Source organism: Myotis yumanensis, unplaced genomic scaffold (assembly GCF_028538775.1).
Source record: "Myotis yumanensis isolate MYYU_CA2020_CCGP unplaced genomic scaffold, mMyoYum1.0.hap1 SCAF_17, whole genome shotgun sequence".
In the NCBI taxonomy this organism is placed as follows: Eukaryota; Metazoa; Chordata; class Mammalia; order Chiroptera; family Vespertilionidae; genus Myotis; species Myotis yumanensis.
The window spans coordinates 26029373-26305896 of NW_027223768.1; the positions used below are offsets into that span (position 1 = coordinate 26029373).

Below are 276524 nucleotides of genomic sequence, written 5' to 3' on the forward strand. Positions count from 1 at the left end.
TTAAAAGAGCTGGAGTGGCTATTTATTTCTGATATAATGTCTGTATTATATCAGACAAAGTATATTTTATGTATTTATTTTTAAAAATATTTTTTATTGATTTCAGAAAAGAGAAACATCAATGATGATAGAGAATCATTGATCGGCTGCCTCCTGCATGCCCCACAGTGGGGATCGAGACCAAAACCTTGGGCAATGTGCCCTGACCAGGAATCAAACCTGTGATCTCCTGGTTCATAGGTCGACCCTCAACCATTGAACCACGCTGGCCAGGTGACAAAGTATATTTTAGAGCAAATAATATTACCAGCAATAAGGATAGCAACTTCATAATTTTAAAGGTGTCAATTAATCAAGAGGACATGATAATCCTAAATGTTATGCATCTAAATTCAGGGCTTCAAAATGCCTGAAGCAAACACAGAACTGCAAGAAGAAATAGACAAATCCACAATTATAGTCAGAGATTTCAATACCATTCTCAATTTACGTATAGAACAAGTACTCAGAAACCAGTAAAGATGCAGAAGATTTGAGTTATCACTGTCAAACAATTTGACCTAATTGACATTTACACAACATTCTACTCCAGTGATGGCGAACTTTTTGAGCTTGGCGTGTCAGCATTTCGAAAAACCCTAACTTAACTCTGATGCCGTGTCACATATAGAAATTTTCTGATATTTGCAACCATAGTAAAACAAAGATTTATATTTTTGATATTTATTTTGTATATTTAAATGCCATTTCACAAAGAAAAATCAACCAAAAAAATGAGTTCACATGTCATCTCTGACACGCGTGTCATAGGTTCGCCATCACTGTAATCTACTCGATAACAAACATTCTTTTTAATGCATATGAAACATTTTCTAAGATGGATCATTTAATCCTTCTTAAGGATTAAAGGTACAATCATTATTCCCATTTACATCTGAGTAAATGAAGGCATGAAGCCAGGTAACCTGCCGAAGATACAGTTGTTAAGTGTTACATCTGGGCTTTGAACCCAGGCTAGCTGACCCAGAACTCTTAATCACCAGGCTCTGCCACCTCCCGTGAGCACCTGGAATAGCTCAGGTCCCAGTGAAAACTCTAGGATTTAGAATGCAACCCCTTTAGAATAAACAAAGGAATAGGCTACTCAAATAGCATTCTCTAAATACTACTTGGAAAGGAAGTCCATTCCCCCCTCTCCTCTCATATTCCCACTCAGCCCAAATGGCCAGGCTGCTTCCTTCAAGTGACATGACTTATAGGTATCATAAACCCAGACCCCAGAGCCACTGGGTCTGAGAGAGAAGACAGTTGCTGATTGTAAAAGGCTCCTGGGAGTTGGCTCTGCCTCGGGCTGCCTCGGTGTTGGATGGGTGGTCTAACACACACTGGAACATGACCAAGATGCCCCTTGGCCCCTCTTTACGTGTCAGGATCCAGACAACAACTCCTTTCCCAGGAAGGAAATACGTTTTTATGAAAATGAAGCAAAGAATCCTCAGCTGATGGTTGACTTTCTTTGTCCACCTTCTTACCTCTGTTATTAGTATTATAACGTATATAATAAGTACAAAACGGAAAAACTTAGTAGTATTTTCCAGGGCGAGGTTTCCTTACTTATCAGCAAGAAAATGGCACGGAGGGGAACACCTTTTAAATGGATTTTTGGCTGAGACTTGGCACATGGCAGTTCTATGGGAGGAAATGTGAAGTGGGGATATTATTCTGCCTCACCATGCGAAAGGAGGATTAAAGGTGCTCAGCAAACATGGATCTTGACAGTGAAATTAAAAAAAAAAATCAGTTTCCTACCTGGCTTCCATCCTGTATCCAGTCCAGCTCCCTTCCCTTCTCCCAAGTTTCCCAACTACCATCAGTGACACCCCAGTTCCTGCTGTCTCTCTCACTTCCTTCAACAGCTCCTTTCGCATTCCCCTCGCTTTTTGCCCATCCAGCTCCCTCCTTCCCTCTTCTCCACACCCCCAAAGTCCCGAGGACATCAAAGAGTGACAGAGGCTGCAGCCCTGGTGGAAAAGTTTCCAGCTCCCCCTTCTGTCTGGGCCCAGGGGCCGAAAGCTGGGCTGGGGCGTCCTGGCTTCTGGGGGGAAACCGTGGAAGAGGTGTCTGAAGCAGCGCCGTACAAAAAAGAAAAAGACCCCCCCACCCCCTTTGTGCTCGTTAGCGCGGTGACTTTCAGTTTGGGTCCTTGCCCCCCATTCTGACAGCCAATGCTTCCCCTGGTGTTTGTAGGTTAGCAACAGCGCGGGTGGGAGCGGAGCGCACCCGGGGAGCGCTTCCCTGGAACCGGAGCGACCCCCGAATCCGTGCGGAGAGCAGTCGCCCGCGCGCGCGGAGGGGGGCGGGGCTTCAGAGCAAGGCGGGGGGCCTGGGGGGCGGCACGGGCCAATCAGGAGGCGAGGCCGAGCCAGGCTCTCCTCCCGGCTCCCGGGCGAGCGGCGGCCAGTGGAAAGTTGGGAGGCTCGGCGGCCGGCCCTGCGAGAGCGGCGGCGGCGAGGGCAGCGGGACTCCGGCGCGGCGCCGTCGGGCTCAGTGCGCCCCCGGGTCCGGCCGGGCGCGCCACCCGCACTCCGCCACCCGCCACCCGGGCCGCGGGCAGAGACGGCCCACGGAAGAAGTTGCGTCCAGACAAAAGCGCTGCATCTCTGCCGCTCAGCCCCTGCAGGGAGCCGCGTTCGGTGCCTGTCCCCGTCCGAGTCTCAGCTCCAAACTGTTGGCCAGTGCACAGAGGTTTCCAGAGTCTCATGAGCTGCTCCCGGGAGAGGAGACCCCCGTCTGTGGCTGAGGAGGTTAGCTAAGCACCGCGCTCTGGAAACGGGGGAGAAAAGGCAGAAAAGAAAATGATTTCCCGGGACGCGGTCCGCGCAGGATTCCTGTTTGCTCTGCTCTATTCCTCCCTCGCTCAAGACGCGAGCCCCCCGTCGGAGGCCAGCGCAGAGGACATTCCCGAGGGGGCCTCCACCTTGGCTTTTGTGTTCGATGTGACCGGCTCCATGTATGATGATTTAGTTCAGGTTATCGAAGGGGCTTCCAAAATTTTGGAGACGTCTTTGAAAAGACCTAAAAGACCTCTTTACAACTTTGCTTTGGTGCCTTTCCATGATCCAGGTAAGGGGAATGTTCATTCTTTGTTATTTTTTTAAAATCTTTTTATTGATTCCAGAGAGGAAGGGAGAGGGAGAGAGAGAGAGAAACATCAATGATCAGAGAGAAGCACTGATCGGCTGCTTCCTCCACGCCCCACGCTGGGGATGGAGCCCGCAACCCTGCACGTGCCCACATCACCCGGAATCAAGCGGGGACCTCCTGGTTCATAGGTCGAGGCTCAGCCACTGAGCCACAGGGCTGGGTGTATGTCTTTGTTATTTCTTATGATCGCATCGTGCTTTATGCTATGAAATGGTCTCAGTGTTGGGAAGTTTGGAATCTTTTTGATAGATGTGTAGCCCGCAGATAGTTGTCACAAAGAATTGCTGCTTGGTTTCTGGGGTGGCTCTGCTACTGCTCACGTCTCAGCCATGGGGTAGACAGATGGCTTGTTTAGGGAGCTGGTCCGGTGGTCCCCAAACCTCGTTATGTGGAGTTAGGAAACCCACAGTCCGGTCTTGAGCAACAGCGTCTACTGGCTTTTTAATTTTAGAGCTAAAGGATGTTTAATGATAAAGGCAGATTTGAACAGGGGTGTTCAGCCGCGATCCCTCCAAAGCTAACAACATCCAGGTGGAGAGCACGCGCAGGATAACGCTCCGCTAAGATGGGAAAAACCTGTGTGAGTCAAGGAAGCTTGGCGTAGTTACTACTAGTGGAACGGAAGAGATGAGAATGAGAGAAACCATTCATTGCTTTACTGAATCTATTCATCTTTGCATCATTAGCTAGGTTCACAGATGGGTATAAACGTTATGGCTGTGGCTCATGCAGTAGAAATGCACGTGATTTGGTAGGTCAGTGCTCTGTAAAGGTAGCTGAAGCCATAGGACTTTACTTATTTTTTATTTTTTTTTTGCCCTAAAGCTGTGGGTTTCAGCGGCTCCACTGTAACAGGACCCGATTTACTTTTTTTTCCAGTTTCCCTTTAAAGTGGCACCTTTCTGTGAGGCGCATAGGAGCCCTCATTGTCATTGTGGAGGGCAGCATCGCCAGGGGAGTCCTGAGGCTTGCTGTGTAGGGTCCACCTGAGTTTCATTAACACAAGTTGCTGCCCAGTTGAAGAAATAAAGCAGTGGCTTCTTAACAGTCCTCCCCCACTGTTCTCCCATACGTTTCCTGCTTTGAAATTCTCTTTTCCGTAGAAGACCTTGACACAACTTCTTTACAATGAGAGCTTGACATTGAGAATTTCAGGTTTGTTCCTTGTGCATTTGACAGACATAAGTTCAAATTATTGCTAGGTATCAAATGTGTCAGTTGTCAACTATTTAAAAAAAGTTGGCTGTGGGGAAATTTGGAGGGGAAATAGAATTTTCTGGGTTTCCCCCTCCCCCCTTTCAGATGATGAAAACAATAACCTATCCTACTCTTCTGGGGTGAGATATATAAAATCAGTGGTTCTCAACCTGTGGGTCGCGACCCCTTTGGGGGTCGAATGACCCTTTCACAGGGGTCGCCTAAGACCATCGGAAAACACATATATAATTACATACTGTTTTTGTGATTAATCACTATGCTTTAATTATATTCAGTTTGTAACAATGAAAATATATCCTGCATATCAGATATTTACATTACAATTCATAACAGTAGCAAAATTACAGTTATGAAGTAGCAACGAAAATAATTTTATGGTTGGGGGTCACCACAACATGAGGAACTATATTAAAGGGTTGCGGCATTAGGAAGGTTGAGAACCACTGATATATGTGAATCACACATATATGTATATACATGTATATATATAACATTTCTACATTGATGAAATATTCTTTATATTTGAGTGAAGAATTGAATGGTTATTTACTGTGTTTTCTCTCTTAGTAAGACACCTCCTGTCTTACAATGTTTCAGTTTATTAAATGTCAAGATGTCAATGTTGATGCAGTTCAAAACTTGTTATTTCGGAATAGCCTAAATACGTTTCTTCTGTAGGGGTAAATCTGAAGTTGGCCAAAAAACAAAGTAAAAATTGTTTTCTCTAATTAACACCACAATTTGCTCTTCTCCAAAAGACTCTTATGAAATGATGTTGCTGCAGACAGAACACAGAAATTGCCTCAAGTCATAAATGGAAACTGGATCATCATGATATTTCAATGTGATATGAAAATTATTGGAATAAATTGCATTGTGGTATGCTGCATTCCAATTGTTACCAAATGGGAAAGTTTGCTGTAGTTGACTTTCCTATAGTTTAGCAATCATGTTTCAAAGTGGGGGAAACTTGGCATGCTAATAAGAGATGACTAATAAATTAGATCTTTCTAGAATTAATACACGAAAATGATTAAATTGGTTCCATAAAATTAATTGTAAGTATAATTCAGCAAAACTATTCTGTTTCCGTTGTGATTAGAGAGAAGTGGCCAAGTGTTTCTGTTATCTAAGAGTATTTAAAGTGTTTTTGAAGATAAAGAAGGAAATAGAAGTTAAAACATATTAATAACTTAGTTTATTAATTCATTTTAATGGATTGTAATAATATCTTGGTGTGACATTTTCTCTCTCACACTGTGTGTGTGTGTGCGTGTGTGTGTGTGTGTGTGTGTGTAAAATCATTAAGCATTTTTTATTTCCTTTTACTTGTGATTAGTGATCAGCTTAGAATGACAAAAAGGGCCTTGAATGGGGATTGGCTGTTTTACAGAGTGACATTGGAAAAGTCAGGTTATCTTTCTGAACTGTAAAATGAGGGACTTGGATTTGAACATCTCTAAGGTCACTTCTAACTGCGACATTTTATGACTCATTGTCTTATATGTGGTTGCTTTTCATAGTTTCTAACACAAATTCCTGCGGTTGGGTGATACAACTGACATGAAAAGAAATAATGTGTGTTATGGGATATAATAATTGCATTAATTATAATCATAATTACTAATTATATTAATGACCTTGACTACAACTTTTCAAAGCCCTTTGATATCTGCTACTGCATTTAGCTAGATGAAATAATGGAGGAGTCCTGGGATATAGTCCCCGGCATTTGACAGAGACCTGTCGGCCTTTCAGGTGACGCTTTGGGCCCCTGCATTACAGGTTGGGGCACGGTGTGTGCTTGCAGGTGGGGGCAAAAATTAAAATACAGGGAAAACATAACCATAGAGGACAAAGTCTAACAACTTGACAAGGAAGTGATAAAAATCACTCAGAAAATGTGCACCTCAGAAGCCAGCCTTGGAGGACCAACAACACACCCACGGAAGGGGAAGCATCAGAGAGGACCAGGGACATGGACTATCAGGCCAGCTTTTTGATGCTAACTATCTTAAAATGTTCTTTTTAAACTTCTCTAATCACTTATAATGCATTAATTTTTAGCAGCTTTATTTAGATATAATTCCCATATCATGCAAACATTCATATTCACAGATGCATACAACCATCACCACAATTGTGGAACACTTTTATTACCTCAAAGAGAAACCTCATGCCTTTTATTTATCTATCAGTTCTCTATCCCCTTATCATCCTTCTCCCAGCCCCAAGCAACCACTAATTTACTTTCTGTCTCTCGAGGTTTTCCCGTTCTGGACTTTCATATGACTGGAATCGTATAATAGGTGTTATTTTATGATTGGTTTCTTTCACTTTAGCATAATGTTTTCAAGGTTCCTTCATGTTGTTGCATGAGGATGTTGCATGAGACCCAACTTTGAGATGAGAGGGTTGAAATTTTCTCTCCCACTCCTGCCCTCTGGGGAAGGGAGAAGGGCTGGAGGATGAAAGCAAACTGGGGAAATCTCTGGGATTGGATAAAAAGTAAAATAGAAACACATATTTCTTTCACATTGGTGGGTGCAGGGTAGTCAGTAGTTGACATTTACAGCATGAAATGGTTTGCAGGGAATAAGATAACAAGGAGGGGTTCTGCTGTAGGTTGTGCCCTGAGGGGTCTGGAAAAAGACCATTACTCTGACTTTCAAAGGAGTATTACCTCAGATACAAAAAGATAGTAGACAGGCTCACTGAAGTTAAAGATTGACCTTTGTCAAGGAAACCACACGCCTAGGACAGGACTACCCACCATGACCCATTTCTAGTTAGGAATTTTTAAGTCTAGATCAGTGGTCGGCAAACTGCGGCTCTCGAGCCACATGTGGCTCTTTGGCCCCTTGAGTGTAGCTCTTCCACAAAATACCGACTTCTGAGCATGGGCCACAAAGTTTCAGTCGTACTGTACATGCGCGCCCGCACGTGGCATTTGGTCTAGACCAGCCGTGGGCAAACTACGGACTGCAGGCCGGATCCGTTTGAAATGAATAAAACTAAAAAAAAAAAGACCATACCCTTTTATGTAATGATGTTTACTTTGAATTTATATTAGTTCACACAAACACTCCATCCATGCTTTTGTTCCGGCCCTCTGGTCCAGTTTAAGAACCCATTGTGGCCCTCGAGTCAAAAAGTTTGCCCACCCCTGGTCTAGATTCTAGAGACCATCCTAATGTGGTTACTTTTGGCCTCTGTTTGTAAGGCCCACCATGCAGGCCTTCCCTGAGCTTGTCAAGTTTAGTGTGTGGCCCCTTTTTTCATTCGCACTGAGTTATATTCTTTTATAATAAAACAGGTAATCTAATGAGTAAGTGTGTTTTTCTGAGGTTTTTGAGCTGCTCTAGCAAATTAGTTGAACCCAAGGGAGGGGGTTGTTGGCACCGTTGATGTATAGCTGGTGGTCAGGAGCACACGAAACAACTGGGGCTTGTGATTGAAGTCTCAAGTTGGGGGGCGGGTGCAGTCTTGTAGAATTAAACCCTTTAACTGGTAATCTGATGCTATCTCCAGGTAAACAGGTATCAGAGTTGAGTTGAATTCTCAGACCTTGAAAATCTATCGACGTTTTATATGAGCTAAACTTCAAATTGAAATGTCAGTTTCAATATGTGTAGGAAAAAGATCCAAGAAGATATTAGTCTCCCTTTGCCTGTAGCTCCTCCTGTGTGAAGAAGGGTTTTTATGAGGAAAAGGGTTGTTGGTCTTTTAAATCCAAGAGAAACCAAACTTAAAGTAGAATTTAAGAGTAAGAGATTTTGGTTGCAATGATTACTTCGTTTCTAGCATGATAGAATATTTAATTTTATTTTTTTTTAAAAAGTAAAGTGGGATTTATTGAAGATGCACTCCAAGCAAGGAGTGAGCCAGTTGAGAAACAATGGCCCTAAACTCCTGACTTACACGGTTTAAATGAGGGATTTTCTAGGTGGAGACCTTAATTTGCATTCAGGGATGATTAGTAGAATAGGGTTATATAATTATATTTCTTCTCTGCATGCCTTTACCCATAATGCATACAGAAAAATCCAAGGGGGGTGGTTCTAAACCGCAATGCAAATTTTATTATAATTAGTCTAGGACCCTAGTAAGGTCACACTGAGGTCATGTTGTTCTCCTCTGAGCTTCTGCCAAAATCCAGCTGATTCTGAACCTGCCCTCTGACAGTCTGCTGGCTGCTGGGTGGCATACAGAGAGGTGGTCTGAAGGCAATGTTGGTCCAACCCCTGTTCAAGACCCCAGGGCAGACCCCACTCCAGCCCCTCATGTCTAACTTCCTACCTAATACCTGGACGAGTTGCCGCTGCCCATTGCTGCCCTGGTTGCAAGCCCGTGTGGTCCCTTTAGAGTCTAGGAGTTGCTTGCCTGTTGGGGAAGAAGAGGGGGAAGGGAAAGGTATGGGCATGCTCCTGGGAGGGAGTATTTTAACCTGATAGAGTATTTTAACCTGAGAGTAGATCCCAGGTCTCTGGGTGTTTTCTGAGGACATGGAGAAGCATTTTGCGACCCACAATGAAAACTTTCTCCCAAAGTGTAAGGACCACGTTTTGCTAAATCAAATAGGTTACATGTGTTAGGAATGTTACTAGTCAACAGAATCCTCTCTGACTCCCACTTTTGGTTTGTTGTTTGTTAAGTTGAGGAACAGCTTTCAGTTGATCCTTGGTAAGTCAGAATTTGGTTTTGCTTATGATGTGTCTCTGGTCAAACGTACAATAACCATTCTCAATGGTCTTCATAACTCTGTGTCCCTACCTTTCTCTCTGATGAGACATTAAGCAATCTGGACAGGACTCATTTATAGTATCTCACAGGCCTTCCACACAGTACACACTCAGGAAAAGTTTCATCACTGAATTCTGAAAACAAGAACTGAGGATTTCTCTGGGTATTTTAATCTTGCCTCGCATGCCTATGATTTTACTTTTAAAATCATAACAATCAGAAGAATAAAACTAAACAACATAATAATTTGCAAGTTGACTTTTTAGATTCTTTAAAAATACTAAAGAATCAGTGGTGTTGCTCTTATTTGGGTGATATATATCTTCCAGAAAAGCTTGAAATGAAATGAAAGTATCATTGTGACCCAGATAATGGCGGAGTCTTGGGTAGTTACTGAATGTTTGTATGGCAGGTAAGTTTTGGAGGTGATTTCTATGCAGTTGGGAGTATCTCTGCTGCATGCCGTAAGATAGTCTGCCCGCTTTCCAGTTTTAATTGGACTGGTGGAAGGAGTGTCACTACAAATACATTTAATTTCTAAAGAGCATTGTGCACACGAAAGATCCACATCATAGGTGGTTCTCACAAGTCTACAGTATTCTCAACCTTGGTTTTGTTTATCTCTGATAAATCCTGTGAGGATCCCCATCTCTGCAGGGAATAGGAAAAATTTAAAAATGGACTTATGTCGAATGTACGGTGTAATGAGATAAACTTTTCCTACTTTAGTAACATCATGGTTAAATAATATATATCAAGGTCCTTTAAAAGTACTAAAGAATCAATGGTGTTGCTTTTATTGAATGACTCCTATTTGTCTATAAAGATTCAGTAGGCACTGGAGAGAAGAAAAATAGTAGAACCTTTATATAATAAGACTAAAAAATTCTAGAGTGAAAATATCTACCTGATGCCTTGGTTATTAATCAACCTATAGGCAAAGGATAGTTTGAACCAGTTCAAATGTACCATTCTAATACACTCAGTATTTGAGAGGCATGTGTTCATTGCTGCACTGTCCCCTTGGGCCCTTAGACCACTGCTTCATAATTGGGAAACCAACAAGAGAATTTAAAAATCCAAAGATAAGCCCTTATATTCAGTGATTCATTCATTCACTCATTCATCGGTCAATAATAGACTTCCTACTATTTGTCAAGGACTACGCTAGGTGCTTTTGATTCAAAGATAATGAGGCCTAGCTTACAAGAAGTTAACAATATATGTGGTAACGTACCAGAGAAATGATGCTATTATATAACCTGCTACGGCTTAGAGTGGAAAGAAACAGGGCTGTGTGAGAGCAGAGCAGTGCCCCTGAGTCTGAATTCAGGAGGGTGATGGTCACCAAAGGTTTTCTGGAAGATGTGTGGCCTGGCTGAAACCTAAAGAAAGTGCATAAGCAAAAGACGTTTAAGGAACATGTTAAGGCATTTGGATTTCATCCTGAAAGCTCTCAGGAGCCTGAAAGGGTTACAAGTGAGGAATGACATGGTTGGGTTTTCATTTTAGAGTTTTGTCTTGCAGATGGATTGGGGCAAGGCCGTTCTGAGAGCTGAGCTATGAAATCTGAGGCCATCACAGCAATTCGGGGGGAAACAGTGAGGAGACTTGGGCATAAGAAGAAGGGGTTAGACTTCCGAGCTATTAAGAAAGTCCAGTGAACTGGACTTGGTCCTTAGGATATGGAAAAAAGGGAAATATGATTGCCTTCTATAGGTTAAGATATGAAATGGTCACATACTAGAAGAGAAAAAATATGTAAAGATTTCTATAAGAGATACCATTACTCTCTGGCCAGTAGTCTTGACAGTAAGTAAGAAAACTGCTTATAAATTAACTTGTCCAAACAAAATATCAATGAAAAAATACAGGGGTGAAAAAGAGTCACAGAAACAGACTTAGGCATTATACAACCAAATTTTTTTTTAATTGACATATAATTGGCATATAATATATTCGTTTCAGATGTATAATTTGTATATTTTGTGAAATAATCACCACAATGAATCTAGTTAATTATATTAGAAAGTTTTTTTTTTCTTGTGATGAGGACTTTGAAGGTCTACTCTCTTAGCAACTTTCAAATAAGCAATCCAGTACTGACTATAATCCTTATGCTGTACTTTATATCCCCATGACTTACTTATTTTATAACTGGAAGTTTGTACCTTTTGACCTCCTTTATCTGTTTCACCCACCGCCTATTCCCTACCTCTGTCAACCACCAGTTATATATTCTTTGTATGTATGAGCTCATTTTTTTCCTTAGATTCCACATTTAAGTGGGATCATACATACAGTTATATGTATGTCTCTGTCTGACTTATTTCACTTAGCATAATGCCCCAAGGTCACAGATGAAAAGATTCCCAACTCTTATGGCTGAATAATATTCCACAGTGTGTATTTGTGTGTGTGTGTGTGTGTGTGTATACATGTGTGTGTGTGTATTTATATTCATCCATCAATGGACACTTAGGTTGTTTCCGCATCTTGGCTATTGTAAATAATGCTGCAATGAACATGGGGTGCTAGTGTTTTTGGTTTTTTGCAGTTAAATACCCAGAAGTGGAATTGCTGGATCATCCAGTACTTCTATTTTTAACTTTTTGAGGAACCTCCACACTGTTTTCCATAGTGGCTACACCAATTTACATCCCCATTAATAGTACACAAGGATTCCCTTTCTTCCACTTTCTCTCCAATACTTGTTACCTCTTGTCTTTTTGATAATAGCCATTCTAATAGGTATGAGGTGTCTGCCTGATAATTAGTGATATTGAGCACATTTTCATGTACCTGTTGGCCAACTGTATTCTTCTTTGGAAAGATGTTTATTCAGATCCTCTGGCCATTTTAAAAATTATTTGGGTGCTTTTTTTTGTGTGCCAAGTTTGATCTAGGGTTCAGAGTATTAGTTCATTCTGCACTTAAATAACCAGTCCACCCATAAGCAACACTCCAACTGTAGCCATAGACTGTTTATCTTTATAAATATGTAATGATGTCATTACATATTTGGATCAAACTGTTAACTCTCCTAGTTTTGGTTGCATGCTCACCAAAGAGCCTTCTGATAATTTAACCTCATACACTTTCCTTATAGGGAGAGAGAGCTCTTGTCAGACTGGCACATACATCAGACTTACCAGACAGTTATATTCCTGATTGGTAACTCATATTTTGGCACACCAGTCTTATACGTCAGTCTCTATTGTTTAAAATACTCTGACAGTGTCAAGTTAAAGTTTCTGAGTTTGGAAGTCTGAGAGCCAGACCTTAGTTGATGGTTAATATATCAAAGTAAATGTCTCTGTTTGGGTGGCCTGTCTGTCTCCAGGTATCATCCCCTCAGCATTTCCAACTGTCAGTGTTAGCATGAATCATGCCAAGTAGCTGTTCTGTCCACTTGAAACTTATATAGATGATAGCTAAAGCCATCAGAACAAATGAGATCATCCAAGGAGAGTATGTAGACTGAGAGAAGAAGAAAGACAAGATGGAACTATAGAGAACGCAAGTGTTTAAGAGGCAGCGAGAAGGGAAATTCATAAAGGATTCCGGAAAGGAAAGTCCAGGTCAGTAGGAAGAGAAACAGCAATGAGCAGTGTGTGGAAATCTAAAAAGTTGCTAGATTTAAGCAGGTGAAATTATCAACTCCATCCATGTGTAAGATGACTGGAAATAAAAGCTAAACTAAACAGGGTAAAATGCAGTTTCATTGGGGTTGGGAGGCCAGGATGCTGAAATGATGAGTAAGAAAATTGTGGTTAAAAGCAAAGTTTCTGGAGTCTGATGCCTGGGTTGGAAGCCTGGCTCCACCAATTACTTGTCCCATGATCTTAATTTCTTCAGTTTCAGTAACTGGGGGTAATATCTCCTCAATAAAATTGATGTGAGGATTGAAATAATAAATGCCCCAAATTTAGCACAATCCCCTGCACACAGTAAATTCTCAATAACTATAAGTTATTGGGACTTAGAGTTGAGAAAGAACATGTTAAGATGGAAGAGAGGAGAGAATATGTAATTCTGCTGGAAAGGAGTCAGTGGAGTAGAAGAGATAGAAGATGCCAAAGAGAGAAGAGATAATTCATGAAACCAGGGCTTTGAGGAAGCAAGAGGAGATGGGATGCAAAGTAGAAGGACTGGCCATTGGCAGGAGAAGACCTTTGATTGATTGTGATGGGAGAGAAGCAGACCATAGACAGCGTGCATGGTCATGGACAAGCAGTAGGTTGGTGAGGAAGACAGTGAGTCATTTTTATTTCATAAGAATTGTTGAGAGGTCTCCAGCTGGCAGTTAACTATGCCGAGGAGGGGTTATTGGGTCATTGGGTGTCATAGGTGTCAAGCACCTCAGAACGGCAGGTGTTTTGTCTGAAGGTGAAGAAATAATTGGGGGTGGGGTAGGGTAAAATGCTGATCCACGTCTTGACCCTGGTGTATCTGGGGTGTGGGGGAATGGGCAGGCCTCACTAGGGAGCGCTGTAGGATGAGAGGTGGTGTCACCAGCGGAGAACCCTGTTTCAGCTACAGGGGGAGGTAGATAGAGAGTTCCTGTGGGAAGATGGTTTGGCAGATCACGGCATTTGTGAGGGCATTGGATGGAGAAAGGAATGGGTCAGGAGAGAGGAAACGTGTGAGAGCCAGAGAAAGAGGAGTGGTTTGCATTTGGGACAGTGACCACAGATGGTGGTGATAGAAGGCAGGGTGGGATATGCTGGTGCAAGGTCTAGCTGAGGCTTGGGTAGGAATGTAAGACACCAATGCAGGCCCTGGGAGAGTTGGGGCCCGATGATGTCAGCTGTTGGCAACTGGGTCTGGGGGCAGGGACTCCTGAGGAAACCTCATCTCACGTGTCTTCTTGACATAGGCTCAGGGGTATCATTTTTTATTTCTAGTAATAACAGCTACCATTTCATTTTTTGAGTCACTACTCTGAACCAGACACTAAACTTGATTCATATTGTGTTTTACGTCATTAGACTCACAAATCGCTAAGTGGTGGATGTTGTCTTTATTTTACATATGAAGCAACTGAAGCTTCTATGCACTCTCACAAAATTTCCTGAAAAAAAGTATAGCTTCCTGCACATTATTTTTTGCTCCTTCCTGTGTTTTGAGACACGTGTGAGCTGGAGGAGCTGAGCCTAAGAAGGCATGGCAGAGGGACCTCTGTGTTAGTTGCTAGGGCTGCCATAACCAAGTACCCCAAACGGGGTGGCTAACACAACAGAAATTTATTGTCTCAGTTCTGGGAGCTAGAATCTGAAATCAAGATGTTGGCAGTTTCCTTCTCCAGGCTGTGAGGGAGAGCCTGTTCCCCGCTCTCCCCCAGCTTCTGGTGGTTTGCTGGCAGTCTTTGGTGTCCCTTGGCTTGGAGACGCACCATTCGCTGCCTTCATGTTCACAGGGGGTCTCTCTGTATAATGGGTCAAATTTCCCATTTTTATAAGGACACCAGTCATATTGGATTATTGGCTTGGCCCACGCTACTCCAGTATGACCTCATATTAACTAACTACATCTGCGACAATCTTATTTCCAAATAAGGCCACATTCTGAGGTGCTGGGGGGTAGGACTTCAACATATGAATTTTGGGTAGACACATTTCAACCTATGTTGAGACCACACATTTAATTAGCATTTAAAAAACAAGACTCCAGCTCTAGCCAGTTTGCCTCAGGGGATAGAGCGTTGGCCTGGGGACTGAAGGGTCCCAGGTTCGATTCTGGTTCTGGGGCACATGCCTGGGTTGCTGGCTTGATCCTCAATGAGGGATATGCAGGAGGTAGCCAATCAGTGATTCTCTCTCATCATTGACGTTTCTATCTCTCTCTCCCTCTCCCTTCCTCTCTGAAATAAAAAAACAAACAACAAAAAAATCTCACAAGATTCCATTATTCTTCTACTAGAGAGACTCGGTCTTTTCTATAAATTTCTGATAAAAATGTTTATATTAGGGAGATTATGAACTCTAAGCTCTCATCTTTTTTTGGATGGGAACGAGTTCCTTGGTGGTAATTATGGAGAGAAGCATTAATATGTTTGGGATGCTATTTCAGTCCTGGAAATAATTTGAACTTAAAAATATAATCTGTGAATTTTACTTTTAAAGCATTTAATACTTTGAGTATTTACTCTTAAAACATTTAATAAAGCTTTATTTGATTTTTTTTGAGATGTTGAGATATTTAATTTTTAAATGGGAAAAATCCCCATTTGGAATTCCTGGAATTAGGTGTGGGTTCCTAAATATTTTGAGTTTGTATACCTCTAGTTTTTGATTCTTTTTTTTCTTGGAAACTTCAAACACACTAATTGGAGCAATTTTCCCCATGAGCACCCAATCTCTGAAAGCTAACCTTTAAGCACTGTTTTATAGCAAGTCGGAGGAATTCCTTGAAGTTCCCAGGCTAGAAGTCACTTGTTGCTACTGAAAATGCTTCAGGGTGACTCTGAGCTGTTCTTGTCAAGATCTGGGAGGCTGGTAAATGGGACTGACAGGTGATGGGGAAGAGAGAATACATGGGCTGGATATTTTCACCAGGTAGAAAGGAGAAAAAAATACGTTATTTCATTAAGCAGTAGAGAACAAAACTGTAAAATGATATTGTACTATCTGGAACGTCAAGTTTTGAGATTCAAAGTGAAATCTGTTTTGCTTTTTGGTTAGTTCATTATTTGCACTTCAAAGCCCGTTCCCAGAGCACACAAAGAACCTCATTTCTATTGTTTCATGCTCCCCAGAGGGTCTTCCCTGCTCTTCTTAGATGGACTTGTTCACCACCCCCTGGATCAGATGGTCACACTTCTGCCTTGAAGTTTTTTCTCTGGAGCCACACCCCGTGTTGGAATGTGTCCCCAGACATTTTCTCTTCTATAATTAAAAAGATTTGTCAGAATTCCACCTCTTCCAAGGAATTTTCCTGGAGTATTGGAAAAGTGCCATTCAAAATTGAGATCCCCTTTTATAGTTACCATAACCTTTTGGACTTTGATAATAACTTCACTCCTCTTTTTTTCCTTCTATATTGTAACAGAAAACAGTTTGATTTATCTTGACAAAGTAGAACTTAGTAGAGTTAGGATGACAGAAGTTTTGAGTGAATTGACTCTAATAACAACTGGGACCAACGTTTGGTTATTAATCAGCTACTAATTCTCAGAGCTTTAGTTTCCTTGACATTAAGGTGAAAAGAACAGTCATATTTCCTTTGTAGAGTTGTGAGCATTAGAAAATACACATATAACCTTTGTTACAAAGCCTGACACAAAGGAAGGACCCATGAGGATTCTATGAGGGAAATAACACGACATAGAGTAGATTAGACAGAGCCGCAGACACTGGCATGAAAGACTTGAGGAAATCACCTAAAATGCAGCAAAGAGAGAGAAAAAATGGAAAATAGGAGAGTAAGCTAAAGAGCCTTGGAGAATGGAAAGTGGAGATTCAAAATACACTCAATAGGATTTTTTGAAGGGGACATTACAGAATGGAGAAAGGAAATATTTGAAAGACACGACTTATCCAGAATTGAATACAAACTTAGGTCCTCGGGCTAGGGAGGCAAGCAAGGAAAAACATATTCAAATCCATGCTTAGACACTAAATAAGAAACTGCAGAAACAGAAAAGCAAAAGAGATTATTAAAATACCCAGGAAGAAAAGACAGCTTACCTAAAATAGAATAACAGAAGACTTCTCACCAACAACAAAAGAAGTCAGAAAACAATAAAATAAGATCTTCAATGGGCTAAGTAAGTTAGGTACATAATTCTAAACCTAACTAAACTACTAATAAAGGTGCTCTACATAGATTTTTAAAAAGACTAAAAAGATTTCCTAGTGTTTGAGACCACTAAAATAAAAGATAAAGATAAAATGGACAATTCCCTATGAACATAAAATAATCCTGAGCTAGTATGTACCCAGCATGTCCTCAAAGCAAAAACTGACTGGAGTTATAAGAATAAATTAACAAAAGCACAAACATTGTGGAAATTTTTAATAAAAATCCTATTGAGTGTATTTTGAATCTCCACTTTCCATTCTCCAAGGCTCTTTAGCTTACTTTCCTATTTTCCATTTTTTTCTCTCTCTTTGCTGCATTTTAGGTGATTTCCTCAAGTCTTTCATGCCAGTGTCTGCAGCTCTGTCTAATCTCCTCTGACATCATCCATTTAGTTTTCAAGTTCAATAGTCATAGTTTTGTATTTTTTTTAAAGCTTCATTTGGTTCTTTTTCAGGTCTGCCCATTTTATTTTCTGTCATACGCTCTTAAATATTATAGTCTCTTTAATATTGTTGTATTGTTTCTACCTCTTAGGGTGGTGCAAATTCTCCCAACTGTTTGGTCTGCCGAATCTCTCATTGTACTTGGTGTTCTTGTGCGGCTGCTAAATGTTCACTGTTTTTGCATCCTCTGCCGGGAGTCTAGGGCACCCACACTGTGTACTACTGCTATCTCTATGGATGGGTGTTGCATTTGCTTTTGTTGGGGCCCTGAAATTAGCTTATGGGCTAATTTTTTGTCTTTAAATTTCTGCACCATGCAGTTAGTACAACTCCTACTAACCCTTAGATGTTTCTGGCTTAGTGTTTCAATTTCTCTTAGGAGATTTATTTCCCACATTAGAGACCTGGGCAGATAGCAAGTTTCTTGCCAATTTTCTGGCTTTGTGTGAGGAATTTTTCCTGATCCCCATTTCACTGATTGGACTTAGCTTTAAACAGGGCACTCTATTGTACTTCTCTGATCCAGAAAGGCTGATACCAAGAAAACTACTCACATGGACATCAAACTCTTAGCAGCCGGACCCTGTATCAGGATCTGACGCCCTCTTCTGTTGCCATGGTGACAACTGGTTTCAGTTCTCTTTTTATTTTAGGTAGTTGGGAGATTTCCATATATATATGGAAAAAGGAAATTTAATTTTTTATCCAGCATTTCTGTTTTGTAGGGGGAGTGTCTTCCATATCAACGTAGCCTGCCATGGTACTGAAAGGCCACTTCTCATATCTTCACACTTTTCCTTGCCTCAATATTCTTTTCCCACGTCTTCATTTCTCCCATTTTAAGAGAAGGTTTTCTTCATATTAATATATCTGCCTTTAAAGAAAACTCTAAACCCAGATGACTTCTCAGGAGAGCTTTACCAAGTATTCAAGAAAAAATAGAACAGTAACTTCTTTAATCTACAAACAACAACAGCTTCTTCAAAAACTCTATCATCAACTTTGGTGATTTCCACTGGAGGGTGCTGCTGAGCCTCAGGGTACAGTGGCAGGGGAAGGCTGCAGAACTCATCCTTAGCCACTGAGATCATGTGCTGCGTGGACATGCCTGTCTGAGGCTGGGAAAACCTAGAACAGAAAGCCTCAACATTGCCTCATCAGCTGGCTGTGGGGATCACAGCTGCTCTCAAAACCACACCTGGGACTCAACAATGGGCAGAGGGCTGTAGCAGGCCAGGGTAGCCATGCCTGAGGAAAATCAGAGGAGATCGGAACCCTGTTGTTGGGCTGACAGGGTTTCAGAGAGAGAGGAATGGGAGTGAAGGGGCTACCCATGAGTGGAGCAAAGGAGAACCAAAGTTCTTACCTCCTGAGTAGCAACCTCAGAAAGCATGGGCTCTTCTAGAATATCAAATCCATAGGCTGGACAAAAAACACAAATGAAGGTTTGACTGTGGGCGTCAATAGGACAGTGGGTTTGGGTCGGGGAGCCTGGAGAGACACATTAAGCCAAGATTTTTACAGGGCATCCATGGTAAAAATCTTGGCTTCCTGGTGGAATTCTGGGTGAAGAGACAGTTGTTAAAGGCTGTAGCTAAGTCAGCTTCTGCATAGTCAAACTGTGAGCCTTCAGGATTCCCGAGCAGAACTTTTCTGCTCTGTCTTTACTCTTACCTTTAGCTCCAAAGATATATTTGGTCAAAAAAGGATGCAGGTTCTGAGTCAGATGGGCCTGGATATGAAACTCTTCTCTCCTAGTAACGGGATCTTGGGCAACTTACTTAACACGTTTCCTCCTTAACTTAGCGGGGGGAAGGGGTGGTGGTGATGATAATATCTATGTGTGCAATTACTGTGAGGATTAAATGAAATAATCTATATAAAGTAGCTAGACATGGCAAGTGACCAATAAATATGAATTCTTTTTCTCTTTCCTCACTTTCAGTTGCCCCTGTTTTCTACCAGTATTCTAAATGGTGAAGTCAGACAATTCTACACACACACACACACATCTGGATCTTTCAGTTGCCAGTACTATCAACCACTTACCATCATCTCTCTCTCTTAACTTCTGCAATAACTTTCCACCTGGTTGTCATGCTTCAGAATACAGTAGCCATGGGAGTCTTTTCAAAATGGATATAAGTCACATTAGAAACCTTTCAGCAGCTTCCCTTAGATTCTGAATTAAACGGTAAGTTCCTTCAACTCATCTGTGAGTTCCGGACCCTGAGCACCTCTCTGCTTCTTCTACCCTTCCCTTTTCCAATTTATTCCAGCTTTCTTAGGAATGCTCTATTATGCTCAGCTCTTTCTCATTTCAAGGCCTTTATACTTCTCTCTGCCAAGAATGTTTTCAGTTATCAGCTCAAATGTAAAACTTCAGAGAGATTGTTCCTTTCTTGGCCTCTTTATCTGAAGTTACCTCCTCCTGCCCCAAATTGTTCTCTATCAGATTACCCTGCAATTTCAGTGTATTCAAAAACAATTGTCATTATCTACAGTGATTGTTCCTGACTTCTTAAATAGTATCTGGCATATGGGAAAATGCCAAAAGATATTTGCTTCATGCATGAATGAATGCATATTATTTTCTTCATAAAGCCATTCCCAGTGATGGTAATTTTTTCCTCCTTTGAGTCCCTATTATGTATTTTTTTGCATTTTTTGTTATATTTCACACATTGTTCCTTGCATTTTAGTTATGATTATTATCATGTATACTCTACTAGACTATAGAGTGGTGAGGGCAGAATTGGAGGGCAAGCATTCAATAAAATTATCCTTATTGAACATACTGATACAGCCCTAACCGGTTTGGCTCAGTGGATAGAGCGTCTGCCTGCGGACTCCAGGGTCCCAGGTTCGATTCTGGTCAAGGGCATGTACCTTGGTTGTGGGCAACATCCCCAGTGGGGGGTGTGCAGGAGGCAGCTGATCGATGTTGCTCTCTCATCGATGTTTCTAACTATACCTCTCCCTTCCTCTCTGTAAAAAATCAATAAAATATATAAAAAAAGAATAAAAAAAAAGAAAATACTGATACAAGTGGCAGTGCTGAAAATGGCCTTCGCCTGGCTCACGGCCACTTCTCAGTGCTCCTTGACAGCTGTGGCCTTTGGATGGCAACTAGGCTCCTAGGAAGACACATCTTCTCCAGGACTGCTCTGCACGTGCCCAGGCCCCCGTCTCAGCCCTGGTAGGTTTGCAAAATCAATTCATTCTTTATTCATTCATACACGGTCTCCACCAGTTTATGGCTCTATTTCTTTTTATCTTTTAATCTTATAGCTATTACAATTCCCATGTTTTATGACATTGGTGTTTAACAAACCTTTCCATTGTCCTTCTCCTCCTCCTCCTTTTTCTTTTTCTCCCTTTCGTTTTTCTCCTTTTCCTTTCCTCTTCCTCCTTCTCCTTTTTAAAAAAAATGAATTCTGACTCAGTAGTTAGCCAAATAGACATCTCATGCATTTTTTAAAATCCCTATTATAAATACGTGAAGTAACTGTTATTTTACTGCCATTTTGTAGATGAACATTAGAGAGATTAAATACCTGTCTAAGACCTCTACAGGTGAGATTCAGACCCATGAATTTTTGCTTCCAAATTCCAGGCTAACACAGCAGCCTTACCAGTTGTAGGCGACCAGAAGAATTTCTATGTAGAACAATCTGTGTTATTTGTCCTCTAGGGAAAAAAAAAAGAGGGAAGAGTATTTTAGAACTGATTTCATCTGTTTTTAAGGGAAGACTTAAACTCTCTTCTGCATTTTTATTCTGTCTGGAAAGAAATAACTGACATTATTTTTCAAAGGGGGTTTCCTGGTAAGTTTTAGATGTCTCTGCACTTTTTAAAAAAACTGCAACAATGCATCTTAATGAAGTTCTAGTTCCCCAGGAAAAGATGTGCAGATGTGAGGTAGGACTTACATTTGCAAGTGCCCGAGTGTACGTGGCGTTTTTGAGTGCACATCTTCTGTGTACTTGAACTTGCGTTCATTTGCTCATATTTGGCTTCAATACTGACGTAATGAAAGTGAATGAAATTTGTGCTTGTGTCTTTTTTGGTTAATCCCTAAACTTTAGTTCTCATAGTCATGGCTCCTAATAAATAAGAGAAGGGGGAAAACTAGAAGTTGCCATTGTTATCAATCTATCAATAACGAATCAGAGGAGAAGGACATTTCACCCCCGCCCTACTGGATGAAGTCAGGCGGAGAGGCTAAGGAGGCAGGAGGGAGGATGCCAGCAGTATTGGCCACCAGCATAACATATGTAATTAAATGAATCCATTTTAACAATGGCCAGGATTATAAAAGTGTCAACATATCCTAAAGGAAAATCGCCCCAGGAGCCCGAATTGAAAGCTGTTAATGGAGAAGAGATTTAGAGGTTGGCTACGTCCCCAAGATCCAAGATGTTTTTACTACTGAGGCTCTTTGTGCAAAACTTTTTGGACTTTTAAATCAATTTCTTTTCTTCCCTCTCCTGTTATTGTCCACCTCCTTCTTGTCTTCCTCAAATGACAGAAGTGTCTTCCTTGGTTCGCGTATTTATCACTTAGATTTACACTCACAGCTATCATAGGCCAAAGGTTAAGGAACAGGGCAAAGGGCATGAGAACAGGGATCTGTCCTCTGGGAGAGGCTGTTTGGAAAAGGGCAGCATTGAGTCTGGGAGTCCCTGGGCCCCCAAACCCAGGGACACTGGTAAATTGACCATGCCTGGAGAGGTTCCATTTTCTACAGCAAAATGTGAAGGAGAGCCGATAACAGATAGGTTATCAGACACCCGAGAACTAGCACTGTGGTGGCCAGAGACAGGCTGACAACCACAGAGATGCATTTAGGCCTGAGAGAAAATTCCAAGGGGGAAGTGTGGGGTCAAGAGCTGGCCAGAATTACAGAGACACAAAGGCAGATTCCAAAACTGGGGATTCAGTTGCTGAAAGGATCTGCTTGAAGGAGGATCAGAATAATTAAGCTAAAGGTAGAGACATAAGAAAGATTTTGTCTACAATGATATCCTTTATGGGCGCTCCCTCCACCCTTTGCTGAAATCGGGCCCTTTTTATTAATTAACTTTTGGAGTAAGCTAATGGTATCTGTTCCAGGATTTTCACAGTATCTCTTCCTAAATGCCTAGTGAAATAAAGAGTTACATCACATTTTAATGAAGGCTCTGTTATCTATTTTATATTTTAGAAGAAAAGGAAAGAAACTTACATTTCTTAAAAATAGATGCTCTTTTGAATGCTCACATGGATTATCTCATTTAGCTTTCACAATTTTGGCTTGAGGCAGGCTCTTTATATCCCTATTTTACAGATGAGAAAGGTGGGGCTCCAAGAGAGATTTTGTAATTTACCTTCAGTCACTCACTCCTTGTTCTCTGTGTTGGCCAATTACTCATGTTCTAAGTTTTATGAACTATAATATTTGTAACATTTTTAATTTCATAATTTAAAGTTCAAGTAATATGACAGTGCCCCATAATTGAGGAATACCTTTATAAAAATGATTGTGCATGTTGTTTATTCAGGTCAGGAAGAGAAAATAAATTCTAGGACCTGGAAATGGATGTTAACCCTGTGATGGGGTCCATGAGGATAACAGTCTAGCTAGCTTCCTGGATGGGGAACAAATGTATGTAATTAAGAATAGTTCACAACTCTCTTACCTCTTGAATCAGCTGATGGAATCCCACAAAGTGAAATCAGGAAAGAGAAAAAAGTTTATCCAACATACTATGTTAATGGACAGTTTGAGAAGAGAAACCAACATTATATTAGACTTCCTTGCATGGTGAAGTAGGGGGTTGGTTAGGGAGAAAAAAAAGATGTACATGTAATGTTTCAACATTACAAATAGGTTCAGTAACGATTTTGGTAAACTTCTACATGATGGAGCCATAACCAGTATTTCTGTAAGAGGTTAGGGCTGTAGTGGTTGGTATTTCAAGATGGTACCACTTTGAATATAGAATTATTATCTGGTGTATTTTTAGAAAGAGCTGGGTTGTTGTTCTTTTCTTTTTTAAAGAGGACAAAACAATTTTTAAAGTGAAAGCATTAAAGGTATATTTATAATATCAAATGTCTATTATATGTTTGAAAAGATTTCCAGAAGGACAGAAGAGAAGAAATGGGGAAGAAATATATTGGAGAGAAACTGAGTGACAGGTTTCCAAAATTGTTGACATAAGCCCACAGTTCAAATAGCTCAGTGAATTGAAAACTGTGTAAATACAAAGGAAACCAAACATAGATCATCATAGTTGTAATGCTGAAAAGGAAAGATAAAGACGAAAATCGCGTGGTAAGTAGAATGCTAAGATGGTCATCCAGCATTCTCAGTCATTGGTGGACAAATTACCTTATCCTTGTTATTTAGTCCAGCACTAATCTAAGTACTGCTGTCAAGGAATGGGTTGTTTTCATCCATATTGATATTTATTGTGCTCCGTGTTATTATGGATTTTCTTTTGAATGTTACTCAGGAAGTTTCTATAAATTATCCCTAACTGATGGGTCTAATACTGATGTCAAAGCAGATAATGTCATTATACAATTAATAGAACTTCACCCCTGAGATGGGATCCGTTTCTTCCCCCATCTGTTACCACTCACTTGTGGAGGTTCTACTATACTTACTGATGTCAACCTCCAGTGATCTTAACATATGTGAAGCATGTGACATGGGAGCTCAGATATATTTGAATAAGATCTGTATAAAAGGAATATGTCATTTGCTATCGGGAATTTAATCACAGTATTTAATTTCAATGATAACAGATTGAGCAACATTTACTATCTTTTAATCCCATCAGTCATGGTGTCTGCCACATGACCAGGCCTTTGTAGGTGAATCTTCGCTCTATGCAGCCTCATTTTATTTTGCTTATGCTCTCTTATCCTGCTGATCCACTGTGGATGGATCAGTGATAGTGACCTGGTCCAATGGCAGTGAACTTGTGGATTTCTTAGTGATGTGGCATGGCAGCAAATGATAATCTAGACTAGACAGATTCTCTCTTGGGAATTTAAACTGGGAAAGAGGGACACAATTAAGTGTGTACTTAAGAATCTACACTAATAAAAGAGAAACATGGTAATTAGCGTACAACCGCTACCCTTTTCATTGGCTAATCAGTGAGTATATGCAAATTAACTGTCAACCAAGATGGCGGCCGGCAGCCAGGCAGCTGGAAGCAAACATGAGGCTTGCTTGCTGCAGTGAAGGAGGACTCCAACGTTCCCCGCCTCACTTGCCGGCCTCTGAGCTACAACTCTAAGCAACTATGTACTATGTTGCAAATAAGAAGATAAACAAAACCCCAGAAACCGGCTTTCATTCAGCCGGGCTTTAGCAACATTGTATCGTTGTTTTCAGCGGCGAGGCCTCAGAGCTAAAGCTGGCCCAGAATAAGAAAAAAAAAGAAAACAAGGAGCGGTTGGAAGCTTCAGTCACTCGCTTCTGGAAAACAGCCCTCAGCCCCTCACCCAGACTGGCCAGGCACCCCAGTGGGGACCCCCACCCTGATCCAGGACACCCTTCAGGGCAAACCAGCCGGCTCCCACCCGTGCACCAGGCCTCTATCCTATATAGTAAAAGGGTAATATGCCTTCCAGCACCGGGATCAGCGGAGCAGCGAGGCTCCCGGCACCAGGATCAGCGTGACAGGGGGCAGCGCCCAAACCCCCTGATCGTCCTGCGGCTCTGTGTGTTACAGGGGGTGGGGCCACAACCTCCCTATCTGCCCTGCTCTGTGCCTGATAGGGGGGAGCTCCCCAATCCCCTGATTGCCCTGCGGCTCTGTGTGTGACAGGTTGCGGCGCCCCAACACCCCCCACCCACGGGCCCTGCTCTGTGTGTGACAGGGTAGAGCCATAACCTCTCCATCAGCCCTGCCCCGAGTGTGACAGTGGCGGCGCCCCAACCCCCTGATCGGCCCTGCTCTGTGGGTGATAGAGGGTGGTGCCCCAACCCCCCTCCACGGGCCTTGCTCTGTGTGTGACAGGGTAGAGCCATAACCTCTCCATTGGCCCTGCCCTGAGTGTGACAGGGTGCAGCGCCCCAACCCCCTTATCCGCCCTGCTCTGTTTGTGACAGGGGGCGGTGCCCCAAGTCCCCTATCGGCCCTACTCTGTGAGTGACAGTGGGGAGCTCCTCAACCCCCTGATGGGCCCTGCTCTGTGCGTGACAGCGGGGAGCTCCTCAACTCCCTGATGGGCCCTGCTCTGTGCCTGACAGGGGGGAGCTCCTCAACCCCCTGATCGGCCCTGCTCTGTGCGTGACAGGGGGTGGCGCCTCAACCTCCCCATCGACCCTGCCTTGAGTGTGACAGGGGGCGGTGCCCCAACCCCCCAATCGGCCCTACCCTGAGCGTGACTGAGGGTGGCATCGCAACCTCCTGATCCGCCCTGCTTTGTGCATGACGGGGCGGCGCCCCAACTCCCCAATCGGCCCTGCTCTGAGCCTGAACAGCGGCTGCGCCTAGGGATTGGGCCTGCCCTCTGCCACCCGGAAGCAGGCCTAAGCCAGCAGGTCGTTATCTCCCGAGGGGTCCCAGACTGCGATAGGGCACAGGCCGGGCTGGGGAACACCCCCCCTCCTGAGTGCACAAATTTTTGTGCACTGGGCCTCTAGTTTAAGTATAATTAAGAATTAATTAAATATATGATAGTCATTAATAAACTCAAAAGATTGCAAATAGAGAAGCCATAATTTAGACAGTCATGAAGTGAGGTAGCAAGTCTAAGCTGTAAGTGTCATGGTAAACTAAAGTTAAGGAAGCTATGCTGGAATACTTGAAGAGCATCAGAGAGAGTGAGGAAGGAGAGGGAGAGAGATAGAAGATAAAGCAAGTTAGTGATAGGAAGCAAAATTGGACCTGCACAAAAAAGAGAATAAATACTGAAATATGATTTATTTAAAGTAGATAGTAACAATAATGTTAATAGCTGATATTATCAAGTGCTTGCTAAATATTGGCACTATTCTGAGCACTTTACATCTTTTGCTTCTATTAATCTTCTCAACAACCCCTTGAGGTAGGTACTACCAGTATCCCTATTTTACAGATACGGAATCTGAGTCACCGGGACAGGAAACCGAGGCATGGAGAGGTGGAATAAGGAGTCTAGGTTCACACATCTGGTAGATGGCGAACTAGGTTGGGGATCTCAACATTGTAGCCCCAGAGCCTTCCTTCTTCAACAGCGATACAGTTCCCAAAGGGTGGTCCCTGGGACGGCAGCGGCAGTGTCACTTGGGAATTTAGTAGAAATGCAAACTCTCAGGCTCTACTTCTGAAACTCTGTAGGTGGAACCCAGCAAGCTGTGATTTAACAGCCTCCAGGTCATTCTGAGTCTTCCTACAGTTTGAGACCCTCTGAGGTGTAGAGGGTGTTCTACTGCTTCCAGTTCTCCCTGTCTCCAACGGCCCCTCTCCTTCTTCCTGTGTTTTGGGTTGTTCAGTTACTCCTGGGGTCCTGTGCACCCGTATCCTTATAGCTACTCTTGCTTATTTGCAGTATCTTGAGCTACATTTGTTGCTTGTAATTAGAAAATATAATTAAAAGACACACTTGAAACACTGGGATATGTTTGCTTTAATGAGGCTTGTTTAACTCAGAGAAGATTCTATTTCTGGAAGTATAAGGGGGTAGGATACTCAGACGAATCCTGCCACTAAAAACAGTGGATAAAGCTGAGATGAAGATATGTCATCTTAAAAGCACCAGAAAGCCAACAAATAGTAAGGAACCACTGGGCCAAAACCTCAGAAGAAAATGAGAACCCAGAAAGGTCAGTGGAGCACGGAGGCCACTTCTGCTTGAGGTCACTGGCCAGGTGTTATTCTAGGTTGCAGAATCTGGTCACCGAGCCCAGGTTCGCCCATGGTAGGGAGTCTAAGAGGAGACATTCTCCCTGCATTCAGCTGATTTCCCAAGGGCTATGCTCTCAGGAGAAGGGTGACCCAGAAGTCAACACTCCCTGTCCACCCACCTCAGGGGCTGTAAGAGGAGGCACATTAGTGCTGAGTGGAAGAAGAGACAAAACCCAAACTAAAATGAAACAAATCGTTGAGAAGGTATAGCCAAACACTGATGTTCTCAAGGATGTGCAGCTTAAATACACCTCACCTAGGCTGTTCAAAGAATGGTTGGTGTATTAATAAAATTGACAGACTCCTGGCTAGACTCACTAAAGAAAAAAGAGAAATGACCTATATCCACAAAATCAGAAATGAAAGAGGAAAAGGTACCACAGACATCACAGATATAAAAGATCATACTAGAATACTATGAAAAACTATCTGCCACCAAATCCAATAACCTGGAAGAAATAGATTAAGTTTCTAGAAGAAAAGCTATGTGCCACCAAATGTAGTATCCTAGCAGAAATGGGTTAACCTTCCTAGACTAAATCACAGGGAACTGGGAAACCTAAATAGGCCTATCAGCAGTGGGGAAATTGAAATAACCATCAAACCCCCCCCCCCCCCCAAAATAAATGTCCACAACCAGATGGCTTCACCAGTTAATTCTACTAGACATTCAAAGAAGATTTAAAGCCTATCCTTCTCAAACTCTTCCACAAAATTGAAGAACAAGCAATACTTTCTAACATTTTATGAAGCCAGGATAACCCTGATACCAAACCTGGCAAAGATAACACAGAAGAAAACTACAAACCAATATCTCTGATGAATACAGATGCAAAACTCCTAAGCAAAATACGAGCAAAGTGAATACAACAAAAAATAATACATCACGATCAAGTGGGGTTCATTCTGTGGGCACAAGGATGGTTCAATATCACACAAATCAATCAATGTAATCTACCACATTAACAAAAAAAAGGGATAAAAATCATATGATCTTATTAGATGCAGAAAAAGCATTTGATAATATACATCCACTTATGATTAAGACACTCAATAAAATAGGAATGGAAGGAAAGTACTTTAACGTAATAAAGGCCATATATGATAAATCCTCAGCTAATATCATACTCAGTGGTGAAAAAATGGAAAGCTTTTCCTCTAAGATCAGGAATAAGACAAGGATGCCCACTCTCACTACTCTTATTCAACATTGTGCTGGAAGTCCTAGCCAGAGCAATAAGGCAAGATAAAGAATTTAAAAGGCATCCAAATCTGGAAGGAAGTAAACGTGTCACTTTTTGCAGACGACATGATTCTGTACATAGAAAACCCTAAAGACTCCATCAGAAAACTATTAGAAACAGTAAACAAATACAGTAAAGTTTCAAGGTACAAAATCAATGTAGAAAAGTCCACTGCTTTCCTGTATACTAACAATGAAACTTCAGAAAAAAACAATTCCTTTTGCAATTGCAGCCAAAAAGAATAAAGTACCTAGGAATAAACTTAAAGATGTGAAAGACCTATATACAAAAAATTACAAAGCATTATTAAAATAGATTGAAAAAGACACAACAAAATGGAAAAATATCCCATGTTCATGGATTGGAATAATCAACAAGTTAAAATGGCCATATTACCCAAAGCAATATACAGATTTAATGCAATCCCCATCAAAACCCCAATATCATTTTTTTAAAGAAATACAACAAGAGATCATCAGATTTTTATGGAACCACAAAAGGCCCCGAATAACCAAAACAATCTTGAGAAAAAAGAATGAAGCCACACTCTAGCCAGTGTGGTTCAGTTGGTAGGAGTGTCGTCCAATGCCCTGAAAGGTGGTGGGTTTGATTCCTGGTCAAGGTACATACCTAGATTGCAGGTTCAATCCCAGCCTGGTAGAGGCGCATGCGAGAGGCAACTGATTGATGTTTCTCTCTCACATCAATGTTTCTATTCCTCCCTCCCTCCCTCCCTTGCTCTTTTCCCCTCTCTCTAAAAATCAATTAAAATGTCCTCAGGGGAGGATTAAAAAAAAGAGAGAGAGAGAACGAAGCTGGAGGTATCACACTACTGGACTTCAAATTATACTATAGAGCTATGATAATCAAAACATCATGGTGTTAGCAGAAAAACAGACACACAGATTAATGGAACAGAATTGAGAGACCAGATATAAAACCACATGTATATGGGCGGATAATTTTTGACAAAGTCAGAAACACACAATGGAGAAAAGAAAGCCTCTTCAATAAATGGTCCTGGGAAAAATTGGAAAGCCACATGCAAAAGAACAAAACTAGGTTACAGTTTGCCCCCATGCACAAAAATTAATTACAAACGATCAAAGACCTAAGTCTAAGATCTGAAACAATAAATTACATAAGAAGAAAACATAGGTATTAAGCTTATGGATCTTGGTTGTAGAGAACATTTTATGAGCTTTACCCCAAAGGCAAGGGAAGTAAAGGCAAAAATAAATGAATGGGGCTATGTAAAACTAAAAAGCTTCTGCATAGCAAAAGAAACTGACAATAAAACAAAGAGGCGGCCGACTGAATGGGAGATGATATTTGCAAACAATAGCTCTGACAAAGGTTTAATATCCAAAATATGTAAAGACCTCATAAAACTCAGCACCAAACAAACAAACAACCCAATTAAAAAATGGGCAAAGGACTTAGACACCTCTCCCAAGAAGATAAACAAACAGCCAACAGATATATGAAAAGATGTTCAACCACACTGGCAATTAGGAAAATGAAAATCAAAACTACAATGAGCTGGTTTGGCTCAGTGGATAGAGCTTCAGCCCATAGAATGAAGGGTCCAGGTTTTGATTCCAGTCAAGGGCATGTACCTCAGTTGCAGGCTCAATCCTGAGGCCTGGTCAGGGCGTGTGCAGGAGGCAAGCAATAGCTGTGTCTCTCTCACATTGATGTTTCTCTCTGTATGTCTCTCCCACTCTCTCTAAAAATCAATGGAAAAAATATCCTCAGGTGAGGATTAACAAAAAACCACCAAAACTATAATGAGTTACCACCTCACACCTGTTAGAATGGCTATTATCAACAAGACAAGTGATGATGAATGTTGGAGAGGTGGTGGAGAAAAGGGAACCCTAGTTCACTGACGGTAGAAGTGTAGACTGGTTCAGCCACTATGGAAAACATTCTGGCAGTTCCTAAAAAACTCAAGAATAGAGCTACCATATGACCCAGCAATTCCTCTCCTGGAGTATATACCTAGAAAACTTGAAAATATGTATTTGCAAAGATACATGCACTCCTATGTTCACTGCAACATTATTCACAGTGGCCAAGACATGGAGACAACCAAAGTGTCCTGAAATAGAGCATAGAATAAAGAAGATGTGGTGCATACACACAATGGAATAATATCCAGCCATGAGAAAAGACGAAATACTGCCATTTGTGACAACATGAATGGACCTTGAGCATATTATGCTAAGAGAAATAAGTCAGTCAGAAAAAGCTAAGAATCAGATGATTTCACTCATATTTGGGATATAATACTGAAACTCCTGGACACAAAGAGCTGTGTGGTGGTTGCCAGAGGGAAAGGGGTGGGTGGTGGTGAAAGGGGCCTAATATATGGTGATGGAAAATGTTTAACTTTGGGTGGTGGGCATACAGAGCAATGTATAGATGCATATTAGAAATGTACACTTGAAACCTATATGATCCTATTAGCCAATGTCACCCCAATACATTTTTTTAATAAAAAGAATGGTTGGTGTGGATTTGGTTTCAGGGGGTCCTGAACTGATAGTGCCTATTAGAAGCAAATGAAAACCCGCGGCCTCCAGGAATTCCCTCAGATAGTTCCATGAGTAAAATGGGAAAACTCACTGAAAAAATGAAACCAGGAGCACAAGGGAGCCAGGCACCAAGGACAAGCACCAGCAGAAACAGCCAACTGCCAACACAGACCCCCCAAAATGTAAGACTTTAGAACCGTTAGATTATAAAACACAGTTTTTTTCTTAAAAGAAGTCAGATGAGTTTGAAAATACTTTAAGGGAATAGGAAACAAAAATCCTAGCGGATTTGTGAAAAACAGAACTTAGAGAAATAAAAAAATAGTAAAATAAATGAAGGGATTGATAACAAAAGATTACTATACACTATTTTCTACTCTAAATAGCTTTCTGTGTTATTTTATAAGAGTAGATTTTGTAAGATATATTTTATGCAGTTAACTTTTGATTTAAATTTATTTGAAATGAATGAATAAATGACATGCTTAGATTAATATTTAAATTGTGAGTTATCACTATATACATTCAACTTACATTAAATCTGTATTTCAGTTTCCACATCCAACTGAAATACAGATGTAGATAGTGATAGGCTGTAACAGGGAGCTCTCCAATAAATTAAGCAGTGACCTCATTCTGGTCTCGATGACCTGACTGTATCCTGAACACATGTGGACTTTAAGAATAAATATTTCAATTCAGTGGCATCAGTTCTCCATTTTATTTATCAGCTTTAATTAAAGTGTAAAAAAGTGTAAAATTGTTTACATAACATTGGAAGAAATGCAAAAGTATGGCAGTAAGGTCAATATTCTAAGCGTGCAAAGTGGAAAGTTTCTAGGCTCCACTAGCCTGCAACTGATTCATCAGTAACACAATCCGTGTTCTCCAGAGAATAATGTCAGTTTTCAGGACTGGTAAAACTAATAACTGAGACTTAGTGTGTGGAAAGGATAGAACCACTGTTTTCTAACTGTGACTAAATGTAGCTGCAAATGTTGGATATGTAATATCCAATTCATCCCTTGAGATGCTAATTATTCTTTAAGAATGTAGTAATGAGGCAAAACGTACTGTGTGCCAGCAGGCATAATAGATCATATTTCATATCATTCATTTAAATCAGGGCATTAATTTTCATTACAAGATAGAGTCAGTGATAGAAACGGAGGCAAACTCTGGGGAAAGTAACATTTAGCAAGTACAGACAATGAGCCACATAACAGTTGGCTCTTGAAATGCTGATCTCATTTACTTGCAGCCAGACTTGTTGAAAGATGGCTATCAGAAGAAAAACAAAAATCCCCTCGGTGGTGCAATATTTATGTTAATAGCCCTTAGCAAGGAAAAAAACATCAAGTTCAAGTTAAATGCCATAAGAGATCATTCTTTTGAATGCACATGAAGCCAGTGGGGAGGGGGACATGGTTTCTACTTTGTATTATTATTCCTCAGCATTCATTCACTGAACATCCATCATGTCGAAATGTAAAGGAAGAAATAGAACTTGTCTAGAGACAATACGTGTAAACCAAGAGCCAGGGATGAGTCTCATAGGTGAGAGTAAGTTGGCATCTTACGTTTATTGAATATTTTCACGTTTTGTTTTGCATTCCTTCTCTCTCCTCCTCTGTCTGCTTCAGTTGTAGATTAGAAGACAGGCTGGCAAAACTTTTAGAGGCAAGGGCTGATTTGTTCAACAGAAAAGCACATGTGCAAACGAGTAGGTGAAAGTGGCTTAGTCCATTGTCAGGACCTCTGAGGCAAGAAAAATCAGGCAAGTAGGTAGGTCATCCCTGGGATTCAGTGCTCAAGGGAAGGGAATCAAAAGAGTTTACATTCTTATGCTGCATCTGCCACTTGAATGTCAAATGAGTAAACAAACCAACTTAAGGATTTTGGTCTTAGTTCTACAAGTTAATGCAAAATTTAGTATAGGTAAGTCTTGAAGAAATTAGGGCGTTAATCACATGCTCTCAGAGTGAGAATAGCCAGAATGCTCAGCGGAAAAAGCATAGGCTCTGGAATCAGGAAGACATGAAGACCCGAATTAACCTATTTTCTCAAAGAAAACATGAAAGGAGATATGATTTGCTAATATCTGGCTTTAGCAGGTTGAAACTCTAAAAGGAATAGAAAAAGATTTGTTTCTATATTCTATGACAACCACATGAATTAGTATAATCTTAAAATTTGATTGTTGAGGGAAAGTCTACATACTTCCTTTGTTATTATGTGGTTAAGGACATCCTGTCCAAATACTTTGGGAATGAGGAGATTATTTTCGTTGCATTATAAGAATTTTATGTGCTTAGATGAAAATATAGCCTAATTTATGAGAAATATTTAGCCTATCATGTAAGAGGAAAAGTAGCAAGGTAGAGAAGAAATGTTAAGGAATGTATATGGTCAGCTATATTAGTTAGCTTTTGCTGTGTAACAAATTATCACAAAGCTTAGTGGTTTAAAACAACACACATTTAATAAAGTTCACAATTCTGTGGGCCAAAGATTTTGGCTGAGCTCAGGGTAGTTCTTCTGGTCTTGGCTGACCTCATTGATGCTTCTGTGATAAGCTGCTTAGTCAGTTTTTCAAACTGCTACAGCAAGGAAAGAAATTGATTTGTGATGAGAAAAAAAGAACTTGAGAAGGAACTACAAGAGACTTATTCCACCAAACCCAACAATTTTCTCAACAGAAGTGGTTAGAAAGACCTAGAAGGGCGATGTTGAACTTGATGGGAGTTCTGTTTGGGAAGAATACTGAAAAGTAAATGGGATTTAAATTTTTCAGAGAGCATATATACTGTATAGTTAAGTTATTCTACAGGAGGAAAAAAGAAATTAGCATTAGAGAAAAAATAAATTATTTTGCAGAAACTTTAAATTAGATAAACCATTGAGGACAACAATTGGGTAATTGCAATATAGAGAAATCAAGTGGATTGATTTAAAAAAGAAGAGGAAGAGAACACATAAAGAAAAAGAAATTCAGATTCTATCCAAAAAATATACATATGACGCATAGCTATCTATGATATTTTTACTATAGAAATGCACTATTTTTGTTTTATAAGGCAGTAAGCTCCATTTTAGACTACCTCAATGCAAACAGGAATTTCTGGGAGATCTGATCTTTTTGCAGTTGTAAACAGGATGGGGTGGGGGAGAACTCATGTCTCATCAGCCCTATAAACTACTTCTAGTTCTGCAGTGTGGGCATGTGCTTTGCCCTTTTCATAATATACACTCTTTATGCGCCCATCACTAATATTCAGTTGCTACCACTACAGAGCAATCACTTCCTTAGCAGCAGTTCTCACTCTATTCCAACTGATTAACCAGGAAATGAAAATAAAAGTGACATTTAAGTGCAGGAACTTATTAAACAATACTGTTAGTTAAAGGGTGTAGGATCATGTCACAGCTGGCTGAGCTTAGGCCTTACTAATCTTGTCTCTTTTTTGGTGCCTGTAACAGTTTCATATTATTACAAAATGGAATTGGACATCAAAATCTAAAGGACAGAGAGGACAGGGCCATGTTATAACATTATTGTGCAAATCTCACGTTGGATAGAAGACTTAACAACGTGTTATTGGGGCACTAATGCTATCCTTTGAAATGGATTTAAGAGATTGGTTTTATGTTTGCACAAAAACGAGGAAGCCCTTGGGACTGCATGTTCCAGAATTCCGACTCCCTTGTGCCATGGCCACCAGGCTCGCACAGTTACAGTCCTCTACAGAGAATGGTTTGGCAGACAATCTCAGGTGCTTCTTCATCCTGACCAGACAATGAAGTGTCCCCATGGGACTTCCATGAGGATGCCGGAAGCAGCTAATTTTAGATGATTTTCATTGAAAACTCATAAGTGACTGTCCGCTAACCTGTCCTCTGGTACAATACTGATGAAGCTGATGACTGCAGTTCTGAGTTGAATTCTGAGTTCCTGGGACTTTCCAAGACATGGGGTGAAACTGGACCTGTTCCTCCATCAGGCTAAGCGACCTTCCTCAGTGGCAGTCCACCCAAACACTGGCCTTTTCTGACGACGGTGCTTTGTGCTGCCTGAGCTCAAAGGAACGCGTAAATGGGTGATGTTTAATGCTGACTCAGCCTCTGGGGTTCTCTTGACAACTTGAAATGAAACTTCTGGAAAGTAATATGGCCACGGCATAGAAAGTTCGGGAGATAATGAAAATATAAAGCTTAGAAATTGCTAACACTTTGGCATAACAATTCTCTTTTTTTGGGGGGGGGGGTTATATTTAGGGAGAGTCTTTCTACATATGATTTTTAAAACTAATGTAATACCCAGGTGTCATAAGCATTTCTGCATGTTTTCACATAGATGACATGTAGTCTTCAGAGCTGATTGCATTGAGTGAATGAAAAAGATGTAATTGGTCGTACACTTTGTTTATATTGTTTATAAAGAAGGCTATAGAAACATCTTTGTGCTTACGCATTCCTTCTTCTGGGTTTTTGATTCTTTGCCTGGCAAAGATTCCCAAAGTAGGATCTCTGTGACAAAGAGAACACACTGTTTGTTTGTTTGTTTTTTTGAGAACACACGTTTTTAAGACGCCACACATATTGCCGCATTGCTTTCCCAATGTATAGGCCTTTGTAAATTCTGTTCTTAACATTTACCCTCTCCTCAGGCATCTTGTGTACTAGGGAATATAACAACAGACTCAAAGCAGTTAGGCCTCTGCTAGTGTCTCTTCCAGAATGACTCCATTTAGTACTCTGATCCTTTGTTTTGTTCAGTTTCCTCTTTGGTTTGGCTTAAAAAAACTGCCAAAACAACAACAAAACTTCCTTCTTGTGTTCTAGAAATTTCTCAGACCTGGTTGCTTCACTAGTTTGCTTTTTTTTTGGGGTGGGGGTGGGGGTGGTAAAAAGACACTCCTACTTTAGTCCCTATTCTCAGAGACCCACCCATTCGCTGTTCATCATTGGAGTGAAGAATAAGGAGGGATTTGGATAATCTCCAGGAATACACATGTGTAGCAGCTCTCTGGATCACTCAGAGAATTGGAAATTATCGTCCCTCTTAACATTTTAATGATTTCATAGATGATATTACTGTATTTTTATTTGTCATACCAATTTTCACTTGTTATTTGACTATTAAACAAGTATTTATTAACATTTTATTATGGTATATAAGTTTTTCAGAACATTTGGCTCATTATTATTAGAGGTAAATACGTTTAGCTACCTGATTAGACTTAATCCCTGAGACTTTTTATAATTTTGGGCAAATACATTGAAATCAATTTAATTCCTTCATTTAATTAGCCATTCATTTAGAGCTATCTTGTTATGCTCTAAGCACTGTGCTTGAAACTGTTGATATAGATAGAAAAACTATCTCACTTTCAGTGGCCCATGATCTAGCCGGGCAGACTAAATAAAGCTATAAGATGATGTATTAAGTGCTTCAATCAGAACTGTATTTCTTTATAAGTACTATGGGGATACAGATGCTAGAGTAGTTAATTTTCTCATGGGGAAAATAGAAATCACCAAAAAAGAAATAATGCATGAGAAGGGTCAAGGACTTGAAGAAGGATTAGGAATTCAGTGGAGAGGTCATCCCAGGCAGCAGGACTAACACCAACAAGTGACTTATGTATCACATGGCAGGTCTGGTTTTAGGAACAATACGTAATCTGAAGTGGTAAAGAATAAGATCCGCAGAGTGGCTGGAGTTGAGGCTGTAGCAGTGGGCAAAGGATACATCATTAAGGATCCTCTATGATGGGGTGAAGATTTCAATTCACTTTTGTGGGTAATGATAAGTCATCAAATTGTTTTAGTTGGGGGTGTTTTGACTTGATTTACCCTTTAAAAGACAACTCTCAAAACGTTAGGAAAGCCTCGGAGGCAGGAAACATAGTAAGGAGGCAACCACTGAGATACTCAGGTGAGAATGGAAATGGAGAGAAGAGAACACATCCACGATACACTGTATCATCACTATTGATAGGAACTGTTGACAATTGGACATGGGCAATAAGGGAGGTATCAAGATGACTCCAGGGTTCTTAGTTTGGGCCATTGAGTACCTAGACAGTGACATGTTAATTAATATTGGGATTTCAGGAGGAGAAATAGATTTTGGACGAGGGAGTAAAAAACAAGTTTATTTTTGGACATTGTAGTGGTCACTAGTGGTTGCCTGGTCAACATTCATTTTCTGTCTTCTTTCTAAAGAGAAGATGACCCTTATTTTTGTTCTAAGGATATTTTACAGTTTAGTCTAAGCCAGCAGTTCTCAATCAGGGGTGATTTTGCCTCCCATGGAACATTTGCCAATGTTTGGAGACATTTTTATTTGTCACAGTGGGGAATGCTACTGGCATGTAGTGGGTAGAGGCCAAGGATGCTGCTCAACATTCTACAGTGCCTAGCACAGCCCCCTACAATACAGAATTATCCCGTCCTGTCAATAGTTCCAAGGTTGAGAAACCCTGGTCTAAGCTAAGTAGGATAATCTCATTCCGATAGCCAGCGATTGGTATAAGAATAAGTGCAGACCTCATTCATTGGGACTTCTATAACGTTTTTCTCTTGAGGAAGTGAAACAGAGATGATGTTACGTTTGAAAATGACGCCTAGAATGGTTACATCCATCTTGCCATCAGCATGAGAATAAAGCCAACATGCTGAGGAGGTTAGAGCCAGGGAAAGTGCAAAGGAAAGGATCCAGAGCCTTAGATACATTTCAACAGTGCCTATAGCCTGTTCTACCTTTTGCTACATTGGGCTGTACATTTATGTATGGTCTAAGATAGATAAGGAGAAATTTCCTATTACTTATAACCCAAAGCATCCTGATTCTGCCACGTTGAATTGCTTGGGGAATGATTCAAAATAGTAGTGTTAAGTAAAGTGTTGAAAGTGCGATATTGGACTTCAGCAAAAAAGGTTAAGACTGGAGTTACAGCTGTGAAAGATTTTCTGCAGAGGTGATAGGTGCCGTCATGGAACTGATAATCTAAACCAAGCAGGGCTCGGAGAGAAAGAAGAAAGGGCAATGAAAGTAACATCTTTGAATACAGCTCTTAAATTGTAAAAGACTTGCTGAAAGGAGATAGAACAGCTAAGCGATGAGCCTGATGAGAAAGGTGTTGGGGTAGAGACAACTTACTGAAAAGTTGGGCTTTTTGTTCCATACTCAGGCACAATCACTGGGATGCAGATGCTCAACCAGAGCTCCATTTCCCAGGCCCCTCTAGCCTCAAGAAAGTCTAATGGAAGAGAACTTGTTTGTTATTCAAGTTTGGGAGAGTCGTGAGCGTATATTCCAACCAGAAAGGAAAAGAAGCTTGGAGTGGTAGAGAAAAATTGTTGAAAGAAGGGGAAAATGTGATTGTTAGCTTTGGAAGAGCTGCATTTGAATTCACTGAAGGAGGTATAGCTTTGGAAAAGAAGCCACACTGATAGTAGGTCTACTGCGGGAGGGAGAGTGGGAAGAATGGGTACAATCTACATGAAGAGGGCAGATGAGGGAGGTCTTGGCTTAAGTTTTCTATTTTTTTCTGATAGTTGTCTGCTGAGAATGGTGGCAAACGCAGGGAGTCTAGTACTTGAAGTGAGCGATAAAGGTTTGGAATAATGACTTGTAGGCAATAGAAAAGGTAGCAGAGGAGTAATATATTAATGGATTGTTGAGCAGCTGGAATGTGATTTCATAAATTTGTGATGGACCCTGGCAATGCTCTGTGACCCTTGGAAGGAGATAGACAGTTGTGTTAACCCGAGTTTGGTGGTTGGCAGGAAGTGTGGAGTAGAAGATAAACTGGCAAAGTAACCATTGAAAATGCTGGCAGAAATGTTGCTGAAATTATTGAGCATCACATTGCCCATAGAAACATGTTTATATAAATTCTGAAACTGAAAGTGTATTGAAGAATGCATGAGGAATTATGAATGGTTAAAATGGATCATTAGCCATCAGTTAATATTTCAGGGATGAAGCTTGTGGGGTAGGGGTGGGGCTTGAATATTATTTAAAATGAGAATGGGATAAAGTGTAATTGAAGGCATCAGATCACTCCTTGGATGTCCTCTATTTCATAACGAGTAACATTCTGAAATATAAATGGAATTACCAAATATCACCCACTTTGTAGGTAAAGAATCTGACCTTCGAGAGGCCAAGGGTAGATACCCATTCAGTGACAGAACTAAGATTATCACTTGGATTTTTTTGTTCTCAGCTGAATGTGCGCTTTTCAGAGAAGTTCTGTAGTAGATGAAAGAAAGATACTTAAGAAAGACTTCATGAAAAGTACAAGAAAGGGAACAAGTGAGCTTTTAAATTAAAAAAATAAAATAAAATAAATCCCTCAGTTGCCCTGGGGAATTACTCGAAAAACAGTTTTCTATCTACCATTTTATAGAAGTTCCAGAAAGCTCATCACATCTACGGAGGCTGGCTCTCCGGGCCTGGGAGGGGCCTGCTTTGCAGGAAATCTGGATAAAAGCCAGGTGAGGCATTTGTTTAGGAGTCAAGTAACAGGGTGGCAAAAAGTCACTGGAGGGAAACAAAAGGGGATTTGATGTAACTAATTGATTGTGGATGTAGCCCGAAGCATGCGATCGGGGGAGACCTCCACAGTCCACTGGCTAAGTATGTGCTTTCTAATCAAGAGGTTAGTGTTCATGTGAGTCCTGTTTCTCCTTTGAAAGGGGCTTATTCATTGGGGGAGTTATTGGGAACATGTGTTTATTAGGCTGGGATGCTGAAAGCTTTAACATTGTTGAAAGAGGTCAGCCATGTTCGTCAGCCTCTGCTGTACACTAGGGTAATTGACAATGCGGCTAATAGGAGGGCCGCGTATAGACAAAGCTGTGTTCCCCCCTCAGGTTTTATTGACTGTTCTCTATGTTGAAATGTAATGCTGCGAGGTCTGGGTTTGTTTTTTAAGTGACCCAGTTTATGGCTCTGCGCACATGGTTTACTAGGTGATAAGTCATTGGTATTTTCTACTAATATTTATGACTAGGCCTAGCTTATTGTTTTCATATTTAAATTCTTTGTAAACTCAAGTTTTCTTCTTAGAGACTTGTTTACGAACCGATAAATTGTCTCTCTTGCAGTATTTAATAATTGGAGAGCAGAGCTGTCTTTTTGCATTTTAATTAGATAGTTTGTCTCCAGGGCCATGGGCGTTCTGCCCTCTGGGTAGAATGTCAGTTGTCATTGCATTTTCCCACAAGTGAGCAACTGAGCAACTTGCCCTGCAGGGTTGATTACCTTTCAGTATCAGCAATAATTGTATAGGTTTGTTTGTCTTTCTCCCTCTCTTCTTTTCTTCCCTTGTTATTTGCTCTCTTGCTTTCTTCTTCACTCAAGGAAGATAGCCATAACTATAATGTGGAATATATTAACACAAGTGAACAGAAATCTCTTTTTTTTGAGCAGTTACATTCCCATGACTTACTTCTTCTGTAATTACAAAAATCTCCCCAAGGATGAAGCTCACTTCATTAGGGTAATTTGTTTTCAAAGCTTGGTAAAATGAATAGGATTATTATGAGAGTGGGGAAAATAAAAGGTTTTAGCACACACAGATGCCTCGCTTATTCTGGGATAATAGGAAGCAAGATTACATAAAAATTCATAACACAAATGGCACATATTCTGGTTGCCTCTTTAGGATGCCTGCTTTCCTTTGATCTCACTGTTTGTAAGACTCTACCGATTTTATTTCAATAGTTGTTGCTTTCATTTGGTGAACTCCACTTTGTTGTATTATTGTTCATTGTTAAAATAAGGGTCTGCGTTGCCTTTGAAAGTATGGTTTGCTCATAGCCAATTAAAAATAAGCATGGGAGAGGCCAGTCATGCTGCATGTCTTACTCTCCCACTTAACTCTTCAAGTGTAAAAGTGAAGTCAGTAGATTAATACAGGAAAATACTTATTGTTACAGTCGCACAATTTTCAATACTCTAGAGCTGTTATAAGTTCCAGTGCCCTTTCTGATCCTTTATTTCTGCTCTTTTTTGGTTAGTTGTCTGTTAGATAAGGACATAAAGAGGTGGGAAGGAAGAGAACAGATGTAGGTCTCTGGCTGTTTCTTCTCCTTCTAGCGCTGATCAAAGGCACCATCAGCACAGAGCTGTCATCCACTGAAATCTCTATTAGGTGTTCACTGGTAGCTCACTCTCCATGATCTTACACTTGTGTTACAAAACATTTTGCAATTTCAGATGTCTGATACATGTTAAAGTAGGATGAGTAGAATCTAAACGATTCTGGTGCACCATGCTATTTCTTTACATTTTATGCATCTTAGATGCAGGCAGCTCCGTCACCCTCTAACTGTGAGGTGGTCTTGATGAATTCTCCTTGCCTTTACCCTATTTGAGATCTACTTGTCATGTCCCTGACTGCTCTTCCAGCACCAGGTAGATTGGGACTTCAGTCGGCCTTTCTTGGGTCTGACAGCATGGGATGGGGAAGAGTAAAACTTGAAAGGGACTGTGGCTGCCCAGGTGATTGTGGCCCAATTTCTGTGTTTGCCAAAAGACCACTGAAAACACATGAGCTAGGGCTTCCTACTTGGGGGGTGAGAGGGAGGCTTTCTTCTTCCCATGGGTTTCAGGACTTTTCCCAGATTTAAGGTGAACCCCCAGGAAGTTCAACGCTTTCAAAAATAATTAGCTGTTAGGTATTCTCTTGCCCTGATACCTCCCAGCAGTCCTTACTCCTTTCTTTCCTGAGGAGCCACTCTAGGTTTTGGCCACAGCCTAATGGGCCACAGAGTTGTGGAGGCTTCCATAGGGACCCTCTGTGGTTTTCTCTCTCAAGCGTATCCCACTTCCTCAGAAAATCGTCTTACTTTCCCTTTTGTTGTTCCTTCTGCCAATCCTTCTTTATGGCTGGAGATTTACTGGAGTTCTGTTTTCTCATCCCAGATTTCTTTCTAGGTGGGAAAAAAATGGGTTGGACACTCAGTGGCCATGTGTGTTTGTGTGTGTGTATGTATGTATGTATGTATGTGTGTGTTTGGGGGGCATGCCCAAGTCCAGATCCTTTTACTGGGCTATCCACTTATCCTATCCCTCCAGTCACATCTTTTGTTCATTTATTTTGTATCTTAAAAAATTAATCATAGTATAATTTATACACAGTAAAATGTGCAGACCTGAAGTGTGTGGTGTGATGAGTTCGACCATGTAAACCACAGAGCAATCAAGACAGAGAACAGTTCCTTGTTCTTAGAATGCTTCCTTAGCCGCTCCTCTGCCAGTGCTCCCACCATGTAGACAACCGTTTTTCTAATTACTGTCATCATGGGGTAGTTTTGCATGTAAATAGAATCACTGAGTATGTACTCATTTGTGTTTGACTTCCTTTACCAATTCAATATTTTGCATATGTAATTCCTTTTTCATTATTTTTTAAAATATATTTTTATTGATTTTTTACAGAGAGGAAGGGAGAGGGATAGAGAGTTAGAAACATCGATGAGAGCGAGACATCAATCAGCTGCCTCCTGCACATGCCCCACTGGGGATGTGCCTGCAACCAAGGTACATGCCCTTGACTGGAATCAAACCTGGGACCCTTCAGTCCGCAGGCCAATGCTCTATCCACTGAGCCAAACCAGTTAGGGCCTTTTTCATTATTAAATAAGTATTTAGTTATATGAATGTACCACAATTTGTTTATCCATTCCTCTGTTGATGGACTTTTTGGGGTGCTTCTATTCTTTGGCTACTATATTATTCTTGTACATGCCCTTTTGTGGGCATATATTTTCATGTCTCTTGAATAAATACCTGAAATACAATTGCTGGGTGATAGGACTAATATAAGTTGCTCATACTGCTTCTTTAAAAAACTAATTGGGGACATTAATGGGAAACATGGGAAAATGGTCCATTTGCCTCTCTTCTTTACTACTGTGATTTATGTAACATGTGGTTTGGGATGACTGAGCCACTTTCTAGAATCTTCACTTTCTCTCTCCTTTGGCCACATTTCTGAGAAACAAAGTGGCATTAAGATTGTGCCTCCTGACCTGGCTGGTTTGGCTCAGTGGATAGAGCGTTGGCTGCGAACTGAAGGGTCCTGGTTCGAACGAGCCTAGGTTGCGGGCTCGTTCCCCAATAGGGGGCGTGCAGGAGGCAGCCGATCAATGATTCTCTCTCATCACTGATTTGATTCCGGATTTGATTCTGGTTGGGGGCACATACCTCAGTTGCAGGCTGGATCCCCAGCCCTGGTTGGGGCATATGCGGGAGGCGGCCAATTGGTGTGTCTCTCTCACATTGATCTTTCTCTCTCTTTCTCTCCCTCTCCCTTTCACTCTCTCTGGAAATCAATAGAAAAATATCCTCGGGTGAGGATTAACAAACTAACACAATATTGTGCCTCCTACTTCATCTCATTGCTATGCTATATTTCCTGCTCAGTTTTAACCCCCCCCCCCCCCCCCCCCCCCGCCATTTGTTAGGTTTATGGGAAGGACAATTCTGTATCTGGCTTCAAACTGCTAATCTTCTTTATGTAGTAGTTTTTTCTGCTATAAGTTTTCAATTTATAGCAGAGAAAACTTGAAAATTATTCAGCTACTTTGGAGTTCCTTCACCTTAGCCATGTTTTGAATATACACTTCAAAGTAGATATATATTTTAAAACCAAATCTGGCTTTATTCTTCCATCTTGCCTCAGAAGTCCAATAATTCTGTTTTGAAGGCCAAATAGGGACATTTTTTCTGCAGCATGACAAACGCAATACCATCATGTTGTGGCTGATAGGAGATTCCCTGCCCGTCAAAATCAAACACTCCACTGACATAAACAATCCTAGGGAAACTCTGAGAAAGATCCATCTTCTTTAGTGGTTTTGGGATTTTAAGTGGTTATATGGTGAATGTACTTGACTTCAAAACAGCACCGCCTACTGGATAGAGGTCTGCTATATAAACTGGGTGACTTGGTGCCTAATCTTATCTTCACTTATCAGCTATTGTTGGCAAGTCACTATTTTTTTTTTTTTTTCTGTGAAAGAAACACCCAATCAGTAAAACGCTGCATGCGTATCTCAGAGAATTCCATGCGGATTAACACGAAGATATTTGTAAGACATTTTGAGATCTTTCAGAAAAGAATACATTGTGATTTTACAGCGTCGCGGAGAAGCTGTTATTTATCTGGCTCCTAGGAGGCCTCTTTTAGTTTCCAAATTGAAGGCCCAGAAATCATTTTCCCCTAACGTGAGGTTTTCCACGGAGATGCAGAAAACAGTGTTTGGAGCTTGCACTTAGGCAGTACATCTTCCTGTTCTCTCTGCATGCCCATGACTTTGCATTTAGCCTAATTTTTCCCTATTAACACTGATGACACTTTTCTCCTGTCATTTATTTCTTTGGAGGATGCTCACTATTTGGCCACTAGGAAATGATCCTCATTTTGTGTTAGGGTGAAAATGGGCACAGGCGAAGGGAGGCTGGGCTTTGTGTTAAACATGGCGTCTTGGCTCTCTGCCCCATGTGGGGTTCTCTTGCTCCTTGGCTTTCGTTGGCGTCCTTGCCAATCTGTTCTATGGCGCAGTCTGGTTCCAGCAGTCACAGTGGATCACTGTGCAAACCTCTACTAGCTGCAAATACCCTCTTAAAAATGTACTTAACTGCGGATTTCTAGCTGCACATTATTAATGTGAAAACTATTTGAAGAAGGACACATTTCCAGATACCAAGCCCATATGAAGCTTTTACATAAATCAAATATGGCAGAACCAAATTAAGATGATTGCCTTTTCCCAGTCTCTAGGTTTGGGCCATAGGGATGCCCTAATTTGCCGTCGTGGTTAGCATCATCATATCCCAAACTATGTGTCACGCCTACTGCATTTGCCAACATTGTGTAGGGGGCCCTTACCCCTCCAGGCTTCTTAAAAGTTCAGTGCGGGATGAAGGGGCGTGCTTTATTGACTTGCCTCTGGAAGCATGAGCTGGCTGCTTTTCAAATATCTTCTCTTTCTCTTTCTCTATTTTAATGTAATGTTACAGTTAAAACATGTTCATTTAAATTTGAACCTAAGAGGTGAATGTGTGCATGTGTGTGCGGTAGAGTGGGAGAGAGAGAAGGGCCTGGAGCATTATGTTACATGTAAGTTTTCTTGCTGAAAAATTAGCCTGAAGGGCAGATAGAAAAGATCTACCTTCAGGGGTCCCCCTCGATCAGAGATGAGAGGAATTGGGTTAAGAGTGGGCCTGCAGATGGTAGAGTACGCCCTCTTCAGAAGCTGCTTTCAGCTCCAGCCTGGCTTGGTCTCCCGCCGTGGGCTGGGAGAGTGGGGATCAGCAGGCCTGGGTCACATGGAATTAGAGTCCAGAGAGACTGGCAGGAGCACACCCAGTGGCCGGGGATGCCACTGGACCAAAGTGTGTGATATGCTAACGTCGCAGAATCAATTGTCATGTCTCAGAGCTCCCAGGAGAGTGTGTAGGGAAGGGCATCGCCAGCGTGGGAACACGGACGACAGAAAGGCATAACAATCCTGGACACTTGCATTGGCATTTTGCAGCTCTCCAGGGCAAGTCCTTATTCTCTCTGTGACTGAAACCCTCAATCATCAAAACGCTGGCATATAGTGTACTAGTATTTGTGTATCTCAGGGTAGAAGGAAAAATGCTGGAGAAGAGAAGGAAACTAACATCCATTGGACTTACATGCATTTTCTCTCTTAATGCTACAAGCTGTTGTTTATTTGTTAGTTTATTAATACCATATTACAGCCTTCGCTGGTGTTGCTCAGTGGTTGAGCATCAACCCATGAACCAGGAGGTCATGGTTTAATTCCTGGTCAGGGCACATGGCCGGGTTTCGGGCTTGATCCCCAGTAGGGAGCATGCAGGGGGCAGCCTATTGGTGTTTCTCTCTTATTGATGTTTCTGTCTCTCTCTACCTTTCCCTTCCTTTCTCTGAAATCAATAAAAACATATTTAAAAAAATACTATTTTACAGATATAAGGTAAAGCTCTAAGAGGTTAGGGAACTTACCAGTGGCCAAGCAGCAGGTAGGTGGTACCTAGAATTCAGTTTCAAGTGTTTGGATTCAGAGTGTATGTTCGGATTGACTTATACTAAACCTTTCACTTCCACTCACTCACCCCCAAATACTACTGATAACCAAAGTAGCAGGTCTGTCTATGTTAAAGATGGTCTGAGCTTATTCTCTCTTACAGGCCATGACCCAGTGAATTGAATTAATTTAATTCCAGGCTAGTGAGTTTGGTGAGTTTGGAATGTGTGATAGGGCTTTCTATTTTGATTTTTGTTTTTGAAAGACTTTAAGGATTATTGCGGTTCTGCCATGTCTCTAATGCCAGCTCAAACAGACAGAAAGAGAACATAGCTTCATCTATGCATTTATTAAAGTGCCGTTATAAATCTTTAATTCAACACATCTGTACATACATGTGTAAGGCATTGTGCTCAGCCTTCCCCTCCCCTCACTCTTTCTCAAAAAAAAAAAAAAAAAAAAAGAAAGAAAAGGAAAAAAAAGCCACTAAAAATGAGAGACAGTGAACATTAATCAGAAAACATGATCGTTTCTTTTTATTTTTGTGGAACATGTAAAACACGTGGAACCTGAAATAGAAAAGATTCACTGTCGGCAGAAAAAGGCCCAGATCAGTTTTAAAATAATAGGCGTTCTAACCCACGCCGGGGGTTTGGTTGGAGTTTTGCCATATTGTTTCAATTAGCCCCGTAGCCTAGAGGGGGCTTTTGCAGGAAACCATTGTAATTTTCATCCCTTACACTCTGGTATTTTCATGAGCTGAAGTTAAGCGTCTCAGGGGATCATGGAGTATCACTGAAACATTTCCTGAGCTTTCTTGAGCTGTGCATCGGTATGCCCAAGTCTCCTCTCTGAAGAACAGAGCCTTTGTTTCATTTTGTGAGCAAATGGTGTTGCCCCAAATGCAGTGTTTTTAATGGAGGTTTCAAAACGTTATATTCAGAAAAGTATAGTTCTAAGTCATTTGTTCAGTAAAAACGCTCCAGACTTCGTCGGAAGAAATCATAGGGGTTTTACTATTTTCATTTGCCTTTTCATACCTATGTCATAAAGCAACACATTCAGAAATCTTTGGTCAACCCAGGGTTTTCTGTTAACTGATGAAATAAAGCTTCATTGCCATTTTTGAGATAGAGGAGTAAGGGCACTTTAATTACACTTGTTTTTTTTATTAGACATTCCCAATCTAAGTTATTTTTTGATGGAATTAAAATTCACATGTGATATTTGTCACGACCTTTTCACCACTGATACCTACAAAGCCATAAAAAGCAGTCGTAAACGGTGGTACCTTATTGGATATTCATGGGACTTGGCAGACATTGATTTTACATCCCAGCGTTGGCAGCTGGGTGAATGGGTTTTCTGCTGGTCAGGAGAAGAAACAAGGGTGCATGAGAAAATCGCCAACTGAATCTTGTTAAAACTGGCTCGTGGGCCACTCACTAGTCATCACAGAGACACTGGCAAATGACTCCAGGGAGGTTTAGCAGGACCTGGCCTGCAGACCTCAGTATAGCTCAGGTAGCATGTTGAAATCACCATATTCTCACTATGCTCATTACATCGTATGTTCATTACAAAGCATGGCTTGACGTTGGTTACTTTGTGATTTTGCGCAGCGGAAATATCATTGTAAATTTTACCTAGATGATACCACAGATGATGGTAATGATCCGAAGACTGACATACCACATGGCTGTTTTCTCTGCCATGCTTCCGAGTGGAGACCACTTCTGTGATTGTGGCCCTGTCATTACACTGGATGTACCTTCCGATGGTCTTTAATTTCAGTGACTCTGCCCTGACTATTGTGAGAGGCAACTTTACTTGCTAATCGCTCGTCTCCTGTGGGCTCAGGCCAGGAGCCTCTGTCCCAGGGTTGGACTGATCTCTGAGTTAACTGCTCGCTGGTGCAGTCACGAACACTGTGCTTCTCCCTCCACCCCATCTCTATGGAATCTACCTGGATTTTTCTGTTGCAAAGACTTTCTGTACTCGAGTGTTTGTTAGGTCCTTTCTTCCTAGAAAAGTAACTGTGGTGGTTCCATTCCTCCAAGGCAGTCTTCTGTAGTCAGTTTCTCTTATCATTTGTGAACACACACACACACACACACACACACACACACACACACACACTCCGCATACCCCTAATAGTCTCCTAATCAAAATGAAAACAATAATGATGAATCTTGCTGCTACAACCTAACAACTCCTTCAGACTGCTGCTTTGCAATCATGCTGCTTTAATATTCATTGCCCACTTTATTGAAAGCACATTTTAAAACTGCTTGGGATTTCCACTTCCCAATCACCCCTTCCTGTATTCCTTGTAATGGAGCTACCACTGTTCTCCAATGGTTGCCAACACGTGCTGGTCACCAGAGCCAACAGTGTTTGGTGAGTGTCATTCTCCTTCCCCTTTCTCTAGACCAGGGGTTCTCAACCTGTGGATCGCGACCCCTTCACAGAAAACACATATATAATTACATGGCAGAACCCCATCGGAAAACACATATATAATTACATTTTGTTTTTGTGATTAATCACTATGCTTTAATTATGTTCAATGTGTAACAATGAAAATACATCCTGCATAGCAGATATTTACATTACTATTCATAACAGTCGCAACATTACAGTTATGAAGTAGCAACGAAAATAAATTTATGGTTGGGGGTCACCACAACATGAGGAACTGTGTTAAAGGGTCGCGGCGTTAGGAAGGTTGAGAACCACTGCCCTAGACTCTGATGCTACTCAGGGCTCGGTTCTTACTAAAGCCCCGTCCTTCTGCGGGGTTTCCACACCGAGGCTTTCTCCTGACTCGTGGAAGGAGCGGGGCTTTGCAGTCGGAGTCACTTGGTGAGAACCTCAGGCGTGGCGTGGTTCTTGCTGTCTGCGCATCGGCACTTTATCTAACCACTGGGCATCGGATCAGGAAGCACAGGAGGAGGAGGGAGAGGAGCCTTTGATGTCATGCAGCCGAGAGCAGGGCTCTTTAACTTGCCATTTGGGGTGGGACAATTCTTCCTTGTGCGGAACGCACCCACGCATCGGCATTCCTGACCTCCAGGCACTAATTGCTGGTTGCAATCCCTCTTCCCATTGTGCCAACCAAAAAATGCCCCCCACACTCTCCGATGTCCTCTACGGAGGTGGCAGTGCCCTGGGTTGAGGGGAAATGGGAGATTGTGGTTAACATTTCCTCTGAGAGTGCTTAGCATATCGTTCTAGCCCTTCCTCATTTTTCTCTCTTTTACAAGACTCATGTGGTATGAGTGCCAGCCTCATTTATTTATTTATATTATTTTGTTGCACAATGTGTACTTCCCATATTATCCTTCTTATATGTTTCCAAACTTATTTTACTTTTTCGGTTACAAGCCTCTTTCTTTTCTTTTTTTAACCCCTAGAGTGCCGGGAGTGCTATCAAAGCTTCGAAATGGCGTCCAGTTCTAAGTCTGCCTTTATTAGTGATGATGATATTGCTAAATATGTCAATGTAGTAAAGGTTTCCTTAAGTTTTTGAATACGTAACTACATTTACTTGCGATTCATAATTTTTTCCCTAAACTGCTGTAAAGTCAGCAAAAATGCCTTGGCGATTTTAGCATCGTTCCTAGGATATTGGTTGGCACTCAAAGGGTTAAAAAATATATGTTATTGATTTCAGAGAGAGGATGGGAGAGGGAGAGAGAGAGAAGCATTGATCCACTGTCTCCTGCAAGCCTCCTACTGGGGATAGAGCCTGCAACCCAGGCATATGCCCTGACTGGGAATCGAACCGTGAGCTCGTGGTTCATAGGCTGATGCTCAACCACTGAGTCACACTAGCCAGGCTCCAAGCTTCTTTCTTTATGGATGTGGAGCTGTCATGTTTGAGAAGCTCCTACTCATGGTGGATTCCACCAAGACCTAAACTCCTTGACCCCTCGGTAGGAGCTGCTTCCCGGGAGCTTCCTTACCACGTGCAGAGCGTTTATTATATTGAAATCAGTCTGTTTTCAATCCTTGAGTATTTGTCAGATTCTTCTGATACACTTTTAAAACTACTGGGGATTTCCACTTCCCAATCACCTCTGACCTTTCTTAGTAGCTCAAGGACAGAGACTCTGTCTTATTCAGCCTGTTATAGTGTCTGGCACATAGTAGGCCTTCAATAAATATTTGCTCTTATGCAAACTGATGGTTGCCAGAGGGGAGAGTGGGTCAAACGGGTGAAGGGGAATAAGAGGCAGAGAAAATATACTTGCTGTTACGAAAATAAATCCCAAAAGAAGGCAAGTTTGGTAAGATTCGGAAAAATTTTAGGTAGGAAGGAAATAGCAAGAGCTTATGTGAACTGTGAAGTGAGGTGGGTTATGTGGAGTGTGGAGGGAAATTTCACTGCTCTTTTCCTGACAGTGAGTGAGTCCACAAAGATTCAATGGACTAGGTATGAGCTTAGAAAAATGTCTTTGTTGTAAGCATGCTTTTTTTTATTCAAGTCACTTTCTAAAATTCAGAGCAAAAAAATTGAAAAAATGTCAAGTCGAAATCAGAAACATGAGGAATTGGGATTATTCAGAAAGATTTCTAAATATAATGATGAGCAAGAAGGAAGAGTTGGGATCCCTAAAAAAAAAAAAAAAAAAAAAAAAAAGTAAATTAGAAAAGTGTTGTGCCTCAAATGCAGAGCTTTAAATGGATTTTGACAATTCCATTTTTTCATCGTCTCTGAACCTCTTTTCTGGATCATTGAGGATATTTTAAAAATGAACCTTTATTTTGAAATGTAGCTCTTTCTAGTTGCCAGATTATATTCTCAAGATTCTGTTCCATTTGCTCTCATAAGCATGTCTTCAGTTCTTCATACACTGACTTTTTTCAAGCTAATAAAAGTGGCACCGCCGGTTTGTCTAGAAGCCTTCTTTTCCTTCGCCTATAGAAAACTATTTGGTGCTATTCATTGGGCATAAGCCCATCTGCTGGTATTTTTCTGGCCTTAAATCTTCTCTTTATTGGTGCTTTTAACGCTTTTATGTGGCTCAAGAGACAGGGTACTGATTTGGTTTCCCAGTAGTGTTCTAATTTTGTTCATGAAAACTGTTCTGTAGCTAATAAACCAAATCATTGGCCAAGGGTCTTTGTAGTTTTCTTTTTCTCTAGTGAAGAAGCTGGAAAAGAAATTTTTGCCTTAGGGTATTTCATTTAACTGTTAATCTCTTGTTTGGAGATAAAAACTTAATGCTTAAAACCAGATGAATCCTTTTTTTTTTCTTAATGCATTTTTTTAGACTGATTTTATTCAGTAATTTTTGAACTGTTAACTGCCTGCGTGTATGTTTATGTCTTCGTAGAAGAAAAAAACTGGAGTACTAAGGACTAAATTATTCATCATTGATTTATATATTCAAATTGATGTAATTTTAACACATCATGAATGAGCAGGATAGTCCTAAACAGCTTAAGCAGACCCATGTATACCCGGAGCTTGCAACAGGAAAATTTGCTGTCTTTTGCCTTGGGATCTGTTTCAGCTACGTATAGGCCAAGGTGAGAGTGAAGGATACTGATGAGTAGATGGATTGCTTAATTGAATAAACATTTATAAAATGCTTGCTATGTTCCAGGCAATGAGGGTTTAGAGATGAAGAAATAGACATGAAAAAAATAGCTATGATTTAAAACTCAAAAGTCGTGAAATAGAAGCATCAAAGTCATTTTAATTCATTTCATTTCATTTTAAATGTGAGAGTTTATTCTCTTTGTTAATCCTCACTGGAGGATTTTTTCCATTCATTTTTAGAGAGAGTGGAAGGGAGGAGGAGCGACACAGAGAGAGAAACATTGATGTGAGAGAGAAACATTAACTGGTTGCCTCCTGCACACACCCCACCAGGGCGAGGGATCAAGCCTGCAATTGAGATGCATGGGCTTGACCGGAATCAAACACAGGACCCTTTAGTCCGAGGGCTCACACACTATCCACTGAGCCAAATGGGCTAGGGCTTGAAGTCATTTTAGAAGGGCAACTCTGAAGGTTGTATGGTAATAAGATTAGTTGGCTGTGTTAGTAAGGGGCCATCACTATGCTAAGAAGAACAATTATTTGTACTTGCATGGATCACATAGTATTCATTCATTTTATAGCCATAAACTATATTTCCAGTCTTGTGGTGAGATTCAGAAGGAGAATTTTAGTGGATTGACATACATTATTCACAACTATAAGGAAAACCATTCAAAGTATCCTACTAGATTTTGTTGGTGGCTAAGTACTAGCATCTTTTTTTGAAATATTTATTGTTGAAAGTATTACAGATGTCTCCCTTTCCCCCTCCATTAACTCCCTCCACCCCCCTCCTACCCTTCTCCAGGCCTGCACTGCATTGTCTGTCTATGGGTTATGCATATATGCACATAAGTTCTTTGGTTAATCTCTTCCTACCCACCCTTCCTTCTGAGATTCCTGTCTGTTACATGCTTCCTTCTCTCTGGATCTATTTTGTTCATCAGTTTATTTTGTTCATTAGATTCTACATGTAGTGAGATCGTGTGATTCTTGTCTTTCTCTGCCGGGTTTATTTCACTTAGCACAATACTCTCCAGGTAGCATCTATTTTAGTAGGAAATAATTTCCCCAGCATGTCCATGTTTAAGACAGGAGCTATGTTTCATGATATATTTGGTATTTAAATGTCTTTGGTTCTAAAAGGGCACAATGTCAAAATTTAAACTTGACCCATCTAGTCCCAGCATCTTCCCTGTGTTTTTCATTTCCATTATTATGGTTTAAGTAATGGTATTTATGATATATAATTTTTTAATGATTACATCTCTAAGGCATAGATATGACTAAGAATGGTTTCCACAGGGAATTTTCTGGTTAACTCAGTCACCTCATAATCCTCCCTGTGACTGCACCTCCTATTTACATCTCATGGTTGGGGAGGCAGTGTTATCACCTACCAGTCACTGGTGGGTCCATGGTCATCCATCACACTACTGAAATTATTAAATGAAGAGATTTAAGCCCTGGCTGGTGTGACTCAGTTGGTTGGGCATTGTCCCATGTGCCAAAAGGTTGCCGGTTCAATTCCTGGTCAGGGCACATGCCCAGGTGGCAAACTTGATCCCTGGTGGGGGGGCGTGTGGGAGGCAGTCAGTTGATCTCTCGCTCTCACATTGATGTTTCTCTCTCTCTCCCTTCCTCTCTCTAAAAATCAATAAAAAATGAAAGGATTTAAGAAATGGATGATCATTAATATATATGTTTTTATAATAACTTTATGATTGTTATTAATTTTTAATACATTTTATGACAATATTTTAAGTGTCTAGACTCAAGAATAATGTACTATTGTATAAGATGAGTAAACATTTTATTAGAAAAATAACCCACTGATGACACAATTTCAACACCCTTTCTCATGGTTTTATCTAGACATGTTAAGGTTAACACAATTTTATGTCAGTCTAGCATGGTTCTGATTTTATAGATTTTATAGTTACTGACATAGCAGTACTGTATTAATTTTCTGTTGTTGATGTAGCAAATTAATACAAACTTAGTGGTTTAAAGCAACACTTAACGATCTTACAGTTCTGGAGGTTGGAAGTCCAAATATCTAGGTGTCAGCAGGGCTGTGTTCCTTCTGGAGGCGTTAGGGGAGAATCCAATCCCTGGCCCTTACCAGATTTTAGTTGCAGCTTGCATTCCTTGGCTCTTGGCCCCTGGCATCACTCTGACTTCTTCCACCATCATATATCCTTCTTGGACTCTGACCCTCCTTCCTCCCTCTTGTAAGAGCTCCTATGATTACCTTGGGCCTACCTGACTAATTCAGGACTATCTCTCCATGTCTAGGTCCTTAATCACACCTGCAAAGTCCCTGTGGCCATGTAACATTTTCAGGTTCTGGGGATTAGGATGTGGACATGTTTGGAGTGGCATTTTTTTTTTTTTTTTTTTTTTTTTTTTTGTCTATCACAGGTATCAAATAGAAAAGTGTCTAAAACATTAAGGATTATTTTAACTTTCATTTTAAATGCTGATTAATGTAAAAAATGATTGGCATCAAATATTGAAATTCTTTAAACAGGGGATGGGGAAGTATTTTAAGAATCACCAGGTTTTAGAGGGGTATTTTTCAAGTAATATGGGCCTCCAAGAAGATGCTTATATAATCCACCTGGGGGGTTAAAGGTTGCATTCCCCTTCCCTCCCCTTGGTTGAGAATCACTGCCAGAATGAGAGATTCTACTAATTGGAGTGTCTTGTGCAGATGAACCACGTGCAGACCTAAAAGGTGGTTCAGAATCAGTGAGTTCAGTTTTTGTCATTAACTGACAAAGGTTGAGCCATTAACTGCATTTACATAAGTAATACCCAATGCAGTCCAAATGCTAATAATTTCTGACTTTAATGGCATTAACTTACCATCACCAATGCTGTTATTTTATTTCTGTAAAACTTCTTGACAAGTAAACAGTTCTGGGAAATGTTATGATTCGCCTCAATTATCCAGGGTTTTGTTGTTATTTGATAGGTTCTCTTGCCATTTCTGGTTTCTCCCTCTAAAAGGAGCAAGCTTTTTTAAAACCTTGTTGAAAATAGAAGGGACATTCTAACAACCTTGTAATGTGGCCACATTCTCAGGCCCAAATTATGTATTTAGCTCTGTCTTATGGAATATATGCAGAACATTAATTTTTTTAAAAAAAGTGTCATAATAACATTGCCCCAGCATGACTTTTATAAGGAAAATGAAAGCAATGCCACTATATTTTGAGTAGGAATTCTTAGATTAGAATCTTAACTTTTAGCATACGAATGTCAGTTTTGAAATTGTTTCCATTCCCCATTAAGATCCACTATCTATTTCTGGAAACGTCTAGAAGTCTTGGCTTTCTATTGAAGGTAGTCTTGGCTTTCTATTGAAGGTAGTCTTGGCTTTCTATTGAAGGATCAATGTGTATGTATATCGTATCAGGAAGAGGAAAGTCTACCTTAATGCGTGTACTCCATTAGACTTGACAAAAAAAGGTCCCACAAGTGAGTGTTGAAGAGTAATAGGGTTTTAAAGGTAGGAGTGGTCATAGTTGAGCTCGTGAAATATCTTTCCCATAGTAATTGGCCACTAGCTGACAGAAGCTATAGTGCCTTTGACTTACTTATAACTTTCCATTGCCAATGCAAATATTTCAGTTTCCTTGCTGTCCAAGAAATGCACATTTTTATCTTATTACTTCATATAGTCACTGAATCCTAAAAAAATAAAGAGTCATTTTAACATCTTTTCCCAACAGAAACCTTTTTCCCACCAAGGATCTGCATGTTGAGTTGGTTGTATTACAAATCATCAACTTCTGATTGTTGAAATGACCTTGTGGTAACATATTAAATGTGGTGCCCTCATGCCAAAGATGCAACTCAAGAAATCATATGGAGTGTTTGGATGCCAGATTCTGCTTCGTAGTTTCTCAGAGGACTGTCTTAAATGTGACATGGCTTAAAGTTCTCAGAAAATGATGTGATTTCTGTTTACCTTGGTAGGTCATGAAGAGGAGCATGTCCAGCATATGAAAAATAAGAATGTTCCCACCCCTTTAATTCTAGAAAACAGTTACTTAAAGAACCAAGGTCTTGAGGTTTCCATTTTAAATGGCAACACTGACTTATTCCTCTTACGGGTTTTAAAAGATACACTATGTAGCTTCAGTGAAGATCAAGGACTGTGTCTGTGTTGTTTTCTGTTGTACCCTGAGTCTAGCACATAGTAGGGATTCCCTAAGTATCTGTCGATTGATAAAATGAATAATGTTAGTGGTACCTGCTATAGTTATATCGCCTTATTTTTAACTATATGTTGGAGAAGTCATCTAGTTATATGTTTAGTCTTTAACATTTACAAGCTTCAATTTCCTCCTCTGCAAGTATGATTAATTATATGTTATTATGGTATATTATTAAATAGTAGGAAATGTTATTATAAATGGAATAATTACAACTTTAATTATTTCATGCTTCTATTGTTTTGCAAATGAGTTAGACCTTTCAATAAAACTTTCCATGCATCAGTGTATTTGAATTAACCACATCCAATTTATGAATTGTTTTACTATTTATGAATTCTTTAGGTTAAAGAGAAAATAAGTGCCTGCTATTGAAAATGTTAGGCCATGTGTGAGACATGGATATCTGATAACATCTCCTCCTTTATTTTTGCGGAAAATAAAGCTTTTAAAAAATATAGATTTATATGGCAGCTGAGAAAAACTACATGGCACAAAGCAAAAGATGGGCCGCCTTGGGCACATTTAAAAATGAAACAAAACAACTACATCAAAACAAATAAGCACATTAGCGTAGCACATGGTGTGATACCAGTACACAGGAGACGCTTTGTGTTTTCAGTTGAACTGAGTAGAAAAACAACCCTCCTGAGTGAAAATCATATACTGATAGCCAGTCTTGCCTGGTTAGGGTTTGGCGAATGCAGTCATCCCCCCTTATCAATGGGAGGGAGATATGTTCCAAGACCCCCAGTGGATGCCTGAGACCACCTATGTACTGAATCCAGTATATACTGTTTTTTTTTCTGTATATACACACCTATGACAAAGTTTAATTTATAAATCAGCCAATTTCACAGACAGAAGATTTGTTCTTATCATAGATCTTAGCAACCTCAGCATGCAACTTTTTCTTATGAATTGGAGAACTTCCACCTTTTCGCTTAAAGGAGCCGCTTTAGGGCTCCTCTTTGGCATATCTGACTTGCCAGCATCACTACTCTTATGCTTTGGGTCCATTGTTAATAAAATAAGGGTGACTTGAGCACAGGCACTGCGATACTGAGACAGTCGATCTGATAACCGAGACGCTACCTGATGACTGACAGGCAGGTAGGTAGTGTATACAGCGTGGATATGCTGGGTGATTCATGTCCCCAGGAGGGACAGAGTGGGATGGCGTGAGATTTCATTACCCTCCTCAGAAGGGCATGCAATTGAAAACTTATGAATTGTTTATTTCTGGAATTTTCCATTTAATATTTTCGGACAATGGTTGACCATGGGTAACTGAAACCATGGAAAGCAAAACCGCGGATAAGTGGGGGCGGGGGTTACTGTAATTCAGAATGATTCATGATAGTGATGAGTGCTGAAACAGAAAATAGTCATAAGATATTATCTTTTGCATGCTAAGAAAAATAAGTGTTCTGGAAAAACAACAACCCAAATGACTAGATACATTTTTCTTCCATTCTTGCTCGAGATCTCTAACAACTGCAGGTTATCCTGATGGCTCTGAAGTCCTGGTTTGGTCATTTACTCTTTTTCTCAACAAATATCACTTCCACTGTGTGTGAGGCACTCATTTGGCGCTGGGATGGTTGAAAACCAATAACAGATGCAGTCCCTTCCCTCTCTGGCTAACAGTCCTGTGGAATGACAGAAATTGATTAAATAGATTAAACAGTTGAAAATGTAAAATGCAAGTTAGAGAGTATGACATAGCTGGGGTAGTCAGGCAAGGCAAAAATAAATGCCAGGGAGGAATAGGAGTTACCCAGGGAGAAGGGTGGAGGGAAGGACACAAAGGAAAGGTCCTATGGGATAAGAGTGGGCAAGGTGAGTAAGAGAAACTAAAAGGCAGGGACACAAGTGGGACTTGCTGGAGGAAAAGGTAGAAGCCAGACCATGCAGGTCGGTGGATCATCGTTCTTGTTTAGGAGTTTCTACTTCATCCTAAGAGCAATAGGAAGCCCATGGGAAAGGTTTAATCATAGATGATATAATCAGATTTATGTCTCAGAAAAACCACTTTGACTCCCTGTGGGGAATGGGTTAGAAAGGAGTTCACAGCACATGATGGAAAAACTTTTAGGGAGCTCTATCCATACATGTCTAAGTCCTCGAAGAGATAGAAATGGTAGAACTTAGGACTGAGGCTGTGGTTGAGGAGATAGGGACAAGTGGCAAGATTCAAGAGCCATTTAGTGGGTTAAAATGGTTAGGGTTTGGTGATGGCTTAGGTAATGGAGGAGTGAAGCTGGGGCGACTGAGTCATGGTAACTCCTAAGTTTTTGTATTGTGCAAAGAGATGGGGGACAGTGGAAGAGAACCCAATGGGCGGGGAGAGATAAAATCATACGTTTTTCTTTTATATATTGAACTATACGTAACTTAGAGACATTTTAATAAAAAATGTAGACTGGAGATGTACATTGGTGAGTTACCATTGCGTAGGTTTTAACTGGAGTTGTTGGCATGGATGAAGTCAGCTAGGGAAAGTGTAGACAAGATGGCCTAAGGAATGAGCCTTCAGGAGCTGCAAAATCTTTACTGGGCAAAAAAGGAGGAATGAATGAATATGCAACGGAGAGACCTAGAATCAGTGATAAAAGAGGAGGCAGAAAATCAGGATGTCACCAAGGAAAGAAAATGTTTCAGGAAAGAAGGAAAAGCACCAAATGCTGCTGAGAGATCTTCCAAGACATGAGGGGGTGCGGGGGAAGGGCTCGATTGAGTGTGAAGCAGGTCACTGTGACTTCACCCAGAGTTGCTTTCTTAGTGACGTGCTGGGGGACAGAGCCCCACTTGACTAACTAACGTTGATGAGGAGATGGTGAGCACAAGCAAACATTTTAACTAGTTTGTCTACAGAGAGAGAGAAAGAAAGATGCGACAGCAGCGGGGGAGAAGAAAGAACAGGGAGGTGTGGTTCCTTTGTTTTTGTTTCAATTGGAGAAATTTGAAAGGTTTAAAAGCTATTGGGAAAGGAAGGGCTTAGGTATATACAGTAGAGAAATCGAATAATCTAGCTAATGTTTGGAATGAGTTTTTTACCCCTTTTGGTTCCACAGTCTGATTGCTTATTTGCACCAGCCTATAAGAAAAGGAATGTCTGGGTCCTCTGTGGACTTCTCAGCCCCCCTCAAAGTTACCTTTATTCAGGGAACTTTATTAAATGCCTCCAGGAAACTTAGCAGGACCAAAGAAACAAAAAGGAAATGACCTCGGGGAGTAAAAATAGTGAGATAAGAAAGAAAGGGAAAGATAAATTCCTCTAAACTTATTTGAACCTTCATAAGCACCTTCAAGTACATATATTTTTTGACATTTTTATAACCATACAAAAGACTCCTTACAAACACTCACCATGGTAACTTAAGTCTATAGAAGCAAAGATGAACCTGTGGAATTCAGGCAACATCTGGTCGTTTCAGCGGAAAGATCCATTACTTTTTTCAATAGCCATTTCCCCCCCAGTTCGCTTTATCTCCTAAAAGGATTTGTCGTAGGGGGTGGAAGTGGCGGGGGGGGGGGGGGGGGGGGGGGAGGGGGGAGAGTTGAAAAGCAAAATTCTAACATCACATGTTCTCCCAACATTTAAGAATGAAAAGGAAAAGGATGAGGTAGAAAGGGACTTTAGAATAGTTGGTATCTTCTTAGAAAAAGAGGGAACTAGAAGAGTTAAGTAGAATTCTAGTTTTAGTTTTCTTATATTCCAAACACTGTTTTTTAACGGCAATTTTTTTTCATTTATGTTAAAACCTTCTTGTCCTCTCCTATAATACCTACTAACCAGTTGTGTAAACTTAGGTGAGTCCACACTACTGCTTGTCATCTATATAACAGAGGGGTTGGAATGACATCCACGTTTCCTTCCCGATTCATGATTCTAGGACTCAGCAAACTAGTCTGCCCCTTGGCCATCATTTAATTGTCCTCACATTGAGTCTTCTTGGACCCTTCAGTTATCTGTTAACAAATATAAGTTCTTTGTTTTCATTTCTGAAATATCCCTCTTAGAGCCCCAGACGTGTGAATTTGTACTGAAAAGAGAGATCGTTTTTATCCATTTCTCCCCATACCTCCTAAATCAGCTGGGTTATAAAGAGTTTGCAAATCATTATGTTTTTGATATTTATTTGATAATTTAGAGAAATGGCCAAAGAGTGCACACCATATACTCTATGCTTTCAAAGTAAATTTTTAGTCATCCAAGTATGATTGTGTTAATTCCAAAAGTAACACTAATGACCACACATGCAGTATCACAAAAATAGCGCCCACAAAACCGTACTTGGTGCATGTTCTGCTTACTGAAATATTGGCTGCTTTGGAAATTATAACCACAGTCATCATGATTTGGCATTTATTGAGTTGTTGTCTGCTTGACGGTCTTATGCAATACTGATCACCTAAGTGCAAATATCTGGATCTTCTAAATATCTCGAGTGCTTCCCTATCTAATTAAGGGAAAAGAAAGCCTGATTTCCCTCCAACTTACAGTACCACTTCCTCCTGCAAGATCTCAGGAATGACCATGGTCCCCACCACCCATGACATTTTGTTGTACTGGTGGGTGTTTAAAAACACTTTTATGACTTTCAACTCTGAGCTTTCCTGTGCTTGAAGATGGGCTCTCTTAGCACCAAATGGAGCTCCTGCCCCCACTTCAGCTCATTATTACATCATTATTCATCCGTTATTCTCACCCTTAGGACATTCCTTAAATGTGTTCTTAGCTTGACCCGATTCTGCGGAAATTCTTATTTATGTCTTAATTGTTTCCTGCCCTGACTGCAGCAGTTCCTCTTTTATAGTCTTCCTATGTCCTTGCTCTTTAAACTTCAGAGGGGTCTCAGAATGTTATGGTGAGACTACAGGTGCCTGCTTTTGGAAAGGACATGCATTGTGTTGAAGTAATGTCTATTGACCTGGTGTTTTGTTTTTTAACTATACTGTTTCCCTATTGACTTGTTATGGTTGTTTGGTTAGAAAATGGATGAAGCTAGCATTTGGAAGGAGTAGTACAGCTGACGGATTCTATTGGAAACTGTATTTTGAACCATTTCAATTAGGTTTTCAGTGGGGGGAAATTATCATGATGGTAGAGTTCCCTTAAAGTTATGGTAGACTTTTATTTAAGTTTCACTTCTTACCTAGCCTTAGACTGGGAGGATGAGAAAAGGTTGTGAAATAGAATCATGTTTCTCTTATTCTAAAGACATTAAAATGCTCTTCACAGTTATAATTATAGTAGGACTTGGTAGTATTTTGTATTATATTTCCAAAGTATTTTTTAAATGAATAATCCAACCTCCCAAATCTGCTTATGAAGTGGACAGTGGACAGTTTTGCCCTACCCCTTCCACAGCTATCAAGGGGAGGGCCTGCAGTCCTAATATCTTACCTCTGGAAATGGGAAGCATTGCATTGTTACCTAATGATACATAGGGAGCGATGACATCGTTTTGTGTGTGTGTGAAATGAAAGTAATTGACTATCAAAATTTGACACTTACTAACTTTAATAAGAATTATGGTTGGCTTTTTGTCACAACTCACTATTAATAAAGAACAAAAAGGAGCATGTATATTTTATTTCCCTCAAAAACATCTTTAGGGAACTTTCGTATTTTTGTGGAAAAAAAAAGTTTCAATCATCTGATCTTTTTGTGAATTTATTCTGGGGAAAAAGGGATTTTGCTGTAGCAGATGTAGTGTTCTCTCTCTTCTCTCCTGCTCCCCTGTCTCAATTTCTCTCTGTCTTTCCTCCATCTCTCTCTGTCTCTCTCCCTCCTCCTCCTCCTCCTCCTCCTCCTCCTCCTCCTCCTCCTCCTTCTCCTCCTTCTCCATCTTTTTAGCACATACTGGTATGTCTAGCAATCCTGCATGGGGTACAAAGGAGCTTCTGAAGATTGTGTGGGCAGCACAGCACGTCGGCTCTACATTCTTCCTGAAATACTCCAGTGTCTGTAGAGCCAATGCTTGAGTTGATCCTGGTTCAGGCAAAACATGTGCTCTAATCATTACCATTTGGTGCCACATTCATGATCGTGGCATTGCTCCTGGAAAAGGAGAATTTTAACAATTAAAAAAAAAGTGAGGCTAACAAAAGAGAACCCAGTTGTTTTTATTCCTGGGGAAAACATTCTCCATTGCAGATTCCTTCTAGCTGGAGAAATGGACAGTTGACAAGGGTGAATCTAAGCATTATTATTATCATCATTATCACTGTCACCGTTCTAAGTGCTTTTCGTTTATTAACTCATCTAAATGTACAGTAATGCTACAAAGTAATTCTGTTATTTGGTAAGTGAGAAAACTGGCACTAAGAGAACAGCTTAAAAGAGACAGAAATGGGACTTGAACATGGCCTGATTCAAGAGCTCACATTCTTAAACCAGTTGTTTTTACTGCCTCTGACATCTTGGGGTGCTTTGCTCAGAATTACATTGTGCATGTTTTTGAGGTCTAACAGAATTTTCATTCAGCAATATTTACGAAGAATCTCTCATGTATGTTAGCATTGCTTCTAGCTTCATTTACCTTTAATAAATGGTCTTGCTTCTTAGAGTCTTTTTATTTTTCATTTATATGTAACCCTCTATAAAGATTTGTATTGATGTAATGTTACGAATACATATGTACAATGCCCACTGTGTCTTGGGTATGTTTAACTTTATTTGATGTGGCTTAATGTAGGCAATATATTGAGAGGGTTGAATTAGTCTTGTGATGGGAGGCCTCTCATTCTCATTTCCTGTCTTGTAAATTTTTTTTAACATTTCTTCAGAGAAACAGTTGGAGTTTTTCCCCACTGGTTGAAAATATGCATTTGACTTTGAAATAATGTGAACTCCACTAGAATTTATGATTATAGTAGTAATTAGTAAAAGGATGGATGTTTAAAGTTTGAGCTACTTGTATGTTGAAGATTGTAAAATAAGTGGAAAACAGATTTTCTGTCAAAATTAAGTCCTTATCCCAACTAAGAATATTCACAAACCTGAATGTGATCAATTTTAGCACTTCAGTGTGATTGTTTGCTGAGAGGGTTGCATAGTCCTTGCAAAATAAAGTTATGTTTTTGTAGTAACAAGTCAATATTCAGACTTTCAGACTTTTAAAAAAATCCTACCACCCCTCTACCCAAGCTTTGCATGTAATATTTTGGCTCTATTTAGCTGTTATACTTTTTACATGGTTCACAGACAAGAAAAAACATTGCTTCCCAGAAGATGAAGAATAAATATGATTACGGAAAGCAAACTAGCACATTAACATGTGCACTCACATGCAAACTCACACTAACACTTCTATACATATGTACACATGCTCATGTACTTTCACATACATATGGACACTCACACAAACTTACACACACGCTTATGCACACTCATGTACATACACATACTCACCTGCAAATAAAAACATACATGTGCATACACTCATACATACACACCCAACAAATATACATATATGCACATAGATACTTACATATGCACACATGCTCCTACACACATGTATTTGAAAATAAGCCTGTTTTTAGATAACTTTTTTTGTTGTTTCTTTTTGGTGTTGTGATTCAAGAACTCCTTTAATATAAGTTTTCCAACATTATTTATAATTTCTGAGACCCGGCCTTGCATTCCTATCTTTAGTATCACTTCCTTCATGTTTATTAATTTTATATCTTTATGTTGGATTTTTTCTGCAAAAATTCTTTTATGACAGGAAGACTTCTTTTTTCCCCTTGAAGTTTGAAAGACTACATTAAGTGGTATAACTTTTACTAGTTTTCTAAACAGTAAATATCTTGGAAACAACACTATTATGTTTAGCAAAACAAGTGACAGAAATCTCCTCCTTTGGAAACATGGAAGGCATGGAACTTTCTGATCTAATACTTGGATGTAGATAGACAATTCTGGTTTGTATTGAAATCTCCAAATAATTATAAAAATCATTCATTGAAAAATCCCTTAAAGCCCAGCAAATTATCTCCGGTTTGTCTTTGTTATTGCTTATGTAAGAACTACTTATTAAATTTTTGAATAGGCTGTGATGCTTCCCACAAGATATTCTTTGAGGGAATAAACCGACAGCCGCATTTCATATTATATTTCAATCTTTGCAACTTGATAATTGTGCAAAACAAGGGAACCCTTCAGAGTGTATCCACTTTCTCTACTCCTCAGGCATCTGAATGATGCAAGAGGTTTGCTGATGCATTGTCTGGGAAGATCAATATTTCTTCCTTTGGATGTTAATGATGTGATGGCATCCAACATGGATCCTCAGGCAACTCTTACAAGAGTCAGAAGTATTCAGAAGGGAAATAGCACTAGGCAGTACGTCATGGATTTGCTCTTTGGAATGGATAGCTATTAATGTATACCAGATCACTTCTTCAAGGTTACTCTACCCACCCTCTTCTGTGATCCTGAGCCAAAGGATTCAAGTGGGTAATTACCTTTTGTCAAATTAGATTTTAGCCTACCTTAGGGTAGCTTTTGGTATAGGACTTTTCTCCCAAAGGACATATAAGCACTTTATTAACATCTCTTTCATTCCTAACATATGTCTAAGATTAAAGTAGAGGCCAAGTCTTTTCGTTCACCACAGTAAAAACCCCATTTTACAGACAAGGCTGGAGACGAAGGCCATTTTCTGGAAAGAGACTTTGGCTGTCTTCCCCAAGAATTTTAATTTTGAAATACTCTCTTTTAACGATCTCAAAGATTATTAGTAAGAATCTTTGAGATACTCGTGATTAACAAAATATGTCCTCTTCTAGATTCTGTTAGGAATTATAGATAATTATATAAACATATATACATACACAGGCATGTGATTGTGTATAAATGCAGGGTGTCCTCAAAAAACGTGTATACACTTTTAACAGCTGATAGCTCAATTTTGAAAATGAAATGTATTTTCATAAACACTGCCTTTGTAATTATTCAGTATATATACATTTTTTGGGGGGGGACACCTTATATGTATAAGGCATTCCTAGGCACCGTATATAAGATGGTTTCAAGCATCCCTGAAATGCCAGCTATGCATCTTGTGTTCAGTGTGGTGATGAAGATAGGAAGATAATGTTGATATAAAGGTGATCCTTGCCCTTACACAGTTAAGCAGGATCTTAACATACTTTCTGATACATGAATGTTGGATCAGCCAGGTAGGAAGTGTTCCAAAAGTATTTAGATCTCATCTATACTTACCAGATTTAGTAAATTACATGTAGTCATTAATCGCCACTTTAAAAGGCTTAAGATAGGTTCTGAAGTGAGTCAAGCTCCTACCACTTCCCACTAGAGACTTCAAAATGTTTGTTGCAGAATTTAGGCAATCCTTATGGTATTACTTTTTTTCTTTGGTATCAATTTTTATTTTGTATTCTGGAATTCCTTTGGGTGAACTTATTGTAAGTCTTATCTACTGAGGAGATTAAAGGTGAGGAAATAAATTCTTCAAGAGGCAAGCTCATACCTGAAGCTCTTTTAAGGACAATGGTAATTGCAAAGTAATCTTTTGACACTTTGGTTCTATCACTATAAAGCACATGAGATCAGACTCATTTGAGCCTCCATCACACTATTAAATGGAATGAGGGGGGAAACGTATTCTGCAGTTAAATTATTCAACCTGGTACTCTTTCATTTATTAATTTTTTTTTTAATGATCAATGAGCTTATAGCATTTCAATAGGGTAGCTGCATTAAAATTGAATTTAGAAAGTTTTCCTTAATGGTTGGGAGAATCCTGCATTTGCATAGAAAGTTAGGGAAGAGGTGGAAGTGAAACTTTTCAAATATATTCAGTGAACATTTCAGTCTAAAAGGAAAATAGATTATTTGGCCTAATCAAAAGATTCAGAAGCATCACAGTAATGATAGTGTTTTCTTGTTTTAATTTTTTTTCAATTGCAGTTTACATTCAATAGTTTGTATTAGTTTCAGGTGTATAGCATAGTGGTTGGACAATCATATTATTGTTAATTTTTCTTTTTTTGATTTGACACTGAGTACTTAAATAATGGTAGTTTTGCGCGTTATATAAAAATGGATCAAATGCTGTATGTAGTAAAATGAAATATTTCAAACCATTATCTGTTTATGGACAACTCTAATATGTTCCTAAAGAGTGACAGTTGAATAAATACCAACTCTGTGTGTGTGTGCGCGCGTGCGCGCACATCACGTGGGAAGACCATTAATTCTTCCCACAATTATTAAAATTCATAAAGTACATGGAAAAATAAAAGTTGTACAAAGAAATATTGATCAGAAAACACTGAATATATAAGCTCATTCACACTAAATTGACAAGGTCCATTATTCAAAGTTCAGTTGGGTGGTGGTTTAAGAAAAAATCATTGAGACATTTCAACATTGTTTGCTTATGGAAAACATTTGTAATTCTGTTAGCAAAGAACAGTGTCAAAAATCTAAACGTTTTTCCCTGAACATCTGCGTTTGCTTATTAAAAAACACCCCACACCCCCATCTCTCAAACAAGTTAAGTTTGTCACGAAATGTTTTTCAAATGTCATGAAGTACAATCTCAAATATTTCGTGAATCTCTGAGTTTTAGTCTTATTTGTTTATTTCATTTCCACATGGCCTTACATTTAATACTTAGGTAGGCATGGTCTGATAGGATTTTGAAAAAAAAATGTTTGAAGAGAAAAAGTCATCTTGGGGTCTGAATTTGAGGGACGCAGTGGATTAGATTTTCCTATGGAGGCTTCACAAAGAAGGGGTACCCCCCCTCCACAGGTGCTGCATCAACCGGATGTCACATATTTTGGGGAGCATGATGACAGCTCTCATTCTCCACCTTTAGGCTCCTTGAAACAGAGAAATAGGATTTTGATAGAAGTAAGTAAGGGTCTGTTGGTATAACCGTTTTTCTCATAAATCTGATTTTTAAGCTAGAAGACTAAAAAAAAAGAAAAGGCAACATGATCTCTTTCTTTGCTCTGAAAAAATAAATGTACAAATCAATGCACAGGCCTTCACTGGAGTATTTTAACGAAAACATTGAAAGAACATGCCAAACATACTGAACTATGAGATCTTCCTTCTTGACATTATTTTTGCATATTTTCCCTTTTCATACTTGTTAGATTGCCTCAGCTAAGGAGATGAACTAGTTTCTAGGGCATTTCCTTAAGAATTTCGATGTCAGAAAAAAACTTGAGACAGATTTGGTAATGTTTTCAAAGGTCATTTATTTTCAATTTAAGGCAGATCCTGTGAATCAGAGCTTTTAGGAACCCATCAGCTAATCTCTGGGTAGTATGCAGTTGTTTCAGATTGTCAGCTTTAAAAATTTACATCTGCTTAACAGTGGGCTGTTATTTTTAGTGCAAGAGATAAGCAGTGATAACCAGGAAAGAAAGGGCATGACTGATTGGAAGGTGGGGTGATGGCTGCTGTGCCCTCTCTCCCTTATTTGGCTGATTTCCTCTCAATCAGTATTTTTCTACAGAAATACTAATTTTAGTATTATATTTGAAATGTCTGACTGTAAAACATAATACATGCACATACATGCTCAAATCAGTGGGAAACACATACAGAAGAGACCGGGTTGTATTAAGGGCTAGTTGACACGGGGAAAATGAATATAATTCTGGCTTCCTGGAAGGAACTATTTCTTTCTTTTCTTTTAAGGTGTGTTGCCATCTGCAGCTCCAAGAAAAATGAAGGTGATTTCTTACCTGAAATGCCTTTTAGTCTTTTACATTCTCTGATTATGTATTGGTTATACAATATATAATATTTGAGATGTAAGGAGTGAAGATTATATGTGTGATTTGCTTCCCATTACAAAACCATTTCACGAATATGTAAAGATAAATATTTAATGCAGATGTTAGGCTTTAGAAACAGTTTATATATTTGTACCTAACGTAAGAATAATTTAATAATTGAGAGAAAGTGTTCAATAACCACCCTCCCACATACATATATTTCTTCATTGATATGCATCATACTCACTGAGATGGAAATGAATCCTAACTCCTTTTTAATGTAAGAGAGAAAATATATAGCATAAAATTTTCAGTACTGTACTTTTTGCTATTATGAGTTTTCTGTACACAGTGTACATTGGATATACTTTTCACATGCTTTTCTCATGAAAGCATTTCCCCGATTCCCTCACTGGATCCAATTGATGTGATAGTGACAACCTGAATTAAGGACTTGTGTACTTTTGTCCCTCAATACATGGTAAAGCCCTTATGTACCTGCCTCAATCCTTTTTTTAAAGTATATTTTTATTGATTTCAGAGAGGAAGGGAGAGGGAGAGAGAGAGCTAGAAACAACAGTGATGAGAGAGAATCATTGATCGGCTGCCTCTTGCACGCCCCCTACTGGGGATTGAGCCCACTACCCGGGGATATGCCCTTGACCAGAATTGAACCCGGGACCTTTCAGTCTGTAGGCTGATGCTCTATCCACTGAGCCAAACTGGCTAGGGCCGTGCCTGCCTCAATTCTATTTCCCAGAGCCTAACAGGGGACGTGGCTTATAATATGTAGGTGCTCAATTAATGTTTGTGAATCAACAGATCTATACTTAATTGTATAAGTTTGGTTCATTTATCAAAATTGAAACATGGGTTTATGGGAACAGGATACATTACATTTAATTACTGAGATTTTATTTGACTGCCTAGTTAAATGTGAAAATATAAGCCAGAATAGAAACTTAGTGTAATATCAGAGTAATTTATATTTAATTTTATTTTTGGATAAATTTTTAGCAAAATCATATCCTAATTACTCTGGAAGATATATTGCTGTAGGAGGCTTTAGGTCAGTTTATTTTTAATTTTAATTTTTATTTTGAGGTGAGTTTCGAATAAACTAATTGAGCAAAACTGGCCCACAAAAGGTTTTTAACGTGGACCTAGATACCAGTAGGTGGCGCTGTATTCCAGTCTGAATAACAAATGGACTCTTCCAGAGGGTTGACTCCTGTGGTAGAACCCAAATTCAGGCCAATCATCTTATAATGAATTTTACACGTCACGGTATGAATTACACACCTTAAATTCTGTATGCACATAACTATAATTTAGAGTTTAATAGGAATTTTTTTTACTCTTCTACATTATTTTTGGATTTGAACTATGAGTTTGCTGTCATGTAAATAGTTATAAATTTGCTATGTTACATTTAATTTATCGTGAATGTTTGCTAACAAAATACACACATCAGGAACTGAAACAGAAGTAATTGCAAAATCAAGTTTAGACTCACCATGAAGAAAGACAAAGAAATGATGAGTGGATGAATAAGATATTGAGTTTACTCAAAAGTGACAGAGAAACTAGAGTCGAGTTTTGTATATTGTTAGTTCACGTAAGCTGTTTGGCTGTGTATCACTTCCCCATATATGGCATTTTGCTATTCACTGCTGAAGATGCTACATAGTTTGTTCTGAGTGATAAACTGGAATTCCAAAAGTGAAACAGCAGTTTAAGATGTGAACAGTCAAGTTTAATCTCTAATCTGAAGAGAAATAGCTATAGGACCTGACAACTTGAAAATGGAAAAGAGAGACCTTCATATTCAAGTCCTGCTTTCTTCCCTGAACCAGTAATTGTGTAAGCTACTCTTTTCTATTGTCGATAAGTTTCTGAGTTAAATGTTTTATTCTCTTGCCTTTTTATTTCCATCCTCATCAGAGGATATTTTTTCCATTGATTTTTTTTTAAGAGAGAGTGGAGTGGAGGGGAGAGGGGAAAGAGAGGGAGAGAGAAACATCGATGTGAGAGAGACACATCAACTGTACACTTCCCACATGCACCCTGACAGGGGCAGGAGATCAAGCCTGCAACCCAGGCACATGCTCCTGACCAGGGATCAAACCTGAGACCCTTCAGTCCTTAGGCCAACACTTAGCCACTCAGCAAAAACAGCCAGGGCTCTCTTGCCTTTTAAATAGATGATGTTATTTCTGAAACATCTGTGTACTATAAAATTGAAAATTAGTGCTAGAAACAGGGATGGGGAAATACTTCCCAGTATATACTGGCTTTCATAATACAGTAAATTTTACTAGACAAACAGTTGAAGTTGAGTTCTGACAAATTCCCGGCCAGGACATATGCCCGGGTTGCGGGCCCAATCCCCAATCCTGCCACAGGCAGCTGATCAATGATTCTCTCTCATCATTGATGCTTCTATCTCTCTCCCTCTCCCTTCCTGTCTGAAATCAATAGAAATATATTTTTAAAAATAAAAAATATGTTCATTTTTTTTTTTTTTTGCTGTTGGGAAAGAATCGGAGAAAGAATCAATCTTAGCAGAAATCCCCCCAGATATTTAAAAAATAAGAGAAATACAAAACAAATCAAGGAATTACATTGAAGCACTGACACAATCACAAAGGACTAGTCAACAAAACACTATTATAAACCTCAACCAAGATTCTGAAATGTTGTTTTATTTCCCTTTTACTAGCAATGCATCGTGCCGTGTAACCTATTTATCATGACCTCTCAAGAGCTGAGCAAGGCACAGGAGAAGAGATAGACACCCAGAGAAGGAGCAGGAAGTAGGTAAAGGAAGTAGCAGAAAGGAATAAGAGCACAATGAAGCATGATAGCGGGGCCAGAGGGGAACAGGAATTACTGCCAGGAGGCTTGCAACTATGTGTACGCTATTTGCCTTTGATTGGAAACTGTCAGCAGGGGAAGGTGTTGATATAATTGCTGAGGTTACTTAGTTCTTATTCTCCAAGACACAGAGTTGGTTTGGGGCAGGGATCCCAAATGAGATTAGCTAACACCACCTCACCGGTAGCATTGTTTTTGTTACACAAGGGTGATTCAGCTTATCGGACTGTGCTAGTTGGGATTGAATTTTGCTCTATTCACTTTACAACCCAAGGCATTCTTCAGTCCGTTCCTTTAAACTGGGACTTAAAATGATGAAGCTGAGACAGCCCCAAATAATGGATATACTTAGTTTGTAGAACAGATCATCAATAGGTCTAGATCGAACTAGTTAGAAGAGAACGATTTACTGTCCGAGAATCACTGTCTCGGAAATTAAAGTTGTTTTCTTTGATTTAAAGAAGGCTACAAATAGTAAGTTCTGCAATATAATCTGAAAAATATATGTAAGCGTATACATATTGTTCTTTGCAGTTTTAGGATTTAGGGGATTACTATGATTAAAATCAATCTAGCTGCAGGTCATTAGCCACATGCCTTTGACTCATCAAAGAATCCTGTGTGGGGAACAGTATGGCTAGAATATATACTATTTGAATGCTGTGCAGCACTGTTTTCTGGTTGCGAAGTACTTGCATTTATTGTAAGTGGAATTGACCGTCTGCTGCCTTGATCTGTATAAAGATACTGCTCAGGCAGATACTAGCACACTGATTTTTATGTATAGACTTTTTTATATATAGACATTTTCTTTGCCAGTTCTGGTTATCAAATTTCCAACCTTTAAAATAAAACACCCTTATTGATAAAAGTGTAGAGTATATAACTGTGATGGTATGTATATTAGCTCATAAATTACATGCATGCACTGTTATTCTCACAAATTATGTTAACTTAAAGCCAAAAAAATTATAAGGGACCGAGATAAATAATTATGAGCATATATTTCTTGCATACAAATATTTTGGGATGTGTGTGCCTTACAGTAGAGACCACCAATATGAGGATTTGCAGAATTTAACTAAAAGTATATACAGTGTGGGGAATTCTGAAGTTAGCTCCAAGCTTTATTTTCTCTCTTTTTAAATTTATAGTAGCTGCATGTCATTGGGTTTTGACATATGTTTGATCTAAGGGAAATGAATTTTCTTATGGGTAGAAGGGTTCAGGAGACTCACGCAGTCGCGTATTCATAAAAACTAATGGATAACCAAGTTTAAGGGTAGTTTACTGTAACCCCTACTGAGTTTCAGACAACACTGGGCAATTTGTTTCCTCAGAATTGATACATATAACTCTTGAAATCCAACGAACTCTCTAGAATGTAATTCACTTACCAGATGTATAAGAGTCTGATGACATTTATACTTTGTGTGTGGGGGGTGTGTGTGTGTGTGTGTGTGTGTGTGTGTGTGTGTGACAACTCCATTTCCGCCCTGACTGGCTCAGCTTTATTGGCTTTGCTGAGAGCGAAGGGACCAGTCTTACCATACCTTAACCTTTTGAGCCAAGGAATAGTCTTAGCAGCAGGACCTGCACAGGGTCTCCTTGTGCTTGGCCAACTCGGGGGGCTCAGGAAAGCCAAGGAGAAGGCTGGGCTTTGGGGAAGTCGCTGGGCAGGCAGAGTTGATTGTGGAAGGATGAGAGATAGTGGGTCCTGCTCTGGAATGTGACACTATTACCTGTTGATTTCCTGTAATCAACCAGGAGCCCCTACCATGACAAAGCTGGGTGTTCTAGCTCTGGTCTGCCTGGTCAGCATTCTCTTATGAACCTGAAGGACCGACAGGGTTCCAAGCCCTTCCTCACACAATCTCATCAATGTAGTTCACTGAGTCCATTAGAATAGCAGGAGTGCTTTCTTGCAGCCCATAAGTGTTTTGAACTAACAGATCAGGTTTTTAAAAATAGATATCTCTTTGGCTAGCGCCAGAAATTAGTCTGTTGTTGAATCAGTTTCAGTGAGATTCAGTGGCATGTTGGGTGCCCAACAGGAGTCAATACCTCCAAAATAAATAAAATTTTAGCTAACGATGTGGACTTCCTCATTTAGGTTTTCATAATTTTAAAAATGGGTAATGTTTTCCTTGACAGAAAACACCCGTGTAGTGGACAGGAAATACCCTGTTTGACAGAGAGTACTTCAGATTCAGGATTTTTTGGTTTGTTTGCTTACGAAAGCAGCTGATGTTCCTCGTTGAAAACTTGGAAACCCTATACAAGTATAAAGAAAAACAAAATCAGCAAAATTCTAGCAATCTCACTGTTAAAAGTTAATGTGTTTCTTTTGACTCCTTTCTTCCCTCCTTTTACCGGTCTTTCTTTTCTTTTTGTTGCGAATGGAGGCTGTGTTCTATGGGATATTTTGTTTTATATTTCATGTCCCCACCCCCCCCCCCCCCACACACACATACACACAAACATCATGAGTATTTCCACAAGCAATTAACCTACTCCAAAACAGTATTTAAAATATTACAAATGGATCTTGGTGTATTTCATTATCTTCTTTTGGAAATTAAAGGAATTTTCCCCTTGAAAGAGAATATTTGATTAGATATTGTAAGTTCCTGGGAACAATGTATTCTTGTCATGAGACATAATCATTTTATGGAAAGAGGCAGTTCACTCTTCCCCTCGATCCACAGCATCTCTAAGGCAAACATGGGAAACAGGTGTGCGAGGAGGCACCGTCTTAAAAGATGCCCTTAGAAATCTAAGGAAAAATGCAAATGGTGTTTAATGCTAATTTCATAGCTCTGCACATTCATGGGTATTTTATTGTTGTTGTTCTTTTGCCTTAATTGACCACAAGTTTGATGTTGCCTCAATTTACTACAGATTTCTGGCCAACGAGCTTATTTTTTATTGAAGTTAGTCATGAGCTTCCCAGGCGCCATCTCCTGGTTTTGTGGGTTTCAGCGGAATCCGAGTCAGGCCCATTGAGTAGTTCCTGTGACCGAAAGCCAGAAGATAGAACTGAAGGAAAATATCCTGTTCTGGAAAAATAAGCCCCCCGCCGCCCCCCCGAAGGACCTGCGTGTCTTTCCTGATTTCTTTTTCTTCCTAAATGAAGAACTAAAACTGAAACAAGAAACAGCATTTTCAATTTAATTAAAACAATCCAGACTTCTAGAAAGAAGTAATTAAATTACCAAGGTTCGTAGTGCAGCCAAGTGTCTTATTATGTTCTTATTACTTTACTACTAGGCTACTATTTTTATTTTTTTCCCTTTCAAACGTATCTGAACACGTTGGAACTAACGGCAAGTAGGTTTTTGTTTGTTTGTTTGGATCACCATCAGCAACATTTTATGGGGGAAATGACAGCAGATCTTTGGTAGAAATGTAAAATGTTCTGTCCTCACCCTGAGACGGTGATGATGAGAATATCATCATTAATTCATGTGTCCTGCATGCTGGGCTTTATGCTTCAGCTGGCTTACTCTCTCAGCAACTCTGGGGGAGGTTTTTTAAATAACTTGTTATAGCTAGTAAGCAGCAAAGGCACACCTGGCATTCATGTTTGTTTTATTCCGCAGCCTATATTTCTCAAACTTTTTTTATTTTATATTTTTATTGATTTCAGAGAGGAAGGGGAAGGGAGAGATAGAAACATCAATGATGAGAGAAAAATCATTGATCGCTGCCTCCTGCACACCCCACACTGGGGATCAAGCCCGCAACCCGGGCATGTGCCCTGACCCAGAATCAAACTACTGCCTGGAATCAAACTACTGAGCAACACTGGCCAGGCTTTAAACTTTTTATTCCATCAGAGCAATTGACCTATTTTCTTAAAACAAACAAACAAACAAAAACCTAACACCTAAAGTGGTACAGGAAACTTTGAGTCCATTCTAAAGGTAACTCTTACTTCTATATATGGCCAAAGATGGAAAAATAAATAAATGGAGTATTAATATACCTAAAGACTAATGTATCCTTGAGAAAAAGTGTGAATAGGCTTTTATTACCGTTTTATTATATCTTAATGCAACAGAAAAGAGAAACAGGAAATTGTTCCTAATGTTACTCAGATTCAGTAGATACTTACTGAGCATCTACTATGTCTTAGAAGCCAGCTGTTCACACAAGTATTAACCACACAGAACCACTTAGGAGAGATATTTCCAAGTCTCTACACAAAGGCACTGAAGCTTAGAGAGTTGAGTAACCTTTCACTAATAATATAGAACCAGTATAAAAACATAGGTCTTGCCTTGAAAAGCCGTATTCTTCTATTGTGTCTTTCTTCAGTGCCATTGTTAGAGGATATCCATGAAAATTTGTACATAAAACTTTATTTTAAAATAGGCAAGATTTGTGCAGTGCTTACTTTGTTTTGAATGGCAAGAAAAGTGTGGGAGCAATTGCCGATTTCTATCTGTAACTGTGTTTGAGACATTGGGTGTCTGGAGTTTTGATACAAATAGCCAGTTTAAAATAATCATGAAATTATTATATCGATTCTGCCCAAAATGAACCATTTCTCATCTTACTCTTCAATGGTTGGTCACTTGAATTTTTGCCTGTTTGTTATTTATGCTATATTTACTCGGCATTTATATTTTAGGTAGGGGGTGTGTCAACATTCTTAATCTTTGTCAAATCCATTGGCAGGCACATTTATCCTAGTGTTTGGTCAGTTGCTTAGGGGACAAAACCAAACAGCATATTGGTTGTGTTATGTTGGGCTTTGTGGTTTTACAGCGTAGGAAGTCCAGTCCTTGTTCAATATCATGCAACCATTTCTGTTCTAAAATGTTTTCTACTATATGTAACCAGTGGTTTAAAAAAGTATTTGGAGGAGACTGAAGAAATTTAGATTCCAAAACAAAGCAACGGTGCCAGAATCTAATCAATCAGGAATTCCTTTGTTTCTGCAACAATTAAACATTGGAAAATGACTTTTGGTGAATGGGAACTGATTTGAGTGTGGTTTGGAGTAAAGAATGTGGGCTGTCGAGTCAGATAGCTCCAGGTTGAATATCTGGGCTCTGCTCTTCATTTGTCAAATGAGATAAGAGTCCCTCACTCGCGGGGCTGTTTTGAGGCGCGCACAATAAAATCGATGCGCAGTGCCAGACGAAAAGCAGATGGCTATTATTACTTCCTAGTACTTCCAGCTCGATTCCTAAACATATAAAACATGTGGATTTTGAGAATGTTCAAATGTTAAGACACAAAATTAAAGAATTTAAGATACGACCTTGATTCGAACGTGGTCGTTGCAAGTCACATGATCCCATTCTCTCCCTAGAAATGATCCAAAACGAGGTCATGAGAAACAAAAATGTAAACAACCATTTTTGGTGAGAGTGAGAGACGGCTAAAACCCCAGGTTACCCCCCAGAAGGAATTTCCGCCCACAGCTGTGGAGCGTGTACGGCAGGATGCGGACATGGTCAGGAGTGGGGACAGGAAGCAGCCTCTGCACTAAGAGGACTAGTTTGGAAGACGGAGAGGTACACTGAGGTGCGGCGCCTGGACTCCATTTTTATAACGGAACAGATCGGTTGCACCAGTAGAGGGCAGACGTTCGCAGACCCAGTGCGGTTCTTAGTGAGAAAAATGGGCTCACCACACCAAACACAGCCCTGGTGTACAGCATAGTGGTTACCAGCTGTGGGCAAACTACGGCTCGGGATCCGGCCCGTTTGAAATGAATAAAACTAAAAAAAAAAAAAAAAAAAAAAAAGACCGTACCCTTTTATGTAATGATGTTTACTTTGAATTTATATTAGTTCACACAAACACTCCATCCATGCTTTTGTTCCGGCCCTCCGGTCCAGTTTAAGAACCCATTGTGGCCCTCGAGTCAAAAAGTTTGCCCACCCCTGGGTTAGACAGTCATACGCTTTACCAAGTGGCTCTCCTGATACTTCCAGTGCCCACCTGGCACTGTACATAGTTATGACAGTATTATTGACTGTATTCCCCATGCTGTACTTTACAGTTCTTAATCCCTTCCCAACCTCCCTCCCTTCTGGTAACCGGCAGTCTGTTGTCTGTGTCTGTGAGTCTGTTTCTGTTTTGTTTGTTCATTTATTTTGCTCTTTAGATTCCAAATATAAGTGAAACCATATGGTATGTGTCTCTGTCTGACTTATTTCACTTTACATAATACTCTGTAGGTCCATCCGTGCTGTTACAAATGGTAAGATTTCATTATTTTTTATGGCTGAGTAATATTCCATTGTATATAGGTACCCTAACTTTTTTATCCAGTCATCTGTTGATGGGCACTGAGGTTGCTTCCCTATCTTGGCTGTTGTAAATAATGCTGCAGTCATATTGAATGTAAACTGTAATTTTAGAAAGAGATTTAGCTCTGGCCAGTGTGCCTCAGTTGGTTGGACATTGTCCCCTGCACTAAAAGGTAGCTGATTCCATTCTCTGGTCAGGGCACATGCCAGGGTTGTGGGTGTGCAGGGGGCAGCCAATCGAGGTTCTGCTCTCATATCGATGTTTCTCTATCTCCCTCTCCCTTACTCTCTCTCTAAAAAAAAATCAAATTAAAAATCTTTAAAAAAAGATTTAAACTATAAAAAAGCCAAATTTCTTCTTTATAAGTATAAATCAAAAATATAGGCTTTAATTTTTATAATTGATAAGAAAATCTTGGCTTCAACATAATGCATTAATAAATAATCTCATCAAACTATTTTATATGATTATATTATGTTAAGCTTGGGGCTATCTTTGCTGAACCTGTGGTCTTCATTCTTTCCCAAACATTAAAGGAACAAAATAGAAACAAACACACAAAAGAACACAAACCATACATTTAGCAAATGGCCAGTCTCTGTTGCAGTGGAGGAGAAAAAAGTGAGTTAAGAAAACTGTGTCCATTGGCTAAAGAAATAAACATACAAACAAAGTCATTTATCATGTGAAAAAGTGCTGTTATCCTGCGACGTGTCCCTGGGTGCTTCCCCACATGAACCGCCAACAAGCAGCTGCTGGTAAAGAAAAAAAAAAAAGTACCAGTTTCAAAACTGTGATAGAAAAAAGAAACAACCCAAGATCTTTAAAAAAAGAATCACAAGGAAAAAATGAGTAAATGAAAGGGAAAACCAAAAGCTAGGCAAAGAGAGTTTATGAGAAAGAAGAAAACCATGTGATTACAAAAGAGATAAAAATGGTGGTTGAACAGAGTGTGTCATTGATTTAAAAATAAAGCAACACCAAACATTAAAGAAATAAATGTCTCTATGAAGGACAGGAATTCAGAAAAGATTTGGTAGGTAAACAGCAGAGAGGCTCCAGAAAGAAATAGAAGAGAAAAATAAAATAAAATTGATAGGAAATAAAAGTAAAATTGACAGGAAAATACACAAGATTAAACACTGCTGAAAATATAGCAAAGATCTCAAGGGATGGCTGTGAGGAAAGAGCAAAATGAAACAAATTTTAAGAGTTCAAAAGGATTAGAACAAGCATGTCAAACTCAAAGGCTAACATGGGCCAAATAAACAAGGTTTAAGTTTATGTGGGCCTCAAAAAAAAAAAAGCTTCAATTTTCATAGAAACATAGGTTTATTTGGATAGAGACATGCTCAATACAAAGGGCTAAAATAAATGAGTAATCACAGAATAACTGCACAAATTAATAAAGCGTAACACAAATAAACCTATTTTTCTTGTTCTCCGAAAGCGAAATATTTCCTGTTGCACACACCAAACAAGTCAGTACAAGACTAAGGACATGACAATCAGCTGCTAAAATATTCGCTGCTAGTATTAGTGGAGAGAAATGGTGCGCCTACGCAAAAGATGTGTAAGGGAAATGAATGCAACACGATTATAGCAATCAGTCATTAGCGAACATGGTAGTTCGTTATTAATAATTATGTATAGCAGGATATTGAAAAAATTAAGTTATGAAATTTTTATTAAAATGTTTCTTACCTACCATTAGATTAGCTGGGATGCAAAAATATTCGTTGTGGGCCACATGCGGCCCGTAGGCTGCGAGTTTGACATGCTTGATTAGAGAGAGAATAGTAGCTATAGAAGACAAAGGAAATCAAGCATGCACATTACTGGAGTCAATAATAAGAGGAAATGGAAATCATGTGACAAAACAAATATTTAAAGGTAGAAATTAAGTGAAGTCCCATAAATTAACAAAACAAAAAAAATAGGAGCAATTTAGAGTGACAGACTTTAATTTTCTTCCATAATTCCTGACAAATCAAGTGGACAAAAATATGTAAATCTATAAGATGTCATCAACATAATTAGTAAGATGGATCTAATTTATATGTAACACTATGTTTCCTGAAAACAGAGGATACATTTTCTCAATTGATCCAAGTGATCATGGATTATTAGCAGAAACCAAACATTTACAATATCACAAGGAAAAGTGCACTAATCTGAACACAATAAAACTAAAAATTAGTTATAAGAAAAGAAAATTTAAAATAATTCACCAAAATTAAAATTTTTTTCCTCAAAATCATGTCAAAGAGGAAATCAAAACTAAAATTGTTAAAGTCTAGAAAATAAATGTAATAAAAACACAGCATATCAGAATCTACGGTATATGCATAAAACAACTCCCAGAAGAAAAAATATAAATTTACTATTTTGAGTAGTAAATTAGGAAGTTAGAAGAAAACAATAAAACCAATCTATCCAAAGCAAAATGAGATGATTAAGAATCATAAAAGCAGAAATGAATTAATTATGTAAAAGATAAATAAAAGTACTTCTTTGGAAAAAGTAAAATATTAGCTAATGAAATTTTTTAAAAAGGTAGCACAATAATAGGAAAAATATCTGGAAATTTAAGTTATAAGAAATTTTGTTTTCTAAACCCTAGGTGAGTACTTTGAAAAACTGGTTAAATTTATAGAGAGGGATAATTTATGAAAAGACTTCAAAATATATAGAACATACAAACAGACAAATTAACAGGGTGACTGAGTTTTGCAGAAAAATCTAGGCCCTGATGATATCATAAGGGAATTCTACCAAAACTTTAAAAACCTGATAACGTCAATGGTATTTAAACTGTTCCAGAGAACAGGAAATGGAAATTTAATAATTTTTAAAATTATGTGAGCATGATATTGACATCAAAATTTAATAAAGATTGAACTTAAAAGAAAACATTAGATTATTCATGTCCATGCAAATAAGTATGCAAAAATCCTAAATAAAATGTTGACAGACAGAATCTAATACACATTAAAAGAATAAAACATCCTGATTAAGGGGATTTATTTTGGGAACATAATGGTTCAATGAAAAGAAATCTATTAACATTACATTTAAAGAGGAAAGCACATGATTTAGTTCATACATGTGAAAGGGCAACACAATGAAATGTTCACACTTTACTTAACAAAAAGAACAACCTCTAATACTATTGGGAATCCTATATAATAAAGAGCTAATATGCTAACGATCATCACGCCACCACGCTGTAATGACCAGTCAGCAGGAGGCTGCGTGCGCAGCGAGGTGTGTAAGGGTGGCTGTGCAAGGAGGCGGGGCTCCTGCGCGAATTGTGCGCTGGGCCTCTAGTAGATAGATATTGTTTTAACCTGATAAAATATATCTATTTCAATCCCAAGTCCAGTGTCATATTCAGTGGGGAAACACTAGAATATTCTTGCTATTTTCAGGAACAGAAAATAAAGTTCATTATCACCTTTATTACTTAACATTTTTCTGGAGTACTAAACCAATTCAATTGGACCAGAAAAAAATTAGAGATATAAAAATAGAAAAACATTTACAGTTGATCTGATTGTATAATTAAGAAACCAAAAGAATCAGCTGAAACGTCTTACAGAGTAAAAATATTCCAAAGAGCTATGAAAGAAAAAATTAATATAAAAAATCAATAGCTCTTCTATATATAGAGTTACAGTGATTTGTAAGACATAGTGAAAGAAAGACCCCAATTTAAAAGGCTTCTAATGTTCCCAAATAATACTTCAATAATTGCAATAATACACCATGGAAAACCTCAGTATCTTGTTAACTTCTCCTAACTCATTCTGTCAATTTATGTGACATTTACAAAAATACCTACAGGATATTTTTGGACCTACGTAGGCTAATCTGAAGTTGATATGGGAAAATATATCCGCGCAAAAGCCAGGAAAATTTCTCTAGGAGGGACTAATAATGTGGAATTAGCCCCACCAGAGATTAAATAAAGCATATTATGCCTCAGATATTAAGATAATTTACTTGTAGGGCATGAAGGGAAAGATTAATTGAAAAGACTACAGAATATATACATGAACTCCAGTGGCAAGTAATATCAAGGAAAAAATGGATTTTTCAATAAATAATGATGAGCTGACAGGGTAGCCATTTGGAAAAAAATAAAAAGGATACATACCTCATAGTTTACACCAGCAGAAACTTCAAATGGATCGTAGATGTAAATGTAAAACATAAACTACAAAACTATGAGGAGACATCATGGGGCAATTCTATATAACTTCTGCATGAAGAAAGCTCTTCCAACTACCATAAATAAAACAGGAACCATAAGAAAAAAGTAAGTTTTACTATTTCTGCATGGCCAAAATAGCTATAAGGAACACCAAACCAGAGAAAATTTTTTTCAAGTCATATCACAGACAAAACTTAATTACCAGACATATAAAGAACTTCTATACATTGACAGAAAAATCCAGTAGCCCAATATAAAAATGGACAAAGATTGTGGACATTCATTTGACACAAAGGAAAGGATGAGAGGTCTTCCCTTGATACTATAATATTTAGCAGCCCCTTCCCCAGTATCTGTCTCAATAGCCTGCTTATTTCCATCATAGCACCCATTCTAACCTGTTATGTGTTTTTTCTCTCTCTTTGCTTGATTACTTATTTTATTCTCCATTTTCTCTTCAAGGCTGTGAATTCCATGAGGAAAGGGATCATGTCTGTCTCCTTCACAGGTTCCCTGTGCCAAACATCATGCTGTCAGACCTAAGGAAGGCACTTAGGAATCTATTCTATTCTAGTCTGTTCGATCCCTTCTTCAGATAAATGCCTTCTAAACATTCTTCCTTATGACCTGTGCCAAACATCTCCAGCTTTCTTATAGTAGACTTACAGAATTAAAAAGAAGTCATGTAAGTTCACATAGTAAGTAAGCTACAATGTGAACTATCTCATTAGGTTTTCAATGGCCAACTTCAGGCATGGCGCATGATTACCTAATAAGGATGTAATAATTATCCATTGAATTAAAAAGTGTTAGAAGAGTGTTTGCCAAAAGAGATCTTAAATTTTTGTCAGTCTGTTCTTTGGCAGAGTGTATGCGTCATTAATAACTGTACAAGAGTCTTAAATTCAATTTAATTGGCTTTGAATTTTCTTCAGTTAAGTCATCTGTCTCTTTGACTTTATTGATTTAATTATCATAATGAAATTAATAGGCAAAATTAGAGATAATGTGTGAATGACTTCAGAAGTTCTCTAATTTTTTAGGACTAGATGCCATAATTGTTTTTAAGAAATTTACATTACTTTCTTTATATTATTTTATATATTATTTATATTATTCTTTTCTTAACTATTTTTTAGACAGCCATACTAATGTTTTCCGACTTCTCCAGACACCACACTTTTAATTTCTTATTAAATGTTAATTAGCAATCCTAAATCAGATAACTACTTCCTCTTTTTGGTAAATGCTCTTTTTATCTCAGTCTTGTTTGGGTATTAATATTTTTAAGTATCAAAAAAGTAGGAATTAAAGATTAAGCATATTTATGAAATGTATTATGTAACTTTGAATTCTGAGATCTAATTTAATGACAAGTATGGGAAATTAGGTTCTACTAGAGGCCTGGTGCATGATTTTGTGCATGGGTGGGGTCTGGCTGGCCTGCCCCGATTGGGGCTGACTGGGCAGGGCCGTCTGGGGGGCAAGGGGTCTCGGGTGGTTGGCCAGCTGGCCCCACCCCCTGGTCAAACTCCCTGTTAAGGGGACAATTTGCATATTGGCCTTTTATTATATAGGATTCTTTCCAACAGCAAATAAGTAGAGTTGTGGTTATCTAAAATTAAAAATTCGCCCTAACCGGTTTGGCTCAGTGGATAGAGCGTCGATCTGCGGACTGAAGGGTCCCAGGTTCGATTCCGGTCAAGGGCATGTACCTTGGTTGCGGGCACATCCCCAGTAGGGGGTGTGCAAGAGGCAGCTGATTGACGTTTCTCTCTCATCAATGTTTCTAACTCTCTATCCCTCTCCCTTCCTCTCTGTAAATGATCAATAAAATATATTTTAAAAAAATAAAATTAAAAATTCACATAAACACAAACTGACTTTTCCATCTTATACAAGGTAAAAATATAAATATTTTTTTTTTTAGCTGGCATGGCTTAATAAGAATGTACCTTATTTTCTAGTGCCTTTTAGGGATGGGAATTCAATTTCATTAAATTATCTTAAGTGGTAATTTAAGAAAAGCATTATCTTTTTTTCTAAGCTCTCAGAGGCAAGTTACTCCTTGTATCATAATTGATACATATTTTCCCTTGACATTGCCCTTGTTTAATGCCCTTGACATTGCCATGAAAGTTGCTGGCAGTAGCAGCATGCTGTCCTCGTTAAACTTTCAGGGCAACTCTGTGGTGTAGGTATGATTATTATCCCCATGTTGTAGATGAGGAAACTGAATCATTGAGGTTAAGGAGCTGGACAAAAATGAAAAGCAAAACACCAATACGTGGCCACACCTTGATTCTAATCCAAGTCGTTTTGATTACCATGCCCGAACTCTTAACCAAAGCAGTAGACTTGCCTCTTAGGTCTAGCATTTAGTCAGTGTGGGCTATGTGAGTGAACACCGCCACCGCAAATGCCACTTGCTCTCTGCTCTGCATCTTTGCTGGTGGGGTCTGGAGCCTCGCTAACCCCAGAACCATTAGTCAGTTTGGTCGGGAACTGCACTTGGAAATATTGCCCTTTCGGTGTCTCTGCTAATTGTTATTCAGGGATGCCTGTACAACACATGTTAATTATGGCATTTTGGTTTGAGTACAGATTGTTCAACAGAGAAACAACCGCTGCCTTTGGGAGTTCAGGTTTTCGGGGAAGGCTTGATATAATCAGGGAACTGGAATGTTCTTCAGAGTGAAGCGGAGAAGCCTGGGAACTGGGGGCCGGGGTGCTGAAACCCGGTGGAGATGAAAGGACCAACGGCTGTGATACCTGAGAAGTGCAGAATGCCTCTCGCTGCTTGTCTCTAGTTTGGGGAAAGTGTTGGATGTGCGCCACAGCCTCTTGGTATCTGTGGGGATACACAGGCCTTCCCTTGCAAGTGCAGCTGTGCTTTGGTGACTTGGGGGGAGAGGGAGTGGGACTGCTGCCACGTGGATGCTTTCCATCACCAGGTCCGGGCCTGAGGTGTCGGGTTAAAAATGCCCTGGAGAAGGTTGACACTGGAACAAAGTAATTAACTTCGTTGGCCTTGAGGAGACTTTGGTAACTTCCAAATCTGGGACACTTTCAGTCACCAACGAGGTGATTCCTCTGAACATCTTCATTTTAGGAGATGTGTTTACATTCAAAATGAATGTTCATTTAAATGATGATTCCAGTCTGTGTTCAATACTTACAGTCATACTGGGTATTTCATGCTTCCAGTATTTCTTCTCTGAAGGGAAAAAAGCAAGGCAGATACACGTGTGTGTGTGTGAACAGACACACATCGTTGCACGAGTATGTAGAGAAAATAAACATCCATAACAAGCAGAAGGGAACCCACATGTTTGACTGTGGTTGACCTTCAGTGTTACGAGTCTGAAGAGTGTTTTCTTTCATTCAGTCAAAAGGAATTCTTTGTGTGTTCAATAAAGACTAACTGTAGGAAGATGACATTGCCAGGGCTGTGCACTTAAAAGAAAGATGAAAGCTTGAAGTGAGAGGATTGCAAATGAATACCATATCCAGATAATGACTGTTTTGATTACCTCCTAAATACCTAAAATATTTCACCTCACAGCATTAACAGATGATGTCTCAAATCAATGATTCCCTGGTTATCTTGCCTATGCTCAGAAATAACGTACTTTTGTGCCTTTTCCTAATGGCCATTGAAAACCAATTAAGAACCGCACGCAGCCAAAATTCATGAGCAAACCTCAAGCTTGTATGTGACTAAGTGAAATTCCTCTCTTCTTAAAGTATAAGTACAATAATTTAAAAAATTTGAAGAAAAAAGTACTCTGCCTACTCTACCTATTCTAAATATTAATTTTTAACCTGGTGTGACCTTTTAGAATTTGTTCTTATGCATTATCTGTCTTTGTAGATAGTTACAACACAGTGTATATACAATTCTGTCTTGCCTTTTCATAGGATAAACTTTTGCTTGTGTTTATACATGGGACAGTAGTTTAATTGTTGTCTAATATTATTTAGAGAGTCATATGCTTTTAATCATATCTCTGTTTTAACATTATTTATTGGTATACTAGGAATAGCAATGTCTTTATTTTTAGTGAATTATAACAAAGAAGGAAATGACTTTATCACAATACAATTTTAGGACTCACACCTGTAATACACGTAACTATGGTAAGTTCACAAAAGTGGCAACCACTTCTCACCTTACCAACAGTATAAATATTCCAGGTTTATTATAATTCCGGTTTGAGTGATAATCTTTAAGAAATTGTGTTCTGTCTTGTCAGGTTCTTCAAATTTGCTGCAGTCTGCATCTCTTTCCTTCTAACTAGAGATGAACATTCGCTCCTGGTCTCTTTTCTTTGTCATCCTTACTTCAATGAATTTTCCTTTCATCTAGTGATTGGTAATTTATTTTTTAAAAAAATAAATGGAATGATCTCTTTGGATAGTAAAGATTTTAATCTGTTTTAATTGATGACAAACATTGCCAAATCTGGCTTTATTTTCATTTGATTTTTATATTTTCATTTGATTGTATATGTTTATACCTGTCAGTATTTTCCCTTTTGCTTTTTCTATTACATTAAAAAGGAGGGTGTTATTCTTCTATAAATGTGTCCTATATCCTAATTTAGATGCAGTTAAAGAATTGTAATGATTATATCGAACCATTTAATCCTTTTGGAGCTTCTTTGATTCAATACTGTAAAATATGAAGTTAAATATTTTAAATTAAATAATCCTGTTTTATATTCCTTGTCTTCAGATACAGTGTGTCTATAGATTGTTCATTCTTTTCTATTTATTACATATTTATTTGTATACCACAGATTCTATCCTCTTAGTTATTGGTGTTTGTAATGTCCTTTTCTGTCTTGTCAGTTTTCGTTGATATAAATTGCCTGTGTCCTGTTAAAAATAAATTTAAGTATATTGTTGCTAAGTATTTTAAAACATACACAAGCAAGAAATAATTCTTTTTGAGGTTTGTAATATATTATATCCATAAATTAACTTGCCAGAATACATCTATTTTAATATTTAGCATTCTTTATATAACCATGTTGTTGTTGTTTTCATTAAAAAAAATCTCTTATGCTTTTCAATAAACAGTGCTACGTAACCCAATGTCATGTTAAACCTGGTGCATTTACTTTGTTGCTGGGGTTGTAAGTGAGTGGTTCCTTTTTTTAGCCTTCGTAACCCTGGCTTGTGGGTCTCTTCTGGACAGCTGGAGCACCGTCTGGCATCACACGTGAAGTATGAATTGTGTAAATCGGGTGAATCTCTTTGAGTTAAATGCTCTGATATTTGCATTTAGAACTGGCTTTGCACAAAATAAAGATGGGCGGCAAAATCCAGGCTGATGGTTTTAAGCCACAGTGTTGAAAGGACAAGATCCCCTGAGCATAGCGTGGTGCCTGCGAGGGAGCACCCGTGGGCACCCGGATGCCTGTGGACCAAGTGCGGGCCCACGGGGGCCCACGGTGGCCTCTGAGGTCTTTGCTCTGGGATGCAGCTGAGCTCGGCCTCTGGCCAGGTGGGCTGCAGGGCTCCCGCCAGGCACGGGACCAAAGCACTGTGCTCTACCTGGAGGGGAAGCTGTGAAGCTGAGCCAGACATTTCCTCTTCCCATGGCCCTGCTGCCTTAACCCTTGGCAGATAGGCGACCCCCCTGGGGATCTTTAAACCTCAGTGCCGGGCGTGCATGGTATCTGGATTAGGAGTTGCGGAAAGACTTGGCCTGGCTGAGGGCTGAGACTTGGCCTCTGGCCTTGGTCGGTGCTCTGGCTTCCTCATCTCCGCAGCTCCACCCTCACATCCAGGTCTCTGCCAGGGCGGGTGGTGGATGGTGACAGCCGGCAGAAGCAGACATGGGGCTGCTGGGTAGGACCGGGGTTATCTGGGGTAGGAGAACAGGTGGCTGAGAACCTGTCCCCAGACGCTGGTGAGAGGCAGGACCACACAGGAGCCAAATCTCCAAGCTCAGAGTGCACGTTCCACCGTTCCATGGGCCTTCACTTATAAAACACAGATACAAAGATAAAATTATTTCAAGACAGCGACTGCAAAGCATTAAACCCCAGGGCAAGGGCCCTTAGAGAGCAGGGCCTTGTGCTACTGCAGTGGTCAGAAGTCTGTGCAGCCAGCCCTTTAATTGGTAAGACACACCTAGATATGTCTGACTCGGTTCAATGCATTTGCTTGCTTGAGCTTCTCCTGCCAACTTGAACTAACCTTAACAATATATTGCCTGTTCGTTGAATGAATGAATGCAAGTATTTAGGGCAAACCATCCATATATTATCACATATATACAGACACATAATAGCATCTATTATATTTTTCACAGTGTCTCTGATTCCCATATTTTTTAAAGTATTTACTTCATAAATAGGGTTTTGAACCACTGACTTGTATTTTCCCTGTAAGCATGATCAGAGGACTGCATACATTTGTTTAGTTGTGGAAACAATCAGGGCTGAAGTTAAGTCTATTCTCCTAACATGCGGAAACGTCCACAGTATTAATGATACTTTTCTAAGCATTTGCAAACATAATTTTTCTTCTTCAACAACATTTTAACTCTCCTTTCATAATTCTTCTTTTCTTCATCCCTCACTGGTGTCTGGATTCATTTGGAAGACTGTTAAAGACTTGCCTAAGAGAACAGTGACAACTTTGCCATGAATTCTAATGTTTTCTTAAAATTTAAAACATATGTTTATATAAGACTATCATTATTTAAATTTTAAAATGTGCTTGTACATAGCATCAGTTTTCTTCTTGTTTGCTCTCAGGGTACCTTGAACACATTGGAAAGACTGTTCATTCAATGTTATTAAATAGCATGACTTAAAATATTATGTTTTCTTATCTCTCTGAGGATACCTCATCAGTGCATAGAGATATGTTGATGTTAAAATACTATTTTGTATATAAAAGTACAGGCAAAACCGAGAGTCTGAGCTTCGTTGGCCATTAACAATCCCACGGCTGTTTTTTAAGAGTGCTGGCTGCAGCCCTGGCCAAAGGCCAGTCTAAGCAATAACATCCTACTCCATGTACCTCAAAGTCCTGTGTCAGTTACGAAGGCATTCTCCTTTGCTTCCTGCTCTAAACAACTGTGTAACGTTGCTGAATTTGTGTTCATGCTTTTTCTATATCCTGTGCAGCAGTCCAAGCGGAATGACTTGCACTCATTGTACATCTATCATCTGCAGTCTTGTTAAATTGCATCTGTTTCAGGTTATCACACAACTCATTGTTAAATGAATAATCTCTTTGGATGGCGGAGCAGAATGCTATTTAATCACTATTAGCCAACAGGCTATGCATGAATTCATCATTGACCTGGATTTTATAAAACACACCAAATTCATCACTTCATGTCAAAACAATCATTAAGGGCCTGTAAGTGGTCTTGAAAATTACCTGTTTAATGTGAGTAGGAATGCACTCAATTAAATGAGTCCTGAAATATATTTGGCGTCAGCCCAGCTCGAAGTCAGGAAACAGTTCTGTTTTTGTGGATTAGATGCAGATCGCTTAAAAATGGTGCTGGACAGCAACATTATAATTGAATGGAGATAGAGAAATCTGGAAGTGTATGCTGTAGATTAAATTGAAAACAGTGAAAGTAAAGATAGTTATTTATCTGATTTTCTGTAGCCTCCCCCCCCCCCACCAAGCAGGAAATAGGATTTTTCAATTTTCATTTAGATAACGTTAATGCTTTGAATATGTGTGTTTATACTAGCAACTTCGCACATAGAAAACATCGTAATTGATTTGTGTTAAATTAATCGACCGGGAGTAGGAGTTTTAGGAAGTGGAACTTGTTGAGATTTAGCTCATGGAAGGGACTTCTGAGTGGGCCATGCCTCAATGTCTGGAATTGTTGTGCTGTAATGTCACCCTCTGTGAACCAGCAAGTTCCAGTCATACCTCATCTCCTCCTTGATGCCTCTACAGCAGCGGTTCTCAACCTGTGGGTCGCGACCCCTTTGGCGGTCAAACGACCCTTTCACAGGGGTCGCCTAAGACCATCCTGCATATCAGATATTTACGTGACGATTCAGAACAGTAGCAACATTACAGTTATGAAGTAGCAACGAAAATAATTTTATGGTTGGGTCACAACATGAGGAACTGTATTTAAAGGGCCAGAAGGTTGAGAACCACTGCTCTACAGTGTGCTTCCCAAGAGCTCAGGGTCTCTCTGTCCTCTCTGGACACTGAGAAAACTTGCTGCCCCTCTACCCCTGTGTCACCTGGCTATGCTCAGAGGCTAGATTAGATTCTTAAACTTTTCATAGCTTGATATTTTGTAAGATTTCAACTGTATTTAAATTTCCATCATGGTAGGCCCTGTGATTTATATATTTCTTTGCTTCTTCTATGTTTTACAATATAAATGGTTAGTTTATAATGCAGCTTAGGTGGGTCTTGTTTTCACGTCTCATGTATATATGTGTAACTGTAAATATAACACCAAAAATATATACTTTAAAACACAACAACAAAGGACATTTGAACACTGTTATAAAAGCATTCACACACAGTGCTTAGACCCCCACACATAGCAATAAATCTTCCTCATATTATCAAGAAACCACTTTGAGTGAAGAAAAACCATAAGGAGCAGAAGTCTGTTCATGGAAAGGAAAAAGGAAATGAGCAAGTGGATATCGATCTTGCCAAGTGAAGCAGCGAAAGAAAATACTGTATGACCTTGTGAATTTCTTTCCATTATTTTCTCAAATACAATCCAGCAGCTCAGATTAAGAGAACAATGGCTGAGATGCTGGAAAAAAATTCAAGCATCTGATAAATTGCTAGGAAATGGGCAATAACAAAATTAATGTAAAAAGGAAAGGCTTCCTTAGTTTCATTAATAACAAATTAATGAAAAGAGGAAAGACTTCCTTAGAGTTTCAGTTATTGTTTTTAATCGAAAGTGGTTTTCTGGCCCGGCTAGTGTGGCTCAGTGGTTGAGCATTGACCTATGAACCAGGAGGTCACGGTTCCATTCCTGGTCAGGGTACATGCCCAGGTTGTGGGCTCGATCCCCAGTGGGAGTCTGCAGAAGGCAGCCAGTTGATGATTCTCTCTCATCATTGGTGTTTCCACCTCTCTCTCTCTCTCTGAAATCAATAAAAATATATTTTTTTAAAAAAAGTGGTCTTCTGAAGAGCAAGGCATTTCTCATATTTGTAATAATACATGTTACCTTAATGTTTCCTTTGGTTTTAAAAATTTGCTATATGTAGAAAATTGTCTGTTGATTACCTACATCAATAACCTGATTAAAGTAAAGAACAAAACACTTTGGTTAACAGAGAAAATGGAAAAGTGTTGGTTGGCTACTCGGTGATCATGTAACATGGTCTTTAGTAGTAGCATGGAGGCTCCATGGTGTAATGAAAAAAAGGATCTGGTTTAACCTTCATTGTTTTTTTTTTCCTTGTCTCCCTGCTTTCCATCTTTATACACTTATTGATAAGGAATCTACTATAGGTACATTGAGACCATTCATCTTCTGGTGACAGTTAAGTGAGGGAGACACAAAAGCATCGGCAGTTGCAGTATCACCTAGTCTCATGTGGTAGATGCCCCCACGCCACAGACACAGGGTACTTACTGTGCTAGCCCTTAAAGGGACTGGGTGGCTTTAGTTTATCACCTAACCTTCAATTGTTTATGAATTTTATCTGTCCTGCCCTTTTCATGAGGTTGTTGTGAGGCTTAAGGGAGTCCCTCTGTGTTACCAAGTATTGTGAACTGTAAAAAATACTTGCAAATATAGTTTTAGGTAATAACAATAATTTGATAGGATATAGGATTGCCTTGTAACCTTGGTATATAGAATTTAAAAAGAAATTAGCAGCCGAAACCGGTTTGGCTCAGTGGATAGAGCGTCGGCCTGCGGACTGAAAGGTCCCAGGTTCGAATCCGGTCAAGGGCATGTACCTGGGTTGCGGGCACATCCCCAGTGGGAGATGTGCAGGAGGCAGCTGATAGATGTTTCTCTCTCATCGATGTTTCTAACTATCTATCTCTCTCCCTTCCTCTCTGTAAAAAATCAATAAAATATATTTTAAAAAAATAAAAAATAAAAAGAAATTAGCATTATGAAGAACTTAGTTGTTTTCTTTCATTTGAAATCCTGAATTTTCATCTTCTCTTTGAGCTCTCCCTTGTTTCTTTCTAAAACAAAACAGCTAAAAAAAAACAAAAAAAAACACCCAAAAACATTCTTTATAGGAATTAGTGCTCCCATACTACCTTATCCGTACTTATGTTTCTGCACTTGCTGCATTGTACTGTGATTACATGTTTACAGTTTTATCTTCTGCACCAGACTATCAGGACTTGAGGGCAGGGTTCATGTTTGTTCATCCTTGTTACCAGTGGCAACCACATATACTAGATGCTCAATATATGTTTGCTAAATAGATTGTAGAAGGAATTTTCCAGTGAGGTTTGTTTGTGTGTCTAATTATAGTATCTACTAGGCAAGAGGGATATTTTTTGTCTCTTAAAGATAATGTCCAGACATGTGACAATAAAGAATTCTGGATGTTGTGTGCATCATATTAGGCATCTGGACCATAGCCTGTCCTGCCCGTGGTCCAGAGGAAAGGAGGAGAAAGTTAGTGATGATATGGTCATTGACAGAATGGATATCTTGGGAAACAGGAAATGTTAGTCAGTTGTGCAGGTTACTCAGTGTAGAAATGTGTTCAGATATCTTAACCTCTTTCTTCACCGCCATCAATTTTCAATTTCCTCTTCTCTGGACCTCATGTTTTCTTGTCTGTAGAAAAGAGAATTGAACCAGATGATCTTTAATGCCTCTTCTATTTCGATGATTCTATTTGGAGATGGATAGGTGTTTTATTATTTTTTGGTGTGTTTTCTTTATAAACAACGAGGTAAAATTAATTGAATGAAGAGCAAATGATCTCTACATTCTGCTAAGTGTTACACACCTTCATTCTTCCCTTATATATATTATGCAAATATTATCAAAGCAACGCAGTCAAGGGATAGGACTTAAATCAGGCTTTATAGAATGAGAGGTGTTTGGGCAGATGAAAGACAGTGGGGATGGTCACGGGGGTGGTGAGGAAGCACAGTAGCTTCATGCTAAGTCAAGGGTGTTGACGAATTTGGAAGATTGGATTAGTAGAAGAGAGGGCCTGGAATGCGTTGGAGAGTTCTCCTTTAATTCTGTAAGCAACGGAGGACCATGTTCAGGCAGGAAGGGAGGACAAAGTTGTACCTGCTGAATGTCATCAAAGGCTTGGCAGGGGATGAAACCAACATGAGCAAAAAGGAAGAGAAGGGGAAGTTGCTCATGACAGGACTGGCACAGGGCTCTACTAAGAGAAGACAAAGACTGGGATGGAAGCAAGTCCTGAAGGGAGGAGGGCCGATTCTGCCAAGTAGTCATATCATTCAATTCAGAAGAGTTGGAAAGGACACTTACAGCTGGAAGGATATGGCAGCTCCACAAGTCTTTACCTCTCCTGAGTATTTCTCATAACTGATAAAAGATTTATCTCAGCTGTCCATGTGGTTTGCAAAAAAATGTTTATTAATGAGCTGCAGGAGAGAGTCCCTATCTTTGTTGAACACAGGTGGATATTGGAGTCTCTGGAAAACTAAATGAAGGCTAATCGGTCCTCTTATTTTGATAGCATTTCTTGGTTTCCATTCTTGAAGAACCAGGCATACATCCAGGGCTATTTTTAAAAATTGTTATTAAAGGGAATGTTCTTGCATGTATGCACTTTTCATTGTTCTGTAATTGTTTTTTTTTTTCTAGCATATTTTGTATTCCTTTCTACTGCTTGAGTTTTGAACTACAGAATTATTTCAGTATTATGCCATGTAGGAATATGGAAGCTTGGCTTAACACTACTGCTGACAATTTACATGTCAGTGTAACTGCCTGGCATGTTCTCCACTGTTTGGCATTCCTTTGCAAAGTATGCCTTTGTTTAGTCTTGAGGGAGTAGGCTTTGCCGATTTTCCATATACTCAGGACATGACTTTTGCACAGCTAGCGACTGCTCTGCCTGCATGGAATGTAGATGTTTGCATTTTCACCGTTCCTCCAATCTCCTCTCCATTCCTTTTGCATACTGCAAGGTGTCTCATGTGTGGTGAAGGATGGAGCCATATTTTTGTGTGTAATTTCTAAAAAAAAATTACATAGGTTATGGTGGACATATTGTGCTTCTTTTCCAATCCACTTCTTTTGTTTCTACAATCCTACAGCCTGTTTTTGTATCACATTGAGCTCATTATAGAAAGCCTGGCTAATTAGTTGCTATCCTTTGAAGTCACAAAATCCTTTTCTAACAGTGTCCCTTGGAAGCTAGAAAATGTCCTGTGAAAACTAAATGTTAAGTGTTTTTATAATTTTGTACTGTAGTTACATATTACAGTTTTGTAATAGATGTAATAGAATTTTTTTTAATCTACCTTGGGAATTTAAGCTGGTATGTCTCCGCATATGATACTCAGATGAATTATTTAAATATATGGGTATTTCCTGGGGGAAATCTTTAATACCTGTAAGGGCCACTTTCGACTTGCCTATTTTAAACATTGATTTTTATCTTAAAAAGAGATTAAAATGTTAGTATAGACATGGTATATCCTAAAATAGTATTGCTAACTCAAGCCACACTGGTACCTGGGCTCCTTCTCTTCATCGAACTTTGGTCCTGGTTTTCCAGCAAATGCCGTGGCCGCCACCTGTTCCTATTGGAAGCAGTGATGTTTGCAATACATTGGGGCAGTTAGGAGAGTGGCAGCAACCCCAGGGGAAGTCATGGTGGTCACAGCCAGCTCAGGAGAATGGTGGAAATGACGGACATGAACCCCAGCCATGAGGAAGACAGTGATAGGGACAATTTCCTGAACTTTTAATGTCCTCATATCTTTGCTTCTGCAAGTTCTTAAAAACCCTGTGGAATAGATATTAAAGGTTATTTGTTCTTATTTTGTTGTTGTTGTTTAGTGTTTCACTTTTTATTTGAAATGAGTTTGGACTTCCAGAAAAGCTGCAGACACATTTACAATATATAGTTAAGGAAACAGAATCATAGGATAAATAGTGATTCACTTAAAATCCAACAACAAACATAGGTGTTCAGTAAATATTTACTGACCTGTGAGAGCAAAAAGGGACTGGAACTGAGGTCTCCTGACTCTTTGTCTTGAGACGTTTTTTTTTTTTGTTTTTTTTTTTAAAATATATTTTATTGATTTTTTACAGAGAGGAAGGGAGAGAGATAGAGAGTTAGAAACATCGATGAGAGAGAAACATCGACCAGCTGCCTCCTGCACATCTCCCACTGGGGATGTGCCCGCAACCCAGGTACATGCCCTTGACCGGAATCGAACCTGGGACCTCTCAGTCCGCAGGCCGACGCTCTATCCACTGAGCCAAACCGGTTTCGGCTTGAGACGTTTTTAACTGCTCATTTGCCTTTTGCAAGGCTAAAAACCCCCTCTTTTAGGTATGCATAATTTAATGCAAACTATAAGCTATTCATTGGTAGCTATAAATTAAGAAGTAGGTGTAATTTTGCACATTATTTTGTAGTAATAAATAATGTACTGCACAGTGAAAAGACATTTGCAAACACAATGCATTAAAGTCTTTTATGCTGTTAATTGCGATTTATTTACCTATGTAATTTTTATCTTCGCAGAAATTGGCCCAGTGACAGTTACCACAGATCCCAAGAAATTTCAGTATGAACTGAGGGAACTATATGTTCAGGTGAGTGCTTGCTTTCAACTTTATGGCATTTTTTAGGGAAAGGAAAAATCATATACTTTTAGCTGATTTTCCGTATCTTTATACCCGAAAGAAGTTATTATGGATGTTTCTATTCCAGTACGACCTCTTTTTCTCACTTGAGTCCTGAATGAATTGAACAGTGGGCCGGGGAGTGGGACAGATTGGGTTCAAAGTATCACCGTTCATTCATGCATTGCCAGTGGCTGCTTTCATGCAGCAGCGGCTGAATTGAGTAGTTGTGACAGGATGTGTGGCCCACGCAGCCTAAGATATGTATCATGTGACCCTGTGCAGAAGTTTACTGACCCCTGCCCTTGCTGAGTCCCTTCTCTGAGAATCATTAGGAATCACCTTTTTCTTATGTTATGGATTTGAGAGAGAAAGAGACAAAGAAACATCAATTTGTTGTTCCACTTATTTATGTGTTCATTGGTTGCTTCTTGTTAACAGAGTCCAAATTAGACTTTGAAGTTTCATGATTTAGTCTCACTGTTGGGTGAATGACTTAAGAACTGTATATGGTATGAGCATAATTGGGGCATATATTGAAAAACCCAAAGTTTTGTACTCCAGATAAGGTTCAGTCATCATTCTTATATTGTGCATATCCCTAGTTTAAAATTATTACTAAATTGAATTATATTTAATAAGTATCTAAATAGATTTTATATAGTCATTCCTTGACTATTTTTCTCTTTTACTAAATTTATTCTGATAATTATCTTCACTACTATACTTCATTTTCCCCCCTCTTATACCATGGCATTCTTTTCCAGTCATTATCTTGATATTTAATTACAATTTACTTTTATGTCCCTCAACATAACACGTTCTCTGCCACTTTGGATGTCCAGATTCTCTGAAAAAAAAAATCTTTACATAAAAATTTCAATTGTGGGAACAAGAAATTGTATTGTGCCCTAGCCTGTGTGGTTTAGTTGATTGAGTGTTGTCAGTGCACCAAAAGGTTGCCAGTTCAAATCCTGGTCAGGACACATGCCCAGGTTTTGGGTTCAGTCCCCAGTTGGGTGTGTGCCAGAGGTAACCAGTCGATGTTCCTCTCTCACATCAATATTTCTTTCTCCCTCCCTCTTTCTCTTCCTCCCTCCCTCCTCCCCCTCCCTCCTTCATTCCCTCCCTCCTTTTCTCTCTTTCTAAAAAAACATCAATAAAAACATATTTTAAAGAAAGAAATTATATTGCTCTTGTGCACTTTTAAAAAAAATATATTTTATTGATTTTTTACAGAGAGGAAGGGGGAGGGATAGAGAGTTAGAAACATCGATGGGAGAGAAACATTGATCAGCTGCCTCCTGCACACCTCCCACTGGGGATGTGCCCGCAACCAAGGTACATGCCCTTGACTGGAATCGAACCTGGGACCTTTCAGTCCGCAGGCCGACGCTCTCTCCACTGAGCCAAACGGGTTAGGGACTCTTGTGCACTTTTTATGGTCTGCTTTTCTTCCATGATCTCTTGAAGCACTAACCATGTAGCTCTTATTGAGCATCTGATCCACCCATGGGATGAATTAGTGTCTGCAGCAGAGTGGATTTAAATGGCTGTTGAATAAATGAATGCCATATGAAGGTGGCATTACTTGATAGTATAAAAGACACCCTTTAAAAACCTAATCATTACTTTTTATTTTATTTATTTATTTAAATCCTCACCCGCCACCACAGCTGCAAGTGGTGCTCCCGCTGTGGGAGTGCACTGACCACCAGGGGGCAGCTCCTGTGTTGAGGGCCTGCCCCCCGGTGGTCAGTGCATGTCATAGCGACTGGTTGATCGGTCGTTGGATTGTAACAGTGGCTTAGGCTTTTATATATATAGATTTCTACTATTACCTCTAGTACTCCAGAGTCCCTTTAAGGGAAATAATCACCAGATAATTATACCATAAATGAGCACCAGTTATGGAACATGTGCTTGTGAAAGATTTTGCAAGTATAAGTTGTTCTCTTAATTTGAACCCACACATAGTAAAATTGGTTATTACAACTGTGGATTCTCAAGCTAACTCAGGTCACCGAAATGGCAAGTAGCAAGGCTGGTTTCAAAACTAAAGTTTGGCTCAGTGGATAGAGCATTGACCCTTGCACCGAAGGGTCCGGGTTCAATTCTGGTCAAGGGTTGCAGGCTTGATCCCACATCCTCAGGTGAGGATTGACAAAGACACACACACACAAATAAACTGAAGGTACTTAATGCCACTGTCCCTTAATCACGGTGCTACTTTTCCTCTAAATATTGATTTAAATAGCTTTATTAATCTTCTCCAATTAAAATTGATTTAGATAATCTCTCTTTGTATTTTGCTTTAAAGTATGAAAGTAGAGAACTAAAGACAGATGTAGGTCAATGGCTGGTCTCCACCTCAATGAGATAAAGTTGTTCCTTAAAGATTTTGACTTGCACTTTTACCTCCATCACTTTGAGTAATGGCTCACCTAAAATTAATGAGCAGCAAAGGACAAAGTTAATTTTAAACAAAAAATTGCTCCCTTTGCTCAAGCACATGTTCTTGCTACTTAGCTAAGAGGAGGACAAAGTGTGACCTCACACTTTGAGTGTGACTTTACAACTCCTTGGAGAGATAAGAACAAGGTACATTTTATGAGACTGAAAGGTAGTGTTTATACTACAGTTGTATATATGGGTGGTGTTTTGGTGATTTTTATTGTCAGAATTAAAACTTTAGTTTGCCGCTGGAGTTTTCTTCAGAGTGATGAATTATCTGGGGGGCCAAAGAATCCTATATCTTCAGGGAGTGAAGGATGGGGACTGAGATAAGGGAATGGAGGGCTCAGAGAGGGAATTCTTGGCTCTTTTCTGGCCATCCATCCTGGTGTCCTGTCCAGAAGCAAATACCTAGTTGATTTCTTAATGATCTTTTGTGTGTACTTCAAAGGACAAAGTATAGAAGGGTATTACGGCTGCAGGATTGCTTTTCAAAGCAGAATATACAGACGGAATGGGGTGGGTGTGGATTCTGATGGGAAGTTACTTGATTTTCTTTTCAAAGTGTGCATGTGTGGGAGTGTTCTTAAGGGTAAATCCGTGAGTCATTGCAGAGTAAATATTGCAGTTATATGTGACAAAATAACATTGAAGAAGAGGAATCCACTGACCTGTGATGCTGCATGTACTCCATACTTACTACTTAACCAACTGAGGGATTGCTTTGGTCCCAGCAATAAGTACTGCATCTAATTTTGTCAGTTTTTAGATGATGGGAAGGATGTTGATAGAAATATTTTCCTTGGGAGAGTGTTTCTAAACCTAAAGCCAGGACCCCGTAGAGAAAATTATAAAGCTCATTTCAACCAAGTGGATGTAGAGGAAAAAAAAGTTTCTTCTCAGTCCAAATTGCTCAGAAGTGGTTCTCAAGAAGCCATTTCTTAGGCTTTGAAAAGCTCTCAAAGAAGAATTGTGGAGACTTGGTATTGGTGTTAACTTTGAGTATTATTTGTCCAGTTACCCATTCAGATGTACAAATTCCTTCCAGAAACCTATTGATACCCCAGGCATTGACACCAGTTAGAGATTGCATAGCACTGGCCTTCGTCAGATGATACCTGGAGGCCTCCTGGAGTAATATTTGCATGTTCAGAGCTGAGGTGGACTTTCTTTGGAGGCAGGTGGCATTGTTGAATACTGGTGCAGTAACCAGCTAACTCCCTCGGGTTTCCTCAGGTAAACTTTAAACCAGGTCTCCATCCTTCTATATTCATGTTGACTTTTTATTTTTTTTAAATATATTTTTATTGATTTTTTATAGAGAGGAAGGGAGAGGGATAGAGAGTTAGAAACATCGATGAGAGAGAAACATCGATCAGCTGCCTCCTGCACACCCCCTACTGGGGATGTGCCCTCAACCAAGGTACATGCCCTTGACTGGAATTGAACCTGGGACCCTTCAGTCCGCAGGCTGATGTTTTATCCACTGAGCCAAACCAGTTAGGGCTCATGTTGACTTTTAAAAGTCGTCATTTATCTTCTCTCTCATGTATAGTATAGTATTGTATAGTATAGTATAGTATAGTGTAGTGTAGTATAGTATAGTATAGTATAGTAAGTATAGTCTCCCTTTTGAGATGATCTAGATCAGGGGTGGGCAAACTTTTTGACTCGAGGGCCACAATGGGTTCTTAAACTGGACCGGAGGGCTGGAACAAAAGCATGGATGGAGTGTTTGTGTGAACTCATATAAATTCAAAGTAAACATCATTACATAAAAGGGTACGGTCTTTTTTTTTTTAGTTTTATTCATTTCAAACGGGCTAGATCCGGCCCACGGGCCATAGTTTGCCCACGGCTGATCTAGATCTTAGTTCAACTTTGTTTTGTGATTACTAAAAGTTAAAGAAACCCAATAAAATTGGTCAATCTGAAACTTCCTTATAACAACATTCATAAATTATAATGATTTTATTGGTAAAAATGCATTTTATTGATAATTTTTTTTTGTCAAGACCTAAAATAAAATAAGCAGTATAAATATATTTTATTGAATAAAAAGAATCACAACACTACAATCTCCTTCAACTACCCAATAACAAATATGCCTCAAAGCCTGTAAAATCCCTGTGTGAGTGTTGGAGCGGAAAGGAGGAGAGAGATTTTAGTGGCAGGGTAAGTAGCACGGAGTAAACACAAAGGTCATAGAAGCGGGAAGATGAGGAGAAAGGAAACGGGTCCAGAGACAGAACAAGCAGGAAGAACGCCTAGTTCTTGAGTAGGCAAATGGTGAGTGGCTACAAGGGCCTCCTTAGACCCTGCCCCTCTCCTCTCCTGGCTCATTCTCCCTGAATAAACACGGGAGCCATCTTTTTTAAAAATTAAATTTAATCCTCACCCAAGGAGTGAAGATATTTTTTCCATTGATCTTTGTTTAGAGAGAATGGAAGGGAAGGAGGGGGGGGGGCGGAGAGGAGAGCAAGAGAAACAGGAATGTGAGAGAGACACATCCATTGGTGGCCTCCTGCACACGCCCTGAAGGAGGGATGGTGCTGGTGGGGAACCTTATATGCCATTGATCGGGAATGGACCCCGAGCCCCTCTGGTGCGCAGGCCGATGCTCTAACACCACTGAGCCGCTGCCAGCCAGGGCATGGGAGCCGTCTTTAGGGGAGACCAGGAATCCGTCCCAACTAGGGACCAGGGCCATGTCTTCATTTGATGGGCAAAAAGAAAGTCATGGTATAAAGGTACAGAATCCTTGAAGGAGAAAGGACAAAATTCTCTAAGAAATAGAGAAGGGGAGAATTACTGAAAGGGGAGGCTGAGAACACCAAGATGTCATTTTTGCCTCCAGTTAACCCCGTACTTACACCTGTCTTCTAGACACTGGATGCGTGTTTCTGTTATACTTGGCTGCCTCCATGCCATTTGCCTCTTCAAAGGACCATGGCCCATTGTAATTCATGTGAATCAGGAAGCTTTTGAAATGTTTTTATATTATGCAAGGACATCACTTGCTGATTTATTTATCAAGAAACTGAGGGCCAAGAACATAATATCTTGGTGATTATTTGAATTGAAGTGAGCTGAATTTCTTCTTAAGACCACACATGAAAAAAAATGTTCCAACAGATGGAAAGATCAATTGTTGAAGAGCCCGACCCTGACCACGGACAGGCGGTAACCTGAGAGCCTGGCTGTGTTGTGATGGTTGACCTTTGATATGTCGGAATCGAGCTCAGCAGCTCTTTGACTGGGACTCCACCTCCTTCAGATGAGTGAAGGCCAGCATGGTGGACGGCCTGGGATGCAAGGTCTTCTTCCCCTTTGATTACGGAGATTCGAAGTTCAGGCTCTGATCGGCTCTCACTGCATCCCTGCCATATTTTCTGCAAGTGATGAAGCCCAGCGCATGTCACTGACTGTAGAATTCTGCAGTTGTTCTGATTTATTATATACTTGCTTGGACCCAACTTTAAATTAGATTCGATGTGATTTAATGGTTTCCACATGTATTCTTGGTCATAGACTCGCACAGCTGTGTTTCAAGAACAAGGACTGAGGGTTGTAAACTTTTGTTGCTTGCCACTGCGTGTCATTCCTAAATTTTATAGGTGAAGGGCAAGCGGTGCAAATAAGACAGCGCAAGCAATGGGTGTTCCATGTGAAAGGAATACCGTCTGACTTTGAAACGAGGCTGAAATCAGTGGGTTGTACTCGTGTTAGAATAAGGGTAAGTGTTGTAATGGCAATAAGAATCCCTTTGGACTGAGGCATGAGCCTACCAAAAGAGGTTCAGTTTTTTATTGATTAGAGATAGGCCCACCTGGAAAACAACTGGTATACACACTAGTTCAGTGAAAATGGATGATGAGGACAGAAGAATTGAAATGGGTTAACAAGGAGAGAAATACTAAGGCATAAGGCAAGAGCCTGCTCACAGAGTAGCCTTCCTGGTCCTCTGATACTTAGTTTGATGAGCATTTTCCCATTAGGTTGGACAGGGACCTCATTTTTCTCCAACCCCTCTCCTGGTTTAAAGGTTCTGTTTATTCCTTTGCTGCTTCTACACTGTTTTGTATTTAGAAAAGACAGCATACTAATCTGTGTTTTATTACTACCTAGATTGATAGGATTTCTTTTCATTCTTATTTAATCTTGCTTTCCAGGATTTTTTTTTTTAAAGATAATTATTACTGTGACTCTGAGGTTACAGCATTTTTTTCCCTTTCTCTTTAATTCCAGGCACAACATTCACTGTGAAAGGTCACGTGCTTCTGTTTTTTCTATCTAAAGTGTCTTTGGCAACTTAGTAAATTATAGCCATCAGTAGAATTGTAAAGGTAAAATGAATATCAAAACACTGAGCAAGAATGTGCCTACTGATACAAATTAGTTTTATTTCAGAGTTCAAATAAAAACACAAAGTTAACTAAGTCAGGCCCTTATATTCATTTAGGAAATTATGCATTTCAGTGCATTATAAACTTCATCTGCCTCATCTTCCTTCTTCATGTAGGTGTGCAGGCTTATGGGCCTTTGAGGGAATACATTTACATAAAGGAGAGAGAGAGAGAGAGAGAGAGAGAGAGAGAGAGAGAGAGAGAGAGAGAAAGAGAAAGAGAAAGAGAGAGAGAGAGAGAGAGAGAGAGAGAGAGAGGAAGGGAAGGGAAGGGAAAGAGGGGGAAGGACGGAGGGAAGGAGGGAGGGAGGAAGGGAGGAAGGGGGGAGAGGCTACGGGAGGGAAAAGAGAGAAGGGGAATAAATTAAAGATAAATGGGAGATGTGGCAGTACTATGCACCTTTGGGACTTGTACTTATACCTGGAATTATATAACTTGAAAGGAGATGGGCTAAGATTGAGTTACACTCAGCCTGAATACAGCAGATGAGCCTAGTTTGTTTTGTACGATCCCATTCACTCATTTACTCACTGTTCATTCATTTGTCCGTTCATTCATCAAACAGCTAATGGAACACTTACTGGATTTCCTTGGGGAACCCAAGATCTGGGGGGAGGAAACAGATAAATTATAATACAACTCGGCAAGTGCTACAGTGGAAGAACGACCGATATTCTGTGGGCATCCAGAGGAAGGAGCGTTGTTCTCCCTCTGCTTTTGCAGCCTCTGACAAGCTACATTTATAATTTATAAACGAGTCCGAACTTTTGGATACACTCTGTGTATATATATTTAAACAAAAGTGAATAATTTATAGATTTTTGGAGTTGTTTGCAGCTTGATTCCTGACCTTAGTAAATGGAAGCAACATGAACTTGGTTTCTAATAACTTTTGCCAGGAAACAAAGTTCATGGAAGACTTTCAGATCAAAGCAACAACTTGACAAATAACAGTCTAGAAGGGAGTCGACTTCACTAAACCAAATGGATCATCCGAAAGCAGTGCTGGCCAACAAAAAAGACAATGTGAGCCGCATATGCAATTTAAAAAAGCAGTTGAAATTAACTTTAATGCTCCATTGAACCCATTATATCTAAAACATAATTTCAACATCATTAATATAAAAAATCAGTACTTTTTATGTTTTTAAATTTTCATTAATTAAAAAAAAATATTTAGTTCCTCAGTTTCAATGCTCAGTAGCCACATGAGGCTAGATCAGCCGTGGGCAAACTACGGCCCGCGGGATCCGGCCCATTTGAAATGAATAAAACTAAAAAAAAAAAAGACCGTACCCTTTTATGTAATGATGTTTACTTTGAATTTATATTATTTCACACAAACACTCCATCCATGCTTTTGTTCCGGCCCTCCGGTCCAGTTTAAGAACCCATTGTGGCCCTCGAGTCAAAAAGTTTGCCCACCCCTGGGCTAGATAGTGGCTACTGTGTTAGACAGCACAGGTTCTTTATGATTTTAAATGATTACAAAATTAAACTCAAGTATCACATAGGGAGCTTTTATAAGAATGTAATGTTATATGTTAACTTCTTTTGAAAAAAAACACCCACTCTTTTTTGCCCCCCAGAAATCCATATCAACAGTGAGTTAGACAATAGTCTCACTAAGATATCAATTACTAGTTATCATTTAGTTTTAATTCTTAGATAACAACTAACTACTATAAGCAGAAAGGTAATTATTTAAAGATACTTTGGGAAGAGAAGAGTTTTAGTTCCGAGAATAATTTATAATCCACAAGATTATAATATAATCTGTGACTGCAAATGTGAAATTCAGGGCAGAATACTCATTTTTATTGTAAAGAGTATACTCATTTCCACAGCTGGGAAAAATGAATAAGCGACACAAACCACTCCTAAGGGAGGTGTAAGCACAGCCAGGGTGGGTTTCTGACATGTGTGGGTCAAAATGTTTCCTTGTGAGTTGACATTCCCCCATATTCTGGCTGCTTTGAGGCTTTATGGTAGTTCTTCCATAAAAGTCAAAGAGTTATTTTTTTAGAATAAGATATAAAAAAGTTCCAGGAATATAAGGAATGCCTTTCGTTTGTAATTATATTTGTGAAATTCTCCGTGGAGTTACAGCTGTGTCTGCTCACCACACTCTTTCCTTCGGGTGGTAACCAATATTAAATAATCATGTTTATGAGGTTCAGGGTTTCAAAGAGGTGCTTTCTGTTCAGGAGAATAAGGTTGGTTTCAATACTTAAAGCAGCCCGGCTGGTGTGGCTCAGTGGTTGAGCACCGACCCATGAACTAGGAGGTCGCAGTTCGATTCCCTGTCAGGGCACATCCCCGGGTTTCGGGCTCCATCTCCAGTGGGGTGTGCAGGAGGTAGCTGATCAATGATTCTTTCTTATCATTGATGTTTCTATCTCTTTCTCCCTCTCCCTTCCTCTCTGAAACCAATAAAAATATTTTAAAAAAAAGGAAAAGTAAATAAAACTCAGAGATCATGTGTTAGTAGGAAAAATGAAGCAGAGTGAAAACAGTGACACAGAGGATGTATTTTAGATAAGGTGGTCATGGGAGGCTTCTGTGATAGGTAACATTTGAGCAAAAACTTGGGGGATGGGAGATATGCCAGTATGTTTGTTTGCTGGTAGGAAGGATGCAGTAAAGATGAATGGTTTGGTGCTGGAGTAAAGAGAGCAGACAGCCACAGGGGCCATGTCCTTGATTAGACACAGGTGAGTAGTCAGCCTTACCTGGGAGCACGTATGATTCCTTCAGGTGAAGGCAGGGCATGCGGCTGCTATGCAAGTAGGTTCATAGGAATCGCAGCAGGAGTTTATGGAAGTTCTCTTCTGATTGCTTCCATTTCCTCAGGAAAATAGAAGCAAGGTCATGAAATAAGAGTGAGGAGATATAAGAAAAGAGGTGATATGTTAAATAGTCATGAAAGAGAATGGGAGAGTGCATCACATTTAGCTAAAAATATGTAACAGAAGAGATCAGGTGTGTTTAGGGTGGTATGGCTGTAGGCGTGCTCAGCAAAATAAGTCGGACCGAAAAAGTAATGAACCATATGATTTTACTAATATGTGGGATATAAAGCTGAAAGCAACAAAGGAACAAACAAGACCAAGGAAAACTCATAGACACAGACAAAAGGAAGGGGGCTGCGAAGTAAAAGGAGTCAAATACACATATGTGACGGAAGAAGATTTGACTTCGGGTGGTAAACAATGCAATGTATAGATGACATATTACAGAATTATACACTTAAACATATAATTTTATTAACCAATGTCACCTCAATAAATTCAATAAAAATATATAATAGTTCCATTATTTTGTGTATTTCGGGTGAGTTTAGAATTTATTTATAAGTGCAGTTTCAGTTTTTTTTCATGTTCACATCACTTTATATCTTTTCTATTTTCTCATATACAAAGTGGTTAATCCCATAGCAAACTGACAGAAAATCAAAGTTCTAGAGCTCCTAATGCCACCTGTCATAACTGAAACACCCCTTTCTTTTCTGCTTCTGAAATAATTGCATTTTTTTTTCCCTCTCTGCTTCTCAACAGGGGGGTGGTGATTGTCCGGAAATGAGTATTGGAGCTATAAAAATTGCCTTGGAAATTTCTCTTCCTGGTTCTTTCATCTATGTTTTCACTGATGCACGGTCCAAGGATTATCGGCTCACTCATGAGGTTCTGCAGCTTATCCAACAGAAACAGTCACAGGTGAGTGGGAAGCAACCCCTGGATGTTCCATCTGAATACAGCTGTAAGGAATACAGCATGTGAGAGCGCGTCTCTCTTCTTTGACCATACTGTGTGTGCCAGTGTCAATAATTACAACTGTTAATCCATGTTTGTGTACTCCAATATGTATGTATCATTTAATTTATGTGTATAAGTGGATATGTGACATTTGTACAAAGTATATGAATGTCTTGTTTTTATACAGAGAAGAGATGATTTGGGGATTAATTAAGGTACTTGTTACCATTGTGTCCTTATAACTGAGAAAAACATAGACCAGCACAAAAGGCCTTTATTTCAATTGTCATCTCCTATGTGGAATCCTGTCAGAGTTAGAGTTACTAATTGTATCAGTTAGCTACTGCTGTGTAACAAGCATTTCTCACTAGCAGTAGCTTAAAACAACAAGCATTTATTTCTCACATGTTATCAGAGCTCAGGTGAGCTTGGCTAGACTTGCCCACTTGTATGTCTGGGGATAGTTTGAGTTTGGCTTATATAGGCTTATATCTGGGGTAACTTAACTCTGCCTCACCAACTTCTCATTCTCTTATCTAAGACCAGTAAGCAAGCTGATATAGGTATGCTCTTCCCATGGACAAGACAGAAACACTAGAAATCAAGTAGAAATATCTACGGCTTCTTGAGTGTATGCTCAAAACTGATAGAATGTCCCTTTTGCCTGATGGTACTGGCCAAAGCAAGTCACATGCCTGTTTTGATACAAGGATGACAAAATAAGCTTCATCTGTTTAGTAAGAAGAACTTTGCCAAGTGCATGGATATAGGGAGGAATATATAAATATATGTGTTATATATTCCACTTGTTTAGTAGTATGTTAACGTATAAGAGGTGCTCAATAAATGTATATTGATTTCTGAAAACCCTTTAAATTGTCTTCTTTTTAAAAAAAATCAAAGGTGGTATTTGTGCTCACTGGAGATTGCGATGATCGAAGCCATATTGGATATAAAGTCTATGAAGAAATTGCCTCGACAAGTTCTGGTCAAGTGTTCCACCTGGACAAAAAGCAGGTTAATGAGGTGAGTGTCATAAAGTGGGTCTACTTAATTGCAAGGTACTTTACCAACATCAGCTAGGCCAACCTGATTGTGACAAATTTGATTCCAAAAACAATTTGAACAAAAAGGTTTTATTTTCCTAGGCCACAGGTCAATAAAGGCATTAAACCAATGCGGAGATTTATCTAGTATTAATTTCTAGGTTGTATTATACTATACTGTCAACTTATTTAGATTTAAGCATAAATGTATTTAAAATGTACTTAGTGGGATTTGAACATTTTTGTAGTTCTTTTTGATTCCAAAGGTCAATTCATATTTCTGATGCACGGTTTTTGGATAACTGGTAAAATGAGGCTTTCCTGTTTACTGAAAAGAGTTGGTTATTGAGCAAAATTCTAAAGAAGTTTGATCTCTAAGATTAAAAGTAAAAACTGTAACTACTATTTAATCTTCTAAAAACATTTTTGGTAATAAAATCTGTATCTTACATATGATGAAAATCTTGGTATTTTCTTAAAGTGTTAGAGATATGTCTAATTGTCCTAATTTTTTCCCTTTTTGTCACTTTTCCTTTGCTTCTCTGTGATAAAAAAAAGTATGTATTTGGCTCCCCCTTAAGTTTCTAGGAACATGGCACTGTAAAGATAAGGTTTTATGTAGGCATAACTCACAATGGATTGATATGGTCACTGTATCTACATTCATTCTATTAACTTCATGGCAGACTCCTTTGTGCTCTAATGAAATGGTTCAGTAGTTCACTTATAGCTAAAGACTTCTTATCACATCATGATAAGACATTGCAAATTTCTAGAATAAAAAATCTAGCAAAAAAAATATTTTTTAATCAACAGATAATATACAAACCTCAAAGATTACGTTAGTCTAATTTTTTTTTTCTTGAAAGAAACAGCCTCAGAGAGGGTTATGGCTTGAGTCCCTACTGTGTCCACTGTAGGGATCAGAAATGCCTGGGCAGGGTCTGACAACTCCTGTGGGAAGGCCTTGGCAGTGATTTGTATAAACATTTGCATGAGAATTTGGGAGCCTGGGAAGAAAAGAGTTGGGGAAGAGCACAGGACTCTCTCAGGAACTGAGTTTCCTGTCCTATCCCACAGAGTGTGACCGACCCTAATGAGGGAAAGGACACTGGTTACAGTTGTTTTTCATCTCAGCTTTTGCAAGCCCCTGTGGTACAGGCAATATTGTGAGCCCAAAGTAGGGTGTCAGTGAGGAAGAGTGCCATTCTGTCTCCCATCATGGCGGACCACACCCACTTAGGGTGTTGTGAGGCTCTTAGTTGCAGGTGGCAGTGGTGTTCAGCACAGACACATGGGAGTTGGTGCCAGCAGAGGATGCCACGCCCAGTGGACCTGGTGGTTCCCAGCAGAGATACTAGGGAAGAGAAGTGGTGGAAAGAGACATGGCCAGCGCCAGGGAGTTTGGAAGAATAGTTATTGGAATCTGTGAGCAGTCAAGCACAGTTGGGAGATTCCCAGTATAAATAGGGTGTAACTTTAAGGGAGAACCATAGACTTTATTAGGGTCCCGTAGCTGGAAAATACCATGGTATATTCTGTGAATATAACTACACTTATACCCATGTACCTAGGGAGATTGACTTGCACAAAATTGAAAATATTATTGTTGCCTTAAACAGAGGACATACCTTATTTATTAAATAAGTGGCCCAGTGCACAATTTTTATAGACCTAATAATTTTTAACCATTTCCAAGAATAACAGTTTATAAAAACGTGGTATATATTGCAAAAAAAAAAAAAAAAACTATATAGATGTATTAGAGAAATTTAACCCACTAGTTTGTTAATAGTTTCTCTCCCGCTTCCATAACTGGCATTCTGATCTTTAAACTTAGCTTAGGCAGAGTAGGACTAGAGAGAAGCATTGCTAAAATTGCCCATTTTTATAAAGTGGAGCTTGATGCCAGTGGGGATGGGCTGTTAATTTATCTACCAATCATAGCCATTCCAACCCCCTTGCCAATTGGTTCAGGAGAGATGATCTCATCTACTTTAGCCCACTGGGACTCAAGGGGAATTTAGCTAAGCGTGTCTTGCACAAGTTCTCGTCTTCCAGATATTGTCCGACATGGATATGAATCCCAGATCTGATGCAGGCGTCTCCATCCAAGTCAGGCATGAGACAAATACAAGGGGGAATAGAGAGCGAAGAACATCCAAAACCTTTGGATTAAGTCAGCATTTGAACCCGTCCTACTGCTATCTCCAAAATTAAGGAAATGGTCTTTGTGCTTAAGCCAGTTAGAGTTGAGCATTCAGTAACCCAAAGATAAATGCATCCTAACTGCTAACGTTCTATATTTCTTTGTGATATGGTCTCTCTAAGCCCCAGTTTCCTTGTTTGTAAAATGGGAATAACAGAACTATCCATTTTAGAAAGTTCTGAGATGAAATAAGATAATGCATGTGAAATGTTCCACACGGGGACTGGTGCGGGGTGAGTGGCTAATAAATGTTAACTAGTATTATTACAATCGTTTTAATGTTATTTTGCTTTCAAATGGGGGAAAATGGGCCCCTGTGTTCGTTAGAAACCAGATGGCTGGCTGGTGCTGGGAAATAAATTTGAGTGGGAGTGTCTGGGAAGATGCTGGAGAGATGGTTTCTTTTTTCTTGTGAGTGAGGAAAAGGTATTACAGAGGGGTTACTGGAACTGTATAAACCAGTATGTTCCTACAGAAAGCCACCATGGTGAAAGATTTTGCTAAGGAAAAGCAGAGTGACAGTGCTAAAAGTGGATTTTCAAAGCTTGTAGTGTATAATTTAGCCATTTTTCTTCTCTCATTGTTCCAAATATTCCTATTATATAAACGTTATAAACTCTAGGGAAACTAGATGCTATTGAGATATCTGCATATTTAATAGACACTGAACTTAAGGGAAGCCACACACATACTGAGTCCTTTCATTTTACTCAAGAGCAATTTTTCATAATACTGGAGAGAATTGTGTTTTTCCCTCTTAACCTAGTTCATCAATTTCCCAACCTCTAGTGAGGTATATTTTTTTTATCGACTCTCTTGAGCTAACTTAAAGTTTTTCCCGTCTGTTTTTTTTCTCTTTTAAATAATGATTAAGTAAGTAGAAGATCTACGTATCTTTCATCTCTATTTAACATAAAAGGGAAACCAAAGTAAAGAAATTAGTTGGCCAAGCGTGAGTAGTCTATAAATCATTGTACAGTATTACATTTTAGAAACACAAGTTAAGACTCATCTCAAGGTTGTACTTAAACAGTTCACCTTTGAAGATGAAAACGGAACTAAACAATCATACTCCTCCATTTCTTTGTAAATTGGGTGATTGTCAGTGGATCTAATTAATGCTTCCTTTGGACATTAAAAGTCCAAGTTTGGAATCTCAGAGTTACTCACAGATGTTATATTCTTGGGGAAAGAAAGTAACACAAAGCTCCATTATTGACTAAGTCTTCATCGCTTCTCATTTCCTGGTAACTTCCATTCCCCCAATCCAACTGGAAGGTGAAAGACCAAGGAGCCCTGTTGAGGGATTCCATAAAGGTCCGCTTCCCAGAGAGCCTGATGGAGAAGGGTAGCAAACAAATCTGGAGAAACAACATGGAAATATCCAACCCAAGCAGCATGTATAGAAGTGAAGACCCCAGACTCTGGGGCCATGGCTCACATTCCAGCCATATGACCTTAGTCATGGTTACTTGTTTTTCTGTCCCAGTTTCCTCATCTGTAAAATGGGGAGGATGATAGTAACTACTTCATATGGTTGTTGTGTTTAGAACATATCAGTGAATATGAACTGCCATCACTTTTATTTAGTGATACATGCTAGTCAAAAGATTCCAGCCATGTTTTTAGAATTTCCCCTAAAACAAAGAAATATGTATTTAGTGTCCCTTTCTGATGAGATGGCCAAAGACTGCATGCTGTAATAGGAGACGCTGGGGCTTTAGCATCAGGGAGACCTGGGTTTGAATGACCTCTTTGTCATTAGCTAGTTGAATAACTTTACTCGACGTTATTTAACTTCTCTGCAACTGTTTCTTTATGTGAAAAAAAGTGTATTAGTTGACTCATAGGACTGTTGTGAAGATTAAATAAAGAATACTAGTAGGTGTAGTAAACTCTTACAGTCCGAGGAGTATGGAAATCACCCAGCCTGGAGTCTCTTAGAACAGGAATGGTTCATCTCCCAAGGAGGACACAGATAGTTCTGCATGGAGTGCAGGCCCCGTGAAAGGCTCAGAAGGAGAGGAGTATTTTGTGAGCCCCCCTCCCCTTTAGAAAGAAATGCTTAAGGGAGAATGGACTCAGAACTAATACTTTGTAAGATTCTCAAATTTTTATAATTTCCCATTTTCACATCACAGCAAAACCACTAAAAAGGGAAAAAGTTTTAACTGCTTATTCTGAGATGATCATAATGATCCCGGTCATATGTAGGTAACCCGTACAGAATGCTTATTATGTTTCAGACACTAGGCTGAGTACATTCCTTGAATTCTTATAGGCCTATAAATAAGGTGTTTTTTTTTTGTTTTTTGTGTGTTGTTTTTTTTTTTGCAGAGCAAACTGTTTCTTTATTTAAAAAGATATCATATTTCTTTAGAACATTTAATAAACTTAAAATTAACTCATAAAAATTTGCTGTTCTTTTTTTAAAATTTTATTTTATTGTTTAAAGTATTACAGATTGTAGTACATATGTGGCGCCCCCCCCCCCCCCCCATTGCCCTTCCCCCGGCCTCCCCTACCCCCTGGCACATGCCCCCACCCCATCCCCCCAGTGTCTTGTGTCCATTGGTTGTGCTTATATGCAGGCATACAAGTCCTTTGGTTGATCTCTTACCCCACCATCCCAACACTCCCCAGCCTTCCCACTGTAATTTGACAGTCTGTTCAATGCTTTTCTGCCTCTGTATCTATCTTCTTGTTCATCAGTTATAATGTTCTTTATTATCCATAAATGAGTGAGATCATGTGGTGTTTTTCTTTTACTTCATGGCTTATTTCACTTAGCATAATGCTCTCCAGTTCCATCCATGCTGCTGCAGATGGTAAGAATTCCTTCTTTTTTACAGCAGTGTAGTATTCCATTGTGTAGATGTACCATAGTTTTTTAAACCACTCATCTGTTGATGGGCATTTAGGCTGTTTCCAAATCTTGGCTATTGAACATAGGGGTGCATATATCCTTTCTGATTGGTATTTCTGTTTTCTTGGGATATATTCCTAGAAGTGGTATTACTGGGTCAAATGGCAGTTCCATTTTTAAATTTTTGAGGAAATGCCATACTGTTTTCCACAATGACTGCACCAGTTGCATTCCCACCAGCAGTGAAGGAGGGTTCCTTTTTCTCCGCATCTTCTCCAGCACTTGTCGTTTGTTGATTTGTTGATGGTAGCCAGTCTGACAGGTGTGAGGTGGTACCTCATTGTCGTTTTGATTTGCATCTCTTGGATGATTAGTGACTTTGAGCATGTTTTCATGTGTCTCTTGGCTTCCTGAGTGTACTCTTTTGAAAAGATTCTATTTAGGTCCTTTGCCCATTTTTTGATTGGATTGTTTATTTTCCTTTTGTTGAGTTGTATGAGTTCCCTGCAAATGTTGGAGATTAAACCCTTATCGGAGATAACATTGGCAAATATGTTCTCCCATGCAGTGGGCTTTCTTGTTTTGTTGATGGTTTCTTTTGCTGTGCAGAAGCTTTTTATTTTGATGTAATCCCATTTGTTCATTTTCTCCTTAGTCTCTCTTGCCCTAGGGTCTCTGTCTGTAAAGATATTGCTACGACATATGTCTGCAATTTTGCTGCTATGGAGTCTTGTAGGATTTTTATGGTTTCCCGTCTTACATTCAAGTCCTTTAGCCATTTTGAGTTTGTTTTTGTGTATGGTGTAAGTTGGTGATCTAGTTTCATTTTTGCATGTATCTGACCAAATTTCCCAGCACCATTTATTAAAGAGGCTGTTTTGTGTGTTTTTTTTTTAAGTTTTTAAATAATAAACTAAGTATGTACTTTTTTCTAATTGGAAGCATAATGTACACACAGCTTCTTTTAACCATATTACTGACCTATAAAGCACTAATAGTAATAATAACAAAAAGATAACATGCACTCTATGGGCAGCAAATCCCACACCCCTGTGAGTCCTCCTGGGTGCGCATGTGTCGGTGCAGCTAAAGAGAGAGGAAAGGAGACAGCCCCCTCCCCCCCGCCCCCCTCCGCCGGGTGCCCTGCCGGGAAGAGGAGGGGGAGGTGATTGCACCTGAGACGCATCCTGGAGCCGAGCAAGGGACAGGTCCATGGAGTTCTTCTGGAGGAAGACAGCCGAGGAACCTTCTGTCTGAACAGAGCTGGATACTGTAAGATAAAGAAAACATCTTTTTCTTCCACTAAAGGATTGAATGCCAATGGGAAAGGGAGAGTCGAATTCAGTAGATATTTCAGAGGAAGTAGCTAAAACCCAGGAAAAGGAAGTGACCTGGCCAACCATCTTGTAGCCAATCCGTGGAAAATACTAACAACCTAGCAACTGAAAGCTGCATACATTAGATTACTGGATATATTGCTCTTGCTAGTTTTAGACTCATTTTCGTTGGAGTCAGTACTGATATTAAAAAGTCTATAAACTTTGCTGGAGTATGAATTTGACACGGTCCCTTCCTGCTATTCTGGCCAGCAGCCACTCGGGACTGGAATTTGAACCCAGAGCTTTCTGCATATGGGCTTAATGAATCTCTGAGACCCAGGGTTTTGAACACGGAGTGCTCTGAAATGAGGTATCTGCTGTTTTGTTTTCCCTTGTTCTGAGTTTCACTCCAGACATTATTTCAAAAACGTCACCTTACCCCTGACCTTGAAAATGAGGAGAGACCGGTGTTTCCTCTGAAATTTGAAAGTGGATCAGAGATATTTATGACATCGTGGAGCGCTACAGGAAATGCGTAAGGACAATGTGTAAATGTTTCCACTTAGTCCTTCTTCCGATTCACCGGATGAAATGTTGAAAGTGAGGCAGAGAGCACCGAGCTCAGACTTGAAAATATTAGGGATGTCTCTGTACCCACAAACACACCTATAAAGGACCACTTATCTTCGTTCCAGTGGAATGCTTTCTTTCGTATTATTATGCTAAGAAGGACATGCTATCCTCATGCGTGTGTGATGGGAACTCTGTTGTTCCTGTCACAGTTTCCTTATCATCCCAAGGCACCTGGGAGTGATTTATAGGTCACTGATGTGGTTAAACAAAGCCATGTGTACGGCATGTTTCCATTTGTCTAGAAAAAAACAACAGAATTTATTGTTTAAAAAATTATTTGTTGCTCATAGGTCTATGAGACTGTGAACGCTTTTTCGAAATGACATTTATAGTGTGCAAAGTACATAATATTCCTGGCAAGTGAAGACAAAGAAGGATGATTCTTCTCAATCGTGCCCCATTTAGGCAAAGAATACGGAGTCCAGCAGAGCCCTCTGCAGTATGAAACGGTCGTGAGTGGGGAATGCATTGTTTAAAAAGAGAAACTTTCTAAAAATGAGAATGGCCATCTTCCATTTCCTCGTTTCATGCATTAGCTCTAGGGACTATTTGAAGCAGTAGTTACAAACTATGGCAGTACATTCTGCGAGGGCAGTAGGGGTTAGATCTACAAAACAAAACTCACTGTCTTCGTCATTATTTTTATTTTTTAAATTGTTTTATTGCTTAAAGTATTACAAAGAGTATTATACATGTCTCCTTTTTTTTTTCTCCCCTTGACCTTCCCCTAGCCTCCCATACCCCCCAGTGTCTTGTGTCCATTGGTTATGCTTATATGCATGCATACAAGTCCTTCGGTTGATCTCTTACCCACCCCCCCCCAACCCTCCCCGGCCTTCCTGCTGTAGTTTGACAGTCTTTGAAATGTAAGTTTCAATATGAAAGTGTTGTCCCACAATCCATCATAAGACAATCATATTATGTGACCCCTATATTACTTGTCTATGAATTTCAGAAAAATGCAGAGGGAAAGGAGAAAGAAGCTTATCCAAATGACTAGAAGAATGCTTCTTAAAAGAAAAGCAAAAAGGAAAGAAAGAGATGTTATTGAAGAGCAGATGTTAGCCAATAGGTTACATGCATTCAACAGGACAAAAACAAATAGTAAAAGCAATAAACCTGTTTACTTAGCTGACTTTATTTTGATTAGAAACTGAAATAAAATACTGATTTTGAGTATGAGATGTCAGCTGTAATGTCAATCTCAAAGTCTTTACAAAAAATTCAGTCAAACTGGCACTGGCTTGAAAGAGATGATCTTTTCCCCCCGTTTAGAGAGCTGGTCTTTATTTTTACTGGAGTGTGATGGAAACTAAAGATTTGTATTGAAAGAAAAATGTCCTAATGCTTAATCATTAAAACTGAAACAACTAGTTTACCACTGAAGTCCCTGACCATGATTTCTTAGAGTTAACCCACTGAGAACCACAAAGGAGCGCAAGAAAGTCCTCAGTGTTGAAGCAAATAAAATTCTACTGAGCCATTTTCACAGGGCATCAACTATTTGGATATTTCCTTTCACATTTTATCTATTTAAGTTTTAAAGATTCCTTTTAAAGTTTTGTTGTTGTTGTTTAGAGAAAGAATACATCCAGGGTCAATTAATAAGCATCTCTCTCTACTAATCTTTCCTCTCTCCTTAACTCCCCTTCCATATTCTCTCTCTCTCTCTCTCTCTCTCTCTCTCTCTCTCTCTCTCCAAACTCCTCTCCCACGCACACACGCCAGAGTATATCTGATCTTACAAGAATTCAGAGAGAACAAGAGAACTAACACATTTAAAAGGTTCTATACCAGTTATTTCAAAAGATATTGTATTGGTATTTTGCAAAGATTTAAAATCATTGAAAAGAAAGCAATTACATTTCAATAATCGAATCTAGGAATTATTAGGAACACATACAGTAAGATATTTTGTGTGTGAGATCATGTGTTCAAAGTTTTGAATAGGATCTAATTTTGGATCTTGGGAAGAAGAATTTTACAATCTTAGTTTCTTCTTTCCGCAAACCTTCTTGAATATTTAGGCTAGTTGGTCAATCGGTCTAAGACAGTGGTTCTCAACCTTCCTAATGCCACAACCCTTTAATACAGTTCCTCATGTTGTGGTGACCCCCAATTTCATTGTTACAAGTTGAACATAATTAAAGCATAGTGATTAATCACAAAAACAATATGTAATTTTATATATATATATTTTATTGATTTTTTTTTTTTACAGAGAGGAAGGGAGAGGGATAGACAGAAACATCGATGAGAGAGAAACATCAATCAGCTGACTCTTGCACACTCCCTACGGGGGATGTGACCTCAACCAAGGTACATGCCCTTAACCGGAATCGAACCTGAGACCCTTAAGTCCACAGACTGACGCTCAATCCACTGAGCCAAACCGGTTAGGGCACCATATGTAATTATATATGTGTTTTCCGATGGTCTTAAGCGACCCCTGTGAAAGGGTCGTTCCACCCCCAAAGGGGTCGCGACCCACAGGTTGAGAACCGCTGGTCTAAGAGATTGTGTGCCCAAGATATCAAAGGTTAGTCTTTTATCTACCACAAAAGGGGGAAAAAGAAAGAGGTCTGGTTACTACATCTTTTTTTCTAGATAAAGAGGTGCCTACTGTTAGTATTTTCTTTTAATAATGATAATTTGATAATTTAGCCCAAGGAAATTGGCTGCTGTTAATCCCTAGACATAGAAGAGTTTATATAATTTTCTAATTTTCTTCTCTTAATTACTTATGCAGGAGTTCTATTATGTAATTACTATTCATATGAAAGAAAAAGTCATAACTTTTGTACTACACACAGTAGATAAGTATTATTTTGAAGTTGCAAGAAAAGATTTGGCTTGTACCTTTGCCAGAAATAATTGTCAAATAAAGACATTCTTTGGAGAATACATGAATTTTTTTAAAGAAGTTTAAAGGATTTCATACATAAAGAGTGAAGAAAACTCAAGACCTTATTTTCAGTGTTTCTACATGATAGGAACCAATAGTCAACTTTGAAAACATTAGGCTTATCTATTGAAGTATAAGGAGTTTCGTGAAGAGATTAGTTGCATATCCTGTGCAAAAGCCAAATAATATCATGATTTATCCTTATTTATACTTGGTTCAAAATAAGTAAAAACATTAATCAAAGACAGTGTAATTTTTGCTTCTTATTCTGCAATAGCAAAAAGGAGATGAAAGAGTTAAGAGTCAAATAAGGGAAGTTTTACTTACGAAACTTCCTTATGACCACCGGTAAATAAATAGAAACAGAATGCATGCTTCATATATTTTCCAGGTTTCCTTAAACATTCCTAGAATGAACCAATTGCATTATGGTTATAAAAGCAAAACCTTTTGAGAGATGGTCTGAGCTACGTTCGAGAGCTCCCTTGTAAGTAACATTTTGGTTATGATTTGGCTTAGTGACAAACATAACAAATGACTTTTTTCTTTCTTGCTACAGACCCCTTAAGAAAAAATGTACTATATGGTCATTTACTACATAACTTAAACAGTTTTGGTATGAGTGAATGGATAAAGAGAAAATAAAAAGAAACCTTTCAAAATTCTTGATTATAATTTTAAATAGGCACAAATACTTTATTTATTTTAAGAATATCATTGTTGGATTATTTTATCATCTTTTTCAAATTATAAACTTAGAAAAAAGGTATGGTATGGTTAAACCATTTAAAATTTGAATATTAAAATCTTCTGTAACTAGGAAGAAAGTTTTCAGGAATTAATGAACTCATTTATGAAAATTTGGCCACTGTTTATTCAAATACTATTTATTAAATTAACAAGTTAACTCATTAGTAGTGAATAAAATAAATATAAACAATAAATTAATAAAACAAGTAACATTATTACTTCAAGTAGTATTTATAAAATTATATATCTGGTAAGGTTGAAGTTTTAAAAATACATTAATTTACTTACATATATATTTGTAGTTCTAGAAAAAGAATGGAAAAATCATACCCAAATATGTTGATGGTAATCACTAAATAATACAACTATAGGTCATTTTAACATTTTTTTCTTTTATGTGTTTTCTTGATTTATAAAATGAGTATGTAATATTTTTAAGAGAAATAAAAACAATGAATGCATTTTCCAAAAAAAAAAAAAATTTAAACACATTTCACACAGAATGAGTTTATAAAAAGGTTCTATGCTGTGAGTGCTAGGGATGCAAGGTTGAATTAGTCACTTGATCTCTCAGAATGGAATCTAGATAGAGAAAGATCAAGTCTCCCCTATCCAAAATCAAAATAAAAAACCAAACTCTACCTTCTAAATTTTACTTCATCCTCAAGTATAGGGCTTCTAAGTTCTTAGCTTGGAACTCTGTAACAAAAGATAGATTAACAAGAGAAAAACAAACAAAAGTTTATTAACATGTATGCCTCATGTATACATGGGAGATACTCCCAGGGAAAAAATTAGTAACTTTCAGAGATGGCTTAGAACTCAGGCTTAAATAATGCCATTTTCAGCTAAGGACAAAAGAAAGAAAGGTTTGGGGAAGGCTGGTTTTGGGGAGATGACTAGGAAGAGGGTAAGACTTGTTATGCAGATTTAAGTCAGAGCCTAATCCTGTGTCTGCTGTTTCTTAAAACAATCAATTCAAATGAACCCTTATGCCAAAAAGGCCTATTTTGAGGTGGAATATTCTGTTATCCTTCAGAAGCTCTTTCAGATCTTTTCTTAATTTATTTGAATTGGCCTATCCATTAGTTGACATTGTCTTCTTTGTACATACCAGTACACACATTCAGTTTCCAGATTGTTCTTGCAACTAAATACACTTTCTCTTCTGCTTTGGGATTTGTGTTTTCCTAATAGGATAACCAATACTAAAGGTGGTAGTTTTAGAAAAATAAGTATCTGGAGATATCAGAGAGCTATTAGGAATTTGTCACACAGATTTACTTGTTTATTTTTATTTTTTTCTTTATTGATTAAGGTATTATATATGTGTCTTTATCCCCCATCCCCCCCCCCCCCCCCCCACTCATGCCCTCACCCCCCTGGTGTCTGTGTCTATTGGTTAGGCTTATATGCATGTATAAAAGTCCTTTCGTTGATTTTTCCCCCTTACTCCCACCCTCCCCTACCTTCCCTCTGAGGTTTGACGGTCTGATCAATGCTTCTCTGTTTCTGGATCTGTTTTTGTTCATCAGATTTACTTTTAAGAGACAATTGATACATGACAGCAGGACTTTTTGTAGTGATATCTAAATTGGTATAATCTGTGGGAGTGGAGAAAGTTAGTGGATCAGCTAGGAATGTATAACACTTTACTCTTTTTTAATGAAATAATACTGTGTTATGTAATGTACTTAAGGAATAACATCAATAGGGAAAGATCAGATGAAAGGACCAATTTGATAAGCTAATAAATTTAATTTTCTTCTCTTTTGTAAGAAATAAATAATTTGTCTTGAATTTCAGTTATTTTCTAGTAACAGAAATGTCACAAGAGTAGGTAACCCCATCCTGGATTCCTGGGTTTTGTTTTTGCTTTTTATCAATAATGTCTTCTATTTTTATTAGAAATGAAGAGTAAGACATAGTGTTGAATACATAATTTTATAGAATGTCATTTATTAATTCAGCCTGCAGTATCAAATAGAATAAAGTTTATTTTCAGATGAGCAAGCGCCATAAGAATAGCCAATTTAAAAAAAATAAAAACCAACTTTCCTAAAACTTACCCTGAGTATTTTTGCAGCTTCAAAAATATTTGGATAAGTCTTTTAGTATTTTTTCATTTCACTCACTCCTTATACTTTCTCTTTTAGATGGAGTCTGGAGGTTGAAGTTCAGACTTCCACAAGAGAACTGTTCTTTCAGAAATTTCTAGCTGAAACAGATGTAGAAAAGACTAGGACCCTAATGGAAAACCATTCATTAAATATATGAAGGCTTGTCAGACCCAATAATTTCTTTTTTTCAAGAAGTTTAAACTTATTTTTGTTTTAGATTAGTACTTTAAATGTTATTTTAAAGGGCACATAAACTTACTTGGCTAGCTGTGTTAACCATGAAGACTTTCCAAATAGGCATTGATTTATGCAACTGTGGAATGAAGCAAAGCTTACTCCCACCTGGAGAGACCCTAGGAGTCCAGCTTCACTGAATAAGCTCTAATGGAGCACTCACAGCTTGTTATTCCCTACCTGAGAGGATAGAAAACAAATTAATGTATTTGCCCTTTTGCTGGTATCAAAGAAATGAATCAGTTTTTTAATTAACTATTGCATTTTTATTTCATAATAAATATAGAAAATCAATCCGTAAATACGAAATAATTTCATTACATTTTGTGCTATTTTAATTAATCCGAATCAGTTGTTTTTTAGTTATAATGTTATTCTTTGGTTATGCAGCTAAAGGGTTTTAAATTGTGCTTCAGGAAACAACCTAAGTGCCCATCAATGGGTGAATGGATAAAGAAAGTATATCATTCATTCATACAACCATACATATGTACGTACATACGTACAATGGAATATTATTCAGCCATAAATGAATGAAATCTTGCCGTTTGCAACAACATGGATGGCCCATGAGGACGTTATGCTAAGTGATATAAGGCAGACAGAGAAAGACAAATACCATATAAGCCGATCACAAAAACCAAGCTCATAGATACAGAAAACAGATTGGTGGTTGCCAGAGATGGGGGGTGAGAAGTGGGCAAAATAGGTGAAGGAGGTTAAAAGCTACAAATTTCCAGTGATGAAATAAATAAGTAAGTCATGGAGATGTGATGTACAGCATGGTGACTATAGTTAATACTATGTTGCATATTTGAAAGTTGCTGAGAGTAGATCTGAAAATTTCTCATGTCAAGAGGAAAGAGATTTGGAACTGTATGGCAATGGGAGTTAACTGGATTTATTATGGTGATCATTTCACAATGCCTCTATAATAATAAAAGCGTAATATGCTAATTAGAGTGGACAGCTGAATGACCTTCCGGATGTCATTCTGGACATCCTTTCAGACGAAGTCGCTGCGGGGGGTGAGACAGAGGTGGTTAAGGGCAATCAGGCAGGCAGGTGAGTGGTTAGGGACATCAGGCAGGCAGGCGAGTGGTTAGGGGCGATCAGGCAGGCAGGCAGGTGAATTGTTAGGAGCCAGCAGTTCTAAATTGTGAGAGGGATGTCTGACTGCCAGTTTAGGCCCGAACCAGCAGTCGAACATCCCCTGAGGGGTTCCAGATTGCAAGAGGGTGCAGGCTGGGCTTAGGGACATCCACCCTCTCCCCCCATGCACTAATTTCATGCACTGGGCCTCTAGTACAATTATAAAATCATTATGTTGTATATCTGAAACTAATATAATGTTAAATGTTGATTCTGGGACCTCTGAAGATTGGTTCAGCTCCAACTTCTGCTGGAACAGTTCTGCTTTTACCTGTGTTTATTTCTGTGTAAGATTTGACTTTACAAAAGTGTCCTGTTGAAAAAAACATACAAAACTTTAGACCATTGATATGGGTTATTAATAGCCACTGAAAAATAAGATTGTGTTTCATTTATGTAACACCGCTATTCTGGAAGTCACCACTTTCCCACTTCATGCCCTTGACCTGAGAAGGCTGACACTCCAACCACTGAGCCAACCTGCCAGGGCTGGTTGTCATCTCTTTATGATCACAACACTTTGCTATTGTTGGATTATGTTTAAAAAACAGATGATTTTTCTATTGCCTAGAGCAGGGTTTGGCAAACATTTTGACTCGATAGCCACAATGGGTTCTTAAACTGGACCGGAGGGCCAGAACAAAAGCATGGATGGAGTGTTTGTGTGAACTAATATAAATTCAAAGTAAACATCATTACATAAAAGGGTACGGTCTTTTTTTTTTTTTTTTTTTTTTTTTTTTTAGTTTTATTCATTTCAACGGCTGGCCTAGAGGCATTAGTTGTTTTTAGGTGAGCAAGCCCTAACCTGGTACTCCCTTATGAAACAAAATTGATTTGAAATAATCTGAAACTGGCTACTAAGCCAATTTATCAATCAGCTGATTGATTAGTCAATCAAATAGTGGTCTGTTTTGGAAAGCAGATAGTACTGCAGACAATGTTTTATAGAGAGCCCGTGGGGATCAAATGGAGGAAACTGACAAGAGCATGACACCTCAGCATCAGTTAGAGCTGTTTTACTTTATCATGTCATATAATGGTCATTCTGCCAAAAATGGCTTAAAGAATGGCATTTGTTGTTTTAAAGAGCCAACAATTCTGATTTTGCAGAGAAAAAAAATGCAAATTATTAGGTATAAAATAATAAAATAGTCTAGGTATATATAACAGAAAACCTAAAATCTTAAATGTTACAAAGTTGAAAATTAATGATTAGGGAGTTTTATTTTATTGATTCATTATTAAATGGCTTCATGTGAAGATACTATACAAACAAAAAATACAGGATAGAACAAGAGTAACTATAGTTTGCTTACATAAAGATATACATACACACATCATGATTATATAGCTTTTGAAAATCATTAAACAGCATTTACCACCATTTCTCTTGAGAGTTATAGACATAATTAAAGCAGGATGGATAATCCATCCTTTTCTGAAATTATTATTAGGTAAGTAGAAATCTTTTACTGTTAGCTCTGTTAAAAATCACCTTTTTTATTTTTAAGTTGTGACCAGTTTCCCCAAATATTTCTTTTTTCTAAATCACCAGCATGATTCTACTACCTGTCACTGTCATAAAGGGCTATGTTCTACTATTCAGTCCTCTAAATTAGGTCTCTTGTGGTATGAGCTTAGCTCTTATTCCTTTATAACTGAGATTTATAGACAGAAGCATATGTCTATAACTAGATCGATCAGGAGATTTTTGAATGACTAATTTTATTTCCCAGTGCCAGACACATTATCCCCTTTAATTATATCTACTCGAGTAAAGGAGGAGCAATAGCCAGTCTTCTATCCTGCAATCCATAAAACTTCCAGGAAAAATTGATTCCAGTTTTCTCTTTGGCTATGCAGGTAACACTGTGTTTTCATAGCACTATGGTTTAAGGGAATGATTCCATATCATGCACGTCATGCCGAATTTAATTTAAAAGTAGTCTCCTTATAGCTTTGTAGTCATCCCATAAGGATGTAATAATTGGAAAGCTACCTTTTGAAGTTGAGAAAGTGTCCAAATGCTCATTGTGCACCTGAGATTCTGTCTAAACACAGATGATCATCATTTGCATAACTTACTGATGAAGACCACACAGACTTTGTCCCATTTCATTATGCAAAGCACTTAACTAAACATTCTGTAAGCCTTAATCTTGGTGTAAAGATGATAATCCCTCGAGGCTCTGTGTTCTGGCTGTTCTGTTGGGAAATAAAAACTAGCTAGAGGATAAAAAAGAATGGAGATAAAGATAGAGGTGAAAGGTACCCAAGTACTTACATGCTCGATGGCTTACAGTCATTCGTGATCTAAATGAATTAATCGTCCAACATACATAGGTTAGTAGATAAATACACAAGAGATTCTTTAGTTGGGTGTTTAGAAACTTGAAGATAAAGCCTGAATGATTCTGTTTTGAAAAGAAGATTTATATTTTCATAACTTTTTAATTCATCTCTTTTATTTCTCATTGTAACTCTGTTTTATTCATTATAACTGTTTTATTCATCTCTTTTACTTGTACCAGCTATATTTATAGATTATAACTCTTTTTATTCATGTCTCTTACTTGCACAAAATGTATTATATTTATATATCAAGCACATGTTCAAATTTCCAATCTTAAGTCAAATGTTTCATAAAAAAGGAAAGCAAGTACATCGTTTCTTTTTAGGAAGTTGTACTTACTATAACATCAAGTGTAGTTTTACATATGGAATGCATCACGAAGATAAATTGTGGAAATTTTTATTTAATGCACTTTCAAATGTCAACGCTCCAGCCCAGGCCTTCATCACCTCACACCTGTGTTACTGCAATCATTTCTTCTTTCTCTGCATCTAATTTTTCCAGTCCAGTCCAGTAAGATAAATTTCCTCAACCATCATTTCAATCATGTCTGGTCCCTGTTCTAAAACCGACCCTAACTGCCAATTGAACGGTATCCAAATTGTTTTTGTTGGAATTCCAGCCCCTCTGTAATCTGGCCTCACCTTGCCATCCAAATATCTCCAGTTATTTCCCAATACTCCATTCCCCACTCTAATTAGGCTGCCTCCTCCCTGCCTCCACACAGTGCTGAGTACTTTGCTGCCTCTGCACTTCTGCTTCTAAAGCTGCCTTAACCTGGAATAACCTCACCTCCCAGCTTTTAACTTCTTTACTTTCCACCTTTCAAGGGCCATCTTTTGTCTTTGAACCCTTCCTGGGGTACACCTGCCATGTGGACCCTTTCCTAGTCTGACCATCCACCCCCCAGTACTTACTTTCTATTATATACATTGGTTACCCATTATAAGAGGCATTTAGAAAAAAAAAATAATATATTTTAAATGAAATTTATTTTACAACCAGTGGCATGTCGTAGATGGATTAGAAGGGTTTTTCCTTTCTAATTGGCACATAAAATAATAGTGCATCTTAGAGTGTGTGGTATCTTAAAAGTTGGATAATCAGTGTATATATTATTATTGTTTTCCAATGGTTTCCTGTGTGTCTGGCGTGTTGCCCAGCATTATTGAAAATTTTACTATCATGGACATCTTTTCTTTATTTTTTTCTGTTTTCTTTTAAATACCCTATCATTCTAGGTATATAGTTGGGTTTCTTGAATTTAATTTGTGAAATTTTATTTTAATGAAATTAAACTTAATGTCATGAATGTGCTTGGTTAGGAAAGTGCTTTTATTAACTATTAATTTTTTTCTTTTCTCTTAAACTTTTCATTGAAGTATTATATGTGTACAGAAAGTGCACACATAAAAATGCAGCTTAATACATTTTTCACAAACTCAATACACCCTGGGTAACCAACGCCAAGGTCAAGAAATGATATACTATCAGGACCCCAGAAACCCGTCTTCAGGCCATGTTCCAGTCACCATGGGAACCATTATACTGGCTTTGAAAAGTGTATATCAGTTTGGCAAGTTTGCTTTATTCTAGGACATGTCATTTGTTGTACGTATGTATTAATTTCTCCCGGTTAAGTATCTAGGGGCAAGAATGCTGGGTCACAGAGTATGATAAACTCACCGTTAGTAGATGCCAGCTAACTATCTTCCAAATTCAACTCGATTTACACTTTCAGCAGCAGCATGTAGGACTCCTGCTGTTCCACATCGTCACCAACACTGGTGTTCTCTGTCCTTTTCATTTTAGCCCTTGTGGTGGGTGTGTATGGTATTATTATTTTTTTGGTACAGATAAAAAATGTTTTCAGCATTTTGGGGGGGATTTTCCTTGAGAAAGGCGACAGTTACTGAGTATAAGCACTATAGGTTGAGCTATAGGGATTCTCATAAAAATAATTACTGAAGCTGGAACCAGTGCTCATTCTGGATATCTGCCTGACTAGAGCCCAATGCCTGAATGACTAATGAACACAGTGTCTGGTGCTGTTTCTGGTGATATCTTTCTAGTGACATTTAGTTGTAATCATGTTTGTCCTTGTGGAAATGTATTGACCATTTTACTTAGTCTCCAGAATCATTTATTTGGAGATCTAGCTGGGTCAAGAGTTAGTGACATGTATTCTTGGGAAATGGGGACAATGTAATTAATTAATATTTTGTTCATTACCTCTTTGGATTAATGTCATTTGTTAGTTTTTTTGTTCGCAAATATCTCTGATTAATACCAGCATTATTGACTGCGTAGATAAAGTTATAAACATTCGAGCCCCCCCTGCTGCTACAGCTATTTTCTATGGTGAATATATGTTGCAGGCAAAAGCCCTGGTTTGAAGTCTGTATATTTAATCTCTAATGAATTACTATTTCTCATTGATTTTCCATATGTTCTAAGATTTTTTTGTGCTTCAAGTATTATATAATTAGCCTATAATTCTATTTTCTACCCTACGATTGCTGAGAGAAACAGTGTGGTCATTTTTCTTGCCAATATTCTTTCCTACTCATGTTCAGGCCAAGACATTTGGTTTCTTACTGAGTCATAAAGCTATATTTTTTGATTGCTCTAAAATCAAAGCTGCTGGCTTCAGTATATTTAACTCCAGAATTCTGTGCAGATTGTGTGGCTAATTACCATAAAAATTAATTATGGCTCAGAAATGAGACTGGTGTATTCCCCCCATCACAGGGATCCATTTATAGAACTAGGCTTAGGAGACAGCCACGGGAACAATGCAATCATTTTGTGAAACCAGGATCCATTTCCACCTATTTCTTTTGTGGTCTGGAAACTCAAAGTGCTGAGTTCAATCAGTCTGTGATGGATTGCATATTAAGAGCCTCTTACTGAATAAGCATGGGTAGGATATTTTTTACATAGTCACTGGGTAAAGAGTTTCTAATTTTGGGATTTACCTCTTCCCCTGGTATTCTGGACACTGATTAGTTCATTACCTATAAATTGCTGCATTTGATTTGTCTCACAACTCCAACCTTAACTACCTTATTACAGCCTTATATAATAAGGTAAAAATCTGCTTCAGGACAGGAAGTCTGTCTAATTTCTTAATATTCAGAAATGTCTACTAGATGGGTGAGTACATACTAAGTGTTTATGTATATGTACTTAACTAAAAAGGTCTAAAACTATATGTGTAGTATAATCCTAATTATGTAAATAAGTCTATGTGTATCACACACACATACACACATGCACAAATATGGAAATACCAAATTATCAAAGAGCAATTATTAGCAGGGCACAATAGTGGGTATTATTTATTTTCTTCTTATCTGATTGTCTCTTTTCTATTTTTTTTATGTAGCATATAATACTGTATAAGAAAAAGTTTTAATATAAATTTTAAAATGAAGATGTAATATGAAGGAGTTCATCTAATTTACGTTAGATACAGAAACAGCAGGACTCTAAAAGCTGATCCCTCGAAACTTCTTGATTAAACTTTATCTAAGTGCTATATAATGGATGCAGGAGCCAGGATTCTTCTCCTTGGTCCAATATGTAAATCAGCATAATAGTCATGAACAGAACAGTTTTGTGGTCATTCTGTTATAGTGTAGGACTCCAAAACTGGTGAGTTTACTTACTATTTGCATTTATAGGGACACTATAACTTGAGTTTTTTCTTATTCTTTATAAAAAGCACTAGAGACCAAGTGCACGAAATTTGTGCACTGGTGTGTGTGTGTGTGTGTGTGTGTGTGTGTGTCCCTCAGCCCAGCCTGCACCCTCTCCAATCTGGGACCCCTCAAGGGATGTCCGACTGCCTGTTGCATTTGATTTGCAGTCGGACATCCCTCTCACAATCCAGGACTGCTGGCTCCCAACCGCTTGCCTGCCTGCTTACCTGATTGCCCCTAACCACTTCTGCCTGACAGCATAATCACCCCTAACCACTCCCCTGCCAGCCTAATTGAGCCTAACTGCTCCCCTGCTGGCCTGATTGCCCCTATCTGCCCTCCCCTGCCGGCCTGGTTGCCCCCAACTGCCCCCCCTGCTAGCCCAGTCACCCCTATCTGCCCTCCCCTGCAGGCCTAGTTCCCCCCAATTGTTCTCCCCTGCAGGCCTGGTCTCCCTCCACCCCCGCCCCCAACTGCCCTCCCCTGCAGGCCTGGTCCCTCCCAACTGCCCTCCTCTGCCAGCCCAGTCACCCCTAACTACCCTCCCCTGCAGGTCCGATCAGCCTTAACTGCCCTCCCTTGCAGGCCTGATCACCCACAACTGCCCTCCCCTGCCGGCCATCTTGTGGCAGCCATCTTGTGTCCACCTGGGGGCGGCCATCTTGTGTTGGAGTGATGGTCAATTTGCATATTACTCTTTTATTAGGATAGTCATTCATAACTGATCTATCATTTTGTCTTTGTAGCAAATTTCAAATATGCATTTTGTTTTAGTTTTCCATTTTCCTCTTAGTAGTTGAAGTATTTATTTTTAAATGTGATGACTCTTGAACCTTACTTTCCTTTTGCATTTCTGGTCATAGTTAAAGCAACAGAATCATTTTTTCTTGTTTCTCAAGCCAGAAATCTGAGAGTCATTCCAGACTTTCCTTTTACTTTCATGTCTCACATTAAACTGATACTTAGATAACACTGAATCCAAGGACACCTTTGGCATCTGTTTCCTCTTCTTCCTTCCCACTCTCACTGGTTCTTTGTTAATTTTTTGCCTGATCTATTTGAACTGCCACACTGCTGATCCCTCTGCTTCCTGTCCTTCCCTGACCCTCCCAACCATCCCTCCACATTCTTCCGGTATGATCCATCCAAATATAAACCCAGTGGTGACACTCTCTTCTAGCCTGTCTGTGACTTCTGCAGTTAGTTCCTTATCTCTTACCATTTTGTCCGCACACCAGCCATGCCGCAGGTCCGTGCTTTTCAGCTATGCCATGTTATATCTTACCTCCGTGCCTTTGAACTTGGTATTCCTTCTGTCCCAACTGCTCTTCCTCTTCTTGTCTGTTGACTCCTGCTTATTCTCTAAAACCCATCTAGAGTCTGGATGGCCACCTTTCCAGATAAACCCACAGCCAGCCTTTTTCTCTGCCATCATATCTGACACACACTTTCATTACTGCACCTCTTAGAGTCCTGTTATTGTTTATGTACATGTTTGTTTTCTCCACTAGACCATGACCCCTCCCCCAAATAGTATATCCATTCTTCACCCCATGGTGGCTCTCGGAAGCACAGGATCATTCTCCTATTATCTGCCTGACTTTTAATTGAGACAAGGTGCCCATTTTGATACTTAACCCATTTTCTCCCCTCCAGAGTGTATGCATTCACGTTTCCTTTTTGTAGGTATTGAATGTTATCATCGACCCTACCTAGTCTTCCAGTTAATTCCTTAAAATGGGAAAAATAAGCAGAATTGTTCCATAGGGATCACAATATGTTGGGGGCGGGGCGGGGGGGGGGGGGGGGGAGGTGTCTCCCTTCTCCGTGTCCAGCACAGAGAGAGAGATGAACTGGTTCTTTAAGTAGAGGCACTTGAGATTTAAGAAAGAAATGAGAGACAGGACACAAAAATAGAAAAAGCCCTCTGATGGAGGGACAGACAGACACACAGCACCGAAAGTAAATTTAATATATATTTGAAGTAACCGGAAGTTACATCTCATCTGGGTGGGCCTTGAGTTCCTGGCGACATAATAGGATCCACCCCCCTTAGCACCTGGGCGGGGAAAGTCAGACTGAGTGGCATCCTAGCCTCTTGACTCGGACCGCTCCCAGAGTGTGGCTCTGCCTGCACCCTGAGTTCAGTTGACGATATTTAAAAACGCCGACATGCTTGCCAGAGGCCCTCCACATCACAATAGTATTTTTAATGGCAAAACTAAGTGGAGATCTAGAGAAGAGCCCTCTGACCCTCACCTTCTTCCATATTTCCCCGCACCCAGTCACAGGCAGTGAAGCTGGAGGCGGTGGCCCCCCGCCCGCCCACATAGGGGACTTCCAGCAATGGGTGTAACACGAAGAACAGGACCTGTAGGAGACTGTGCTAGAAACTAGTCAGGTCCAAAAGACAGACAAAGGCAGAACAGTTACGCAGAAGCAGCAACCTGGGACAGTGGGTTCACTAAGGTGAGTCTCTGTACCTCTCACAGGAAGGAGCAAGTCAGGAAGCTGAATGAAAGGCCCGAAATGTCCACTCCATTTCTCCCTGTCCGTAGTTTGTAGAGGAATGAAGGCTGGGGCTGGGAAATGTGCTGAAAGCAAAAGGAACAATTCCAATGAAAATGTAAGGCTTTTCACTAAAAGGACAGATGTGTCAACAGAAGTACCACTCGCATCAGGAAGACGAGTCCTAGCTCAAGGGCGGGGGGGGGGGGGGGATCCCTCGGCAGGTGGTCAGGGTGTCTGTGAGCCCTGCTCCTGATATGGCTACACACTTTCACAGGCTTTGTATCTAAGCAACAAGCCCTAAAATTCAGCCTAGGAAGGGGATTTGGGAGCAAATATTCCGAGGGAAGGGGCCCACACTGCCTGTCTCCGCAGGGTCCTACGTAGCTACTTTACTTCATTTTAGAGATTTTGTAGAACTTAATGGCAATTATTTAAAGTGGTCCCTGGGCATTTATTCAATAATCAATCCAAGAATGTGAGGTGATTGCCTCTCTACCTGCTACCAAGCAAGGAAGATAGTGTAACCCACTGTAGACTGGTCTTCAAGCAACAACAAAAAACCCCCCAAACAAACAAACAAACAACAACAACAAAAGAATCCTGCCATTTATGGTTTCCATTGGTGTAGTAAGTGGGCAAGGAAGTTGCAATTAATATATGCTTCAAAGAGTGAGAGTGGAGGCAGGACCCAGTGCAGGTAACAAAATGTAAGACACAGGAAATTTCTCTTGAGTGAGCCCTTCTAAGGCTCTGGGAAGTGGGCTGAAGTGTGTTCACAGAGTTAAAAACTAGGTGGAGAGATTTGCAAAAGTAAATCTAATCTGTAATTGGTTAAGACTGCTGGCTCCTTCAACTATGAATTCCCTTCTAACGCGTCCTTGTGTCCAGGGACTTTGGGGTGATTTAGATTTAGATTTGATACTACAAACACCAATTATGTCAGTGTATGAAGTGGAAAGTTTTAAAGCATCCCAGAGAAGAAGAATTTTTTTTGATAAAAGATATTAGAGAAAAGACTAAATTATCTTTCTATTCTCTCTCTATAAAATATAACACTTTTTGTGTGTGTCATGGGAATAGTCATTCAAAGAGTAGGCAGCCAAAAATAGAGGGAACAAAAGCATCAGGGACTCTTCCTTGTCATTTAGTTAACGACACACAGTTGTTATTAATTTCTAGATTTTTGTGGGATTTGCAGTATCTGTCAGCATTTAATAATGTGAATGTATGTGAACAGATTTATTGCAGGTAACTATTTTTTGTACCTGCTTTTATAGTTGTAATTTTGCTCTCTTTTCCTTAAAGAGGGGCCCCCAAATTGTATAAGCCTTAGGCCAATGGAATCCCAGTCTGTTCCTGAATAGAAGCTATGTGGGGGAACATTTATGTTTTACTACCTTTTGCTGAACCTGCTCCCTTCACTCAGGTCTGATGCTCGGGGCGGGGTAGGGGGTGGGGGTGGTAGGGGTGGTGGGGGTGGGGGGGTGGGGGGGGTGGGGTGGGTGGGAGGGTCTAAGGACGTGGTGGGAGCTCTGATGGACAGGAAGGCCATTGCTCTCCACTGCTCTTCAGGAAGAGACCTGCTCCAAAAAGCATGAATTTGCTAGGGGTGAAACAGAGGCTATGTTATTATCGTTTATGATAGCAAATGCCAAATGCACGTGCACTCTAGTTGTTTGAAACTGGCCTTGTAAACCATTATAGGCAGGAAGGCTACCTTTCACCCCATGGGTATGCAATACAAGAACCCACGCTTTTGGTAAAATGACTGTACTTAAATGTTTATTGACTTAATACAACATCCCTTTTCTGCCCATAAATCACTTTCATTCTCTCTTCAGTTATTAATAAACTGTGAAAATTACTCAGAAGTAAATATAAACAGACCTTAATAGGCTACGAGTTTGATTTCTTTCTTTTTTTTTCTGTCTCTTTGATGTCCCCCCCCCCCCCCTCACCCCCTTCACAGCGTTGAAAAATGTCCTCCTCCTGCCTCCGTATCACATTTACTTCGCAATCTCATCTCTTTCAGTAGATTACCCCGTTGGAACGCTGAGGGGTCCGATTTCCTCTGATTTATTCCATTACTTCCATTTATTTCCCCAACATGGATCCTTGCTTTACATTTCTCTTTTCCTCCTAGGACCTCCTAAGATTGTACCGTTGTTTCCAACTACCATCTCTGCAGTGCTGATTTAGTTGTGGGAGCTCATAAAACTTTACTGCCATTTAAAAGGGTGACTGGAGATGTCTGGCAAGTGCTGAATATTCACCTATGTTATTGCTCTCATTCCCATTAAAATCCAGCCTGCTCCACATGGAAGGGTCCTTTCGAAAGATGAGAGGGAATCTGGAACGAGTTAGTGTGACTCAGGTTTTTGTGTCTGGTGCCAGATTTTAAAAGCTGTATAATGTTGAAGTTTTACCACCTCTATAAAGCATTTCCCAGGAATGACTGCCTGAAGCACACATGGTCACTGGCATTTATGCCTTGTGGAACCTCTGAACTAACTGGACCTTTACAACCTCCAATTTATCTCATCGTTGAACGCACTTACAGCTCTACTGTGTGACATTTGAATGTATACTTCCAAAAGCTTCTTGTTCTTGAATATATTAGTTCTTAGGAGGCTATGTGGAAATATGGAAAACATGATGAGATCTTGAAAACTTCACTTTAAAATCAACACATAGAGCAGAAATATACAAAAGGCTCCGTTTAGTGGTTGAATGGCCTGGGGGTAAGTGAAACTTGCCTGTAACTTGACTACATGTTCAAATATTTAAACAAGGTGTCAATCAGAATGGGTGCTAGTCAACATGGAAGCCTAGAGACAGTTAAGTCATTAAGGGTAGTGTTTGCAGTGCCCACCCAAGTTCTGTCTAAAAGTGGGGGAGCCTCAGCCAGCTGAGTTATGGTCTGGTGCTATATGGTTCTGATTAGTGATGGAAATAATTGTAGTCTGTAGGCCATGAGATTTTCCATCTCACTGATAAGAGCACTTCTATTGTGGGATTAATCAACCAAATGCTATGAAGTGTTTGATACATAGAAATCACATCCTCTGTCTTATTTCCGAACTCAACAAGCACATGACAATATAGAGGATTTGCATTTTAAGTGTAGGGGGGTCGTCTTAAACCAGGGCATAATTTGAAAATTGTATGTAGTCAAAGTTATGCTTGAAATCTGTTGAATCACTTTAAATTACTAGGACCTAAGTAAGCCCTTAGAATAACTCAAAATCTAATGTATTTCTTTCCTTTTCCTTCCTTTCCTTCCTCTTCCCTTCCCCCCCTCTCCTTCCCTTTCCTTTCTCCTCCTTTTTTCTTTCTCTTTCTCTCTCTCTTTTTTCTTTCCATGAGCCAGTTGGAGTTTATGATTTCTTTCAAAGTTAGGAATGAAGGGTAATGAGTACCCAAAGAACTTTGGCCTATATTATAATCTTACAGTGTTTAAGAGCATGAGAGTTAGAGTCCTAAGCCTTTTTGAAAAATCTTATACGTACTAGCAATGTATTAGTTACCTACTTCAAAATGTAAATACTTATAGGTTATGGAAAAAATTAAATGAGGTCAGACCTCAAATGGGAGGGGTGTGTGTGGGCGGGGGGGAGGAAAGAGAACATCTATATATATATATATATATAAAAGGCTAAGTGTCCATCTGACCGTCCAGCTGACAGATAGCTATTGTGTGCACTGACCACCAGGGGGTAGACACTCAACACAGGAGCTGCCAAGCTGTGGTGACTTGGCAGCAGCTGTTCTTGGGTGACGCACCTGGAACCAGAGAGTAGGGAGCCCCATTCTGGGGTGTGTTACCTGAGAACCGCCCTCTCACAATCCGGGACCCCTAGGGGGATGCCATAGAGCTGGTTTTGGCCTGATTCCTTGCAGGCCATGCTGAGGGACCCTACCTGCCAGAGGAACCCTGCTCACTCTGCAGATGACCTTCGAGTCACAGCACCATTCCAGGTGTGGCCAGCTGGGGAGGGACCATGGGAGGTTGGCTCCTGGGCAGTGTCCAGCCATCTCACCCAGTCCTGCCCTGCTGGCCACCTTCTATTAATTTCCTTTCAATGTGCACGAATCCGTGCACCAGGTCACTAGTATATACATATATGCATAGCCCATGGATACAGACAATAGTGTGGTGAAGGCCTGAGAAGGGGTGGGGGCTGGATGGAGGTGGGCAAAGGGAAGAAATGGGGGACATCTGTAATACTGTCAGCAATAAATTTAAAAACTTAAATGAGGTAAAATTTGTAAAGTTCTTTTCACGGGGCTTGTGTGTGAGAGCTATTTATATGGTAGCCATCAAAAACAACCCTCCAGTTATGTTTTGGATTCTAGAATAAGTCGGCCTTTAGAAGCCAATGGAGAGGCCATGTGCTTATAAATGTTCTGATTCCTCCTCCTTGTGAATGAATGTATGATGACATTTTCAGTTTTGAGGGTTCAATGTAAGTATGTCTGCTCCAAAGAAATAACTTTTCTACCCCACATTCATCTAATCTCAGTTGAAATGAGGTTCCTGAATTTAAGAACCAGATCTTAGACCCTAGGAAGTTCTTGGGAATTAATTGTATATTTTGAGGTCTTTTGGAGAGATCTTGCTAATTTTAATTAGGTGTATGCTGCAGGAGATTAATAGGATTTTTACATGTCAAATATAAACCATATTGTCTTATATTTTAGTTTACTTCCAGTAAAACAGGGGTTGGGGGCAGATCAGGACACATAAATACCTAACTTCTCCTAGGCATTATAAATTAAAATTTGTTTTAGTACTAAAGAATGCTTTAACTTCATAGTTTCTTATCTTAATTATGTATTTAATGACTATAAACAAACATTTGAAAAGAGCCTGAAATGCAGAATTCCTTTGCAGTGTGAATTATTTCATGCTTTAATTCATCTATTTTAAGTAAGATGTTCAAATACTTTTAAAAATTAGCATTTATAAAAGACTTTTCTGTGGAAGAGATGGTAGCTCTGTAAAGTTGTTTTTTAAAGCTCCCCTTTCTATATCCTTTTGAGAATCTGGCCCAACCAAGCCATGAATCCTCCTACCGTGTACAGTACATTTATATAAAGTTCTTCATAGTACACATTTGGCTCCATATCTGCAGATTCAATCTGCAGATCAAAAATATTTTTAAAAAAGGTACATTATTGCTAACAATCTAGTTAGGCCTACTATAGTTATTTCTGTACTGAATACCAGGTATGTACAGACTTTTTGTTCTTGTTCTTATTCCCTAAATAATATGGTATGACAACTACTTACATAGCATTTACATTTTATTAGATATGATAAGTAACCTAGAGATGATTTAAAGTATACAGGAGAATGTGCACAGGTTATAAGCAAATACTATGTCATTTAAAAAATTTTTCAAACATTTATTTTATTGATTTCAGAGAGAGGAAGAGAGAGAGAGAAAGAGAGAAAGAGAGAGAAACATCAATGTGAAATGATCAGTTGCCTCTCAAATGCTCTCCAACCGGGGATCGAACCCATAGCCTTTCAGTATATGGGATGATGCTCCAACCAATTGAGCCATACCAACCAGAGCATACTATGTCACTTTATACAAGGACCTTGAGCATGGAGACTTGGATTTTTGATAGCTGGGGGAGGGTCCTGGAACCAATCGTCTGTGGTTACAAATAAAAAAGCTAACTTTGGTAGTGCTCAAGTACCTCCTGAACTATGGGTTTTCTTTGTTACTCATAAAGAGCCTTGATAACAATTGGACTTTCTCCTGCTTTCATTGTAGCCAGGAGTGAGATCATAGCTAGTCTGTGTATGTAGGCATACCTGGGTGTATATATGTGCGTACAGATGTATGGATGTATGTGAATGTAAGTATTTATGCACTATATAATTTTTGAATTCCTTCTCCTATCTTAACAAGGAAGGGGTTATTTCCCCCTTTATTTTATTTTTTTATTGTTGACATTATTACAGATAACCCCCCATTTTAACCCCCACCCTTTGCCCACCTCCACCCAGTTCCCACCAACTTGGAAGTGTTTTAATGAGACAATTGGATTCATTGAGATTTTTTTCATTCTAAAATAGTTATTTAATAGAGGGAAAAACATGAAATAAAGAAACAAAAACCCCAAGCAAACAAAAAAGGATTCAATTAAAGTCATAAATGAAAAACAAAATCTATTATTTTTATTTTTATTTTTTTCCAGCTTTATTGGAGTATAATAGACAAAAGAGTTGTTAGGTATTTAAAGTTTGCATCATGGTGATTTGATATATGTACATGTTAAGAAAGGATTCCCTCCATCTAATTAATGAGTAATCAATCACCTCACATATTTATCTTTTTAAAAATTATTATTTTGGTTGAGAACATATACATTCTACTCTTTCAGCAAGTTTCAGTCATAAAATACAGTGTTATCAGCATGGTATCACTTATACATGGAATTTAATACTGTTTTTGGTGATAACATTGAAGTTCTACTCTCTTAGCAAATTTCAGTTGTGCAATGCAGTGTTATCAGCATGGTATCACTTATACATGGAATCTAAAAAAAAAAAAAAGTCAAACTCATAGGAATAGAGTAAATTAGTGGTTGCCAGGGGCTGGGAGGAGAGGGGGACAGGGAGAGACTGGTAAAAGGGTACAAACTTTAAGCTATAAGATGAATGATATCTGAGGATCTAATGTGTAAACGTCAATCTTTTATAATTTTATTATTTTAAATAATTATTATTTTTTGGCAAGTTAATTTCCTCAGTCATTTGTAACACATTGAAATTGTGACACGTAAGAAATTTATGAAGATAAATTAACGAAATACACTTTAACACTTTAAAATAGCTAGCAGGAATGATCTCACCTTTCAGAAATGTCTGAAGATTGCCTTTATTTTCTCAGCTATCGCACACTGGGGAACTTTCAGCACATTGAAGGTGTGGTAGTTTTATACAAGTTTTAGATGTTCATGGAGTTGAAGTTGGGGGTCACTGTGTCATCTATCCTCTGTAGTGTTCCCACTGAACCCAAGTTTCCTGATGCCCTTCCAGTTTCTAACCCCTCCCGCAACCCATTTTCTCTATAGGAACTGGGTGAAATTGTAGTGCCACCCAGCCAGCGTGGCTCAGTGGTTGAGCATCGACCTATGAACGAGGAGGCTATGGTTTGATTCCTGGTCAGGGTACATGCTTGGGTTGCAGGCTTGATTCCTAGTAGGGAGTGTGCAGGAGGCAGCCGATCAATGATTCTTTCTCATCATTGATGTTTCTATCTCTCTTCCTCTCTCTTCCTCTCTGAAATCAATAAAAGTATATTTTAAAAAATTGCAGTTCCATCAGAAAAATACATGCATACCTTATAACAAAGATTTCTTATTTCATGGTCTATACAGTGACTCACAACCACGCTTGTTTATGAGCACTTACAGTTGGAATAGCTCACTCAAGAATTTTCCAAATTAAGTAGGCATAAAGTACACAAAGAATAATACAAATGGATATTATCAATGGAAGGGCTTCTCGGGAGACCTCAAAGTGTGACTGACAGTCTTTGGCGGATTTGCTCAGATGTGCAGACTGTGAAATTGGTTTTGTCGGCACTCTAAGAATGGGCCCTTTCTTAGGAATAGGCTCTTAGTAACCGCAGGCACAGCAGTGTTGTCTAAAATCGGAATGCCAACTCGGTCATCTGTGATGAGAAATCTACTTTCCATCACTCTTATCAACATAACTAGTACATTCTCCCTATAGGGACACATACAAGGGGGCAAATCATTATCTGAAGGTTGTCTGCTTAGGACCACTGTGATTGATATATATGTTTATTTTCACAGGATGATTTATTTCCCCCTTTGTGTAAGTTTTGGTGGGAAGATGCTGTAGGGAGAGCTTCATGACTTTAAATTCTGTTGTATCTTCAAGCTGCACCTCTCAGCTGAACCCCAGGTCCATATATATGACAGCTTCCTTCCTATGAACCCCTGGATGTCTACTAGATATCTCCAATTGAGCATGCCCAAGCTGAAAACCTACATTCTCATCCTCACTCCACCATCCCTTTAAATCAACTCTTTCTGCTCTCTTTTCAATCTCCGTTAATGGTGACTGAGGCATTATTTTCAGACCCCCACATCCAGTCTTCAGTGATCCCTGTCAGTAGACATCTGGAGTTGGCCACTTCTTGCTGCCCACTGCCACAACCCTGGTATGGTTACCATCATTTCCCACCTGGAATATTGCAGTGGCTTCATATCTGATCTCCTTGCTTCTGACCTTGCAGTCTCTACAGTCTGATTTCAACACTAAGGCTAGAGTGATCCTTTAATAAATACACACACACACACACGCAAACACACACACACACACACGTATTTTATTTCAGAGAAGGAGAGAGAGACAGAAACATCAATGATGAGAAAGAGTCATCGATCAGCTGCCTCCTGCATGCCCGACAATGGGGATCGAGCCCACAACCCAGGCATGTGTCCTGACTGGGAATCGAACCGTGACTTCTTGGTTCATAGGTCGGTGCTCAACCACTGAGCCACCGTGGCTCGGCTAGAGTGATCCTTTTAACACCTGTCATATCATGTAACCTCTGAGGTATCACAGTTTAGCTTGAATCTGCTGTCTAAACACAGGGATATGTAGGATCACAGTACTACATATTTACTCTTGAAATGAGAGTGAGTAGCATCATTTGCATGACCATGCACCTGATATGTAACTGGGAGTTCTCAGATTTAATGTCTATGTAGAAGACAGTGTTTCTTAAAGGGAAAGTAATAAAAAATTCTAATTTGAAGCTTATATGTATTATTGAAATTCAACAATGATAAAAGCAATTGTTTAGATTTTAAACACAACAAAAGATCCTTTTGTCACCCTAACCGGTTTGGCTAAATGGATAGAGCGTCAGCCTGTGGACTGAAGGGTCCCAGGTTTGATTCTGGTCAAGGGCATGTACCTTGGTTGCAGGCACATCCCCAGTAGGGGGTGTGCAGGAGGCACTGATCGATGTTTTTCTCTCATCGATGTTTCTAACTCTCTATCCTCTCTCCCTTCCTCTCTGTAAAAAATCAATAAAATATATATGTTTTAAAAAAGATCCTTTTGTCAAGGACTCCTTGAATGACATTGCTAAAGATTACTAGCACATGAGATATTAAAAAGCAGACCAACTTTTAATCATCAGTTTTACTATTGTTTTTAAATTCTCCACAAACACTGTATCCATTTATTACCTGCATCCAGGGTGGATAACTCACATTGCCACACCTTAGTATACTCTTGGCTTGGGCTTTATCCTGGATATAACTGGGAACCATTAAAACTTTTTCAGTAGGAAAGTACAGGACAGTTGAGAACTATAAATTGAGCATTTGTATTCTGATCTTGGTTATTTATTACTTGAAGGTAAAAACTAGTTAATTTGTTTTTAATGTCCCATTTTTCCAACTAGATTGTCATGTCTTACAAGGCAGGAGCTGTGTTTTTACTTATTTGCTATTCTTTATACTCTCCTGTACTATCCTTTCTATTCAGTAGGTGCCCAGTAAATACTTGGTGATTTCCAAGCAGATTCTGAATTAAGGGCTCTATGCTCTACTGCAGAGTAGAAATGAACGTGAACCTGGGGGGAAAGGCTTTCCTGGTTATTCGAAGGACCATCTCTTAGCCATATCAGAGCTGAGTGAAGTCTGTCTCTGCTCTCTCTTAGGATTGACCATAAGTGGTTATCTTAGAGATGTGGCAGGTCTTTCTCACATCAGAGACAAGAAAAGCTTTAATATTTTTATATAATTTAATTCTTGACTGTCCAACTAGTGATAAAATATACAGCTAATCAAATCATTGTTTTGCCATTTCTCATTAAACAACAATAACAACAAAAATACAAACATATGCATAATTACAAATTGTAGCCAACACCTTAACCATATGTCTTCCCACCGAAAGGACAAAAGATGTTCTGGGGGAATTCATTTGTATATGATTCATTTCATGTAAAATGTCTTCCAGATTGCATCAAAATGAATGAAATACCTAGGAATAAATTTAACCAAGGAGGTGAAAGACCTGTACACTAAAAATGATAACACACCGATGAAAGAAATCATAAATACTAGTAAGTGCAGAGATAGCCTCTGCTCATGATTGGAAGATTAATATTATTAAATTTCCATAGTACCCAAAGCAATGTACAATCAGTGCAATCTGAATCACAATTCCAATGGTATTTTTCACAGAAATAGAACAAACAGTCATAAAATCTGTGCAGATGTACAGAAGACCATAAATACCCACAACAGTCTTGGGAAAGAAGAACAAAGTTGGAGGCATCATGCTTCCTGATTTCAAACTATATTACAAAGTTACAGTAATTTTAAAAAGTATGGTATTGGCATAAAAACAGACACATAGATCAATGGAATAGAATGGAGAGCCCAGAAGTAAATGTATATATATATGGTCAATTAATTTATTACAAAGGAGCCAAGAAATGGGGAAAGGACAGCCTCTTCAATAAATAGTCCTGGGGGAAAATTGGCCTCCTACATGCAAAAGAATGAAATGAGGCCACTGTTTCACATCATACACAAAAACTAACTTAAAATGAATTAAAGACTTCAACATAAGACCTGAAGCCATAAAACTCCTAGAAAAACAACAACACATAGTTGGTAAGCTTCTTGACATCAGTCTTGGTGGTGATTTCTTTTTTGATTTGACAAAAGCAGAGACCATAAAAGCAAACATTAAACAAGTAGGACTACATCAAATTGAAGAGTTTCTGCACAGCAAAGGAAACCATCAACAAAATGAAAAGGCAGCCTCCCAAATGGAAAAGAAATAGTTTCAAATCATATATCTGACAAGATGTTAATATCTAAAATATATAAAGAATTCATACAACTCGATAGCAAAAACCCAAACAATTAAAAAATGGGCAGAGGATCTGAACAGACATTTTTCTAAAGACATATTGTTGGCCAAAAGTTATGTGAAAAGGAGGTGCTCAACATCACTAATCACCAGGGAAATGCAAATCAAAACCACAATAAAGTACCCCTTCACACCTGTTAGAATGGCTATTATAAAAAAGACAAGAGCTAACAAGTGTTGGAAAGGATGTGGAGAAAAAGGAACCCTTCTTGTGGGATTGTAAATTGGTGCAGTCACTGTGGAAACAGTATGGAGGTTCCTTAGAAAATGAAACTACCTCAGAACTACCACATGACCCAGAATTCTACTTCTGGATATTTATCCGAAGAAAACCAAAACACTAATTTGAAAATATATGTGCACCCTCATGTATCTGCAGAATTATTTACAATAGTCAAGATATGAAAGCAACCTAAGTGTCCATCGACAGATGCATGAGTAAAGAAAATGCGGTACACACACACACACACACACACACACACACACAGATGAATATTATTTAGTCATAAAAAGGGAAGAAATCTTAGCATTTGTGACAACATGGGTGGAATGTGAGGAAGCAATGCTAAGTGAAATAAGTCAGAGAAGGACACGTACTGTATGATCTCACTTATATGTGAATCTAAAACAAAAACTGAACTCATAGATACAGAGAATAGATTAGTGGTTGCCAGAGGCTTGGGATGGGTGAAATGGATGAAGGGGGTCAAAAGTTCAAATTTCCAGTTATAAAACAAGTCCTGGGATGTAATGTACAGTATGGTAGTTATAGTTAATAATGTTGTATGGTATGTTGGAAAGTTGCAAAGAGAGTACATCTTAAAAGTTCTCATCATCCATAGCTGGTGGATAGTGTCGGCCCCCGGACTGAAGGGTCCCAGGTTGATTCGCATCAAGGGCATGTACCTCAGTTGCAGGCTCAATCCCCCGCCGCAATCCGGGCATGTGCTGGAGGCAACCAATCAATGTGCCTCTCTCACATCGATGTTTCTTTCTCTCTGTCTCTCCCCCTTTTTTCCAGTCTAAAAATCAATAACCAGATTTATTAAATACAGCGAAACAAATCATTGTTTTGTGGTTATCATTTTGCAATACATACAAATATTGAATCATTATCTTGTATACCTGAAACTAATATAATGTTATATGTTGATTATATCTCAATAAAAAAAAAGAAAAAAATATTATTCTAAGCAAAGCTTCTTTCAAATTCTGTTCTGGAAGGTGAATACAAAAATTGACTTCACTTCCATTTCTATTTAATACTATTCTCTTTCATAATACATAACAATGCATGCTGCTTTTGTGGTTTGAAATAATATTTGCATCTCCTTCCAGAGGGGAATCTACATATGAATGTATTTTTTACGTATTATGATATAGGATACTATATAGATTTCAACTAAGAGTGTGTCTCAGGAACACAGGAGCTTATATAAAAAAATAACCATTGATCCACAATCAGTCTAGTCAGACGTTTATAAGGAACAAGAACCCTTTGGACTATCAGTTTCCTCATCTATAGAATAAAGAAGGTGGATTAGATTGTCTCAAAAGCCCTTGGAGATATAAACTGCTACAAATCAACAGAGAACCATTTTTATATTAGAACTCTTAATGTACAATTAATGGTTCCATAGTGATTTAAAGAGCTTTTATGTCAGTGAAAGCGCACCAGTGCAAAGCCTCTTACATTATTCTGGTTTTATTCCATTTGTCATTATAATAGAAGACCATTTTCAGTCTCGTGAGAACATTTCTCATGGCTAGACAATTTAAGATTTTTTTTCTCTTTATATATGGCAACACGAGAGGCCAGGAACCTCACTTACTGGTGATCCTGTAGTTTTCAGTGATCTTGTTTTCTTCAGATGTTGGCAAGATCTGTATTGTCTAATAAAATGGGTTACGACTGTTTTCAATTTGATTTTTTCTTAAGTGGATAAAAAAGTGATTTGAGACTCCTGACAGAAGTCTGTTCTGTATAGTTCCCAACTAGTAATATTATGATACATGGTAATCCCTTTGTGAAACCCTCGTAAATGGTGATGAATTGGAAACAGTATTAAGAGCAAATCGAAGCCTGCTTATATTCCGTACCACTAGAACACACTTGCCTTATGAAAATTCAACTGCATTAGAAAGTCTTCCATTTTCATAAGAACGCCTAGACTTAGTGATTTCCATGCACAGCTGGTAGACAGTAGGATAGACTTCCGGTGATGATGTATCATACCTTCTCTCCCTTGGGTTTGAAGGAAAGATATATTTGAGATGTCTTATACTTTTAAAAAAGGGTGTGTAAACATTGGTTTTACTTCCATTTCTGCTTAACACTGTTGCATGTCATTGTTAAAGTTGAGATACTATACAATTCTTGTTTTCTAATTATTTTCCTCCTTTTCAGTTGAGAATTATTTATAGCCACATTGTGTGTCTTGCCCTTAAAACAAATATTCTGTCCATTTCTTCGGTTTCTCTTGTCCTTTGTTCTGTTTAGTCTCCACATCAGACATTACCCTCAAAATTACTGTCAATCAAATTTACCCAATGCTTTCTCAGACACGTCAGTCCTTCCCATTTCCTTGAGTTAGGCAACCATGTTGTATGTTTAAGATATAAAAATGTCAACAGTCTGGTTATTAATATACATGTCCTATTTGTGGTCCATTATTAGTTACAATTAGTCTGATTTCTGTAGCCATAGGTACATATTTGATGAGCAGAACGAGCCATACATTTTAGTTTAAACATGATATATCACTCAGAATTACATTTTTCAAAAATATGGCCTCAGCTTTTTAGACAATTATGTTGCTATATGTTTTATTTCATGCGTACAATTCCAGGTGCTATATAGCATTAAAACTTGAGGAAATACATCTTTTGATTTATGGGATAATTAACTGTAGTGCATAGATTTGTGGGTTTTTTTTTCTGTTCAATTCATCTATGATACCTCTACAAGTTTTTGTTGTAAAATACCACTTTCATTGTACTAGTATTAGTCCTCTGCTTAAGCCCTTCCATGATTTTTCACTGGGTCTTTGGAATAAAATCCAAATGTCATGGCCTGCTTTGTAACCATACCTAGTCTGTCCCTGACATAAGCTTTCAACCTCATCTTCTCCCCCCCGCTTTTCTGAACACTTAACATTCAGTCACGTTCCCAACACATTTGAAGTACTTCTGTTTCTGTGTATTTTTTCAGGCCCCCACTTCACTTCTACCTAAAATGACTTTGCCTCTCTTTTTCATTTACAGAAATCTTATCTGACTTTCATAAATAATTTTTTTCATTTTGCCTGTCAATTGAATTGAGATATTCAATTAAGGGACAAGGAGGGAATATAGTTGGAAAGGGAAGAAAACATTTGACTATCTTCTGCTTGGCAAGTACTGTGCTGGACAATGAACATATGTTATTTCAACAAGGGATCCCTGTTTCATGAATTCCCATGCCATTCTTTTATTTACGAAGACATCATTGTTATCATCATTGTGACCACCTTCATGGACTTTGGTACTTGCATATATCCCACCTTTACCAGGGGTAAAGCATGCCACTTGGTTTTGAGTATAAACAGATGAAGGAGATAATGGTTCTTGGTCCTGGAGGAAAGGCAGGAAGATTTATTAAAAATAATGTGTAATATGTGCAAAAAATTTAGTAAACACTACTAGTTCTCAGTTGTTAGTAAATACTGATTAAAATTATGCTCATCAATACTTAGTACCAAAAGAGTGCCTTGAGCAATAAACATATGTTTTATGAATGAACAGAATTGCCTCCCATTGTTAGTTATATGAGAATATATCTTAGTCACTTTCCTCATCCTTGAGGACAGAAAAAGGGATACTTTTTATAGAGAGTGAAGCGATTGCAGTATTCGTTGTTTGATTGATTGATTTGTGACTACCGCTATTGAAATTTAAAAAAAAGGTTTTGTTTATTTTGAACTAGAGGCCTGGTGCACAAAATTCAAGCACAGGTAAGGTCCCTAGGCCTGGCTGGCGATCAGGGCCAATCAGGTCCCCGCCTCCCTGCCTCCCTGCCTCCTCCTTCCCTCACTCCCTCAGCACCATGTTCTGCGCCACCCCCTGGTGGTCAGCACACGTCATAGCTAGCGATCAAACTCCTAGTCTCCTGATCGAACTCCCAAGGGGACACTTTGCATATTAGCCTTTTATATATATAGATAGCTTGACTGTAGCTTAATATTCAGCTCTGTTCAGTGTTTTATGCATAATTCTAAGGAAAATTGTTCACAATATATTGTCTTGAAGGATATATGAACCAGAGAATGATCTAAGGTAGATTAAAGATTTACATGATTTAGAATTAATTGTTGTAAGTTTGGCTAACCAGCACCTGTTCAGGTATGCACTTTTTGTTGAATAGGGAATTGTATTTGCTGCAGACACATCTGTGAACTGAAAGTTTTCTTGTTCACAGTGAGGCATTTTAGAACCCAATTTCTTAACATTTTCCAAAAGACTATTTTTCAAGAATACACTACTTAAATTGGCTCTAACCTGAAGTATTTTTCTATTTTTTAAGAATACAATGGTTACTTTTTCTATTATCTTTGGTATTTATTATAAAAATGCATATTTTGCTGGCATTGCCATTGTTTTTGAATAATATACTACAATATATGTCACAATATATAATGTATAATTACAATATACAATGTTACAATAATTTATATATCTAATAGATTGAAATTGGATTTGATAATTTGCTTTTTTTATAAATTGGATTTTGAAAGAAATCTAGAAAGAAAGAATGGAGAGAAAAGAGATCTTTTGAGAAATATAAAACAGACTGTACTATCTCTGCATGTTTCACTTAACTGGTTTTAGACACTATCCTCTTGTTTTGAATATATTATTCCAAGACAAAAAAACTTGAAATTTGACCGTGAGCTAAACTAGTATTTTACTCTGAATCTACTACAATAACTGGATGTAGGAAAAGGTTTGTCTTCGCTGTCATGGAAATAGGCTTCACACCCGTGAAGGAAGTGCCTGAGTCATGTGATTAACCAAAGCCAACTTCTGCACCTGGAAGTCACAGTGGCATGAAATTTTAATGTTTCTGATGTCACTCACACATCTCTTTTTCTCTGATAGGTGCTAAAATGGGTAGAGGAAGCAGTGCAGGCCTCCAAAGTCCACCTCTTATCTACAGATCATCTGGAACAGGCTGTGAACACATGGAAAATCCCTTTTGATCCCAGCCTCAAAGAGGTGACTGTGTCCCTGAGTGGCCCTTCTCCAGTGATTGAAATTCGCAATCCTTTAGGTGAGAAATACCAGCATCATATAATAAAATACAAAAGCTGTGAAAGTTGAAAGACTCCTTGCACACTTAAGTGTGTTAACTTAATGCTAACTTATAAATAAATGAAAAAATGACTAGGAAAGATGTGTAAAAATAAACCCGTTGTTTTAGTCATAGTGTTGAATTAACATGTGATTTTAAAAGCTAAAACTTCTAATAATGTAAACAGATCAGAGTTAGTAACTTAATTGTACTAAACTACCCCCAAAAAATATATAAGTTGAACCTAAAATTATGTTTTTGTAATCTATGAAGAAATATTTCAGTATTTTGTTATTTTTAAATGAATCACATGAAAAACTCTTAAAACAACTGTCTAATTTTTTACTGATTATTTTCTTGATAAAGTTTAAATTTTCAGATGACAGTTGTTAAAAAATAAATTTATATTTTTATTAAAGTGTTAATTTACTTTGCTTCTATATGTTAAAACCCCAAGATTTGGCTTGATTCCATTTCTGGTCAAATATTACTATAAGTCTTACATTTTTCAAGTAATCTAGTAAAGACAGAAACCTTATTTTTCCTAATATTTTCACTTAGAAATATTTTTTACTTATTGATATTTGCAAAACATTTTTATTTCCACTTGGCTTTAGTATATGATACATTCTTTTATAAAAAATGATTTTTAGAGATAGAGAAAGGGAGAGGGATAGAGAGATAGAAACATCAATGAGAGAGAAACATCATTGATCAGCTGCCTCCTGGATGCTCCCTACTGGAAATTGACCAAGTAACTCAGGCATATGTCCTCCCTGGGAATTGAACCTGTGACCTCTTGGTTCCTGGGTAAAGGCTCAACTGCTAAGCCACACCTACTGGACTATGACACATTCTCATTCCCTCTCTCTCTCTCTCTCTCTCTCTCTCTCTCTCTCATCTATTTGTGACTATTTATAAATGTGAAGGGAGTAACCAGCTTTCCTACTTTATTTAATTTGAGTCTTAGAAAGTAACTAATACCTTAAAGAAAGCAGCATAAGAAATTGTCCTCAAAGGCCACATTCACACTAGCAATCAAATTGAAATTTATAAAGCAAGCAAAACCTTTTTCTACAGGTTTTGGCCTTATACATCGATTTGTCTGGTGATGTAGCATTCCACTGTCATACATCCATGCCACCCAGGAATGATTACTACCTGGGTACTTCAAAGTACCTCTACTCAATGCATTATGTTTCTACTACTTTTAAAGTCATTGACATTGGCACTGATACTTAAAAAGTGATTAGTTATTATAAAGCTTTCAATACAAACATAGGATCCATATACTAGTATTTGATTTGTTCATGTAACTGCAGGAGTAGTCCATAGGAGAGCCAAGAGTGAAATGAATAACTAAACTATGATTTAACTCCAAATTTGCTTTTTTTCTCTCTTTAAAATCCAACTATAAGTTGCTTCCGATAAGTCTCAAATCAATAGGAGTTGGTATTACCCTACTTCATTACACCCCCTCCTTTAATTGTTCCTCTGACAATAAAAGCCTCCTCCTGTGCTTTATGGAACCAGTTAGGGTTTTACACTTTGTGCAACGATATGCCTTGAGTGATCTCCAAAAAGACATTTATGCTGGTTTGCTGTTTTGTCATCTATTAAATATAAGTGTCCCTCTCGACTGCACATAATTTTCAGTAGCCATAATAATCGTTATCTAAGATGACTTTGGAAACATGGCTATAGTCTGCCAATGGTTATTCTCATTTTAAGATCAAATCAGCATAGCAAATGAGAATCAGTTACTTCCGTTACAGTGCCCAGCAACCCTAAAATTAAGTTCTTTTTGTATATAACTAAAATAGTGTTTTGAGCTGTAGAAACAAATGTCCATTAGGTAATTTATAGTGGAAATGTATACAGCTAATATACCTAGCTGAAAGAAAGACTATGCTTGTTAACTTTATGTCTGCCTTTCAGGGAAGCTGATCAAAAAGGGGTTTGGCCTGAATGAGCTATTGAATATCCATAACTCTGCCAAGGTGGTGAATGTGAAAGAGCCAGAGGCTGGATTGTGGACAGTGAAGGTACTGTTATTTGACAAAGTCTATTTATTACTTTATTTTGATGTCGGCATGTTCTCTAAAGTGTGCACAATAGTTTAGTTATATCTTCTTTTGCAATCATGGACAGTGCTTTTACTAAGAAGCAATCTACCTAGTGCATTTGTTGGTCTCTTGGTCAAATGAATTTGTTAGTGTTAAGTTTTTTGATGACCATGAAGACATCAGTGCCACCCCAAATACACTTAAAATTCTCAATTAGTTTTCCTGTCATCAAATCTGTAGATTGATTGTGTTATCTACCTCCTGCCTCTAAAGCAACTAGAGAAGGAGACTGTAGAGAATAATGGTTAAGGGGCACAGGCTCTGGTGTGGAAGCCTGGGTTGGAATCTCAGTGCCTCTAAAAAGCTGTATCGCTTTGGGACTGTAGCTTCCCTGTGCCTGGCATTCCTCCTGTGTGATGTGGGGGTGTCAAGATTAGTCCTTTATCTTATTAAATTGTGTGAGAATGAAATTAAGATGACGGAAATAGAATGCTTAGCATAGTTCCTGTTACAAAGCAAGCATTCAGGTACTGTTAGCTATTGTTATTTGATGGTCTCCATTCATTGTTTACCACAACATGGTACTTGTTTCCTAGAATTACCTTTAAGTAGTGTATATTCACTCTAAGAAAACATTGTACGTTGGCAATCTGGAGGAAAGAACACACAGCCGACATTCAGGATATCGGGATACCATAAACCTGGGATCCAGGTCTGCAGATGGTGTGTGTGACCCTCTGTGGTAGATGTTCTGAGTAACATATTTCTCAGCCTTTTTCGTGTGCCCTGGCCTACTTCCAACTCCAATGTCTGCATGTCTGCGTCTGCAAGGTTTTTTTCCAGAACAAGAGAAGGCTGTTCTGCTGGGGAATTAAACCCCTCAGGAAAGCTGTGAGCCCCACGGGGATAAGCTCCAGTTGTCCACGTGGGAGCAGGATGAACAGCACACCCTTAGTGGTCTGCATTCCCGGCCCCGGGATCACTTCCCCTCTTCCTGTCAGCATCCTTTGCACCTCCCAAATAAACGACTTGTTCCAGAGTCCTTCTGGGACAACTCGAATGAAGATGCCCCTTGCAGCATTTTCTCCTTTGCTGTCTTGGCTTCCCTACATAAGCCGCGGGATTCCTGGGCTCATGCTGTAAATTAGAGAGCTGCTGTGAAAGTGTGGGGGGTGTTACACTCTGCACATTGGAAGTGCCGCTTTTGCACTTCAGTTTTTGTTTTCCTTTTCTTTTTTAAGAACACTTGAAATTTCCATTGTAACTCCATTCAAATCCTAGAATAGCCGTTCTTTATTCTCAGAACTCTGAGCTTTTGTAGGAAAAGTAGAAACGTAATATTGATTTTTTTTGGGGGGGGGGAGGTGGATAAGATGGAATAAGGATGTAAGTAAGAAGGCAATATGAGATAATAAACTCTGGGAATTTCTTACTGAATAGACCGAAAATGGCCCCATTTTCCCATTGTATTTACCCAGTTCCTTGCATATAGTAACTATTAAGTGCATTAGGTTAGCAACAATGAGGTGTTTTGCTGCTGTATTTTGGCAAATTTGATGTGATAGTTATTTTGACCAGCTTGCACAAAATATCACTCGTGTTGAGTGTGTCTTTCTGTGATCACAGTAGGAAGGAGTATAAGAAATTCTGAGTCTCATTTTTTTAAATCATTGTAAGCACAATCTAAGCCAGCAGTGTCCTGAGCTAGCTAGTCTATTAAGGCAATTCAGTGTTGCTTTCTGAATAGAACATTAAGGTATTGACGATTAGCAACTTATTGTGAGTATTTGAACTCATTTTCAAGGTGATTTGGATTGCTACCAGTGGTATTTCCTCTAGTACAGTTCTTGCCCAGAAGAGGGATAAGGCATGTCTGTTTTATCTTGTGACTGCCACACCTACTCATTGTCATCCATTCAATAAACATTCGGTGAGTGCTTGCTCTTGGCAATGTTCCTGATACTTAATGGGAACTAAGCACATTTTAATTGATAATTAGAACAGAAAAGCACTGAGGATTAGTCTGTGAGTGAGGAGGGAGAGGATAAGGTGATGAGGCGATGGGAACTCTGTTTAGACAAGTCTCTAAGCGCAGTTTCCTATAATTAAGAAAACAATAAGAAGACAGTATTTATTATTATATTATCTTAAATTTATGTCTAGTCCTCACCTCTGGTTCTGATGTTACACCATTTCTAGAGTACAATTAGTCGTAACCAAACAAAGGATAAGTGTTACAGGGCGACTTCAAGATAATGAACATATTTGCTCCAATGTGAAATACCAAAGTAATGTATCGGTTTAATAATGCGAAGGGAATTCAGCTGAACCGACTGACATAAATATTGGTGCTGACTTTGGATCTCCCTTTTGGTTGGTGAATGAATGATAATGTTTTACATGTGTGCTTTCTCAAGAGGAAACATGCCTGAGATTAGATAGTACTGTATATCCCTGGTGCTATCCCCCATGCACTCTGCTATCTGGAAGATGCCTGCTCTATCGGTAGAATTAATAATGGCTTTTGAGTGCTTCACATATCAGTTTTTATCCCAAATATGGAGAACAATCTATTACTTGATCTTAGCGTGGTAGTCAAGGACCAGCCAATGGAGCCTCAATCAGTCTTTCTAGTTCTTTTCAATCACTTTCCTTCGTACTCTAGCAAATAAAATGTACTTAAAAACAAATATATGTATATGTATTTGATAGCATATATATATATATATATATATATATATATATATATATATATATGTTTTTTAATTGATTTCAGAGAGGAATGGAGAGGGAGAGAGAGAGAGAGAAACATCAGTGATGAGAGGGAATCATTGATCGGCTGCCTCCTGCACACCCCACACTGGGGACTGAGCCCACAACCTGGGCATGTGCCCTGACCGGTAGTGGAACCGTGATCCTGGTTTTTAGGTCACTGCTCAACCACTGAGCCACGCCGGCCGGGCATAAAATATACTCATATCCTCTCTCCTACCACATTACTGTTTCTTTTCCTGGAATTCCTTTCCTTCCAACGAATCCCCTAAAGCTTAAATGGCAACACTGTCAGCAAGTCTCGTCTGACTTTTTCTGTCTAAAATGCTCTCTTTCCCTCTGCCTTCTCCTGCAATCTTCCTGCACCTCCCTTTTGGATTATTTACACCCTTATTTCATATTTATTTCTGTATAGATTTTCTCTTCCTGTTTTACTGCAGGCCAGAATTTGTCACTATTATGTATACTAGTGCATGTCACAATGCCTGGGAAAGAACTATATAAGTACTCATGAATAAAAAGTAATATATTCATTCTGACGATATCTAAGGAAGCAGGCCAAAGGGTTGATTTAGTTAGCCTATAGTTGATGTACTGGCACAAAACACTTTAACTTTTCCATGATTTAAAATGCTATGAGAGTGGTGTTCTTTTTCCTTCCATGGTTTCCCTCTGGAACCCTGGTAATTACTTTCCTGTAGTTTTTTGGGACACTTTTACTAAAGAGAAACAATGAGTCAGCTTATCTGTATGGTCCATTTAAAAGACTCAGATATTTTCAGTTGCCTCTGAGGCAGGTAAAACATGTTAAAAAGAGGTAACTGAAGTTTTATTACAAATAAAAGAGAAGGCTGTTTTCTGTCCCTGAATACTCATTTATGGGGAAGCTACAAATCCTGGATCTTATTTCTGAGAAGCAGTATAAATTTTCCATTCAGGGAGTTATATCTATATATAGAGTATTTGAACATAACCACGGAACTCTTGGGCCAGATTTTGTGTTCTGGTCTTTAAGGGGAACTCCCAGCAAAGATATTAAGTAGTTGTCAGCACCCATGGGATTTAGGTGGTACAAACTGTTTCTATTAGTCTAGGATTATCAGTGTGATCATGTAACTTAACACACCCCCTGGGGTATCTTTCCATTAAGTATATTTGGATAAACTGTCCTGAGATAATCGCCCAAGGAGAGAAGGGAGTGTACCCAACCACATGATTATATTGAGATTTGGAGACTAGTAGAAATATTTTGGTTTTAGATAGCTCTGTTGCTTGCCAGAACCTACCAATGCATTTTCTAAGGATAAGGATATTTTATGCCATACTCAAGTGGCATAAGCTTGTTCAGGAATCATAATTAAATAAGCCTCCAGTCTACAAAGGCCCACACAAGAAGAATATTATGCTGGCTTCCAGTTATTCTCACCTGGTGACTCTTTTGAATAAACCTGAAGACTACCCCAGGTGTGGTATTTAAAGGGATTAGGTGAAGCATTAATTCAATGTTTTGGGTCAATGGAATGTTTCGTAGGTTTTTTTTCCTGGAAAATTTCCCAATTGTTTTGGTCTGCCAATATCAGAGTGTCAACCAAATGGAATGTTTCCTTTTTTAATATAAGGATATCTGTACATGTGTGTGTATATAAATGAGTATGCATGTACATATATTAAAATAGTTTATTCTATGCTTTGGGTACATTTATCTCCTTATATCACATTTTTCTGAACATACAATGCCTAATAAAATGATAGTATTTAAACTTGGCTGGCATTATTATATCTTTGTGTTTGGCACAGTATCCAGTAAATTCTCATTAAATATCTGATTGAAACCATAATATTCTTTAATTTGTAAAGAATGGCCTGTCATTTAAGAACAAATACTTTGAAAAGAGCTGGGCATCTATTGTAATTCAAGATCTACTACTTAATATCTTTTTGACCTTGGAGAAATGACCTAACCTCCCTAAGTCTAAGGAAAAGGAGGAGGGGATGCCCACTTAATATTGTCATGATTAAATTAGATGTTGATAAAGTACTTAAGTGGGTTTTGGACACATGAATAATAAAATTAATTGAATTATTTTTTAATATGTGTAAATTTTATCTATACTTTCTATTAATGCAGATACACACAGTTTTTCAAAAGGTTTGGACTTGTTGATTATTTTATGAAACATTGATATTCTTTAGGCGGCATGAAAGCCAGCTCTATTAGTTACATTTTAATTCAATTTATTAGAGGGCAGACTTCACATTTAGTACTAGGAGGAATTCTCACTGGCTCAATACAAGAAAGTTAATTCTCTCCAGTGGTCCAGGTCCTGGGGGTGTTGACATGACCTTCTACTTCACACAGTCACCCAAGGTGATGGAGGCACCACCATAATTTAGAACAAGAAGCTTCTTCACTTACTTTAATGGGGGAACAGATGGGAGAATGTACATTGAATTTAAAAAAAAAAAGAAAGAAATATGTGTTACTTCTGAAATGAGACAGACATCTGTGAGTGATAGATACCCTTCACACCTTTTCTATCACATTGGCCAGAACTATATTTTTGTTTTGTTTTGTTTTTAATACACTTTATTGATTTTTTACAGAAAGGAAGGGATAGGGATAGAGAGTAGGAAACATCGATGAGAGAGAAACATCCATCAGCCGCCTCCTGCACACCCCCCACTGGGTGTGTGCCCGCAACCAATGTACATGCCCTTGACTGGAATGGAACCTGGGACCCCCGAGTCCGCAGGCCGACGCTCTATCCACTGAGCCAAACCGGTTAGGGCTTAAAGGATTTTTTAACATAAAACTGCTTTGGAAATGCTATCACTGGTTAACCACTATTAGTTAATCCAACCAACAACAGTTTTTTTAAACCTTTTCAATAGCATGTGATTGTTGTTTGTGAACACTGCCACACCCCTAGCAAAGTTAGCATTTATTCTTTTTTTTTCCAATCCTCACCTGAGGGTATTATATCATCGCTTTTTAGAGCATGGAAGAGAGAGGGAAAGACCTAGAGAAACCAGGATGTGAGAGAAACACATCCATTGGTTGCTTCCTGTACATGCCTGTCCAGGGCCCAGGAAGGGGAGGAGTCTGCAACCAAGCTAGGGGCCCTTGAATGGAATGGAACCCGAACCCTTAGGTCTGCAGACTGAAGTTCTATCCACTGAACCAAACCGGATAGGGCTCAACCCTAGAGATTAAAAAAAAAAAAAAAATGCCCTGCCGGCATGGCTCAGTGGTTAAGCGTAGACCTATGAACCCAGAGGTCACTGGTTGGATTCCCGTCAGGGCCAACATCAGGGTTGTGGGCTCCATCCCCAATGGGGGGCGTGCAGGAGGCAGCAAATCAATGACTCTCTCTCATCATTGATGTTTCCATGTCTCTCTCCCTCTGCCTACCTTGGCCAGAACTATTATCGTGACCTAATAACATGCTGAAGCTGGCCCATAATGGCTCATGGAGAGTCAATCATACACGTTCTCTTCCCATATCTGTGTTCAGTGACATCATGTTGGGAGCTTTAAATCAGCCATGATGGTAGCATTTACACCCCAGAAATTGGGAAATGACAAAAATTAGAAATTTCTTTTTTCAAAAATATATTTTTATTGATTTCAGAGAGGGAGAGGGAGAGAGAGAGAGAAACATCAGTGATGAGAGAGAATCATTGACCAGCTGCCTCCTGCACATCCCACACTGGGGATTGAGTCCACAACCTGGGCATGTGCCCTGACCAGGAATCGAACCATGACCTCCTGGTTCATAGGTCGATGTTCAACCACTGAGCCATACCAGCTGGGCAGGACTTTCTTTTTTCAAAGAGTAGTTTGACAAAACTCTACTTACCTGACCCCTCTAAAATGAAAGTGTATTTAGAAATGTAGAATGGTAAATGAATAGTTGGAGGGTATTATTATCTTCTATGCCAAATCAACCCAGAGATTATGCTATCCGAAAATGCTGTGCACAGCCTTAGGTTAAATAAAGAGCATTGGATTTGAAATAATTGCAATTTAACATGCTGTGAAGACCTAGACAAGTAATCATTTCTTTGAGACTCAGTTTCTTTATGGTGCTATAAAATAATCATTGGATATAATAGGATTTTAGGAGATAATGTATGAACATGATTAGCATAATGCTTCTAGAAAAATTCAAAAAATTATTGATGAATCTGACATTGTCTGGTCCTAGGAGAACCTAAGAAAAGCAGTGACATTGGGATGACTTTAATATTTATTAAACGTACATGTATTAAGTGCCCATTGAGTAATATTTTGTAGGTGGTGATTATGACATAAGATATCACCTTAAGGGACTTTCAATATAGAGAGGGATTTAATCCTCACACTCAGAAGTAGACCCATCTGCAATAGAGCTGACCAGGAAGATAACAGGAGCAATGACCATAGTTTTCCATGGAGCTCTCCATGGTACTTGCTCCAAGGGACCTCAGCCTGATCCTTCGTTCACTCCAATTCAGAAACCTGGGCTCTGGTCCACTCTGCACCTCCTACTGCTTTGTGAATCAAGGTTCCCTACTGACAGTTTTCTTTGCCAATAGATATGTAGTACAGCGTCATATTTGCCCCGGTTTGGCCTGCATTGTAGCAGCTTGTGTAATTCTGACCCTGACCCTTCCACCCTTGACCATGATATTCTAACACAGAGCAGTAATGTAGCTCACTATATTATATATTGTTTGAAATACAACTCTCAGGACTTCCTGCTCATGCAAATCCTATCCGGTGTCTAGTTTCTAGAAAATTGCCTGTTATGCTTGGAGCCATCAGACTGCTCCTGGATTTCCCTCTTCTTAAAAAAAACACTACAGAAGCCATGAGGTTAGGCAGATTCTGTGCAGGAGTGATACCTCAAGGAATTCTGTGGAAGAGAGATGCTTTGTGGAGCCAAATTCTAATTTTGATATAGCCTGCAGGTTAAATGTACATGATATAAAGGGCTCCCGGACTCTGAGAGGGCGCAGGCCAGACTGAGGAACACCCCTTCCCCCCGAGTGCATGAATTTCATGCACCCAGCCTCTAGTAATTTTATAGAGATTTTAAGGGGCTCCCTATTCATCAAATCAGTTTTATTTTAATGCATTATTTAGCAACAGAGGATACCATATTTTCAAACACTTGGGTAATTTCTAATTTTCTCTCTTAGCTAGTAAGCACTGCTGTTTTCCACATGGACTCTTTGTCAGCTGGTGTGCACACAGAACCCTTGCCAGACGATCAGCACTTAATAGCCGCCATTTGACAAATTATGCCATATTTTCCCTGGGGCCTCAACATTTGCTTTATTGTGAGGGACTTTCTGAATAGCAAGGCAACTAACAATGATATATGATGTCAGTGAATAAATCGAAATCAACTCATCATAATATGGATCATTTGTTTGTCCTCACATGAAATCAGTAGGCAATAGTGTCTTCAATAAAACTGTACATTATCTAAAGCAGCTGAAATTCATAGAAACTTTTTTTTGTAATCGTAAAGGAAATCCCTTATTTAAGTAGGATCATGATCCTTAGGTTCCTTTTTGCGTGTTTATTATATATAATTCATAGCACACTATTCTTTTAAAATAATGGAATGAGTGGCACTATTGAGACCTCTTCATTTACACACACAATCCTTTGTAACCCGTAAGAAATTGAGCCCTCGTAATTAGCAGCAGCATTGATGCTAAGAATACAGTAGCACTGTTTCAATGAAGATGTGTTTTCTTTTTCCTCACTTTTATTTGCCTTTTCTTTGAGTTCCTGCAGGTTCTGCTCAATGAGGAATAAATTTGGTAGTAGTAGGAACATATCTGTTCACCTTTCCTCTCCTCATTGCCAAATAATAAGAAGCCACGGTGATTTAGGGAGTACGGTGTAGCTAGGCTAGCATTCTGTCCTTGCTGATACCTAAAAACGTGTTGAAACTCTGATACATGTTAGGTGCCCTGGTTTGTCCTGTGAATGTTTTCTCTCACTCCCAGCTTCTGCTTCTGCTTAAATGCTGCTATCATGTAGTTATCTGTACAGTGGTGATAATGTTGACATCTCTCTGACAGAATTGGCATGAGGATTAAATAAGCCCATGTATTTAAAGAGTCTGGGCATAGACCACATGACCAATAAATGGTAGTGTTGTTATTGTATCCGGTGGCCCTAATCCAGATTACTTATTACTTATACACACATGACTCACTTCAGTACTTAGCATCCTTCACCATTTAGTTCAGTCATCACCCCCTTTTAGGCAGTGTTAGCTGAACTTTTAGGCTTCTTTGCTCCTTTTATGTATTTCTGTGTACATGGTATCTATTTCTATCACTACATCGCATTAAAGGTTTCTATTGATCCATCTGTCCCCCTCACTGGCCATGAGCTCTTAAAGCCTGAGGACCATGTTACACTCAATTTGAGTCTGAAGCAGCTAGTGCTTTGGCTGGGACACTGCTGAGCTGAGAGGTGTTGGTTGGCTGAGGTCAGCTGTCCCGTCTGTATCTTCTCAGAGCCACTGAGAAAGTAAATATCTTTCTTACTAAACCTGAATGGTGTTTGGGGGAGAAGATTTAGTTATTAATTCATTTCCTCAGTATTTGCTGAGCATCTGTCATGGTTCATACAGTCAAAAAAACTACGATCAATGTCTTCATAGAACTTTTACAGATTTACTTAAGGCTCACTCATCAGTGACTAAACCCCTCTATCTTTCACCATTGGGCATGCTGTGCATTAGTGAATTGTATTTCAGAGCAGTCTCCTGGGGCATGGATCATAAAACATGCATTTAAGTTATAGAATCATAGTTCAGTTCAGAATTCTGAGTTCAGAGCCTCAACTATTGGACATCGATCTTACTAAGCACCCTACAGTTTCTAATACTGGTGTTCCGTGGGACCGGCTCCCTGGATCGGCTGCTGATGGGGTTTGTCATTTGAACATTTTCAGACTTCCAGCAGCGGACGGCACTCTGTTCGCATCACCGGCCTCAGCACTATTGATTTCCGAGCTGGTTTTTCCCGAAAGCCCACCCTGGACTTTAAGAAAACAGTCAGCAGACCAGTGCAAGGTTTGTATGTGCATATTGCTTTAAACTGACATAATAGAGATCCAAGTGAAAATGTTTCTCAGAGTGTCTGTGATTTTATGATTCTCACTAGTCAATAAAATTGGGAAACAGAGCATCTTTAAACATGATTGCACTCTTGGCTTAGTCACTGTTTTCCAGCGTGTAGTCCCAAGACCAGTGGTACTGAAATCTCTCAGGGAGATGCTAAAAAATGAAGATTCCTGTGCCCTGCCCAAGATCTCCTGTGTCAGACCCTCAGGAGGCAGGGCCTAGGCGTATATACTTTCAGGAGTATCCCAGTTGATTGCTATACTTACTAAACTTAGATCTTGAGTCTTTCTCTTACTAACATCTATAAATTGATTGGTTGTCAAGGTGCAAAGGTAAATTGTGTGTGTATATATGGCTAAAAAGTTAAAGATATTATATGTCATTATATGTTTAAAGGTAAAATTATTGCTGATTTTTAAGCTTGTTCTTCCTCTTAGTTTATTTATGCATGATTATTTAGAGTTTTAGAGCTATTAAAAAAGCTCAATACTACTGTGACTCTTTAAAATTTTTTTTCTGGTTTTTCATTTATTTTTATTGCATTTATTGGAAGGATACAAATAGTGAACTTTAAAAATATGTGGTCAAACATCATATAACAGTATTCACAATTATAATTTTTCTACATGTAAACATAGTTAATAGACTACAGAATAATCACTTGGGATTTCCTAAGTACCTCTGGCCATGAATAAACTGTCTTAATGTGGAAAAGACTCTACAACTTGGCCACACTTTATAGGACAGTCGGCAGTACTCATACTTATGGTACTTATTATCTGTTATTATTAAAATACAAACACTTACTTCGTATCACACCTCATTTGAATATTACCTGTAAATAATAACAAAGTCTTTCTCTTCTAGGAATCCCTACCTATGTGCTTCTGAACACTTCCGGGATTTCCGTCCCAGCTAGAGTAGATCGTCTTGAACTTCTCAGTATCTCAGGCAGTTCTCTGAAGACTATTCCTGTGAAATATTACCCAGATCGGAAACCTTATGGCATCTGGAACATTTCTGACTTTATGCCACCAAGTGAAGCTTTCTTCCTCAAAGTAGCAGGTTATGATAAAGACGATTATCTCTTCCAGAGAGTATCAAGTGTTTCCTTCTCTAGTATCATCCCAGGTGAGACATCATTTCATTCAGTACTGGAGTATTGATAGCTTAAGGAGGGGAGAGGGAGAGGAAGTGATGTAGTCCTGTAGGTAAAGAATCATCCTATATAATAAAAGGCTAATATGCAAATTTCCCCTCAACCAGGAGTTCAACCGAGAGTTTGACCAGGGGGCAGGGCCCACAGGCCAACTGCCCATGGCCCCTCCCCCTGGATGGCTCCACTCCCAATTGGCCCCCACACCCCAATCAGGGGTGGGGCCAGCCAGCCAACTGCCTGCAGACCCTCCCCTGCTGGCCCAGCCCCATCAGCCCCAATTGGGGCAGGTTGGCTGGAACCCAACAGTGCACAAATTTGTGCACCAGGCCTCTAGTAGACTATAAAGTTAAAAATAATATCTTCACATTGTTACTGGGTTACTGATTTGATGAGCATTGACACATAGGTTATGTAGTCTTTAACTTTTCTTGACTATGAAATAGCACATCAGAGTTTCATGTTAAGACTCATTGATTATAGATCTGAACATTTTGATCATGTCAATCAATGTAAGAAGTCAAACTGGGAAATTCTGGTGCTCTTATTCTCTCTACAAAACCTGGCATATGCCCTAACCAGTTTGGCTCAGTGGATAGAGTGTCAGCCTGCGGACTCAAGGGTCCCAGGTTCGATTCTGGTCAAGGGCATGTACCTTGGTTGTGGGCACATCCCCAGTAGGGAGTGTGTAGGAGGCAGCTGATCAATGTTTCTCTCTCAGCAATGTTTCTAACTCTCTATCCTTCTCCCTTCCTCTCTATAAAAAAATTTTTTTAAAAGCCTGGCATATGTGTTTAATGTTTGAATAATCTATCTAAATGGGCTAAATGGACTAAATGTTTATGTGCAATTGTCAGAAATACTGTAAACAATTGGTGATGACTCGGCCTTTAAGTGGTAGGTTGGTTTGTTAGTTAATTAGAAAACTAGCTACTTATATGTTTGCTATTACCTAGAGATGATATCATAGCTTAGAGATTATTTGGAGGCATTGGGTAGCTTTTTAATTTGTCTATATTTGAGCTACTTCTTAGCGCTGATCAACATTTTAGCATTGTAGACAAAGATGTAGGATTGTTTCTAATATTGTCCTATTGTGTGAAGGGACAACATTTATCATTTATACATAAGGCTGTGATTTGGGATATTTGGAACAGCTCTATAGATATTGTTTAAAGTTGTAAAAATGATGAGGATAGAACCAACATCATCAATGTTTCCTAATTTACAATATTCAAAGTTGGTTGTCTCAGCACCTAAATTGAATACTTTAAAATCTATTGGATTTTTAAAAATGAATTTTTCCATTCTTTTTAGAAAAATAATCACCCTATAAATTCAATTATAAGATGTGAGTTCTTTTCAAATATTTAATTTTTGAAATAAAAATGTTTTCAAAATTGGGGATATAGTATAACTAATTTGGTAGCTTTTTTTTCTATCCTGGTAGTATCAAAAATAATGCCACATCTTAAAATCAATGGAGTCTTAGATCCAATGAATACTTTAGTAGGGGTTCATGAAGACATTGAAATTAATAAGCTTTTAACAAAGATAATTAAGATGATTTTTAGGGGATTTAGATTAATTGGAAAACAGAAGATTTACAAGAAGAATTAAAGTATGAAGATTTTGAATGGCTTACCAGGAAGTACTCAATATCATTGTAACCTTCTCACCCATGTTCCTTTTTCCCTAGATGCTCCCAAAGTTACAATGCCTAAGAAGACCCCAGGATACTACCTGCAACCTGGCCGAATTCCCTGCTCTGTTGAAAGTCTTTTGCCCTTTACCTTGAGTTTTGTCAGAAATGGACTCAAACTCGGAGTAGACCAGTATTTAAAGTGGGTACATGTTTCTATTAATAATTGATAGCATTAAACATCTAAATAGAAATAATATTTATTTGTAGAAGATACTTATTTTAATGTGTTTTTTTATTGGAAACTCTCATGTATTTGCTCTATGGTCTTGGAATATAGCAGTAATCAAGACAGACACATCTCTGTGCCCTTGTGGAGCTTGTATGTGATGGAGGAAGACCGAAAAGAGATGCTAAATATAATATGTTAATATATAAATGCTAGAATACATTCAAGAGTTGACTTAGGTTCTAGAGAACCTGAGTTTTATACAATTTGAAGGTCCCTTGTTAAATCAAAAAATTAAAAGTTTTGAATACAAAGTTAGGTACCAAACCTTGGAGGGGTCCTTGCTAATGAGAGGCCCTGTTCTTGGCTTACGAGTAAGCAGGTCTCTGAATCTGATGGAAAGTTTTAGGACCAGTGAATGTGATCAGTGTTAAGGCACAATGTAGAGCAGGTTAATTGGGATGAGTAAGGTTAGTAGGTCAGGTGCATGTGGTTTTGGCCAAGCTAATTCTCACCCAAGGATTTTTTTTGTTGAATTTTAGAGAGAGTGGAAGGGAGAGGAGAAACAGAGAGAGAGAAAGATCGATGTGAGAAAGATCCATCGATTGGTTGCCTCCCGCAGGTGCCCCCCGACTAGGGTCAGAGATCGAGCCTGCAACTGAGGTACTTGCCCTTGACCAGAATCGAACTTAGGACCTTTCAGTCCGCAGGCCGACGCTCTATCCACTGAGCCAAACTGGCTAGAGCTACCAAGTTATGATTTAAAAATTCAGGATAAAGGGCATTTGTGCAAAGACCTGAACATAGGTGCAGAGGTGTACGCAGATATCCGGGAAGAGTGTGCGCACACCAGGACCAGCAAGTGCGCGTGCCCGAAGGCTGGAGTGAGCAGGGCATGTGTGGAAGAAAGACAGGAAGGAAGCCAGTGTGGCCGGAGCCCCATGAGCCTGGGGGAAAAGGCAGAAGATGAGGTCAAGGAAAAGTGGTGTGTGCTGGGGGTGGGGTGACAGGTGGAGCACTAACCTGTGTGGCCATTGCATACAGGGGTGGGCAAAAGTAGTTTCACAGTTATGAGTACATGAAACAGAGTTTACTTTTGTATTATTATTTATTAACTAGAGGCCCGTTGCACAAAGATTCGTTCAATAGGCCTTCTTTCCCCTGGCTGCCAGCACCAGTTTTCCTCTGGCACCCGGGACCCAGACCTTCACTCTGGCCATCGCCTTCCATCTTTGCTCTGGACACAGTCTTCGCTGCGGCTGGAGCCTTCAGTCTTTGCTCCTCGCTCTGGCCGGAGTCTTCAGTCTCCAGCCAGAGCTGCTCCTGTAGCTCCTTCTGCCCCCTACACTCCCCCTCATAGCTTGATCACTGCTTTGCCTGCAGACCTCCCCGATGGGCTCCTGGGTCCCGGGGGCTGCCTTGCCTGCGGCCCGGCTTTCTGATCACGATCACGATCATGATCACGGGCTGCAGACAAGGCGGCTCCTGGGTCCCGGGGGGCCGCCTTGCCTATGGCCTGGCTTTCTGGCGGCTCTTGGGGTCGCACACGCGGGCCTGGATGGTGGCTCCTGGTGTCCTGCCCTGCCTGCATTATGCAAATTAGCCACCATCTTTGTTGGTAGTTAATTTGCATATCGTGCTGATCAGCCAATGGTGATGGTAGCAAAGGTATGGTTAATTACCATATTTGTCAATTATTAGATAGGATTATGGTATTATTTTCCACAAGAACCACTGGAAACCTACTTTTGCCCCACCCTGTAAAACAAGGAGAGTGGGCCAGAGGGCACCAACTGTCCTTGTGAAAATGGGTAACTTTTTTAGACAAATATCAGTAATCTAATAGAAATGAAGTAGGCCTTGGAAACTGGAGGGTGATTTCTGGAAAATGTTTTTTTTGTTTGTTTTGGTTTATTTTTTTAAACTTAGAATGAAACCAACTACATTTTGGAAAAAAACTCTAGGAATTATTTTATAAAACTCTCCTACTGTTAGTTCAATATTAATATAACTAACTTCCATAAGATGTTAAATATTTGAAATTCTTCGTTTATGCAGTCCCTTTATGAGGTGGTTGTTTTAAGTCAAAACTATGGCAGAAATGTTCCTTATAAATTTAGAAACTTTTCCATTACTTAAAGATTGAACTGCAGTATTTCCTGCCACTTTTTTCTCACATAGTATATCGTGATGATTTACTTAGCTACATATTTAATAACCATAAATCAAACACAACTGACCAGGATAGCCAATGATGAAGCTACATAACTGACTGATGAAATCAAACCACTCTGCTTCATGTTGAAAGCGTAACATTTTTCAAAGACACGGGGTTCTTTATAAACACCAAATCCATGCAGTTTCTGGGAGGTAAGCCACAAGAATTCTTTCTCTCATTTTTCCAGCTCTGTGATGCAGAGATGTGACAGGCCTTACTGACACATATTAAAGCTTTTTGGATGTGAGAGGCTAAAGACAGAATTAGGTGTGGGTGATGATGGATTGATACTCTAACCCCGATTCACTCGCGCATCTCTGGTTAGATTTCCTAATAACGTGAGACCGAGGGCTGAGTCTTGGTTATGTGAGTCACTGTGGTCACTGGGGGATGGAAGGTAATTAGTTTGCATTAACAGCAGAACACATTTTTATTTATGTTCTTTCCCCTGTTCCCAAAGGCCATTCCTTCAAAACTTTTTACTGTCGCCATGTTGTCTTAATGTCAACTGAGTAGACTACGTGAAAGAAAAAGTGATTGTCATGTAATGTTGCATAAATAAGAGAGGAACTAGAATAATTGTAGAGAATATTCTTCAAGCAATCTATATGCTGGTTATGTCTCTTGGAACAAATTACTTCTTTCTGGATCTCAACATCTCTTTTTTATAATGAGGAACTAGAAGAATTGTCGTTTTCTGTTCTCAATTTCCATATGTCATGTTTTTGATGAATCCTGATATATGTTTGCCTCTGAGGTGGGCGCCTGCAGAGGATACAGAAGACTCATGTATTTTAAATTTCTGCCTTCCTGGAACCCACTAGTTTCTCTAGACCAGGGGTGGGGAACCTTTTTTCTGCCAAGGGCCATTTGGATATTTATAACATTATTCGAGGGCCATACAAAATTATCAACTTAAAAATTAGCCTGCTAAAAATAAATTAGCCTGCTGTATTTGGTCAAACATGTAATTAACTCACCCCTAGTACCTTGGCAGGGCCAGACTAATTTCAAGGATCTGGTATGGCCCCCAGGCCAGACATTCCCCACCCCTGCTCTAGACAAAGGCATTTATAAAGTCGGGTGTGGTATGCTGCTGTTAAACATTCAAGATACAGCTTGGGTGATCAGTGCAGCATCGAATCAAGTCTGGGTCTGTTTTCCTCTGAATGTGACAATAAGGACCACTGGCACCCGGCACATACACAATGGAAGGAAACGACATTAACTGAATCTTCTCAGTTACTAAGGTATATGGGCCAGTGGTATTTAGTTTCTGACTTTTCTGATGACGGGAACCTGTGCCTTAACTTTCTCTTGCCAACTGTAGATTAATGCTGACTATGCACTAGGTGCTCAGTTATTCCTCCACGGTTGTTTGATGGTTGGTGTGGTATCCTTGGGTGGCGGGAGACCTGGAGTTATTGCCGTAGGGCATTATTTCTGACTTCAGTGGAAAGTGTCCTGACACTTCAATGAAGTGTTCATCTCAGCTGTATCTAGAATGATTAAAAAGGTTGTAAATAGTATAAGTGGTTGGAAGAAAAAAATTATGAAAATATTTATGCATTTCAATCACATTTTTACAGTTATTTCAAAAAAATAATGTCTGTTTTATGAATTATTGTAATCTTTATTTATATATAAAGATTTCAGAGAGGAAGGGAGAGGGGGAGAGAGAAGAAACATCAGTGATGAGAATCTATGATTGGCTGCCTCCTGCACACCCCACACTGGAGAATAGAGCTTGCACCTCAGGCATGTGCCCTGGATTACTGTAACCTTTTAAATAGGGATTGAACTTCTATTATTCAGAGACTTCCAGAAGATCAGATATAATGATATATAATTTGAATAGTCTTAGAGAACAAAGTATAACTATTTACTAAATGAATGAATACACAATATAGCAAAGGGATTTTTTTTATTTAAATGATAAGTTTAACTATAAAACATAATTATTTTTCTTTTTTTAAATGTATACATAGGTTGAACCAGATATGGTATATAGCCTTATATAGAACTTCTATATAAGAAAGTTAAAGAGTATTTATCGTTTTGGAATCAAAAAGTCTGGCCCTGGTCAGTTTTGTTCAGTGGTTAGAGCGTTGGCCCGCAGGCCCAAGAGTCACAGTTTCAGTTCCTGGTCAAGGGCATATACCTTGGTTGCAGGTTCCCCAGCCCCGGTTGGGGCACATGCAGGAGGCAACCAATTCATGTGTCTCTCTCATGTCGGTGTTTCTCTCTCCCTTGCCTCCCTCCCACCTACTCTCTCTAGAAATCAGTAGAAAATTATTCTCGGGTGAAGATTTTTTTTTAAAAGTCTATTTTCTACCTCAAAACTGGTTGAATTGCTTTGTTGAAGAACCTCACTGAACGTGTCCAAAAATTGGAAATGATCACGAAGGAGAGAGGTTTAAGCAGTATTTCTCTAACAGCTCTTTATCTTATACTTTGACACAGCCAGACAATATTTCTGTAAAGAATTTTATAATCTCCATAACTTATTGTCTTTGTTCAGAGTAGAGAAGCTGAACTTTCTAATTGAAATATAAAAGCTGTTCAGTTTTAAGCTAGAAAGAACTCTGCAGCTTAATCAATTTATTTATTAATTTTTAATTTATTGATTTTAAGAGAGAGAGAGAGAGAGACACACACATCAATTTGTTGATCCACTTAGTTATGCATTCATCACTTGATTCTTATATGTGCCCTGACCAGAGATGGAACCTGCAACCTTGGCGTATTGGGACAACAGTCTAACCCCGAGGTACCTGGCTGGGGCATATTTTCTTTATGGTGTTCTTCTGAGTGAAGACTTCAGAACAAATAGGGAAACCACTGCTTTCAACGGGGTCATGTTTTCATAGTAACTAGAAATGTTTCTGTTTTCTTACCCCAGAGAATCTGCCACTGTGAACTGGGATATTGAAAAGGTCACTTTGTCTGACGAAGGCTCCTACGAGTGCATCGCTGCCAGCAGTGCAGGGACCGGACGGGCACAGACGCTTTTTGATGTGTCAGGTGATTATCACTGATTGCTTTGGAGTTGGCTGGGCATTAATGCAGCTGTGGAAGTGGAGTGTTTGCTTATTCTGGCCTCACCGCCTATGAGATGTGTGACCTTCCTTGGGCCAATTACTTAAGGACTCAGTGTCTTGGTGTCCCTATTATTAAATGACAGTAACAGTAACAGTATCTCATGGTGAAAGTGTGAGGGTTCAATGCCATAGTATAGATAATAACGTAGAGGATAGTCTGGCACATAGAAATACTTAATAGACTTTAGCTATTGTTATCATTTTTCTATTGTTGTTATCATTATTGTTATTGTAGACTTAATAAATCATTTTTCTAATGGCCATATAGCATTTTTCTTTGAAAAAATAAAATTTGAGAAAAGGAAGGGATCTGTTCTGATAATATGAAGGTTAACCTTTCTGTGTCCTCCCATATTCATAATGAGCATAGTGCTTTCATGAATGGGTCCTGACATAAAAAGTGATCACATTTAAGAAACACAGGACTTCAGGGCTACAATTCTGGTGTTAAGAAGGGCAGAAGACAGGCTCCTAATTTCACATGTAGATAATGTGTTTCCTATCATTAAATGGGAGGCAAGGCTCAAATTATTTTATCAGATTATCTTTTAGTGAAAAACATTTATTTGCCTCTAATCTCCCAGAATTCTTAGGAAACATAAAAACTGCCAGGTCTAATCAATGACCAGAATTTAAGCCACTTGGTCAGCACATATTTAGAATCGGTTGCATTGTTTCAACTGAATTATTTTCTGCCTGCCTTGTAGACTAGCGTTGCTGAGTGTTTAATAGTGAGTCCATCCTGACCTCCATGTGGCTGCAGAGTGTCTTCTGGCAATGTCTGTACCTGTTTTTAGCATTGATGTGTACTTTCTTGAGACCATTTAGGACAAAAGAAGCTTTATAATTGCAGGACAGTTCAGAAGAGTAGGACTTATGTTTGTTATCAATAAGTCCCAGCTGAACTTTAAAACAGAGGCGTGCAAGCATGTTCTTCTTGTAGTAAATTATTTGTATTCTCTTATTCTTAGAAAAATAAAGTTTGTCCTCTGGAACAATTTAGCAAGTTGACATGCATCATAAAGCATTCATGTTTTTTCATCTCCAGTAATTATGCAAAGTTCTGGAATTGTGTCAACATTCCGCAGCTTCTGGGAAAACAAACACTTGAGCACTTGAGTTGCTTTCCCAGCAACATGCATGAAGGGAAGGACAACAAGGGAAAGAGGTTGGAGTGAGTTGATCCAGACATCTCGCATAAATAACTGGGAAGTGCCAGTTAGAACTTATGAACTGACAGTGGAGAATTTGGCTCTCCGGTGTCAGCAACTTCTGTATGTGTGTTCCTCACAGGCCCTTCTAGTAGGACGCCGTGCCAGCCAAGCGTTGGTATCACTCGGAAATTGGACTGTGCCTAAGCCAATTTTCAGGAACAATGTCCCGCTTAGTCAGTTATGAAAGAAGGAGGCAGGCCCTAACCCGTTTGGCTCAGTGGATAGAGCGTCAGCCTGCGGACTGAAGGGTCCCAGATTCGATTCAGGTCAAGGGCATGTACCTTGGTTGTGGGCACATCTCCAGTAGGGGGTGTGCAAGAGGCAGCTGATTAATGTTTCTCTCTCATCAATAGTTCTAACTCTCTAGCCCTCTCCCTTCCTCTCTGTAAAAAAAAAAAAAAAATCAATAAAATACATATATTTTTTAAAATGAAAGAAAGAAAGAAAGAAAGAAAGAAAGAAAGAAAGAAAGAAAGAAAGAAAGAAAAAGAGAAAGAAAGAAAGAAAGAAAGAAAGAAAGGAAGGAAGGAAGGAAGGAAGGAAGGAAGGAAGGAAGGAAGGAAGGAAGGAAGCGAGAGAGAGAGAGAAAGAAAGGAAGGAAGGAAGGAAGGAAGGAAGGAAGGAAGGAAGGAAGGAAGGAAGGAAGGAAGGAAGAAAGAAAGAAAGAAAGAAAGAAAGAAAGAAAGAAAGAAAGAAAGAAAGAAAGAAAGAAAGAAAGGAAGGAAGGAGGAGGCAGAAGCGTCGGTGGTAATGGCAGTGACTGTAACAGCAGAAGTGGCAAGCAAGTGCCCCTTTAGACTCGGAAGAGTGGGCATTTCTTTTGGGGCTAACTTTTGCTTAACCTGCCGGCCTCAAATCCACACCCACTTCTGAATCTTCCCTCTTATTGGCCGAGGTCCCCTGCGTAGCCACCCTACTGTGTGGTCTTCAGAAAGGTTTTGATAGAGTGTGAACCCACGCACACAAATAAACTCTTCCACGTCTTTGGTGGTTCTTGTATGTTAGATTCTTAGAATCATGCCATGTAGGTTAGAATCATAGAACCTTAGCATGAGGAGGAGTCTTTATGATTACCAAATTCAGTCATCTCATTTTTCAGAGAGGGAAACAAACACTCTGTGTAAATGGGCTTATCTGAGGTCACACAAGTAGTTAGGGTTAGATCTAGGCAGCTTATGTTTGCTGGGTTTAGCAAATAAAATCAAAAGATGCCCAGGTAAATTTGAATTTCATATAAGTGTGTCCCAGGTATTTCATGAGATCTAGTTATACTAAAACAATATTTAATATTTATTCGGAGTTCAAATTTAACAAAGCACCCTGTATTTTGTCTGTCAAACCAACCAGACTTCAGTCAGAGCCTCCTAACATTGCCATGTACTCTTTCTACTTGATTCACTGGCTGTTTTCAGAAGAGATTTTAAAAACGCAGCAGAATGACAAAAATACGTTTATTTTTTTTTACAATTTAAAATAGCTTATAGTCCTCTAAACATGTTTGGAAACAAGGATAAATAAAGGAAAATCTGGAGTATATACACATTTCTTTCACTCAGAGATAACCACTATGGTTTTGGCATATTGCTTCTAAGTTTCATTCTAGGCTTATGATATTCATCTACACTTACATACCATTTTAAATAAAGGAGGAAAGTTTGAATATCTGATACTCTTTTATAGTTAAACTAAAACAGACATGTGGGTTTCAAGCTAGCATAGCTCACCACAGATTTTATTGCTGTATCATTACTCAATGGTGGCTTGCTACAGTAGATCATTGAAAGCGTTTGGACAGAATGAGCTTTAAAGGGGCATTTAAATTTATTCTCAAACCTAATCCAAGTATGAAGTGACTCTAAAAATGTTGGTTAAATAGTTAATTAGGAATTGGCTTTTGACCACATCTGAAATGTGCATGCATTCATCAATGTCTTTGTGTACATGGCTCTGTGTATACAATTTCATTAAAGGCCTATTCCTACTGTTAGCTTGACCTTCTTAAATAAAAATGTTCCCGTTCTTTCTGGGGGAACATTTGTCTTACTTTATTGTTGTAGTATTATATCTTCTTAATGAGATTATAACACTCCCCTCCTGCCTTAAAGCTGATACAGCCTTATCTTTGCCATTTCTACCATATTTTATGTGCTATTTTCTTTAAAACAGTGACTACATATTTTAATTAAATTTATTGGGGTGAAATTGCTTAAGAAAATTATATAGGTTTCAAGTGTGCAATTCTATGATACATAAATATTGTTTAAAAAAATCTTAAATTCTACTTTTTTTCAAAATTCAAAGATTTGACTTTTTCCACAATCCTAAATCAGCCTAGTCATATCTTTTTCGATGCTTCTTTTTATAACTATAGATTTAGACTTGAATATACTTTGGTATGTAAACATGATCTAGCTTATAAAGCATCTTTCAACTAGATGATTACTTTCTTGAGGTGATGGACATATGCGTTAATGAATAAATTCTGTTGTACTGCATCTTTTCTACTAGATATTCAAAACATACTAATTCATTTTTTTTTTTTTTATCCTCACCCAAGGACACGCTTATTGATTTTAGAGAGAGTGAAGGAAGAGAGGGGGGTGAAATTGAGAGATTGAGAGAAACATCAATCTGTTTCCTACTGGTGATCAGTCCCAACTGGGGACCAAACCCACAACCTAGGTACGTGCCCTGACCGGAAATCAAAGCGGCGACCTTTCTGTGTATGGGACGATACTCCAACCAACTGAGCCACACCAGCCAGGGCTACTCATTAAATTTTTAAACCAGCTCTCTAAGTGAGCAAATTGGCTTTTCAGTCTCTTGATTTGAATCTTTTCAATTCGCACAGAGCCCCCCCCAGTCATCCAAGTGCCTGCTAATGTTACAGTCGCTCCTGGAGAAAGAGCAGTTTTGACATGCCTTGTCATCAGCGCAGTGGATTACAATCTAACCTGGCAGAGGAACGACCGAGATGTCAGACTGGCAGACCCAGCAAGAATGCGGACCTTGGCTAACCTCTCACTGGAGCTCAGGACTGTGAAATTCACCGATGCTGGAGAGTATCGTTGTCTGGTTTCCAATGAAGGAGGATCATCAGCTGCTTCCGTTTTCCTCACAGTGCAAGGTACTGTGCTGATGGTAACTTCTGTGTTATAGTGTCTTTCCGTCTCCTCCTTTGGCCTCTGTCCCCTTTAGCTGGCTCTCTGAGAGTGACAGTATCTACCCCAAGCAGTTACAGTTTGAATGATGGGATGCTTGTGGAGCTCGAGTGGTCGGTCTAAAGCTGACTAAAGTGGAAAATAAAACATCGCTAATTAATACATGACTTTAAAGCTAACACAACTAATCCTAGTAGTTGAAGACTTCTGTTTCAAGAGAATATAAATAGAAATTGTCTCTGGATGGTTTAATGGTTTTAAATTCTCCAATCTATCATGTGGATTTTTACCGTGTTCATGGATTGGTAGAATCAACAACATTAAAATGTCCATACTACTCAAAGCAATTTATAGATTCAATGCAATCCCCATTAAAATACCAATGACATATTTCATAGACCTAGAACAAACTCTCCAAAAATAATCTAATTGTTTTAATAACTCATTCAAAATTTCCCCCCAATTTAATTATATTAGTGTCGTATCTAACTAATGTACTTGTATTGTTTTAATTAAGGTTTAAGTTGTTTCTCATCCTGGTTCAATTTTATTGAAACTTCAGCAGAGTTTTACTTTATTTATCTTACACATACACACACAGAGAATGCATATTGAAGATAAACTAATGGTAAGCCAAACTTGAATTATGTCTATATAGGTTGAATGTTCTGATAGCTGAAAACAAGTCTAGTATTAACAATGATTTAATGGCTACTAAAAATGTGTATTACTCAGGACCAACAAATTAAGACCAGGGACATTCCAAAGTATCTTTTTCAGTAAAATCATACTTGGCTTCTAAATGGCTATAGACCAGTTGGCAGTCTTAATGTAATGAACAAATTACTGTTGGCAGTGTTTCACGGTTAGGCTGACAGGTTCATTTCAAATCCTTGAGGTGGGAAATCACTTACTTCAGAATTGGGTCTGGCTATTTGGTTATGGAATTAGAAACAACTTTATATCATGTTTGAAGTACTCGCAGATGATTTCTTAACAAGGTTATCTAACACACTGACCAATGAATTTCAAGGCTAGATCTCAGAATATTATTAATGGCAGAAAAGCGAAACTACCTTGAGAATTAATAAACTGTTTGCCATCTGATTCTAGTTTTCTCACGGGTAGTTGAGTTATGTTCTGCAATCTGAATGTGTGCCTTTTGTTAGTTGATCCGGCGGAACCTCTAGGGAAACATTGCTTTATAAATGGTTCAGTACATTTCCACATGATAAACAGCCTAGATAATTTGAGTCACTCCAAGTAGAAACTTGAGTTACCAGAATTGTGGAACTATTTTTACTAAACTGATTGTTTCAGATAGAATGTCTAATGGCCTTCAGAAATCTGATCTTGGTTCTTTACATGAAGTCTTTTAGAATGGGATTATAAAATAAGATCAGGGCCCTCCTTGTTTACCCAGGTTAACCTTTTCCCTGGTGTGAGGCTTGGGATTCTGCATTTGTAACAGACCTCTCAGATGAATTCATGGACAACACTTTCTGAAAATAGCATTGGACTCTATTCTAGAGAATGAACCCTATGATCTAGAAATATATATTTAAAGGAAGCCCTTGACTCTCTTCTTTCTGGTTAAATAGAGTAATTATTATTATTATTATTATAATTATATTATTATTATTATTATTATTATATTATTATTAAATGGTTTAAGAAAGAATTGAAGTAAGATGTTACCTAATATACAAAACATAAATACAAAAACATGTGACACTGCATGATTACTGGCTAGTCTGTATAATCTCTAGTGGTGTATATCTGTTTAGAGGCATTATTTTATGGTCTGTCTAGTTGGCCTTGAGTTTGAGGGACCAGTTTGAATAAAAAAGGATGTTTTGAGAAGATAACAAAAATATATTCCAGAATTGATGAAAAATAAGAGACGAGCTAGTTGTAGTTGTCTGAATATATTATTTTATATACCTAGGATTATAATTTAGAGAATGGGACTTCATATGTAGGCATTTCTGTATACCATGCAGAATGATTGAAAGACCCAGTTCAGATCTGGGCTCTGCCATTTGCTGACTAGACAAGTCACTAACAACTCAGAGACTCCTATTCTTTATGGACAAAATACAGTTACAAATAGCACAGTTTGTGAGGGTTAGATGACATAATGTATGTCATGAACTTTTAAAAATGCTTGAATGTTTGTAGATTTATTGGACTAATTTAGTGGATTGAAGTGTTTGCTCATTCTTCATCTGATCTATCTCGTCCTAGCAGCCCCTGCACTGTGAAAGCATGAGTATCTTTCCCCGGCTATCACATTCTAGAATTTAAGCTCTCCAAGATCTGGACATCTTTTTGTGTAGCTCACTTAAATCCATCAGGCTTGACTTAATCTGCATTTTCTCATGGTTCATTATTGCTGGAAATTAACATGTCCTTGATGTATAGCTTCTCTGTGACTATTTCCTATGTACTTGACATGCTTATTATGTCACCATATCCCTTTCTTTTCCTATTACAATGTAAATAATTCTTAACCTTTCCTTGTAACTTCCAATTAAAGACATTCCAACATTTCTTTCTTCTAAGTACTAGAGAAATATGATTCTCTCCATTTACGATTAAAGTGCTCTAACATCTTCATAGCAAATAGATGCCTTAAAAGAAAGACAAAAAGGAATAAAATGTATGATATTAATTTATACATTTTATTGCATGGAATTGGACTGTTATAACAGAAGCTTGCCCCTAACCATGAAGTCAGTGGAACACATTAATCAGATAAAAGTAACTGAATATTAAACTTTTCTCTTCATATCTTAGAATGAGTTAAGAAAGCAAATACTTCCATGGTCAAACTACATATTTTTTAGATATCATTGCAATGAATACTTGGTGCAAAACTTCACTAAAATATTTGTCTTCAAATCCAAGGGCCTCCAACTCACTCCTTATTCGATCCTTAGTACAGAAGGCAACAAAAGCTTATATTATATTTTAACAGAGCATCTTATTCATTTGTGCTGATTCATATTGGGATATAAGACAAGCAAGGCAGCAAATAAAATGAACTGTTGACAGAAAGCAATGAATTAGGGGTTTTCATTTTAAGTATATGATTTCACCCTATCTAAATAAAATCCACAGAGATGGCACTAGCATTCAAAACATATATATGTCTCAGGTCAACCTCCAAAAATGAAAAGCTTCACTGGATTAAAATGTCTAGGAAAAGAATGAGCTAGGGCCGTGGTCAGCAAACCGTGGCTCGCGAGCCACATGCGGCTCTTTGGCCCCTTCAGTGTGGCTCTTCCACAAAATACCACGTGCGGGCGTGCACATCGCGCATGTACAGTGTGATTGAAACTTTGTGGCCCATGCGCAGAAGTCCGTATTTTGTGGAAGAGCCGGTATTTTGTGGAAGAGCCACTCCGAAGGGGCCAAAGAGCCGCATGTGGCTCGCGAGCCACGGTTTGCCGAGCCACAGTTTGCCGACCACTGACTAGGGTATGTGGTGAAATGGCTGTGACCAATAAGGGCTACAAGGACTGCCACGGAAATGGTAAGACCAACCCCCAACAGATTTATGGTTTAGGAGAGGCAGGAGACCAGCTCAATCCAATATGGCAACTAATTTCACCTTGCAGTAACCCCTAGCTTCATTATAGGCTATATAAGGACGCAACATGGCCAACAGAGCTCTTCTGAGAAGTCTCTACCCCTCCACCTGGAAAAACACTATTCCTTATTGAGTGCCCTGCCCCTTGATTAAATGAGCCTCAATAAAACAAGTACATTTCACTAGGGAGGGGCTGCTCTGTCTGTGGAGTACACTCTCTGTCTTACTTCTTCACTAATAAACTCCCTTTCATTTTAAATTCTATGCTGGTTCAATTTTGAATTCTTTCCTGCACGAAGCCAAGAACCCACAGTGGGTCGAGGACCTTCAGATACCTGGACCCCTGGAATGACGCCTGCATCAGAAACAATTTCGTTATTCAAACATGGGTATAGACAGCTACACATCAAAATGTATTCCTGTGGAAATCGTGCAAAGGGGAAACTTGAGGAAGATACTGCTGAAATTTTCATGGCTCTCTTATTAGGCTATTCGTTGTAGGAAAACCTGACTAGATTATCAATCAAAATTCTGCATTTTTTTTTCAAGCTCCCTTTGGTTCACAAAGGATTTAAAGCAACTTACTCTGTAATGTAATCCTGTAAAATTCCAGTCCCCTGAGCTTTCCAATGTGAATTTTCGTACTGTGGAAAAGTTCTAACTTTACTCTTTAAGTTTAATTGCCTTACGACGCTTTTTAATTACAAAGAACTCCCTATGGTGGACACCTGTATGAAAGAAATGTTAAAGTATATAGAATAACTCCTGGAATGTTATAGATAGGAGATAAACCTCCCCAGTAAGTGGAACAGCCACAGGTAATCCTTTCTGAAGGCCAAGTGAGGTCATCATCTCAACTCTTCCAGTAAATTCCATGTATTTAGCTTTTTAAAATAAATTTCATACTTTTAGGGGGAAAAATCACTTTTTAAAGTATTCACAGAAAAAAAAGTGCAGTATTGTGAACGAAGTTTCTGGATGATTAGCAACTGCAGGAAAAGAAATTTCATATTGGCAAGATTTCTCCAAAGTTACCTTTTCTGCTAGAAGAGTTTTATTCATTTGCTACCTTAACAATCTTCTCAGGGAAGCAACCCACAATTCGACTGAAAGAATACTTGTCTTGGGAGTGCAATCTGAGGTTCACAACCTCCCATCCTTCCAGCTGTCACTCTCCAATGCCCATACATCATTCCCCAACTTGGTCATGGCTACAACTCCTTCGAACCTTCTTTTAAATCCAATCTATCAGAACCATTTTTAAAGACTATTTTTTTAAGAGCAGCTAGGATATAGAGATTTCCCGTATACCTCCCACCCCCACACATGCATAGCCTCCGCCATTATCAGCATCCCCCACCAGAGTGGTACATTTATTATAATTGATAAACCTGTACTGACACATCATTATCACCCAAAGCCCATAGTTTATGTTAGTGTTCACTCTTGGTGCTGTACATTCTGTGGGTCTGGGCAAAGGTACATGACATGTATTGATCACCCTCTGTGCTCTGCCTCTGCCACCCTGCTAATCCCTGGAAACCACTTATCCTTTCTTTGTCTTCGTACTTTTGCCTTTTCCAGAATATTAATTGGAATTACACAGCCAGTAGCCTTCTTAGATCGGCTCTTTCACTTTGTAACATAAGTTTAAGGTCTTCTATGCCTTTTCATAGTTTGATAGATCATTTCTTTTCAGCCGTGATTAATATTCTTTTTTTCTGATGTACATAACCAACTTTGGGTAGTTAAAAGAAATCCTTGCCTAATTGAGTCTGGAGCAGGGGATTCATGTACATATATGTAAAGCTTTAATGGTATCCTTCCAATATGCCATGAAATAATAATGCTAATTATGATTTTCCACTTTTTTCTAAGTCACATGAGAATGTAAGTCTAAACTTTAGCTTTCCCCTTTTATTTGGAAATTCTGTGGTTTTGGAAAATTGTTATAAAGAGACCCAGGAAAGAAAAGGCAATGCAAGAATCAGTGCTAAGCAGCATTCAGCTGAAGATTTTCTAAGCAAGAAAGAATAAAACTTTAAAACTTCTATCCTGCTTATCAGTTATACTTATTGTTTTAATCTGTTTTGGTTAATCACCCAAAGAAGCTCCAGAGTTTATAAATTTTTGTTTGTTTGTTAAGGAAAAAATAATTAAATGGAAAAAATATTAATGTGTAAGTATTTTATACTAGGAATTATTTTAAATGGACATGAAGGCAACAAACATATCCTTATGTCTTATATTGGGAAAATAAGAATTGTTCATATTTAAGAACTCTTGATATATACTTATTAAGATTTTGTCATTAAAATAGAATCTAGCCTTTATTGTGTATCTCTGAAATTTTTGTCCATCTCTTATTAACTGAATTGCATAACCACACTGTAGTTTGGGTGTGAATTTTTTGCAAATCCAGCATATAATTCTAAGATATATTCCTTGCCTATGTGTTTCATTGCCAATGCACCATCTACTGGTAAGTCAATGAATTGGTGACCTTCTTTCTGAGATTTAATAGACCTTTTCTCTAGTCCAGCACTGCCCAATAGAACTTTCTGTTTTTTTAAAAATATATATATTTTATTGATTTTTTACAGAGAGGAAGGGAGAGAGATAGAGAGTTAGAAACATCGATGAGAGAGAAACATCGATCAGCTGCCTCCTGCACACTCCCTACTGGGGATGTGCCTGCAACCAAGGTACATGCCCTTGACCGGAATCAAACCTGGGACTCTTAAGTCCACAGGCCGACGTTCTATCCATTGAGCCAAACCGGTTAGGGCAGAACTTTCTATAATGAAGGAAATCTGTGTATTTGTTCTAGGTGGTGGATACTAATTACATATGGCAACTGTGTACTGAAACAAGGCTAGTGCATCTAAGAAACTTGTTTTGAAATTTAATTTCGTTTTAGATAATTTAAATTTGAATTTAAATAGACATGTGTCCAGTGGCTACCATATTGGATGGCACAACCAATTCTAGTCTTTTCTGGAGAAAGAAGAAAGGCAGAAATAGCAAGAGCAGAATTTTAGGACATTTATTGCAACTTCCATGTAGATTAACCACTATCATAATTGATTTGAAGTATTGCCATTTAGGACTAATTTTACTTTTTGAAAAGGTTCCAGCCAGGTCTTCATATTCCCACTGATGAGATGATTTGGAAATGTTGCCTTTGAATCCATATCTTTGGGATTTCAATGGCCCTTGTCTCTTTTCCCAGGCAGTTGATCTCTGTTCATTTGCTTAGTTTGTTTTTGTTTTCATTCTTTGCTCTTTGGAAGCAATCTGTGGCCCCTTGTATGAACTCTCTTCTCTAGTAGGCATGGGGAAACTTTAAAATGTTAAAATATATTTTGTTGCCATTTCTACTCATTGAAAATTAAGTAGCCTGGCTGTTGTGGCTCAGCAGTTGAGCATCAGCTCGGGAACCAAGAGGTCACTAGTCACATGCCTGGGTTGCAGGCTCCATCCCCAGTAAGGGGTGTGCAGGAAGCAGCCAATCCATGATGTCTCTCTCTCATCGGTGTTTCTATCTCTCTATCCCTCTCTTTGTAAAAATCGATAAGATTTTTAAAAGAAAATTAAGGAAAAATTAAGTGAGCAAGCACATTTGTTCATGATCAATCATTCTTAGTGAAGTTTTTTTTTTACTTATTGTGCAAGCTTCATGCTTAAAAGTTAGTTGTAACCAAAACTAGCTGGATTAACCTCCCTAATCAGAAATGGAAGTAATGCATTTCTGAACAATGTGAATATGTTTTAAATAAATGGGTTGAGCTAAATCAGTAGGTAAACATCTAATAGGTTAGGACATAGCTATTAATTACAATTCTAAGCAGGCTCACTGTAACTTTATGAAGTTAGCTTTTCCTACAGGAAATACAAATATTTAAAAGAGCTAGATATCCTGTAAAATAGATTTTACAGTCTGTACAATTCCATAGAAATTAGGTTCAGTCGTTAAATATTAATTATTTCTAATTTCTCTAATACCAACATTGCTTGGTATTAGATCATCCAACATTTTAGGGGATTATATTAATTACTCACAATGAAAAATATATTTGGGAACAGTTGTAAACCAGTTCTGTTATGTTTTTAGAAATATTAATCAAAATCCTACCAGTAACGTGAAGCCCCTCTCATAAATCACCTCCTTTCTGAGCACTGTTGGTCTCTTTGTCCTGGTATCCTATCAAATTATTATTTTTTGCCAAACAACTTAGCTCTTAATCACAATCAATTTCAACTGTTCAGTTCTTTCTCCCCAATCATATTATATATACTGGGTGTTTCTTTTCTTAATCATAGTGCCTTGTACAGAGGGGAAGAAAATACACACATGTTCGCTCAATAGACGTGTATTTCTTAATTGCTGAATGAATGTCAAAGTAACAATAACAGACTATAGGGAAGATTTGCGTCACTAACCTCATTTTTCATGTTCCCATGTTAACTTCCATGGCTTATTTGAATGACATCACCAATTTTAGATTCCATTATGTAAGTACTTTCTTTTCCACTTGTAGCACATGTAAGCATATAACTGCTTACATTTAAAACCGCATTTTATAACAAAATCTGATAATTACCTCATGAACAATTTATAGAGAAGCCATTTTGAAAGAATTGTTTAAATTAGTTCACCCTAATTTAAAAAGTACATCGTGTGAGTTTTGCAAAATTCTACGAAATAGTCTAAAGCAATTCATCACTTTTAAGGTGACACTGTAGCTGCTAAATTTCCAAAGGAGTTAAAGTTAGATTAAGCGGGGTAGTGTTTACTTACACGGCATGAGTTTAAGGTTTTGTTTAAAAGAGACTATTTACCTATTTATCTGTGTACAGAAAAAAAGTCCCTATTGATTTTCCTAGCTGTTCCCATAAGGAGGGTTTTTGAAGAAAGATGAACATAGGTATCCTGGTTAAATCTGAGCATATTCAGTATGTAACTGACATTGCTGCACAATATCATGCTGACACATGGAAATCAAAGGGCCAAAGCCTCCTTTCTTCTTCATGCCATGTCTGTGTGGACATTAGATGCATTAATTTGTCTTCTGGTGTCAGCAAAGGGAGGCTGTCTGTCATTAATTAATCCATGTCACCAGAGAGAACATTGCGATGGAAAGGAAATATTTCTCAAGATGATTGATGAAGTAAGTCCCTAATGACCAGAATTACTTCACTAACTATGAAATGGACATGATCATAACCATATGCTCATTACATCATCATGACTCTTTTTAACATGGTCGAGGTGACATAGGTATGAGCGAGGTTTTTGCTATCAGAAAAATGTGCAAAAACTAAATTTCTCTACTTACATTGAAATTTCTTATACAATTTTTAAAGTTTTTAAATTTTATTTTTTATTGTGGTCTTATAAATTTTGAGTATCTAGAAATCTCTCAAATTTCAGAAGAATCAAATAAAGTATAAGTATCATTTACTAGTAGGATATTTTAAACACTATGACACTTATTTTATCATTTTTGTCCTACTTTATCAAATAATGGGATATTAATAATAGCAAAACTTACATAGTGCTGTTTTCATAGGCGCTTATAATTCACTTTGCCAACTCACCATTAATAGTATGTTAAGGCACCTAAGTCTTAAAGTAGTGTTTATAATTTAGTCTTAGTATCATAATCTATGTTTACCTTTTAAAAATCATTGGGGAGAAATTTTAAAAAATGTATATATTTTGCTTTTGTTATGCTCCTATATAATAAAAGCCTAATATGCTAAGTGTCCGGTTGGCCGGTCGGCTGTTCAACCAATCAAAGTGTAATATGCTAATGCTATGCTAAGGCCGCTCAACCGCTCACTATGATGTGCACTGACCACCAGGGGGCAGTCATCCAGTCGCTATGATATGCACTGACCACAGGGGGCAAATGCTCCAACCAGTAGGTTAGCTTGCTGCTGGGGTCTGGCCGATTGGGACTGAGCGAGACGGGCCAGACACACCCTGGAGTCCTCCCGCAGTCCCTACCTGGCCTGCCAACCTCCCACATTCCTCCCCGGCCCTGATCGTGCACTGGTGGGGTCCCTCAGCCTAGCCTGCATCCTCTTGCAATCCGGGACCCCTCGAGGGATGTTGGAGAGCTGGTTTCGGCCCAATCCCACAGGCCAGGCCAAGGGACCCCCACTTGTGCATGAATTTGTCCACCGGGCCTCTAGTTCTGTGGTTGGCAAACTGCGGCTTGGCAAACCGCAGCTCATGAGCCACATGCAGCTCTTTGGCCCCTTCAGTGTGGCTCGTCCACAAAATACCGGCTCTTCCACAAAATACTGACTTCTGCGCATGGGCCACAAAGTTTCAATCGCACTGAATGTGCGCGCCCACACGTGGTATTTTGTGGAAGAGCCACACTGAAGGGGCCAAAGAGCCACATGTGGCTCATGAGCCGCGGTTTGCCGACCACGGCTCTAGTTGAAATGTAAATGATGAATTAAGACAGAGAAGCATCGATCAGATGCTTAAACCTCAGAGGGACGGTAGGGGATGATGGGGGTAAGGGAGAGAGATCAACCAAAGGACTTGTATGCATGCATATAAGCCTAACCAATGGACATAGATACCAAGGGGTGACGGCATGAGCAGGGGGGAGGGCAACGGGGGGATAAGGACACATACGTAATACCTTAATCAATAAAAAAAAGAATGAATTAATGCCGCAATACCGTATAGTGTGCCATGTTCCCATTGCTTTATCAAATGAAAAGCAAGTTGTTATTTATGATGATGGTGTTGATGGTTGATGATGGTGGTGGGAATAATAATGATGTTGACGGTGTTGATAATGGTGATGAATGTGGTGGTGAAAAGAGACTGAAAACCAGCTTAAAATGCATTATTTCTCTTAAAGGCAAAAATTGGACTCCGGACTTTGACAGAGTTGAACTATGGTTCTTTAATTTGTTGTTATTGTTCCATTAAAACTTCACTAAAATGAGGGGTTTTTTATTCTAGGAATTTAAAAAAATTTAGCTACTGAAATAATTATGTGAAGTCTGTCACATCCTTACTTAAACTAATCATGCAAAGGCTTAATCATTCTGACCATCTTTATTCAGCTATTATTTGGCGGCAATCCAATTTTGCTTCCCTGTTTGTCTACATCCTGTCTGATTTTCTTATCATCAGCAGGAATATTCTTCCCAGGGCAATGGTAAATTTCTCACCTTCTGTGGGGTGATGTCATCCCATCTGTATGTTACACACAGACTTATTTCGTGACCCTGAGCAACACCCTATATCCAGGCTTTATTTGAGAAACGACCTCTTAGCTCTCTGCATCCTGGTTTGGGAAACTGACATTTATTTTCACTTTGATATCTGAACTGTAGAGCATACCAGTGGGATTCTTGCTGGGAGAGATGCCAGGTCAGTTCTGGCAGACGCCATTGGAAGGCACCACATTTAGACAGAAATCCCTAGAGCTGCTGAATCTTTGCAGCGATCCTATGTCAAGACCTGAGAAACATTTCATTTTCGGAAGTTGGAGCTGAATAAGTGTGGGTATTCTGTAAATTCCGAAGAGAAGGAAGTCTTCATTTTCCCCCTCAGCCCCTGAAGCTTGTCTGCAACACCCCCACGGCGTGTGTAGGCCAGCATTTCAGAATTGATGGACTCCAGATGGAATTCAAATTTGAACTGACTGGCCATGGCCAGCCTGCCCTTGACCTCACACATTTCTCCAGTCCTATGTTGACCAAGAAGAATCTATGGAATAATGAGACTGTCAACCAAGTCCACAGGCCAGAACAACCCGTAGAATATTAACTTCAATGACCATTATTTCAAAAACACAATGTAAACAGGGAAAAGGGGGGACAGTTGTAAGCTGCTAGCAATTAGGCATTAATTAGGTTTGTTCAGTTGTGCAGCTGCCTAGCCTAGCAGTACCACTGTATCTCTTTCAAATGCATAGGGATTCCACAGACCAAATGTTTCTCAGTGAAATTCAGCCACAATTTGCAGACTAATTTATAGTGAATATATGTCATAACTATATCCAGATCTAACTGACTAATTGAATTTTTCAAATTCCTTTATAGTAAAAACCCATTTAAAATGGGAAGCTGACACCATGCATATCTGTTTGGCTTATCAGTGTATCCCAAATAAGTTAGCACAGAGTTTGGAACTTAATAATTGTGCAAAAAAAAATATTTATTGATTTTTGTTGATACTCATGACCACTATTTCAAACATTGCGAAAATGAATTTCCTTTTATTTATCTTATTGAGTAGCGGATATTTACATTGAAAAATTATTGAATATTTTTTGATGGTCCCTTCTTTGAAAATTAAGTCTTAGTAGTAATATAGATGTAAATGTGTCATTGATTAGACCAGATAGATCAACATCCCAACCACCCCAGATAATTTTTGTATCCTTTTTGACAGTAAATTTCTGATTTAATATTTTATTCCCAAAACTCTTTCTGCCATAAAAGGGGAATACAATTGGAACTTTGAATAATTAATATGTTTTGAATAATTAATATGTTCTGTGACTCTATGAGCATGAGGCAAATGATCCTGAGAGGCTGGCAGACATAACAATCCTCAGAGCCAAATTATAGGTTAGGAACGGCCCTGTATTCCATCAACAGTTTTAAGTGTCTGTTATTTACAAGTCACTGCATAACATGCAAGGGATGTTAAATACTCTAGAATACAAGGGAATACGGAACAATATGGAAGACTTAGTCTCTACCTCAACAAATTTATAATCTAATAAATAAAAAAGAAAGAGCCATTCAAACAAAGCAGTCAGTAGTCAGGGTAAGTTGTGGCTCCAAACCTGTGTTCAGAATAAGAAAGAGGCCAAAAGACCCCATTTGGGGACTTTAGCTGAAAACAGGTTTATAGTGACGTTCTGGACTAGCAGACAAAAGCCGGTGGTTAGCTGGTGGGAGGAAGGAGCCACAGGGTAACCACTGGAGACACAGAAACGTGACATCGGGGTCATGTTTTGCTCTCCAAGAGAATTTCTTTCTGCTTTCATTACCTGGTGGGGATCACCGAGAGGGCACAGTCATCTGCCTGCTGCACCACCGTGGCCGGATGGTGGAGAACATGAGCATCACCAGCTGGTTCATCCTGTCCTTTGAGCACTTATATTCCTTCACTTTGAGGTAAAGGGCCTCCAGAAGCTGGAGGTGGACCCCCTGTGATTTCTAACCACCAGAGAGTCCTGGACGCGACAGGCCTCATGGGGCCCTTCCCAAGCACTGTGTGCAGATGGCCCCAAGGGAGCGAGTCTTCATGGGGCCTATGGGCCTGACAATGTACCTCAGGGCGCCCTCAGGGCGCCTTCTTCACCAACCCGCAGCACTCCAGGACCACTGTGACCGTGATGGGCAAGAGCAGGGTCTGGAAGAACCTCAAAATGTGGGTCTACCCCTAGAGCATGTGGAACAGCAGTGGGGACCTGCCACCTTTCAAGAAAGGTGTCTTCTACCTGGCTCCCCAGATCCAGGTGCCCCTCATCCCTGAGGTGTACTCCACCTTCTACAACCCAAGATGAAGCTCTTCACCTGAGGAACAGTCCAGGTGCAGGTGCTGGATGCCATCCCCACCAGTGGTGGCTGACATTCCCAAGTGCATGGACACCTGCTACCAGGCCATGAGGACCACCTTCTCTTACATGTCTAAGACACCCTAGGAGAACAGGGTCACTGCAGGGCCTGGTGCCCAGCCTGCCCTGCGGTCAAGGCCTGGGGTTACAGGACCTGGCTAGTGAATGGACAGAGGGCCCACACCCCTCCACCTCCCAGATGCCAAATATTACTGTGTCCCACTCCTGCAGCTCCCCTGGCTTTCATTTGGGCTCCTTCCTATCACTAGCCTTGAATCCAGGCCCATTATATCCCTCAAAGGAAAGTCAGCTAGACCCTCCCCAATCTCTGAGGGCAGGCCTGTGCCCATCCTCATGCTTTCAGGATCCAGGAGTATGTTCAGGCTTTGGGGTTCCAGATGGGCAGAGCTTCTAGGGCTTGGAAAAAATGGCCAGAGGTAAGTCCTTCCACTCTCCTGCCCCAGGCCTGTGGGGTGCAGAGGCAGGCTCCAGGGTCCTGGCCTTGCCTGCACCAGGCGGCTCTCAAGGAGAGGAAGGGCTCTGGGGGTCCAGGACCCCTGTGCATCCTGGGCCTTGGAGAGTCAGAAAGTAGAGTCTGCCCCTTCTGCTGGCCTTGGGGTGTAAGTCTGCTGAATCGGTACTACACTCAGTTGTTCGTTACTTTTTATAAATGAACTCTTGGAAGTGCAAAGGCAAAAAAGTGGAGGAGGTGTGGTGGTGAGAAGTCTGCCAGTTTGCTAACTGAGGGAGCTCCTAAAATCAAGGTAAGTTGGCATTTCACTTTATATGTTTCTTTTTATTTGCAGAACCGCCCAAAGTCACTGTGATGCCCAAGAACCAATCATTCACAGCAGGATCTGAGGTCTCCATCATGTGTTCTGCAACAGGTTATCCCAAACCCAAGGTCGCCTGGACCATGAATGATATGTTTATCGTGGGTTCACACAGGTACTGGGTTTGTATCATGTTCTTTGTTTTTACTGAGTGAGAAAAGTGAATGAAATTTCTGGACAAAACTAATCTGACCAAGTCCCTATGGTTAAGGGAGGTTTGACCAAAATCCATGCCTTTAGATTTTCTAAATAGGCCAGGAAATGTCAATAAAATAATAAATGATTAATCTATAGAACTTGAGGTCCTAAAGTCTTGAATTTAAAAGCTGGGATCAAGTGCTTTCCTATACTTTGTGTTCAAACATAACACCGTGACAGTTGGTTTGCCTTGAATATTTGAAATGAGTGTGGTCTTGGGATTTAACAGGAGAGAGTGGAGGCAAAGGACAGAACAGTAGCTCCAGTTGAAGTGTGTGCAGACATCCTTGGTAATCCCTGTTCACTTTTGCCATACTCCGTTGAAATATTTTTTTTCCTACTGGATGCTTTTAAAAGACATTGAATCCTCTCATGCTCCAAGAGTGTAATGAGCATGTGGAACATAAACAGTGACATTTCCAGCTATTGGGCTTCTGTTACTCTGTGTTTGGCATGAGGAGCAGGGCTCAGGTGTGAGCCAGATTCTATTCCTAGACTCATCAGTGACTCACTGTGTGACACAAAGCCTTGCATCTCCCATGTTTTTATTTTAAGGAACCATTTAGTATAGTGGTTCACATTTCTGGGTGCAAATTCCATGTCCTCCATTTACTAAGCCTAACTTTGGGTGAGTTATGGAACCTCTTTGCTCATCTGTAAAACAGAGATAATAGTAGTATCTGACTCATTGGGTTGTTTGAAGATACAAACCATTAATACATGTACAGCTCCTAGAGCAATCCCTGGCTCACAGAAGTACTGGATATATAGGATTTATTATTATTATTATTATTATTATTATTATTAATATTACTCTTCTGCTTGTAAAATGATAATGCTAATCATTTCTTCAGTCAGTAGCAAAAATATAACTCTAAAATATTTGAAGATATTTGGAAGAAAGATGCCTTGAGACTGTTATTAGGGTATTTCCTATTTTCTTTTCTTTTTGTCCACAGGTATAGGATGACCTCAGAAGGTACCTTATTTATCAGAAATGCAGTTCCCAAAGATGCAGGGATCTATGGTTGTCTGGCAAGTAATTCAGCGGGAACAGATAAACAGACTTCTACCCTCAGATACATTGGCAAGTATAATCAGTTTAAAGGGCAATGAAAATAGGATGGATGTCATGTTAAGCAAGGTAAAAGTACTTTGCTGAAAATTAAGATTAGGAATGAGTTGTACCTAGTCTTTTAATTGATTATTCATTCTCACACAATGATGAAAGAAAACATTGTAACGAATTTAAGTTAAAAGTCAGGGAGTGAATAGCTTCATTAATCAGCAGAATTAGCCGAAACCGGTTTGGCTCAGTGGATAGAGAGTTGGCCTGCGGACTGAAAGGTCCCAGGTTCGATTCGGGTCAAGGGCATGTACCTGGGTTGCGGGCACATCCCCAGTGGGAGGTGTGCAGGAGGCAGCTGGTCGATGTTTCTCTCTCATCGATGTTTCTAACTCTCTGTCTCTCTCCCTTCCTCTCTGTAAAAAATCAATAAAATATATTTTTAAAAAAAAATTAAAAAAAAAAATCAGCAGAATTATCAAAGGAGCTTCCAGAGTGTGGAAGAGTTCCAGATTACGCAGAGCTCTGTCCTTCCATGGTTCACCTGGTCTCTGTAGTCTTTCACTTGCTAATTAATCAATCCAATATATTTCCTAGTTTACCTCAACTTCTATTTTATATTTCCCACTTGAGTTCAAAACTGTTTCTAACATTTCCGTCACAAGTAAATGTTTATACCATTTATGTTATTTATCTTGTCTGGATGTTATTTTCAATTTTCATCTTCAGCTTTCCCCTCCAAACTCAAATATTTATTGAAGATGCACTTCATGACAATTATTCTATAATATAACATTCCACAATGTAATAGAAGAAAATATATTCTAATATATGATGTAATCTAATATTCTAATATATATGTTACACATTCCAGTAATATATACTATGTAATAGAATATTTTTTAGTTTGGTCTTCCTTTAATAAACAAAGGACAATGGCATACATGTTCCATGTTAGTTTGTAAACTGTGAATAATTAGTGGCTAGCGATCCTCCTTTTCATTCATTCTTATTTGCCATTCATAAGATACTGAAACAGGCAGTGGAGAGGAAGGGTGTAAAAGATCCATAGTAAACATTGAGAGTTATAGTTGGCGTGTATAGATGAGGGAGGTAACAAAAGTGGCATAAATATTGCACCTGAGAGCTGGAAAGAAGCGGTCTCGTTTCTAGAAATGGGCAAGGCACATGTCAAATAAGTGGAGAAGGAAGAGGGCTCAGATGTAGAGATCATTTAAAATGTTCCCAGAACACCCAGATGGAGAGGGAACAGACCGCTGGGAATGCAGAAAGGAGATTGAAACAGATTCTGCATTGCAGAAACAAATTTTGGTTCATGTTCAAAGAAGCCAAACTATTGGACCCATTTATTTAACTTATCACCCAGAATATGTAAAATGCGGTGCTGGAGAATATGGAGTATAAAATTTTTAAATGCATGTTACCCAGAGTCCTTACTTTTCAAGAGCTTGCGTAATGTGAGTGGATACACTTAAAGAAATAGAATCAGGCAGTCAGTCAGCTAAGTCTACAATGGAAGTTAGGCAGAACAGAAGACTAATTTCTACTGGGGAATTTGCAAAGTATTCTCAAAAGACACAGGATTAAAGCTCAGTCCGGAAGAATGAGTGGGATTTAGAGTTGTGACAAGGGACATTTCAGGCAGAGGAAACAGCTTTAGCAAAAGCAGGAAGATAGAGAGTAGGGTGTGGTCTGGACTGCCCATGTAGGTCCATACCTTGTGATAAGTAAAGGACTGTCATGGAGGGTAAAGCTATGGCTGGTTATGATTTTTGAAAACCAAACTAGGGAATTATGAAAACCTGAAGGTTCTCTAATAGAGGAGAAACGTGATTTTTGAGAAGCTATCTCTTGGCTTTGTTTAAACAAATCGCAGTGGATGTTAGAAAGTTCTAAAATGTCCAGTTAAGAGAAAGATGTGTGAGTGAACCTAAGCATCAGGCAAAGGGAAGAAGCAAGCATCAAAGAGAACAACAGAGTCAGAACTGGGAGAGTACTCTTTATAGATGCAAATTTTAACCTTGGCCTACAACTGTCTCTCTGTCATTAAACACGAATATCCTTTAAATCTCATAGAAATGTTATAACACATTCACTTGCAGTTATATTATCCTCAAGTCCTAGTGTAGCCAGCTCAGTGTTACCATCATCGCTCCTTTGCTGTATTTCTACTACTATTCTTCTTCTTTCTGCTCCTTTAGTATTGTTTCTATAAGATGTGTTCAGCTTTCCAAACTTTTTCTTTCCTTATATACCTCTTTTTTTTTTTTCATAAAGACTATTCATTTTCTAAATTTTTTGGACTCTGTTATATCAGAATTATTTTTGCCTGGTATCCTCTTTTGGCTTGATCTTTTCAACACACACATCTATGTGCATATATATGCTTCTAAGAGTTTCTTTCTGTTTATAAACACTGAAATAGCCACAAGCCCGTAAGTCATGGTAGACCTTTTCATTGGTTCCTTGCGTAAACATGGACAAGGTGCGCATGGCTTTGTGCTGACATTAACTCTTTGCGTGTTTGTTGTTTTCAGAAGCCCCCAAGCTGATCGTAGTTCAGAGCGAGCTCTTGGTTGCCCTGGGGGACACGACGGTGATGGAATGTAAAACCTCCGGGGTCCCTCCGCCCCAAGTGAAATGGTTCAAAGGTACATTTTCTTCAGTATGTTCATGTCTGGGCGTAGTTTTGTTTTCTCTCTCTTTTTTAAAAAAAATGATTTGTTAAACGTTTGTTTTTGTGTGTGACTTAGCAGCCCCGCCAAATGTGTTTATGATCACACCGGAGACAATCGTTTGAAGTTCTGAACTTGGAACTTCAGGATTTGACATCTGGTGTGGATTACAGGACCCAGCACAGCAAGCAGGGAAAGCTCCCCTGTGCTAATCCAGCTGAACATTCTCCTTGTCAGTTCAGGATTGTTTCCTGTAGAAAAAGTGTCCAAAAGGACCCAGCTAACGTTTAAAATAGCTTCACTGAGTTCAGTCCGCTTTCCTTAGAGACAGTGGCTCTCCCCATGAGAAGGTTTTCTAGGTTCCCAAGGACACTTTCTATAAAGTGCTCAAGTAAGCACACGTTGAAGCTTAACACTGAATGACATTGGCCATTGAACTTACGTCAAGTATAGGAATCGTCTGCTTATATTTGTAACATAGAGATTACACCCCTGTGATTCTGTAATAAAATAGCAGTCATGTGCTGCTTGTCCTTAGTGGGAATACATGTGGGCCCCGGTCCAGGCTCAGATGCTGACAGAGTGTATCTGTGTAAAACATTCTGCTTCTGTTTCTGTCTCAGTTCTTCCAATTCATGAGAAAGAAAAATTCCCACAAACACCCTAACAGGGAGGTTGCTAGGATTATTCAGATACTGTTTTCAAAATACTTTTTAATCTTCAGATGAAAAATGCTAAATAGTACAAAGCACTATTGTTATGATTCTGTTTGTTAAATCACAGACATTTCCATAGCAACAGGTTGATGTCATAATCACAGAATTAATAATTCACCCCGGGTTCAAATGCTTGGGGAACATGAGGTGAAAAAGGAAGGCTTTGTGTAGCAAACAAACACTTTTAAACAACACAAGTCAAAAACAGGGAGGGAAACTGGGAGATGATACCATTTTCATGGTTTTCCATGTTAAACGATTTTTAGTCTTTATGTGTTCTCTGATAAGGAAGCATTTCTGGATTTGTTTCTTAGGTTGATTTCAGTTAACATGGACTAATTTTACTTATTTAAAATACTTAAACCTTTGAATTATAAAGGAATTAGAAATCAATTTCGAGTTTACATCATAATTAAATGGATACAAAATATGTGTTATGGAGGCAGCACTTCTTTTTTATATGTCAGTTAGTAATGTATAATAAAGTAAAAAATTTAAAGGGTGATGGAGCCTGCTGATTTCCCTGCCCGTATATAGCAGTCACGAAGAAAGTCGTTTATTCTCCCAAACTGAGGCAACTTTCCTGTATAACTTACTCTTCATGTCAGCCTGGGTCCCACAAATGGCTTGGAAACTAAAGGAGGACTTAGGGAGCCTTGCAGCCATCACATGGAAGATTCTAGAGTTGACTACCTATCAGTTTCTTCTCTCAGTCATAGATGTTGGAGCTTAATGGGCCCAGAAATAATATCCCATTGCTCTCAGTTATGAGCTAGAAGATGTGCATTAGATGCTGACAGCCCATAGTGGAGGGCCAGTGTTCATGGACAACATGCAGAGTGGCCCTGCAGCCCAGGCTCGGCCAACTTACTTTAATGCTTACTCATAAGCACAGCCTTGTTCATCAGGAGCAAAGCTAGAGGCCAGGCTCTTCTCCATGCAGACTGCTCCAAAGAGAAAGGGGGAGGGGGCAACTGGGCCTTCCTCTCTCACCTCTGCAGGGAAGCTTAGGAAAATCCTACCTGATGGAAACCCGAAGAAGAGTTATCACCCTCATCAGAAGAATACGTTTTCTTCGTACCTTCTTTTCAGGCAATTCTGGTTGAACAGAGCTGGTGGTTGGGTTATTTGTTTAGTTAGTTAGTTATTATAAGAACACAACATGAGATCTACCTTCTGAATACATTTGTAAGTGTACAATACGGTATTGTTAACTACAGGCACTGTGTCTAGAACTTACTCATCTTGTCTAATTGAAACTTTACACCCATTTTCCCTGCCCACACCCAGCCCTCGGCAGCCACCATTTATTAATAAATTGTATTCCATTCAGACCCTCAGAGAAATGGAATTTCATAAGTACAAATGGCCAGCAAAACTTTAGGTTTTTCATATTTAGAAATGAGCAACATAAAGTGGGTTCAAAGGAGAATTGGGGACACTGTTAAAATGTTATATAAAGGATATTTCTGCTAAAATCAGTGGTTCTTAAAGTTGAGTTATTCAGAAATCCCTACAAATTCCCTACAGTCCTTTGCAGGGAATCCACAAGATCAAAATTATTTTCCTAGTAATACTCAGATGTTGTCTTTTTTCACACTTGTTGTCTCAAGATTTATAGTGGCGTTTTGGGGGGAATTTGTGACATGTGACATCCAGTAAAGTGAATGCAGAAGCAAATTTGAACACTCAGCTCCTTTTAATAAAATAGATTATTCTAGAGATTTGCAAAAATGTGAAAGAATGCCACTTTTCTCATGAAATTTCTCTTGTTTGGGGAAATACAATTATTTTTTCATAAAATACGGTCATTATATCAAAATGTCATGAGTTTGTCATTATAAAATATATTCATATACTTAAAAGTTTTCCCGTTTCATTTTCTAAGATGCTAAATACAAGTAAATATAATAAAGTACAAGTAAATATTTTTAAATGCTTTGAAATACCCAATAATTTTTAAGACAAACATGGAAACAAACATTTTTGAGAACCACTTAATTTCCATAAACTATTTTAAAAGATGTTATACTAAGAATAATGATCTCTCTATTAGTCTTTACATCACAGAGGTCAGATTTAAATTTTAAATACAGCAAAGAGACCCCTCCCCAATGTTAATGTTAAATCCTAGAAAATTTATATGTTACTATGTATGACATTCTGAACTGTTAAACATGTTAAAGTTTTGTATTTCTCTATGGCTCCTCAATAATTTGATGACTAATTTTTCAGTAGAAATCAGGAAAGGAGAGATTCTTAAAATGTGATCAAACTACAAACTTGATTAACCAATGTTTTCCACTTGGTATTTTGTTTCATTACTGCTATTCTTCAAAGAATGTAATTTTGAAAAGGAAAAAAAAGGACATTAGCAAAAAGGTCCTTATTTCATCCTGTAATGTTCTCTGACATATACAGAAGAAATAAGGGAGAAGTAAATTCCAAAAGTCTAAATGCATTTTAGTCCAAATATTTTAATTCCTGTTGAACAGCTAGGTCACATTGCATCCTCCCTTAGTGGGAAGAAAGTTTATGTCAACATCATCTGCTTTTATTTATGAAAATTTCCCAAAGGCACATAGACAAGCCTTTAGTTGCTTCTCTTTCTCGCCTGGTATGTAGTAGCAAGCTTAAAGGGATGATTGGGGTTTTAAATATTGGAATGCTGAAAATACTTCATTTTTGGCATTGGCGGTTGCTAATGTAATTTTTCTGTGTTTTTAAATTTATGGCTGCTTTGACCTCTTCTCCTCCCAAAATTAAAAAAAACAAAAAGAGAATTGTCTGTTTGTTGCCCTGAATCTGTTGATTGGAGTTTTTTTTTTAATAATGTCCCAGAGAATGACTAGTTGGGGGGTTTTCTTTACCCATTAGAAGCTAAGGGAGTTACTTCTATGGGCCTCAGGCCCAGGGCACATGGCTAGGCTACTGTGTGACATGTTGGAAAATATCTTTTCAGACAGCTGGGCATGTTATAAAACCCAAAGAGCAATGGCCTTAAAATCCCCTGGATGTTTTCAGTACTTCCACAAAGAGTTTGATATGACCCTTTACAAAAACAAATTAAATACATAAACACTCAGCCGGCATTAAATACCCAGTACTGGGCACTTTTTAATGATATTGGTCATTCTGGTTAATTACTTTCTTAGAGGAGGCAGCCTGGAGGAGGGGGAGCAAAAGGAGGGGTTAACCTACCTTATAGATTTGTTGAGGCATTGCCTGCCTTCAAACAGGAAGGGTTCTAGGGGACTTGAGGTGTTGCAGGGACACAGCACATACAGGTAACTCAGACATAAAAAAGCTTTCTTGAGTCATCCTATCCTCACACCGAAGTCAAACTCAATATGTAGTACCATCCCCCATACATGGATCCTCTGCCAGCTTCTTCCAAAAGACCCATAACTCCAACTTAAAGAACTTTGCTGAATAATACAGACTTAGCAGAGGTGTCCTGGGAGGTTGATATGACAGTGCCTCTCTTTGGCCACTGTCAGAAGTTTCTCATCCATTCTTCTACCAACAAGCTCCTCTCTACCAACTCTCGGAATCCTCTCAGGCAGCTTACCCAAAATCTGACCAGTAGCATTTATCAAACCAAAACCTGGTCATTAACCAAACTAAGAACACCGATGGCTAACTGAACTTTCCTGGGTAACAGAAATTCATCCTGCCGAATAGATGGTAGAAATCTTTTTTCCACCTTCATCTTCCCATTCCTCATGCCCTTCTTACTTAACACAGCCATATGACAGCCGGCATCCTTTCCAAGTCCCCCAGGGTAGCTTCAAAGAGTTTGTTCTTATTTAGATACATATGCAGTAGGAAGTACTTATACATAATTCATGCAGGACCAGATTTTTGGCCATAGGTTAGCGCATAGAATTATACAGACTAATCAGCTCAGTGCCAAGAAACACTTCATTCTTTCATTGCAAAAACATGGTTTAAGTGTCTACATTGTGCCAGACACTTGTATTTAAAAACTTTACATTCTGTTTTCTTTAGAAGTTTTGAAATCAAACTAATAGAAAACTATGTAAATATGTTAGTGTTTAATGCTCTCCCTTTGTTTTGACTTAGGGGATCTTGAGCTGAGGCCCTCAACTTTTCTCATTATTGATCCTCTCGTGGGACTTTTGAAGATTCCAGAAACTCAGGATCTCGATGCTGGTGATTACACATGTGTAGCTGTCAACGAAGCTGGAAGAGCAACTGGCAAGATAACTCTGGATGTTGGCTGTAAGCATCCCTCCTCTGATAAACAAACTTGTTTTGAAATTGATCTGCTATTTTTTCCCTGTGCCCATAACTTTGAAACAATTGGCTGGAAATACTTTTCAGAAAGGCAATATTAGAGTTAGCACTTAAGGTTATTAAAATAATCATGGTAATTAGCGTTTACCAAGTGTTTTCTAGGGGCCATGCATTGTGCTAAGAACTTATATAGCTTATCTCCATAAACACTCATAACAATTTTAAGGGGAAGATACTTTAATTATCTTCATATATAAATAAGGAAATGGAGGCGTTAGTCGGCTATGCAACTTGACTAGGGTCACAGAGATAATGTGTGCACACAGACATAGCTATCAGGGAGAGCCTGAATGATTGAACCCAGGTTGTCTGACTTCAGAGACTATAGAATTCCTTGGTATATCAACTCCTGCCAAATATTTTCCAATACAGAATCATTCATTCTGACACCAAATTCCTAAGTAATAACATCTGGAGGCCATAAATTAGACTTTGGCCCTAGACATAATTTGGAGATGTTGATGACAGCAAAGGTAGCAGATGGTGCATTTACCTTTTTAAAAAATCCACTAGCAATGACTCCTCAGTGTATAAAGTAAAGTACTAACTGCACATAAATGTCAATCACAATGTGAAGGATACAGCATGTGCATGACAAGTATGGTCAGATTACTCAAGAAGGTCATTCTCTCTCCTTTGTCTCTCCATCCACATTTCTTGGGTGGCGGGGCGGGGCGGAGGCGGGGGGCGCGGGGAGGATTCTACACAGTGTGGTAACACTTGAAAGAAAACAGAGCTTGCTTTGTATGCAAAAGAATGCGGTGGCTTCATTTTTAACAGATAATTCAAACATAGTCTTAGTAAATATGACATTCATTAAGTTGTACTTTCATTTATGTATCAGAATTTTCATGTCAAAGCTATTTTTGTTTGTTTGTTTGTTTGTTTTTGCAAAAGTTAGGAACTATAAAGAAAATGCATTTTTAGGATAAAATAAACATAAAGCATTTTAGTTATCCTAGCTTAAGTCTTTAAGTGAAAATCATAGCCCTCTAAGCTTAATATTTTGTTTCATATAAACCAAATTTTTCCTCTTGGGATCTTTTATGGTCCCCTTGTCCCTAGGCTGTCTGGTGAACACTGTCTTCTTGGTGCTTATGCCCTTGGAGTAGAATCCACAGAGCTGGGAATGGCCACAAAGACCATGTGGGATCTGCCTAGCCCAGGGGTTGGCAAACTCATTAGTCAACAGAGCCAAATATCAACAGTACAATGATATTTTTTTTGAGAGCCAAATTTTTTAAACTTAAACTATATAGGTAGGTACATTGTAATTAACTTAATTAGGGTACTCCTAAGCTGGCCTTTTCTAAAGCTAGAACGTATCTGATTGAGGTACGTTCGCTGAGGTCGACCCCTTCCAACTCTCCCATCCACACTCGTCTTGTATACTTGTTTCTCTATCTCCTTTCGTTCATCCTCTCTATATGTCCACCCCCCACTTCTTCTAATACCACTTCTTCAAAATAGACTCGCCCAGGCCGAAAACCATCTTCTGCGCATGGGCCACGAAGTTTCCATCGCACTGTACATGCACGCCCGTACGTGGTATTTTGTGGAAGAGCCACACTCAAGGGGCCAAAGAGCCCCATGTGGCTCACGAGCCGCAGTTTGCCGACCCCTGGCCTAGGGCATAGCAAGATGTGTTGGAGCCATGACGAAACTCTATGGTTATGAAGAGAAATGCCTTGCAAATAAGATCGGAATCTCTGGGTGGAGGGTATTGAATCCACTGGCAGAGTGTAAAACACAAGTAATGCTCTTAGAAATGTAAAGTCCAGCCCTGGCCGGTGTGTCTCAGTTGGTTGTGCTGTCATTCTGTGCACCAAAGGTTGCTGGTTCTATTCCCTTCAGGATCAGGGCACGTGCCCAGGTTGCCAGCTCGATTCCCAGTAGGGGGCATGCAAGATCGATGTGCCTCTCTCTCTAAAAATCAATTAAAATATATTTAAAAAAATAAATGTAAGGTCCAAATGAGGAAGGTCACTAGGTACAGAATTCTTGTTTTTAAGAAATCTACAAAGTACATTTCAATGCTCTACATGTTCTAGTTCTATTTCTCTCTTCTTCTGGCAGACAACATTCTTTTAGAGCAGTGATTCCCAAAGTGGGCGCTACCGCCCCCTGGTAGGCGCTGCAGCGATCCAGGGGGGCGGTGATGGCCACAGGTGCATTTGGGGGCGATGAGTAACTGCTATTAAAATTTTTAAAAAAATTAATTTCCAGGGGCTGAGTAATATTTTTTCTGGAAAGGGGGCGGTAGGCCAAATAAGTTTGGGAACCACTGTTTTAGAGTTATCTAGCTCTAGAGGAAGAAGGAAAGAGCCTCAGTAATTTTCCCAGCAAAAAAGGGAAGGACCCACTCATCCTCCTCCAAGATAGAAAATTAAATATCTAACACATGTTACTTTGCTTACCTACTTCCTTCTTGATAATCTTTTTAGCTTCTGGACTTCCCAGGTTCTCTCTTCTGGGTAGCGATAAACCATACAAGGATCAGGGCTGTCTGCTGGAGCGACTTGTGTTGGATTAGAAAACATCCTAAGGAATGTTTTGTATGTATCCTTTATTCCTTAAACTGAATATATTTTTTTTATCTTCACTCATATTCAAGATGCCCCTTTCTAAGTCAGTGGCTTTCTCAACTATTATTTCATCAACTGTTCCGATGAAACCACTAACATAAACTCAATTATTTACCTACTGTAACCTTAATTATTGTTAAAATTGTCAAGTAGTATTAAAGTCAGCCCCTCATGTTTCTGTCATGCCTGAACTGTTTCCTAATTCACCACTGAAGTCCTGATTGTTCTGGCTTACACAGTTTGATTATCCACATAAAACTACTGTTCCGTATCCTAGGAGATACAGGATGTTTCTGCCAAGATCTGTGCAAATTACAGTCATGGTGGCGGTTGTGGTTAGCACTATTAGAGTTAAAAGCAAACAAACAACAAAAACAACAGCAAAATTTCTCCAGAATGTTATATAGTGGCTAAGAGAATGGACTCTGGAAACTGGATTTCTGTCTGGCATTTAGTAGTACCTACCTGATGGGTTGGTTGTAAAGATGAAATGAGACATCATTTCCCATGTGCATCTAGCATATCAGTGGTTACTGCTGTTCTTTGAAGCTGCTTAATGGGACATGGAGCAATAGGTGAATATTAACTTCACAACCTGAGTGGTCATTTGGATTCTTTGAGTCTTGGAAAATGTTAAAGAAATGCATATATAACAGTGGCATAGTATTTAAAATTAAATATTGGGCTTTCAATATGAAAGTCATTGTTTTCACTAATTTCTTTGAAGTCTTGAGACAAGTTAAGTACTGATATTATTAGTGCATAAAATTATTCATTTGAGTTCCAAAACGATTGGGCATAGAGCTCAGTAGCTTATGACTTACGAAGAAAAACATGCTTTTATCCATGTCATGTAATTGCGTTTTCAGATTGTCTTTGTGGGCCTATTACTGCACATCAATTATACGACATCAACAATTTTTTATTTTATATTATTCTAAAAAGACTGTTTGATATTATTCTTAAGTTCTAGCTTCTTGTAGTGAGTCTCCTCTTTTGTATTTCTCATTATATGGCTTTAAGTTGTGGACATTTCAGGTCAACGGGGAAAGTTACCAGTGCTTTTCATGCGTTTGAAAGAGAGCTAGTGGATTGTGAAGTCGTTTGGAAGAAAAGAAGATTGGCCACATCAAACAAAAAGCTGGCCTGGCAGGGATTTCATTTGCAGCATTCCACACCACACAGGGTTTGCATCGTAGACTGTGGTTTCATTTTTTGTGGTTTGGTAGAAACAAAACAGTGTGTTCAGCCATGTTAGGCAAGAAAAATCTCTGTTTGACTAATATGACGCAAGAGTTGCCATAGCGGAGATTAATTATCGCTAAAGGAACCAGAATCACTTTAAGGAATAAGTTTTAGAGCAAGATGGTCAATTTGTCTGTAACTTCTATATTTTCACAATAATGTGTGCACACAGATATCTGTCAGTAGGTGACAAAGCTCTACGTGCATTAACCCTGAGCAATTGTCAAGGTACCTGTACACAAATATATCAGGGACCACAGAGGATTCAACATGATCCTGCCAGACTCTATATGCCGTAGCCAAAGTCAAAATTAACAATAGATACATTAAACTCCACAACTGATTTCATAAATTAACTCTACAATATTTATGACCAAAGGTAATTACTATTTGGGTGTAACTACTTGCTAAATGATTAATAAACATTCTCTCTTTTAACAACCTGGGATAAGAATTGCTACTCTCCCCTTTTGTTTATGGAGAAATTTAGACTCGGGGAGGTAGAGTCATTTTCCAAGTTTACAGACTAAAAAGTAGTGGAACTGCCATTTGAAACCACCGAGTGGGCTGTAACTTCTCTAAGCTGCACAGCCTCCTCGGAGCAAGTCCAGTATTTGTAGTACAATCACTTCTGCTCCCTTTCCCCTATTTCTTAATCTGTTTCCCATCCACCCAAAGTTATTCACTTGGAGTCCGAATTGGCCACACTCAGGAGTAGGAAGTATTTAGGCGGCTTCTTGGCCTGAGGTTGGAGTTGTTTAATTTTTGAGCTTCACTTGTCACTGATGCTGTGTTGGCTGCTTACCTGGTTAGCGCCTGGTTCTCTCATTTGCCTTGTTTTCTGCTACCGGTACGTTATTCCCTGACCTAGTGCTTGTCTTGTACCTGACACTGTTTCCGAAGCTGCTTCTCCCCAGATGACTTCTCCTGTCTTAATTGAGTTTTATGGGCACAGCTTGAGCTCCACTTACGCTTTATGTTCCAGTTTGTTTTGGCTTTCTTAGTTCTGAAAATTCTAATTTGTCTCCATTTCCACTGATGGCTCTGTTCTCTTGTGTCAGGCAAGCTTGATTTCCTCCCAAGGACTTGGTGGATCCCAGGCTTTTGCATATCTTTTTGTTCTTCTGGAATTTGTTTTCCATCCCATTTCCACATTCAGCTAGGTCCATCCTGAGCCTAACACATCCTGAGACTTTTTCACTTAATCTCTGTTTTTCAGAAAAGCAACTAACTACCTCTAGAATAATTGACTGCTATCACTTCAGAGAAAAGTAACTAGGCCTTATACACCTAGAATAAGCAAACAATGAGTTAATTTAGTTAATTTCTTTTTCAGAAAAGCAACTAACTACCTCTAGAATAATTGACTGCTATCACTTCAGAGAAAAGTAACTAGGCCTTATACACCTAGAATAAGCAAACAATGAGTTAATTTAGAAATGGTTTTTAAAATATTTTTATTTTGCGTTTTATTTTTATAAACCAAATTCCCATGTAGATGGATTAAGAAAAATCTAGTCTGGTCAGTGTGGCTCAGTGGTTGAGTGTTGATCCATGAACCAGAAGGTCACGGTTCCATTCCTGGTCAGACCTTGACCTTCTGGTTCAAGCTTGGGTTGTGGAACCGATCCCCAGTAAGGGGCATGCAGGAAGCAACAGATCAATGATTCATTCTCATCATTGATGTTTCTATCTCTCCCTCTCCCTTCCTCTCTTAAATCAATTTTAAAAACCATATTTTAAAAATTTAAACAGATACACTGCTGCTAATTTTTAAAAACACATTACTCAACTGTGGTATTTAACTTAATTTTATTTTCTTTAGGTTCTGTGAACAAATAGGGTTTCTGAAATTGTCATTTTTCTTGAGAAATGCAAGTTAAAATGCACTGGATCCAGGTTGTTACTATCATATACACATACGCAAACACACAATTCTTGTTAAAGTGTTTTAATATTGATTGAATCAGTCACAAAGACCTGGCGGCCATATATAATGCACATAGTTCTGTGTTAGTTGCTATGAAAGATACAAATAGGGTTGCAAAAATAAACCCTGAAGGGGGAATCAAACGTATAGCCTAATAAAAGGATGAATATGGCCATTGCCATGAGTGGTACAGAATGAGTTCTCTAAAACCTCAAGAGGGAAGAGTTATATTCATTTGGATGGTAAGAGATGGCACTGAGGAGGGGCCTTTTGGACTGGATTAAAGCACTGTCAATATTTCAAGAGCCAAGATCAACGGCAGACATTGCATTTGAAAGGGATGGCAAATAACACAGGCGCCCCGATGAGAAAGGTCAGTCCTTGTTTGGAGAAGAGTGAAGAGTTCTGATTGTCCAGAGAATAGGATTTGTGTAGGAACCTAATGGGAGATGAGGCTGCAAATTTAGAGAAGGTTCTTTATCCCAGGCCAATAAAGAATTAGTGCTGCTCGGAAGACAGACGTACATCCCAGTCCCAGACTTCCCTTTGGGAAGGGAAGAGGTGATGTGATCTCTGTACCTTTTTTATTTTAATTAGCCTGCTAAACAGCTTACTAGTAACTATGGGCAGTTTTAAGAACCCATAGAAAAGAAGAGGCCTGCCGAAACCGGTTTGACTCAGTGGATAGAGCGTCGGCCTGCGGACTGAAGGGTCCCAGGTTCGATTCCGGTCAGGGGCATGTACCTGGGTTGCGGGCACATCCCCAGTAGGAGATGTGCAGGAGGCAGCTGATCGATGTTTCTCTCTCATCGATGTTTCTAACTCTCTATCTCTCTCCCTTCCTCTCTGTAAAAAATCAATAAAATATATTTTTAAAAAAAGAAAAGAAGAGGCCGATAACATGACAAAGAATTTCAACTCTGAAGTCGGATCAACCTGGTTTTCAATCCTAGCACCAGTGTTCGACTCCATCTGACACTTAGCAAATTAACTGTCTGGGTCTCAGTTTCTTCATCTATAAATAAGAGTAATAAGAGTACCTAGCTCATATATCGTGAAGATTAAATGAGATAATTAATGGAAATCACTCAACACCCATCCCTGGCCCTGTAAGTGAAAGTTGTTGTAATTCCTAATGAATATTTAACCTTGACGTTATAAAGGAGAGGTACCTCTTAGAGTCCTACGTGATCAGGTTTCATGAATTACCTCCAATAGTATCACAGTATCGTATATATTTCTCCTTGCCTGATGTTTCAAACATCCGTGCTCATAGTTCTGGAGGACATACTGAGAGCCTGATCTATTCGGGCTTAGCATCCTTACTATATTACATTCTGGTGTTTTCCAAGGTGTGCCTGACATATTTCCAATTCTCCTTTCAGGCTTATGTGGTTACCTGAGTTACGTAGATAATTATAGCCTTCTTATCTATACTTTTATAATTTCTGAGTCATCTCTTAACTCTTAAATTTTAAGCACTCTTTACTTTATCAAATACTATGATCTGTTACTTTAATTTGTATTATTAATTCTCAAGCTTAAATGTCTTTAACCCAAAAATGTGAAAAAAAAATAGTTGAAAAGAAAGAATGTGACAGAATGGATATGATTTGGGATTAAATACTGTTAGCTTGTTATATAATAATCTGTTGAAGAATGAACTCTGCTATAAATTAAGTTCACTAAAAGGAGTAAGAAGTAATTTTGACTTAAATTCTCACTCTTCATCATCACTTTAAATAGGTAGTTGAAGTTCTTGGGGCCTTTTCACTTATAGAGGAAAAAGAAACATCTGCTAGTTCAATAGCAGACAGGAATATTAAAATGGTAACTTCATAACTTATGAACAGTGGTTTGATTCACATTCACTGTGTTAACAGTTTAATAATTAAATTTATAAATTAATTAGTTTATAAATATAAATTTATAAATAATTATATTTAATGTGCCTGTGTACTATCCCAATGACCTTTGTTGTTGTTGTTGTTCTAAATATCTTCTAGCACCTCCAGTTTTCATACAAGAACCGGCTGATGTGTCTATGGAAATCGGTTCAAATGTGACTTTACCTTGCTATGTCCAGGGCTATCCAGAACCAAAGGTTAAGTGGCGAAGATTAGACAACATGCCGATCTTCTCAAGACCCTTTTCAGTGAGTTCCATCAGCCAGCTAAGAACAGGAGCTCTCTTTATTTCAAGTAGGTTAAAGGAAATATATTTTTATTCAAGTATGTACTTATAGATTATATATTCATGTTCTATGCATAGGTGTTGCTAAGTTTAAAATAGTGAATTAATCTTGCCAACCCAATGGTGTTGGTTGCATTTTACTTTTAAACTAGTATTGGACTCTTATATTTGGGAATTGTCATAAGTGAATTATATTATTTAAATGTATGTCATATCAGAAAGGCTCAAGAAGCAATCTGACTTCCACATAACTCATTGTTCCCTATTGCAAATAGAGCCACCTGGGTCTCTGGGTGGATAAGTGATCACATTTTAATTGACTCCTGGAGCAGCTATTGTAGAGAAAGGTAAAATATTACTGGTAGTTAGTGAATGTTAATTATTTTGGCCAAAAAAAATACATAACCACATGCATAGGGATCCTATACCCTATGGAAACTTCTTGATTAAAAGCTAGATCTACCTGGAGCAAAAGATTAAAATAAAATGTCAAATACTTCAACATGCAAAAGATCTATCTGTAAACTATTAAGCATTCTGATATTTATAAACACTGTGTACTTTCTAAAATAGACTATTTGGATAGTGGTCCCACAGGAGTAACAACATTTAGATGATCAAGTGGTTTTTTAAAAAGTAATTGCATGTTTTGAGTATTTTGTATCAAGCCTCCAATAATTGATTTTCAGGGTTAGTACCAATATTAAATGTACATTAGCCACTTGAACTTTCAAGTACAAGTACAACTGTCTAATTACAAGTGCTTAAGTGTTCTGCTCTGTACTGGGCTCTGTGGTGAAGACAAACATCAAATATAGGGTCCCTAACCTAGGCATTTTACAATCCACCATCTGAGCGGATGGCCACGGAAGTGCCTACCGAGAGATGCGGACTGGGTTGGGTCACATTGTGCAGGACCTGAAATGTGCAGGTGAAAAAATGCCTTTAATGAGATTGAAAAGACAGGCTCCCCCCGCCACCCCGCCCCGATCTTCATAGGCAAGAAAATACTGTTTCAGAAAAACTCCTGTGCAGGATAAGAGGAGAGATGAGAGAGAGGGATGAGGCTCACATAGTGATGCAGGTAGGCTGATGGTGGGATGAGAGGCAGTCCAGAGAGAAACAAATTAGACCTGTAAACAAGTCAATTAGAGGAGGTGAAAGAACAGGGAGAATAAAAGAGGGCAATGTATTGACCAATGAGTTCCCAGTTGTCCAAATTAAATCATCGGGCAGGAAACTAGTGATTAGAAACTTAGTTCTCAGTAGTATGTGGTACTTCTGTACAAATTAGTCCAAGAGTTGATAATATAAAAAATACCTTGCTTAGGAGCAATGTGTGCTTTATTAACCAGCAATTTGCTGTATTGTCCTTTGCAAATGAAGGTTTGCTGTTGTTGAGTATGGGCACGGCCTGAGTTTCCCAAATGCTGTTCTGCAGTCAATATGCTTCTGGTTAACAGAGGAATAGGATTGTTGTCACTGTTCTTTACTTGAGAGGTGGTGGAGCTATTAATAATGGAAAGCTACCTTGTTTTCTGTCAAAACCTTATCAATCGATTAAGCTGTGCTTATTTCATTCGTGATCCTTGCAAAGATGACAATCGTTCCCCCTACTTAAAATCTTTCTCTTGCCTCCCCTATTGCTCACAAGACAAAACCACACTCTTTATAAGGCACCAGCTACCTCTTCAGGTTCAGTCTCCTGACTGTATCCACACAACCTATAACCCAGGGGTCCTCACCCTAGTCCCCCAAAACCCTTCTAATTAAAAACCTTTTGTAATATCCCTTTCATTATCCTGAAAAATTCCATATATTTGATCTCTCCTACATTATAAAAATAATTTTAATATCCGAAATATAGCACAAAGGAAAATAAAGGAAAGTAATTTTATTATAATGATAGGTATTTCAATTACTATGTGAATATGCTGGTAACATTTATACTATATGCATACACATTTATGTACATCACCATGAATTTGGCAGCTTAAATGTAGACTGATAGAGGAGTGTGGGGTTGATGACTCAGCAACTCCAACCTGGTGAAGTGATTTCTTCAAACGGAGGGTAATTCTTGCTAAAGTACCTTCTTCCTCCTACTTACCCAGAATTAGGTTGTAGGCTTAGGCTATAATTATAAACAAAGTCTTCAAATCCATGAGTTTCCTGTTGGACCTTCAGAAGTCTTGCTGAACTTGGGATAATTATTCCTTTTGTGAATCTACTCCATACATTAGCTCCGTAGTGTTTGACCACTAAATGCCAACCGACTCCTTTATTCATTGGGCCGACTAAAGAAATCTCTCCTGCAACCTCCAGACTGCCCCCCAGGGAGGTGGTGCAGCTTCCCATTCTTCGAATAGACCTTAATTTTTTAAGTCGTGTTTTTGCCTTTGCAGCCCATTGAGTTTGGACTGCCCTCCCTCTACTCTACCTGCTGTTTAAGGTACAACTCTGTTAGCCTTCCTTAACTCGCCCCCCCTTGCCATCATCAGTCGCTCCCTTCTCCGCTCCCACAGCTCCTTTGGAACTCATATCACAGCATGCATCACGCTGTTGTGTGAGTGTTGGCTGCTGTGTATGCCTCCTCCCCTAGAATGGGAACTACCAGAAGGCAGTAGCATATTATCCACCCACAGCTCTCAGCACTGTGCCTACCGAGGCACATAAATGATGCTCCAGGGATGGTGTTGAATGAGTAAATGATCTCTTATTTTTAGACTTATGGGCAAGTGATAAAGGAACCTACATCTGTGAAGCTGAAAACCACTTTGGAAAGATCCAGTCCCAGACAACAATAACAGTGACAGGACTCGGTAAGATCCATTAACTGCTTAGACACCACACTCTTCCGAACCATCAGACTTCATTTGCTACATCATCTCTTGCCTGTACCACTTTTATATTTTAGAGAAACAGGTGAATATCTGATTACTAGATTAACCTTCCCTCCCCCACTGTATTTCATATTTCATAAGATGTTAGAACTGAAAAGAGTTTTAGTGATCATCTGCTCCAAGCTCCTCATCTTTCATGTGAAGAAATGAAGGTCAATTTCAATAAATTGATTTAAGTCTAAATATAAACACACATACACATGCACACACATATGAGAGTAGTGGTGTTCTATTTGTTTACCTTTTGCAGATTTATTATTTTAGCTCACATGGAGTTATTTTTGTGTATGATATAAAGTAAGAATATAATATAGTAGATTTCTAAGTATTAAGACATGTGTTTCAATTTCTTTTATTGAATACTCTCTTTCCACTGATTAAAATGCCCATTTGGTCACATGCTGAATTTGTATCCCTACCTTTATTCCTTGGGACTCTATTGATGCACAAGTTCCACATTGTTTTCACTGTAGTTAGTGTGATTTTTAAATCTGTCAGAGCCTGCTCCTCATCCATACACTTTCATAAATTTTTCTTTGTGAATCTCCCTTTATTCATCTACATGTACTTAAAATTTCCAAGTAGAATCTCTTATGGATTTTGCTTTGACTTATGTCAGATTTACTCATTGATTTCTAGAAAAGGACGCCTTTACAATACTTTACCATGCCATCTCAGGGAGTCCCCTCATTTTATTTGATCTAGCAAATGACAGACCCCTCGCCAATCTCATCCCTTTTCCAATAAGTTTTCCCTTCTCCAATAAGTCCTCTTCATGGTTTTCAGAAGGAAATCTTATCTTTTGCGACAGCATGGATTGACCTGGAGAATATTGTGCTAAGTGAAATGTCAGAAAGACACAAGCCATGGGATTTCTCCTTTATGTGGAATCTAATGGACATACTAAACAAGCAAACAAAATAGAAACAGATTAGTATTTCCTGAAAATGGCTCTGGTGATTCCTCTTTTCTATTTATAAATGCTTTCAGCCACTCTCCATCTGTCTGTTGAATACTCTGCCAATTTCTTAGCTTGACCTTTCTGTCCTCCCATGCCATGGGTGTATTCTATATTACTTTCTTACTTCTATACTAATACCTGCCCTCTTGCCATTCTCTCTGCTCAGAAGGGCCCTTTATCTCTTTTTCCAGTTCATACTCATTTACATGTTTAAATTTTTGTTCCTGACAAGTTATTTTTAAGATATCTTACTGAGTAGGCATATTGGCCTATGAAAGAGTTTGTCTTCCTTTGAGTGACACAGAGTCCTTAGCGCCTGTGCTCTCTCTGACTCAGTTGCTCCACTCATTGGAATCAGCCCTTCAGTGACCAGTGTAATTGAAGGACAGCAGCTTACTTTGCCTTGTGCTCTATTGGCTGGGAATCCCATTCCAGAACGCCGGTGGATTAAGAATTCAGCCACGGTAAGAACATTTTAAACGCATGCACTCACCTTCTAATTTTCCTGAGTAAGAGGCAATGTAGTCCAACCATTGCAATTTCAATTTGATAAACATGCTAAAAATATATATATTGTAAGTGCACCAAAACTTTTCTTCAGTATTAACATGTTTATGTAATTCGTATGACTTTGCAATTAGTAAGATGGAGAAATAGTCAATAGTGTAATTTTTATAATTTTGCATTGAATTTAATAAAATACATTCTTTTCAGAATTTGTAAAAACTGAAACAAGTATGAAGTTATTTTCATATACTTCTTTGCAAGACAATGAAGTGTTAATATTCTCATAAAATTCTTCCATTTTAGATATTAATCTTTATTATTAACTTTAAACGTTCTGTCTTACATTGTGAACAATTTTAAAGTGGGAATCTATTTTGTGTCATTGTTTTTTAGGGTACACCTTTTAATTATGAAAGGATGTGGAAGATTTTCTCATTTCTGTGGATTTCTTCTGTAACATGTATCTATGGCAATACACTTCCACCTAGTTCATAGAATTTTTCTTCCATTTTCCAGAGCAGTTAGACTTACTCTCTTCTTGAAGTACCAATAAGAAGTGAATTGAGCCCACAGACTAGGTTTATATTTGCATACAAACCTGAGAAAATGAGTATATCTCAATCCATAAGAAATACCCTCATAACATAGGGTGATACTGTTTGAGCACCAAGGTCTCCTGGGATGACGCAAAATGCATAAATGCTACAGAGGAAGTAGGGGACACTCTTCCCGTCTCATACATGGTCCTTTAATATTTGCAGCTGTCACTGAAAAAGGGTGGGTGTCGAGAGCAAGTGCCCACTGAATAAGTGCCTATTGGCTGAAATAAAAATATCGAATGGCTTACAAGTGATCATAAAGACTTCTTGCAAAAGAACAAGTTCATCCAAAAGTAAAAATATGAAGGAAATGTGGGTCCTGAGTAATAATAAAAATTACAGAAACAACAAACAAGCGGCATCCCTGTTTTTCCCCTCCTTTTTCCAGTGTGTGCACAGCCCTCACAGATGTTAGTTGGTATCATGTTTGGTGGCTTATCAACATGACATACAATTGACACTACCCTTGGTAACATTTTTGCTCAGCGTTTTTCACTTAAGGATGTTAAAATATTTTGCTATTTTATAAGACATTTAATGACCCAGTTAAAAAAAAAAGCAGATTCCATTTTGGCTTAGGCAACATTGCCTTTTTAATTAAAAATGGCTTTTTTTTCTTTCTTTAAGTTGGTCCAAAATCCTTACATCACCGTACGCAGTGATGGGAGCCTCCATATTGAAAGAGTTCGCCTTCAGGATGGAGGTGAATATACTTGTGTGGCCAGTAACGTTGCTGGAACCATTAACAAAACAACCACTGTGGATGTGCATGGTAAGAGACACACCCTTTGTCCTTCTTTCCAAGCCACGGTCGAAGCTGGGTTCATATAGTTACTAATCAGAGAATTCTGTTCCTCTGGTTAAAACAAGTAGATCTCTCTCCTGATTGTCATTGTTAATAAAGAAGCTTTATGTGTTGAATAATATTTACATGGTTCAGGCTGTTTCCAGATTATCCTCTCCTATATACACAGAAAGACATTATGTATTGAGATTCGCCTCGCTGAGTCTGGCATGGGCTTTTGAAAGAGGTTTCTTAATTGATAAAAGTGAACTCAGTTCTCCAAGAGTTATGTTTAAAAATACATTTTAATTTCAGGCAAGCTGAATTTCTCATACTATCTAAATCGCCTTTTCTTTTTGGATTGTGAAACATGGATGTCCTTACTAATGACTCCTTTGTGTGTTAGCTAGAAATGACCTCAGCTTTTCTAAAGGTCACCGATGTGCTCCAAACAATCTTTTATTTTTGCATGTTAAATAATAGTCACAAGTAAGAAAATCCAGAAGCTAGCCTTTTCCCTTCATGACTAACAGTTACCAAGTTTTTACATCTCGATAAATAAGTAACAGCTTCATAGTTTAAGATACTATCCTAACTTTTTTTTTTTTTGGTCTATTCCCTTTAAAGACTTTGCAACATTGCTTTTCGTCAAGTGTGGCATTACAAAAGAGTTCTGTGTACACAGATGAAAGTATCACAGAACATTTATTTTAAGTGGATAATTCAGTCTTTTTTTCAGGACATAAATTGGAGAATGCAGTAATTTCCAAGTTTTGCTTGGTCTATTGAAATTTTCAGTGGATGCAGACCATCTTCTTTTAAAATGATCATCTTTTTAAACATTTTTAAAAAGTTTATTTAATTACAGTTGACAATATTGTATTAATTTCAGGTATACAGCAATGGTTCGGCATTTATAGAGCATCTTTTTAAAAATATCTGTTTCTCATTGAAAATAGCCCCTTCTTAATTGGTCTCAATCTTGGACCAATTTTCACAAATATCATTTGAGTTATTCTTGAAGAAATATTATTTTAAAGAAATACTAATAGAACCATAAATTAGTTATGGTCTAAATAAACATATATATGGAGAGAGAAAGAGAGAATTGGACATAGTTGTGTTGAATTATTTTCAAAGATCAGTTCACATATTTCCTGGAGAGTGTTTATGGACTGGTTTGAGAATCCAGCGTAGAAGTACATTCATGTCATCTCCCTTTGGCTTCTATCAACTGCCTAGAATATGGTGTTGAGAAGGATTCTGAGGCACATTTTCACTTGGACACAATTAGTTGTGATGTCTGAAAAGATCAGAGGAGTGGGAAGAAGACATAAACCAATGATATAGTTTATCCTGATGCAATAAATTTTAACAAGGAAAAGGTTAAAATGTCATTTGGACATTATTTCATCCATATTAGTCCAAAATGAGTAACTGATTTAGTCAATCAGGTTAAAGAAACATCAGCGAGCCATTTGACTCTAATTCAACCAAGCATCCATTTAACCCACAGATTTGTCTCTGAGCTGGATGTGATACGAAATCTCAGGTTCTGTATTTATGTTAAAAAGCATTGCCGCCCTTTCATCGCTTTTAAGAATCGTCACTAAAGACTCTCAATCAATTCTTAAAAGAATGAGTTAATGGATGTAAATATAAATGCAAATTAAAACGAGAAATAAACCATTTACTTGTCATGTTGATTTACATAGATTGACAATCTGGAAAGAAACAGCTCTTCCATACCCCGATGACATCAGATTTGAAAACATTGCCTAAATTTGCTACTTTCCTTCATAGCTGTCAAACTCAATATGGATTTAAGAATATGGCTTATTCCATGTGGCCACAAAATGACAGCACGGTTGAAAGCTGACTAATCCATGATGATCCTGGAAATTCCATTTCTTGCTTTAGAGAGTAGCCTGACATTCTTGGGGATTTGCTGCCAATTCTTTAGGAATAAATTATCTAAAGAATAAACCCAGCCCTCGGAAAATATGAGTATGTAGCAAAGCTAATCTAAGCCTCCCAAGGAAGTTTTTGCACTAAGGTCTCTGGTATCTCTTGTTCTGATAAATTTCTGCTGCATGGTAGCTGTGATAATTCTAGAAAATCTTGACTTAAAGACAAGAGACACAGTGAGGGTTTGAGCTCTAGTCTCATCTTCCCATGGGAAGGAAAGCAAATGCCTGGTATTGTTGTTTTTTATTGTGTTTCTTGCACCAGGTTAGGAGCTTCTATGTATGGAAGATTTTTAAATCCAATTCATTACTTTAAGAACATTGATTATCAATATCTTTTATATGCAAGTTAATTATAATTAATGGAGATATACACAGCATGGGATGATGGGCATGCTTCCTTTTCCTTTTGCTTCTACTCATATAATGTTAATTCTTCAGTTGTCTACTAAAGTCAAAATATGTGTTATTTTTAAAAACATTGACTTAGATTCCTTTATTTTAGTCTTTTAAATGTAAACTCCTAAGCCTTTCAAGTCTTACTGTTGAATTCCTTTTTAAGAAAATCCCCTTTTTCCAGGTTAAATGTAGTAGCTCGCTCAGTGGTTCTTGGGTATAGACAGATATTTAATGTGTGTGGTGTCTAAAGAGCCCATTTCTCCTGAGGTAGGCTTATGTCAGCTCACTGCAGCTTAATGAGTGATAGAGAATGATGAAAGATAGGTGCTCAGTGTGCAATGCTTAGGTTGTAATTTTATCTTGAGTTTCCATGGGGGCAAAAAGGTTTTCCTCAGTCCTCTCTTACATTTGTTAGAAAAGTCAACCTATTACACGTAAGTCATTCCTTGATTTTAAACTTTTATTAAACGCTTCAGATCATAACTATTGTACTTGCTTTTTTTTATTACACTCCCTTACAAATTACCCTATGTTTCTATCAGAAAAATGTTGAGTCTTTGCTAATTTTTACAAATAGTCAGGAAATCCTAAAAATGTTCAGCTTTAAAGCTATAGCACTAAATGAGAGGACAGATGCTCAGCTTCTGAATATTACTTCCTTTTTCAGTCCTGCCAACCATTCAGCACGGGCAGCAGATACTCAGTACAATTGAAGGCATCCCAGTAACTCTACCCTGCAAAGCCAGTGGCATTCCCAAACCATCTATCACCTGGTCCAAGGTAAATGGCCCATTGAGTGATGTGTGTTCATGTTATGAGCTCTAACAATATTATTAGTCATCCATGCAACTTGTGACTGTACCATAAAACCTTACAAAAAGGGAAATCTATGCAGTCATACCACTTGGAAGGGACCGTAAAATGTTCTTATCACACTCACCTACCTGATGTTCGAATGGTATTCACAACAGGACAGGGAACACGAATAGAGCACTGTCTGCATGCCCTGGAACTTTCTAAGCGCCTTCCATGTGGTCGCAGGTCTCATTTTATCCCTTGCCACTTCCCCTAAGCCCTTTTGATTTCAGCGCATCTCTGTGGACAGCTCCGTGCACTCCGCTAAGGTCACGTGTCATGCAGTTTGGACTCAGGACTTTCTCCAAGGCCACTCAACCTGCTAAGAGGTGTCCAGGAAGTGCAGTGGGAATAACTCGTGTTGGGAGCAGGTGTCCTACATAAATACCTCACTTCTCATCCATCAGAAGAGTCTTTCTGAAATGCATCCCCCAGTTTCTTGGAGGGTCCCCAGCACAGTGAAGCTTCTCAGCCCAGCCACAGCGGAAACAGATCAGGGAAGCCCTGTGTTAGCTTTTCATCCTTCTGTGCTTCACTCAAGCCCTTAGGGATCACGTCCCAAGTAACCTTGCTGCCTCCAAATCTTTGTTCCAGACTCTGCTCTTCCGGGAAGACACATATACGAGCCAATTAGTCCCCCTCTATATCCCTGTCCTGAAGTTGTACGGCTTTTACTTGTGTTCTTGCAGTGAGGAAAAGCTCATTTACCGAGGATGTCCTTCCCATCTTTGAACAGCCATGAAGATGGCATATTTTCTGTAAATTAATTTTAACTTGTTAGATATAAAGCAATATAAAATGATGGCATAATAATGAAATGTGGCATTTGTATAATTACTGTTATACCAAAGTACTTTGTCATACCATCTAATGTTTTACGTCTAAAAAAAAAACACACCTCTGAAATATAGAGGAGTTGGTGTTGACCTCAGTAAAAAAAAAAAAAGTTGATTTCTGCATTTGGATGCAAACGTATAACAGTGAAGCTGATCCCAAGCTGATCCCAAGTCTGCTACCGAGTAGAAGGTTAGGGCACCTTTTAGGAAAATGTAAAATGGAAATCTTCTTTCCAGGCTGGCCTTTGTGCTGAGACCAAGCCCAGAGGTTCAGCATGTGGGCTTCCTGAGACTGACTGCTGGGGTTCCAAGCCAGCTCTCCCAGGGGCTGACTGTGACTCCACACTGCCCCCTAGCTGTAAAGTGGGGGGTTGTGATAGTTCCTATTCCTAAGGCTGTTTTGAGACCGAAAATAGTTAATTGATGAGAAGTGCTCAAAACTGTGCCTGGCTTAGCATGGGCACTGTCCCTTCCCTTACTGTCAGCATGAACCCTCCATTGTTCAGTCGCTTTGGAATGAAAGGGGCATAGTTTGATATGAAGAACTACCGCCTTTGCTTTATTTGTTTAATCTTTCTTGCAAATAACTTTCTTCAAATCAGCGTGTGTTTTTTAATCTTGTGTTTTCCCCCCCTTGGAGAATGTTTTTCTCCCTCTTCCAGACATGAAGTCACTCTTTATTATCTTAAAAACACTTTGCTCTGGGCTGTGTTTTGCAGAAAGGTGAGCTGATTTCCACCAGCAATGCTAAGTTTTCCGCGGGGGCTGACGGGAGTTTGTATGTGGTGTCACCAGGGGGCGAGGAGAGTGGGGAGTATGTCTGCACCGCCACCAATGCCGCTGGCTACGCCAAAAGGAAAGTGCAGCTGACCGTCTACGGTGAGAGCTCGAGGAGGACTGTCTTTCTCCCGTGCTGTCTCTGTGCCAAAACTCACATCTCTCCCAGATAATGTTACCAGAAGGCTATGCCCTAAAGTGAACTATTCCCCCAGGTTTATATTTCTTTTCTTTTAAATATTTTTTATTGATTTCAGGGAGGAAGGGAGAGGGAGAGAGAGAAGAAACATCGATGATGAGAGAGAATCCTTGATTGGCTGCCTCCTGTGTGCCGTACACTGAAGATCCAGCCCGCAACTGGGGCATGTGTCCTGGTTGGGAATCGAATCGGGACCTCCTGGTTCATAGGTCGATGTTCCAACCACTGAGCCATGCCAGCCAGGCCCCCCAGGTTTCTATTTCTTACTGCCAACCAACATCTCCCCTACTTAGATTCTGATTTAAAGGGAGCGTAATTGCGTGGCCTTTTGGAAACATTTTGTGGTTTTTGTCTTAAGGAATATGCTCATGGCACCCAACCCTCTTCAGAAACACCAGTTCTGTAAAACTCCCATGGAAGCCAAACTTCAGCTGTGACTTGGTTAGCGCTCCGCCTTCAGGGTTCCTTTTACAGATGGCAGACTCTGAGAAGGCATTTCAGTTGGCCTCTCCATGGTCAAGGAAGAGCTAAAAAGGGAAACTTTCTAGTCATTTTCCTTTCAGCTCTGACAATCCATGCATTTCTGGAAAATTTTAGATATGCCCCCAAACCTGAAATAAGCAGTATCTTTTTATAAGTGATTTAAGAATATTTGCAGTCCACATTGTATTGTAAATTGAATGTTTTAATGTACTATTTCCCTTCCGAAACATGCACTTATTTTAGTAAGGCCCAGAGTGTTTGGAGATCAAAGAGGACTGTCCCACGATAAGCCTGTTGAGATCGCTGCCCTTGCCGGGGAAGAGGTGACCCTCCCCTGTGAAGTGAAGAGCTCGCCCCCACCCATAATCACCTGGGCCAAAGAAAGCCAGCTCATCTCACCATTCTCTCCAAGGTAGGAGACCTGGGATGAATTTCAACCCATGGTAACAGTCTCAGGGTAGAGGGTTGTACCTAGTCCTCTTTTCAGTTGTTTCAAAAAACAACTTGCGTTTGAGGTTAGTCACATGTACATTTGAGCCTGTAGAAACTAGATATGCCTTCTAGATCATTCTTTAGTATCGGAAACGGTAACACTCAGCTATAACATAATTTTTCACAGGTGCATCTGACAAGGTGGTTATTAAAACGGAGCCTATTTGTACAGAGATTCATGGTGGCACAAAGTGCATATTACACGTAGATTCCATGAATCCCACCGGAGAATAAAACACAGTAGATACTCTGATGTCTAGGATTTGATTTTTATTGGATGGTTTTGTAAAAATCTTGTTGACTAAACCCTTGTACAAATAAAGGCCCACGGAGACAATATATTTGATAAGCCAAGTGACATGGGAAGCAGAATGCCAGAGCCTTTAAGAGCACAACCTTTGTTCCATGCAGATGTTAAATTTACCTCTGCCTCTTAAAGCCTGCCTGCGACTTTTGGCAGTTTGTCCACTGGATCTCTGTGCCTCAGATTTCTTGTTTGTAAAATGTGGATAATACTTCCCTGAAGGATTATATAAGATAATATATATTACACACTCCTTGTCTCTAGTTCTAAAAAGATGATAGCAATTACTATTTTAATTCAATATTATGCCAAAAGTTACTGGTGGTAAAAGAATTATAGCCTTTAGCTGTTGTCTGTTACACTTATTGATGCATAGTTACGAAAATATAAATTCATGCTACAGTAGATACGCTTCCACTCATGAGAGAAAAGATAATTAAGGAGAACTTTGCATAATTTTACTATTTCTTTGAAAAAATGTTTGCTTTGAATAGTTTCTAATAAAAGAAATACTCTTATAGATAAAGTTGAAGTTTCATTGTTCCCTCCTTATTCTCTTCTTTCTTCCCCGGGTAATTACTGCCATAGACTTGGTGTGCATCCTACACATGCATAGTATAGAACAGAACATTGTTTTCTGTGTTTAATTTTTATTTTATTTTAGAGTGACAGGCAGAGAGAGAGAGAGAGAGAGAGAGAGAGAGAAACAGACATAGATGTGAGAGAGAAATACTGATTGGTTGCCACCCACAAATGCCCTATCCAGGGATGTGACCCACAACCTGGGTATGTGCCCTGACCAGGAATCAAACCTCCACCTTCTGGTGTTCAGGATGGCACTCACACTCTAACCACTGAGCAACACTGGCCAGGGCCTGTGTTTTACATGTTGTTTTGAGTGTTTTTAATTTGCCATTGTAACATATTACATATTATTATATTAATAATATTATTATTTTAATGTTGACCCATTTTTATACATATAGATTTAGTTTATGTAACTTAACTAACATATATATGTATATATTCTACATTTTGTATATACATTGCCCTATTTATGGACATGCATGTTCTTGTTTGCTTTCCATTTCTTTCCTTTTTTCTTTTTCTTTTTTATTTTGATTTTACAAACAAGACTTTTCAGTGGTTATCTTTTTATACGTCTCTCTATATACCTATGCATGAGTTTCTTTAAGACCTGTACCTAGCCCTACAATTTCCAGCCAGAAGGAATTCCTGTTTTCAGCTTTGTAGACATTGCTGAATTGCTCTCCAAAGGGGTAGTACTGGTTAGCTCTCCCACCAATAGGATCTAGGTGTACCTGTTTCCACATTATAATCAATGCATGATGTTGACTGACTTAAACATTTTTGCCAGTCAGATGGCTGTACAATGATATCTTGCCTCTGTCTTAGTTTCATGGGACTGTCTTCCAAGGAGCCCAGAATGCTTCCACTTGCTGGTTAGCCATTTGTGTTATCTAAGAATTGCCTCTTTAAACATCCTGCATAGTTTTCGGTGACTTGCCTTTTTCTTGTTGAATGTGCAAATTGGGCCTTTGTTCTTAATAACATTCCTTTGTTTATTGTCTCTGTTTTTTTAGTACAATTAATAGAATAAAGTTTTTAGTGCAGTTAATATAATAAAGTTTTTATATGTGGGTGTGGTTCACCCAACTACATTATGGCTCTATAGGAGGGATATATTCAATATATATTCAAGAATTACACATGTAGCTACTTTTGCCTTGATTTTAGCACACTAAAATTTTAAATAACTTTGTAGAAAAAGAATAAAGTATTCAAAATATATCAATTTACTAAAATATACACTTGCTTTGTATACCTGCAGCTTGATAAACCAGAGATGTACAGTTACTTGATGATTTCAGACCATTAGGTTAGGTTTAAAAGAAAAATAAAACTGATTTTGTATTTGCAAGAGCATCATACAGACTACACAAGATAATTATGCATGTAAGCTGACTTTTAAGGTACATAAAAAGGCATTATAGCTGGGAAAACAGTTTCAAAACCTGCTTGCAGAGTAGTAATTCCACAGTGCATAGGGGGCTATTTAAATTCTTGCGTTCTGTAGTCAACTGTGTGGTTTCTTTCTTTTAGACACACGTTCCTCCCTTCTGGCTCAATGAAGATCACAGAGGCCCGCGTTTCAGACAGTGGGATGTACCTCTGTGTGGCCACAAACATTGCTGGGAACGTGACTCAGTCCGTTAAATTAAGTGTTCACGGTGAGTTCTGAAATGAAGGCGTAGATATCGGTGCACTGGCCTCAGGGAGCTCCATCTTCCTAGTTTCTTTGATAGATAACCTCCAAATTGTACATAGAGTAATTAGAGAAAATTTTTCTAAAATCTGAGGTGTGATTTTCTTTCATTGACTCTGAAAAGTGTATCTGCCATCTGTAAACAACTCCCCTCTTTCCCTCAAATGAACAATATTACATTTTTGGATCTCAGTCGTATTAGATGTCTACAGTGACTTTTGACTATTTTTGTTGTGCAGTAATAAAAACGTGTCCAGACTGGTGGCTTTTTGAAGTGAAGGTGAGTTCTCAAGGGAGAATTTAATAGTAGTTAAATGGTCATTTCCACTATTCAAAGGGCTCAGCAACTGAGAACATTCTGCTTCCTAGATTTTTTAACTACTTTAAAACTAATTAGCCTGCTTTATTCCCTCAATTTATCATAGTCTGTTCAGTTATTCATTCAACCAATGCATACTTAGCGTGTACATAAGCCAAGCCAGGCCTTGTGTAGGTGCTGGGTATTTAAATAGGAGAAATTTTCTCAGATAGTATTGACTTGATTTCACTCCCAGATTAATTACTACAATAGTATCCTATTGGTCCTGGGATTTGAAATCCGATGAGAGTTCTCCATTTACTAGTCCTAGCGCACTAGGCATATTACCTTACCTCTCTTGTCTTTAGTTTTCTCCTTCATGAAATAATGGCAATAATATTATCAAACTTAAAGGATTCTTGTTAGTAACAACCTGTAGAAAGTCTTGGTTAAATATTAAGTTTAAAAGAAAGGACAGATGAGTGTTTTTAGGGGAATAAGGTATATAAATCCTGATTATATCCTTATGAGTCTCTTTGATTCTATAGCACATACTTCATGTATGTGGAACCCAATAATACATACCAGTGCTTTGGTAAGTTATCTCATTTAAATTTCTACAGGAGGGTAGGTAAAGAGAAATAATAGAGACTTTATCTTGATTTTCTTCTCTGAAATTAGCAGAGGCCTTTATGAGAACCTTGTCTTACTGTCTGGCTAAAGCTTCCACAAAGAGAACAAAAATTAAGAATGTTTAGAGAGAAATGCTTTTTGTTTTAGTCTCTTATATTATAGAAATTATCTCGATCGCCTTGTAATAGGGTTTTAAACCTCAAGTCATTTACAGATTAAAGGAAACCTAACATTTTTAAGTGCTTGCTTTTCCTCAAGTTTCGAGCAAGGCGTTATACATTATTATGTCCCATAGTCCTTGCAGGGAACTGTTGTGGGGGAGGTTATTTTGCCTGGCTTAGCAAACAAACAGGCCTCGGGAAACGGACCAACTGGCCCTAGAGCACAGAGTTAGTAAGTGGCCTGGGCCTGGGTCCACATCCCAGGGTTATTCCCGTTTGTCATCCTGCCTCTTGGTAAGGAGCTCTCATTCAAAGTGAGAAAAGGAAGGGGATTTTTAAAAATTGAATTATGGACGCTCACTTGTTGTTTCCAGTTCCTCCAAAGATACAGCGTGGCCCTAAACTTCTGAAAGTCCAAGTTGGCCAAAGAGCGGACATTCCGTGCAATGCTCAGGGGACGCCTCTTCCTGTAATCACCTGGTTTAAAGGTGGAAGCGCCGTGCTGGTTGATGGAGTCCAGCATGTTAGCCATCCAGGTGGAATGTTAAGCATCAGCCAAGCCATGCTCTCAGATGCCGGAGCATACACATGTGTTGCTGCTAACATAGCCGGCAGCGATGAAACAGAGATAACACTCCACGTCCAAGGTGATTTGTGGCATAGGGAGATAAATGTATGGTGGGGGTTGGGAGTGGGAGAAAATGGCTGGAGACTATATGCAAAATATATAGTCCTGGATAGTCTTGGGTCACTTTCAGAAGATTCCTGTATAAGACTCTTTACTCAGCTTTGAAAGGAGAACCATCCTAGAAAGAAATGAAATCCTGCTATTACTAAACCGGCCTCCATATTTGTATGTTTACCTTTGAAAATGAAATTGCCATGAATGATATAGATGATGGCATCAATCCCAGATCACTGCCCCACTCACTGTCTCTGGTTTGGGAAAAATTTTGGCAGAGAGTTGGAGTAGGATTTTGCCTGATAGTGGTACGGTGCACTCAATATTGATCCCTAGGAAATCTAGTTCCACGGTTCGCTATAATGATATTGGCCTTGTTGAGAGGGATTAATTGTTCCTTCAAGCTACAAATATTTATCTAGCTCCTAACAAGTGTCTGTCCTGATTTTGGCAGTGAGGAGAAAGTCATGACAAAGGCAAAGCACCTGCTTTTATGAGCTGTTCCACTGTGAATAGGCAGAGAGCAAGCAAACAAATAAATAAAAATATGGATCATATACTAATAAGTGCTGGGTGGAAAATTAAAATAGGGTGATGCTTCTAGCAATTGACTATGTTAGGTTGGATTGTTAGTTAGGACTCCTGTGAGGAGGTGATATTTAGGGTGAGAACTTATTGACTCTAAGGAACCAGCCATGTGGAAATCAGGGAGAAGAACATTCCTGGTCCGGGAGAATACCAACGCAAAGGCAAGAAGGAAAGATAAGTAGGTATCGAACTCAGCATGGTACTTTTGTCCAAGTCTGAGATAATACATTTATTTTTCTAATAGAACCACCTACACTGGAAGATCTGGAACCTCCATATAACACCCCATTCCAAGAAAGAGTGGCCAATCAGCGCATTGCATTCCCATGTCCTGCAAAAGGTGTGTAATACCCAGACATATGGTCATTGGCATAAGGTCATATTGTTCCTTCTACACTGAGCCCACATCAATTCATAAAATCCCACTTGAGAGTTCTTGTTATAATAGCTGGGCATAATAGAAACTAATCCCTCTTTCAAATAACAGCTATTTGAATAGGTGTTTTTTCTTCAATGAAAAGACCTTCTGCTCCTTCAAACTTGCCTCATCTAGTATGTCTTCCATATAGTTCATGCTCTTTCCCATTACTTCTCATCTCTATTCTATCAGGCTTATTTAAAATGTGAATTATAAAGCATCATTTTATTACATCACTTATGCAGTCTATTTGGTTGGGCAGTCTTCGTGTTTATTCCTTTGATAGTATCTTATTTTTCCTCTTCCTTTATTTTTAACCAAAAACTTCTCATATATCTAGACTATTTGATTAATATAGTTTTTCCCAGTGAGCACCATGATTCACAAGAAAATGCTTTTTTTTATTACTGTCATCTGAATGTCTTGATAAAATTAACTTTGATCAAACACTACACTAGAGATCATAGGTCTCTTAAGACTAATCAGGAATTAGAGGTACCCATGCCAGGGGAAATTATCTTGAAAGTAGCATATACATTAGGGTGCAAATTATTTCCTCCTAGTATACTGGATCTTTAATAATGATTTCTAATTTTGTTGTAAAATATAACAAGGCTTTAATTCCTTTTTTAGGTACTCCCAAACCAACCATCAAATGGTTACGGAATGGTAGAGAGCTGACAGGCAGAGAGCCCGGTATTTCTGTCTTGGACGAAGGCACAGTGTTGGTTATTGCTTCTGTTACACCCTATGACAATGGGGAGTACATCTGTGTAGTAGTCAATGAAGCTGGGACCACAGAAAAAAAATATAACCTCAAAGTCCATGGTAAATACAGATTAAAATGCTAAAATCACAAAATTGAATATGTGACATTTGAAAATTATTATATATAAGTTATTCTCTCAGTGCAGTATTATGTAATGTGAATAGAAATGTTATCAAACAAAACTGGTGATCTGATTGTATTTATTGATGGATTTGATTAAAACTTCGTATAATTTTTTTTATTGTGACTTTAATATTTTTTTAAATTTTTATTGAATTTATTGGTGTGACATTGGTTAATAAAATAATATCAGTTTCAGGTGTATAACTCTATAATACATCATCTGTATATTGTATTGTGCATTTACCACCCCAAGTCAAGTCTCCTTCCATCACCATTTATCTCCCTTTACCCTCTTCTACCTTCCCCCACCCCCCTTTCCCTCTAATAATCACCACACTGTTGTCTGTGTTTATGAGTTTGTTTTTTTATTTGTTTAATCTCTTCACCTATAGCATTCAAAATTCAAATGGTAGAAAAATATATAGTCAAAAGTGTCATGACTAGGAGCTGAGTCATCTACTAATCTTCCCTAGGGCCAAAGAAAGTCATTAGCTTTATATTTATGTGTGTGTATCTTCCCAGAGATATTTATACATATGTAAAGAAATATATATACATTTTTATCCTCATTTTATTTTTTTATTTTTTTTAAAATATATTTTATTGATTTCTTACAGAGAGGAAGGGAGAGGGATAGAGAGTTAGAAACATCAATGAGAGAGAAACATCGATCAGCTGCCTCCTGCACATCTCCCACTGGGGATGTGTCTGCAACCCAGGTACATGCCCTTGACCGGAATCGAACCTGGGACCTTTCAGTCCGCAGGCCGACGCTCTATCCACTGAGCCAAACCGGTTTCAGCATATCCTCATTTTATTTTAATTTAATTTTTGGTTAATCCTCACCTGAGGATATTTTTCCCATCAATTTCTAGAAAGAATGGAAGGGAGGAAAGGGAGGAGAGAGAGAGAGAGACAGAGACAGAGACAGAGACAGAGACAGACAGAGAGAGACAGACAGAGAGAGACAGAGAGACAGACAGACAGACATTGATTGGCTGCCCTGACTGGGGCCAAGAAATGATCCCACAACCTAGTTACGTGCCCTTGACCTGGAATTGAACCCCAGAACCTTCTGTGCACAGGCCAACACTCTAACCACTGAACACACTGGTAGGGCTATCCTCATTTTATTTATTTTTATGTATTTATATTTTAAATATATTTTTATTGATTTCAGAGAGGGTGGAGGGAAAGAGATAGAAACATCAATAATGAGAGAGAATCATTGATCGGCTGCCTCCTGCACGCCCCCTACTGGGTATCGAGCCCACAGCCCGGGCATGTGCCCTTGACCGGAATCAAACCTGGGACCCTTCAGTCCACAGACCAACGCTCTATCCATTGAGCCAAAACGGCTAGGGCTATCCTCATTTTATATCCATTACTCTGCACCTAGTCTATATTGCTAAAACAGTCTATCTTTGGGATTATTCAAAATTCCTAACCCTTATTTATACCTACACTTTATGGCTATGCCATTATTTACTTAACCTTCCTTTATTGATGAACATTTAGATTACCAGTTTTTTGCTATTGTAAGTAACACTTCAATGAAAATCTTGTACTTTTATCATTTTGTCAAAGCTGTGTACCTTTTAAAATTTGGTGGATATTGGCTTCCATAGACCCTGGGCAATATTTACTTATGTCAGGAAAGTAATGAGGCCCACGTGACTTAATTAAGACCCTAGTCATTTGTATTTTAAGTGATTTGTAGAATAAACTGGTTCTCCCTTCAATTTATCCTGAAGCGTATCCTCAGTTCAAAACTCTGAAAAAGAAAATTTCAATAAGGAATACTTATAAATATATTGGTCAAGACTTTTCATTTTCTATTAAGGCATGTTCTTGAAATATGACCAGCTGGTTTTAAAGCACAAATCTGATAGAATTTGCTTACTAATGGCCTGAGCAAAGAAACTTTATAATATTTATTATAAGGGTAACTAGCCATGACTCCTCTCTTTTTGCAGTTCCTCCAGTAATTAAAGATAAAGAACAAGTAACAAATGTGTCCGTGTTGGTCAATCAGCTGACCAATCTCTTCTGTGAAGTTGAAGGAACTCCCTCCCCCATCATTATGTGGTACAAAGATGATGTCCAGGTAAATGGAGACATCCACATATTCACCATTTCTTGCCTCTGAAAGACATCATTCAGATGTGACTTTCTTCTTAATAAATAGTACGGAAACTTTACTTGAATTTTTGGTTATGCATTCTAATTGGGATTGGAAATAACACCGAGCATTTTGGCCCTTAAAGGTGACTGAAAGCAGCACTATTCAGATTGTGAACAACGGGAAGATATTAAAGCTCTTCAAAGCCACTCCGAAGGATGCGGGAAGATACTCCTGCAAAGCCATTAATGTTGCAGGCTCCTCTCAGAAGTACTTTAACATCGATGTGCTAGGTAAGGAAAAACATTCTTTTAAAAACACTACAAATCAGATGCATTTCTTACATATGACAGAGTTGACTGAAAGAGTAAAGAGAAAAATAAATTGATAGGATAAGTACCTTCATATCACTCTATCATTATTTTGTCGTTAATATTTGTTGAACAGAACCATATTGTATGGAGATTTAAAAGGTATTATTATTTATCATATAGAGACATCTATAGGTTTTTGGTACCATCTTATACATAAAATCGTTAGTAACAACACTTGTCAATTTCTCCAGTTAGGTGGGCAGGAAATTCTCTGGATAGTAACTGTGTAGGATGAGGCAGAGTAAGTACCATTCATGCTGTCGACATCTCCTGAAGCTACTAAGTTGTACTTGAACTTGGATGGTAGAAAATGCACCTTCCCCTGCCTTCTAATTAATTTTTTGTAACTAAATCACCTCAGTTCTGATTCTAGTTAATGGGGGATAATTCTACGAACAGGTAATAACCGTAATAAATTGGGTTAGAAAACATTTTTATTTTTTAACAGTGATCATAAATTTAGAATTTTATAATTTAGTGTGTGAAATCATATTTGCCAATTTGAGTTTACATAGTGATGACTTCCTCTCTTCTCAATATTTTTTTTATATATATTTTATTGATTTTTTACAGAGAGGAAGGGAGAGGAATAGAGAGTTAGAAACATCGATGAGAGAGAAACATTGATCAGCTGCCTCCCGCACACCCGCCACTGGGGATGTGCCCGCAACCAAGGTACATGCCCTTGACTTGAATTGAACCCGGGACCCCTCAGTCCGCAGGCCGATGCTCTATCCACTGAGCCAAACCGGTGCTGGCTCTTCTCAATATTTTGCTCACCAAAATGGGTATATGATTTATAAGTCTGTGGTGGAGGAAGGAATGATACTGCATTAAAATTACCATACAAAACTGTTATAATATGAAATTAATCTCTCTCATTAAACTTCTCAAAGCCTTAAGTACTTTGCATTTCCTGTACCAACATTCCCATTATTATATTTAAGTATAGGCTGTAAAATCTAAGTAATCTTTTCTGTCATTAGTCCTGTTGGCATCATTTCTCTTGACACACTCATTTGCTTTGAATTTTGTCTGGGCTGAGGACTCCCACATTTTTATCTCCAGCTCAGACTTCTCTGACATGGTGAACTGAGTGGTCTCAATGAATGCCTGTTCTGGTCACCTATGGTGATTCCTATCATAGTGACCAGTACCTCCACCCATCCACTCGCTTCTGCCAGAACCTCGTATTCCTTCCTACTTCCATCTCCCCTACTCCTTAAACCTACATCCTCTTAAGTCTATTTCCTAATCCCATGTTAAATTATTTACTCCTTTCTACTTCCACTGTAAAGATATCATTTATAAGCTGCGTTAATACCATATAATAACCTCTGAACTCTCCCCGTCATCCACTCTTTGCCACGGGAATCTACTCTTTTTGCAACAGCCAGCATGGCTGATCGTACCCTCCCCTACTGACACCCTCTAACAGCTGGAGATGAAACCCTTCATTTCAATGAAGATGAAGAACCAGACACCTTAGCATGATGTGAAGGGAGAAGATTCAAAGGTCAGGAAAGTGTATAGGAACTCTTCAATATGTTTGATAATTCCAAGAATAAAAACTAACAGAGCCAACACTATACTCAGATCCAGTTTTAGTGTAGGATCCCTGTAAAAGAGACAGGGGTGATATATTTTAAGCAGGACTATAGTGTGATATGTAGAATTTGAACACTCATTATAAGATTGACAGTGGTTATGTCATTCATTAAAATGTATAGCAGTAGTAAATTGTATGAGCTTCACTACTCATATTCTAAACTTCTTTTGTACATGGGTTTAATACTCCTCAAAAGGAGCAAAATGAGTTTTGTACTACCAAGAATTGTCCTGCTATCAAATCTTTCATGAATGTATTCCTATACTTGAATTTAACATTTGGTTCCATAGATGTTATATGAAAAAAGATTATTCTGTGATATGTTTAACAGTAAGATCTTGTTGAAATACTGTAGAAATCATTGATTATCTGATCTCCTTCCCCCTACTCTTTTTGCAAAGTTATGGATTTTCATGATAATATGTATTTGTTCAAGTCCCACCCACCATAATAGGTGCCAACTCCGCCAATGAAGTCTCAGTTGTCCTCAGCCATGACACCAGCCTTGAATGCCAGGTCAAGGGCACTCCCTTCCCAGTGATTGACTGGTTCAAAGATGGCAAGTGAGTATCTTTTCTGTATTTATTACAAGGGTATTTATAGGAAATCGATGTGTAAATGCATATGGATTTTCTCTTAATTATTTTACCTCGTGGACTATTATTGAATGAGCATGACAGAAGACAATATTGCTCAAAAAGTGGTCTCAAAACCTTACAATAACTTTCGTTCTTATGAATTACAAGGCTTTTTATAACTGCTGGGGATTTTATTTTAGAAACATATGAAACGCAAGTTTATTATACACGAAATAGTCTGTCCACAGGATAAGAATTTTTAAAAAATAAAAAATGTAACATCCAAATGCAGAAGTGATTTTGCTTTGATATGGGAATTGTTTGAATTACTTAAAAAGAAAATGTGTTGCCCTGGCCAGTGTGCCTCAATGGCTAGAGTGCCAATCTGAGCATCCAGGGGTCACAGGTTCAATTCCTGGTCAAGGGCACATACCTGGGTTGCAGGTTCGATCCCTGTCGCTGGTCAGGGTATGCAGGAGGCAACCAATGGATGTATCTCTCTCACATATCTCTCTCTCTCTCTCTCTCTCTCTCTCTCTCTTTCTCTTTCTCTCTCTCTCTCTCTCTCTCTCTCTCTCTCTCTCTCTCTCTCTCTCTTTCTCCTTTTCTCGTTACCTCCCTCCCTCTGTCTCTCCCTTCCACTCTATCTAAAAAGCAATGGAAATATACTTGGATGAGGATTAACAAAGAAAAAAGAAGGAAAAAGAAAAGGAAAATGTGTTTACTACAGCAAGATAGGAATACTTAATCTAGTTCTCTATACAGGCAAAAAGGAACAGCCACAGAAGAGCAGTCAGATGTTTCTTAGACTTCAAGTTCAAGGTCTGCTGAGGTTTGCCCACACTGATATAACTGCATGATTTATATTGTTTGTGAGAGTTCATTTCTCATGGCATGGTCACAATTCATGTGTTAGAGTAGTTCCTCAGAGCAGGTGTCTAAGACTAAGCAGCCAAGAGTAAAACTTTGCAGTGTAAATAAAGGACTGTATGCAAACTTTTTAAAGATCAGTAAGCCAAACAACAGCATAGAAAAATGTACGGAGGGTATGAACAGGCAATTAAAAATATATTAAGTAGGTAATAAATGTATTAGAAGATGCTCACCCTCAATAATTTGGAGAATGTACACAAAAATCATACGACTTTATTGTTCACAAGCCAGGCAAAAATAAAAAAGTAAAATTTGAAAAATATCATGTATTTGCTAGAGAATGGGAAATTTGGATATAGTATTCTGCTGGGGAAAATGTGAACTGGTACAATGAAAGGTACTACTTGTTTATTAATATAGCAATGCTTATAATTATGTATCATGTGGTTAAGACACTGGTACTATTAAGATTTGAATGCTCTAGCCTGATGGGTGTGGCTCGGTGGTGGAGCATCGAACAATGAACCAGGAGGTCACAGTTCAATTCCTGGTCAGGGCACATGCCCAGGTTTTGGGCTCCATCCCCATTGGGGGGCATGCAGGAGGCAGCTGATCAATGATTCTCTCTCATCATTGGTGTTTCTATCTCTCGCTCTCCCTTCCTCTCTCTGAAATCAATAAAAAAAAAATGTTTTTAAAAAAGAAAAGATTTGAATGCTCCTATGCTGTCATGGAGCAATTACACCTTCAACATCTAGAGCAGGAAGCCGTCATGGTGTTCAAAGGACGGCCTTTGCATGTAGAGTTTCTCCTTTGATGATAATATCTCGATGATATTCCCTGCAAAGCTGTGATGGCAGAAAAGCAAAAACTACCTAAAGCACCACCTTAGGAAAATGCATAGATAACTCACAACACGGTCATATTAGGAAGCACTGTGCAGCAGTTAAAAAGAGTAAGAGCAAACTCTACGTACCAAAATGATCTCCATAGCTATTGTTGAGTGAAAAGTAGAACAAGAACACAATGCTATTTATGTACAAAAACGTTAGATTACCTTGGAAATACATTTATGGGTGAAAATATTTAGGAAAACGTGGGAGAATACAAACCAAACTGATAATGGTGGGAGGTCTAGAGAGAAGACTCACATTAGGGGTAATAAACCAAGAAGCCCTTTCCTTATTATAATTCTTACATTTTTTACTTCTTTAAATTATCATGTTACTTGCATAATTAACAATTAGTAAAAGTTTTAAAGTTACTTAAATTTGAATAACTGTATCAAGTATTCACTTCCTTAAACAGTTAAAATGCATTAAACTAAGGTACTTTGTTCTCTTAGCTTTTGAGAACTTTATAAAAATGTCATGCAAGAAGTAGTAAAGGATGCTAGCAAAGAAATGAAATGTGTTTCCATTTAATCTTATAGTCTGACTAGTGGCTTATTAATAGAGCAATGCTTCTAATTAGGTATCATGTGGTTAAGTCACTGCAACTTTTTAAAAACTAGCTGTGAGTATTCCTAAAAATAAGATCAACGGATTTTAAAGAGATGACTCTTGGGATATCATAGACTTTAATAACCATAATGTTTGAGTATTAAGTAAAGCTGTTGCCAGTTGTATAAAGTGAGCATTTAATAGTCAGTAAATGGCTCGGTAGCAGAAAAAGACTTCCTAGACAACTATATATGAGCTGCTTTTGTCATAAATATCTTTCAGTATTTATGATTAACAAACCATTCATATTTACTGTAATATCTGCTTTTTAGAAAAGTTGGCCTGGTCATTGCCTTCAGTAAGTAATAACCATTTTTTCTATTGTGAATACTTTTCCAGATAGTGATATAGTGATAAGGTTCAAAAATAATATTGCTTGGCCTGAAGCTCCTATACTCTTGGTTTTTCTTTTCTAAATGCTGGTAGAAATATTGGCTGTGCAAACCCAAAATAAAAAGATAAAAAAATTTAAAAAATCAGAACAACCAGAAGAAGAAAAAGAGGAAGGGATGAATGACCGAAGCAGATAATGATGCTGCCAGTTTTCTATTAATATTACTCAACACTTTAAGTTCAAAAGGAAGAAACTCTTCATCTTAAAGTGATAATTATCTCACTTGCATTAGTGGAGTCGTTTAATAATTCCATTCTTCTCAGTAGGAGTACCAAGCGCATCATTTTTTTTTTTTTTTAGATTTATACTAAAAAATTCAACTTTGATTTTTAACCTCCTATGACAATGATTTTTGTTGCGATTAAGAAGAGAGGAAATACAGGAAAATAAAAATGGACTCATGGAATAAAATTTTATTTTTTTCTAGGCCTTTATTTTTAGGAGATCCTAATATTGAACTTCTAGACAGAGGACAAGTTTTGCATTTAAAGAACGCGCGAAGAAGCGACAAGGGGCGCTACCAGTGCACTGTGTCCAATGCAGCTGGCAAGCAAGCCAAGGATATAAAACTGACAGTCCATAGTAAGCGTGACTTTCCTATGCTTTTTATTGGTATCAGTTCTCAGTATGAATTGAAAAGCAGGGTTCACTCTAATATTAACTGTTCTTTTTTTTCAGACTGAATAATTTAGAATGCTACTTTAGAATAAACAGTCTGTCTTTATGTGTTTTAGGCTAGAATGTTGCATCCAATTTTAATGCATTTTATCAATAAGGATGGACTTTTTTCATGCGGTTTAGTGGTTTTTATATGATCTCACTTAAGAGATCACGGATTTCCTAATTGATTGGTATATACGTAGACCAATTGTTTACATCCTTAAAGGGACATATTAAAAAGGCACAGTGCATTTTAATGTGCAGTGTGTTTATAACCTTTATCTTTAACAGCCTTCCACAAACGGAAGGACAGGTCTCAGAAAAAGTATACATAAATTTGATTGAAACCGGAAGTGGCATTTATTTGGCAAATTTAAGCAATAGATGGATGTTATACTGTTCTACTGTCAACTGGAAATGTTCTTTGAGTTATTTTTCTCAATTTCACAAATACAGTCTTTTTAAGTATAAATGCTATTCCTTTGTAAAACATTTATGGAGGATAGGCAGTTGTTTGAACCCGTGTTTTTGGTTTCATTGATGTATCATCTAATTAGGCTACCCAGCTGATTTAGAAAGTCTTCATCATTTGCATTTGCATCAAGGCCTGACAGACATTGCTGAAACTGAAATTTGAGCTCAGAAAATATATCCACTGCAAATTTGCAGCAGAATCGAGTGCATGGGAAATGTATTAAGCAGCTGACCATACTTGTGATTCAAACAACAGAATGACTAACACAGTATAAATTTTGCACTTAAATGCTATTTTTTGTCTGCTAATTTGGGGTTGAATTCATTTAAAAAATTATCAAGCTTATAGCCAAACTCATTTCCAAAATCTTCCAGTATTCAGTAATCATATTTGAAGACAATTCTTCACATTCAGAAAAAAATTTAGTTTTAAGTTCAAAAAATTATAATGTAACTTTACCACCATTAAGAAATTAAACTACTATATTGTAGGAAAAGTGATTTTATATACCTTCTACTTCTGAAAAAAAAAATGAAACTGCTGATGTTTAAATTCAGAAGAGCCAATAAAATATACCTTGAACACTAATATGTTCAATAACATATTAATATTTTGCACAAAGTGTTTGCTAATAAATAATATAAGCAATAAAGATAGACTTTTGATGCCTTATATTTTAATAAGCTTTGTAAATTTGTCTTAGTCTTTTTTAGCCTCACCCATATTTTTACCACCATCAGTGTGTTTTTAATTTTTGTTTTGTTTTCTTTTACCATCAGTTTTAACACATTTTAGCAGATTTCCCGTCAGATTATAATGGATTTATGTTTTTTCAACTTCTTTGGAAACATTTTTGTTTGTAATTTTTATACAGAGTATTCATCACTTTCTTCAGAGTTAGCATTGAGTCCTCAAACAAACAAACAAAAAAACCCTAAGTAATGTCATTAACACCTGTCAATTTGTCAAATCCAAGTATAATAGGTCTCGCCATAAGTTATGTATGAGAAAAATTTGTGTATGTGAATGTCTTTCACTGTGAACTAGTTCTAGGAATGGTTACCAGAAAACATTGAGGTACTCTGCTCAGCAGTCAGGTCTTGTTTTCTAATATCGTCTCCACCAAAAGGAACCAAGGCTTCTTGGAGAAATGATTAATTCCAGGACAGGGGCAGGAATATACAAGCAGCCGGGAGCATGTAGTGGGACCAGAAAGTTCAAAAGTACTAAAGTAATAAAATAACATGGGTATGTCAAAGGGACATAGGAGCCAACTGGAATAGCTTCCAATGGACAAAACTGGAACAATTCAAACAACAAAACAAATAATATAGTATTAGATTATAACCCAAGATATAAATTAAGTTTTGGGGAGTCCATATTGATATAAATATGATTGGATAAATTGAAGAGGAGTGACAAATCTCCCATATAGAAGATTCCAAATAAATTATATAGGTATTCCCCTCTCAAGGACGTAGAACGTAACTTTACCCCATCGGTATGAGCTGGGGAGAGCGATTCCTTTCCAAAGACAAAGGGGAAAGGGAGCGACTCCACACTTGAAGAAACCTAGCAAAAAACTGCCTTGACCAGGTTGTCAAAATAGCATCATCGAGGATAAGTGTGCTAGCAGCAGGTACCCTTGATTGAGAAAGTGCTTTACCTCTGTCATCTTTCTCCCAAAGACCATAATCCTAGTCTAAGCATAAGAAAAACATTCCACAACACATCCTATTCTAAAATAAAATAATGCGAAGGCACTCAGCGCAGGCACATGCCATTTGGTTTCTCTTAAATCGTTGCAATTGTAGCACAATCCTGGAATGACCGCGTTCAGAATATGCAGCAGTTTCGAGCCACTTGAGTTGTTTTTCCGACAGCAGAGTCCTCATGTGGTGTGAGAAGCCAGGCATGCGGTTGCTGAGTTATGGAAGAGACACATGTAGCCAATTAGATGAGTAAAGTCCAGTGAATGAAGTCTTGGCAGGTCCAAGAAAAAGTAAGAAGCAAAAGTTAAAGACTCCACAGTGATCACCAGTAGCTGGTTCTGAAAGTACTTAGACCAGGGGTCCTCAAACTTTTTAAACAGGGGGCCAGTTCACTGTCCCTCAGACCGTTGGAGGGCCAGACTATAGTTTTAAAAAAAAACTATGAACAAATTCCTATGCACACTGCGCATATCTTATTTTGAAGTAAAAACAAAACAAAACGGGAACAGATACAATATTTGTATTTGCATGTGGCCCGCGGGCCGTAGTTTGAGGACCCCTGACTTAGACCTTTAGTATTTCTTGGGGGCAGGGCATGCAGTTGTACCACACCTGACGATTTTGCTCCCTTGGCCCGATTTGAAACCTATTTCTATCTACTTTAAGTGGCGTTTCATTTTGTTTTGCTTTGGTAAATGTAACGTTCTTAGACTGTAATGTCTATTGGACTTAAATGAACCCCTGAAACGAAAGCTGTGACGTTCTGCTTTATCCGAAACCCAGAAGGAGGGTGATAAAAATGGACAAAACAGGCAAGTCATTATCAGCAGATAAATCGCAGGCTTCCTCATTGTCTTTAATGTGTATTTGCTTTGAGTGCATCATTTAAACACCTATCACATTTAAGATTTTATGCAGATGCTAAAGCCTAGAAACCTTGTTTCTGCTCCGAAATCCTTTGTAGTTCCACCCAGTATTAAAGGAGGGAATGTCACCACAGAAATATCAGCGTTGATCAACAGCGTAATTAAGCTGGAGTGTGAAACACGCGGACTTCCGATGCCAGCTGTCACGTGGTATAAGGACGGCCAGCCGATCATATCCAGTTCGCAAGCACTTTATATTGATAAAGGACAGTTTCTTCATATCCCTCGAGCACAGGTCTCTGATTCAGCAACGTACATGTGTCATGTCAGCAATGTTGCTGGAACTGCTGAAAAATCGTTCCACGTGGACGTTTATGGTAAGGAACATATATGTGCTTTAATCATCTCTCTTTCCACCTCTGCCTTCTAATATGCCAACTTCCAGTTCATTCACTAATAAGGTCCTGGTGGATTTGATCATTTTCAATATGCATGGGTAGGAGTTAGAAGAGTTTGTCCCATGATTTGGAAAAAATGTTTTTAAAAGTTACCGTTAGCAGGAACTGGTCCATTCATTTGGCCAACCATTTGGCCGTGGCACTAAGGGCTTCCAGACCATTTGACTTTTATGCAGAAGGTAAAGGCATTATTAGGACTAAAAGCATTCTCTTCTATCTGCCCTTCAGAAGCCAGACATGGTAATATCCCACAAATATTTAAAATAGCTGTAGATCGGCTGAACCAAGAAATTCTTTCCTCAACAGCCTAAGCCGGGGATGAATGGTAGGAGTTCTATTTCGTTGGGACTCAAAGAATTGTTTGAAATATTACTTTTTTCTCACAGTTCCTCCAATGATTGAAGGTGACTTGGCTGTACCTCTCAATAAGCAAGTGGTTGTTACCCATTCACTGACACTGGAGTGCAAAGCTGCCGGCAACCCTCCGCCAGTTCTCACCTGGTTAAAAGACGGTGTCCCCGTGAAAGCCAGTGACAATATCCGCATAGAAGCTGGTGGGAAGACGCTAGAAATCACGAGTGCCCTGGAAGTCGATCGGGGGCAGTATGTGTGTGTGGCGACCAGTGTGGCAGGAGAAAAGGAGATCAAATATGACGTTGATGTCTTAGGTACATAAGGATGTCACTATCTGGATTCTCAGATTCATAGCCATACCTGACTAGTTTATTAAAGCTTTTTCTTTTTGCCCTGCCGGTGTGGCTCAGAGGTTGAGCATCGACCTATGAACCAGAAGGTCACAGTTCAATTCCCAGTCAGGACACATGCTCGCTCTGGTTGTGGGCTCGATTCCTAGTAGTGCAAGAGGCAGCTGATCAATGGTTCTCTCTCATCATTGATGTTTCTATCTTTTTCTCCTTCTCCCTTCCTCTCTGAAATCAATAGAAATGTATTAAAGTTGGTTTTGGTGTGGTTTATTTTTTTTTTTGTGGGGGGGGGGATCATGCATTAAATAAAATAATCGAGAATAAAATAATCTGCAGTAATAAAATAATTTAATTTTCTGTTCAACTCTGGACTGCACATTACTGAGTGTTGGATTTGTCACTAGAGTCCCACTATCCAAAAGCCACATAAAGCTTCCACTGGTTTTGATAGAATCCTTTGCGTTTGTAAGTGCATAGGTGCCTTTTACATCTGGGACCACATCTGCCTGCAGGAAGGGAGAGCATGGCCTTCCGGGCCGAGCACCGTGATGGACAGCAGGAAGCTTAGTCTCTGGGTCTCGGAAGTCATCTTGCCACCCTGAGTCTTACTTCTTGTAAATTGAAGGCTTTTGAATAGAGGCCCGGTTTTTGAGGTTCCCTCCTTTTATTCTTATGAAAATAAGCAACATAAAATATGAGTCAACTTTATATTCAGATGGTATCAGTACCACCATAGTGCTCGATGAATTGCGAAAAATCCACAATATGTCAAAAGTACATTCACTGACCCAGGCAAGTGTGTATTGTAAAATGTATTTAACATTTCAAATCCCCTTTGTGTACCAGTTACTGCGATACTTACCAACTTAGTGTTGCTTAAGGTGATGCTGTATTTTTTTCTTGTATACATTTCACTGCATGTTACATCTCTGCTGTTTTCTAGTGCCGCCGGCTATAGAAGGAGGAGATGAAACATCTTACTTCATAGTGATGGTTAATAACTTGTTGGAGCTAGACTGTCAAGTGACAGGCTCTCCCCCACCAACTATCATGTAAGGGTTTTGGTATGTCTATTAAATACCTCCCACTTTTTTATTTGAGTGTTTCAGAGCTATCTTGAAAGAGGTCCTGTGTAGCTAAAAAGTGGTTGTATAAAATTACGTTCTTTATATTCCTCTTTTAATAGACACACACTATATACAAGGCGACTTTTAATTGATACTCACAGGGTCTTTAAATCTGCTCAATTAGAGGCATTCCTTTTATGCTCTTAGAAATTACATCTCCAGTTTATAGAAACAGACTATTAAGCAGTCTGTTAACTCTTCCTGGGACCCTGAAATGTTTAATGAACAACTAAGTAGAAAGAAATGTACCAGACATATTAGGGAAATAGTTAACGTGCATATATGTTTACTTATTCTATTTTTTCATTCCTTCATTCACAAAGCATTTCTTGAATATTTATCTTTCATTTCCGAAGTGCTATAGGAAATTTAATTAAGGAACAGTCAACTAAGGGAATAAATATGTTCACCTATGATTATAAAACTATATGGAAAGTGATAACTCATAAGAAATGAAAAAATATAATGCTATATAATTTCAGGGTTTTATTTTACAGATGTTTTAGGATTGTGTTCATTTCACTAGTTAATATTATTTAAACATTTAAAGTGAATAATATTTAGGGGCATTTACCTCGTTTTGTAACCTAACATTAATAGATGAATGAAGAACTCAAGACATGGTTATTGGGATCCAACAATATGCCAACCTCTGTGTTAGCCTGGGTTTCTTTTTTTCCTTTCCCCATTTACAGTTTATTTTATAAAGTAAGAAAATAGGAAATTAGGCAAATGCATAATCAAAAATTTACATATTTATGTGTATAAAATATATAAATATAGTTTCTGTATATATATATATATATATATATATATACACACACACAGACACACACACACACACACATATATATGAATGTATATGCATATATGAAGATATATATATTCCAGGGACTTAATCATTTAAATACATATCCATACTTCTTTTTGCCTTGTTTCTATAGGTGGCTGAAGGATGGCCAGCTAATTGATGAAAGGGATGGATTCAAGATTTTACTGAATGGACGCAAACTGGTCATTGCCCAGGCCCAAGTGTCAGATACAGGCCTTTATCGGTGCGTGGCAACCAACACTGCTGGAGACGACAGGAAGGAATTTGAAGTGACTGTTCATGGTAGGCTGAAGAAGGGACAAGAGCATTTCATTTAAAATTAATCTTGCATTGTTTCATTAGCTAATTCACATTGTAGCTCTGGATAAATCTTGAGGTGTGGAGAATAACGTAAAGAATGTGAATTTGCGCCCTGGCCAGTGTGGCTCAGTTGGTTGGGCGTTGTCCCTGCACTGAAAGGTTGCTGATTCGATTCCTGGTCAGGGCACATGCCCAGGTTGCAGGCTCGATCCCCAGTAGGGAGTGTGCAGGAGGCAGCCCATCAATGTTTTGCTCTCATGTTGATGTTTTCCCTCCTTCTCCCTTCCTCTCTCTCAAAAAATCAATAAAATAAAATAAAAAGTGAATTTGACCTGGCTGGGGTTCTCAGTTGGTTGGAGCCATCCTGTATACCCCCAAAAGGTTGCAGATTCAATCCCAGGTTGGGGCTCATACGGGAGGCAACTAATCGATGTTTCTCTGTCACATTGATTGTCTGTGTCTCTCCCCCCCCCCCCTTCCTCTTTCTCTAAAATTAATGAAAACATATCCCTGGGTGAGGATGAAAAAAAAGGGAATTTGAATTTAAAAATGGTCGATTTTAAGTCACTTTATTAACACATTTACCCAAGAGATACCATGTGAATGCATAGAGAGAGAACTGAAATGTTTGGATATTCTGCATAGAATGCCAGGTCTGTGGAATGATCCTAAGTAAGATAAAAGAGGGAGGCAGAAAATTCCACATCAGAGGGTTATGTCAGCCTTGAAGGGTTTCGCCAAAACAGGAGGGAGTGTGAATAGAGTCATTTCCAGAAATGGAGGCTGAGGGTGTTATGCAGGATCCGGGGCATCTAAGTGCATTCACAAAACTGGCACGTGAGTGTGAAAACCATTACTGCAGCGACAGAAGCAACTTTCTGGCAGGTTATTATGTGTCTCACTTGCCAGCAGAGCCTGGGAAGGAGGGACTGGAACGCGAGGCCGGGGAGCCATTTGGAAGTCATCGCAGAGGTTTCTGTGAATGTCAAGTTCATTTCCCCCTCTCCATCCAGACGCTTTTTTCCTGTCTTTTCAGTCCCGTGATGGAATACAGCGATCCCGTTTCACAGTCTCAGTTCCAATTCCTGAGTGAGGGAAGCTGGCAGGGCCAGCTGAAAGCAAGTGGCCATCCTGGGTTCAGTCAGCTTGCTGGGGGCAGGGTCACCCACTATAAATATGCATGCTGGTTTAAAGAAGGAGCTGTCGAGAAGGGGAGGGTCATAATAAAGAGGGAAAACGCACCCAAAGGTGTAAGTTAAACATACATGTGGATTGCTGTTGCTGCAAATATAGTGTACTCATTCTTTTGAGAAGTAGGGTTTTATAATTAAGAAATAAGTACTCGCTAAAGTATAAATTAAGTGCATGGGGTAAAATTATTTCATGTTTTGTTTACATTTTTACAGTTTCTGGTTTCATTTTGCCTACAGATTTTTAAGTGTCTGACCCCACTGATTATGGTTTTTTGTTTCCTTCCTTCCTCCCTCCATCCCTCCCTTCTTCTCTCTCTATCCCTCCCTCCCTTCTATTCTACTTTCTTCCTCTTTTGAATCTAGTTCCTCCAACAATCAAATCCTCAGGCCTTTCTGAGAGAGCTGTAGTGAAATACAAGCCTATCACCTTACAGTGCATAGCCAATGGCATTCCCAATCCATCCCTTACGTGGTTAAAAGATGGCCAGCCTGTGAGCACTGCCCAAGGAAACTTCAAAGTAAGTAGAAATATTAGTGAGCCCCAAATGAGAAAGCTACACAGATCTCCCCTGAGTAGCACATACTTCTTTCCCAATTGTAGATTTTCCTGTCGTACGGATTTTGCCGAACATTTATTGAAACAATATGTGTTTTCCTTAGCATTTTTAAGAGCATTTCACTTAATATTTTCATATGAAGAATGGAATTAATTAAAAACTAATAACTTGAACAGTCATATTCGTTTTTAATTTATTAGTTGGTACTTTTATTATTTTGATTGATGACTATCTTAACTATTGAAAAATTGGTGTTTTATGAATGAATAGTGTTCATCAATACTGCATATCCCCAATATGTTCACCATAAACTAAGGTTAAGGTAAAGACACATCTATATGGACCTAACTGAAAAATATATTTTAACCAGTGTTATAAGCTTCAAGAGGGCAGAGATTATATAGCTGGTATATAACTATCTCAGTACATGTTTGTTAAGCATATAGATAGATGATAGATAGATACATAGATTCCAAATCTAGATAATTTAAATGATGCATTTAAAATCCAGATTAATTCCTTTTTATCAATAAAGCTTGATTTAACGAACAAAAATAAAATAAAATAAAATCCAGATTAATACATATTGCTACTAGGTTCAAGTTATTTGATTAATGTGTGTATTTACTTGGCTTGTAATATGTTTTCAATAGGGAGGAATGTGCTGAGTTCTCTTCTCAGTACAATAGGTGGATATCTGATCATTTATTGTTCCTATTCCCAATCCAACGTAAGGAATCTCATACTTTGGCTAGTGAAAGATTTAGCATGTAGCCTTCAAACATAGTGCAAGTAAACAACTGTTTACTGGAAATAGACATTTATCACATAATCATACAAAAGTATAATTGCACAAGTGTAAAGAGTAATTTTAAGAGAAAATACAGCAAAGTATGACAACAGATAATGAAAAAAGCCTTTAAGCATGCGAGTGATTTATGGAGAAAGCCTGTGAGCAGAGATCTGAAGAATACGTAGGAGTTCAATGGGTGAATTAGTGGAAGAGAACTAGTAGGTTAATTCAGAGAAGGTGTACATAGGCAAGCAATTTAAAGTAAAGGAGAGGATGACAGCTCTTAAAGACCTGAAAGCAGCCAGTGGAGTAGGAACAGAGAGCAAGAATGAATGGTATTAGGGGAGACCAGAGAGAGTAGGTAGGAGGTATTTAAGGAATATTAATGATTTTATTTTTACTGCAGAGCAATGGGAGATCTTTGAAAGGTTTTATGAGAGGAGAGACATGATCAGGGTTGCATTTTAAGTAGTTACCCAGGCTCCTTTTGGAGAATGAATTGAAGGATCAAGAGTAGATATGTGGAAATCAATTAGGATTTATTTGTGTGGGAGAGAGAGAAGATAGAAATTTGGACTCACATACTGACCATAGAAATGAGGATAGGTGGTTAGATTTGAGAGTTATTTATTGTTTATATTATTAGGGCTCAGTGATAGATTGCTTATGAAAAGTGAGGAGAGGGAAGTATCAAGGGAAACTGAGGAATCTAACCTACACAAATGCATAGATTATCATGACACTCAGTGACATGGGAGACTGGAGGAGACGAGTGTGCGGGGCGGGGTGAGAGGGTGGGGGGGCAGGAGGACGGGGGTGGAGAGGGACCTGTGATTTGAGTTTTAGACTTTGGGGGTTGAGTTGACTTTGAAACAAACTAGTGAAAATGTCAAGTAGACCATTGAATATGTGTTCCTGGAGCTCGAAGGAGAGCTCTGGCTGGAGATGCCGACCTTAGCTGATATTTGAAACCATGGTCACAGTTGATTTGATCCAAGGGAAGAATAAAGGGTAAGAAATATGAGAAAGAACTGACTGAGTTCAGAGTCCTAAGAAATCATGGCATTTAAAGGCTATGTACAAAAATCCAGAAGGGAATATAAACATATGAATGTGCTGCTTAACATATTTAGCACGTATGGCTGGAGAATAGTGGGAGTTTACATGGGAGTGTATGGAGAGAAGATCATTTGGGGTCAGAATGTGGTAAGCCTAGAGGGCTATGTTGAGCTGGGATTTCATTCTGGGCAAAGTAGTGAGCCATGAACAAGCTTTGAGGGAGGACTGGTAAAAGGATCAAATTTACATTGTGGACAAATTATTCTGGCAACAGCATGCAAGATAGATTAAGAGTTTGGGAGGTTGGAGACACTGGAATATAAATTAAGCTATTATAATCCCACAGTGGCTGTGAGAATGGAAAATAAGGGATCTGAGAAACATCGAGTGGTATGGTTAATAGGAGAGGCATAGTGGGCTCCAAAACCTAGACGGCTTGGAGAAGAGTGGGTGCCATTCAACAAGGTTGGAAGCATGCAATGGGAAGTAGGTTTAGAGATACAGGAAATAATTATAAGCTTTGTTCTGGACATGTTAAATTTTGTGTGCTAACCTGTCCAGCAGATAGTTGGAACCACAAGTGCTGAGCTCAGGAGAGAAGTTGAGGCCAACACTGTAAATTTAGGAGTCTGCACAGGATTCTTCACTGAAGCCAAGGGTTTGGCTGAAAACTACCAGAAAATTAAGTTTCCTCTTTCTGGGACAGATTCTGTAAAGTCATCTAAGGAAGTCAGAGAATGAGAACTAAGGGAAAATACTGTGTGTTCAAAACTCAGAAAGTAGAGTGATTCAAGGAAAAGGTCAGTCAACAATGCCAAATGCTATAGATGATGAGAAGAGGGGATGAGCTCACTGCATAGGCTGCTGGGTATTTGTCATTGGAAGTTACCGGTAGCTTCTGAGTAGAGTTTCAAAAAATAACCACTGAATCACCAGTTCCAACATGATGAAGGACAGTTGCAATAAGTTTAGGAGGGACGTAAGGAAAAACAGGAAAATATTTATCTGCATTTTCATTAATTACACTTTATAACTTTTTACTTTTTCCCTGGCACCCACGATCATTTAATAATAATAAAAAAAGATTGTTGTTTTAAAACTTCTTATGAAGTGTGATATAAATGTGACTGTGTTTTCTCAAATAGCTTAAATTTTAATCACATAACTCATAATGCTAAAGTCTTTTATTCAGTGGAGTTTTATGACTCTACCAGCAGGCTAGCCTTAGGTTATTTTGCATTTTCCAACCAATAAGAAAAGCTCTTTAATAAAACGAGTCTATTTTCTCGTGCAGGATGAAGCGATCTGGCTCTAATCTTCTAAGAGAAAATGAAGATAATGGCATAAAAATATAATTAGATATCATAAAGTTAAATGAGTTTGTCTATCTCTACAGAGGTTTTCAAGTCCAAAATTAAGTACCAAATGCTGCTATGCTTTCTGCTCCCAATTAGATACAGTCTTCTGGTCGAGTTCTACAAATTGCCAAAACCCTGATGGAAGACGCTGGCAGATACACATGTGTGGCCACCAATGCGGCGGGGGAAGCCCAGCAGCACATTCAACTGCACGTGCACGGTAATGCCATCCCCACGTCCTGACAAAAGTATATTTATTTGCCTTTTTATTTTAAAGCACCGTGGCTCATTTTTATTGAATTACACTGTTAAAAAGAATAAGTGTTTATTTTAGTCTGTATAAAAAATACTTAGGTTTTTGTTTTATTTACATTATTGTAATTATAATTGCTCGTCTTAAGATCTTTAGTTTTCAGGTTGACAAATGGGATATGCCAGAGCTCATAAATAAATACACTAGAACACCCCCCTCCCCCGTGTATGAATTTCGTGCACTGGGCCATTAGTAAATAAATAAATAAATACACTACCCTGTATTAGAAAGTATTTGAATTCTGTCGACAACTTTCCGCAGAAAACTTTTGTTGAAAAGGCAGAAGTTGCAAGGTTGTCCCATAGGATTGTCTGTGATCTTCTTGCCTGTAAGAGGGATTTTGTGAGTCGAAGCTAACCTTGACGCAGGATCTTCTCTCATGGTGACCATGGACCACCTCATGAATATTACAGCTTCACAGTAAACTTGAAAGACTGACCTTGAATGTAAGACTTCAGTCCCTGGAGAGTCATCAGAAAGGGCCAAGAAATACAGACTTGGACTTTCCTGAGTCAGCCAAGGATATTTGTAGAGAGTTATTCAAGATCTCCACCTAAGCAGTATTCATTTTCTCTAATTCTAATTGCTGTTAAATCATTAATTAATTAATTAATTAATTCATATATTCACTCCACATTTACTAAACCATTTAACCTAAAAGAATGCCTTAGCACCTACCTTAATTCCAGGTACATAGTAGGCGGTCAGTAAATACTTAACAAATGGAAGAATAAATAATAAGTTAATAAAAAAATTTAGAACATTGAATTCTTCTAATCTATTTCTGTACATGTTTTCTTTTCTTTAAATTGGCCGGTTAAAAGATTCAAATTATCAGTTCCCTAAATGTTCCCAATAAACCAATTTATTCTCTCCCCAGTTCCCTAAATATGAACACCTAAGTTATGGATGTCATACACACAAACCATGTTCCTTAAGAGGATGATTGTAACCATCTTGGAATTAGCTTACTATGCTTAAGGCTTTGGTGACAGGCTAACCCTACTCTCCCTTAAATGGCCTTGAATTTACCTTGTTCCTCCTAAAGCCTAATATCTGTCCCCAGGGTTCTTTGGCAGCTGTCTCCAGCACCTACTCAGATCTGCACTTCCATCTAAGAGTATGCTAGGGTGGGCTTGCTCTGCTTTCCCCATTTTCCTACCCAGCGGCTCTTTTTTTCCTCCTGGTATAAACTGTTTGTCTTCTCCTTTCCAACATTTCAGTCCTTATCTGGTCTCCATTGGCTAAGAGGAAACAGGGAAGTGGGATAGCTTGTTATGTTGCAATCATCTCGTGCACTTGGGTCCAGCTGACATTGGTTTAAATTCTGTGCTAACTGTGATCTAGGTTACCTTGAGCAAACAAATTTATTTTCTCTGAATATCTGACTTGTGGAGTGCTTTTGAGGATTAGAGGCGTTCGATATAAAATATCTCCCACCTCTACTCTCTCAGGTTATCAAAAAGAAGGATGTTTTTGTTCTCTAGAATGACTTAAAGTACTTAAATGATGGTTCTATCATGAAGAACAGAGTGTATGTCTCCAGAACCAGGAAGAACTAAACTTTATTGTTTGGGAAACCCAAACTTTAATGTTCATAAAAATCGTACATGCTGCATGTTAAAAATACAACTTCCTGGGCCCAGTCCCAGATCTTCTGAAACAGCATCTCTGATACAAGTGGTCTGTGTGCCGTTACTTAGAGAAACATTGGCCCAAACTCTAAAGACTCACCTAGAGTCTTGCCAGTGTAGTCAAGAGTGACTGCAAACCAGAGTGCAGGAAAGAAACCAAGCATCCCATCCAATCCAGAGCAACAACAGAAGAGGAAAAGCAGAATCAATACACAAGTCTATAAACCGAGGGTCTGATTGTGGTAACACTGTGTGTGTTAGCAGGAGATGCACTTGGGGTACACACAGTTACATGGAAAATAATCAGAGAGTAAGGGACCAAGCTTGAAGACATCTGGGTCAATGTGAGAAGAAAGAAACAGAAGGTGAGTCAGGATTTATTTTAAGGATTTATTAAAACAATCTCCTTTATATGAATAAAAGCAAGATACTATACTAGCTGAAAATGTTTCATCTCATACCATCTTGACTTGTCTGGATAACAGTTCATCAGCCTGAATTAATAATAAAGTGAACTTTAAATGTAATACTTATTAGGACCAACCTGGAGGAATAGTTGGCTATGTGAATGTGACAGGAATCTGGAGAGAAAGCTGGAATATCATCTTGACACTCATGACTGCAATGGTGCCTTGAATACAAATGACTCCAAATTTTATCTGTCTTCTTTGTTACTGGTGTTATTAACTTCAGCAAGAATTGGAGATGTTAAAAAAAAAAAAAAGTGTAGGAATTTCTAAGGGATTAGTGGATGACAGATTTCCAAAAGATCTCAGAGTTTAAAATGACAAGTTAATCTGATGTGGGAAACCACATAAGAATAGGGTGGAGAAGGGTTTAAAGACACCACACATTGAAATACTAGATGTATTGATGGCTTTCTTCAATTACTGTAGAGATGATAACTCAGTTTCATAATGAAGTTAATCAATCTTAGAAATCAGTAATAGAAGCTTATAATATGAAAAACAAGAGAGGAATTGATTCTGTTATACTCTTGGCTCTCTGAATGCTTCCAAAGTAATATATCTAATTCTGTTATTATATATTAAAAGGGACACTGAAAAATCTATAAGAAAGCAGATATCCTTTAATTTAGTTCATTCATTAATTTATTCAATCAATTCTATAGTTGCCTTTAAAGTTAAGATTTGTTTTTATCCCAATCTTTATTGTTGGGATAATACCTTCAGCAAATGAGCATCTATGACAATTGTCATCCAAAAGTGTTCAGTCCTAACAAACTCAGCCTCCCAGCTGTTAATATTTTTCTTTCTTATAAAAAATACCAGTGGCCCGGTGCACGAATCCGTACACATTGAAAAGAAATTAATTAGAAGAAATATTTTAATATTGCCATTTGCCCTTTCTCTATAATAGAAGTGTCAACCAAATTCATGGTCGACAATGACAGATGGAAACACACGCGTGCGATTGGCACCAAGGAGAGCTCTCTATGTATCACACATGTGCGAGTCAACTTAGGCTTTTATATATATAGATCATAGATGATTCCATTATTCTCAAGCATGGGAAAAAAGTCTTTCTAAAATGTGAAGTAAGGGTCCATGGTCTCCTGGACTGAAGACCAAGTCATGATCACGAGAAGAGGAGCGTTCTTATGATTCCCTGGATTTTCCAGGGGAGTTCTATGCATCACAAGAGGCAGAGACTCTCAGTAGGTGGTCCTCTTGATTATCAAGGTTTCATAATTCTGGAAGTCCTAATTCTCTAGACCAAGATAAGAAATCATATCTAAACCTCAGGTATTTGCCAAGTGAGACAGATGTTTCCACACACAAACAATAATATGGCTCAAGCATTTATTTCGTCTGCACTTAATTGTTTCCTGGGGAAAAATCAGCCATGATGAAGCACTCAGAAGTATTATGTGGTGGATAAAAGCCTGGGCTTTGAATTGGGTTCATATATTTCCAAGTGATAGCTGTAGAACACTGAGTTTAGATGTTAACTGTTTGAAAGTTCAGTTTCCTCACCTGTAAAATGGGGAGGAAAATGATAATGCCATAATCAGGGAGGTTATTGTGAGGATTAAATGAAAGACAATGTGTGAAAAGCTTAGGCTAGTGTTTGGTTCCTAGTCATCATCTGTAAAAAGTACCTTAACCCCGTTTGAGCCAAACATATATTTGGAGCCTGGCCCTTCTCCCTGCACCAGCATTTTAACAAATATTTCTAAAGTCCTTTACTGTTGGCCAGAAACCGTCTGGGGTCTGTATGAGTTGTCTGCTGAAAACATTAATGGAGCTCCCCTTGATTTAATTTTATTATTTTAAAGTATTTGCTTGGCTAACATCGCCTAACACCCACTTAAAAAAAGGTTTCTCTATCATTTCTGTGTTTTACTTACTAGCTCACTTGTGGCCTAAAGGAGACTTGGGAATATTGTAGGAGGAACACTTTTTTCTTTCTTTCTTCATGGGTAACTTCAGTTCAGGACTCTACTATACTATTTTCTTGGTATAGATGAATTTATTTCTCTGTCATAATCCTGGTGATTAGGGAGGATTAACTCACCCATATTACTTTTACATCAGTTACGTATTAATTCAAATTTAACCAAGATTTGAAAAAGTCAATTCATGACTTTGAGTGGTTGAAGTAATAGGCAGAATCTAGCCTATGATGTGTCCAGAAGAAGGTACTGTGGTTTTGGCATGATGTGGCTTTGGAGGAAGGAAAATAGTGGGGAAAAACCAACAAGTTGCATGGAATTCGACCTCCTGCTTGGAGTATGCAGACATTTTCTCATCTTTAGCATAACATATTGTTACCTTACTAATACGTCTGTCTAGAAAAGTGTTCACTTAAATTCAAATTGCAAGACTATCTCTTTAAATGCTAGAAGGGAATAATTGAAATTACATTTGTTGAGAAGACTATTTTTTTCCATTGAATGGGCTTGGCCCTCTTTTTGGAAATTATTTGACTTTAGATATGTGTTTATTTCTGTGATCTCAAATCTATTTTATTGCTTAAATGTCTTTACTTATGTCTGTACCACACTGTCTCTTTTGTTCATTTCCCTCCAGTTTTATTGAGGCATAATTGACAAATAAAATTGTACATATTTAAAGTGTGATGATTTTATATATGTATACTTTGTAGAATGATGACTACAGTCAGATTAATTAACACATCCTTCACCTTATGTAGTTATGTGTGTGTTGATAACACTTAAGATCTACTCTCTCCCAGTATTATTACCATGCTATACTTTAGAACCCCAGAGTTTATTCATCTTATAAATGAAGGCTTGTACCTTTTGACCAGCATCTCCCCATTTCCCCCATCCCCCAGCTCCTGGTAACCACCATTCTACTCTCTGTTTCCATGAGTTTAACTTTTCCACATATAAGTGACATCATATAGTATTTGTCTTTCTCTGTCTGGCTTATTTCACTTAACATCATGTCCTATAGGTTCATCCATGTTGTTTCAAGTGGTGGGGTTTCCTTCTTTCTCATAGCTGAATAATATTCTTCTGTGTGTGTGGGTGACATCTTTTATCCATTCACTTGTTGATGGACACTTAGGGTATTTCTATATCTTGGCTTTTGTGAATAATGCTGAAATGAACACGGGTACAGATATCTCTTTGGGAGACTGGTTTTATTTTATTTATCATTAAGCACTGGTCTTTTATTCCTAACCTGAGATACTGATTTTATTTCCTTCTTATATATATCCAGAAGTGTGATTGCTGGAACATATGGTAGCAATTTTAATTTTTTGAGGAACTTCCGTACTGTTTTTCATAGTTGCTGTATCGATTTACATCCCAGCAGCAGTGCACAGGGGTTCTCTTCTCTCCACGTCCTCGCCAATTTATATGAGTGAGTTACGTGTCTGGGCTTCTTGCAGAACCACCCAGCCTGGAGGACGCAGGGAAGATGCTGAATGAGAGCGTGGTGGTGAACAACCCTATACAGCTGGAGTGTAAGGCTGCAGGGAATCCCTTGCCTGGTATGTTTACTTGTGGACTCTATACTTATTAACATTTTAAGATTTCTGGGAATAGTTAAATCTGTTTATGAGCATAATATAGTAATTACTAATAAAGAGAGGTTATAGATACATTTCAAGGTAGTATTTTCAAATTTTCATTACTTTAAATGAATAATTAATTGTCTTATTGTCCTTCCTGTGTCCACAAAACACATGCTAATATTTCATATACACTTATTTTGAAAAATTTATTTTTATCTAGTCCATATTGGTTATCTTTTTTTAAAATATATTTTTTATTGATTTCAGAGAGGAAGGAAGAGGGAGAGAGAGATAGCAACATCAATGGTGAGAGAGAATCATTGATTGGCTGCCTCCTGCATGCCCCACAATGGGATCAAGCCCGCAACCTGGGCATGTGCCTTGACCGAAATCAAACCTGGGACCCTTCAGTCCACAGGCTGACGCTCTATCCATTGAGCCAAACCAGCTAGGGCCATATTGGTTATCTTTACACATTAGTCATTTGAGGAGACTATTATTGTTTTTATTCTCATCACTAGTAAGTTATTCCTAGGAGTCAATAATAATACATATTTTGAGGCTAATAGTGGACATATGTTTGGTTTTGATTAGGTGTGAAGAGAGGAATATGTACAACAAAAAGAAATAGAACCAGTTAAAAATTTGCTCCCAAACAATATTGATACATGAGAGACAAAATACATTTTTTTTATAAATTCATTGTCAGGACTCTTATTCTGGCTTGGCTATTCATGTTCTTCTTACGGTTACTTCCTCATAAAAATCTCTCTAAAGCAAAATTTATACAGATTAAACTGAAATGATGAGCACAAGAATAAAGCAGTTGTTACTGTTTTAGTTAAGCTCTAATTTAGTGCAGGTATTGAGCTTTTCAAAGAAACAAATTAAACAGGTGGGCCTCTCCCCTCTTGCCCTTGCAGTTATTACCTGGTACAAAGATAACCGGCCACTCGCAGGTTCCACCAGTGTGGCTTTCTTGAACAGAGGGCAGATCATTGAGATTGAAAGCGCCCAGATCGCGGATGCTGGCATATACAAATGTGTGGCCATCAACTCAGCTGGAGCCACAGAATTATATTACAGTCTTCAAGTCCATGGTGAGTGCTGCTTCCCCTGCATGCACCCTGGGGTAAAGAAACCTTCGAAATGACGAAGTCCTTCTATAAAATCCTAGTGTAAATATTTAACAGAGTGTGTTAGGATCCTCATTATAGAAGAGTACAGTGTTCTAAAACTGATAAACATTTTTATTTCCTGATTCCTATTAAAATGCTTTATTTTCACATGCTGTATCAAACTTAAGTTTGCTTTAGATGAATTGTTGAAATAGTCACCAACCCTCTTATCAGCAATGACAATAGCCCTGATTGTAAACACAGTACTGTCTATGAGAATCTTATTTTTAAACAAATGTTTCCAACTTATTATCTCTAACACTTTGAAGAGGAGTTGGTAGTTAACATACTAGAGTGGATACAGTGGAGGGACATCAACACACATACACACACACACATACATGCATGCACCCATGCGCATACACACAAGAGCCTGAAATCGAGAAATAAAAATCCACTCTGGTATCAAAAGCTGGATTTCCTACACAAAGTAACAAAACCTCATTTTCCTCATCTGTAAGGTGGCGAGACTGATCATTGCCCTATTTACCTCACAGGATAAATGTGATTAGAATCCCAAATAAGAAAAGTGAAAGAACTCTCTGCCCCACCCCCACCCCATATATATATACATATCAAAACCCACCATGTGAAAACACTACTGTGGACATTACATATAATGTTCATTACTTTGAGGTGAAATCTTCTGTGATGTGAACAGAGCTTATTTACTTGCTTATCTCTTTTCAGTGCCCCCATCCATTTCTGGCAGCAGTAACGTGGTGGCGGTGGTGGTTAATAACCTGGTGAGGTTAGAATGTGAAGCCAGAGGCATCCCTGCCCCAAGTCTGACCTGGTTGAAGGATGGGAGCCCTGTCTCTGGCTTCGCTAATGGGATACAGGTACTTACTGTCATTCCTTTGGTGAAATCCATTACCTAATTGTTCAGTACAGGAAGTGCAAGCAGATAAAGCTGTTAAACAGATTTGGAGAGCCCTGACTGGTTTGGCTCAGTGGATAGAGGGTCGGCCTGCGGACTGAAAGGTCCCAGGTTCGATTCCAGTCAAGGGCATGTACCTTGATTGCAGGCACATCCCCAGTGGGGGGTATGCAGGAGGCAGCTGATCGATGTTTCTAACTCTCTATTCCTCTCCCTTCCTCTCTGTAAAAAATCAATAAAATATATTTAAAAAAGAGAGAGATTGCCGAAACCGGTTTGGCTCAGTGGATAGAGCGTCGGCCTGCGGACTGAAAGGTCCCAGGTTCGATTCCGGTCAAGGGCATGTACCTGGGTTGCGGGCACATCCCCAGTGGGAGATGTGCAGGAGGCAGCTGATCGATGTTTCTCTCCCATCGATGTTTCTAACTCTCTCTCTCCCTTCCTCTCTGTAAAAAATCAATAAAATATATATATAAAAAAAAAAAAAGAGAGAGAGAGATTTAGAGAACAAGGATTCGCAAAGGTTAATCCAAAACCGCACACATATACATTCATAACTGCTATGGACACACAATTGGGATTTCTAAACAATTTGTTAAAAGCTCAGTATACTTAGGAGTTCCCTTATAGCACATGTAGTGCTTTCTTTTAGATACTTTCTACCCCCAACCTCCATTCTCTGCCACCTCCATATGAGCTTCCTTCCACAAAGAAATGTTCATCAACACCAATAAACAGGAATTGCCTTGTAGAATTTATACTTAAATGTATGGAAATAATAATGTCTCAGAAAACCATATAGAGTATATTTACTTCTACAAAATTATCAAATAAAAACGTATGACATCATAAAGGCCACATTATAAGAAATGAAATTAGAGTCTGGGAAAAAAACAACTTGTTTTACACGGATTCAAAATTAAAAGTACCAAAACACATATATCTCTTTTAAAGTGTACTTTAATATTATTTTGTTTATCAGAAAACGTAGTTCTCTCACCATTCTGCTTCTTTAGCTTTTCTTAAAATTCCGATGCTTGCAGAATTTGGGATCTTAAGAGATGTAGAGTTAAGGTCAGTATAATAGAGGTACAACTAGATCAATGGGATAAAAGAGCCATGAATGTGACAAATTAATTTATTTGGCTGCTACTTTGCTGTTAATTTTAACTTCTCACTTGTTCTCCCAAATTAAAATTAGGAGGAAGTTGGCTCCTCTTTCCCGCCTCTGTCCCTCCTTCTCCCCCAGTGGCTTTCTCTTCCTCTGTAGTAAGTGTGGGTGAAATTGGACCTTCACTTGGTCCTATAGAGACAGACTTGTTTTCAGTGGTTATTACCACATTGGGTCCTGGCCTTCCAGTCTCCCTCCACAGAGAAGATGGATTAAGTGATGCTCGCACACTTTAAAACAGCCAACTGGGAATCTTTCTAGAGACAGATGTCTATTGATTAACCTCAGAAAATAAGAGAAAGAGTCTGTGTACACCTACTCTTCTCAGGGGGCATGTTGGTTATTTAGCTTTCTTATCTCTGATAGGTTCTGTCTGGGGGGCGCATCCTGGCTTTGACCAGTGCCCAAATCAGTGACACGGGGAGATACACCTGCGTGGCCGTGAATGCTGCTGGGGAGAAGCAAAGGGACATAGACCTCCGAGTATATGGTGAGACATTTTAACACTGATTTCTGCTCTGATATGGCTGTGTTTCGTCCTAAGACCATTGAGGAAAGGAAAGGGAAGTTTTTGACAATAAAGAACTATGGGCAATAGAAATGACATAATAGGATTAATTCAAATCAAATGCTCCCTTTCTACCTTATATTTATCTTTAACTAACTATCCCTTTTGAAAGGTCTGAGAAATTAAAGTGCGTACATTAATCATGTAAGGTGTGGGTTTTATGGAAGACCACGCGAGGAGCATGACTACGGAGAACAGTTTTATAATTGGAAAGATACAGTCTCCTCACTAAAGCAATCATTTGTTCAAGAAGCTCCTTTGATCCATTCTACTCAAAGCCTTGGCTTTGCTACCTTTTAATTATACTTACAATCAGCATATACTTGCAATCAGCACTTGGTAGTCAATATTCTGTCTGTGAACTGAAGGCTATTTGAGATGCAAAAGTTAAACTAATCATAAACTTAGACACAATTTAAGTTTTGGGTGTGTTTTTTCCCCTCTCTGTGCATTGGCTGTAAGGTACAAAAGGGAAAGTCTGAAGCTAACAGCCCCCAGAACAAAGTTGGGGCCCCCTTGGCCTCCATCCCTAGATTACCCTGGTCATTCCACATGTTAGCATACCTTTGCATTTAGAACTTTGTCAGGCTTTTTTTTCGGGGCCTTATTATATTTCTTGGTTCATGGAAAAATGAATTTGTTTCTTCTGTAGCTCCTCAAAGAATATCTATTTCATGCAGGCCTTCTACATCACACCTCACTTCCCAATAATTCACTCCTGTTCAAATATATTACTTATTTTTCAAATAAGTTATAATTTTTTAATAAAAAGGCCACTTGTTGCAACCTTGATACCATGCATGCCTCATTAAGCTGAGAACTCCCCATTTGCATCAGTGGACGACTAAAGGGCTCTCTATGCATCTTTCCTGTTTCTTCTGCAGTTGACATGGGTCTATGTCCGTGGTCGGCAAACCGCAGCTCGCGAGCCACATGCGGCTCTTTGGCCCCTTGAGTGTGGGTCGTCCACAAAATACCGCCACACTCAAGGGGCCAAAGAGCTGCATGTGACTCATGAATGCAGTTTGCCGAGCCGCAAGTTTGCCGACCACTGGATGTGAAACCTCCAGCTTTGCTGGTGCTCTCTGTCTGAGGGAGCAGATGGGCCTGAAATACTCATCCCCACACACTCCAACTCCTTCCCTTCAAGGGCCTCTTTTGTGCTTTATGGAGAACTGGGATGTGCCAACCTCAAATATCCTTAGAGAATGGTTCATCAGTTAGTCAAAGCATGTGGCACAATAGCTCCTTGGGTCATCAGCAAGCAGGCAGAGGGGTGACATTAGTATTTACTGGGTGTTAGTGAGCAATGAAAATTGGGATTGGCTCCTTCCATTTCTACAATGGTTAGTGTCAGAGTGGACCTGGGAGGTGATCGGGAGTTGAAGTTTTCCAGGACTTCCAAAGATGTGCATCACTATTCTTTGTCATTGGCTAAGATGCTTCCACACCATCCTTTGAGTCTGAAAACCCGGATCTTTCCTTTGTTGTAAGATTCAAATTTCCAGCTAAAATGAGCATATATTTGAGAATGCATATATGTGTTTAGCATTTGAAATATATATGCGTGGCAAACTACTGTAAAAATTAAAATGGGTTTTCAGTCTGAAATTAGTTTCCAAACTGTGTTCTACTATTAGTATTATTTCCGTACATTGTATTCCTATCTTTGTAACAGTAATATTGGCAAACTTGTGTCTAATTAGAGCCTAAAGAATGTGTATCCCCAAAGGTAAATTCCTTTCAGATAGACTTTGTAGAGTGTGGGGCTGGTAGGAGGAGTAGACGGTGAGTAAAGTACCTTTCCCTACAGTTAAAAGAGTAGGTCATTAACATTTTTTCTGCTGGTATAAATTCACAGTATGTCCTACCATATTCTGACAAGAGGATTGAGTTTTTAAATGAACTGGATTCCTGTAGTATCTTTTCTTTAAACTTAAGCTCAGAGAACTTTGTTAGAGATCACACATTCCCCAGCGCCTCAACAAATATAACCCTATGGCAGTTCTAATTTTGGTAATTAGATTTAACTAGTATAATGCGTAGGATGAGAAACAGACATAACACACCCCTTCCTAAGCAACAAAACCACAAAGCAAATTAGGGATAACATCTAAGAAAGCTGAGAATCTGAAGGTAGAAGCTTTTCTCTTCTCAGACTAAACAAAAAGTTGAAAATGAAAGACAGGACAAATAGATGTGTTTCAGTAATATATATCCTTGGCTGTAATTAGATTTGCTTTATGTTCCTTAAGAAACAAATACTCTACTTTTTCATTTTTCCTCTCAATTTAAAAAATCTGGTATCCTTTTGAACTTGATTTAACTCACTTAGCTGCAAAGAAAAGTAACTGAAAGAAAAATATTTGAAAATAAATTAGCATTCTGCTTTCTTGAATTATTTCTGACTTTTACACCTACACGGAGCCATCCAGAATTCATGCTCTTTAAAACAAACAAACAAAAAAGAATTCATTCTCTTTTGTTGCCCTGGCCGGTTTGCTCAGTGATTAGAGCCTTGTCCTGTGGACCAAAAAGGGTCATGGGTTTGATTCCTGGTCAAGAGCACGTATCTCCATTGGTCTCCATTGATCCCCGGCCCCGGTCAGAGGCGTGTGTGGGAGGCAACAAATTGTTGTGTCTCTCTCTCATTGATGTTTCTCTCTCTCTCCCTTTCTCCCTTCCTCTTTCTCCTCCTCCTCCCTCCCCTTCACTCTCTTAAAAAAAAAAAGTCAGGACAAAAATCGTGCACCTATGGATGAGGACAGTGGGTGGGGAGTGAGGGCGGAGGGTGGGGTGGGACCCGGAAGGAGGGGAGTTATGGGGGGAAAAAAGAGGAACAAATGTAATAATCTGAACAATAAAGATTTAATTAAAAAAAAAAGTCAGTGGAAAAAATATCCTTGGGTGAGGATTTAAAAAAAAAAAGAATTCATGCTCTTTTGTAAATTCTACAAATAATCTAAGATAAATATAATTTCATACAGTTATGGCACTTTTTATCCACTGAGATCAGACTACTCGAAATTATTTCCAAGCTTTAAAATCAACTATTCTATTTAGGGCTTTCTGTGCTGAGAATTATGAGTGTATCTGTTTTCATGATACTTTAGGAAATGGCACTAATTGTGCTGATTTTGCCAACATTATAGTAGTTTTCATCTGAAACCGGACCAGCTGTGCATCTTTTATCTGTGTCCCATGCTGAAAACAATCCCCCTGTTATGTGTTCCCCCTGGATGACTTTAAGCTCATCGAGAGCCAGATGTCTGTGTGTGCCATTAAATTCAGCAGAAGGGGCATCACCTCTACACAAATGCTCCCCTGGTCTGTTCCAGTCATTGCACATGGCATGTCTTCCTTCAGCATCACTTCCTCTGGCTTTTGGCACCTGCCCTGCATCCAGAAACAGCACAAGAAAGTGCTCTGAGTCCATTTCACATGCCTTTCCCTCTGCGGTAGGCAGGGTAGCAGAGAAACCTCCTGGCTATAAGAACACACTGCCACAGTGAAAGTTGATTACATTGTCATTTTGCCACATGCTGCAGTGAGAAGCCCGAAACAATGGCTAGTGGACTATGACATTCTTCAGCACAAAGGTTTTATGTCTGCCGAAGCATTTGGAAAGTTTTTTTTAAAGAGTCATTTCAATGAAACATGTCCTTTCCTGTAAGACAACACAAAACAAAAACGAGAAATCTGACAAATTTCCCCACATCCTAAATAGTTATGGGATTTCATGAGAAACGGCCGAGGAAATTCTCCTCTGTGAATTTTGAAGTGTCCCTTTTATAGCAACAGGCTTGATTTCATCATTCGTTTGTGTATTTGAGTTATTATAAATACAGGCCTGAAGGAGTCCTTGGAGAGGTTATGGAGCCCACCCTCCCATTCTTGGCAGGGCTGTACCTCAACCATCGAAGACAAATGACTGTTTACTTTATTTTTTAATACATCCAAAGGAAGGAGATTCCTTAAACTTCTCCAACAACACATTTGAGCATCTGACAAGCCTTCGAGCCAGGGAATTCAAATCTTAATCTCATTAACATTTCACATCATTTCCTCTTTTTATGTAATCGTGAGTGTGCTGTGCAGCTGGTCACTGATTTAGTTCGTTCCTTATTGTGCCATTTATCCCACATGGTTTTTATTTCATAGAAAGTTGACAAGGTACCATGGAAAACCACAGAGTGCTCTGAACTGCAAGCCTGAAGACTCCTGGCTCTGCCACCAGTTAGTGAGGTTATTTCAGATAAGCTGTTACCTGTCACCCACTTCGTTTTGCACAGGGTGACTCGGTAGGACTGGAGTATCCCTTTCCCTTTATACCTCTGTGTTTTTATTTTGCCTCTGTTACAATGAAATTTATTTTCTTTTGCAACAAAACATAAGTATCAAAAATTCATTTGCTGTAATCCATTATTTCCAAAATATATCATGAATGATTTATTCCTTTGAAAATCTTAAATAGTAATATGGCATTCAAGAAGTTTCTTAAATGGCCACTTGGTGAAAACTTCCCGTTCTAAAACTTTTTTTTAAAGAGAAAAGATGGTGGGAACAATTTTTGTTCAACAGCAGCACATTCATCGGTGATTTTTTAACACTTTTGATTCTAAACTAAATGACGCAAAGAGGGTATGTTAGAATGATCGTGATCCTACATCTTAAAAGAAACAGTGGAGTTATCCAGTATATATATCCTGATGATTAATAATGACAGGCAGTGGGCTGGCCTGCTCGATCCTGAGGGAAACCCCATCTCTCACTTAGTTCCGCCAAATATCATGGGAGAAGAACAGAACGTCTCCATCCTCATCGGCCAGGCTGTGGAGCTGCTATGCCAAAGCGATGCTATCCCTACGCCCACTCTGACTTGGTTAAAAGACGGCCGCCCTTTGCTGAAGAAGCCAGGCCTCAGGATCTCTGAAAATGGAAGTGTGTTAAAGGTAAGGCTGTCGATTCATTTATTTCTTCTTACATTGCTCGTAAGCTCATGGCTTCGGTATGACCCCTATTAAATTTGCCTGTCTTTACAAATGTTCTGTCCATTTCATATTATAAAATTCTACGAACCCTTTCATCAAGAGGGTTTGTAATATTTTTTAACATTTGGGGCTTGAGTTTTAAATATTTAATTTTTCTATCCATATTTGTAGCCAGAAGCCATCCAGAAATGTTTCTGGGAAACTGTTATGAGAAGAATATTGCTAGGATGCCTCATCTGCAGTCATTCAACCAATCAGCATATACCCATTCATTCAACCAATCAGCATATACCCATTCATTCAACCAATCAGCATATACCCATTCTAGGAGCTCTGGGTAGGGACACCAAAAAGTGTAAGATGCATTTCCTGCCCCCAGTGTCTTCTAATTTCACATAAATTTAGGAAAAACTTTCCGACCGTTCAGTCAAAAATGCAGTGAGTGCTGTAAGTCTAAGTTAATGACCAAGTGGATACATTTTGGGAGGGTAGCACAAGGTAAGGCTGTGCTTGCCTAGAATCTTCTTGGAAGGCTATTTGCATTTTCATGGGGCGAAAGCCCTGATTAAGAAAGCAGGTGAGCTACTGTGGCTAAAACAGAGAATTTAACAGAGCGAATATTTGGAAATAATTCTGACATGGTTGACTTGAGTAAAATAAGAGCTAAGATTTAAAGCCAGCCTGAGGAATTAGAATTCAGGAAAGTTTAAAAAATCTTCCCAAAATAATCCTATTGAGACATTGAAAGAATGGCCGAGTAATCTGCCCACGGTTACTAAATGGCCGAAATGAGTTGTGAACACAGGAGCATAGCTTTGACATCCATGCTGCGACCCACTCAACCTTCCAGCCTCTTGGTCAAGGAAGGTTATTACTGGCAAGTAAAGAGAGTCTTGAGAAATGGATGATGGGAATGTCAGCACAGAGGAAGCAGAGAAGCTTACACAGTAGAGCGGAAACGTGGGACGAAGTGGGAGGGAGTGTGAAGGTGTATGTTGGAGGCAAGAGGGTAGAGACCTTGCGAATTATGATCCTGAAATAATGGAACTATTGAGGAAGGAAAGGCCAGAATCAGAGTTTGGGAACTTGGATGAGTCAATGAGCTATACAGGAAAAACAAAACAAAACACCCCCTGTTCAGAGGCAGAGCCCAGAGTTCTAGAAGGCAGCTGGTAGAATGCGCAAACCTTAACTCTCACTGAATGATAGAAGGAAACAATTACATGGATACAGGCCCCAGCACTGGTAGGGGAGAGTGATGTGTGCTTAGAACTGTCAGCAGTTTTCACTGAGCATAGCAGTTTATTTCTTCAGAGCACAGATCCCAAGGGGTTGGGAAGCCGGGAGAGAGAGATGCTGGATGGCGAAGCAACCCTGACATTCATTGAATCCCCACTTTGGAGGTTAGGTAGGCACCCTAGTGGGGGCAGGTCCCACTGAGGGGCATAGAGAGAAGACCTCCTGGAAATGCAAGCTTGTAGTGGACCCCCACTGTACTAAATGCTTTCAAAGACAACTTTAACTCCAATGATTCAACTCTTTTGAATGATTTAGCAGTTGACTGTGAAGTTACTTGGCAATCAGTGTCATACTGTTTGTTACAATCTCTTGTATTACCTTCTGTTATTAGTTATACTTCATTACTAAGTTCGTTTTTATGTTTGAATACTTTATATTCTCAACCAGATTGCAAACTCAAGTCAGAAAACATATGTTACACTATACTTGTTTGTATTTCTACCTGCAGTACCTGGTACAAGGTTCTAAGTAGCTGCTGAATGTTCAGTGAATGGATGATGAATGAATATCAATGCATGCTGCAGATAAATACATGGAAAATGTTTACTGATATTCAATTACCTACCAGGCACCAACCTGAGTACCAGGAGATCAGACTAACTGAATATAACATTTGGCTTGAAGAAGTTTACAAGCCCTTATGGGAGAAGAGACATAATAAATCCATACAAAGGGTATTATTTTACTGAACAAAATCCTGGATTTAGAAAGATTATACACTTTAAAGCTTTAAATAACGAATTCAGAAATTGTTATTTTTTTTGATATTTTACTTGAATTATAGTTAAAGGGCCTTTCTAGACCTTCAATGACTAATATTAGTGAAATTAAAATAAGGTTTGACATAGACAAAAATTATTGAATCTTGATAAGTGTTGGATGTGGGTAATGGTTGTATGACCATAATACAAATAAAAAATAAGAATTCACAAATAACAGAAAAGCCCCATTACTTACAAAATAGAAACTGGTTTTATAGCCTGATTTTGTTTTCAGATTGAAGATGCTCAGGTTCAAGACACTGGACGTTACACTTGTGAGGCAACAAATGTTGCTGGGAAGACTGAGAAAAATTATAATGTCAACATTTGGGGTAAGTGTGATCCGTTGCTGAAAAGAAAAAGATGTAGTATGTGGTTTAACCTTTTATACTGTGTGTCAACTCTTAAAATGACATGCACATAACATAATACATAGATGGACAGGAATCAATATGTTTAGATGATGCTAACTTGCCCTGAGTATCAGCTCATATAATTTACTCAGGAGCAACTCTAGATAGACTCCTTGAACCTGAATCCATTAATCACTGTAACTTTAATGCTCAATGGTTCTCCTTTTCTGTCTGAGTCATATACGTTTTAGCTTCTACAACCAGCATCTTCTAATGATTGAGTGTTCTCTATGAATGAAGAGTGGGTTGGTCAATTGAAAATAAGTCAAAAGGCCAGATTATGTTTATGAATTATGTGAGTGTGAGAGACAGAGAGCACACGTACTTGTGGGTGGGAAATGGGCTTACTGTGCTAACCAGTGTGACTAGCTTTCCTTGCTTGAAATTTTATTATGCTCCTAATTAAGGTAATTCATAAAAGTAATCACAACATTGACATTGGCAGTGATTGTCTGCTAATCTTTAAAAACTGCTCCTGTTCCCAGTGTATTAATAATTTATGTTAAATATTTCTTTAAATTATGTATTGCATATTAAGCTCTCTTCATTTTGATTGTATCTGTCGATTAATTAATTGGGGGAAATTAAGTGAAAGAGCTCTAAGGATGGAGTAGTTGTCAGAGAGTAGCCTAAATTTATAAATGTATAGGAGAATGTTCTAGATGGTGACAAGGCCTTGGATGGAGAAAGGAATGAGTAGACCAATGAGCAGGCCAGGGAGTTAAGTTCATACAGAAGAATGGCAGGGCGTCATGTGAAGAGGAGGGATAAAAACAGACAAGTGAACTGGTGGCAGGAGCCTCAAGAGAACAGAGCTTTCATGGGGAGGGGACGAGGGGCTTTGAACAATGACTGGAAGCTGCTTCGGGAGGTGAGGAGGATTCTCCCACTCCTCCCCTTCCAGGAGCTTGGAGAACAAGCATCTGCCGCCTGATGATACTGCGACCAGAGAAGTGGCTCAGGAGAGAGTCCGGCTCAGCCTCGGAGACAGGCGTGGGTAGTCAGGATTCCCTTTGGAAGTTCCAAGGAGAAGCTGAGGCCAGTGTGGGAGGCAGGCTATGCAGATAACAGTTGAGTACAGATATCAGGCCTGTTTCTTAGATCCAATTCCTTATCTCCATTCTTGACTGTGTACTATACGCCTCTTGCTTTCCGATTCTGTTCAGCCTCTGCGATATTAAAGCTGGCTAGGTAAGAATGACCGGGTTAAGTTTATACTTGGTAAGTGACTTAGCATTTTGATGCAAGATAGCTAAATATCTATAACAAATTCACTTCTTTGTATGCCTCTCTCAATATTTTGATAATTAAGTTTCTGCCGGTGAAATTGGGAAGTCTGCTCTCGGTATGTAGTGGATGTCTTCCAGTAGATGTTTAATGTGGTGTTGATATGTCAACCTCAAGTGCGAATTATTTTCTGTGTCATTTGAATGCTAGCCTTTTTTAAAAAAAAAAACATGTAAAGTATTAGGGAAATTTTAAAATTAAATGAGTGTGAAAATAGTATTTTGTATTTCTTTCTCTTTTTTTTAACCTTTCAGTACCACCAAATATTTATGGCTCTAATGAACTTGCTCAACTTACAGTCATTGAAGGGAATCTCATCAGTCTGTTATGTGAGTCAAGTGGTATTCCACCCCCACATCTCATTTGGCAGAAGAAAGGTCAGTTTTCATCCTGTGACATTTATAAAATTAAATATAATATTAGATGGATTTACATTTTATCTGACAAATATGTTAATTTATTAACAAACTTTCTGATGATTTGCATACTAAAATACTAGGCAGCATAATTAAATATTCAGTGTGCAGCCTAGCTGGTTTGGCTCAGTGAATGAAGCGTCAGCCTGCGGACTGAAGGGTCCCAGGTTCGATTCCAATCAAGGGCACATGCCTCGTTGTGGGCTCGATCCCCAGTAGGGGGCATGCAGGAAGCGGCCAATCACTGATTCTCTCTCATCACTGATGTTTCTATCTCTCTCTCCCTCCCTCTTTCTCTCTGAAATCAATAAAAATATATTTTTTTAAAACTCAATGTGCAATGTGGCGCTTTTGCACTATCCAGCTAAAAATATTCAATTTTGAGACTAAATGCCACCCCCCCCCCAGGAAAAAATTTGCATTGTTCTTTAATGAAATGCACTACAGAGTATCTGCAGTGGTCAAGAAACCACCATTTAAAGAACTACTATTTTTCCTTAAAATAGGATTAAAATTATTTTCTAAAGCAAACATTTCTGCTGTCTTTGTGACAGTTTTGTAATGTGCGTTAAGATTAAATTCTGCAGTTGGACAGATTTTCAATTTATTTCATTGACAAATATTTGGGTCTGTAAAGTATTTGGCAGATCATCTAAATGTTTAGCTGATTTAAAAAATCATTTTTGTTTTCCTGCTTTAAGATTTTATTTTGTTTGTTTTTCTAAATATGTTTTCTTTGAAATGCAATAGTGGTTGAAATTTTACCAAAATTTTGCAGATTTTCTTGGTAAACATTTCCTCCTCCTTCTCCTTTCCCCCTTTCCCCCCCTCCTTCTGTTCATGCCCCTCCTAATTCTTTTCCTTATCCTCCTCCTCCTCTTATGTGTAGGATTACTCTTCAGTGTCATCTGCCTTTTAGGTGCTTGAACTGGAAGTAGAAAAAATTAAGTACATATACTTAACCGAAAATGTAAGCACAAAACTTTGTATTGTGGCTTCGTGTTCTGTCATCTGGTTTCCTTTGTAGGCTCCCTGGTGCTGGCTGACTCCACAGAGCGGGTCAGAACTTTATCTGGAGGCAGACAGTTACAGATCTCAGTGGCTGAAAAATCTGATGCAGGGCTCTATACCTGTGTGGCATCAAACATTGCTGGAACTGCACGGAAAGACTATAATCTGCAAGTTTATAGTAAGTGATTGATTAGACACACACACACACACACACACACACACACACCTCATTTAAAAACAGTGAATTCCAGCTCTCAGTATAACATGCCGCCTCTGTTAGTCTTCGATCTTTCTTTAGCAGTTAATCTTCTGACATCAAAATGAATTTAAAATCAACAAACAATAAGAGTTGGTGAAGATATGGAGAAAAGAGAACTCTCATTTACTTTTGGTGGGAATGTAGATTGATGCAGCCACTGTGGAAAACAGTATGGAGGTTCCTCAAAAAATTAAAAATGGAACTGCCTCAGGACTCAACAGTTCAACTCAGCATATATCCAAATAAACCCAAAACACGAATTTAAAAGAATATATGCATCCCTATGTTCATTGCAATGTTTTCTACAATAGCCAAGATATGGAAACAACCCAGGTACCCATCAATAGACTAGTGGACCAAGAAGATGTGGTACATGTATACAATGGAATATTAGTTGGCCGTAAAAAAGAATAAAATCTTACCATTTGCAACACCATGGATGGATCTAGAGGATATTATGCTACGTGAAATAGTCAGATACATATTAGGGGGAACACTTTGCAAAGTATATGATTATCTATTCTCTGGAAACTAATACAAAATAGTATTGAATGGTAACTGTAATTGAAAAATAAAACAAAACAATAAAGAAAGATTAGAGGTTGCCATGGCTTTGGGGGGAGAGGGGGTGAATAAGAAGAGCTCAGAAGATTTTTAGGGCAGTGAAATATCCTGAATAATGTTATAATGGTGAATATATGTCATTATGTATTTGTCAAAATCCATAGAATCTACAACACTAAGAGTGAATTATAGTATAAACTATAGACCTTAAGAAATCATGGTGTATTAATGTATATTCATCAATTTAAACAAATGTTCCACGATATTGATATTTCGGGAAGCTATGCTTGTGTGGGGACAGAGTTTATGAGAACTCTGTATTTTCTACACAGTTTTGCTATCAGCCTAAAACTGATCTAAAAAATAAAATCTCATTTTTAAAATTAATTTAACTTTGATAAAAATTTTGATAATAAAACTTAAAGAAAAAATGTTTCCTATTTTGTTTTCTCACTCTCTCTCTTTTTTTTTGTCCAGTTCGACCAACCATATCCAACAGTGGCAGCAACCCTACTGAAATTACTGTGACTCGAGGGAAGAGTGTGTCCTTGGAGTGTGAGGTGCAGGGTATTCCTCAGCCGACAGTGACCTGGATGAAAGATGGCCGCACCTTGACCAAGGGAAGGGGGATGGAAATACTGGATGAAGGTCGCATCCTTCAGCTGAAGAATATTCATGTCTCTGACACAGGCCGTTATGTATGTGTTGCCATAAATGTAGCAGGAATGACTGACAGAAAATATGACTTAAGTGTACATAGTAAGTACAAAGAAGCTCAGTAAGTCTATTCGTTGGCTGATATACTCTATAGCATCCTGGATGGGAGATGTGGGCTTTGAGTGTTGAGTCTTTTATGTATAGGCTGTTATTTTTTCTATATGCACCACTTCTCTAGATCAGTCTCATCACTTATCCTTCTGTGCCTGACCTCCCATTTCTTACCTTGCTGAAACAAGCATATATTAGATAGACTTTAGGAAAGCATGTAGTGAGATAGATAATGGTCATCTGCAAGTATTTTTGTTCAGTGACGTCCCAATTAATATTCTTTGATTCTGTTTTCCAAATTAGCTATCTTGGCTAGTATAAACCTAGGCTCCTTAGAGCTTACTGACTCAGCATCAGTTGGTCATGAGTCAGCTTTAATATTCTAATTAATGAATCATAAATGTCATTAGGAATAGACCAAACATTTCTGTTCTCAGGGATACCTATATAATTTGATTGCACATTTTAGGTCCATAGAAGCAATGGTAAATTTAATAGACACATTCTGATAACTTGAATCCAGATAGGGCTCGCACAAAGTACAGTGTTAATATCCTGTAGTTTGCAGCTAATGTGTGAGCCAAAGCTCATGAAATCAGAACACAGAAGAGAAAAGGAATCCATCTTAAGTATCTTTTTGTTACCTTATGTTTTATTTTTAGAATTAGGATCATTTATTAAAAAAATTCTGCCCATAAAAAGGCCACGAATCCATATTAGAGATTTATCAGCAAAGATGAGTGACTCATAGAAAACCAGTCACCTCCATTAGAATAACAGTATCAAAGTCATTTATTGCAGTTAGTGGGGAAGAAGTAACATGTACTTCAGAGATGTCACACTACACTACTACTACTACTACGACTATTAATGTCATTGATGTGGTTACTCATTTTGCTTACTGTTGACCAAAACATGGAAGTCGTATTATTAGCAATGAACCGTGTAGGATTTGGTGTTTGATATTGATTAGCTACCATCCTTTCCATTTCCTGTCTGTTTTGTTTTTGTCTTACAGCCCCTCCGAGCATCATAGGAAATCACGGGACACCTGAAAATATCAGTGTGGTGGAAAAGAACTCCGTGTCCCTGACGTGTGAAGCTTCAGGCATTCCTTTGCCTTCCATTACCTGGCTTAAAGACGGGTGGCCCATCAGCCTTAGCAGTTCTGTGAGAATTCTCTCAGGTAGTAGGACTTCTCATAGTCCTATAATCTGGTTCTCTTCATGTGGCCACAATTTCTCCTTCATTTCTCATTTCTTCCTGTCTTATATTTCTTTTTGATATAGCTACTAACTATAATACCCATTGGTCATATTAAGAAAAAAATATTTAAAAAGTTATATGAAAAAGGGAGAATCTCTAAATTACCTCTAGATCCTTTTACAAAAGAAATCCTGGCTGTCACTTATGACTTAAATTATGGTGATGTCAGCCTGGCCAGTGTGAGTCAGTGCTTGAGCATTGACCTATGAACCAGGAGGTCACAGTTTGATTCCTGGTCGGGGCATATGTCTGGGTTGTGGGTGCAATCCCCAGTGTGGGGCATACAGGAGGCAGACGGTCCATGATTCTCTCTCATCATTGATGTTTCTATCTCCCCCTCTCCCTTCCTCTCTGAAATAAATAAAAATGTATATATTTTAAAAAATTATGGTGAAAATCAGAGCAGTCACACCACAATGAGTACCAACCAATTTGAAAAATGAAAGGAAATACTAAACTTAAAACCAGAATCTAGAGAGATTCCTGTTATGTAATATACTTCCATAAGCAAGTATTTCACCTTATTCATGACTCTAATCTGAGTTTTATATTTATGAGATAGAATAGTTTACTGTGAGCTAAGACTTGATTATTGTAAAAGAGATGTTCAGCTTAGTCCTCATCTAATTAGATAAGAAAATCTATTAGCTTCTCCTTCACGGGTCAGTTAAGCGTGGAGAGAGGTGTCTTGGGGCATGCCACAGGAATCTGCACTTGGCCCCTTTCAGTAATGACTTGGACACACTAAGAAGGTTCTCTTGCCAAGTCTTCGGTTAATAAAAAGCTCGGGTACTTAGAAGAATACCTAATGTGTTGAATGAAGACAACCCAAATTCAAACCTACCTCGTGAACTTTCGAGTTGAACCTCACAAAATAAAAGTTAAATAAACTCCTGCACTGAAGTTCAAAAACCAAGGATGAAAATTAAAGTGATTCTTCATATGAAAAGCTTTCTGAATTGTGTTATTCATTCATTGTGCAATGACAGTGTAATGCGGTTATCAGGAAAGTAAATGCGATATTCTGCCATATTAACAAAATATATTGTCACTGGTAAGAAAAGTAAGAGACCAGTTGTACTCTGGATTTAACTCACTTATTAGGAAAACTAGAAGGATCTATTGACTATTGTTTTTTAAGGAAGGTAACCATGACAGTTAATGATTACATCATAATGTAAGTCTGATTGTATCAAACCTGGAAAAATAAACCCTGTACATATGGTTACATAGTGAAAATTAATTCTAAATAGTTGAAGAGCTATAGTGTAGAAAAGGATGATGTAGGTTCTGTCTAGTTCCAGAGGTAGAAAGTAATGCCAGTGTGTGGAAGACTCTAAGGTCAAATTTGGGTCTGTATAGAAAGAACTTTAAAAAATGTATATTGTTTAAAGTCAAGATGAGCTAATTGAATAGGTAGTGAGCTCCTTGCCCCTAAATTGGTTCAAAAATTAAATTCCCCCCTTTGAAGCCTTTTCAGAAAAGAGTCTTTTCTAGTGTTTGAATGATGTCTAAATACCGTAGGTCCCTCTGCTTCTCCAAGGCCGGACTCTATAAGAGGACAGGAGCTTGATGAGGAGTGAACACTGCTATTAACCTATTTATTGCTAATAATCACTAACTTTATGACTTCAGGCAAGTTACTTGATGTTGCTACCTTTAGTTTCTTTACTCACAAAGTGAAAGTATTAATAGAATCTGCCTCTTAGGGTTTTTAGAAGGATTAAATGAGTCAATATATGTAAATCAGTTAGCACAGTGCCTGCTTCTATGGTAAGCATCCAATGTGTATTTGTTGTTATAACCGCAGACAGCCTAGTAAAAGGTTAATGGTCTTCCTGTCCTGGGAGACAGTCCTGTGTCCTCATTTTAATACTTTTATTTTCATGGACTCCCAGGCCCTGTTGGTCTTGGGAAATGATAATAATGGCCAAGATTTTATTACATTTTGGTTACCCAAAACCTGAACACACTATCTTCTTATCTTGAAATTATTCTCAGATTTTTTACTTTATTTTCCCCCTTAATTCCCATTGGCTAAAAAAAGTAGGAACTCTTACTAAATATAATAACTACATCAGAGCTCCTAGAAATGACAGGGCAGGTTAGAGCGCTGTACTCTGGCTTATTACAGAGGTACCCAAGTGGTGGTTGGGTTTTCTTTCATTTTGTTCCGCTTGACCAGCAGCTGGAGATCCCTGAGTGAACACAGTAAAAGAATTTCACCTTGTGGCGCTGCCAAAGGAGTCATTGAAGTTTTACGGTCTGATGTGTGTTGTGCAATAGATGAATGAGAATCAAATGAACGGCATGTGACTCGCTTGGTCCTTGGTCTGCTGCACACTTCTGTTTTATTATGATTAATCCTCCTGAGACGTTAAGTTCAGCTTTTCTAGAAGCCGTGCTTTAGCGAAGTCTCTCTCATTGCTATGAAGTTGTGTGCCAAAAAGAGATAACTGCTATAAAAATTTAATAGGTACAAGAAACGTCTCTGTATAAGTATAACTAACTGTCAGACCCTTTTCCCCCCACTGGAGGAAGTGAGAAGACCAGGAAAAAAGAAAGATCATGAGACCCATGAGGTTGAGGTTTGCTGAGCCAGCAATGACTCATAAAAGTTGGACTGTTTTAATATCTCTCAACTGGAATTATAGTATGGTTTTTGTAATCTGAAGTAGCAGTCCGTGCTTGAATCTTTTCCTAATGAACATAAGTCTTTGCTTATGTAAATTCAGTTAGGAAAAAAGACTCAATTCAGGTAATCAGCTTTGTTTGTCTAAATAAGATACTAAGTTCACCTTTTAGTGGTTTGAGGATGGGAAGGTTGCTTTTAGGAAAACTCAATGATGTCCTGTTGTGTTTAAAAAACAGAAAGTTGTCGGCCAAGTGTGGCTCAGTGGTTGAGCATTGACCTATGAACCAGGAGGTCACAAGTCGTTCCTCAGTGGGGGGTCATGCAGGAAGTAGCCAGTCAATGACTCTCTCTCAGCATTGATGTTTCTATCTGCCTCTCCCTCTCCCCTCCTCTCTGAAATCAATAAAAATATATTTTAAAAAACAAAAACTAGATAGAAACTCCTGACAAATTTAGGTTTGGTGAATATTTACATGAAAATTTAATGTTTAATCATTTTGAATTTTGAATTCGAATTCAAGGTACTAAGCCAGTGGTTCTCAACCTTCCTAATGCTGTGACCCTTTAATACAGTTCCTCATGTTGTGGTGACCCCCAACCATAAAATTATTTTTGTTGCTACTTCATAACTATAATTTTGCTACTGTTATGAATCGTAATGTAAATATCTGATATGCAGGATGTATTTTCATTGTTACAAATTGAACATAATTAAAGCATAGTGATTAATCACAAAAACAATATGTAGTTATATATGTGTTTTCCGATGGTCTTAGGTGACCCCTGTGAAAGGGTCATTCGACCCCCAAAGGGGTCGTGACCCACAGGTTGAGAACCGCTATACTAAGCAAAGGTATACTGGCCAGAAAATTATTACAAAATGTATGAAGTGTTGTACATTTTTCACTTACACTCTATTCCACCAGTGGTTTCGAGAACTCTGGTCTCTCCGTGCATCTCTTAGTTCCCTTGCAGGCTTTGCTTCAGTCTCACTGCTGGGCCCCTCCCTCTTCTTTTGTCCTCAGATGGATTTCACTCCAAATACAATCTTCAACATATCAGAGTTTCATTCTCAGTCTATGTACATTTCTTGGATGAAGAATCTTTCTTCAAAGAAAACAATACAGAGAAGTTCAAAATGTAAAACCAAAAACAGAGTTGCACTAGTGAATGAGGTGACCCTCCCCCCGTAAATTTTGACATAAATAATTCTAGGATTCCATGAAACTCAATTGAAAACTGGTGGCCAGGCTTCATGGTTTCAGCCATCCCTTCTACATTATTGTCACCCATATCTGGGCTGCTGGGATAGTCCTCTAACATTCCCATTTTATATATTCAGTGGTCAACTGGGAATTCTTTTTCTAAACATCCTGTAACAGTTATCTTTCTAAAGCACAAATCAGATCATGACCTTTATTTGTTTACATACTTCCATAGCCTTTAATGAACACAAAGCCTCAATTCCTTAACACAGCCTTCAAGGGCTCACAGAATCTGACCGTACTCCATCTAGTTTCAACTCACCATTATCTCCACCTGCTCTGCTTATGGTACCACCCCCCGTATCTACTTTCTACCTCTCTATCCTCATTCGTACCCTACTTATAGTGAAACTCCTCATCTCTTCTGTGAGTTAAAATATACTTACCTTTGACGTTTCACTTAACCTTAGTGAAACTCCATTTCTTGCTTGCTGTCACTTAGCATGTATTTATTTTTTTATCCATCGATGCAGGAAATTCTTCTGAATTATCTAGTATTTTGTTTCATATAGGCTTAAAACATGTGATTTTTTAAAAAATTGACATCAATTCATTGAAAGACCCTTGAAGCATTTTGACTAAATTTTCCCTACATTGAACATCACTTGGACAACTGGTAAAGTTTCAGATTTCTTTTGGAGTCACCTGGTGGTTTGCTTCTCCAGGAGGGAGAACTCTGCGGTTGATGCAGACCAGAATAGAAGATGCTGGCCAGTATGCTTGTGTCGTAAGGAATGCAGCTGGTGAAGAAAGAAAACTCTTTGGACTTTCAGTATTAGGTATTTATATAAACTGCAGTATCTAAAAGAAATAAAATTGGCTTAAGTGCCTTCTGGAACCAAAGTTAGAATTTATCTACAGCTTGATCTCACATTTATGTATTCTTTGGTCCCTGGACACTCTGTTGAAAAGAATTCAATGTTACAGTGATTTGAAGATAATCATTTGGGTTAAAATGGATAAAACTTTATATCTTGTTTGTTCACAATTATTCAATAATATGCTAAGACCCTCTGATAACTTGTTTAATAGGAGTGCTGCTTAGAGTAGGAAAAATAAAGGTCTAGTAAATGTTCTTTCTCACTGATTTGTTGACATTTTTATCTGGACTTTATGATTTATATTACAATAAAATTCATTATGTAATTGAATTCATGACATATAACTTTATAATATATCATAAAAATGGAGTTAATCAAAATAATATTATGACTTTATTCTAGTAATCAATTAATGAGAATTTGAGATTTTGCTTTAAAGGTTATATCGAAATAAAAATATGAACCTAGATGCCTCTAAAGTAACAGCCCTGTGGTGAGAATCATTACTTTTTGTGTTTGGTATTTTTTCAGTGCCACCTCGCATTGCGGGTGAAAATACATTGGAAGATGTGAAGGTAAAAGAGAAGCAGAGTGTTACACTGACTTGTGAGGTGACAGGTAAGGGCCTCAGCTCTCTGCTTCTCCTTTCCCCCCGCCCCTCACTGGTTATTCATTGCCTCACCTACATATCTTACTTAGCTGAGAAAAATTCAAGCTGCTATAATATGTATTTGAAATGAGGGGAAGGAAAGAAAAAGGAAAGACACACTGGCCTTTTCTTTCAGTCCAATAAACCACATTTTTTAATCTACTATTTGAATGTAGGGTTGCTCTGCCTCATCTCCTCTTATTTTGTTTTCCTCTCTGTTGATTGAAGGCTGTACCTCCTTTTTTTTCCCTGTTTTCTCAAATTGCATTTCAAATAAATACGTAGGAGTGTTGGTGGGAGGGTGGCATTACTGATACTGGGGATTACCCCAAAACAAGTCTCACCGTTTGTTAAGACATTTAATTTCCAGGTTTTTTATTTGTGAGTTTTCCAGCTTTCCTCCTGTTGCTGATTTCTAGTTTCAATCACTGTGGTCAGAAAAGACTCTTGGTATGATTTCAATCATCTTAAATTTGCTAAGACTAGTTTTGCGGTCTAAGATATTATCTATTCTAGAAAGTGTTCCATGTGTCTTTGAGAAGAATGTCTATTCTGCTGTTGTTGGATGGAATACTCTGGACATGTCTGTAAGGTTTGTGGTGTTTTTCAAATCCTCTGTTTTGTTATTGATCCTCAGACTGGATGATCTGTCCATTGTTGAGAGTGGGATATTAAAATCCCCAACTATTATTGTGTGCTGTATACTTTTCCTTTTAGATCTGTTAGTATTTGCTTTTTATATTTAGGTGCTCTGCTATTGTGTGCATAAATACTTACTGTTATATCTTCTTGATGAATTTACCCCTTTTTCATTATATAATAACCTTCTTTGACTTTTGACCACTTTTTTAAAAGTCTGTATTGTCTGATAATAAGTATAGCCACCCCTGCATTTTTTGATTACCATTTTCTTTAAATATCTTTGTACATTTGTTCACTCTCAGCCATATGTATCTTTAAAGCTTTGTTGAGTTTCTTGTGAGCATATTGCGACATCTTGTTTTTTTCTCCATTCAAGCATTCTGTCTTTGTATTAGAAATTTTAATCCATTTACATTTAAAGTAATTAGTGGTAGGCAAGGACTTACTGTTTCCATTTTGATCATTGTTTTGTAGATCCTTTGTTCCTTCTTATCATGCTCTTATTTTGTGATTTGATGACCTTGAATGGTTCACAGATTCTCTCTCCTCCTTGATCAAGTCTGATGTTGATGCACTCCTTTAAATTCTTCTATTTAGTCCATTTGTTCTTTAACTCCAGGATCTGTTTGGCTTTGTTGATGACTTCTTTTCCTTTGTTGAACTTCTCGTTTTGTTCATGCATCATTTTCCTAACTTTGTAAAGTCGTCATTTTTGTGCTTCACTAAACTTCTTTGAAAGGACTATTCTGAATTCTTTCTCAGACAGTTCATTGATCTCCATTTCTTTATGGACAGATATTGGAGCTTTATTAGTTTCCTTTGATGGTGTCATGTTTAACCGTTTTTTTATGTTGGTATCTGTGCATTTGAGTAAAGGTTCTCTTCTTCCAGACTTCATAGGCTTATTTCAGCAGAGAGAGCCTTTCACCAGTCAGCGCAGCGTGGAGCTCTGGACAGGTTAGCTGGTTGTGTCCTTGGCCCGGTGGAGCTCTCTATTAGGCTCTGGGTGAGGCCACTGCCTGAACTTTGAGGTTGGGTGGGTGTTGCTGTTGGCTAGGAACAGTTGGACAGGACTGTTGGCTTTGTTTCCTGCACACATGCAGCTGTAGGATAGGCTCCATCATTGCCTGGATTCCCAGGTAAGACTTCCTAGTCGGGCAGGCCTGGTTGCTATCCTCAGCAGTTGGGCAGGCAGTTGCTTCCCTGCCTGGGCCGGGCCATAGAGCATGCTCCACAGCCAGTACAGCCGAGCCTTCCAGTTTTACTATAATATCATACTATCCATCTTTCCTAACATAACTTGCTTTATGGTTTTAAATTATAAATTTAAAAAATCTCTTCGAGTAATTTAAAATTTAATATTGAACATAAGTCTCATGTTAAAATAAAAATAAAATGTATTTACCTACAGGCTATAAATATTAAAGAAATTATTACTTTATATCTCTACCCATCTATAGATCTATGCTGGAATCCCAGTATAAACTCAAAATACTGCTTATTAGATTATTAAATTAAATGTTTTCCCTTTTAAATAGTTATCAAGATTATAAAATATTATTTTAACAATTAATATGAAAGCAAAGGTATTGTGAACTACATGCTCCATTCTTTTTTTAAGTGTATTTTACTCTGAAATCATTTCATTGTAATAGTCTAAGGCAGTGGTCGGCAAACCGTGGCTTGCGAGTCACATGTGGCTCTTTGGCCCCTTGAGTGTGGCTCTTCCACAGAATACCACATGTGGGCGTGCACGTATAGTGCTATTGAAACTCTGTGGCCCATGCGCAGAAGTCAGTTTTCGGCCTGGGCCAGTCCATTTTGAAGAAGTGATGTTAGAAGAAGTGGGGGTACGTTCGCTGAGGTCGACCCCTCAGATTGAGGACATTTTTAGCAAAGGCCAGCTTAGGAGTACCCTAATTAAGTTAATAACAATGTACCTACCTATATAGTTTAAGTTTAAAAAATTTGGCTCTCAAAAGAAATTTCAATCGTTGTACTGTTGATATTTGGCTCTGTTGACTAATGAGTTTACTGACCACTGGTCTAAGGTCTGATAAAAACTAATCTTCATTTGAAAATTATTTTTAAGTTTTGTACATTTTTATCATAGCATTATTATTATTATTATTATTATTATTATTATACCTTAGGTTATGTTTGAAATTTATTTTGGTATGAATGGTTACTGCATTGTTTCAGAAATGGGATATTTAAAAAGGCAAATGAGTAAAATGCCTTCTTTCAGTTGTTACTTGTAGACATGTGAGCTCTCAGAAATGGCTTTTTGTTACAGGGAATCCAGTGCCAGAAATTACATGGCACAAAGACGGGCAGCTCGTCCAAGAAGATGACACCCATCACAGTATGTCTGGTGGCCGTTTTCTTCAAATTACCAATGCCCAGGTGTCACACACTGGAAGATATACATGTTTGGCTTCTAACACAGCTGGTGACAAGAGCAAAAGTTTCAGTCTTAATGTGTTAGGTAGGTAGAAGCATTGCTTTAAGTCTTGAAGACTGAGACATGACCATAGGCTAAATTCTCTTTTTTTATGTTTATTAATATTTTTATCATAGGATTTCATTATTTAAGGAAGACCAGTGCTTGCAGACATTTGCTGTGTTTTTTTTTTATTTTATTAATGAGTTCATGCATTCATTCATTCATTATATTTGAAATACTTATTATGTTCTAGGTACTGTGTTTTATGCTGGGTACACAACTATGAAGAAGATAGATGTTAAATAAGCAATAATAAAGCATAAATATATGCGGGTCAAAGAGAAGCAGGTCAAAAGCAAAAGGGGCTCAACCTGAGATATCCTATCCATTCCCAATAGTGGGACTCTGCCATTATTGGCAATTGTCTGTACCGAAATCTACGTTTGCTACCTAAGATGGCAAAGGCTACCCTGTTGGTAGATCCAACAGTTATTTTTCAGTCTGACTCTTAATGGTTTGAACATTATTTATCACTTTCTCCTTGACAGTGTTCTTCCCTAGTTACCCTTGCATACCTTTGGTTGCTCCCTTTCTCTGTCTCTTATAGACTCTTCTTTAATCTGTCTCCTAAACATTAAGTCCCCATCTCTTAAACGTTTTGTCCTTACTTCACTGCTCATTTACTCCAGATATTCTCTTCAAATAATAAACTTAACTCCAAGAGGTTTGATTATCCTATAGACGGGTGACTTTTTAATCCATACCTGCGATCCAGATCTTTCTCCCAAGGTTTGGATTTCTATATACAATTTCTTTTGGACATTTCTCTTGGGAATTCTCTTGGGCACTAAAAAGTCAAGATATTCAGACCTGAACAAACCATCTTTCCCTCCTCAATGAGCAAGTCTTTCTATATTTTCCATGTATGTTGCTTCCCTGCTGTTTATCTAGGTTCCCAAGCAAGAACATTGGACATTATCTTTGACTTTGGTTTCTCATAACCCCCAAATTCTATCATCAGGTCCCACCCGTTGATTTCCTAAATATATTTTTTAGGTGCCCCCTCCTCTTTATGCCTTCTTTAAATGCTCTAGTTCAGTCCTTCGTCATCTTTTATGAAACAAATGGACCTGTCTCTGTTACCCTTGCTTCCAATATTGACCCCCATGAATCCGTCCTCTGTAAGTATTTCTGGCTTGCCCCTTATTGTTTACACTCCTCTGCTCCCAATGTGTTGTTCCCTCTTTCTATTTCTCTGCCTTCTTTCACCTTTTAACTAGCACTATCCTTTAAGCTCACTTTGAAATCTCCTTTGGGAGGCCTTCCTTGAGGGGAGTCCTCACACCTCAGGCCCTACATTGGATTGAATGCTATGCCTCTGTCTATCCTCCACTAGAGTTCCCATTATTGCCCTTATCACATTGTGTCATGATTCCTTTTTAATGTCATTCTTTCCATTACCCTGTGAGTCTTTTGAGGTTCTCACTGCTTTTGTGTAGAATAAGAACAATAATCAGTTGTTCTCTGCAATTGTTAGAGAATGGAATTACACAAATAAGGACAATGGAAATTTAGAAATGCACAAATAGAGATTTTCTAAATATAGTTTTTTTTAAATTTTAAATCTTTTTTAGTATCTCCTACAATTGCTGGTGTCGATAGTGATGGCAGCCCTGAAGATGTCGTTGTCATCCTGAACAGCCCCACATCCTTGGTCTGTGAAGCTTATTCATATCCTCCAGCTACCATCACCTGGTTTAAGGATGGAACTCCTTTAGAATCCAACCGAAACATTCGTATTCTTCCAGGTAATTAGTTTCCTTCAGATGCCTGAGGTGCATTTGTGCCATCTACTATTGTAGAAAAGCAGAATCATTGGAGTTTTGTTATTGAAGTACTTATGTTCTTGGTTGTGTTATGTTCTATTGATATTTTAATTTATAAAATTATTTGTATATGTACTGTAATGTAAGGTATCTGAAATTACTTTTTGAAAGACTAATAAAATACCTAAATAAAAAGGCAAATAAATACCACAGTGTAATTAATTGCTAAAATATGTTATGTGGAATGCCAAAAAAAAAGGGGTAGAAATTTATTTCTTGTTGTATTGAGCCTTGAAAGTTAGTATTTCAATTGAGTTTATTTATTCCTCACTAATACCTGGCAATATGTATGAAAATAGAAAGAATTAAAAAGGATGATCACTGGCTTTAAGAAATTTACAGTCTTATGTGGAGAAGATATAAAACATGTGAAAGTTAATTAACAACATGAATGCATGAATACTCATGGGTTATGAATAGTCATGGGGCATGATTAATGGAATAGTCATAAGTTTTAGAGGAGTCACAAGAAGGAATGGCCAGTGTGAGCTCACGTGGTTAGGATATGCTTAGCTGCAGTCAGAACTTGAACCAGACCTTAAAGCAAAGTTATAGAAATTCTTTGTTTGGAAATGAACTAGGAGAGATTTCAGATCCATCACGATGACTAAGGTGGGAAAGGTATAAAGTTAAGATAGCCTATTTATGTGCAAGTAATAATAATTATACTCCTCCCTCCCAAACAAGTGGAGACAGTGTGTATATGTGTGTTGTGTGTGTCTGCTACACAGAGGGGGGCAGGTAGGAGGAAAGGTGAGGAAGGAAGGTTAGAGTCATGTTTTGAATGCCTGGATTAAAGAGTTTTTACTTTAATCTTTAGTCAATTGAGAACCATTGAAGATGTTTAAGGAGAAATGTACCATAATAAAAACTGTATTTTAGCAGGACCAACCTCTGCTGATAAGCCAGGTAGATGAGAAGGAGAAGATGACTGAGAGGGAGAGACCTAGATATAAAGAGAGTGAAATAGGGACCTTAGCTAGACTGAGTACAGAGGCATGGGAGGCTCAGAATGAGCACGAGGTGGTCATGCAGCGACCATCTATTTTGTACTTTGTCTTGTGTTCAATACCTATTACAGAATTGGCATAGAGAAGATAAATATACCAATAGTAAGAATTAAAACCTTGGTAGTTTGTGCATGCTCTGCCGCCACCGTGATTTCAAAGATTGTTTGGGTGTCCCATGATTTTTCAGGAGGTAGGACTCTGCAGATCCTAAATGCACAGGAGGACAATGCTGGAAGATATTCCTGCGTAGCCACGAATGAGGCGGGGGAAATGATAAAGCACTACGAAGTGAAGGTCTACAGTAAGTTCTGAGAGAGCACTATGCTTCGTTTTTTCCCCAAGTTGTCTCACTCTTCCAGCTCTGTTTTTATGGGTCCATAATTATTTATACTCATTATTAAAGTTTGATGTTTATGCCGCTTGCTTCATTAAGATGGATGTTAAATTAAACATGGTGCCCATGACCTCGATTGCTTAATGATGTAAAGAGCCCAATCAGTCTACTCCCAAATATCTCGGAGAATTTGTCAGTGGCACTTCCTTAAGTTTCTCTATTTTTCCTTCTGAATTACCCTCTGGGCTAAGTTATAGTACTTTTGTGCATAAAACTGAGGTTTGAATACATATGCTCTCATCAGCAGTGTAGGATGAGTTCATCAGTGTCTTTGGACAGATCCACTGTACATTGACCTATAAATAAAAAGCAAAGCTAGCCATCAAACCTCAGAGGGAAGGTAGGGGAGGGCAGGGGTAAAGGGGAGAGATCAACCAAAGAACTTGTATGCATGCATATAAGCCTAACCAATGGACATAGACACCGGGGGTGAGGGGAGGGGGGGACAATGGGGGGATAAGGACACATATGTAATACCTTAATCAATAAAGAAAAAATAAATAAAATAAATGGGGGGGGAAACAAAGTTAATATGAGTATTAATAATACCAACATATCAAGATTTTGTTTTTGTTTTTTTAAAAGGGAGAGTATCTTTCTGATTGTCTTTGGTTCTTTGAGTTGGTCTGTTTAATGGCCGATAAAATGCATTTTATGGGTTATGCTCACACTGTGTCTGGGGACCTGGAACCAATGCAGCTAACTGTTCTGGAAAGGACATTAGCCTCGTTGTCAGTGTTATAATGACAAAGGGAAAATGATATTTTCCTTCATAATCTGTATCTGAACACGACCCTTTCGTACGACCCTAACTTGGGTTCTTGATGAAAGGGAGCATAGAAAATGCTTCAGTTATTTCCTTGTTTTTTATTGTAAAGTGATCCTCCGTGTGATTTTCATGGTATTCCATGTATTTGAAAGAACCAATGTTTAATGGTTTAATATTTTTTTTTATGCAGTTCCACCCATAATCAATAAAGGGGACCTCTTGGGACCAGGTCTTTCCCCTAAAGAAGTGAAGATCAAAGTAAACACCACCCTGACCTTGGAATGTGAAGCCTATGCAATTCCTTCTGCCTCTCTCAGCTGGTACAAGGATGGACAGGCCAGTCACAAGATTTTTCATTTGCTGATGGTTTCTTACCGATTCAAGTGGTCAATTAAACAATAATACTAGTAAAACAGATACAAGTAACTCAGAGAATCAATGTGGCCTTAAAACTAGCACAATCTCATGCTCCTAAGAATATAAATCTGCAAAAAAAAAAACCCAAAAAAACAACTTTAACTGTGTTCAACAATATTAGTATTATTCCATCATTGACAAGGGTTGTCTTTGTGTACATTAGCAGTTGTCCATGAAAATTCAACCACCTTCCCACTGGGGAACGGTTTTAGTGTTCTTTGGTTTTACATAGTAAATAAACTTCATAGAGAAGAAACACAAAAAAAATAGTGCTAAACCAGCTTATGACAGGCATAACATGGGGACTGAGCTTAATCAGAACTTTCTGTAAACATCTTTAACTCTTTTACAAAAGGTAACATTTTTAACCTTCCAAGATGCAGGGGAAAGCTAGATGTGATGATTAAGTGCCCAACATAATTAATTAGGGGCAATGAGAGACTTTTAAAGAAAAAGCACATCCTTCAGTTATGTGATCTCTCAGACCACATACCCTCATTTCTCATTCTTCTTCCACGCATGTTTTAAAGAAATATATGCTGGTGATTAAACCAAAATAGATGATTTTTCGTTGCTGTGCATATTGTGCTTACTAAGCTGATCTTTGTCCTGTTTTACACATAATCAACCAAGTGGTCAGTTACATCCAGTTGTGGCAGTTCGGGTACGAGTCATGATTTAAGATGCAGAAAGATATAGCTTTATTTTTTCAACAGATGGATTTTGCAATACTGGCAACTAAAAAAATCATCTCATAAAATAAGCAAGTTTCATCTGGAAGCCATTACAAAAGGAAAAATAAGGAACTCCCACCATGTTCTGTTTACAGTTTCTTTCCTGAGTGCAAGCACACTTCATGGTACAATATTAAATCTATAGGAGTTTACTTGTTAATTCCTTTCACCTGCAAATCTTATTTTATTTCTAATTTGATCTAAAGGCTTTTCATTCATTGTGGCTACTACACATGCACACACACACACACATAAACACAAGCAAACACATGCACACATAAAAATTTGATAATGATTAGAATTGCACTAGGAGTAAAACAGTTTTGTGTGGTTTTGAATTTTATACTGAGTAGTTAAATTACAGTTTCAAATCCAGACTCTGAAATTGATCCAATTGTTATATGTTAAGCTGTTAAATTTTTTAGGGTTTGGGATTGGTCCCCTTGAATGTGTACAAAAAAAGCACTCTGGTTTTTGTTGTTGTTGTTTATTTCCCATATCCTTCTGTTATTTCATTCTTCAGATAAGCAACACCACTGGAACAAAACAGAGTTTTTGAGAACATCACTAAAAATATTGCCAATGTTAGACCCAAAAAGTTTTGAGATAGCGTTTGGGTTTTATTTATTCACACTTTAAAGTTTTTTTGTTTAGCATAGAAATTTTAAATTATCCTACTTTTATATTCTACATTAGCATTCTACATTATTTTTTGATCATATCATATTATTGGCAAGACTTTGTTTTAGGTGAGGAGGGTACAGCTATGAAGGAAAAATAGAAAGATCTCTGTTCATATGAAGTTTAGGGAGTCAAAAACTAAACAAACATAACAGTAAAATGCAAAATGTACCAGATGGGGTAGATGTTGTGGAGAAAATTCAGTCAAGAAGAAAAAAAGTGAGTGGGAGGAGTGTGATCTCTTATTTATACAGGGAAGGCCTCGCTGATAAGAAAGTAAAGGAAGCAAACATCAGATATGAGAGGAAAATATGCTAAAGTAGAGAGAATCTCAAGGGCCAAGGCCCTGAGACATCTTTGCTGGAGTGCAGTGACCCATGAGTGCTGGAAGCCGGTCCATCCTTGCTGTTTGACACAGTCGCTGCAGGGAAGAAACATCTGCACAGCATATGTTTCAAGGGACCTGGCATATATGGCATACTGTTCTTAATATGTTTGCTCCTCTTCTTGGCGCTATGTGTTTTAACCAAGGTCACCTCTCCAAGAAAGGTTGTTTCC

General features: G+C 38.7%; 2 protein-coding genes and 1 pseudogene across 2 annotated transcripts; all 3 read left to right on the forward strand.

Annotated features, from left to right (window-relative positions):
* Positions 1-2855: 2855 nt before the first annotated feature.
* Positions 2856-166049, forward strand: LOC138996158 (hemicentin-1-like). The gene is made up of 10 exons (XM_070397112.1): positions 2856-3123; positions 94773-94843; positions 105291-105449; positions 106392-106514; positions 145381-145552; positions 147512-147618; positions 157376-157496; positions 158415-158678; positions 160403-160547; positions 165695-166049. The coding sequence occupies exons 1-10, from the start codon at positions 2856-2858 to the stop codon at positions 165828-165830; spliced, it is 1566 nt and encodes a 521-aa protein (XP_070253213.1). The 3' UTR covers positions 165831-166049.
* Positions 166050-170107: 4058 nt separating this feature from the next.
* LOC138996159 (1-acyl-sn-glycerol-3-phosphate acyltransferase beta pseudogene) lies at positions 170108-183636 on the forward strand (annotated as a pseudogene).
* Positions 183637-188163: 4527 nt separating this feature from the next.
* LOC138995373 (hemicentin-1-like) lies at positions 188164-274827 on the forward strand. The gene is made up of 39 exons (XM_070395738.1): positions 188164-188243; positions 193070-193228; positions 201070-201264; positions 203983-204078; positions 205457-205584; positions 206854-206998; positions 210044-210156; positions 211787-211946; positions 212770-212938; positions 215447-215574; positions 217076-217348; positions 218216-218311; positions 219023-219217; positions 221258-221388; positions 221549-221696; positions 223823-223949; positions 227161-227315; positions 230545-230823; positions 231291-231572; positions 232552-232660; positions 233680-233849; positions 235424-235578; positions 238924-239047; positions 244660-244761; positions 245709-245885; positions 246654-246805; positions 248381-248504; positions 253359-253534; positions 255869-255965; positions 257588-257710; positions 258777-258938; positions 260061-260342; positions 261370-261537; positions 266183-266296; positions 266870-266956; positions 269926-270117; positions 271710-271883; positions 273159-273272; positions 274325-274827. Exons 1-39 carry the CDS (start codon positions 188192-188194, stop codon positions 274534-274536), a joined length of 6045 nt encoding a protein of 2014 aa, XP_070251839.1. The 5' UTR covers positions 188164-188191; the 3' UTR covers positions 274537-274827.
* The last annotated feature ends 1697 nt before the right edge of the window (positions 274828-276524 follow it).

Bases quoted from the DNA above. Each gene is read 5' to 3' on its own strand.
- LOC138995373 (XM_070395738.1), top strand. From the start codon at position 188,192: ATGGAATGTAAAACCTCCGGGGTCCCTCCGCCCCAAGTGAAATGGTTC. The intron at 223,950-227,160 runs GTGAGTATCTTT...ATTTTTTTCTAG, and splicing joins GACTGGTTCAAAGATGGCAA to GCCTTTATTTTTAGGAGATC. The intron at 253,535-255,868 runs GTAAGGCTGTCG...TTTTGTTTTCAG, and splicing joins AAAATGGAAGTGTGTTAAAG to ATTGAAGATGCTCAGGTTCA.
- LOC138996158 (XM_070397112.1), top strand. From the start codon at position 2,856: ATGATTTCCCGGGACGCGGTCCGCGCAGGATTCCTGTTTGCTCTGCTC. The intron at 145,553-147,511 runs GTGAGAAATACC...TCTGCCTTTCAG, and splicing joins TGAAATTCGCAATCCTTTAG to GGAAGCTGATCAAAAAGGGG. The intron at 157,497-158,414 runs GTTTGTATGTGC...TTTCTCTTCTAG, and splicing joins AGTCAGCAGACCAGTGCAAG to GAATCCCTACCTATGTGCTT.